Source organism: Bufo gargarizans, chromosome 2 (assembly GCF_014858855.1).
Source record: "Bufo gargarizans isolate SCDJY-AF-19 chromosome 2, ASM1485885v1, whole genome shotgun sequence".
Taxonomy (NCBI): Eukaryota; Metazoa; Chordata; class Amphibia; order Anura; family Bufonidae; genus Bufo; species Bufo gargarizans.
In genome coordinates, this window is record NC_058081.1 from 43,336,180 (window position 1) to 43,557,909 (window position 221,730).

Below are 221,730 nucleotides of genomic sequence, written 5' to 3' on the forward strand. Positions count from 1 at the left end.
CCTACCGTAGCTTCTGCTGTGACGTCACGCAGTGCTCCACGTGAGCACGAGAAAGCGGTTCTTTTCAAACAGCGAGCTTTGCCACCGGCCGGGGCAAGCTCTGAAGTCTACGTACTATCAACCTAAAAATATTTTAATAACTACTAGGGTCCAGCCCCCTATACCTTTCCCCATCCCCGACGGCACTATAGAATAAAGAAAAAAAGAAGACCCAGAAAATCAAGAAAGACGCAGGAGAAACAGCCCTCGCAGATGAAAACCCAAGATAAGGTATTCAAAAATCTACTAGTTTCTGTTTAAATATATACTGCTGATCTTTGTAGTGCCGAGAGGCAGGGAAAACTAAGGGGGTATACGTCGCGCAGTACCTATTATATATATACATCCTGGAAAATTTGTGATAGGTGCAGGTTGACTCTGAATCTAAGAATAAAATTTATGGTGCCAGGTGAAGGATTGTGGGGCTTCACACACTGAGTAAGAATATAACGTCTATATTACTGACCCTATGTACAAGAATGTAACTACTATAATACTGCCTCTGTGTACAATAATATAACTGTCACAACCAGACAGCTGAGAAGCTCTGACAGAGGCCTTTCAGAACCTCCTCCTTGAATTTCTGTGTTGTGGTATTCAGCTCCTCCTCTCGTCAGCCTCTCTCAGCTGTCATGTGTTAATTGCTTCCCTTTAAATTCTTCCCCAGAAGGCTTTTCTGAGCGGCTTATATTACTTCCTGGAGTGTGTGTGCACGCTGATCTGTCCTCCTGTTTGCTTCAAAGCTAAGTGTACCTTTATCTGTTAATATCTGTTTGCTGGATCCCAGGTGACCCTGACCCCCTCCGTATCTTGTGTAGGGAGCCGGTGGTCGTGTCCCCTCACTATTGTAGGGTGCTCAGGGCTTTATAGTCAAGGTTCGTGGATATGCAAACCTCCACCATTCGGATCTTTGCATAGGCTGAGCAGCCAGGGAAAGTGCCAGGTCTTCTGCAGGGGTCTCCCTTGGTTCCTTAGTTTTTGGATCCAGCGAGTCGTGTATACATGTTGCTTTGCCTTATTTCCTGTACACCGTCCATGACATTATAAGCCGCCATAACCGTCTCAAGCATGGATCCGGTTTCACTTTTGGCTGAACGCCTTCAGGGTCTTTCATTGGAGGTAGCTGATCTCCGCAGGACTTTTTCTCAGCTTCAAGTGACCGGTTCAGCTTGCGTTCATGGAGTTTGTTCTGAGCCTAAGATCTCGCTCCCGGATACGTTTTCCGGGGGTAGTGAGAATTTTGTGCGTTTTAGAGAGGCTTGCAAACTCCATTTTCGCCTTCTTCCCCATTCCTCTGGTGGTGGGGATCATTATATCGCTGCTCAGGGGTAACGCTCAGTCCTGGGCCTTTTCGCTGCCGGAGGGGGCACGGCCCCTCCGTTCAGTGGATGAATTCTTTTTAGCCCTGGGTCAGATATATGATGATCCGGATCGTATTGCTCTGGCGGAGTCTAGATTACGTCTCCTATGCCAGGGTAAACAATCCGCAGAAATATACTGCTCAGAATTTCGGAGATGGGCAGCTGATACTGGTTGGAATGATGCTGCACTCCGAAGTCAATTTTGCCATGGTCTTTCAGAGGGATTGAAAGATGCATTCGTATTGACAGGCGTCTTAGAGAGAGAAGAGAGATCTCTCCTTCCTGTCATACTCGGTCCCAGGACAGTGCAGCGGTCCCATTCTGTGCACAGGGGTCTCAGTCGCTGTCAGCCCCTTCTGAGCAGGAGCCCATGCAGCTGGGGTTGATTGCTTCTGACAATAGAAGATTCAGCCCGCATGGGAGGGTTTGTTTTTGTTGTAGAGGTATTAATCATTTGGCAAATATTTGTCCCTCTAGGAGATTCAGGCAGTTCTCTGGGTATAATAAAGAAACAAAGAGGAAAAAATCTTTGAAAAATGTTCCGTCTGTTACTATTGGCAGGGTTGAGGCGGAGATTGAAGGTTTTCCGTTTGCTTGTAGTTCCCGTTTTGTCCTGCCGGCTAGGGTGGCGCTAGAGAGCAAGAACATTTTTTGTGAGATTTTTGTGGATAGTGGAGCAGCGGTCAATCTCATTGATAATCACTTTGCGATAACTCATGGTTTCCAGGTGTGCACTTTGGGAAAGGATATTCCTGTGTTTGCTATCGATTCCGCTCCACTTTCTCAGAAGTCATTAAAGGGCATAGTTCACAATATCCGTTTAATTGTGAGTGATGCTCATGTTGAGGAGGTGTCATGTTTCGTCCTTAGCGGTTTGCCGACTCCTCTAGTGTTGGGGCTACCCTGGCTCACTAAACATAACCCCACCATTGATTGGCAAGCGAGGCAAATAAATGGTTGGAGTGACTTTTGCAGAGAGAATTGCCTCATGACATCTGTTTCTGAGGTTGCTACTAAGACTGTACCATCTTTTCTCTCTGAATTTTCAGATGTCTTCTCTGAGAGTGGAGTTCAGGATTTGCCCCCGCACAGGGAGTACGATTGCCCTATTAATCTCATCCCAGACGCCAAGCTGCCTAAATCTCGTTTATACAATCTTTCCCAACCTGAGAGAATCGCTATGCGTGCTTATATCTCTGAGAGTCTGAGAAAGGGACACATACGACCCTCAAAGTCACCTGTTGCCGCTGGTTTTTTCTTTGTTAAGAAAAAAGATGGTTCTTTAAGACCTTGTCTGGATTTTAGGGAGCTGAACAGTATCACTATTCGTGACCCTTATCCGCTTCCTCTGATCCCGGACCTATTTAACCAGGTTGTTGGGGCTAAAGTCTTTTCCAAATTAGATTTAAGAGGGGCATACAACCTGGTCAGGGGCAGAGAAGGGGACGAATGGAAGACGGCCTTCAATACCCCTGAGGGCCATTTTGAGAATTTGGTTATGCCTTTTGGTTTGATGAATGCCCCAGCCGTTTTTCAGCATTTCGTGAACAGCATTTTTTATCATTTGATGGGAAAATTTGTATTGGTGTATTTGGATGACATTTTGATTTTTTCTCCCGATTTCAAAACTCATAAGGAACATTTACGTCAGGTCTTGCTCATCCTGCGGGAGAATAAATTATATGCGAAACTGGAAAAATGTGTGTTTGCGGTTCCAGAAATTCAATTTCTGGGGTTTCTTCTCTCCGCTTCTGGTTTTCGCATGGACCCCGAGAAGGTCCGCGCTGTGCTTGAGTGGGAGCTTCCTGAGAATCAAAAGGCGCTGATGCGTTTTTTGGGCTTTGCCAATTATTACAGGAAGTTCATTTTGAATTATTCTTCTATTGTTAAACCACTCACTGATATGACCAGAAAGGGGGTAGATTTTTCTTCTTGGTCAGTAGAGGCGCGTAAGGCTTTTTCTGATATCAAGGAGAGTTTTGCTTCCGCTCCCATCTTGGTGCAACCCGATGTTTCGTTACCCTTCATAGTTGAGGTTGATGCTTCTGAGGTGGGTGTGGGGGCGGTCTTGTCTCAGGGTTCCTCTCCTGCCAATTGGCGACCGTGTGCCTTTTTCTCAAGAAAACTCTCCTCCGCAGAGAGAAATTACGATGTGGGAGATAGGGAATTGTTGGCCATCAAGTTGGCTTTTGAGGAATGGCGCCATTGGCTAGAGGGAGCCAGACACCCTATTACCGTATTTACTGACCATAAAAATCTGGCCTACTTGGAGTCAGCCAAGCGTCTGAACCCGAGACAGGCCAGATGGTCGTTGTTCTTTTCTAGGTTTAATTTTGTTGTCACGTTCCGCCCTGGAGTTAAGAATGTGAAGGCAGATGCCCTGTCACGTTGTTTTCCGGGAGGCGGGAATTTTGAAGACCCGGGTCCCATTTTGGCTGAAGGTGTGGTGGTCTCTGCTCTTTTTCCTGAATTGGAGGCAGTGGTGCAGGCAGCCCAGTCAGAGGCTCCTGATCTTTGTCCTCCTGGGAGGTTGTTTGTGCCTCTCGCTTTAAGACACAAGATTTTTAAAGAACACCACGATACGGTCCTTGCTGGGCACCCGGGGGTAAGAGCCACACTGGATCTCATCGCTCGGAGATTCTGGTGGCCTGCGCTTCGTAAGTCGGTTGAGGGTTTTGTGGCAGCCTGCGAGACTTGCGCTCGTGCCAAAGTCCCTCATTCACGGCCATCAGGTCCTCTCCTTCCCTTACCCATTCCTTCCCGTCCTTGGACACATCTGTCCATGGACTTTATCACGGACCTGCCTCGTTCCTCGGGGAAGACTGTGATTCTGGTGGTGGTGGACCGTTTTAGCAAAATGGTGCATTTCATCCCTTTTCCTGGTTTGCCCAATGCTAAGACGCTGGCGCAGGCATTTGTTGATCACATTGTCAAATTGCACGGTATTCCTTCAGACATAGTCTCTGATAGGGGCACGCAGTTTGTTTCCAGATTCTGGAAGGCTTTCTGTTCTCGCTTGGGGGTTCGGTTGTCATTCTCTTCTGCTTTCCACCCGCAGTCGAATGGCCAGACAGAGCGCGTCAATCAGAATCTGGAGACATATCTGCGTTGTTTTGTGGCGGAGAATCAAGAGGATTGGTGTTCTTTTTTGTCCCTTGCTGAGTTTGCTTTAAATAACCGTCGTCAGGAGTCCTCTGATAAGTCGCCATTTTTTGGTGCATATGGGTTTCATCCACAGTTTGGGACTTTCTCGGGAGAGGGGTCTTCTGGTTTACCTGATGAGGACAGATTCTCCTCGTCTTTGTCATCTATTTGGCAAAAGATTCAAGATAATCTAAAGAGCATGAGTGAGAGATATAAGCGTGTGGCTGATAAGAGACGTGTGCTTGGTCCGGACCTGAATGTTGGTGATCTGGTGTGGTTGTCTACCAAGAATATCAAATTGAAGGTTCCCTCCTGGAAGTTGGGTCCTAGGTTTATTGGGCCTTACAAAATCCTGTCTGTCATCAATCCTGTTGCATACCGTCTTGATCTTCCTCAGACTTGGAAGATCCATAATGTTTTTCATAAGTCCTTATTGAAACCTTATGTTCAACCCATTGTACCCTCGCCTTTGCCTCCTCCTCCGATTATGGTTGATGGGAATCTTGAATTTCAGGTATCTAGGATTGTGGATTCTCGTCTTGTCCGCGGTTCTCTTCAGTACCTTGTTCAGTGGGAGGGGTATGGTCCTGAGGAGAGGATGTGGGTCCCAGTGACGGACATTAAGGCCTCTCGTCTCATCAGGGCTTTCCATAGGTCCCATCCTGAGAAGGTGGGTTCTGAGTGTCCGGAGTCCACTCGTAGAGGGAGGGGTACTGTCACAACCAGACAGCTGAGAAGCTCTGACAGAGGCCTTTCAGAACCTCCTCCTTGAATTTCTGTGTTGTGGTATTCAGCTCCTCCTCTCGTCAGCCTCTCTCAGCTGTCATGTGTTAATTGCTTCCCTTTAAATTCTTCCCCGAAGGCTTTTCTGAGCGGCTTATATTACTTCCTGGAGTGTGTGTGCACGCTGATCTGTCCTCCTGTTTGCTTCAAAGCTAAGTGTACCTTTATCTGTTAATATCTGTTTGCTGGATCCCAGGTGACCCTGACCCCCTCCGTATCTTGTGTAGGGAGCCGGTGGTCGTGTCCCCTCACTATTGTAGGGTGCTCAGGTCTTTATAGTCAAGGTTCGTGGATATGCAAACCTCCACCATTCGGATCTTTGCATAGGCTGAGCAGCCAGGGAAAGTGCCAGGTCTTCTGCAGGGGTCTCCCTTGGTTCCTTAGTTTTTGGATCCAGCGAGTCGTGTATACATGTTGCTTTGCCTTATTTCCTGTACACCGTCCGTGACAATAACTACTATAATACAGCTCCTATGTACAAGAATATAACTACTATAATACTGCCTTCTATGTACAAGAATATAGCTATTATAATACTGGCTCCTATGTACAAGAATATAACTACTATAATACTGCTCCTATGTATAAGAATATAACTACTATAATACTGCTCCTATGTACAAGAATATAACTACTACAATACTGCTCCTATGTACAAGAATATAACTACTACAATACTGCTCCTATGTACAAGAATATAACTACTACAATACTGCTCCTATGTACAAGAATATAACTACTATAATACTGTTCCTATATACAAGAATATAACTACTATAACAATGCCTCCTATGTACAAGAATATAACTACTCTAATACTGCCTCCTATGTACAAGAATATAACTACTCTAATACTGCCTCCTATGTACAAGAATATAACTACTATAATACTGCTCCTATGTACAAGAATATAACTACTATAATACTGCTCCTATGTACAAGAATATAACTACTATAATACTGCCTCCTATGTACAAGAATATAACTACTATAATACTGCTCCTATATACAAGCATATAACTACTACAGTATAATACTGCCTCCTATGTACAAGAATATAACTACTATAATACTGCCTCGTCTGTACAAGAAAAAAACAACTATAATGCTGCTCCTATGTACAAGAATATAACTACTATGGGGGGCGGAGCTTGACCTTGGAGCTGAATGGCTGCTTGTTCCTGAGCTCCTCTCCCTGGCAGCTATTATAGCCCCTTTTATTAGCTATTTACTCGGTGCCAATGGGGAAACCAGGCAAGGACCGTCACCCTGAGACTCCAGAGCCGACAGGGGCCCGTTCCAGGCAACCTGAGATGGATAAATTCCTTAAGAAACAGTCCAGGACTCCTGCTGCTGAAGTCTCCAAGAGGGCTGAAGCAGAGGAAGGCTCTGAGGCAGGAAGCACTTCTGATGTTTCTGATTGCAGACCACTGCGAAAGAGCTCCTCACTCTCCAAAGCAGATCTCAGGGACATTCTGGAATCTGCTCTTGCACCTCTTAAAAAGGACTTGGAGGAGATAATAGGAGATCTGCGGCAGATTGGGAATCGTGTGGAGTCCCTGGAGCTAGCACAGGACGCCATCCTGGTGCATGAGGGTAAGACCAGCGCAGCCCTGCAAACCCACAGAGACTTGCTAAACGATGCGCTGATGAGCATAGAGGATCAGGAGATATTCGCATCCGCGGCCTACCCGAAAATATTGCGATTGACGCGCTTCATTCAGTCGCATGCAAAATTTTCTCCTCCCTGCTGGGAGCTGAGAGAGCAGCTTCGATTGTGATCGAGCGCATCCACAGGGCCTTAAGACCCAAGCCAAAACCTGGTGAGCCGCCGCGGGATGTAGTATGCGGCATCCTAAGCTATGTGGACACTGCTGCACTGCTCAAGGCGGGAAGGGAGGCCGACCGCATCATGTACGGTGAGACCCCAGTCCTTTTCTTCCAGGACCTGGCCCCCTCCACCTTAGCCAAGAGGCGCATCGTGAAGCCGCTCCTAGAGGCCCTTAAAGCCACAGCTACACCATTCCGATGGCTCTATCCCTTCGGTCTGGCCATCTTGAAAAACGGGAGGCAGTATACGGTGCGGACCCCGGGTGACCTCAAAGCTATTTGGGGCCCTCTTGGGATTGAACCCATCACAGTTCCCTCGTGGATGCCGGCTGATCAAGGGGATCCCCTGCCTACCCCTCCGGGTATAGATTAGTGGCAGCAAGTTTCACCTTCCAGAGCTGGGAAACAAGGAAAAGGCCGGTCGCAAGCACCTGTTACCTGACTTTGTTCCGGGAAGCGCTGAAGGCGCTTTTGTTCACTCTCCACTGAGTTCAATGTTCTGTGACTTTGCTGGGTCCCAAGACATAGGAACTCTGTCTGGCTCTGTTTGAGCTGAATTTTCATCATTTGTCCATTGGTTTTGGACTTATTTTAGGTCTTGGCCCACTGCCCCGTTCTCATGGGTTTTGGGCCTGACCCTATGCTTTACTACCTTGCCTGCATGTGATGCAGGTTACGAGCTGTGCACTAGAGCACTGACTGCACTGTTAGTTATGCGGGGGTTATATGTCTGCACTGTTGTCAGTTATGTTACTGATTATGTCCTCTCCCTCACCCCCTTCCTTTCCACCCCCGGTGGCCCCACAGGAGCCCCCCTCTGATAGATCCCGGCTGTTTGCCGCTATGAAAAAGGATCTCCATTGTGTCAGATGCTGGGTGGGGTCACGTGCTCCCTGTCCATGGGGAGACATTCTTTGTTATTTGGGTTGTGTTACTGTATCATTTGTTATGTCTTTTATTTTTATTTTGACTTTCCTTGTACCCTCCTTCTCCTTGCTCCGTCCGTTGCTTTCCAGACTGGATGTCCTCTTGCTCTGGGCCGACAGGCCTCCTCTGTCTTCACTATGGCCTCTATCGTAGTTGCCTCACTGAATGCCAAGGGTCTGAACGAGCCATGTAAGCGGTCTCAAGTGCTCTCTTTGTTACTGAAAGATGAGGCCTCCGTTGTATTCCTCCAAGAAACTCATTTTAAATCAGGGAAGATCCCGAAATTGTCCCAAAACGCATTCCCACAATGGTTTTATAGCTCTTTTGCCTCGGCTAGCAGGGGTGTCAGCGTGGCCGTCTACAAGCGCCTACCCTTTAAACACTCCGCTGTCCTTGCGGACACTGATGGTCGCTTCTTATTCGTTAAGGGGACGCGCCTGTTACCCTGGCTAATTTATATGCCCCTAATAGGGGTCAGATCCCCTGGCTCGTTCGGACTCTTGAGCAATTACAGGCTTTTAGTGAGGGCATGCTTATACTAGGAGGTGACTTTAATGTGACTATGGAGCCAGACCTTGACTCGTCCTCTCAGAGGTCTAAGTTGTCCCACAAACTTCTGCGACGTCTGAAGACTGCGCTGAAGAAGTTGCGGGTTATTGATGTGTGGCGCACTATGCATCCCTCTGGTAGGGATTATACGTTTTATTCAAACGCTAAAAAATCCTTCCATAGGTTGGACTACTTGTTTTTATCCTCCCCCCATATTTCTCAGGTGGTTGACACGAGGATTGGGAACATTACACTTTCTGATCACGCCCCAGTATTTCTCCGAGTGTCTATGACAGCTCTTCCTAAACGTGAGAGAATATGGCGTCTTAATGACACATTGATTTCCGACCCTGCCAATGCAGCTAGAATCTCCCGGATTATGTCGGAATTCTTCTCTCTTAATGCAGTGGGCGACCCTCCTCCCTCCCCCTCCATCTTGTGGGAGACTCATAAGGCGGTGGTTAGAGGAGAATTAATTTCCCTGGGCTCGCATGTTAAAAAGTTGCGCTCCAAGGCTGTAGATGACCTGCTGTCCCGCATAGCGAGTCTTGAACTGACTCATAAGCAAACCCAGGCTCAGGCTGTGGCTGCTGAATTAGCGGAGGCCAGGACGGGGCTGAAAAACTTGCTCAACGCCAAATCAGCGAAACTTATATTCCGCTCCAGGTTTAAAGCTTATGCTCATGGGAACAAAGGGAATAAACTGATGTTTGCCATGGCTAAGCAGCGCCACATGGATTAATTTATCCCTGCTATTCTAGATGCGAAAGGCAATAAGCACAAGTCGACTCACGATATAGCAAAAGCGTTTAGTGCTTTTTATGCGGATCTATATAACCTCCCCACCCCAGACCGTCCTGGTTCAGCCTTTATTGAGCAAGCCACAGATGAGTTCCTGTCCACTCTGAAGCTGCCCTCTGTTAGTCCCCTGCAAGCTTCCCAACTAGTCGCCCCTGTATCAAGAGAGGAAATTGGCAAGGTTCTTTCCTCCATTCCTTCAGGTAAAAGTCCAGGCCCAGATGGACTCCCTATATTGTATTACAAGACCTTCAAGGACGTTTTGACTCCTCATTTTCAGGCACTCTGTAATTTCCTCCTGTCTGGAGGCTCTCTACCCCCCCAAATGTTAGAGGCCCACATAACTATAATCCATAAAGAAAACAAAGACCCCCTCCACTGTGGCAGTTATCGCCCGATTTCACTGCTAAATGCGGATGTCAAGTGGTGGGCCAAGATACTGGCGCAGCGAATACAGCTGATCCTGCCGGATCTTATTGATAGCGAGCAAGTGAGGTTTGTGCGTGGCAGACAGGGCTGTGAAAACACGATACGTTTGCTCCATCTTATGGATTGGGCTAGAAGCTCCTCTACGCCTCTGGCTTTGCTGAGCACGGACACGAAGAAGGCCTTCGACAGGGTCGGTTGGCATTATATGTCACGGGCCCTGTCGAGGTTTGGTTTCCCAGATTTGTTTAGATCTGCGATCTTCACTCTGTACTCAGCCCCGTCTGCCAGACTCAAAATAAATGGTATGCTTTCTCCCTCCTTTTCCCCGGCGCCTCCACAACGGCATTCACAGGAGGGTGTCCCCGCCTCCAGGACAGGAAACAACGAGGAAGCACAGGATTTAAGGAGCCTCCTCCCCTTACCTTACCAGTCGTTGTTTCCTGTCCTCGGACGTGCGTGGAAGCCGCTCCTGGGGTCATCCAGGAAATTGAATACCGCACCGGCCTGGTCCCTTCCCTGTTGTTCAGGAGGGTCGGTGCAGGGATTGAGAGACTCCGGGGACGCATTGCCTCCCCTCCTCGATCCTGCGGAGTAAGCCCTGTCTTCAGGCATCCCCGGGCTTGCGAGTCCGTCGGAACTCGCGCGGGATCTGGCGTGGTGACGTCAGCGGAGCGAGATCTCCTTGGGCAAGAGGTTCTCGCGGGACGCTCCTGCGCGCGGCGGGAGATTTAAAAGGAGCAATCATATCCTCCTGCGCCGGTGATCTGCAGAGATGCCTTCCAGCGACAGAGAGTCGTCCAAACGCTCCGGTGATCCTGCTGTCTCGGCCCTCAGCCCGGTAAGCCTCCTCCCAGGGGGGAGTAATCCCTATTTCCTTATGTCCTTCCTAGCAGTAGGTTTATACAGGTTATGGGATCCCGAACCCCCCCCCCCCCCCCTCTACACGCTGGGTGTCCGTAGTTCACTATACTGACCCCTCACCACCATTACTCCGGGTCCCTCTTTGGCCTATACAAAGTTTGTTTTATTCCCTTAGGACAGTGAGTCCAGGAAGCTTAAAGCCAAAGGGGATTCGGGGCGCCGGAAGTGTGGTGGTTGCCGTAAGGGCCTGGTGTCGGACCCAAAAAAGTCCCTCTGCCCTAGATGTATTGAAAGGGTTATCGCTGAAGAATCCCCTTCCTTCGTGGAGTCCATGCGAACCCTCATTAGAGAAGAGATTAAGGCTGCAGCTGACTCTAGACAACTGGCACCTTCCCCTGGGCCTTCCCGTCCCCTAAATCTGGAAATATCAGAGCAGGTGGATCTGGATGAAGGGGAGTTGCAGGATGATCAGGTCTCCTTATCCTCTGAGGAGGCCGCAGGGAGGCCTATGTGCTTTCCCGAGGAAACACAGTCCCTACTGAAGGATATTAAATCTACGCTGGGATTAGAAGATGTCAAAGAGACTCAGTCCCTTCACGATCAAATCTTTCAGGGCTTGGGGGAGAAAAAGAAGAGATCCTTCCCCATCCACAATAACCTCAAAGCCCTTATTTCCAGGGAATGGAGGGATCCTGATAAAAGGTGGACTGTCTCGGCCGCCTTTAAACGCAAGTACCCCTTTTCGGAATCTGACTCTGATTTGTGGGACAAAACTCCCAGAATAGATGCGCCAGTGGCCCGTATTTCTAAAAAATCCTCGCTGCCCTTTGAGGATATGGGTCTCCTGAAAGACCCAATGGACAAAAAATGTGAAAACCTACTAAAGAAATCCTGGGAGACAAATACAGCAATGTTGCGCCCCAGCATAGCGTCCACTTGTACGGCCAGAACCCTCTCGGTTTGGCTAGACCAGCTTGAGAGCAATCTGTCGGGGGGTACGTCCAGAGAGGAGATCTTAAACTCTCTTCCCTCCCTGAAAAGAGCATCCAATTTTTTAGCAGACGCCTCGGCCGACTTGGTTAGACTCTCTGCAAGGAGCAGTGCTCTGGCCAATGCGACCCGTAGGGCGGTATGGCTCCGTTCATGGACTGGGGACGCAGGTTCTAAAAACCGCCTGTGCTCCATCCCATGTGAGGGGGATAGATTGTTCGGCTCCGCCCTGGACGATATTCTGGAGAAGGCCTCCGATAGGAAAAAAGGTTTCCCCTCTGATAACCGTTTTTACCAACAGAGACGCTCCTTTCAAAGTCAAAAAAGGGCAAGATCTGATCAGAGTAAAAGGGATGGCTCAAAAAGATGGCAACCTTCTAGGGGTAGAGGAAGAGGATACCTTCCTAAGCCAGAAACCTCTACCCGCCCTACCCAGTGACACGCCAACCCAGGTAGGGGGCAGGCTAAAGCAATTCTCCTCCGCCTGGCAAGAAATTCACGCCTCCCCTTGGGTCACTCGTACCGTAAAGGAGGGCCTAAAGCTAGAGTTTGTTTCCCCACCCCCAAGTCTTTTTTGTATCAACCAAAGGCAACAGCCCGACAAACAGGCATCCCTAGAGTCAGAAATAACTACCTTAATCCTCAAAGGAGTGCTCATCCCTGTTCCGGAAGAACAACACGGCAAAGGCTTCTATTCCCCTATATTTTTGATAAAAAAACCAAATGGCTCCTTTCGTCTGATAATAAATTTGAAGTCCTTAAACAAATCCATCGTTTACAAAAGATTCAAAATGGAGACCATAAAATCTACCACTCAGATCCTTCCGCAGGACTGCTTTATGGCTACCGTCGACCTTCAGGACGCTTACTACCACGTCCCAATATACCACAGGCACCAGCGTTTTCTGAGGATCGCAATTTATTATCAGGGAAGATTGTCCCATTTTCAGTTCACAGCCCTTCCTTTCGGCCTATCCTCTGCCCCCAGAGTTTTTTCAAAAATAATGTCAGATGTCATGAAGTTCCTTCACCTTCAGGGGGTACAGATCGTCCCGTACCTGGACGACTTTCTGGTGTTTGCGGAGTCGCGCCAACTTCTACATTCACGCCTCAAACAAATCCAGGACTGTCTTACAACTCTAGGGTGGATAATAAATCCCAAAAAATCAGACCTTATCCCCAGTCAGGAAAAAGTGTTTTTAGGGGGGCTGTTGGACTCAAGGCGTCTAATGTCCTTTCTTCCTCAAGACAAACAGTCTCACTTAATCCAGACAGTGTCTCTTTTTTCCAGCAAAGATCGGTCCTCGATAAGAGACATCATGGCGGTACTGGGACTGCTAACAGCCGCAATCTCGTCAGTAAGGTGGGCCCAGAGTCACACAAGAGTCCTTCAGACCTTTCTCCTATCTTCATGGGACGGAAAGAACTCGTCTCTAGACAGAAAGGTTCACGTTCCCAGACAGGTAAAACAGTCACTAACCTGGTGGAGAGTAAAAGGGAACCTGAGCATAGGAGTTCACTGGCGCCCAAGAGATGTCATGGTCATTACAACAGACGCCAGCAACTCAGGGTGGGGAGGTCACTCTTCAGGAGCGGTAGTTCAAGGATCCTGGGGAAGAGGCATGCAGGACGCCTCCTCAAATTTAAGAGAGCTGTCAGCTGTCCACAGAGTTCTCCTTTCCCTTTACAAAATTCCCTCTCCAAGACACGTAAGAATATTAACAGACAACACTACAGTCGTGGCGTACATAAACAAACAGGGGGGAACCAGAAGTCGCTCACTGGCGGAAGTGTCAAAGGGCATTTTTTGTTGGGCAGAAAGAAACCTTCTGTCCCTTTCGGCGGTGCATATCAAGGGGGAAAAAAATGTGGTGGCCGATTATCTCAGTCGACACCTCTTAAGGGAGGCCGAATGGTCTTTAAATCACCGCGTCTTCAGCCAGATCTGCCGAATGTGGGGGACCCCAGTGTTAGATCTGTTCGCCACCAAAAGCAACAAGCAGGTCAGAAAGTTCTGTTCCCTCTCGCAAATGGATCGCCCGGTATGGCTAGACGCCCTCTCCAGGCCGTGGCCAAGACAGCTCCTTTATGCCTTCCCTCCATTCAGCCTCATTTCAAGGGTCCTGGTAAAGACTCAGGAAGAAGGGGTCCACGTAATTATGGTGGCCCCCTTCTGGCCAAGAAGGGCTTGGTTTCCACTCCTGCTCAGACTGTCAGCCGGTGTTTATTGGACACTGCCATCAATCCCGGACCTACTCCACCAGGGACCAATAAATCACCCCAGTGTAAATCAACTCAGTTTGACGGCCTGGAATCTGAACGCCTCCTGCTAAAACAGAAGGGTCTGTCGGACGCAGTCATCTCCACGATGCTCAAAAGCCGGAAACCGGTAACTTCCCGGATCTACCTGAGAACCTGGAATGCCTTTTTGTCCTTCTTGGGAAGTGTAGATTCTCCTGATGTTCCTCAGGTCCTCCAGTTCCTGCAAGCGGGGCTAGAAAAAGGCCTCCGTCCATCAACTCTGAAGGTTCAGATTTCCGCGCTCAGCGCCTTCCTGGACGTAAAACTAGCAGATTCCCCTCTGATCAAGCGGTTTTTGAGGGGGGCAGGAAGAACTTCGATCCTCCCTCGTCCAGTGGTTCCTCCCTGGGATTTGGGCCTGGTTCTTTCTGCTCTCACTACTCCTCCGTTTGAGCCAATTGATGAGATCCCTCTAAGGCTCCTCACCATGAAGACGGTTTTTTTAGTTGCCATAACCTCTGCCAGAAGAGTGGGGGAAATTCAAGCTTTCTCTTGCAAGCCTCCCTATCTTACAATTCTGGATGATCGTATAATCCTCAGGCACTGTCCAGCCTTTCTCCCAAAGGTGGTATCCAGATTTCATCGTGAGCAGGAAGTCTCCCTACCCTCTTTTTTTCAGTCTCCTTCTAATGATTCGGAAGATACTCTCCATAATCTGGACGTCAGGAGATCAGTCCTTTCTTACCTTCAGGCCACTAAACCGCTTAGAAAATCGGACCATCTCTTTTTACAATTCCAGGGCCCTAATAAGGGGCAAGCGGCTAGCAAGTCAACCATAGCTAGGTGGATTAGGAACATAATATCCTCTGCCTATGTTACCAAGAACTGTCAGCCGCCGGAGGTACTAAAAGCTCATTCTACAAGGGCAGTAGCCTCATCCTGGGCAGAAACGAAGGCAGTCCCTCTGGAACAGATCTGCAGGGCCGCCACATGGGCCAACCCTATGACCTTTTTTCGGCACTATAAGCTAGATGTAGTAAGGGAACAGGACTTGTCCTTTGGTCGTGAGGTCCTATCTAGTGTGGCCCCCCCCTAATATTGATTACTCTGTTAATCCTCCTGTGAATGCCATTGTGGAGGCGCCGGGGAAAAGGGTAAATTACTCTTACCGGTAATTGGATTTTCCAATAGCCTCCACAACGGCATTGGGTTCCCTCCCAAGCTTTAAATGTAAATGAATGATGTAATTTGTTTACTATAATATATAATTTGTTATGCATCACTTCTGTGTCCTCTCTTATTGACTGGTAAGGTAAGGGGAGGAGGCTCCTTAAATCCTGTGCTTCCTCGTTGTTTCCTGTCCTGGAGGCGGGGACACCCTCCTGTGAATGCCATTGTGGAGGCTATTGGAAAATCCAATTACCGGTAAGAGTAATTTACCCTTTTCCATATCCAATGGGACAAGACAGGGGTGTCCTCTCTCCCCATCTCTGTTTGTCATAGTGATGGAGACTCTGCTGTGTAAGATCCGGCGGGATCCTGCGGTTAGGGGCTTGACCATTGATTCTCGGACCCACTTGACAGCCGCATTTGCAGATGACCTACTTATCATGACCTCCAATCCCGAAACATCCTTCCCTAGGCTCTTGTCTCTTTTTGAGGAGTTTGGCTATGTGTCAAACTTTAAAATTAACTATGGCAAATCAATGGCCCTAAACGTTACTTGTCCAGAGTCGGTTAAAGAGGCCCTTCAGAATAATACCCCCTTCCACTGGGCTACAAAAGACATAGTATTTTTGGGTGTGCACGTCCCGGCTCAGGCTAAGGACTTATTTGCTCTGAATTATGCCCCCTTAGGCCCCATGCACACTGCCGTGTTTCACAGCCGTGTGCGGGCCGTGGAACCGCGGCCTGGATCCCTCCTGAGAGCAGGAGCGCACGGCGTCACTGGTTGCTATGACGCCGTGCGCTCCCTGCTGCCGGCACAGTACAGTAATACACTGGTATGATCTATACCAGTGTATTACTGTACTGTGCCGGCAGCAGGGAGCGCACGGCGTCATAGCAACCAGTGACGCCGTGCGCTCCTGCTCTCAGGAGGGATCCAGGCCGCGGTTCCACGGCCCGCACACGGCTGTGAACAATGGCCGTGTGCATGGGGCCTTATTGTCCTCAGTTAGGAAGCAGCTGCACTCTATTAAACTGCCGTTTATTTCTTGGTGTGGCAAGCGGAACTACCATAAGACCTTTATAGCTCCTAAATTTTTGTACCTTCTGCAGGTGTTGCCTATCTGGCTGCCGCACTCATTTTTTGTAGACATCCGCAGAGTTTTCTCCCTCTTTTTGTGGGGAAGCAAACCCTCCAGAATTGCTTATTCAGTGCTGACCAGAGAGAGGAGGTTTGGTGGCTTTGGTTTGCCCGACATGCGTTCCTACTATATGGCCTTTCAACTATTTAGAGGTCTATCCCTCCTCAATAGCACTTATAGTGCTCCATATGTGTGTCTTGAGCGCTCTCTGCTTTCCACCAGAATGAAGCGGATTCTCTGGGGGCTGTCCCCTTGTTCTCCAGGTAGTTCCTCTTTGCCACTCCTATGGAAGGGTATGTTGGTTGAGTGGGCCAAGCAGTTTAAGGATAGAACACTTGAGTTCCCCATACCGGGTACTCCGCTTTCCTCTTTACAGTTTTATGTCCATCCGGAAGCAGAGAAGCCCTCAGGTATCTGGCTTCTTTTGGCCGAGACCCCTTTAAGCTGCTTTGGAAGGATACTGAACTTCCCACTGTTTCGATGTGGAGGGATAAGGTGGATCAGATCTACAGGTTTGAAGAGCTGGCCCACTGGGAATCTTGCACGCGTTCCCGCTTTCTGAAAATCTGGTCACCCTGGAAGACATATAGGAAGTTCCCCTGACGGAGTTGGGGAAAACTCCCCTACCACCCCCCCTCCTTTCCTTTCCCTTCCTTTCCCTCTCTTTTCCTCTTATTTGTGTTATATTAGATTTTTATTGTCTGTCACATTTGATGTATCATTTTGTACAACATGTGTTGCACTGACATGCATTTGTGGTCACTTCCATGACCGATTTGTGACTATGCCTTACCAGTGATGCTACGATGGTTTGTGATCGATTGATATGCCTTACTCTTTGAATAAAAATAAATTTAGTTAAGAATATAACTACTGTAAATACTGCTCCTATGTAAAAGATTATAACTACTATAATACTGCTCATATGTACAAGAATATAACTACTATAATACTGCTATGTACAAGAATATAACTACTATAATACTGCTCCTATGTACAAGAATATTACTACTATAATATTGCCTCCTATGTACAAGAATATAACTATTATAATAATGCCTCCTATGTACTAGAATATAACTACTGTAATACTGCCTGCTATGTACAAGAATATAACTACTAACATAAATTCTCAACCCCTGAGAGAGCATCTATAATGGCCAACTCTCATGGCTTTTCACGCTGTGTAATAGTACAGGAAAACTCCTTCAAACTTACAACCAGGTGGTATAAAACACCTGTATTTCTCCATAAATTAAACCCAACCATCTCGGATATGTGTTGGAGATGCGGCACTGAACCGGGATCACTATCCCACATTTGGTGGAACTGCCACAAAATACATTCCTTTTGGCTTCAAATTGAAGCTACTATTAACCAGGTGTGCTCCCCACGATGCCCAATAATACTAGACCCTAAATTGGTGCTACTCTGGTGCCCAAACTAATCCTTCACCCCGTCGAAAGCTAATCTACCTACGGCCCTACTTACTGCTGCCAGGCTACTTATCCCACTGAAATGGAAATCGGATAGGCCTCCATCACAAATGGAATGGTTAGATAAAGAAGATCAGCTATATCGCTTAGAAGAATTAGCAGCATGGGAAGCGGGAAACCGACAGAAATTTCTGAAGATATGGCATCTATGGAGGCTTTTTCGTGGCTTTACTTGATCCTTTAAACTTATCGTCATTTATACAGTAATCCTACCCCCCCTCTCCTCCCTCCTTACATGTTACCCACCTACCGATCCATCAGTTGTCTTACTGTTACCCTTGTCTCCGTGTAAATGTGATCCCCTGGGTCATCTATATGCTATTTTAGGCACTCACCCAATCTCAGGTTCCTATAAACATGATTACACCATAAATGTATTTTAAATGTGGTTTCCAGCTACAGTGTATGTGAACTTACATATTGTATGAAAATATGACTATCCTTGTACTACTTGTTAATGTTATGAGTTTTAAGTACCTTTTGTAATACTTTGCTACTGCTTGAATAAAAAGACAATTGGCAAAGAATATAACTACTAACATACTACTCCTATGTAAAAGATTATAACTGCTGTAAATACTGCTCCTATGTATGAGAATATAAATACTATAATACTGCTCCTATGTATGAGAATATAACTACTATAATACTGCTCCTATGTACAAGAATATAACTACTATAATACTGCCTCCTATGTACAAGAATATTACTACTATAATTCTGCCTCCTATGTACAAGAATATAACTACTATAATACTGCCTCCTATATACAAGAATATAACTACTATAATACTGCCTCCTATATACAAGAATATAACTACTATAATACTTCCTCCCATGTACAAGAATATAACTACTATAATACTGCCTCCTATGTACAAGAATATAACTTCTATAATACTTCCTCCCATGTACAAGAATATAACGTCTATAATAGTGCCTCCTTACTGAGAGGTTGTGTGTCAGTAGCTCTCCTGGATCTTTGGATGTCTAGAGAAAGGCCAGGGAGGGGACACCCTGGGAGGGGAAGCCCCCTAAGCAAGGCCCAGGCTTCTAGGCCAAATCTGGAAAACAATACCCAGACAACTCAATCGGGGGATGTAAATCCTAAAGTTTCTATGAATGAAAAGTATGTCAGCAGTAACAGTTCCAGTGTAAGACCAGAAGAAGAAACAAGTAGTGCAGGGGTGGCCAACCTGTGGCTCTTGAGCCACATGCGGCTCTTTGCTTCTTCAAGTGCGGCTCTAGCTGTGAAGCCAGGAAGCAGTCAGGCCGGCTCACTCTCCACTCCATGCTCAGATCTCTTTTCCTGATAGGGCACTGTTGCTACTTTTCAGTTCCAGCTCACTCTCCACTACGTCCTGATGCACACAGTGTGAGAACGTAGTATGTGGAGACACGCACTATGACCTGACATTGTGCTCATCAGGTCACAGTGGAGAGCATGTCAGACCTGCAGAGTAGCAGGAGCCCAGTGCCTGATCAGAAGGGAAGATATATTTTTTAAATTATAGAACTGAGCATGGGGGTCTGATCTTAGCATGGGAGGTTCTGATCTGAGCATGGGGGGGTCCTGATCTGAACAATGGGGGTCTGATCTGAGCTTGAGTGGGACGATCGGAGCATGAGGGTTCAGATTTGAGCATGGGGGCAGATCTGATCATGAGGGTCTTGTTTGAGCATGGGTTGGTCAGGTATGATCATCGGGGGGTCAGATCTGAGCATGGGGGGGGGATCTGAGCACTGGGGGTCTGACACAGAGTCTGATTTGTGTTGCCTGATCTAGGCATTGGGGGTCTTATTTTGGGGGTCTGATTTGGAGGTCTGATGAGGTTTAGGGATCTTATTGTAGGTCAGATTAGGATTGGGGATCTGATTTAGGAGTCTGATCTGAGGTCTGAAAAATATATTTTTGGTATTTTTCTCTTCTAATGAAAAATAAAATATTTTAGCAGACCTCAGATCGGATGAAAAATATTTATTTTATCTTATTTTTCTTTGTGAAAAACTAGGTGCATCTTGTAGGGCGAAAAATACGGTGACTCGTGTGTAATTGTATAGCTTGTGGCTCCTGGTAGTCATATGTTGTTGTTTTTTTGGCTCTTTGTGTATGTAAGGTTAGCCACCCCTGAAGTAGTGTCTTGTGAAACCACCTGCTAGTGTGAATGAAGGATCACCTGTGTGCAAGACCAAATTGTTGGAGAGTCCAGAAGTAAGAAACATACAGAGTGTGCAGGAGGTGAGGCAATCTCCATTACCGGCCTCAAGTGGACAATCCACCTCCACCCTAGGCAGGCAGAGGAGGACATCCCTGGAAAAGCAAACTTTCCAGGAGAATCTGCAGCAGCGTGTGACAATAGAATCTGAGTGCAGAAGGTCTGGAGGGATGCAAGCTGTGAAGGAGATCAAAGGCATTAATGAAGGAATACCTGAAGGTGCTACCAGTGCAGTCTCTGCTACACATCCGGGATCCAGTCGCCCATCAGGAGATTGTGACCCAAGAGCAGCGTCAGCAGCCGTAAAACTCCAGGGAGAGTCTTTTGCCAGGAAAAAATGGAGAGAATGTACCTACAGGAACATGTACTGCAGGCAAACAGCCTGCAAAACTCCCCATCAGCAATCAGATGCCTCCAGAGCAATCACCTGAGCTCCACTTGGCTGATCAGATCCTAGGACTGGTGAGAAACATAAACTGTACCTGCCAAAACAGATAGACTGCACATACAAACTGAAGGCTGCAAACCCAGGGAAGCAGGCCTTACTGGACAAGAAGCTCAACTCACAGGCCAAGGAACCTGCTGACAATGTGCAAGAGATTGACTTTGTTTTGGAGAAAATGGGACCAGTGAGAGAGACATACAGGAACCAGCAGAGGTTTGAGAAAGACAAGAACTCTGAGACTACATCAACATCTAGGTCTGAAACCCTGCAGTCCCACGTTAGACCCATATTACAGCCAGCAACTCTTTGTTTTGAGGAGAGATTTGTACAAGAAAAGAACAACTGAGCAACTACAGCCATGTCCTGCATCAACCCCCGGTGAGGTACTACAAGTCCCAGCAGTAAGTACTGCACAAAATGGAACTGAAGTGGCAGTGCACAAGTCCCAGGGGGCAGTGCCATGCAGGAGGACTGTGGACTGACACCTGCAGGTAAGGCCTCATGCACACGACTGTTGTTCTGGTCTGCATCCGAGCCGCAGTATTTGCGGCTCGGATGCGGACCCATTCACTTCAATGGGGACGCAAAAGATGCGGACAGCACTTTGTGCGCTTTCTGCATCCGTTGTTCTGTTCCGTGGTCTGCCAAAAAAAATATAACCTGTACTATTCTTGTCCATTTTGCGGACAAGAATAGGCAGTTATATTGCTGTCGACGCCGTTCTGCAAATTGCGTAAAGCACACGTTCTTCATTGGCCAAGAGAAAGGTGTGTGTTTCTATGCTGGTCACAGTGGCGGATCCAGGGGGGGGGGGCAACGGGGCAATTGCCCCCCCCGAGCTGGCGGCGGGCGGCGGCGGGGCACAGGGAGATGAGCGCTTCCATTGTGGAAGCGCTCATCTCCAGTCATCTGTATCGCCGTCCTCAGGACAGCGATACAGATGCCTGCCTGTGCTGCGGCAGGGAAGGGAGAGGCGTGTCCCTTTCCCTTCCTCTGATAGGCTGCCGGCCTAGGGAATTCAATCCCTTGACGTTAAAAGTAGTAAGCAAAATATCCACCACCTGTGTCCCCGGTGAGATACACTCCTAGTGTGTGACAGTTTAAGTCAGAGGTATGTGCCACTACAGGTACTGGGCTTAGGGAGAGGCTAGGGAATCAGAAGGTCCTAGTCTCAAGAGAGAGCGGGAGGTAAAGTAGACAAGAGGGTAGGGGTAGGATGGGAGGATATAAAATAACCCTTTAACCAAACTATATAGAGATCTGGAGTTCCTAGATACACTGGGGCCGGTCCAAGTCAATACCGGATTTCGACTTCTAGGAACTCCGTACAGGCTCTAGGCCCAAAGTCCCCAAAATGATCAATGCTAATACCAGTGATCGTATAATTAATGGTGGGGAGAGAGTTGTAATCGGGGATAGAGTACTTAAACAATGGCCTAGCCTTATACCCAAACACCGATCACTTGCTTTTTTCGGGTCTATAGTGCTCGGGAACAGAGGAGCTGTGGCTTCAACCTGCCATCTTCTCCAGCGGCCAGGCTCCGCCCACCACTGTGTCCCTAAATTTAATAGTGCCACACACTGTGCTCTCTACATATAATACTACCACACACTGTGCCCCTGAATTTAATAGTGACATATGCTGTGTCTCATGGAAAATAATGGTGCATATATTACTAGACATAGTGCTTCCTAAGATCTGTGCCATACATAGTTCCCTAAAAATAAGTGCCATTGTAGCCTTCAAAATTGTGCCACGTGTACTCCCCCCCCCAAAAAAAAAAAAAAAAAACCCCACATACTGCCCTCCAAACCAAAAGTAGGTGCCATAAATAGCACCCTCAAAATTATATACCTTACCTGCCCCTATTCCCTAGCCATCATGCACGATGCAGGCCATATTTGGAATCATCTTGCCAGGCCTGACTCCTGCAGAACAATGTGGTACCCACCAGCCCTTGCATGTTTATTCTATGTCCAATCTGGTCATCCGTCTTTTCCCAGTTCCATGAACTGCCCATTTAAAAAAAAAACTGTTTGGGGAAAGCCATAAGGAACCTGCTAAATCTTACCTGAAGATGTTAGTGTTGCTATATACTGATATTACATTCGATCAGGCAGCTTGAGCTGAGGTCTAGTCCTAGGCTGTCTTTCCAAAAGTCAGTTTTAGTAAATGAGAATCAGTGTAACTTATTTTTTATTTTATTTGCTAGTTTATTAGGGCTAGGCATGTATACCTGAGTTAGTCTGTCAATGATTGTCAAAAGATCTGTAATCACCTTATAATAACAGCTTTCATTAATGTCCCCTGCCCCTTTCCACTGCTCCCTTAAAATACTATTGCTAGGGCTTGTCTTTCTTCCCTTTAGTGTAAACAGAAGACAGAGGGTTGGTCCTCCAGATTGCATGCCTGCATTAGGCTTTAGAGTGAGGAGGCGTGTCTCTCAGTAATCCAATCTGATTGGCTGGCAGGGAGCTGCTGGCTAAGGCAAGTGTGTATGTGAACTGAGGGAAGGCAGTTTTGGCCTCAGAGAACTGGCAGAGGAGCCATCTTGAGAAGATCCTCTTATTGTAAGGTCCAAAACAGACAAAACTAAAGGAAAACCTCAAGGAAAACAGTGGTAAGTGAATAAACTAAACATTGCTTTATGCATAATGCTGCTGCAGCAGGAACATATGCTAAAATTGATTTTATTTGACTTTTTTCTGAAAACATGACAGTTACACTTTAAATATGGCAAATCTTCAGTGCTGCTGACAGTACACAATGCTCCGAACTGAGGAAAGTTTCTGAATTCCCTCAGAACTGCTGGCAGCCACAAACAGGTCAATAAAGTAGCATTTGTGGAAGAGCGTGACTTCCAATGAAACAATGTTCTAGTAAATATATTGTCTCATCATTTCCTATTATTTCAGCAGATTTTTTTTATAAAAACAGGGAATGCATATAGTCAGCATTTTATCTAGAAGTATGGACTCTGAGTACAGTGCGAAGCAGGAGGGACCGATGGACAAGCAGAGATCAGGTAATGGCGTCATTTCTTTACCTTCTTTACATGTAGCATAATAAGATAGTGCTCATATCTGTTACATCTATGCTCTAGTATGTGTGAGTGTGATCACACTTCAGAGATTTGGTCACTTATTTCCATAGGTGTGCACCCTAAAGCACAAACACACACCGCACGCGCATGTGTATTGTGAGATAGTGACAGATCTCACAGAAGTGAGAGGCAAGGAAGGGGTGGATAGTGCGGTCCACACACCTATTCCACCACAGGTGAGACCAGCTGGAGGTGATCGAGCTGGCATAAAGCACCTCCCAGGGTGTCAGTCTAGGAGAAGGAGATTTGTTGTGCAACAGGGTCCTGCTGGAGGTTCTGTATTAGTGGTCTCAGCCGGGCTGGCTTAGGAATCATAGGGCTAGGTGCTAGCCGGAGCATTGGGGGACGCCGTGACGCCAGGGTCACGAGGCCGGAGTTGGAGGGACTGCTGGGCCACACTCCCCCATAAAGGTACTGGATGTGAGACAGTGTGTGAACAGGGCTCTGTACAGCCAAGCGGCTGTGGGACACTGGGCTGGGAAAGCCACTTGTAATTAGCGTGTGCGAACAGTGTTTTCAGTAAGGTAGAAACATACCTTGTTTAGTTAGAGCCCAGCCGGGCAGGTGTTTATTTTGTATGATTTATGTTTGTTTTGCTGAGGTGACAAAGCGATGTTTGGACCTTAAACTTGGTGTCTGGCAAAGATACTTGTGTGAAAGACCCCCGGAAAAGAGCTAACCCACCCCCCCCCCTCCCACAGTGTGTGTGTGTGTGTGTGTGTGTGTGTATATATATATATATATATGTATACAGGCTCGGACTGGCCCACAGGGGTACAGGGGAAACCCCCGGTGGGCCCCTAGTCTCCCACCCTTCTGCACAAGTGGCACTTAAACCAAGTAGACTTACTGCACTACATACATATATTCAATGCACAGCACCTCAACCAGCCTATGTTCATATAAAACTTGTTAGCTTATTTATTATATTTGAATGCATCCATACGGTGGGCCCCAAAATAAATTTTACTGGTGTGCCCTAGGTACCCCAGTCAGACACTGTATGTATATATATATATATATATATATATATATATATATATATATATATATATATATAATATATATAATACCCATTATGCCTATTTATCCTCCATTATGCCCCCAGCAGCCTCATTATTTATAAAATAAAAAAACACTTAACTCTCTGCTCCTGGACGCCACCGCTCCTTGCTGCCCGCGATCCTCTTCCTTCTGCTGTCGGCTGTGTCACAAAGCGCCTCACACTGTGTGCAGCCCTGCGCAGACGACAGCCGAGGAACAGGAAGCGGTAAGTACATAGCGTTCACCGCTTCCTGGTTCTCTGGTACTAATTAGCTCTTGGCACTGCCAAATTGTTGTATTGTATTTTGCATTACATGTTATGCTTAGTTTTATATATTTGCTTCTTAATCCATGTTAACAGGCTGGTAGGGTGCACTACATCACATCCACCACTAGATGGGGATAGCATTAGGCCTGAACTGTGCTATATGTAGTAAAAGGCTGACATGTCAGCCTGCATTTGTGGGAGGGGCGTAGGCTCGCTTAAAAGGGAGCACGCCCCCTCCTTCACTTGCGTGCGTTTTCGGTGCCTTTCCCGCCCTGAAGCGTCACGCCCCCTGCTGCCGCGCTGCTCGTTAGGTAAGTGTCTCCCCGCTCCCCCGATGCTCGCCTGCCCATCCGGCTGTTACGGGTAAGTAATCTCCGACTCATTATAGCACTGCTTTTCACAACCACCCTGACCCCCCCGGCTTGCCCGCCCGCCCGCTCCATCACCGCCGCCGTTCTTCCTCACCTCCGCTTCGGCCCCCGGCCAGGCGGCCGGCGCGGTCTCCGCCTCCGGCGCCGGCAGAGAGGGTCACGTGGGACGCCATGCATGTTCGCGGCTCAGCGTCCCTGTTGCCACGCAACAAGCCAGCGTCACGGTCAGCTCCCGCGATTCCCCACTCGGCTCCCAGCCGGGCTGCGCCGCGCTTCCTGCTTGGCCGGGGTCACGCGGGACGCTAGGCTGGGGTTGGCGGCTCGGCCCCTGGTTGCCCCGGCAACGAGCTCGCGTCCCCGGCTTCCACCCACGTGACCTCGGCGCTGGCGGGTGCCGCGCGGCGTGCGTTTCTCCCATCATGGCGCCGGTGCATTCCATGGCCCCGGCGCCCTTGGCATGGGGGTCGGAGCCGGCGAGGGAATGGGGCACTCATGTGGCCGCGCCATCCGGTCCCCGGCTGTTCTCACGCCGGGGGCGGCATTCCGGCCATGCAGGCCCGTGGGTGTGCAGGCTGATTCTCCAGGCGGCGTCTTCGTTGCCTCGGCAACGGTGTCGGCACCCCGCCCCGCGGCATGCCTTGAGCGCCCCCTCCTGGCTGGCGGGTGTCATTACTGTCAATCATAATCAGGGGGGGGTATCTGAAGTATGGCTGGTCTCATGGTAGGGCAATGTTGGTATTGAGGCTATCAAGCCCCGCAGGTCATAGCACGGTTGGCAAGGAATTGGGGTCTCTCAGCGCCCCCTTCTGGCTTGCGGGTGTTTTTTCAAAAAAAAATAAATAAAAACGGCTTGTTGTTGTTGACTGTGAGGACGCGTGCAGGTCCGCGGTTCTCCCCCTCACGGCATCTAAATTCTTTTCCACACCACAGGTGCTACGCCTTTTTCGGTGCGCATTAACCAGTTTTTGCTCTCACTCGATCCAGTCCGAGCCGACCGTCGCTCTGTCACCTCGCAATCCACGGAGTTTTTGGTAAAATACCATTGTTCTTACCACACTTCTTAGTGCATGTAGCTAAGCAACTTCCTTGGTTCTTCTCACCCGCGGGTGGGGTCACTTTCAGTCACTGGTTGTCTCGTCATGCACCAAGTCACGTTCATCACCATGCCGGCGGCACTTTCATCTCAGTTGGCTGTTTGGGGCAGGCCTATGGATCGATGGACGGCACGGTCAGGCTTCGCTTCTGGCCTTCCTATGGACGCACCCTGCCAGGCATCCGCTCCTCCGTCCATCATGGGCCTGTCACTTTCAGACTTGTGCTTTGGTCCATTTGCAGCCTGCGGCTTCCCAGGCCGGGCAAAGGTTTCATCCGGTGCCTGTCATGTTCATAGCTCACGTCAATTTCCGTCCGGGTGTCCGTCACACTCATGCTGCTCACTCTTGTCATGCATCATCTGTCATCTGGTCACGCCTCAGGCTTACGTATGTTCTTTTTCATTGTATTCCATTGCCGTTATTTTTGGTTTTTCATAATCTGTTGCCTGTTACGCTTCAGGCTTACGTTTGTTTTTCATAATCTGCGGCCTGTTACGCTTCAGGCTTACGTTTTTTCTTCCAGGTTGGGTGCCCGTCTCGGTTCAGGCTAAATTATTTTTTATTTTTATTTTTTATTTTGTTATCTGTTGCCTGTTACGCTTCAGGCTTACGTTTGTCATAATCTGCGGCCTGTTACTCTTCAGGCTTACGTTTTTCTTCCAGGTTAGGTGCCTGTCTCGGTTCAGGCGTAAGTTTATTTGTTATCTGTTGCCTGTTACGCTTCAGGCTTACGTTTTATTTTCTGTTTTTTATCTGTGGCCTGTTACGCTTCAGGCTTACATTTTCCTTTCCAGGTTGGCTACCTGTCACGTTTCAGGGTTAAGTTAATTTGTTATCCGTTGCCTGTCACGCTTCAGGCTTATGTATTACATTTATCATCATCTACTACCTGTTACGTTTCAGGCTCACGTACCAAAAAAAAAAAAAAAAAAAAACCCGCGATTGTTACCTCTCACGGGTCAGGCTCTCGTCGCTAACGTACCATGACTGTTACCTGTCTTTTTTGCCCGTTCTGCACCAGGCTTACGTTCATGGCTTATTTTGCAAACTGTTGCGTATCAGCGTTGCATCGTTATTTACCAATTCTGTCGCTTATTACGTTTCAGACTCGTTCCATTTGTTTCGTCGGTACTAATCCAGGTTTGATGTTCTTAAAAAAATAAAATAAAAATTTCACGGCCTGGTAGCTTGTACGTCACTGCACGCCTTAGTCTGGCATGGTCCTCCACGGTAACGCCCATTTTTGTAGAACTAGGCACTCGCCACCTTAAACTCCTCATTCACCAGTCACGCCTCGGGTGTCGCCTCTCAGTACGGGGCCTCCAGCTCAGCTCTTTTTTGGTTTGTCACCTCACAGCTACAGCATGTCGCATATCTCCAACATCGAGGAGGCCTCTTCCGTTCCCGAGACTCCCGCATCCGAGCGGCCCAGCTCCTCATCACTAAGGAGTTGGACTATTGCAAAGTTGATTGCGGAACTAAACAGAAGGGGGATGCAACACCCGGCTTCCGCCCGGAAAGCTGAATTATATAGGCTGCTCATGGCAGAACCAGCTGCCCCGGACTTGGAGCAAGTCTCTATGTCCACATTGCAAGTGTCGCTGACGCAGCTGCACGCCATGTTGAACACTATTGCCTCCTCAGTCTCGGACGTGCAGTCCAGACTCCTGGCTGTCGAGTCTCATCAGGGGCTGGCATCCGTCCATCCAGGGTCTCCTTTGCCTGTAGCCTCCACTTCCGTGCTCGTTCCCCCAGGTAGGGTCCCTTGCGCACCTGAGGTAGCTCCTGCATACTTCATCCCTGGCAGCATTAAAAAGGACATTCTAGAGGGCAAGGACGTCAATCTGGCGTCCATCCTAATAGCTACCCATGACACGATTGAGAGCAAGACCATAGCTTGCGGCGACATGTCAATCGTCCTCAAAGCTAGGGATCCCCGCCTCAAAAGAAAGCTATCCATCACGGAGTTTGTCCTGGCGTTTAGCTTGTTCAGGGACGTCATCTGTTCTGTCCATCCTGAGAGGCGGGAGGAGTTAGATACATATCTTTACAGGGTCACGGACTTGGGCCACAAGTACGGTGGGCACGCTTTCTACGACTACCATCGCTCCTTTTCAGCCAAAGCGGCCGCCGCGCTGGTTCAGTTCCAGCATATCACGAACTGGGCCGCTATGGACATGGAGCTCTTTTGCCGGCATTTCGCAGGGCTCAGGGCCCCAGCATGCGCCTCTTGCCAATCAATTGCCCACTCAGCAGAGTGGTGCCCCAACTCAGGTCCCTCCACGTCCCAGGGCAGGTCCCTCCCCGGCAGCTCTGGGCCCCTTCAGCGGTCTGGCCCATCCACAGACAAGCTAGGGCGGCCGATAGTGTTCCTGGGCAACAGCCAGGTGTGTAATAACTTTAATCAAAACGCGTGTTACTACAACAAATGCAGGGCCCTTCACGTTTGCGCGGGCTGTTTCAGGGCTCACCCCCAGTTGGCTTGTCCTCAAAGGTCCAGGCCATCCTGACTAAGCGGGGTCAATGTGGTTCTGCTGGCATCCCTGCTACAGAATCATCACAACCCTCAGTTCGTGCAGTTCCTGGTTTCCGGGTTCACAGCAGGTTTCCACACAGGCCTGATAGCTCTCCCACAAACTCCTTGGGAAGGGCCCAACCTGCTGTCGGCAACCAGTGATCCTGAGCCGGTGGGTGCGCTGATCAGGTCTGAAGTAGAAAAGGGGTTCCTCATCGGCCCCTTTTCCTTCATACCCTTTGACCTTTGGAGGATAAACCCCGTGGACATCGTGTCCAAGCAGTTCACTAATAAAAAACGCTTAATTTACGATTTGTCTGCTCCACATGGCTCCAGCACACCCAGTCTGAATTCTTTGGTACCCTCCGAGGAGTTTTCTATGAGCTACGCCACCATAGATGAAGCTATTCAGTTGATCCTCAAAGTAGGTCGGGGGGCATGGTTGGCAAAGGCGGACATCGCCGATGCTTTTAAATTACTGCCCATTCATCCACAGCTCTGGAGGTTCTACGGCATCCGGTGGGAAGATCAGTATTTCTTTGCCAATCGCCTAACGTTCGGGTCCAAGAGCAGCCCCTGGCTGTTCGACCAGTTCGCCCAGGCATTGCATTGGATCCTGGTCAACCACTGCGGTTGCCCTCTGGTCATCCATTACTTGGATGACTTTCTGTTAATCGAAAGCCCAGACTGCCGGCCAAGCAAGCTCCAGGCGCTGCTTCAGCTGTTTGCCCAACTCAACGTCCCGGTGGCATCCTCCAAAACAGAAGGCCCGGCGACGGTAATCACCTTCTTGGGCATAATCCTGGACACAGGGAGGATGGAAGCCAGGTTGCCAGCTGAAAAGTTGGCAAAAATCAGGGAGGCCATTGCAAGGTCAGCAGGTAGCAGGACTTGCACCAAAGTAGAGTTGCAGTCCCTGCTCGGCATGCTCAATTTCGCCACCAGAGTCATGCCCGAGGGCAGGGCCTTCATGTCCAGACTCCTGCAGCTACTCCCTTCTGCCCCCGAGCAAGACAGTCTCGTCACCTTGGACACCCAAGCCTTGGCTGATCTGGCCATGTGGCAGGACTTCATGGCCTCATGGAATGGAGTCTCCTTGTTCATACCTCAGCCGGGCCCAGCTTCCACATTGGTTTTTTCGGACGCCGCCGCCTCCAGAGGTTTCTCGGCGATCTGTGGAAACCAATGGTTCGCGGGTGCCTGGCCAGCAGAGGTGTCATCCGCTAGAGCCGCGTTGAAATCGTCCCCCTTGTTGGAAGTTTACCCGATTGTAGCAGCAGCCCAGGTTTGGGGCAGTACATGGGCCAACTCTTCAGTGGTGTTTGTAACCGACAATCAGACAGTAGTGGACATAGTCACCAGGGGCAGATCACAGTCTCCCCAGATCATGTCCTTTGTCCGCAGGTTAGTCTGGCTTTCATTGGAACATAACTTCCATGTGGCATGCAGACACATTCAAGGAGTACATAATGTGGCCGCAGACGCTTTGTCCCGCTTTAATTTTAAAACTTTCTTTCAGGTCATGCCAGAGGCAGACCGTGTGGGGCTATCTCCTCCAATGTACCAAAATCTGGTGTTGGATTAAACTTTCTCATTGATTCAGCTAAATCTTTGATGCAGGAGTCTTTATCTTGTAACACTGCCAGAAACTACAGGACCGCATGGAACACCTTCAACAGGTTCACGGGTCTGCATCCGAGACGAGACACCGATAAGACCACGTACATCACAGCTTTCATTGCCTACTGTCACAAGGATCTCAAGCTATCCTTCAACACCACCATCAAATTGTACTTGTCCGGGGTCCAACATTTCTCCATGTTAGAAGACCCCGAAAGCAGGTCGGTTTTCCTTTCCCAAGCAGTCAGGGCAACCCTCAGGGGCGTTCAGAAAAGCAACCACGTGGCCATCCCGTCCAGGCAGCCGGTGTTAGGGGATTTGTTTAGAAAACTTTCCTCCTCCCTAGACACCTTTCCTTTTGGGCTCCTTTCCAGCACAGTCATCAAAGCAGCAATGTACCTCGGTTTTTACGGGTTCTTAAGACCAGGCGAATTCACCCGCAGTTCAGCCAGGGCCAAGGGTTTAACCAGGGGTCAGCTGGCATGGCACGACGACCATTTCTCCTTGTACCTCCTCACGTCCAAAACCATGCAGGTAGGTCCACCGGTGGAGGTACGCTTCTACCAATCTGCCAACGCTTGGTGCCCGGTCCAGGTGCTGGGGAGTTTGCTAGCAGCCCTGGGAGACGCAGGCCCAGACAGCCCGTTGCTCCCGTTCCAGGCCTTGGCCCTCACGACCTCCCAGTTCATCTCGCACGTGCGCACCCTGGCTTCGGGCTTGGGTTTCGACCCAAAGGCCATTTCAGGGCACTCCTTCCGTATTGGGGCAGCATCCGCGGCTTCAAAGCATAACGTTCCCGGCCACGTCATCCGGAGAATGGGCCGCTGGCGCTCCTCTTGCTTCACTCGCTACATACCGAACCCCCAAGCCGAGATTTCACAGGCTTTTCACAGTTTGGTACTGTAATTGATCATTGCAATAAAGGTTCTCTCTTCCTACTCAGGTGTGGTTTTTGCCCCCTTTTAGGTCTACCCTCGGCATGGCTAAGGGCACACCTCCAGCCATCTTAGTCAGGTAATCAGGTTCCTGACAGGTTCCCGGTTCGTCATAGCGCTTGCTCTCGGCTGTAGCCTCGACCACAAGTAGTAAAAGGCTGACATGTCAGCCTGCATTTGTGGGAGGGGCGTAGGCTCGCTTAAAAGGGAGCACGCCCCCTCCTTCACTTGCGTGCGTGTTCGGTGCCCCACCCTCCCTCTCCTTTTTTCTCTCCTTACTCATCAGGGTATGCCCCCTTTTAGGTCTACCCTCGGCATGGCTAAGGGCACACCTCCAGCCATCTTAGTCAGGTAATCAGGTTCCTGACAGGTTCCCGGTTCGTCATAGCGCTTGCTCTCGGCTGTAGCCTCGACCACAAATATATACAAACCGGATTCCAAAAAAGTTGGGACACTATACAAATCGTGAATAAAAACTGAATGCAATGATGTGGAGGTGCCAACTTCTAATATTTTATTCAGAATAGAACATAAATCACGGAACAAAAGTTTAAACTGAGAAAATGTACCATTTTAAGGGAAAAATATGTTGAATCAGAATTTCATGGTGTCAACAAATCCCAAAAAGTTGGGACAAGGCCATTTTCACCACTGTTTGTCATCTCCCCTTCTTCTTACAACACTCAACAGACGTCTGGGGACCGAGGAGACCAGTTTCTCAAGTTTAGAAATAGGAATGCTCTCCCATTCTTGTCTAATACAGGCCTCTAACTGTTCAATCGTCTTGGGCCTTCTTTGTTGCACCTTCCTCTTTATGATGCGCCAAATGTTCTCTATAGGTGAAAGATCTGGACTGCAGACTGGCCATTTCAGTACCCGGATCCTTCTCCTACGCAGCCATGATGTTGTGATTGATGCAGAATGTGGTCTGGCATTATCTTGTAGAAAAATGCAGGGTCTTCCCTGAGAGAGATGACGTCTGGATGGGAGCATATGTTGTTCTAGAACCTGAATATATTTTTCAGCATTGATGGTGCCTTTCCAGACATGCAAGCTGCCCATGCCACACGCACTCATGCAACCCCATACCATCAGAGATGCAGGCTTCTGAACTGAGCGCTGATAACAACTTGGGTTGTCCTTGTCCTCTTTGGTCCGGATGACATGGCGTCCCAGATTTCCAAAAAGAACTTCGAATCGTGACTCGTCTGACCACAGAACAGTCTTCCGTTTTGCCACACTCCATTTTAAATGATCCCTGGCCCAGTGAAAACGCCTGAGCTTGTGGATCTTGCTTAGAAATGGCTTCTTCTTTGCACTGTAGAGTTTCAGCTGGCAACGGTGGATGGCACGGTGGATTGTGTTCACTGACAATGGTTTCTGGAAGTATTCCTGAGCCCATTCTGTGATTTCCTTTACAGTAGCATTCCTGTTTGTGGTGCAGTGTCGTTTAAGGGCCCGGAGATCACGGGCATCCAGTATGGTTTTACGGCCTTGACCCTTACGCACAGAGATTGTTCCAGATTCTCTGAATCTTCGGATGATGTTTCGCACAGTTGATGATGATAGATGCAAAGTCTTTGCAATTTTTCGCTGGGTAACACCTTTCTGATATTGCTCCACTATCTTTCTGCACAACATTTTGGGAATTGTTGATCCTCTACCCACCTTGGCTTCTGAGTGACACTGCCACTCTGAGAAGCTCTTTTTATACCCAATCATGTTGCCAATTGACCTAATTAGTGTTAATTGGTCTTCCAGCTCTTCGTTATGCTCAAATTTACTTTTTCCAGCCTCTTATTGCTACTTGTCCCAACTTTTGGGGGATTTGTTGACACCGTGAAAATTTGAATCAACGTATTTTTCCTTTAAAACGATACATTTACTCGGATTAAACGTTTGATCTGTCATCTACTTTCTATTACAAATACAATATTGACATTTGCCATCTCCACATCATTGCATTCAGTTTTTATTCACAATTTGTTTAGTGTCCCAACTTTATTGGAATCCGGTTTGTATATCCTACTTAGTTAGTGTTGAGAAGATGTAGAGTTGGAGTTTAGTGTTAGTGATGGACGAACATCTGCCGGGACGGTTCGCGATCAAATGTTCGCGAACCGCAAGTTCGCGGCGGGTCCCATTCATTTTAATGGCAGGCGAACCTGAAAAACCTTCAGCTCATATTTGCAGCCAAGAAATAATTACTAGAAGTGCACAAATAGTCCCTCAACATGGACAGTGACATACCAGATGTATTATTTGATATTGCGATTTCCATTCATTATTTTTTTCAATGCGAAATATCGGCAATATCATTTTCGCGTACGCGCATGCGCAAATGCACTCTACAATACCCAAATACACTATAAAGAAAGTATATTGGTATATAACACCCCGCTTCAATCAGTTTTTTGGGGGGACGACTGGTATATCACACCAGTAGAAATTATTTGTTCCAATAACGCTTGTCCCTCTATCGCAGCAGAACGGCACACAACTGCGCACAATACAAATGCACTATAATATACTTTCTAACATAGAAAGTATATTATAACAATGTACACGGAGGGCAATCCATTAGAATATACATGAAGATAAAACAAAACCTTTAATAATGTTACTATGAGGGTCCATTCACACGTCCGAAAGTGTTTTGCGGATCCGCAAAACACGGACACCGGCAATGTGCATTCTGCAATTTGTGGACCGCACATCGCCGGCACTATAATAGAAAATGCCTAATCTTGTCTGCAATTGCGGACAAGAATAGGACATGTTCTATTTTCTTGCGGAAACGGAAGCACGGATGCGGAACGGATGTGGACCCATTTTACGGACGTGTGAATGGAAAAGCTATCCCTCAAAATGAAAATAAATGAAATTATTAAAGTTAAGCAAAAAGCATAGATGTGGTCGGCAATAACAAGTGCTCGGCGGCACCAAATCAGAAACCATATGTCCTACCACAATCCGGGGGGTTCCAGTGCACATCGATGAATCCCGGAGGGAAAGCAAAAACCATCTATCCCTGGGCTAGATGATGATGTGGTATTGAAGGACAGGGTGGGCAATGAACTGTCCCTGATATTGCCCTGCAGGGGGGTGCTATTCTGGCCCTGATAGCCTAACCACAGACCACCCGCCCTGATAAGAGCGACCCCGTCTGGAACCTTACCCTAAATAAAAATGGCCCTAGTAAGCCCCTAGCCCCTAGGCCCCTGACTTCCAGGTGATCACTATATAGATCTATGTGTTTTTGACTCATTATAAAAGTATATTATAAGTATATTACACCCCTCTGTGTATCACACCTATCGATAGCACACCTATACCAGTCCTTAAAAAGACTTTGTGGCCCTATTAGCTAGCGTTTGGTGTCCCTAACAGCCTGTCCCTGCTCCACACATCATCCTCTCCCTACACTGGCAAAACACAGGATGTAAAATAGCAGTGAGATCGGGTTTATTTATAAGTTAGGGGGTGTATCCATGTGCTGAAACATCTCAATTGGTCCCCACCTGATGGATGTGTCATGGGTCAGAGTTCTTCACAATGTAAAAGAATATGGCGGCTGCGAATATCTCGATATGTTCGGCCAATCGCGAACACGCAAAGTTTGACGTGAAACAACCGCTGGGCAAACCGCAAGGCCATCTCTATTCAGTGTGTGTGTGTGTTGAGGAGATGGAGTAGCTGGAGTGAGGAGCAGGGGGAAGGACAGAGGCCCCCTCCTCTCCGCTCTCTCTCTGAGGACCCACGGTCCAGAGGAGAAAAGTGATCTTTCCCCAAGTTTTAAAGGGATTCTGTCACCAGTTTCTGACCCCCACTTTTAAAAATATGGTTCTGTGCATTGAGCCCTTGTGATTCCTATTGTGGTGTTATAAGCTAAATCTGCAGGCTCATTTAGTTAAAAAAACGTTTTATCTAACCTGTCAGTCATCTTGTTAAGGTGCCCAGGGCGTTGCTCATGGCCTGAAGATGCCGCCCGTTGCCGCCGCCGTTGGTGCCCAGCTCCTCCTCTGCTCTCATCAGCGCCGCCTGAAAATACTTAGATACGCCTCCGGCTCTCCCTTACTCCCCCCTCCTTCTTTTCTAAGATCCCGCGCGTGCGCACAGGCCTGTGCCTTATGCGCCCGTGCGGACTTTTCCGTTCAGCCTCATTGAGCGAAGTGCACATGCGCGGGCACTTCGCTCAACCTCCCGATAACGCGAACACTGCCGCACGCGCGGGATCTTAGAAAAGAAGGAGGGGGGAGTGAGGGAGAGCCGGAGGCGTATCTAAGTATTTTCAGGCGGCGCTGATGAGAGCAGAGGAGGAGCTGGGCACCAACGGCGGCGGCGGCGGGCGGCATCTTCAGGCCATGAGCAACGCCCTGGGCACCTTAACAAGATGACTGACAGGTTAGATAAAACGTTTTTTTTAACTAAATGAGCCAGCAGATTTAGCTTATAACACCACAATAGGAATCTAAAGGGCTCCATGCACAGAACCATATTTTTAAAAGTGGGGGTCAGAAACTGGTGACAGAGTCCCTTTAAGCCAAGAAGCAAGGCTAAGATGAGACCTTCCTTCTGCAGTCTATACCTCCAGGAGGACAAGTGGAAAATCGTGTTTTGACTACAGAAAATACAAAGGAAGATAACAGCCATCTTATTATGCTTATGGCCTCCTTTGAATTTGGTGTAGGACAATCTATCTCCAGGCAGCCTCACCGGTATATAGTAGACAGAAAGCCAATCTGTTATGTTACTTAAGTGGAAGGAAGGATCAGAAACCATCGTTACTGGGATTAGAATAAGGCAAGGAGCTAGATACCAGCCAGTTGGAGTTTAATCTGAAGTTTCTTATCTACAAGAAGCCTGTTACCTGGGATTACAATTTATTACCTCTGCATACAAGAGAGACTGTGTTATCTGTGACTGTCATTGCTACTGAGAACCAGCGAAACAGTAAGGCCGGGTTCACACATAAGCGTACCCGATAAGCGCTGTTTACAAGCGTGCTTATCGGGCGTTTACATACGTGCGAGGAAACAAGCAAACGCCCATTGTCGCGCATTACCGCTAGGTCTATGTGCGGGAACAAGCGACAATGCGCCCCAAAGAAGCTCCTGTACTTCTTGGGGCGTAGGGCGTTTTATAGCGCGTTCGTACGCGCTGTAAAACGCTCAGGTGAGAACCATGCCCATAGGGAACCATTGGTTTTTGCCTGTTGAGCGTTTTACAGTGCGTAGGAACGCGCTTTAAAACGCTCAGGTGTGAACCCAGCCTAAAAGTTGTGAGTTGGATTCAACTGCTGTCTTACTCCTTAATTCAACTACTACTCTCACCATTGTTGTACCACAACGGTACTGGCGTCACGACTAAAAGGAACTAGCCATAAGCACATAAAGCCTCGTTACCACCCAGGGCACCTCAGCCACCATCTAGCCTGTGTCCCTCATATCAGAGTGTGCCCCGGAGAATCCAGTGCTGTTCTCCCGTTCACTGCTCTGCTGGCCCAGGGAGACATCTGCTGACCGTGAGTACCCGATGAACTGTTGTACCCTTTCGGCCCACCGTCAACCTCACGTGTTCTCCCCTGCGGACCGGCACGTTGCACTATCAATTCATTCAGAACTTATAGTAGAAATAATAGAGAGATGGTACAACATAGAGTTATAGAATAGATACTGCAGAATTGTTATTATATTGGGAATGCATGAAGCTATTAAAACAGGCATGTCAGGAGTGGTGACAGGTCCTCTTTAAAGATAATTCAGACTCTTTTACCTCTGAAACCCCAACTACACTACAGAAATCAGTGAATACTTCACAATACTCCGATTTCTAGCCCGTAATTTCTATCTTTATCCTCACTCGCAGTCCTCTGCTATTTTCCATGTATTGAGAGGACTCCTGACTGCACACATAATGGAGAGGACTTCAGGACTTGTTCCCAGCATGCACTGCACCAGGTGTGGATTGGCCCTAGACATTACAAGGAAATTTCCCAGTCATGACCGGCTAGTGGACGTTTTCTTGGAAATATTTTGTGCTGCTGGTGGCAGTATTTTGTGATGGACTGTGATCTTTGGCTCTGTTGGACTGCTATAATGTGCCACAATATGGTATTGTTAGCCCTGCCTAATGCCTACTTGCGTTGGCCCTGCCTTCCATCAATTTAGACTACAATGCAAGGCCACTTTTAGTAGTATTTCCAGGCCCACTTTAAGTTCACAGTCCGGCCCCGCACTGACCATTTGAGTATAAACATGCACATTATAGATGGGAAATCAGCGTCCTTTAAACTATAGACTGAATACTGTGGTTTAGTTGGTGTTTCTAAGTTGACAGGGCTTTTTAACTACTAAGATATTAATTGGAGTCATTGGTCCTTGTCAACTGCAGAGAGTAGAAAGTTCCTTAAAGGGGTTGTCCAATAAAAAAAAAAAACGATAAAAAAGATAATCCCCCCCCCCCCCCATCATTTTCAGCCTTCCCAACTGGACATTATTTCTTGGCTGCAACAATGACGAGCCATATACCCCACGTTTCAGCTACAGGATCTGATAAGACTTCAAAATAACTAGTTTTTGGTGAGCTCAAGATGTGCCCCGCAATGCTCTAAAGATTTATACCACAATCACATCCAGGACAATATGTGATTGCTGTTGGAACTATACTGACCCTGAGTTTACACATGTGGTACTTGCTAACTCTCCCAAGACGTCTGAAAGGCTCTCTTAAAAAGAAGAGACCTTCCAGACTGCCAGAAGGGTTGGAAAATATCCCGGGCATAACCTGGAGAGCTACTTTCTCCCAGAAAACATCCTTCTATGTGGCACCTGGATTCGGCATCGTTGGATGCAGCCCCGTAGCCCAAAGTGCATGGAGCGGACAGGACACTATTCAAAGGGGAGGGGCCAGTTCAAAATGGGGTAGCGTTTAAAAGAGGGAGGAGCCCATTCAAAAGGGTAGAGCCTGAAAAGTGAGTGGGTAAATGGGGGGGGTGCTGTGCACGTTGCAACTTATCTTCTGGGAGCCAACCTTCACAACTTGGCAAGCTTGAGTTGACATCTACTTCATTTGTTCCTTCTTTTTCTGGTCTTTTTACAGGAGATATGAGGTCGTACTTCAAGGAAAGACCAGTGATCATCACATATGGACTGCTGGCACTTTCATTTATCCTGGTTATTGTCCTCTTTGCAACTGTCCACTCTCAGAGTTAGTAACTCTTGTTCATACATTATCTGCAAGGTGATTCTGTGGCGTAATGTACTAACAAATATATTTAAAAAATACATCGTTTTTTTGTTTAAAAAAAAAAACGTAACCACCGGCAAATTGCATTTTTATCAGTAAATGTCTTTATTATATACCTTTTATAAAGTTGTGTGGTGAATGGTATAAAATAAAAATACAATGCCAAAATTCCTGTTTTTTGTTCATCCCAGGTGGCAAAAACATGGAATAAAAAGCAATCAAAAAGTTGCATAGTTCCATTGATTGTAAAAATAAAAAGTTGCAGCACAGCAAATTTGATTTTTCTTTTAAAACAGTGAATTTTTTGTACTAAAGTGGTCAAATAAAAAAAAAAGTGAAAGTCAATTAAACTACACAGTGAACACTGCAGAATATATTTTTTTTCATTCTGCCTTCCATAAAACTGGATAAAAAAAGCTATCAAAAAGACCAATCTACTCCAAAATGGTACCAATGAAAACTACAACTTGCCCCCTGCAAAAAAAAAAAAAACAGCTCCCTTGATGTGTTGTAGCACTCAGAATATAATAACACATTTTTTTGTGCATAAGAAAACAAAACACATAAAACATGATATTACCGTAATCGTACTGACCTCCAGAATAAAGACAACACATTTGTCACGGTCCCTCCCATGACAGAGGTGAGAAGATCGGAGAGACTGGCGGCACGTGAGGGTATCTGACAGTCTCTCTGTTTTTTCCTTGTTAGGTGCAGCTTGTAGTCATTACTGAGGCCTTTTTTTAGTTCTGACTCTCACTGCTTACCATACAGTTGATATTTTCTCCTGGAGTTGATTGAGCTGGTGTGTTGTTCCTTTGAATCTCCTGCTCCTCCATTCTCCTTTAAGGCTACTTTCACACTAGGGTTTTTCTTTTCCGGCGCTGAGTTCCGTCCTAGGGGCTCAAATCCGGAAAAGAACTGATCAGTTTTATCCCCCTGCACTGCTGAATAGAGAGTAATCCGTTCAGGATGCATCAGGACGTCTTCATTTCAGTCTTTTTGACTGATCAGGCTTTTCAGAAAACCATAGCATGCAGTATTTTTACCTCCGGCCAAAAATCCTGAAAACTTTGACTGAACGCCGGATCAGGCCTTTTTCCCATTGACTTGCATTAACACCGGATCCGGTGCCGTGTGTTCAGTCAAACTGGATCCGGCTTTTGCATGTTAGGCCTCTTTCACACTTGCGTTGTCCGGATCCGGCGTGTACTCCACTTGCCGGAATTACACGCCGGATCCGGAAAAACGCAAGTGTACTGAAAGCATTTGAAGACGGATCCGTCTTCAAAATGCTTTCAGTGTTACTATGGCACCCAGGACGCTATTAAAGTCCTGGGTGCCATAGTAGTAGTGGGGAGCGGGGGAGCAGTATACTTACCATCCGTGCGGCTCCCGGGGCGCTCCAAAGTGACGTCAGAGCGCCCCATGCGCATGGATCATGTGATCCATGCGATCACGTCATCCATGCGCCTGGGGCGCCCTGACGTCACTCTGGAGCGCCCCGGGAAGCCGCACGGATGGTAAGTATGCTGCTCCCCGCTCCCCACTACAGTTTACCATGGCTGCCAGGACTTTAGCGTCCCGGCAGCCATGGTAACCATTGAGAAAAAGCTAAACGTCGCATCCGGCAATGCGCCGAAACGACGTTTAGCTTAAGGCCGGATCCGGATCAATGCCTTTCAATGGGCATTCATTCCGGATCCGGCCTTGCGGCAAGTGTTCCGGATTTTTGGCCGGAGCAAAAAGCGCAGCATGCTGCGCTATTTGCTGCGGCCAAAAAAACGTTCCGTTCCGGAACTGAAGACATCCTGATGCATCCTGAAGGACGGACTGTCCATTCAGAATGCATTAGGAAAATCCTGATCAGTATTCTTCCGGCATAGAGCCCCGACGACGGAACTCTATGCCGGAAGACTATAACACAGGTGTGAAAGGGCCCTTAAACCCGAAAAATGTGAAAAAAAAGTTAAAAGTCCATAAATGGCGGATCGTTTTTTTCCAATGCATTTTTACATTGTGATCAAAATCCTGATCAGGATTCAAATGTAATCCGTTTTCACACGTTTTTCCAGATCCAGCGGGCAGTTCCGGTGTCGGAATTGAACGCCGGATTTAAACAACGCTAGTGTGAAAGTAGCCTAAGCTAAATGCATTTTGTCTTGCATTTTGTTGTTCGCTTGTGTGTGGCCTCAGGGAGATGCTGGTTGCTTCATCTGGGAAGGAACCAGTAGTCTCATTCCCTGCCACCATTCCTTGGGCCTTCCAGGGTCTTCAGGGCCTAGGTTTCGGTGTATGAATATTTCCACCTTCAGGGTCTACTCATATTGGCAGGAGTCAGAGAGAGGTCTAGGGATTCCTAGGAGGTCACCATCCCTCTCCCTTAGCTTTGAGGCCTAGACTCCAGTCTATTCCTTCTGTTTGTCATTTATTGTTATCCCCTTCCCATTACCCACAGCAACGTTATTTGCTTGATTTTTATTTTTCCCATTCCCCTTGAATAAAAGTTTATAATTTAAAGGGGTTCTGCACTTTCATTTAACTTATGATCTATCCTCTGGATAGATCATCAGCTTCTGATCGGCGGGGGTCCGACACCCGGGCAGGGCCGGCGCTACCATAGAGGCAAGGGGGGCAATTGCCCCCGGGCCCCCGTCTCCTTAGGGGCCCCCGGCCCCTAGCGCCGGCCCTGCCGCAACTACTATTATAGTAATTGCGGACGGTCCCCCTTCTAACCACAGGACTATGAACAATCTCATACAGGCTGCGGTAAAGGAAGAGGCGGCAGTGATCCCATGCTGTCCAGCAGGTGGCAACAGCAGGAGACTTAAGTGAGGCAGCCAGGCTCTGCATAACAGCCCCGCCCAGTCTCTCTAATTCGGAAGTGCCCCCCTACCAATGCTCCACCCCAGGCTTCCATGACAACAGGATTGTTTAACGGCAGAGAGAGAAGTCCTCACCTGAGAACACGAGTCCCGAGGAACAGCGGCCGAAATGGGGGTCAGAGGTGAGCACCTTGCCGGCTGTATACAGTATAACGCTGCCCTGTGAAGTGCACACTGCTACTGTATAATGCTGATTGCAGTCACTTCTGTTTTATGTATATATATAGTATACACACATACATATGGCTTGTTTAACATATCAGTGTATATTCTGTGTCCCCAGTATGGGACACACATGTAATGTCTTCTTCAACCCTCTTTCCCTCCTGAGGTTCTGCCCAGTCACCCATATATGAGCCCCAAGCCGGGGGGGCGCTTTCTCTCAGCTTTTTACTTCAGGGCAAGGAGGAAAGCGACCTGTAGACCACATCTCTAAAATGGCCGGTCTGGTGTTTAGTGGTTAATGCCCACCAAAAGTGATCCATGGGACATGCCCCAAGGCTTATCAGTGTACCTGGGGAGCAGGTATCCCATCATCTCCAATTCCAGAAAAGAGCTACTGCCGGCTGTGATCCTCATGTGGACGTGACACGTGGTACAGACAGGTCACCCCGCTTCTTGTCGGCGATGGCGGAATTCTGTAATGGCAGTGGCTTTTGCAGCCGGATAATGCACCCTGTTACATGGTGTGACCGTCACACTATTCAAATGGGGATACGGGACCCCACCTGCGGACAGGTGGTAGGTTGGTATTGTGGGAACAAACAGAACCATGGCGGGCTAGTATACTAGCACTGGGATGGGTGAGATGGTGCCTGGGATGGATCCGATCCAGTTAAATCAACCAACCTACCAGTAACTGGTTGGTTGATTAAACTGGATCATGATCCATCCCAGTCTGGTAGGTTGGTTGATTAAACTACTGGATCGGATCTATCTCAGGCACCATTTCGCCCATGCCAGTGTACTAGCCCGCTCTGGTTCTGTTTGGAGTCAGTAGGACTGGAGAAATGTGCATTTGGGGGGGGTGTAAAGTGTGCTGCCATGATGGAGGAGGGGGGAATAATGTGACGCGAAGGGGATGATGACATGTGGGGGGGGGCCCCTTATTGTTTTCCGCCCCAGGGCCCCATTTCACCTAGAACCGGCCCTGCACCCGGGACCCCCGCCGATCAGCTCTTTGGTGAAGTCAGCGGCGCTCCAGCAGCGCCGCGGCCTTCTCACTGTTTACCGCCGGCCGAGTGACGTCACGACTAGTATCAACTAGCGTGGGCGGGGCTAAGCTCTGTTTACTTGAATGAATCTTAGCCCCGCCCACGCTAGTTGATACTAGTCGTGACGTCAGTGGGCCGGCGGTAAACAGTGAGAAGGCCGCGGCGCTGCTGGAGCGCCGCTGCCTTCTCAAACAGCTGATCGGCGGGGGTCCCGGGTGTCAGACCCCCGCCGATCAGAAGCTGATGATCTATCCAGAGGATAGATCATCAGTTAAATGAAAGTGCAGAACCTCTTTAAGCTATATGTACCATGGACATTACCCGTGACATTATCAACCGCCTAAAAAAACATCAGCGATGGATACTGTATCTGCACTGGTCGATCGTATGCAGAGATTGTCTTTGGAGATGGCTGACCTCTGCACGGCCGTCTTGCAGTTTCAGAGACCACAGGCGGTGGCTTCCAGCAGCGTGAACCAGGCCTGCCCAGAACCTAAGGTCACTCTCCCGGATAGGTTTTCCAGGGGAAGTGACAACTTTGTTTCAGGGAGTCGTGTAAACAATTTTTTTACGTCCTAACTCTTCTGTGAGAGTGGGGATTATTATTTCGTTACTGAAAGTCTTGGGCTTTTTCGTTGCCGACCGGATCACAATCCCTCCAGTCGGTAGATTAATTTTTCTGAACTCTGGGGCTTATCTACGATGACCCAGATCGTGTCTCCCTGGCAGAGACTAAGTTGCGTGGCTTACGGCAGGGAGAGCGTTCTGCGGAGTCCAATTGCTCTGAATTTAGGAGATGGGCAACTGATACTGAGTGGAATGACCCAGCCCTCTGTAGTCAATTCTGTCAAGGGTTATCCGAGAACCTGAAAGACAGATTGGCGAATATCGAATATCCAGAGTCATTGGAGGCGGCCATGTCTCTGGCTGCACGTATTGATAGACGCCTGAGGGAGAGATCTAAGGTTTATCTCGCTCGAGACACACTATTATATGGGGAAGCAGCTTCTTCCGACACTTTGGGTAGGGAGGCACTTGAGCTCATGTCTGATGATGAGCCAATGCAATTGGGAGAAGTCACTCCTGGACTTGGTGATAAAAACGTTAGGGTTAAGAAAAGACTCTGCTTTTTCTGTAGTAAAGGGAGCATTTTGTTAACGTATGTCCTTATGTTAAACGTTAAGGTGAAAAAGAGAGAGAACTAATGTATTTAGTGCTCTTCTTACTCTTGGTGGTGTAGGTGTGGAATCTGAGAATGTACTTTTGTGATTTACCGGTAGTACCCGATTTCTCCTGCCTGCCAAGGTGGCGCTAGACTCCAAAACGGTGGGAATTGAAGTATTTATTGACAGTGGGGCAGGGGTTAACCTAGTGTATGGCTAATTCGTCCGTAATCATGGTTTGACTACAAGCGCATTAGACAAAAATATTTTGGTGTTCTCAATGAATTTCGCTGCACTCACAAAAGTATTTGTCACAAATTGTACAGGACATTCGCCTAAAGGTGGGAGATTCTCATCAAGAATCGATTTCATGTTTCGTGCTGGAGGGTCTGCCTGGTGCTAGGTTTACCGTGGTTATCCAAACAGAACCGTACCATCGATTGGCAAGCGAGACAGATTCTTGATTGGAGTGATTTTTGCATAGACAACGGTCTTAGCACGTCGCTTTCTGTTGTAACCACTAAAATTGTACCTTTAGGTGGAAACCTGGAGTTACCTCCTGTAGGAAGGCACAAGGGTTGTCATTGATGGTCGGTATGTGTCACCGAGGTTCCTGGCCTCGGTGAGGTAAGAGACGTTTTTTCTCAAGTGTCATTATTGCAGATTGCAGTCTGACACTTCAGCTGTTTAGTATGCCTGTTTAGTATGGCTGTAAAGCTGATCCGGGATGGCTTTTACTGGGAGTAGTCAAAAGTGCTGGGTGGGTGGCTCCTCCCCACGTCCCAGGCAGGTTCTTGGCAGACTTTTAAAGCAGCACTATCAGGTGGTGTGGATCTACCTCCATCTGACAGTGAAGTTGTGGAATCCTCTGTGCTGAAGGCTGAAGACTGCAAACAGGCATGCAGGCCGGCTGGAAGCCTTCCAGTGAACTTTTATGTGGCTGAGCATTCAGCCGGGTGTCAACTGACACCTAGGATTCCGGGTGAACATTGTTTTGTTTTGCTGTGTATGAACAAGCCCCAAGACTGTTATGTTTTGCTGAGTGTGAATAAAACACTCAAGTCTGATTTACAACCTGGTTCCTTGCTTCTACACTGCGTCCGCTAACCTGTCACAATGAGGTGTGGGAGAGAACCCCACACTAAACACTAGGGGGGGGGGGTATATGGCCTAGAAGCTAGGGAGAGGAAAAGGGTCACCACTTAATGAATCCTAACCCTAGCCCTGACTGCTAACCGAATGAACGAACCTCAGTGATAGTACCATTCATTCACTGAAACCTTAAGCCTGTCTACCCTGTAATGCCCTGAGGTAGTGATGGGGCCCAAAGACGACCCGTTCCTTAAGCTGAAGGAACAGTTGTCTTGGCTCAGACCAGATACCAGGAGGCAGGGAAATAACACAAAACATATAACAAAGGAATGAGGCACTTAACTCCTGAAGTAGAAGAAAGAGCAGGAACACCAGAGGAGACAACACACCAGCTCTTCCACTTGCAAATGAAGTTATACACCACAAGGAATGAAGGGAGTAGCCAGACTTAAATAGTAATGACGCCTATGCTGCACCTGACTAGAGGTGTGGTCATTATCATCAACAACAAAGTCAAATTAAAAGAGGCTGTCAGATGACATCACGTGCAGACAGCCTCTCCGACCTTAACACCTAGCCTGGGAGTGACCGTAACATAACCTGTCTACCAGAGCAAATCCCCACACTCCACATTGGGAGTATGATTGCCCTGTCAACCTTATTCCCGGAGCTAGATTGCCCAAGTCTCGGTTGTATAATCTTTCTAAACCCAAAAGAGTAGCCATGCGAGAATATATCACGAGAGCTTGGCTAAAGGTCATATTAGACCATCCAAATCACCAATGGCTGCAGGGTTCTTTGTAAAAAAGGACGGAAGCCCTTAGGCCATGTTTGGACTTACGTGAGCTTAATCGCATTACTGTCCGCGATCCCTATCCCCTTCCTTTGATCCCAGATTTGTTCAATCAGATTGTCGGTGCCAAGGTGTTCTCTAAATTGGATTTGAGGGGGGTAAAAAATCTGGTAAGGATCAAGGAGGAGGTCGAATGGAAGACAGCCCTTAATACCCCTGAAGGTCATTTTGAGAATTTGGTCATGTCTTTTGGGTTGACCAATGCTCCTGCTGTTTTTCAACATTTCAATCACATCTTTCATCATCTGGTAGGCAGGTTTGTGGTGGTGTGTCTGGATGACATTTTAATTTATTCCCCCTACATGGAGAAGCATCAGGATCACATGAGACAGGTCTTACAGATCCTAAGGGAGAATAAATTGTACACTAAGATGGAGAAGTGTGTATTTGCGGTTCCAGAACTCCAATTCCTGGGTTACCTACTCTTATCTTCGGGTTTTCATATGGATCTGGAAAAAAGTCTGTGCTGTGTTGGACTGGGATCGACCCGAAAATCTGAAAGCACTCATGCAATTTTGGGGGTTTACCAACTTCTACCGTAAATTTATCTTGAATTACTCTACTGTTGTTAAACCATAACAGATATGACGAAGAATGGTGCAGATTACTCAGTCTGGTCTGATGAGGCATTACAAGCCTTTTCAGCTTTGAAGTAATGTTTTGCTTCTGCTCCTATACTGGTGCAACCTGATGTGTCACAGCCATTCATTGTGGAAGTTAAAGCATCCGAGGTAGGGGTTGGAGCAGTCTTGTCACAGGGTCCTTCTTCTAGCAAATGGCGCCCATGTGCTCTTTTCTCTAAAAAAAACTCTCTACTGCTGAAAGAAATTATGACGTAGGTAATAGAAAGTTGCTAGCCATTAAGTTGGCTTTCGAGGAATGGCATCATTGGGAGCGATTCATCCTTTTACAGTAATTACTGATCACAAAAATCTGGCTATCTGGATTCGGCTAAATGTCTGAACCCAAGGCAGGCCAGATGGTCGTTGTTTTTTAATAGATTTAGTTTCGTTGTTGCCTATCGCCCTGGGTTAAAAGCGTCAAAGCGGAAGCTTTGTAGCGTAGGGGGGGGGGGGTGATTCGGAGGATCCTGGCCCGATATTAGCTGATGGGGTGGTTGCATCTGCCCTTTATCCTGAACTTGAGGCAGAGGTGGTGGAGGCCCAGGGAGATGCACCTGATTCTTGTCCTCCAGGGAAGTTGTTTGTTCCTTCGGAACTACGGCACAAGGTGTTTCAGGAACATCACAGTACTGTTCTTACGGGACACCTTGGGAGCAGATCCACAGTTGATCTCATTTCCCAGAGATTCTGGTGGCCAGGATTGCGTAAATGTGTTGAGGGCTATGTGTCAGCTTGTGAGACTTGTGCGCGTGCCAAGGTGACGCATACTCTATTCCGTCCCGACCGTGGACTCATTTGTCCATGGAATTTGTCCCAGATTTGACAAATTCCTCAGGGAAAACTGTGATTCTGGTGGTGGGGTTGATCGCTTCAGCAAGATGTTGCACTTTATAGCATTATCAGGTCTACCGAATGGTAAAACTCTCTCACAAGTGTTTGTCAATAACATCGTGAAACTACACGTCATCCCCTCTGATGTGGTGTCTGATAGAGTGACTCAGTTTGTTTCCAGATTCTGGAAGGCATTCTGTACTCGCCTGGGGGTACAATTGTCCTTCTCTTCTGCCTAAGGCTACTTTCACACTAGCGTTCGTCGGTCCGCTCGTGAGCTCCGTTTGAAGGAGCTCACGAGCGGACCCGAACGCAGCCGTCCAGCCCTGATGCAGTCTGAATGGAGCGGATCCGCTCAGACTGAATCAGTCTGGCGGCGTTCAGCCTCCGCTCCGCTCGCCTCCGCACGGACAGGCGGACAGCTGAACGCTGCTTGCAGCGTTCGGGTGTCCGCCTGGCCGTGCGGATCCGTTCAGACTTACAATGTAAGTCAATGGGAACGGATCCGCTTGAAGATGTCACCAATTGACTCAATCTTCAAACGGATCCGTCCCCCATTGACTTTACATTGAAAGTCTGAACGGATCCGCGCAGGCTACTTGCGCACTTGCGAATTTTTTTAAAGTTATTAATGCAGACGGATCCATACTGAACGGAGCCTCCGTCTGCATTAATATGAGCGGATCCGTTCAGAACGGATCCGCCCGAACGCTAGTGTGAAAGTAGCCTTACATCCTCAGTCGAACAAACAGACTGAGCGCACTAACCAGAATCTGCAGACTTATTTGAGATGTTTTTTTCTCTGAGAATCAGGAGTGGTCTTCATTTTTGTCTTTGGCTGAGTTTGCCATAAATAACCGTAGGCAGAAGTCCACTGATAAGTCACCGTTTTTCGGAGCATATGGGTTCCATCCACAGTTTGGCACATTTTCTGGTACTGAGACTTCTGGTATAGCGGAAGAGGAAATATTTTTCTCTTCGTTGTCTTCTATTTGGTGGAAAATTCATAACATAAAAAAAATAAATGGGCAAAAAGTATAAATGTATGACTGACAAGAATCGAATGAGTGGTCCGGACTTGAGAGTGGGTGATTCTTTGTGGCTGTCCACAAGAAACCTTAAGTTAAAGGTACCTTTTTGGAAGTTGGGGCCAAGGTTTATTGGGCCATATAAGATCTCTTCCATTATTAATCCGGTTGCTTTTCATCTTGAATTTCCGCAGGCTTTAAAAATTCATAATATTTTTTTTCACAAATCATTACTGAAAATATATGTCGAACCTGCTGAACCGTCCTCCTTACCTCCGTCTCCGGTCTTGGTAGATGGTAATCTTGAATTTCAGATTGCCAGGATAGTGAACTCACGATTTCTCAGTCGATCTCTTCAGTATCTCGTGCACTGGAAAGCTTATGGTTCAGAGGAAAGAATGTGGATTCCTGCGACCGACATTAATGCCAGTCGTCTTGTAAAGTCGGACCTGGGTGTCCAGAGGTCACCCGTAGAGGGGGAAGGGGGTACTGTCACGGTCCCTCCCATGACACAGGTGAGAAGATTGGAGAGACTGGTGGCACGTAAGGGGATCTGACAGTCTGTTTTTTCCTTTCAGTGTTGTGTTTAGTAATGACCACATCTCTTGTTAGGTGCTGCTTGTAGTCATTACTGAGGCCCTAATTAGTTCTTACTCTCACTGCTTACCATGTGGTTGATATTTCCTCCTGGAGTTGGTTGAGCTGGTGTGTTGTTCCTTTGGATTTCCTGCTCCTCCATTCTGCTTTAAGCTAAGTGCATTTTATCTTGCATTTTGTTGTTCGCTTGTGTGTGTTGTTGTCTAGGCCTTAGGGAGATGCTGGTTCCTTCTGAGAACTCAGGCCATGTATACGCTTCCATGGTATCAAAATCAAATCGATCCCAGCCATCCTGCCATTACCTCCGCCATGTTTGGTATGCACGTGTGTGGGACATTAGGACAGAGTGGATAGACGTAATATTAAATTGCTAGGATGAATACCCGAAAAAGTATTTAAATGCAAATATTTTGAGGCAGACTTGATTTACAGCAAGTGGTCCTAAAAGGTCATTACCATACGCATTGTTTGCCTCTTACATCACTGGTGGGGGGGGGGGGGGGGGTTATGGGGGAATCTACAGAACCTTTTTAACACATGTATGGAGAAAAGCAAACTATCATTTCTAGGGGGATCATTAGCTTGATGGACTGACCAATATTTCTGCTTCCCCAGTTAACCGGACCTAACCATTGCGTAACGTATGTTTTTATCCCTTTTATTTTATAAACTGTTATTTTGCACTGTATGTATATGTCTGTATAATTTATGTGGTATTTTCTATGATAACCCCATTGTTTGTACGGACTATCCTTTTTTTATATTAAAGCTTCACATTAATAAGAGCCTTGTTATGTTCTAACGATTCCACGACCTTAGAAGAAGCGTTACCTAGATTGATTTATTAACCTGTGAATGCTAGCAGTTGTAGTGTGTACTTGGGTGTTATTTAATGTAAGGTGTCTCGTCAGCCTGATATGACGAGTGGTGGCAGCTAAGATTGATTAGTTTTGGATGACGGAGTGCTGATAGAGGGAGGTCCATTGTGACCCTGCAGGCTCCCATCCTGAATCTAAGTCCCTGATCCTGACAGTGCTCATTGTTTAAAGGGCATCTGTCAGCAGTTTTGTACCTATGACACTGGCTGACCTGTTACATGTGCGCTTGGCAGCTGAGGGCATCTGTGTTGGTCCCATGTTCATATGTGAATGCATTGCTGACGAAAATGAAGTTTTAATATATGCAAATGAGCCTTAGGGGAGTTGTCGTTACACCTAGAGGCTCTACTCTCTCAGCCTTTGCCACGCCCTCTCCATTTTGATTGACAAGGTCAGGCAGTGAGAACATCATCATGCCTAGCCCAATCAAAATGGAAACGCCGCAGCAATTGTAGTGAAAGCAGAGCCTCTAGGAGTAATGGCAAAGCCCCCGCATTTGCATATACAAAACCTTTTTTTTTTTTCTCAGCAATGCAGCACATATGAAGGTGGGACCAACACAGATGCTCTTTAAGGGTTTTTAAATACGTATACATTTATGGCCTTTCCTCAGGAAGGATAGGTCAATGATATTCAGATTGGTGGGGGTCCGACTCTCAGCACCCCCACCAATCAGCAGTTGTGGGCAGTTGCTGGCACCAGAAACTATACAGTGGATAGAAGGCACCGTCCACTGTGTAGTTTCCGGCGCTGCCGTACTGTGGGTCAACTCCAATTCACTTGAATGAGATCTGAGCTGCAGTACCCGGCACGGCCACTACATAGTGGATGGAACCTTGTGCTTCCGGCTCCGTCCACTGTGTCGTGCGAGGAGGCACCGGCGCTCACAGTAGCGTTACGCTCTTTTTGCAGCTTTTCTTAGGCCATGTGACATCAAGTTCATCAGTCACATGACCTAGTCACAACTCAGCCCCACTGAAGTAAATGGGGCTGAGCTGTGATACCAAGCATAGCCAGTGTACAGCGCTGTGAGCTGCAAGAAGCATCGGTGCTTTCTCAAACAGCTGATCGGTGGGGGGTCCCAGGTGTCAAGACTCCCCACCAGATACTGATGACCTATCCTGATACTAACGACATTATTTGCAGTCACACCTTCATGATAATTTACCACTAACGGGAGAGAAACATTTTTGAAGCATGAGGAGTCACAAGTATAACAATATTTTATTGAATTAATCTTTCCTCTTAGATTTCACACCAGAAAGGGAAGAGTTGGCCAGCAAGGATGACATTCTCGGCCTGAACATCACTGGTAAGACGTCATGATGCCCTCTTTTGATAATGCAGTAGGTTATTTTCTTAAAGGGAATGTATTGCCTCAACTTTTTGTTTAACTAAAATGATAAAACACAGAAAAGACTGTATCTTACACTGCACAGAAGTGAAGCCCAAGAGGATGGTTTTGGGACATTGTGTGACTTTATCAACACCGGGGGGTGGTGAGAGGGTCGGTAAGACACTAAAGGTGTATTTAGATGCACCAATAATCGCTCTGATTATCGGTAACGATCATCTGGCCTTCTAAAAGAGCCGCTGATCACCCGATGAACGAGTGAAACATCAGTTGATCCTATCGTTCATGCAGACACCACCTTATTACAGTATGGCTAGATCATACCTCCTGTGTACACGGGAAAATGTGCTCCCGACCTTCAGACATTTTTACACTCACATAAAGATCTAGACACTTGCTTTTGCCAAGAGATTGCTGCCCTGTTTGTGATCATTCCTAAGAACACTTGTTTAGCCAGTCATCAGCCCAAGTAAAAACCCCACAAGACAAAAAAGGGGAGATTTATCAACCCCCTACGCCAGACAACTGGCATAAAAGTTGCAAACGCCATAAGTTACAATGCCCTGGGCGCTTTCCAAATAGGGGGTGCGGTGTGGGCATGGTGTGGGTGGCGCCCCCTGCAGATATCTCATCACTTACGCCAGTTTTATAGCGTAAATGGTGACTGAAATCTACGGGTTGGCATATATTTCATTCTAGGTGCACAGATTGCTGGAGCACGCGCTTCATTTATGATGAGGAGTGTACCTCTTAATAAATTAGGCTCATCTTCCGGCGCAGGATATCAAGACTAGCCTTGTGGTTTGGTTCTAACATTTTGGCTCTTCTTTTTTACAATAAAAAAAATATGAAAATGAGTAAAATAAATGCATCATGTGGGCAGATTTTTAGATTTTTTGGCATGTCCTATTTACAGAAGGAGGATTGGAGGCGGGGGGGGGGGGGGGGGGGTCAATCCATGAAACACTCCTAGAGACTAGAGAACATGGTGCACGAGACCGATGCTGAATTAGGACGGGACAGACTGTAGGATCGGGGAGGGTTGTTATACGGGCCAAACATCCAGTTATCTAATGCCTATGTCTCACTTTAGGTCTCCTAAACAGAAGGGCAGGTGGACAGTTTGAAATAACCACATCGTCTTGCTTTTTTCCTTGTCTTGCAGTTAGTTCATTGACAGAAAAAATGAAAGAAATAGAGCGCGCTGCAAAAAGTAAGAATGCACTATTACAAAGAGCAGATTTTTCAATGTACCACATACGTAATATAGTGATGAGCGGCAGGGGTCATATTCGAATTCGTGATATTTCGCTAATATTTTGTAGAATATTCATTGAATATTCGCAAATTCGAATATTCGTTATATTCAACGATTTTTTTTACTCACATTTTATGCAAAATTTATGCAAATTTTTATTGCAAATTTTTCAACTTTTAGACAAAGAATATTATAGCATTATATTAGCTAAATTGTTCTATATTCGTTTTTTTTAAAAATATTCGCTAAATTGCTATAACTTTGTTTTTTCGAATATTCGTAATATTCTAAAACAAAAATATATAGCCAAATAGCGAATATTCGAAAAAAAAAAAATAGAGCTTATTTTAGCTAATATAGTGCTATAATCTTCTTTGTCTAATAGTTGTAATTTTTTTCTCATCTGAAGTTCAGATTGGAAAAAAATTACAACTATAAAAAAAAAAGATTATAGCACTATATTAGCTAAATTGCTCTATATTGTTTTTTTTTTCCGAATATTCACTATATTGCTATAACTTTGTTTTTTCAAATATTCGTAATATTCTAAAACAATATATAGCAATAAAGCGAATATTTGAAAAAAACAAATATAGAGCAATTTAGCTAATATAGTGCTATAATCTTTTTTTTTAATAGTTGAAATTTTTTTCCAAACTGAACTTCAAAGAAGATTATAGCACTATATTAGCTAAATTGCTCTATATTCGTTTTTTTTTTTTATATTCACTATATTGCTATATATTCTTGTTTTAGAATATTACAAATATTCGAAAAAACTAAATTATAGCAATATAGCGAATATTAGAAAAAAAAACAAATATAGAGCAATTTAGCTAATATAGTGCTATAATCTTCTTTGTCTAAGGCCTCATGCACACGACAATATTTTTTTCACAGTCCGCAAAAACGGGGTCCGTAGGTCCGTGATCCGTGACCGTTTTTTCGTCCGTGGGTCTTCCTTGATTTTTGGAGGATCCACGGACATGAAAAAAAAGTCATTTTGGTGTCCGCCTGGCCGTGCGGAGCCAAACGGATCCGTCCTGAATTACAATGCAAGTCATGAGGGACGGATCCGTTTGACATTGACACAATATGGTGCAATTGCAAACGGATCCGTCCCCGTCACGGCTGAGGATGGGGAAAATCCTCAGCCATGCGATGCCAGAAGATGTAAACCCCTGCTCGGCCAGGACGAGAGAATTAGGGAGCAGGTCACCTCCTAACGCATCCCTAATCCGTCCCTAACTCCTAGCTGCATGGGCCGACCTTGAAGGTAGGAGGGCCCATGCTCAGGAACCTCGGATCCCTACTCACCCTCCGACCGGTCCCTGAACTAGGAGTGAAGGGTAAGACGACCTGTTCCTTCTGAACACGGAGGAACAGGAGTCTCACTGGCCAAGCTGCAGGAAAAAGGGGAACAGAAACAGGCCTATGGATATGGCAGGTGCTGCACTAGTTCCAGCCACCTGCCACAGCCTTGCTGACTGGATCCGTGTGCAGGCAAGCTGAAGTCCACAACAATACAAATAGAACTCTGCACACACACATCCACACACAGGAACCCAGATCCATAGCTGCAATGAATAACAAAGGAAAACATAAACTGAACATCACACAAACTTAAACTTATGACCACCAGGGTGGCCCCCACAGGCAGGTGAAATAACACAGGCGGCTTCTCCAGCTAGTCATGACTGAAGAACCCCTCAGACTAGAGATAACAATGAGGCTTTATAGGCCCAAGTAGTCACACCCACACAGACACACCCAGTGTATACACACACAGAAGCGAATTAACCCTTCCAACACCAGGAAGTGTAGTGAGACAACATAAAGGGAAATACACACAAATACTCACTGCAGCTGTTACCGTTGACAATGACATGTGTGGCAAACGTGTCCTGGGAGCCGGCCAAAAGGCCGAGACACTGCCACCACATGTACTAACACCAAACGTTGCCACAGGCAGCCACCGATGAAAGGAAAATATCAGAGTGCACACCAAACATAAAACAGAGTGCACACCAGACATACAAAAGTGCATAACATACACACATTACCAAAAACCACTGCACGCATGGACAGCGAGCCGCCCAGCAACCAGCTCCGGCTGCTCCACTGCCCAACAACCACAAGTTGCCAGCAGCAACCACACGTGAGGCAAGATACTGACCCTCACCTGTGATTGACCAGGAAAAGACTTCGGGCAAATGCATGAGGGTCTCAAGGAGTCACGACTATAACCATGGCCGTGACAGTCCCCCATTGACTTTTAATGTAAAGTCAGGAGTCCCTTTTATACCATCGGATCGGAGTTTTCTCCAATCCGATGGTATATTTTAACTTGAAGCGTCCCCATCACCATGGGAACGCCTCTATGTTAGAATATACTGTCGGATATGAGTTAGATTGTGAAACTCAGATCCGACAGTATATTCTAACACAGAGGCATTCCCATGGTGATGGGGACGCTTCAGGTTAGAATATACTTAAAAACTGTGTACATGACTGCCCCCTGCTGCCTGGCAGGTGCTGCCAGGCAGCTGGGGGCAGACCCCCCCTGTTTTTAACTCATTGTTGGCCAGTGGGCCCCCCCTCCCTCCCCTGTAGTTAACTCGTTGGTGGCCAGCCCCCCCTCCCTCCCCTGTAGTTAACTCATTGGTGGCCAGTGGGCCCCCCCTTCCTCCCCTGTAGTTAACTCATTGGTAGCCAGTGGGCCCCCCCTCCCTCCCCTGTAGTTAACTCGTTGGTGGCCAGTGGGCCCTCTCCCCTCCCTCTCCCTCCTAATTAAAATCTCCCCCCCTATCATTGGTGGCAGTGGAGAGTGCCGATCGGAGTCCCAGTTTAATCGCTGGGGCTCCGATCGGTAACCATGGCAACCGGGACGCTACTGCAGTCCCGGTTGCCATGGTTACTTAGCAATTTGTAGAAGCATCATACTTACCTGCGAGCTGCGATGTCTGTGTCCGGCCGGGAGCTCCTCCTACTGGTTAAGTGACAGATCATTAGGCAATGCACTGCACAGACCTGTCACTTACCAGTACTGCAGTAGCGTCCTGGTTGCCATGGTTACCGATCGGAGGCCCAGCGATTAAACTGGGACTCCGATCGGTACTCTCCACTGCCATCAATGATAGGGGGGGAGATTTTAATTAGGAGGGGGAGGGAGGGGAGAGGGCCCACTGGCCACCAATGAGTTAACTACAGGGGAGGGAGGGGGGGCCCACTGGCCACCAATGAGTTAACTACAGGGGAGGGAGGGGGGGAGCTGACCTCCAACGAGTTAACTACAGGGGAGGGAGGGGGGCCCACTGGCCACCAACGAGTTAACTACAGGGGAGGGAGGGGGGCCCACTGGCTACCAATAAGTTAACTACAGGGGAGGGAGGGGGGGCTGGCCACCAACGAGTCAACTACAGGTGAGGGAGGGGGGCGACTGGCTACTAACGAGTTAACTACAGGGGAGGGAGGGGGGGCTGGCCACCAACGAGTTAACTACAGGGGAGGGAGGGGGGGGGGGCCCACTGGCCATCAATGAGTTAACTACAGAGGAGGGAGGGGGGGCTGGCCACCAACGAGTTAACTACAGGGGAGGGAGGGGGGGGCTGGCCACCAACGAGTTAACTACAGGTGAGGGAGGGGGGGGCCACTGGCTACCAATGAGTTAACTACAGAGGAGGGAGGGGGGGCTGGCCACCAACGAGTTAACTACAGGGAGGGAGGGGGGGCTGGCCACTAACGAGTTAACTACAGGTGAGGGAGGGGGGGGCACTGGCTACCAATGAGTTAACTACAGAGGAGGGAGGGGGGGGGCTGGCCACCAACGAGTTAACTACAGGGGAGGGAGGGGGGGCCCACTGGCTACCAACGAGTTAACTACAGAGGAGGGAGGGGGGGCTGGCCACCAATGAGTTAACTACAGGGGAGGGAGGGGGGGCCCACTGGCCATCAATGAGTTAACTACAGAGGAGGGAGGGGGGGCTGGCCACCAATGAGTTAACTACAGGGGAGGGAGGGGGGGCCCACTGGCCATCAATGAGTTAACTACAGAGGAGGGAGGGGGGGGCTGGCCACCAACGAGTTAACTACAGGGGAGGGAGGGGGGGGCTGGCCACCAACGAGTTAACTACAGGTGAGGGAGGGGGGGGCCACTGGCTACCAATGAGTTAACTACAGAGGAGGGAGGGGGGGGGCTGGCCACCAACGAGTTAACTACAGGGGAGGGAGGGGGGGCCCACTGGCCACCAACGAGTTAACTACAGGGAGGGAGGGGGGGGGGGCTGGCCACCAACGAGTTAACTACAGGTGAGGGAGGGGGGGCCACTGGCTACCAACGAGTTAACTACAGAGGAGGGGGGGGGGGCTGGCCACTAATGAGTTAACTACAGGGGAGGGAGGGGGGGGGCCCACTGGCTACCAACGAGTTAACTACAGGGGAGGGAGGGGGGGCCCACTGGCTACCAACGAGTTAACTACAGGGGAGGGAGGGGGGCTGGCCACCAACGAGTTAACTACAGGGGAGGGAGGGGGGCCCACTGGCTACCAACGAGTTAACTACAGGGGAGGGGGGGTGCTGGCCACCAACGAGTTAACTACAGGGGAGGGAGGGGGGGCCCACTGGCTACCAATGAGTTAACTACAGGGGAGGGAGGGGGGGGCTGGCTCCCAACGAGTTAACTACAGGGGAGGGAGGGGGGTGCTGGCCACCAATGAGTTAACTACAGGGGAGGAGGGGGGGGGCGGCCGCACTGGCCACCAATGTGTTAACTACAGGGGGGGAGGGGGGTCTGCCCCTGCTGCCTGGCAGCACCTGCAGCAGGGGGCAGTCATGTACACAGTTCTTTTAGTATATTCTAACCTGAAGCGTCCCCATCACCATGGGAACGCCTCTGTGTTAGAATATACTGTCGGATCTGAGTTTTCACGAAGATCCGAAGGTCTCGGCTGCAAAACGGTGCATTTTCCGATTTTTCCACGGACCCATTGAAAGTCAATGGGTCCGCGGAAAAAAACGGAAAACGGCACAACGGTCACGGATGCACACAACGGTCGTGTGCATGAGGCCTAATAGTTGTAAGTTGAAAAATTCGCAAACAACACTACTCCTAAAGTAAAGTATATTGCAGCCTTCTTATTGGCCCACAAGCTAGAAGCAGGGAGGGATCATGTGTACTGATAAAAAAAAAAAATCGAATAAAAAAAAAAATTATCGAATATTCGAAATTACGAATATATATCACTATATTCTAAATATTCGCAAATTTTCGAAGTACCTATATTTGTGATAAAAATTCAAAATTCGTGATCAACACTAATACGTAACACTCAAGTAAAAGAGGCTCCTGAGAAGTATCGGAGAGAGACTTCATCCATAATTGATCACAGAGCTCAGGCTTACAGCATTTGGAGGGGTGTGACGAGGCCTAACTTGTTTGTCGCAACTAAACAACATGTTTACCACTGCTGGAGATGGTCTGATGGACTGTTTACAGTCTGACTAGAAATTTGAGCGCATGGCCACACATTCACGCTTTTTAATGCAGTTTTTAAGCCAAAATTAGGTACTGCATGATAAAGGGACAGAAAGTATTAAAGGGGTTTACCAGTTTACATCAACATCCAGTGAGATAATTATTTATGATGATTGCTGTAATATTGTAATGTATTTCTTCACCTTTATTGCTCCTATTTTCTGTCCATGCAGCTCTTTCTTATTTCCTGTGATGTTATGTCCATGGGCGGGGCAGTGATGGGGGAGTGTCTATGTAACTAGTTGGGTGGGAGGAGTTGGGTGTTGTTAGGGACGGTGCTGGAGCTGATGCAGAGAAAGGAGAAGTGCATCATGGGTTTGGATGGATACAGCAACAGGAAGGGCTACATACAGGGTGGAAACAAACTACAGAATGGGTCAGGAGAATCCAAATTGAAAACAAGCAAGGGAAAGATGTGCATGAGGTAAGAAACTACATCACTATATCTGTTGAAATCCGTAGTAATTTCAAAAAAGTCCTTTAACAGCAGATAATACTTTTTTTTAATACACTCTTGGTTTTGACTGCATTAAAAACCCGAATGTGTGGCCATACCCCATACCTCCCAACTGTCCCGGATCCGGCGGGACAGTCCCGGATTACAGTGGCTGGCCCGCGGTCCCGGTACGGAGGAGCTATGTTCCGCTTTCTGGCAGCTGTCCCTGCGTCTATAGGAAGCAGAGCCAGTTGCCATAATGAAGCAGAGAGCCGGCATCGGCTTCCTGCTTCATCATCCCTCCCCCTGCCAGCTCTCCACTCCTCTGGTCTGTGCGGAGGACGGGGGCCTTAGCCTTGGCTCCGCCTCCTTCACAGACTAGAGCAGCCGATGCCCTGCTGCTGCTGCTAGGAAGAAGGTAAGTATGTGGTGTTTATTTTTTTACTTTCTGTGAGGGGCACAGGGTGGGCATATTACTGGGTGCACAACATATTACTGGGGGGCACAATGTGGGCATATTACTGGGGGCACAGCTGGGCATATTACTGGGGGCACAGCTGGGCATAATTCTGTGAAGACACAATGTAGGCATAATAACTGTGCGGTGGCCTGAAGGGGGGATAATTACCATGTGGGGGCATTAAGGGGACAGGGTAAGATTAGGTGTATAGGTTTTGGGTGGAGTTAGAAGCGTGGCCTACTGTGGAAAAAATTTGCTGCAGCGCACAATATGTCCCTCTTTATTAGTTTACATAGTTGGGAGGTATGATACCCTTATGTGTTATTTTTCTGAAGATGGACTACAGATGGGCTCCTAGGAGGAGATTGATCAAAACTGGTGTGAAGTAGCACTGACTTAGTTGCCTATAGCAACCAATCAAATTCCACCTTTCCACCATCATTTTTTCAGAGCTCTTTTACAAAATGAAAGGTGGTATCTGATTGGTTGCTATGGGCAACTAAGCCAGTTTTCTTTTACACCAGTTTTGGTAAGTCTCCCTCATAGACTTTCTGAGTCCATCTTTAGCATTGAGGAAACACAATGCCCAGAACACCTCTCACTCCTTGTTTTAACGATCGTCGGGGGTATCAGCACTCGAGACTCCCACCGATCAAGCAACTTATTTCACAACATCACGCCATCTTTATTTCAGAGAGAGGCATGTGTGACACTGGTTGGAAACTGTTTGACAGCAAATGCTACTTCTACTCAAGATCCAAGTCTAACTGGTATAGAGCCAGGACCATGTGCGTAATGAAGAACGCTGACTTAGTTGTAATTAACAATGAAAACGAACAGGTGAGATGTCAATTGATCAAATTATCTTTAAGGGGCCCCTACACAGAGCTGCCAGGCCATGGAAACCGCATGCAGGTTGCTATTAATTTCCAGGCTGTACCTGTAATTTCAACGTAAACCATGGAAAGTACAAGAGCAGCCCAACAATTAGCATTTATCCCTGTTGAGCAGATATGTTCTGTATTCCTTGGAGAAAGGTCCATCCAGTACTGGTTGTGCCTGTCCTCATGGCTTCTGGGTGGCGAGAACCTGTTTGTGACTCCCCTCTTAGTAGGAGCTACATTGTTAACATACAAAGGGGGTAGAAAATTGGCCAAAAGGGTGTGAAGGAGATAACAAACATAACAAACACAAAACCCAACACTATAATATGGGAGGGGGGGGGGGCATTTATGTCTCTTCTATTTGTCCCCCTTCTATGTCACTTTGTATATGAACAGTATTTGACCACTATGGGGAGATTTATCAAATAGGTGTAAAGTAGAACTGGCTTAGTTGCCCATTAGATTCCACTTATAATTTTCAAAAGGGGCTGTGAAAAATGAAAGGTGGAATCTTACTGGTTACTATGGGCAACTAAGCCAGTTCTACTTTACACCAGTTTGATAAATACCACCACATAGGGGGAGATTTATTTTGGCTTTGTGTTGTACAATGACTGTAGAGCATTTCTGTAGGGTAGTGGTTGCAGCTTTTTAATTTTACACTAATGTGAATGCTATGTGACAACTGTATGGCAGTGTTGTTTGGGCTCCATAATGTATGGCACTGTTATTTGGCCACCGTACTGTACGGCAGTGTGGTATAATTACTGTATGGCAGTATATCAGATGAGAGGGACTCCAACAGTAAAAATCGCAAGAGCTCTTTCCATTGTAAGACAAGTTCTGAACAACTGTTGGATCTCAACCTCAGGTATACAATATGGAACATGATTATCTTTGTATTATATTCAAACTTTCCATACTATCCATACAGTCTGTGGGAAAATAGTTATTTTTATTCCATGAAGAAATCAAGAAAAGCATTCATACTTTTGAGTTCTGTATGAACTAAATGTTCAACCTTCATTTTCCTTATCTACTCCTAAAGCGGTTTATCAAGGATATAGTGAAGAGCACACCTTCCTGGATTGGCCTAACTGACTCAGAGGAGGAGGGAAATTGGACATGGGTCGATGGAACAGACTACAAAACATCCTATAAGTAAGCGTTCCATTCCACAGATTATCTGTCTACTAAGAATGGTGGGTTTGGTCAACAGTCTAATGGGTGTGCGGGGTCGCCCGAATCTCCCTTAACAGATGATTTAGGGGAGAGACAGATGGGACAAAATGAATAATTCATACAATCCTTTTGTACTCCCTGGAGATAAGCCACCGCCACAAGTGTCTTCCCTCTCCACATTGAGTACACATACATGTTCGGCTGATCCGAACATGTATGTGTATGGGGGAGCTGGGAGGTAGTCAGAAGAGCTAACTGTCAGCGAAACAATCGTTTGGCCAACAGCTATCGAATGTTGATGGTTGCCATTAGGATCCTCACAAGCCAAGGAAGGATTGGTCGGCCCTTCCCCACAGGAACAGAGGCTGTAGATACTGTAGCACTGAATTCCCATCCACTTGGGATAGGCCATCAACATTTAGTTCCAGAAAACACCCTTAGTGCATGTTCACATGGAATAGATATGCTGTGGATTCGTTGATGCAGAATTTCTCCTGCAGAAGATCCTCAGATTCCTCCCCATGTGGCCTTACCCTTAAAGGCTTTTTCTAACAACATTAACCTTTTTACAAACCCCTTGCAATGGTATAAAATAACAAAAGGAGTAGTCATCAAGCCACTAACTCTGTGCTACTCCCATGCATGTTCCTGCCGCTCCAGCCATGTTATTTTGACTTGACATGTAACCGCTGAATATAGTCATTGGCCACAGGGGTGACCTCAATGGTGTCAACATATCACATCTAGAACCAATGATTGGCTGTGTGGCAGTTCGTCATGTCATCTATGGATCGGTGAGGGACCAGGGAAGCACTGGCATAGGATCAGAAGGGACTTGGTATGCTATTACTTTTTTGTTATTTTATATCAATATAAGCAGCTTGTAATGCATTTCATGGGTTGGGAAATCCCTGTAAAGGGTAACTAAACCTTTGCTGAAAAACTAAAGTACAGAAGCACTGGTCAGAGTGCTCTGCCTCTTCTGCTTTCACCGTTTCTGTTCAGTTTTTCTTGAGCACGTGCAGTACGGATTCTATATGCTTTCGAAGAATCCCTGCTCCACACACTCTAATATGTTGAACAGAAATGATGAAAGCCAAAGGGGGAGAAGCACTTCCCTTTAACTTCTCTTGTATAGTGTTATACGGCAGGCACTTTCATAATTTTGCCTTCTTATTGCAGGTCCTGGAGGCCAAACGAACCCAACAATACTGGAGATGATGAAGACTGTGGCCATACTGGGGCAGATGCGGACTGGAATGACAAGGGCTGCCATGTTGACACCTTCAATGCCATCTGCGAGAAGAAACTTTGAATTTCTATTCTCCTCATGGACAGTCATTATAAATACCTACACTCATTACAACTCAGAACTTTTTATGATTATATCATTATGTATTTATTCATCCGGGCTTCTTGTATTCAGATATAGTTTGAGGATCTGGTGACTGTTGGGATACAATGACATTTTAAGGAAAACTGATAATAGACCATGTAGCTGATATGTCTGATCTTTATTTTCTACTAGCAGAAGGACCCGCCTTCGCACGGGTATATTTCATCTATTTAATTTAATGTTTATGTGTGTCGTTAAAAGATATCGACAGTATCCACTATAACAGTGACCTCTACAGCGGGATAATCTCGGTCACAAAACCACCCCTCTGTAGATATAAAGGTGCAGGCACATACTGAAGGTCCACCAATGTTTCCAATGGTAACCTCGTTGTTTGGCATCACCTAAAAGCTGTCGTATACTATCCTGATCAAGTCCTTTGAATCACAGCCAAGTGAGGCAGCGCGACACCTTTCTTTGAACTGTTTGTTGAATGTGAATAAGCCCGCTTCACACGGTAGTCTGCGATGCCAAAAAAAAAGAAAACACAGTGGTGAACTCTCTTTTTTATTTTTCTGTTGTGTTTTTTGTTATTTTATTGAAGAGACCTCTACAGCGGCCTGCCCCCTTAACAGTAAAATCCACAGCGCCCTCCCCTTCAACAGTGACTATCACAGTACCCTGTCTCATTAACAGTGATTTCCACAATAACCTGTCCCGTTAACAGTGACCTCCACAGCATCCCGCCCCTTAACAGTGACCTCCACAGCATCCCGCCCCTTAACAGTGACCTCCACAGCATCCCGCCCCTTAACAGTGACCTCCACAGCATCCCGCCCCTTAACAGTGACCTCCACAGCATCCCGCCCCTTAACAGTGACCTCCACAGCATCCCGCCCCTTAACAGTGACCTCCACAGCATCCCGCCCCTTAACAGTGACCTCCACAGCATCCCGCCCCTTAACAGTGACCTCCACAGCATCCCGCCCCTTAACAGTGACCTCCACAGCATCCCGCCCCTTAACAGTGACCTCCACAGCATCCCGCCCCTTAACAGTGATCTCCACAGCAGCCCGCACCTTTAAAAGTGACCTCCACATTGGCCGCGCCTTTATTAGTGACCTCCACAGTACCCCATCTCCTTAACAGTGATTTCCACAACACCCCGTCCTCTTAGTAGTGGCCTCTACAGCAAGCTGTCCCTTAGCACTGGCCTCCACAGCAACCTGCCCCTAGGGTGGCCAGTCCGGCTTTCAGACTCCCTGTCCTCCGTTCGGCGCAGGGCCTGAAGTTGATGTTTACCTTCATTTTTTCAATCTCCGTCGGCTGCAGAGTGGGAGGGGCATGGCCTAACTGGATTGAGGGCGTGGCTTAGTGAGAACTGGGGGCAGCAGTGAAGAAAAATGGCTTGGTTGTTATGGAAACCTGGTGTAAAACTGTATGTATGTGGAGACTGAGGGCCTGTGAGTTTCTATTGGCTGATAAGGGTTATGTGACAAGGCTTCTATTGGCTAATGCATTTTTTGGGACTATCTCAAGAAAGGTACGTGCCAGAGAGCTGAGACCCAGTCTAAAACCTTCCCAGATACCTGATGCACCGGTGTGCCAAATTTTGTGTCAATGCGACGGTGCGGATTCCTTTAGAGGATACACACATACATACACTCCGATTTATATATTAGATATTAAAAATATCTGATAAATATTAACTTTAGTGGATTGCTGTATGTCAGTTTTATATGTGAAGTATCTTCCAACATAAGCTGGTAATGGTAGCTCCTCTGGCCAAGGGCGGACATACTGTATGTGTAGGTGAGGGGGCCATAGCTAGCCTTAAAAAGGTAGCCATGGCCTGCTTAGTAACATACTGTATAAGAGACTACATACATTCCCATGCTTGTCTCACAGTTAGATTAGCAAACCAGTGTGGGATTTTCTAGAGAAATAGGAATTAGGGGGTCTAAGGCTAGCAGCCAAATACGGCCAAATTGTTGGAAAACAAAGAGCCCACGCACAATCCACAGGGACCCTCAATTTTCAGCGCCTGACCCTGTTAATAGCTGCTCTTTTTGTCCCTATGTCTTCCCAACATTGATTCATACCCCAGACTCGACCCCTTAGCCTTTTCAGACCCCAGACTGGACCTCAAAATTAATTTAGACCATAAAATTAATTTAGACCTACGACCTGAACCCTAATTGACCCCAGACCGGACACCTATTTTCGGACCCTAGACCAGACCCCTAAATTAATCACATTTCAGTTCAGACCCCTAAATTAATTCATATCTCAGACCAGACAACAAATTAATTCAAACCTCAGTCCATACCCCTAAATGAATTAGAACCTAGACTCCAGAACGAATCGGACCCCAGACAAGAGGAAAGAACAAAAAATATCCAGTCCTCAGACCAGGTCTGGTTATTCCCAGTTCCTCATTAGTAGGGGCCTCTACTTTTCAGGTGATTTCAACCATAGACCACACGATTTTCATGCCCATAATCAGGAACAAGTGTTCATAAGAGCGATTGTTCCTGATAACTGGCCCATATAATCGAGCAGTCAGTCAGCTGATGAATGATGACAGCAGACAGATTATCAGCAGCACATTTCCCCATATAATCAACAGAACGGAATGATATAGAAAAAACTGTGGTAGCAATCATATTCCTCCCACATTGTGTCTGCATTGGCCTGTGCAATCAGACCAGTACAAACGAGCTGCGATGGATGTGTTATGATCAATTGGCGCTCATACTGCCCAAACATAGGACATTTAGGACATTGTTATCTGGACAGTTTAAGAACCTGGAGTGGGGCATCTAGAGCAGAAGAGGCCCAAGGATTATTGTGTTATTGACGTCATCCTCACCACTCCCTGGGCACAATCTTATGGCTAATGCACACAACCTTGATCATCTAGGGAAACACACATGTCCTGGGCCGGCTATAGCTTCCCTGACCCCAACTGACTGTATCATCACCTCATTATGTGAGTACACTGCAATAGCCCCGCGAACAGAAACAATCTGACTGTATCATAAATTACCACAATACAGTCACTGTCTGCTCAGGAGACAGAGGCGTACATAGGAATCACTGGGCCCCATAGCAAAAATCTGAATTGGGCCCCTTAACCCCGCCCACTACCCACCATGGCCCCTCCCACTTCCTGACTTTGCTCCTCCCATGCCACACCCCCATTAAATAAATTTATACATGACCTACAGAAACTGTTAGGGGTTTCCTGGGGGTGACCTGTCACATGGGATATCTGCTGCAGCCTGCAGGTCTCCTTATTTGGGGTGCCATGTTAGGCTACTTTCACACTTGCGTTCGGGTCTCCGCTTGTGAGTTCTGTTTGAAGGCTCTCACAAGCGGCACCGAACGGATCCGTCCAGCCCTAATGCATTCTGAGTGGATGCGGATCCGCTCAGAATGCATCAGTATGGCTCCGTCTGTCCTCCGCTCAGCAGGCGGACACTTGAACGCTGCTTGCAGCCTGGCCGTGCGGAGGCAAACGGATCCGTCCAGACTTACAATGTAAGTCAATGGGGACGGATCCGTTTGAAGTTGACACAGTGTGGCTCAATTTTCAAACGGATCCGTCCCCCATTGACTTTCAATGTAAAGTCAAAACGGATCCGTTTGCACTATCATGAACAAAAAAAAAAATGTTTTTTTTTTTTTTTGTTCATGTTAATGCAAACGGATCCGTTCTGAACGGATCTAAGCGTTTGCATTATAGGTGCGGATCCGTCTGTGCAGACACCAGACGGATCCGCTCTGAACGCAAGTGTGAAAGTAGCCTTAAAGGGAATCTGTCACTAGCAATTTACCCCCAATTTTTTTTTCATGAATCCATGTTTAACAGAGTACCTGTTTTCCATCTGTCTTGTTCTTTTGATTGTGAGTCTTGTCATGTCTTCAAAAAATCGATTCTTATGATATGTAAATGACGCTGTTATTCTTTCTCCACGGTGCCCAGGAACGCCCCTCTGAAGTGCCGTGCCCGGCTAAGTTTGAAAACTAATAACGCCTCCAAGTTCATCTAAATCGCCTCCCAGAGGCACGGCTAAGTGCTCAACACCCCCCTCCTCAGTGCCGCGCTCTGCGGCAAACACCCCGATCCTCCTCTCGCCGGCATCCCAAATCCCGCGCAGGCGCAGTGCCGTCAGTCATCTTATCATAGCGCAGGCAATCGCCGGCACTGCGCCTGCGCGGGATTTGGGATGCCAGCGAGAGGAGGATCGGATTTGGGAGGCGATTTAGATGAACTTGGAGGCGTTATTAGTTTTCAAATTTAGCCGGGCACGGCACTTCAGAGGGGCGTTCCTGGGCACAGTGGAGAAAGAATAACGCCCCTCTGGGCTCCTTACAGCGTCATTTACATATCATAAGAATCGATTTTTTGAAGAAATGACAAGACTCACAATCCAAAGAACAAGACAGATGGAAAAAAGGTACTCATGGATCCATGTTTAATAAAGTACCTTTTTTCCATCTGTGTTCTTCTTTTCCATGTCAGTCTTGTCCTTTCTTCTAAAAATCGATTCTTGCTGTAAGCCGGACTGGAGCCCAGAGGGGAGTTTTTCTTTCTCCACGGTGCCCCTCTGATTAGTGCCGTGCCCGCCTAAATATTAAAACTCTAACGCCTCCATCATTTAGCTGAATCGCCTCCCAGAGGCGCGGCTAAGTCCTAGACACCCGCCCCCCTCCTCAGCGCTGCGCTCTGAAACACCCGATCCTCCTCTCGTCGGCGTCCCAAATCCCGCGCAGGCGCAGTGCCGGCGATTGCCTGCGCCTGCACTCTGATAATACGGCTGAGGGCAACAGCTTCAACATCGTCACTGGGCTCGGCGCATGCCCAGTGACGATGTTGAAGCTGTTGCCCTCAGCCGTATTATCAGAGCGCAGGCGCAGGCAATCGCCGGCACTGCGCCTGCGCGGGATTTGGGACGCCGACGAGAGGAGGATCGGGTGTTTCAGAGCGCAGCGCTGAGGAGGGGGGCGGGTGTCTAGGACTTAGCCGCGCCTCTGGGAGGCGATTCAGCTAAACATGGGGGGGGCCCTGGGGAGAAAAGCAGCCGCATAGCCGGCTGCTGGTCATCAGTGGGCGGGGCCTTATCTGCGCTACGGGCCCCCCAGTGCCGCGGGCCCCATAGCAGTGGCGTGGTCTGCCTCTATGGGCGGTACGCCACTGTCAGGAGATGAGGCCTACACATGACTTATTGGGGATGTAAGATTACCTCAGCCAACTTCTTGGTATAAATAGCCGCAACGGCCCGTTTATTAAAAAACCACCACATTCTCCTCCAACTTTTAACACTGATAAACATAACAGTGAACACATAACACAAAATTAAAGTGCAATAACATTCCAACACTGTGTAAAGGATCCTAGAAGGCAACCCAAGCAAGCTGTGTTCATCACACCCCATCTCCACTTGACTTTTTACCTTACCCTCGGCCGCAGTCACCGACCCAAGGGCACCAAACCTGCCAAAATTCTCTCTCGATAAACCCCTGTAGGCCTTTTATCCCCCAACAGGAGCCCCATCCGTCGGCTTACCGACCTCCTGAAATGCACGCTCCAACGTGTCATGCAGTGTTTAAAACATTGAACTGCCTTCCTGAACCCTCCATTAACCTGCCACAAACGAACATTGGGAACACCTCACCTATGGACGTCCTGCCACACCTTCAAGGCTGTTTCCAAGCCCTCTTGGATCCCCAAGGCCCACATATCTGTGCCGACGTCATTCAAGTGCACACCATCGGCCCTCAAGAATTGAGGCGAGGCAGCCTCCAATTCCTTATGCCACACCACAAAGCCACCCTGACGACGAACAAAACGCCCGACTTCTTTATTCAGCTTCGCCTACGCCCTGTTAATACGATCTACCGACCTCGCGAATCGCCATGACATCCGAGCCACCACGTCATACCAGACGACCAACAAATCTGGAAAATCACCTAACAACCGTAACAAGTCCATCTTGATATTCCAAATCACATCTCTGGACCGCCGAACACCCAAATCAATACCCCCCACATGTAAGACCAAAATGTCGGGAGGCCTATCTAACGACGCAGATGCATGGAACTCAGGTAACACCCTACCCCACAAGAGACCTCGCAAACCTATCCACCTCACTTGCAACTCCTCAGGCCGGAACCCCAATTGCCTTCCATTTCTCTGCACGTCGGCTCGCAACGCACCCCAGTGAACATAGGAATGTCCCAGAATCCACGCCAAGCACGATGAGGACCCTGTAAATAAACAAAAATTTTAACTATGCCTTGACAGGCAACTAATACAAATGACATAATGACTTAAAACGCAATAAAACCAATCCTTATAACATATGAGGCCGAACATACTTCCGAAAACATGCAGATTCCCAACGGCCAATCCGCTTAATAGCCTCATCCTCTAGACCTCATCTGGCCGCCTCAGTCGCTGCGCCTATTCGGAAGGAATGAGACGCAAACTCCCTGACCAGATAACCTCCCGCATCTAGACACTTCCTGAACACCGCAACAAACTGGAAACGAGACAAGGCCGTTCCATCCTGGTGCACCAACAAAGACCCCCCCAATGTTCGGCCGCAAAGAAAAAAACTCTCCCACACAACGTACAGGGCAGAGCACTGACCCACACAAAGGGCGCAACAAAATGGCCCCTCCCCTGCCTTCCTGGTCAGTTTTTGACCTACGCAACACACATCGCACACCTTCATCACTCATAAGTATGTCCTCATGCAACAAACCCCCACCTCGTGCCTGACTGCTGGCTACCAACTCGGAAACCCTAAATGCACCAAAAAAGGCCAAAGAAAACGCAGCCCGAAGCAAGCAAATCTCATACCCCGACTTACACACCACACCAACCTCATCCCACAAAACCTGCAACACCGGAAAATAAACTGGACGACGAGTGTCTGTCCTCACTCCACTGCGTCTATAACCCTTCAACCCCGGGCGAATCAAAAAACTTCTGGACACATCAGCCAAACCACGCAAGCGCAACCAAAATGCCACAGCCGCAACCCTTTTAGAAGCAACAGAGAAAGAAACACCCAAACTGTAAGACATCCCCAGGAAATAAACCAGTAACAAATGCAAGTCCTCTATTACCACGCCACCCCCCACCTGATCCATTAACTGTATCCATTGGGATCACTCAGACGAATAAGCTGACCACGTACTCCTACTCACGGACCGCCTGATCAAATCTGATGAGACCCCAAGGCCACGCTCCAGAGCCACTGAGGACAAGGCAGACCCGTTGCATCCACGCTCGGCACCAATCTGTGAAAACGATCCCACTGAAAACGAGAAAGGGAATCCGCAATTGAATTATTAATGCCAGGAACATGCACCGCTACAAAGCACGCATTCAACTTTAGCAAGCGCAACACCGGGGGCGAATTTACGGACTGACTATTAACTGCTTGTACCACTCCCAAATTATCGCAACAAAAATGCACCCATTTATTCCTTAACAAAATGCCCCATAACTCAGTTGCCAACAAAATCGTGAACAATTCTAACAACACTAAGTTACCGAGAAAACCAGCCACTGCCCTATTCCTCCGGCCATGGACCCGCACTCCATTGCCCTTGACAAACCGCCCCATAACCACAAGAACCTGACGCGTCCGTAAACAGCTCTAGGTCTACACTGCAGATCGGCTCCTCCATCCACACTGAACGACCATTAAATTCACACAAAAAACGGTCCCAAACTACTAAATCCGCCCGCACCTCAGCAGACAGCTGCAAGAAATGAAAAGGCACCTTCACACCCGCTGTAGCCATGGCCAAGCGCCTACAAAACACCCGGACCATAGGCAATATCCTGCAAGCAAAATTCAGTTTGCCTAACACCGACTGCACCCTACTTAACTTCACTTTCTTTGCTTTACTCAAGAATGCTACCTCGCCCGCGCAAATCCACCACCTTCTCCTCGGGTAACCTGCATTCCATTGCCACTCTATCAATTACTATTACCAAAAACTTAACAGAGGTAGCCGGCCCCTCAGTTTTTTCCGGTGCCAACGGCACCCCAAACCTGGCCATCACTCGCTCCATAGTGGGCAGTAAAACCAAACAGACCCTCGACCCCGCAGGCCCCAAAACAAAAAATCATCAAGATAGTGTAACACTGAGTTCCAACCCGCCTCTCGCTTCACCACCCATTCTAAAAACTTTTCAAACAAAGAACACGAAATAGCACAGCCCATCGGCAAACAACAATCCACATAAAATTGCCCAGCCCATTTAAATCCCAACAAATAAAAACTATCCGGATGAATGGGCAGTAAACGAACAACACTGCTTCAATATCAGTCTTTGCCAACAGAGACCCCTGCCCGAAACGGCACACCCACCGCACTGCCTCATCAAACGACGTGTACGACACAGAACACAACTCGTCGTCAATACCATTGTTTACTGAACCCCCCACAGGAAATGACAGATTATGAATGAGCCTGTATTTGTTTGGCTCCTTTTTTGGGACCAACCCCAACGGTGACACCCACAAACCCTGCAAAGGACACTCCGCAAATGGACCAGCAATCCTCCCAGCAGTCCTCCTCTTGTCCTCCACCACCTCCGGACGCTGCAATGTGGCGAGCCGCAACTCCCACACCCTCCGAAACACACGGGATCTTAAAACCATCCCTAAAACCAGATAACAACAACTCTGCCGCCTCCCTATTTGGATAAATCCTTACAAACGGCTCCATCTCTTTCCACCCTCACCGGAGTCACCCCTCTTCTGCATAGCCTCATATCCCTTTCCTTTCCCACGCCTAAAACAAGCTGTGGGCACCTCCGCAACCTGAGCCAAATACCTACAATACCCTTAGTTGAATTGCCAACAGCATCCCTTTTTTCCCCCACTATTGGAATCCACGGCCGAAGAACCCCGGCCCCACCCCAAAAGGGCTGGTTACCCCCTTTTGGAGCCGCCATCAACCGCATCCACAGTCTAATGTCTTTGTGGTCCCACCTAATGCCCGGCCGTACCACCTTCCTCTGGCGAAACTGTTTATCGTACCGGAGACAAGCTACCCCCCATACGTCCGATACACCTCCCCCACAGCATCCATGTAGCAAAAGAATACTGAACAGTGTTCCGGCGTCTTTTCGCCAACAATGCTTGCCAAGATAGCGAAAGCCTGCAGCCAATTAGAAAAAGTGTGCGGTATAAGTCTATACTTCTCACGGACCTCAGGCTTCAAGTAGGCCCCCAACGGCCCCTCAAAGCAGACATAAACCTCCCCCTTTGCTGCGTCCGCCAGCCTAACATCTTCCCCCGCCTTAGCTTTTCCGCCCCCAATAGCCTTAGTTTCTCCTACCACACCCCCGCATCAGGCGGACTCACCACATGAACCGCACTATCCCGCTCCCCAGTCCCCGCCACCGACGCAGGAGCCCAAACTGCAGCTGGAGATGTGACCGCCCCAGACCCCAAACGGGACAATAGTGACAACATGCCCGACAACAATTGTTGCGCTAAACCCTCCGACCCAGAACTGCACAACTGATCAGATGTGACCCCACCCCCACCCAACACATGAGCCTGACTCGACGTCCACTCACCTGGCTGACCCTGGGGTATCCGCCCAGCAGCCGCAGACCGCGCTGACACTCCACTCGGCGTAGCTCCGACCGGTAACAAAGACGTCGTCGGACAGGTGTCTTCAGCGTCCACCACTCGAACGCTGTCCCCAAACATCGCTGGCCTCCTCCACGAAATCCCTGTGAACGGGCTCACTGGCCTGACAGCCAAGAGCTGCACTGCGCCGTCCTGATGTATCCGACTCAACCTGCTGGGCTGTGGGCGGAGTTAAACTGGTTCCCACAGCCAGCACGCTTCCCCTTGTCCTCCTGCCTGCAGTACCAGGCCTCGCCACTGGTGTCGCTGTTGCTCCTCCCCTTGTCATCCTGCCTGCAGTACCCGGCCGCACCACTGATGTCGCTGCCGCATCCAGCCTACTCACACTCTGGCAGGGAGAAGACCGCCGCCGCCCCACCGATACAGGCCGCGGCGCCACCCGCTCAGACCCGGTCACCATTATCGCAGGCAGGCCCTCACCACAGGTCACCGTATCCTCACGACCGGACTCCCACTCGCCGACACAGGAAACACCCGACTCGCCAGCTCCTCCGATAGGCCAGTTTGCGCCAATGTCGCAGCTCCGCGACCCCCCCCCTGCCGAGTAGGAGACAGAAGACGGGTGCTAGCCCATCTTTCCCCTGCAGGTGCCCGACGCTGTATAGGATTCCTCCCGCTGCGAGGGCTGGCTGTAACCCTTTCATCACTGACCGAACGTAGCGGAGGGTCCCTGGTGGAGCTCCTTAAGCGTCGCCGCACCCGGGGGGGTCGCCTCAGGGCTAAGTCTATCCGGTGGCACTGACCTCCGGGCCCTGCTCCTCACAGTCGGCGCAGCTGGGGGCACAGCCTGTGCCTCCATAGCCGCTTGAAAGCTCTGCTCCAGCCAGGCAGAGCCATGCTGTCCTGCCGCTGCCCTAACTGCCGCAAGCAACTCATCCAAAGAGGACATGACTGCAAAAAACTACGCTACCTTGCACTACTCGCAGGTCTAACCCCGGATACTAATGCACGTGCCCCCCCCAGCAACCCTTTATATACAGCCCGCAAAATTAACTAATACCGCCCCCCCCCCCCCCTTACCACCAATCAGGCTACAGCACCGAGAATCCCATAAAATTAACCCCTTCCTGTCTTCGTACTTCCCCCCAAGTCAGTATGCACTTCGCTACTGGCTGCGCCTCGCTCCATTGCTCCAATTCCTGGGAAGATCACGGTCATGTGCAGGAGCCCTTAGTTTGGTGGCCCAGCAGGAGATTTGGTTTGTCTGAGCTTGGAACACCTGTAATGCAAAGCATTACTACAGAGCTCTTCCCAGCCTACAAATAGGGTAACAGAGTCAAATTACCACTGGCATCAAGATAGTCCGGGTGAGAAGTCTGAAATCAGTCCAAAAAGTTCTCCTACAGCAGTGACACTAGGAAGGGCAGGTCACAAAACATCACAACAGGGGCAGTGCCAGTGGTCGGAATTGGCAAATGTTATAGGAAATAATGCCTCCTAAACAATGCACAATAAGGTTTCACGCACACAACTGTATTTGTGGTCCGCAATCCGCATCCAATCTGCATTTTTTTTTTGGATTGGATGTGTGCCAATTTATTACATGGACAGCACATGATTGGCGGTCACACCTTTCCATGGCCGTGCAAAACAGATACAACATGTCTTATACTTGTCTGTTTTGCGGACAACGATAGGACATTTCTAGGGGAATCCATGTTTTGCGGATCTACGACTTGTGGACTGAAAAACAGATACGGTTGTTTGCATGAGCCCTTAGGCTGTGTTCACATGTGCGCTTTTAATTGCGGCAGTGTGTTTTGGCAGAGGAACAGACTGCTGTAATTCACTGTATGCCGGCTTTCGGACAAAACTACTACACGCAGAATTTTGTTATGGATTCTGTTACCACGGACCATAACGCAATTCTATGACGGAATGCATAACGGAATGCTATTCATTCCGTCATAATACTGTAGAAGTCTATGGGCTGCAAAACGTATCCGTCCCATTTCCGTTATGCAGGGGAGTCATAACGCAAACGGGACGGATCTGTTTTGCAGCCCATAGACTTTTACAGTATTATGACGGAATGAATAACAGAATGCCTCTAAAGGCATTCCGTTATGCATTCCGTCACAGAATTGCGCTATGGTCCGTGGTAACGGAATCCATAACGCAATTCACCTTTTACCAGTAAACGAAACGTGAACGAATTTCAAAATATGAAATTCGCTCATCTATAGCCACAATGTATGGCGCTGTGCTTGGTGAGCTGAGAGAAGGAAACAAGCGACAGTACCTTCTCAGCTGATCGTCGGGGGTCCCGGGTGTCCGACTCCCACCGATCAGATACTGATGCTCTATCCAAAGGATAAATCAGTATAAAACTCCTGGAAAACCCCCTTAAGAACAGCGTTTTCCATGGTGGTCTCAAGTCCCCCAAAGTCATGTAGAGAAGGGCCAGGGCTGCATGAAAATCGCAGAATATAAAACATGCTGCGATTTTCACGCAACGCACAAGTGATGCGTGAAAATCACCGCTCATCTGAACAGCCCCGCTGAAGTGAATACTCGCTCGTGTGAAAGGGGCCTAAAGTGTGTGTGTGTGTAAAGTGAAGGTAATTATGTGCATACTGTAAGTGAGTGTAAATTTGCAAATGTGTGTTAAGTGCATACTGTGAGTTTTTATGTAGGTCTATGCATGTAGATATATATATATTGTGGTGTCTCACAGGGTGAAGTAATTGAGGGTATATATGTGTCTCCCAGGTTCTTAGCATATGCTGAAGAAAGTTATTTAGGAAAGGGTTAAAAAAAAAAACCTAAGCCTGGGTCCTGATGAGCTGCACCTGGGGAGTTGCTAGATAACTGGGCTGTCAACACACTTGCTCGGAACTTCCTGGGAGTGAGAGAAGCCCCATCTCACTGAGGGACCCTGAAGGTCCACGCAGGGCCGTCTTTAATATTGATTGGACCCTGGGCAAAAATGTACTTGGGCCCCCTGGATCCCGCCTTCCCACACCTTAGCATGCAATCACGCCCTCCACCACAACACACACACAAAAAATCCACATATCTGGTAGAGTACAGTGAATGACTGTAAATACTTCCAGTTCTGAAGACTCCAGCGGCTCAGGATCAGTGCTCTGGGCAGCTGGGCTCAGGCTGGAAGTGGGCACCACTCTGCAGGAAGGAGACCAGGGCTCAGCTCACCCTAGTGTTACAGTGCACCCCAGCACCCCACAGTATGCAGTATAGCACCCTATAGTATACAGCACCACACAGTATGCAGTTTAGCACCCCACACTATACAGTACCCCACAGTATATAGTAGAGCAGTATAGCAGCCCACAGTATACAGCACCTCACGGTATACAACACCTCACTGTATACAGCACCCCAAACTATACATGATACAGCCCCCCACACTATACAGTACAGCAGTATAGCACTCCCCCCCCCACTATACAGGCCCCCCCACACTATACAGGCCCACCACACAGTATACAGGCCCCCACACAGTATACAGGCCCCCACACAGTATACAGGCCCCCACACAGTATACAGGCCACCACACAATATACAGCCCATTACACAATATATAGCCCACCACACACTATACAGCCCACCACACAGTATACAGCCCACCACACAATATACAGCCCACCACACAATATACAGCCCACCACACAGTATACAGCCCACCACACAGTATACAGCACCCCACTATACAGTAGTTTACAGTATATTAACATAACAGCCCCTGTCACCTTTTTCTGATGTAATCTTTACACAAAAATGCTCCACAGTTAAGTTAACCAACACTCCACAGGACCTGTGATGACCTCATAGCCATGTGACCAGTAATTTCTAGGTTACTGGTCACATGGTAATGATGTCATTAAGGTCCTAGAGCAAAACTCATTAAGGTCCTAGAATTAAGATCATTAACACAGTACGATCATGATGCCTGTGTAGCCGACAGCCTGACATCCAGGGCAGTAGCTAGCAGGGCTCAAGAGGCAGCTGCCTTGGGCCCCCCAGGAGCAACTGGGCCCAGGGCAGCTGCCCCTTTTGCCCCTTGGTAAAGACGGCCCTGGGTCCAGGTTGCTTTTTTCAGACTGTGTGCTTATTTTGGGTGGACTGAGGATAGCTCATCCACGTCCTAGAGAGGGACCTATTGTTTAGTTAGAGCCTGGACAAGGCTAGGTGTTCTGTTTATGTTTTTGTGTTTTAACCTCCTCCCGTCACACTAACGCCGAAAGGCGTCAATGCTGCGGCGCTCCCAGGTCACACTAACGCCGATTGGCGTCATCTCGCGTGAGCCAAGATTTCCTGTGAACGCGCGCTCACAGGAGCGCGCGTTCACAGGATTGCGCAGTTCACAAGTTCATCTGCAGCCTGCCGGCCGCGATCATTGGCTGGCAGGCTGTGGATTTTTGAATCGTCCAATGAAATGGTTATGTCAGACGCTATTTTGAAAATAGCGTCTGATATAACTCCTGCCTGGTCCTCTGGTGGTCCCTTTTGCTTGGATCGACCACCAGAGGACACAGGCAGCTCAGTAAGTAGCACCAAACACCACACTACACATTAGATATTACCCTGTCATTTATTTAACCCCTTATTTAGCTCCTGATCACCCATATTAGACACCCTGATCACCCCCTTATCCACCCCCCTGTCATTGATCACCCCCCCTGTTAGGGTCCCTTATCACCGCCAGGTAGTTAGCTACTTGTTAGGTAGTTAGCGCCCACCGCACCGCACCGCAGTCACCGATTAGTCGCTGATTAGCGTCATCGCTGTCGCTAATCAGCACTAGTACTATATAGTATCTGTAAGTGATCAATACTGATCGCAATCAGATCTATATAAGTACATTAGGGTCACCTTAGGTTCTACAAAAAACGCAGTGTTCGCCCGATCAGGCCTGATCTTGTGCGCACACTTGCGTTCAGTCCGCCCCACCGCAGTGACAGAATTTTTTTTTTCTGATCACTGCAAAAACCGTAAAATCGCTGCGCCGCTATAAAAGATCACTTTTGAGCTTTTTGGATCTTTATTAGCGATCGCAGCTTTACTTCGCAAGCACTCCTTTTTACTAAGCAGGTTTGCTCTTTTTCCTGGGTAGTCTCAGAGGAATACCCCCTAAATTTAGTGAACCCAAAATGTCAAACAAGGGGTATTCCGCTGAAGAGGCCTACAGGATTCTGACCGTGATGGATGAAAGCGATGGGGACGCCTTATCCGCTGAATCCAGTGGTTCAGAATATGAACCTGTAGACAGCAGTGGCACTCTAACGGCTAGTGAGGATGACGAGGTAGAGGTCCCTGCTACGGCCAGACGTACCCGATCCCATGTAAGAGTTCTGCCTACCCTGCATGATGATCCTCATTTGCAGCAGAGTGGTGCTAGCGCTGATCTTGTTTATGGTGCGGCATACACCAGCAGCGCAGCACAGCCTGGACCTTCTACCAGCACTGCCGTAGTCCCTGGTGAAGTGGCGAGCACCAGAAGGGCAGTTCCAGCTGGTACGGTGGCACGTGCAATAACTCCCCCGTCACAGCCACCGCGTTCACAGGTCCGTAGAACCCTTAGTCTCCCAGAGGTGCTGGCAAATCCTAATTGGCAATCCCCTGATTCCGCCGCACCCGTATTGCCCCCTTTCACCGCCCAGTCTGGAGTTCGCGTGGAGACGGCTCATTTAGGATCGGCCCTTCAGTTTTTTGAGCTGTTCTTCACCGCGGATCTCTATGACCTAGTTGTGGCTGAAACCAACCGCTACGCCACACAGTTTATTACCGCCAATCCGGAAAGCTACTATGCCCAGCCTTTCCGGTGGAAACCAGTCACTGTTTCCGAGTTTAAAATTTTTTTGGGCCTTATCCTCAGCATGGGTCTAACAAAAAAAAATGTATTGCGGTCATATTGGTCTAAAGACCCAATACATTTCATGCCCATGTTCTCTGCTGCAATGTCTAGGGCACGTTTTGAGGTCATCATGTGCTTTATGCATTTCGCGGACAATAGCACCTGTCATCCAAGAGGCCACCCTGCTTATGACCGGCTCCACAAAATTCGGCCCCTCATAGACCATTTGTCATCCAGATTTGCAGATGCGTATACCCCTAATCAAAACATCTGCATAGACGAGTCCCTAGTACATTTTACCGGGCGCCTTGGCATAAAACAGTACATCCCCAGCAAGCGCGCCCGGTATGGGGTCAAACTGTATAAGCTCTGTGAAAGGGCCACAGGCTATACATATCGTTTTAGGGTCTATGAGGGAAAAGACTCAAAACTGGAGCCGGTCGGATGTCCTGACTACCTGGGGAGCAGTGGCAAGATTGTCTGGGACTTGGTGTCACCCTTATTCCACAAGGGGTACCACTTATACGTGGACAATTTTTACTCAAGCGTGGCCCTCTTTCGGCACTTACATATAGTCGGAATTCAATGCTGTGGTACCGCGCGACCTAGTCGCCGGGGCTTCCCCCAACGGCTCGTTAGTACCCGACTTGCACGGGGGGAGAGGGCTGCCTTGTGTGACCAAGAACTGCTCGCGGTGAAGTGGAGGGACAAGAGGGACGTTTACCTTCTGTCCACCATTCACGCAGACACGACTGTCCAAATTGAACGGGCAACTGGAGTCATTGTGAAACCCCTCTCTGTCCACGACTATAACCTTCACATGGGAGGGGTGGACTTCAATGACCAGATGTTGGCTCCCTATTTAGTTTCCCGCAGAACCAGACGCTGGTATAAGAAGGTGTCTGTTTATTTGATCCAATTGGCGATGTACAATAGTTTTGTTCTCTACAGTAAGGCTGGGAGAACAGGATCCTTCCTAAAATTCCAGGAAGAGATCATTTCGGAAATCCTGTATCCAGGAGGGTCCGTGCCCCAAGGCCCTGATGTAGTGAGCCGGCTACATGGCAGACACTTCCCGTCTGTCTATCCTGGTACCCCAACTCAACGTTCCACAAGAAAAAGATGTCGTGTCTGTAGCAGGGGTGGAATAAGGCGTGACACCACCTTTTTTTGTCCTGACTGTCCTGACCAGCCTGCCCTATGCATAGGGGAGTGTTTCCGCAAGTTCCACACTCAGGTACACTATTAGCATAGGGATTGCGTACACAGGACAGGCACACAGGGGTCTTAGGGCCCTTTCACACAGAGCTGCCACAAACCTCTCCTTTCACCTGGGACAAAGTGCATAATGCACTTCGCCACATGTTTGGGCGATTTGCGCTTTGCACATTGTCCCATGGGGAAGGAGAGGTTTGTCCAATAAAGGTAAAAAAAAAAAAAAAAAAAAAAAAAGAAAAAATCACCGGTAAGCAAAAAAGTTATTGTTCTGTTTCAAAAGTTTAGAAAAGTTAATGTTCTCTAAAGTTAATGTTAATAAAATTATTGCGTTGCGGCCTGGTTTTTTCTTTTTTGTTTTTTTGTTTTTTTACCTTCCAGGTGGACCAAGCGATCAAGCAGCTGCAGCACTGATGTGCATTCTGACAGAAGCATTGCGCTGCTGTCAGATTACACGCAAGTCGGTGTATGCGGCGCTGCAAGACGAGATTTCTACTCTGCAGTAACAGATACGTTTGCCGAAGCATACGAGCTGAGGAGGAGGCGGCGTTCCTATGCTTTGGCAAACACTTTGTATGTAAAAAAAAAATAATCCCGGCAATGATTTATTCATCCACATCGATTGATGTGAATGGAGAAATCTGGTTTGCCAGGGCATACGAGCTAAGTGGGTATGGATGTAGGGCGGAGCTCCTATGTCCTGGCAGACGCCTTTCCCCTCCTTTTTTTTTTTGGGCAGAGATTTTTTCATCCACATTGATCGATGCGAATGAAGAAATCTGTGCCGTTCATTTTTTTCTTTCAGCCCAGAGGCTGAACGGAAAAAAAAATCTCATTACCTGTATGCTCAATATAAGGAGAATAGCAGAAACTCCTAATGCTGGCCATACATGTAATGATTGCGGAGACCCTCAAATGCCAGGGCAGTACAAACACCCCACAAATGACCCCATTTTGGAAAGAAGACACCCCAAGGTATTTGCTGAGGGGCATATTGAGTCCATGAAAGATTTAAATTTTTGTCCTAAGTTAGCGGAAAGTGACACTTTGTGAGAAAAAAACAAAAAAAAAAATTTTTTGCTAAATTATGCCCAAAAATTTTTTTCTATGAACTCGCCAGGCCCCTCATTGAATACCTTGGGGTGTCTTCTTTCCAAAGTGGGGTCACATGTGGGGTATTTATACTGCCCTGGCTTTTTAGGGGCCCTAAAGAGCCAGAAGAAGTCTGGGATCCAAATGTCTAAAAATGCCCTCCTAAAAGGAATTTGGGCCGCTTTGCGCATCTAGGCTGCAAAAAAGTGTCACACATGTGGTATCGCCGTACTCAGGAGAAGTTGGGGAATGTGTTTTGGGGTGTCATTTTACATATACCCATGCTGGGTGAGATAAATATCTTGGTCAAATGCCAACTTTGTATAAAACAAATGGGAAAAGTTGTCTTTTGCCAAGATATTTCTCTCACCCAGCATGGGTATATGTAAAATGACACCCCAAAACACATTCCCCAACTTCTCCTGAGTACGTTGATACCAGATGTGTGACACTTTTTTGCAGCCTAGGTGGGCAAAGCGACCCACATTCCAAAGTGCACCTTTCGGATTTCACCGGTCATTTTTTACAGATTTTGATTGCAAAGTACTTCTCACACATTTGGGCCCCTAAATTGCCAGGGCAGTATAACTACGCCCCAAGTGACCCCATTTTGGAAAGAAGACACCCCAAGGTATTCCGTGAGGGGCATGGTGAGTTCCTAGAATGTTTTATTTTTTGTCGCAAGTTAGTGGAATATGAGACTTTGAAAGAAAAAAAAAAAAAGAAAAAAAATCATCATTTTCCGCTAACTTGTGACAAAAAATAAAAAATTCTAGGAACTCGCCGTGCCCCTCACGGAATACCTTGGGGTGTCTTCTTTCCAAAATGGGGTCACTTGTGGCGTAGTTATACTGCCCTGGCAATTTAGGGGCCCAAATGTGTGAGAAGAACTTTGCAATCAAAATGTGTAAAAAATGGCCTGTGAAATCCGAAAGATGCACTTTGGAATATGTGCCCCTTTGGCCACCTTGGCTGCAAAAAAGTGTCACACATCTGGTATCGCCGTACTCAGGAGAAGTTGGGGAATGTGTTTTGGGGTGTCATTTTACATATACCCATGCTGGGTGAGATAAATATCTTGGTCAAATGCCAACTTTGTATAGAAAAATGGGAAAAGTTGTCTTTTGCCAAGATATTTCTCTCACCCAGCATGGGTATATGTAAAATGACACCCCAAAACACATTCCCCAACTTCTCCTGAGTACGGCGATACCAGATGTGTGACACTTTTTTGCAGCCTAGGTGGGCAAAGGGACCCACATTCCAAAGTGCACCTTTCGGATTTCACCGGTCATTTTTTACAGCTTTTGATTGCAAAGTACTTCTCACACATTTGGGCCCCTAAATTGCCAGGGCAGTATAACTACCCCACAAGTGACCCCATTTTGGAAATAAGACACCCCAAGGTATTCCGTGAGGGGCATGGCGAGTTCCTAGAATTTTTTATTTTTTGTCGCAAGTTAGTGGAATATGAGACATAGTAAGAAAAAAAAAAATTTAAAAAAAATTCAAATTCATTTTCTGCTAACTTGTGACAAAAAATAAAAAGTTCTATGAACTCACTATGCCCATCAGCGAATAACTTAGGGTGTCTACTTTCCGAAATGGGGTCATTTGTGGGGTTTTTCTACTGTTTGGGCATTGTAGAACCTCAGGAAACATGACAGGTGCTCAGAAAATCAGAGCTGCTTCAAAAAGCGGAAATTCACATTTTTGTACCATAGTTTGTAAACGCTATAACTTTGACCCAAACCATTTTTTTTTTACCCAAACATTTTTTTTTATCAAAGACATGTAGAACAATAAATTTAGTGAAAAATGGATATATGGATGTTGTTTTTTTTGCAAAATTTTACAACTGAAAGTGAAAAATGTCATTTTTTTGCAAACAAATCGTTAAATTTCGATTAATAACAAAAAAAGTTAAAATGTCAGCAACAATGAAATACCACCAAATGAAAGCTCTATTAGTGAGAAGAAAAGGAGGTAAAATTCATTTGGGTGGTAAGTTGCATGACCGAGCAATAAACCGCTAAAGTTGTGGAGTGCCGATTTGTAAAAAAGGGCCTGGTCACTAGGGGGGTATAAACCTGTGGTCCTTAAGTGGTTAATGCTACGTGTGAAATAAAGCTGGCAGGAAGCCAGTTGAAATGCACTTCTGTCTCCTGAGGTCTCCTTGTGTGAAATAATCAGACTAATCCCCCTACCTTTTCACCTCTGGAAAGGTGAGCTAAATAATGGACTGTCACTATATACAGTACAGACCAAAAGTTTGGACACACCTTCTCATTCAAAGAGTTTTCTTTATTTTCATGACTATGAAAATTGTAGATTTACACTGAAGGCATCAAAACTATGAATTAACACATGTGGAATTATATACATAACAAAAAGTGTGAAACAACTGAAAATATGTCATATTCTAGGTTCTTCAAAGTAGCCACCTTTTGCTTTGATTACTGCTTTGCACACTCTTGATGAGCTTCAAGAGGTAGTCACCTGAAATGGTCTTCCAACAGTCTTGAAGGAGTTCCTAGAGATGCTTAGCACTTGTTGGCCTTTTTGCCTTCACTCTGCGGTCCAGCTCACCCCAAACCATCTCGATTGGGTTCAGGTCCGGTGACTGTGGAGGCCAGGTCATCTGGCGCAGCACCCCATCACTCTCCTTCATGGTCAAATAGCCCTTACACAGCCTGGAGGTGTGTTTGGGGTCATTGTCCTGTTGAAAAATAAATGATGGTCCAATTAAACGCAAACCGGATGGATTAGCATGCCGCTGCAAGATGCTGTGGTAGCCATGCTGGTTCAGTATGCCTTCAATTTTGAATAAATCCCCAACAGTGTCACAAGCAAAGCACCCCCACACCATCACACCTCCTCCTCCATGCTTCACGTTGGTAACCAGGCATGTAGAGTCCATCTGTTCACCTTTTCTGCGTCGCACAAAGACCTTTTCTGCGTCGCACAAAGACACAGTGGTTGGAACCAAAGATCTCAAATTTGGACTCATCAGGCCAAAGCACAGATTTCCACTGGTCTAATGTCCATTCCTTGTGTTCTTTAGCCCAAACAAGTCTCTTCTACTTGTTGCCTGTCCTTAGCAGTGGTTTCCTAGCAGATATTCTACCATGAAGGCCTGATTCACACAGTCTCCTCTTAACAGTTGTTCTAGAGATGTGTCTGCTGCTAGAACTCTGTGTGGCATTGACCTGGTCTCTAATCTGAGCTGCTGTTAACCTGCGATTTCTGAGGCTGGTGACTCGGATGAACTTATCCTCCGCAGCAGAGGTGACTCTTGGTCTTCCTTTCCTGGGCGGCCCGCATGTGAGCCAGTTTCTTTGTAGCGCTTGATGGTTTTTGTGACTGCACTTGGGGACACTTTCAAAGTTTTCCCAATTTTTCGGACTGACTGACCTTAATTTCTTAAAGTAATGATGGTCACTCGTTTTTCTTTACTTAGCTGATTTTTTCTTGCCATAATACAAATTCTAACAGTCTATTCAGTAGGGCTATCAGCTGTGTATCCACCTGACTTCTCCACAACGCAACTGATGGTCCCAACCCCATTTATAAGGCAAGAAATCCCACTTATTAAACCTGACAGGGCACACCTGTGAAGTGAAAACCATTTCAGGTGACTACCTCTTGAAGCTCATCAAGAGAATGCCAAGAGTGTGCAAAGCAGTAATCAAAGCAAAAGGTGGCTACTTTGAAGAACCTAGAATATGACATATTCTCAGTTGTTTCACACTTTTTTGTTATGTATATAATTCCACATGTGTTAATTCGTAGTTTTGATGCCTTCAGTGTAAATCTACAATTTTCATAGTCATGAAAATAAAGAAAACTCTTTGAATGAGAAGGTGTGTCCAAACTTTTGGTCTGTACTGTATATATATATATATATATATATACATATATATATATAGATATATATTAGTAAAATGTTTGTTCATATGTATGTTGTGTAAGTACAGTATATACTGTGTGTGTGTGTGTATATATATATATATATAAAACACACTGTGTGTTCTTATATGTTGATGTGAGTGTATATACTGTGTGTAGTTACTGTGTACATACTGTATAGATATCTAGATACTGTATATACAGTAGAAATATATATTCTCTTATAGAAGTCAACAATGGGCAGAAGTTCTCAGTCGAGTCTTGTCCCTCCTCACTAGCTGAAGGCTCGGTAAGGCCTTATGCACATGACTATCTGTTTGTGGTCCACAAAACACGGATCCTGGCCATGAGCATGCCATTGTTTTTTTTCTAGTCTAGAGAAAAGAACATGTTCTGTTTTTATGGAGGGACACGGAATAGAAGTACGGATGTGGACAGCTCATGTTGCAGCGGACCGGACCGCATGGGCAGTATGTGAGTGCACGGTTGGCTGATTAGGGTAGTAGTCGTACGCACGGTTTTGCAGCTCCCTGGGTCGGCGTGCAGTGATGAGGAAGACAGCACTAAATCCTCCGGGGCACTCTCTATTGCAGGGAACACCAGCCAGTTGGAAGTTGAGGTGCCCTTGATGGTAATGGGTATGCTTACGGTGCTTTGGTGGCAGGGCCCCTGTGTTCATGACGCCAGCACCGTGAGGTGCAATTAGGAGATGATGTGGAATAAGGAGACCAAGTTTCTTAACAAACTCCCACTACTTTACTAAAGCTGATCCAAAGGTCATTAATGTATGCAAAAGTCATTTACAGCAAGACGGCTTTTACAGTGATTCAGATTAGTTCCCAGAAGTTGCATAAGGGGCGGTTTTCTATGACAATCAATCTTTCTCCCTTATTTCTCCAGGCCGGAGGGATGGACTATCTCTACTGTACTGTTTAAAGGGATTCTTTCACCTAAAATCACCATTATAGAACACTAACCTCAGGATCTCCATTACATTCCCCATATTAGATGCTACCTTCCACATTGCTGTCCACCAATTTCCTCAGAAAAACACTTATTCAATATGTTAATTTGCTTCTGAAGGTGCCCAGGGGCGGGCGTTCATACGGCCGTTGCCCAGGCCCCTCTGGGCTTTTCATACGAAACCCCTACCCTTTCACCCCTCTGGCCCGCCCTAGGTTCTTCTGATTAAGTCCTCCTCTTATAGAGAAATCCAGCACCAGCGCACTTCATTCCCCATTATGGGCAGGGGCACAAGGCCAGCTAGATCGGGATGTACGGGCCGGTGACGCGTTATACTACCCTACCTCGTGAGATTTCCCTACCCTCTGACTTCCTGTCGCATGAGCGATGACGTCGGGGGGCGTGTCTCACTTTTCTCCATCTGCGCATGCCCAAAAGGACACTCTAGTGAAAAGCTCAAGGCTGAACTTAGCAGCACGCCGGGAACCTGCGCATGCGTCTGGGAGCCAAGGTAGGGAAAAATCACGGGTCAGTGCGCAAGCGCAGTTAACTCATTAAAATCCACCCGATATACGCGCCTGCGCAATGTGATGGTAGGGGAAAATTACGTCCCAGTGCGCAAGCGCCGAGGGTAAGCATGAATATCCATGCCAAAAGCACTTTTAACCCTTTGCAGGAGCTATTCTCATATTGGTTCTTGACTGATTGTCCTCCTATATATAGGTTCTATTATATAGGGGGTCTGTCTGCACAGTATATGGGGGGGGGGGGGTCTGTCTGCACAGTATATGGGGGGGGTCTGTCTGCACAGTATATGGGGGGGGGGTCTGTCTGCACAGTATATTTGGGGGGCTGTCTGCACAGTATATTTGGGGGGCTGCCTGCACAGTATATTTGGGGGGCTGTCTGCACAGTATATGGGGGGCTGTCTGCACAGTATATTTGGGGGGCTGCCTGCGCAGTATATTTGGGGGGCTGTCTGCACAGTATATTTGGGGGGCTGCCTGCACAGTATATTTGGGAGTCTGTCTGCGCAGTATATAGGGGGCTGTCTGCACATTAAATGGGGGGGCTGTCTGCGCATTAAATGGGGGGGGCTGTCTGCGCAGTATATGGGGGGGGCTGTCTGCGCAGTATATGGGGGGGCTGTCTGCACAGTATATGGGGGGGTCTGTCTGCGCATTAAATGGGGGGGGCTGTCTGCGCAGTATATGGGGGGCTGTCTGCGCAGTGTATTGGGGGGCTGTCTGCGCAGTGTATTGGGGGGCTGTCTGCGCAGTGTATTGGGGGGCTGTCTGCGCAGTGTATTGGGGGGCTGTCGCACAGTATATGGGGGGGCTGTCTGCGCATTAAATGGGGGGGCTGTCTGCGCATTAAATGGGGGGGCTGTCTGCGCAGTATATGGGGGGCTGTCTGCGCATTAAATGGGGGGGCTGTCTGCGCAGTATATGGGGGGCTGTCTGCGCAGTATATGGGGGGCTGTCTGCGCAGTATATGGGGGGCTGTCTGCGCAGTATATGGGGGGGCTGTCTGCGCAGTATATGTGGCGCTGTCTGCGCATTATATGGGGGGCTGTCTGCGCATTATATGGGGGGGCTGTCATGCACATTATATGGAGGGGCTGTCTGCACAGTATATGGGGGGGGCTGTCTGCACAGTATATGGGGGGGCTGTCTGCGTAGTATATGGGGGGGCTGTCTGCGCAGTATATGTGGCGCTGTCTGCGCAGTATATGGGGGGGCTGTCTGCGCATTATATGGGGGGGCTGTCTGCGTAGTATATGGGGGGGCTGTCTGCTCAGTATATGGGGGGCTGTCTGCGCAGTATATGGGGGGGCTGTCTGCGCATTATATGGGGGGGCTGTCTGCGTAGTATATGGGGGGGCTGTCTGCTCAGTATATGGGGGGCTGTCTGCGCAGTATATGGGGGGCTGTCTGTGCAGTATATGGGGGGGTGTCTGCTCATTATATAGGGAGGTCTGTGCAGTATATGGGGGGGGGCTGTCTGTGCAGTATATGGGGGGGGGCTGTCTGTGTGGTACGGTATATTGGGGGATGTATGTGCAGCATATTTGGGGGGGGGCAGTGTATTATATTTGTGGCCTGTGTGTTAGATGTGTACAACCCTATTTTAACAAAAAAATAAATAAAAATTCCCTATATCTCCTATGCCATGGCATGTTTTTTGCTACGAAACTGCAGTCATCTCGTCACTTGGAGAAGGATGAGAAGCGGCCCCCATCCAGAGGGACACACCTGCCACCAAATCCGTCTCTCACTGGATTCTGTAATCCCCGTCTGCTGTGTATGTGCGCACCGTCCGTCTGCTGCACTGCGTCTGTTCTGCCATTTGCTCTAACCATTTTAATAAAAAAAAATGGTGTCACAACTCTGACCAGCATGTTCTCCTATGGAACACGAAGTACCTGAAGTGGAATGAAGAAGCCCATGTTTGAGGCCTGCGCCCTGGCGGGAGCATTGAAGGGGCATCTGACAGGTGACGAGCTGCTCCTGTGTACTGTGATCACCGCGAGTTCAGAGGTCGGCAACCATAGGCCGTCCACATGCTGTGAATTACATCTCCCATCATGCTGGTAAAGTATTATGGGAGGTGTAGTCCAAAACATCTGGAATACCAAATGCGTATGAATGAAAAGCATGGTGTGTGACTGGTCAGTAACAAGGGTTGAAGCCTTGACGTGGCGTTACTGCTCACATGCGTATCTCCTACACACTGCTTACACCGTGACCGTATCTCCTACACACCGCTTACACCGTGACCGTATCTCCTACACACTGCTTACACCGTGACCGTATCTCCTACACACTGCTTACACTGTGACCGTATCTCCTACACACTGCTTACACTGTGACCGTATCTCCTACACACTGCTTACACCGTGACCGTATCTCCTACACACTGCTTACACCGTGACCGTATCTCCTACACACTGCTTACACCGTGACCGTATCTCCTACACACTGCTTACACCGTGACCGTATCTCCTACACACCGCTTACACCGTGACCGTATCACCTACACACCGCTTACACTGTGACCGTATCTCCTACACACTGCTTACACCGTGACCGTATCTCCTACACACTGCTTACACCGTGACCGTATCTCCTACACACTGCTTACACCGTGACCGTATCTCCTACACACTGCTTACACCGTGACCGTATCTCCTACACACTGCTTACACCGTGACCGTATCTCCTACACACTGCTTACACCGTGACCGTATCTCCTACACACTGCTTACACCGTGACCGTATCTCCTACACACTGCTTACACCGTGACCGTATCTCCTACACACTGCTTTACACTGTGACCGTATCTCCTACACACTGCTTACACTGTGACCGTATCTCCTACACACTGCTTACACCGTGACCGTATCTCCTACACACTGCTTACACTGTGACCGTATCTCCTACACACTGCTTACACCGTGACCGTATCTCCTACACACTGCTTACACCGTGACCGTATCTCCTACACACTGCTTACACCGTGACCGTATCTCCTACACACTGCTTACACCGTGACCGTATCTCCTACACACCGCTTACACCGTGACCGTATCTCCTACACACTGCTTACACCGTGACCGTATCTCCTACACACTGCTTACACCGTGACTGTATCTCCTACACACTGCTTACACCGTGACCGTATCTCACCTTTTGGACTCTTGTACACGACTATATGCACTAAAACATGTATAGTGTTAGTTAACAGGCCGATATTGATCGTGCGTACAGGAGCACATGGCATCTTGATGTTGTTCATGTTGTGCCTCACAATGGGCTATTGTCCCGCATTCATATGATCTATTCTCTATTCGTGCTAAACAATAGCCCCACCTGAAGCTCGACTTGCGCAGCATCAGTGTAATCTAGGATTGTGTGTACTCCTGTTGGCATGATCAATGCCAGTGCGGGACATATGGCCCTCTTGTAGGGAATACAGTCGTGTGAAAGAGGCCTTAAAATGAGTTTTCTCATCTCAGACAATAGGGGCATATCGCTTGTATATGCCCCCATTGTCTTATAACTGCTGTTCCCCGCACCTATATTGAGAACTGGTCCCCGAAATTGGAGTATGGCGCAATGCGCATGTTCTGCCGCCCTCCATTCTTCTCTATGTGAGAGTTGTGGATTAGCAAACAGTGGTCGACGGACCCCATTAAATCTGGTGTCCTCCAGCCACAGCGCTACCTGCTCCGTTCTCAATATAGGTGCGTGTCCCATCGGTGGTACCCACACCTATCAGACAATGGTTGCATATTCAAGCAATATGCCACCATTGATTGGGATACCCCTTTAACAGCAGTTAGTCCCTTGCGTGTCCCTTGTGGTAATCACACTAGTTATGTCATAGCGTCATAGGGAAATCATTAATCAAACTGTTAAATTACAATTTATTAATGAATTCCTGATGATGCTGATGGACCGTGACTCCCACAAGGGCTCAAATGAAAAGGGGCAAGATTGAACGACGAACAAGCCTTTGCTGTTCATGTGGCAATCATAGGGTCTGCGATCAATAAAGAGCCAACAGATCGCTCATTACTGATGGTATTGTTCATGGTTCACCTTTGGCAATAATGTCGTTTAGGGAAAAAAAAAATACCAAGGGCTTTTCAATAAACGTACAGTAGTGACCCTATGGTAGTTGTAATGTCACCACAGCGGTAGTGCCAAAGGGTACTGTTACCCTGTACCGGCCAATGAAAACACAAATACATCGAAGTTAACTATACATTTTTTTATTTTTTTATAAATTACAATATATCCATAAAAAAAATATATATATATATATATACATACTATACAAAAAAATAAATTTTTTTAGTGGAGTAGGACTGTCGGGTAGGTGGTTTGAGGTTGGCAATGGTAGCCCCCCTGTCCTCTTTATTCTCTGAGCTAAAAATACAGTCCACAGGAAAGGATGCAGGTTGAAATTGTGGGTTGTATAAGGGTCTGAGGAGGAGGGTACCCGAGCATGTGTAGAGGTGGTGGGGAAAATAGTGGGACGGAGAAGTAGAATAAGAGACAGAAGGGAACACATGCCCGGGGGCTGGGAATGGGAAGGTTGTCGGTAATGGTCACTGGTGTGGGATGGGGTTGTGGGGGCCGTGGCCAATTTCTGTGACACATTCTCTAAGCATGATATTAAACTCATGCAACTGCTCGGGCGTCATTGAGTCCACCAAATTGATTATGCTTACCCCATAATGGTAGTTAGGGCTGCATTGGATCGCCGACTCTGCTCCCTCCCAGCGGCGAATCAAGGCAGCACTAAACTCCTTCTGATATTCGTCCAAACCTTCTACAGTGTTGGAAACAACCTCTACACGGGCCACATAATCATTTTGCTTTGGCCTACCGGATCTCTGCATGCTCAGCAGGGCTCTTAAATTTTGATGTCAACCTAAGAGCCTCTGTTGAGCAGAGGGATCCGGTAGGGGACCCGGATTCTCCCGAGCAGATGCATGAGGGACAGGAGGTCTGGCGTTGGCGATCCATTCATTTTCCGCATCAGGAGGTTGTTCAGTCTCCAGAGCGCTGCTCTTAGTTCTGTATGAAAAAAATGAAATAAAAATTTACCTTTAAAAACACCATCCATGTCCAATGCTACGTCTACATTACACCATAAGTTGGCTGTCCAAAACAGGGTAGCCAAACGCTCTGCTGTTACAGACAGTCCCTTAAATTACATTTCTTTAAAAAATATATATAATTTACCTTCTTTGTGCCATTGTGCGTCGTCGTAAACCAAGGCCGCTGTATATGTACTCCCTGAGGTTGCGCCGGACCCAATCGGGACTGAACCTCCTTCTTATAGTCCATCCTGAAGCCGTCCTGGATAGATCAGCAACGCGTTGTGTAACCTGTTTAAATGTTGGAAAAAAAAAACATAACATGATGTAAGGTTAAGAACAATATGAATGTTTAAAAAAAAAAATTGCTGTTCTTACAACATATCTTCTGAGACACCGCATTTAAATCCCCCCAGGTCTCAGAAAGGTCAGAACATATGTCCCTCTATGGCCGTGTAAGCGGTGTGTAGGAGATACGGTCACGGTGTAAGCAGTGTGTAGGAGATACGGTCACGGTGTAAGCAGTGTGTAGGAGATACGGTCACGGTGTAAGCAGTGTGTAGGAGATACGGTCACGGTGTAAGCGGTGTGTAGGAGATACGGTCACGGTGTAAGCAGTGTGTAGGAGATACAGTCACGGTGTAAGCAGTGTGTAGGAGATACGGTCACAGTGTAAGCAGTGTGTAGGAGATACGGTCACAGTGTAAGCAGTGTGTAGGAGATACGGTCACGGTGTAAGCGGTGTGTAGGAGATACGGTCACGGTGTAAGCGGTGTGTAGGAGATACGGTCACGGTGTAAGCGGTGTGTAGGAGATACGGTCACGGTGTAAGGTAAGCGGTGTGTAGGAGATACGGTCACAGTGTAAGCGGTGTGTAGGAGATACGGTCACGGTGTAAGCAGTGTGTAGGAGATACGGTCACGGTGTAAGCAGTGTGTAGGAGATACGGTCACGGTGTAAGCAGTGTGTAGGAGATACGGTCACGGTGTAAGCGTGTGTAGGAGATACGGTCACGGTGTAAGCAGTGTGTAGGAGATACAGTCACGGTGTAAGCGGTGTGTAGGAGATACGGTCACGGTGTAAGCGGTGTGTAGGAGATACGGTCACGGTGTAAGCAGTGTGTAGGATGATACGGTCACAGGTGTAGCAGTGTGTAGGAGATACGTCACGGTGTAAGCAGTGTGTAGGAGATACGGTCACGGTGTAAGCAGTGTGTAGGAGATACGGTCACGGTGTAAGCAGTGTGTAGGAGATACGGTCACGGTGTAAGCAGTGTGTAGAGATACGGTCACGGTGTAAGCGGTGTGTAGGAGATACGGTCACGGTGTAAGCAGTGTGTAGGAGATACGGTCACGGTGTAAGCAGTGTGTAGGAGATACGGTCACGGTGTAAGCAGGTGTGTAGGAGATACGGTCACGGTGTAAGCGGTGTGTAGGAGATACGGTCACGGTGTAAGCGGTTGTGTAGGTGATACGGTCACGGTGTAAGCAGTGTGTAGGAGATACAGTCACGGTGTAAGCAGTGTGTAGGAGATACGGTCACGGTGTAAGCGGTGTGTAGGAGATACGGTCACGGTGTAAGCAGTGTGTAGGAGATACGGTCACGGTGTAAGCAGTGTGTAGGAGATACAGTCACGGTGTAAGCAGTGTGTAGGAGATACGGTCACGGTGTAAGCAGTGTGTAGGAGATACGGTCACGGTGTAAGCGGTGTGTAGGTGATACGGTCACGGTGTAAGCGGTGTGTACAAGATACGGTCACGGTGTAAGCGGTGTGTAGGAGATACAGTCACGGTGTAAGTGGTGTGTAGGAGATACGGTCACGGTGTAAGTGGTGTGTAGGAGATACGGTCACAGTGTAAGCAGTGTGTACGAGATACGGTCACGGTGTAAGCAGTGTGTAGAAGATACAGTCACAGTGTAAGCGGTGTGTAGGAGATACGGTCACGGTGTAAGTGGTGTGTAGGAGATACGGTCTTTTAATTCTCCATTGTCACAGTATTTATAGTTAACTAATCAGTATTAGTTACAGTCACTCACATTGGTTGAATTGGCACATGGATACACATGTGAGCAGTAACGCCACGTCAAGGCTTCAACCCTTGTTACTGACCAATCACACACCATGCTTTTCATTCATACGCATTTGGTATTCCAGATGTTTTGGACTACACCTCCCATAATACTTTACCAGCATGATGGGAGATGTAATTCACAGCATGTGGACGGCCTATGGTTGCCGACCTCTGAACTCGCGGTGATCACAGTACACAGGAGCAGCTCGTCACCTGTCAGATGCCCCTTCAATGCTCCCGCCAGGGCGCAGGCCTCAAACATGGGCTTCTTCATTCCACTTCAGGTACTTCGTGTTCCATAGGAGAACATGCTGGTCAGAGATGTGACACAAAAAAAAAAATTAAAATTGTTAGAGCAAATGGCAGAACAGACGCAGTGCAGCAGACTGACAGTGCACATATACACAGCAGACGGACGGTGCACACATACACAGCAGACGGACGGTGCACACATACACAGCAGACGGACGGTGCACACATACACAGCAGACGGACGGTGCACACATACACAGCAGACTGACGGTGCACACATACACAGCAGACTGACGGTGCACACATACACAGCAGACGGACGGTGCACACATACACAGCAGACGGACGGTGCACACATACACAGAAGACGGACGGTGCGCACATACACAGCAGACGGACGGTGCGCACATACACAGCAGACGGACGGTGCGCACATACACAGCAGACGGACGGTGCACACATACACAGCAGACGGACGGTGCACATATACACAGCAGACGGACGGTGCGCACATACACAGCAGACGGACGGTGCACACATACACAGCAGACGGACGGTGCACACATACACAGCAGCGGACGGTGCACACATACACAGCAGACTGACGGTGCACACATACACAGCAGACGGACGGTGCACACATACACAGCAGACTGACGGTGCACACATACACAGCAGACGGACGGTGCACACATACACAGCAGACGGACGGTGCACATATACACAGCAGACGGACGGTGCACATATACACAGCAGACGGACGGTGCACATATACACAGCAGACGGACGGTGCACACATACACAGCAGACGGACGGTGCGCACATACACAGAAGACTGACGGTGCGCACATACACAGCAGACTGACGGTGCACACATACACAGCAGACTGACGGTGCACACATACACAGAAGACTGACGGTGCACACATACACAGAAGACTGACGGTGCGCACATACACAGAAGACTGACGGTGCGCACATACACAGCAGACGGACGGTGCACATATACACAGCAGACGGACGGTGCACACATACACAGCAGACGGACGGTGCACATATACACAGCAGACGGACGGTGCACATATACACAGCAGACGGACGGTGCACATATACACAGCAGACGGACGGTGCACACATACACAGCAGACGTTGATTACAGAATCCAGTGAGCGACGGATCTGGTGGCAGATGTGTGCCTCTGGATGGGGGCCGCTTCTCATCCTTCTCCAAGTGACGAGATGGCTGCAGTTTCGTAGTATTTATTAAATTAGGGTTGTACACATCTAACACACAGGCCACAAATATAATACACTGCCCCCCAAAATATGCTGCACATACATCCCCCAATATACTGTACCGCACAGACAGCCCCCCATATACTGCGCAGACAGCCCCCCCATATACTGCGCAGACAGCCCCCCAATACACTGCGCATACAGCCCCCCCATATACTGCGCAGACAGCCCCCCCATATACTGCGCAGACAGACCCCAATATACTGCGCAGACAGATTCCCCCATATACTGCGCAGACAGCCCCCCCCATTTAATGCGCAGACAGACCCCCAAATATACTGTGCAGACAGCCCCCCCATATACTGAGCAGACAGCCCCCTATATACTGTGCAGACAGCCCCCTATATACTGCGCTGACAGCCCCCCCATATACTGCGCAGACAGCCCCCCTATATACTGTGCAGACAGCCCCCCATATACTGTGCAGACAGCCCCCCAAATATACTGTGCAGACAGCCCCCCAAATATACTGTGCAGACAGACCCCCCCCCCCCATATACTGCGCAGGCAGCCCCCCAAATATACTGTGCAGACAGCCCCCCATATACTGTGCAGACAGCCCCCCAAATATACTGTGCAGGCAGCCCCCCAAATATACTGTGCAGACAGCCCCCCAAATATACTGTGCAGACAGCCCCCCATATACTGTGCAGACAGCCCCCCAAATATACTGTGCAGGCAGCCCCCCAAATATACTGTGCAGACAGCCCCCCATATACTGTGCAGACAGCCCCCCAAATATACTGTGCAGGCAGCCCCCCAAATATACTGTGCAGGCAGCCCCCCAAATATACTGTGCAGACAGACCCCCCCCCATATACTGTGCAGACAGACCCCCCCCCATATACTGTGCAGACAGACCCCCCCCATATACTGTGCAGACAGACCCCCTATATAATAGAACCTATATATAGGAGGACAATCAGTCAAGAACCAATATGAGAATAGCTCCTGCAAAGGGTTAAAAGTGCTTTTGGCATGGATATTCATGCTTACCCTCGGCGCTTGCGCACTGGGACGTAATTTTCCCCTACCATCACATTGCGCAGGCGCGTATATCGGGTGGATTTTAATGAGTTAACTGCGCTTGCGCACTGACCCGTGATTTTTCCCTACCTTGGCTCCCAGACGCATGCGCAGGTTCCCGGCGTGCTGCTAAGTTCAGCCTTGAGCTTTTCACTAGAGTGTCCTTTTGGGCATGCGCAGATGGAGAAAAGTGAGACACGCCCCCCGACGTCATCGCTCATGCGACAGGAAGTCAGAGGGTAGGGAAATCTCACGAGGTAGGGTAGTATAACGCGTCACCGGCACATGCACATTAAATGCTCTTGTGCCTCTGCCAGTAATGGGGAATGAAGTGCTGGCGCTGAATTTCTCACTAAGACCTTTAGAAGCTAATTAACATATTGAATAAAAGTGTTTTTATGAGAAAATCGGTGATGGACAGCAATATGGAAAGTAGCATTCTAATATGGGGAATGTAATGGAGATCCTGATAGTGTTCTATAACGGTTATTTTATGTGAAAGCCCCCATTTAATCATATACTTTTGTATCCTCTCTAGGAATACTATAATCTGACAGGAGGGCCTCATTCACATTGTGGTACAATTGTTCAGGTAGTAGGACTCCTACACTCATAAAGCCTATGCACTAAGGAAAAGGGCTGCCAAAAATTACAAGGAACCGTCACTCTAATACACCCTTTATTACACATAAAGGAGGCCATCATACACCCTTGAAAAATTATGATTGCTGGTGACCCTCAAAAACATTAGGAGCAAGGGCCTTTTTGTGACCCTCTAAAACATTAGGGGTGAAGGTCTGCTGCTGAGCTGACCATCTAAAACATTATGGTTGAGGGCCTACTGGTGACCCTCAAACATTATGGGTGAGGGCCTGCTGCTGAGCTGACCCTCTAAAACATTAGGAGTGACGCGAGTCTAATAAGCATGTTGATATGGTGGAGGAGGACAAGAAAAGGAAAATTGAACCATATATCCTTTTTAGTGGTGGAAGGGGTGCATGGGAATACAGTGTATTCAAAACACCATAAAAGCCACATTTAGGGTGCCTTTATGTTCAGCTGTTTCCTCTGGTGGAGTAGAGAAGTCGGGGGGAATCCAGGCCTTGTTCATTTTTATAAGAGTCAACAGGTCAGCATTTTCAGTTGATAGGTGGATGCGCTTATCAGTTATTATGCCCCCAGCAGCACTAAATATACACTCTGACAAAACGCTGGCGGCAGAGCAGGCCAGCACCTCCATGGTGTAGAGCGCCAGTTTGTGCCTCGTGTCCAGCTTGGACACCCAATAGTTGTAAGGCACAGAGGGATCAATGAGGATGCTGACACGGTCTGCTACGTACTCCCTCACCATCTTCCAAAATTTTTTCCTCCTTGTGACACTAGGCCACTCATCAGGTTGAGAGTGCTGGCGGGGTGTCATAAAACTGTCCCAGGCCTTGGAGAGTGTTGCCCTGCCTCTGTTGGAACTGCTGTGTGTTCCCCTCGTCTCGCCTCCTCGGTTGGCCAAGGAACTACGTACTCTGCAGCCAGCGTTGTCAGCTGGAAATTTTTGGAGCAATTTTTCCACAAGGACCTTCTGTTACTGCACCATTTGGCTCGTCCTCTCCACCACATGCAGGAATGAGAAGTTCTTTGTAGCGGGGGGGGGGGGGGGGGGGGGTCAAGAAGGGTAAACAACCAGTAATCGGTGTTGGCCAAAATGCATACAATGCAAGGATCATGGGAAAGGCAGCCTAACATAGTCCCAACAGTCAAGACTTCACTGTCCTTATCAGGAGGATGACTCTCAATCTCTTCATCCTCTTCCTCCTCTTCTACCCATCCACTCTGAACAGATGGAATAAAACTTCCACGGGTACTACCCTCTGTAGCGGAGGCAACAGTCTCCTGCTCCTCCTCATCATCATCAAATTTGCGCTGAGAAAATGAACTGAGGGTGGTCTGGCTATCACCCTGTGTACTGTCTACCCCCATTTCCACCTCTTCCACATGCAAAGCGTCCGCCTGCATTGTGAGCAGCAAGAGTTTGAGTAGACACAGAAGTGGGATGGTTACGCTGTTAATAGCATTATCACCGCTCGCCATCTGTGTTGATTCATCAAAGTTGCACAAAACCTCACAGAGGTCAGACATCCATGCCCACTCATCGCTTGTGAAGAAGCTAACTGCAAAGGCGATGACCATGTTGCAGCTGGTATTCCACTACTGCCCTCTGCTGCTCACAAAGCCTGGCCAACATGTGGAACGTGGAGTTCCAGAGCGTGCTCATGTCGCACAACAGCCGGTGATCTGGCAATTGCAAGCGCTGCTGCAGCGTTGACAGACCTGCGGAAGCTGTCGATGACTTGCGGAAAGGGGCACACACGATGCACCTTCACCAGTGGCTCAGGCAAATTGGGGTAGGTTTTGAGAAACCACCGAACCACTAGGTTGAACATGTGGGCTATGCATGGTATGTGTGTGAGCTTGCCGAGCTCCAAAGCTGCCACCAAGTTACGGCCATTATCAGACACAACCATGCCTGGTTGTAGGTTGAGTGGCGAGAGCCACAGCTCAGTCTGGTCCCTTATGCCCTGCCACGGTGTGCTGTTTGTCACCTAAGCAGATCAGTTTAAGCATAAGACTCTCCATGGTGGGTGGAAGGAGTATCAGGGTGAGGATTCTGTTGACCAGACTCTTGGCTACTGAGACTGGACTTTGTGGAAGACAGGGTGGTGCTTAACCGACTGGAAGCATTATCTGCTGCAATCCAACTGACCACCTGGTCGCACTGGTCTGACGTCGAGAGTGGTGTCCTGCGCCGCCCTGCAAACTGGGACATGAAGCTAGGTATCGTGGATGAGTGTGTTTCTTGTGCTCTGGCAGCAGGTACAGTTTCACTGCGCCCAGGGCCACGGCCTCTGCGGCACGGCCACTTCCCCGTCCCTTACTGCTCGCCTTGCACATATTAAATTGGTATATATGCTTGCAAGTATGTCACATGTACTGTAGCGCAGGTTTTGTAAGTGTATGCGCAAATAAAGTACATAGAATGTCACAGATATTTTTCGGATGCGCACATGTTAAACAGGAGGTAAAGCGCAAGTAATGTAGCTGTCACTGCCGCTAATAAAAAATGACACTGAATGAATGTCACTGATATTTAGGATGGGGAAACGTTATACAGGAGGTATAGCGCAGGTCATGTAACTGTCCATCTATGGAAAAAGTGCACTGGATGTCAGATATTTTAGGCTACGCACACGTTACACAGGAGATGTAGCGCAGATAATGTCGCTGTCTTCAGCGGCCAAACAATTATAAGCTATTTGGTGCAGGTTGCGCTAAAAATATATATTGCTGCCAGATACAAATATAGTCCTTAAAAGGATTTTTGGGTCTCTAACAAGTTTAAAAACTAAAATATTGCTATTTCAATCTTTAAACTCTCTCCCTGACTAAGGCCTCTTTCACACTGGCGTGTGCGGCCCGTGGTTGTGCAGCGGGCCGCAATGCACAAGCACGGTCCGTGGGGCAGCCGCAGCAGATTGCGAACCTATTCACTTGAATGGGTCTACGATCCGGCTGTTGCGCAAAAATATAGGACATGTTCTATCTTTTTGCGGAATGGAAGTACGGGACGAAATCCAATGGAAGCACTCCGTAGGGTTCCGTTCCGCACCTCCGGATTTGCGGACCCATTCAAGTGAATGGGTCCGCATCTGTGATGCGGAATGCCCACGGAACGGTGCCTGTGTATTGCGGCCCGCAATACGGCAACGGGCCGCACACGCTAGTGTGAAAGAGGCCTAAGACTGAGCCAAACACGTGTCATCAGGTGCTATATAGCCCCTGACAACGTATTCTGGCCAGCCAATCACTGTAATGCGTAGCAGCCAACAATCGAGCTTGAGCACACGCGGTATTCGGCTAAACACCACGATGTGCCGAGCATGCTCGCACAACACTACTGTCCACAGTATAAGTATGCAGCTTCCTTGGTGGTCTAGTGGTTAGGATTTGTCACTCACGGCCTGCGAAGAATATTTTTTTTATATGTAAGTGTTTTTTGGTTTTTTATATGATTGATATACATTACTATTAAGAACCTGATGTTGGCTGTGTTTATTTCCTTTCACATAATCCCTCACCATTTATTAGAGGGTGTAGCATTGCTCCTAATGAAACCTATGCCTCCTCTGTACAATTCCAATGTCCAAACCTTGAGTCTGATATGGCTCATTAGTATTATAGACAACTGGTATGTGCCCAATCACAGTTGCCCAGATATGTGCCCCCTCACAGTAGTTATGCCCAGATATGTGCCCCATCACAGTAGTTATGCCCAGATATGTGCCCCCGCAGAATAGTTATGCCCTGATATATACCCATTCACAGTACTTATGCCCACATTGTGACCCCTTTACCATAGTCATGTACCCTTCATAGTAGTGAGGCCCAGGTCAACTGGGCAGTGTTTGTGGAAGTGCATGACTTCCAATGAAACAATGTTCTAGTAAATACATTATGTGTCATCGTTTCCTATTGATTCAGCACATTTGAGTAAAAAAACAGAATGCATATAGTCAGCATTTCATCTAGAAGTATGGACTCTGAGTACAGTGCGAAGCAGGAGGGACTGATGGACAAGCAGAGATCAGGTAATGGCGTCATTTCTTTACCTTCTTTACATGTAGCATAATAAGATAGTGCTCATATCTGATACATCTATGCTCTAGTATGTGTGATCACACTTCAGAGATTTGGTCAGTTATTTTGATTTATTGTGAGCCAAAACCAGTAGTGAAGCCTACAGAGAGACCGGGTGTTCCTTCTGTGTTTTTTTTTTTTTTTTTTACCTGGTTTTACCTCACAATAACTGATCAATGCCTAACGATGGGTTCACACCTGAGCGTACTGTATGCGCGATTCTACGGGCGTCTCGCATACGGGGCTCGTGTGCAAGCGAACGCCCATTATCAGTTATCGTTTTACAGCGCGTTTGTGCTGTAAAGCGCTCAGGTGTGAACCCAGCGTTAGATTCTGAGCCCCATTTAGGACAGCTTGATGATATTGTCTGTAAAGCGCTGTGGAATATGTCAGCGCTATAGAAGTGAGCATAGTAAAATAACTGACCAAATCACTGAAGTGTGAACTTGGCCTAACCTGTAATGGCACCGAATCTGCGGCAGTTCCATCCTGAGTAGACAGACTCCCAGGGTACGGTCACGCAGGCAGCTCTCCTGATGCAGGTTTGGAAGCCAAAACCAGGAGCGGATTCAAAAAGAGGAGCAGTCGGATCTGTCCTTTATACTTGGCCTCCTTTTAATAATAATTTTGATTTTGACTTCCAAAACTGCATCAGGAAACCTGTCTGTGTGTCGGCACGATATCTGTCTATCTTAGATATTATACAAGATAGATATTATATCTCTCATCTATCTACCTAATATAATATCTATCAATCTCATATTTATCTAATATCATAACTATCTCTATCTCATATCTACTAACAAATACATACAAGGCCGTTCACAACCGGTCCCCTCCCTACATCTCTGAGCTACTTTCCCGATACACCCCCACACGCACTCTCCGATCCTCACAAGACCTTCTTCTCTCTTATCACCTCTTCCCACAATCGCCTCCAAGATTTCTCCCGCGCATCCCCCACACTCTGGAACTCGCTACCCCAACATATCAGACTCTCACCTACAGTGGAATCCTTCAAAAGAAACCTAAAAACCCACCTCTTCAGACAAGCCTCAACCAGTGACCCTGCTGCCTCTATACCGCCATGACCAACTTCACCCGCACCTACTGTGTCCCTCTCCCATACCATGTAGATTGTAAGCCCTCGCGGGTAGGGCCCTCTCTCCTTCTGTACCGGTTTGTAACTCGTCTTGTTCATGCTTAGTACAATTGTCTGTATTATATATGTGCACCACTTATCATATGTACAGCGCTATGGAATGAATGGCGCTTTAATAATATCTATCTCATATCTCTTTTGCACACATTTTTGGGAAGTGCCGTGGAGTTTGTTTTCTATCTCATGTCACTGAAAAAATATTTACAAAATCAATACAAAAAAAAAAATCTAACTGTAGGGAGCTGTCCAAGCTGGTTCAGTGATGATAGAGAAAGCAGTCCCCATGAAATGTGCAGTCTGTAGGCTGAATGTTATAGAGCAGAAGGAGCTGAGCAGACGGATGTATACTGTAGTCAGTGATTGAGAGCTTCCATGTATAAATGTCTATACATAGCGAGCTGTCAATCACTGGTAAGACCGCCCACTTGGCTACTGAGCTCAAAAGTAGCCGAAATTTTCATGAATAGTTTTATTGAATCTTTCTCCATAAAACTATATAGCAATCTGCTCAGCTCCTCCTGCTCTATAACATGCTCCATGGTGACAGGCTCAATTTAAAGATAATTAAGAGACTCTATCTTGGAAACCCCAACTACACTACAGAAATCAGTCAATACTTTACAATACTCCGCTTTTCAGTATGTCACTTCCATCTTTATCCTCACTCGCAGTCCCCTGCCATGTATTCAAAGGACGTCTGAGAGCACACATAATGGAGAGGACTCGCTCCCAGCATGCGCTGCACTGACCGTCTGAGTATAAACATGCACATTATAGATGGGAAATCAGCGTCCTTTAAACTATAGACTGAATACTGTGGTTTAGTTGGTGTTTCTAAGTTGACAGGGCTTTTTAACTACTTAGATATTGATTGGGGTCATGGGTACTTGTCAACTGCAGAGGGTAGAAAGTTCCTTAAAGGGGTTGTCCATTTTGTTTAAAAAAAAAAGATAATCCCCGTCATTTCCAGTCTTCCCAACTTGGCATTATTTCTCGACTGCAACAATGAGCCATATACCCCACATCTCAGCTACAGGATCTGATAAGACTTCAAAAATCACTAGTTCATGGCGAGCTCAAGATGTGCCCCGCAACTCTCAAAAAATTTATACCACAATCACATCCAGGAAAATCTCCCGGACACAACCTGGAGAGCTATCTGTCTAACATCTATCACCTGGAGAGCTACTTTCTCCCAGAAAACATCCTTCCATGTACCTTATGTGGCACCTGGATTCAGCATCGTCAGATGCAGCCCCTGAGCCCAAAGTGCATTGAGAGGGCACCATTCAATGGGGAGGGGCCAGTTCAAAAGGGTGGAGTCTGAAAAGTGGGTGAGTAAATGGACAGCAAAACACTGGGGGTGCGCTGTGAGCGTTACAACCTCATATCTTCTGGGAGCCAACCTTCACAACTTGTCAAGTCTGAGTTTACATCTACCCAAGTCAACTATGTTCCTTCACTTTTCTGGTCTTTTTACAGGAGATATGAGGTCATACTTCAAGGAAAGACCTGTGATCATCACATATGGACTGCTGGCACTTTCATTTATCCTGGTTATTGTCCTCTTCGCAACTGTCCACTCTCAGAGTTAGTAACTCTTGTTCATACATTATCTGCAAGGTGAATCTGTGGAGCAATGTAATTGTGCTAATAAATATGATAAAAACTTAAATGTTTTTGTAAAACAAAACTAAACCACCTCCCCCAAATTGCATTTTAATCAGTAAAAGTCTTTATTATGGACAAAAAGAATACCATAAACAAAGAAAACTTGGTAGCTTCGCATCTGAAATGACCGTCCTATAAAATGAGGATCCGCAAAACACTGATACAGACTGTGTGTACCGCATTTTGTAGTTCAGCCGGGCGCCCTTTGTTAGAAATGCCCCAAAATTTGAAATAAATGGGTCCGCATATGATCCGCCAAAATAAAAATACAATGCCAAAATTACTGTTTTCTGTTCATCCCAGCTCTCAAAAACATGGAATAAAGAGCGAACAAAAAGTTGCACAGTTCCATTGATTGTAAAAATAAAAAAGTTGCCGCTTTTAGAATATGGCAGCACTTTTAAAACAGTAAAAAAAAAAATTGTGGTAAAACATTAAAAAAAAAATGGGCTCTCCATAATCGTAATAAAAAAAATTACAGTTGACGTCAATTATAATAAACAGTGAAGATTGGGGATTTTTTTTTTTTCCATTCTGCCTTCCATAAAATGGATTTTAAAAAAGTAATCAAAAAGACCTATGTACTCCAAAATGGTACCAATAAAAACTACAACTTGTCCCCCCACCCAAAAAAAACTGCTCCCTCGATGTCAAAAAATGTTGCAGCGCTCAGAAAAATATGATAAATATTAAATAATAGAATATATTTTTTTATAGTGCATTTATTGTTCAAAACTAGTAAAGCATATAAAATACATAAATATGATATTGCCGTAATCGTACTGAGCAAATCGAGTTGCTGTACCCGAACCCAATTCTATTAAATACTATGTTAAGAATATGGCCCCCGTCCTACTGTAAAATTGATGGCCTCTTGGGAGGTCTTTCCGAAGCTTCAGCAAATATCGCGAGACTTCATCTCGTGTCCGCTTATTCGCATAAATTACTGTATCAAAATAAAAGCTGAACTCTGCTTCATTAATGAGGCACAAAGCCGAGTTTGGCTTAATATTTTGATGTTTTTTCATTTTCCTATGAATAAAAGTTTATAATTTAAGCTATATGAGCCTCAAAATGGTGCCATGGACATAGAAAATGAATCCCATGAAGAACAAGCCCACCTACTGCTACAAAGACTGAAAAATACAAACGTTACGGCTTTTGGAGCGCAACAAAGAAAGTTGTTTTGTCCTAAATGTCCAATATAGGCCAGTCCTAAAGGGGTTAAAGAGCCTTGAAACATGACCCATTTTATCAGTCAACACACCCATCTTGAGAGGAAGTCAGAAAACTTCCTCTCATCCAGCAAGTTTCTTCTGTTGTCAGGCGGCTTCGCTCCCATTCAGAAATGACTCCTCATCTTGTAAACACAGGAAGGACTTTTGGTGGCTGAAGATTGCTGGCCAGAAGGGACACATAGTCTTGCGTAGTCATTGTAAGAGTAAGACAACAGGGTGTGACCATGTATATTAACCGGCTGGAACCAAATTGTTAATTCAATGCTCATTGTTTAAAAGGCATCTGTCAGTAGATTTGTACCTAGGAACCTGTGCTCTTGGCAGCTGAAGACATCTGTGTTGGTCCCATGTTCCTATGTGCCCACATTGCTGAGGAAAATTGTTTTAATATATGCAAATGAGCAGGGGTGCACCTAGCCTGAGGCGAAAACTGAAACGGCACCCTTCTTCTTCCCCCCCAATGCCAATTGTTTAACCTAACCCCTTTGCCACAATGAAAGTGCTCGTTGCCCATGGCCCTTCCGCTGCCCCTACCTGGTGCTGCCTGAGGCGATAGCCTCACCTTGCCTCATTGGTGGTGCACCCCTGCAAATGAGCCTCTTTGAGCAACGGGGGTGTTGCTGTTACACCTAGAGGCTCTGCTCTCTCTGCAACTGCCGCACCCTCTGCACTTTGATTGACAGGACCGGACAGTGAAAACATCATCATGCCTGGCCCAATCACAGTGGAGAGGGCGTGGCAGCTGCAGAGAGAGCAGAGCCTCTAGATGTAACGACAATTGAAAAACGGTTGACAGGTGCCCTTTAAAGGGTTTTCCAGAACTTAGACATTGATGGCCTTTTCTCAGGATAGGTCATTGATATTCAGATTGGTGGGGGTCCGACTCTGCATTTGTGGGCAGTTGCTGGCAGCAGAAACAATGCAGTGGATAGAAGGCACCGTCCACTGTGTAGTTTCCGTCCCTGGCGTACTGCAGGTCAACTACAATTCACTTGAATGAGATCTGAGCTGCAGTACCCGGCACGGCCACTACACAGTGGATGGAACCTTGTGCTTTCGGCTCCGTCCACTGTGTAGTGTGAGAAGGCATCGGCGCTCACAGTAGCGCCACGCCCTTCTTGAAGCTTTTTGTAGGCCGTGTGACCTCACGTTAACCGGTCACATGACCTAGTCACAACTCAGCCCCACTGAAGTAAATGGTGCTGAGCTGTGATACCAAGCATAGCCACTATACAGTGTAAGGCGCTGTACTTGGTGAGCTGAGATAAGGCTGTGCCGCTGCTGCAAGCTCCTGTGCCTTCTCAAACAGCTGATCGGTGGGGGGTCCCAGGTGTCACACTCCCCACCAGAGACTGATGACCTATACTGATACTGATGACATTATTTGCAGTCACACCTTCAAATGCAAGCTGGATGATAATTTACCATTAATGGGCGAGAATTTTTTTTGAAGCATAAAGCCTAATGACTGTCATGACCCACAAGTATAAAAATCTTTTATTGAATTAATCTTTCCTCTTAGATTTCACACCAGAAAGGAAAGAGTTGGCCAGCAAGGATGACATTCTCGGCCTGAACATCACTGGTAAGACGTCATGATGTCCTCTTTTGATAATGCAGTAGGCTATTTTCTTAAAGGGAATGTATTGCCTCAACTTTTTTATTAACTAAAATGAATCAAATGCTGAAAAAGCTGTATCTTACACTGCACAGAATTGAAGCCCAAAAGGATGGTTTTTCGACATCGTGTGACTTTCTTCTCAACACTGGGGGGTGGTCAGTGTGAGACACTAAAGGAGCATTTGGATGCACCAGTAATCGTCCAGCTTATCAGGACCTACCAGGTCCTACGAATGGTCATTCCCAATCATCTGGCCGTCTAAATGTGCCGCTGATCACCGGATGAAAATGAAATGCTCGTTCATCGGGTGATCCTGTCGCTCGTGCAGGCACCACTGATCATGGCTTCTGAGTGGTTGGTCGTGCTGTCTAAACAGAAGGATATCGATGCATGTTTAAGAGCAACTGACTGTCGGGAAGGAACTTTTAGATGGCCTGATGCGGGGCCCATACCAGGGGCTGATCATGGAATATAAGCCAATTGCTGTTTATTTATACTGCCCAATGTATGAGTAACAGAACAGAATATGAGTAAAATAAATGCATCATGTGGGCCTCAATCAACTGAACATGGGTGGATATGGACATGTGTATGATGGGAACATGGAGCAGATTTTTTAGCATCTCCTATTTACTGTAGGAGGATATGGGGGGGTCAATCCATGAAACATTCCCAAAGTCCAGAGAACATGGTGCATGTAAACAGACTGTACGGTTGGGGAAGGTTGTTACATAGGCCAAGCATTCAGTTCTCTAGTGCCTATGTCTGACCTTAGGTCTTATAACCAGAAGGGCGTGTGGACAGTTTTATCGAAATACCCTCTATAGTTTTGAAGTAACCATATCGTCTTGTTTTTCCCCTCTCTTCCACAGTTAATTTATTGACAGAAAAGATGAAAGAAATAGAGCACGTTGCAAAAAGTAAGAATGCACTAATACAAAGGGCAGATTTCTAAATGTACCACATACGTAACAGTCAAGTAAGAGGCTCCTGAGAAGTATCGGAGAGAGACTTCATCCATAATTGATCACAGATCTCAGGCTTACAGCATTTGGAGGGGTGTGACGAGGCCTAATTTGTTTGTTGCAAATAGTGTTGAGTGAATCGCGCTTTGGATCATAGATCCGAAGTCAATTCGCTCAACCACTTTGGTTTAATGCTGTACGGAGGCAAAATTCGATTCACGCGAAGTCGCGCAAGACTTCGGTAATCAGGTAATAGTTCAAATTAGGAATGAGAAGCTGGGTTTGGTACTGAAATGGTGCCTCAGTACCAAACCTGACTTTGCATTCCTAATTTAAACTGTATAAAAAGATGTAGGACTGATTTCTAAATTTATTCTCCGAAGTCTCACGCGACTTTGGGTAAATTGAATTTTGCCTCGACTGAGGTGATACATTTTAATACTGTACGGAAAAATGTCTTCGTACAGTATAAAAAAATCGAATTCGAATCTATGATCCAAAGATCGATTCGCTCAACTCTAGTTGCAACTGGGCAAAATGTTTAACACTGCTGGAGATGGTCTGATGGACTGTTAACAGTCTGACTGGAGATATGAGGGTACGACCACACATTCAAGTTTTTTAATGCAGTTTTTGAAGCCAAAATTAGGTACTGCATGATAAAAGAACAAAGTATTAGAAGGGTTTACCAATTTACATCAACATCCAGTAAGATAATCATTTATGAAGGTAGCTGTAATTTTGTAATGTATTTCTTCACCTTTCTTGCTCCTATCTTCCGTTCTGGTCTGGAGTTTATCCTCAGCATCAAGGAGATACAATGCCCAGAGCAATTATGACTCCTTGAGATCATTGGGGGGTCCTAACACTCAGTGATTTGTCACCATGACATTCCAAAAGTACAGCTGCACTTAAAACAATCATATTTCAGAATATCGCACCATCTTTATTTCAGAGAAAGGCATGTGTGACGCTGGTTGGCAACTGTTTGACAGCAAATGCTACTTCTTCTCAAGCACCAAGTCTAACTGGTATAGATCCAGGACCATGTGCGTACAGAAGAGCGCTGACTTAGTTGTAATTAACAATGAAAACGAACAGGTGAGATGTCAATTAAATATCAAATTATCTTTAAGGGGACCCCTACACAGAGCAGCCAGGCCGCCGAAACCGTATGCAGGTTACTACTAATTGCCAAGCTGTACCTGTGATTACAACGTAAACCATGGACAGTCCAAGGGCAGCCCAACAATTAGCAGTAATCCATGTTCTGTAGTCATTGGAGAAAGGTCCTCCAGTACTGGTTGTGCCTGTCCTCATGGCTTCTGGGTAGCGAGAACCTAGGGGGGCATTTATGTTTCTGATATGAGGCCCCCTTCTATGTCACTGTGTATATGAACAGTATTTCAGTACTGGTATTTAGTTTGGCTTTGTGTTGTACCATGACTGTAGAGTATTTTTGTAGGGTAGTGGTGACAGCTTTGGTATTTTACAACATCGCTACATGGCAGTGTTTTTTGGGCACCATACTGTATGGCACTGTGGAATAATTATTTATACACCGTATGTCAGTATATCAGATGGAGAGGGGCTCCGACTTTAAAAACCACAAGAGCACTTTCCATTGTAAGACAAGTCCTGAATAACTGTTGGATCTCAACCTAAGGTATAAAATACAGAACTTGATGATCTTTCTATTTTACTTATAACTTTACTTTCCATACTATCCATACAGTCTGTGAGAAAATGATTGTTTTTGGTCCATCAAAAAAAGCATTCATACCTTTGAGTTGTGTATGAACTAAGGTTCAACCTTTATTTTCCTTATCTACTACAGAGGTTCCTCAAGAATATAGTGAAGAGCACTTCTTACTGGATTGGCCTAACTGACTCCGAGGAGGAGGGAAATTGGACATGGGTCGATGGAACAGACTACAAAACATCGTACAAGTAAGAATTCCATTCCACAGATTATCTGTCCACTAAGAAAGGTGGGTTTGGTCAACAGTCTAATATGTGTGGGGAGCTCCCGAATCTCCCTCAACAGATTTATGGGAGAGAAAGATGGGGAAAAAATTATATTTCACACAATCCTTTTGTACTCCCTGGAGATAAGCCACCACCAGAAGTGTCTCCCCTCTCTTCATGGAGTACAAATACATGTTTGCCCGATTTCGAACATGTATGTGTATGGGGGAGCTGGGAGAGATAACTGTCAGCCAATCAATTGTTTGGCCAACAGTTATTGAATGTTCCAGCCTGCGGAATGATTGGGGGGCCCTGTACATACTGTAGCATTGCATTCTTATCCACTTGGGATAGGCCATCAATATTTGAGCAATAATGGGGGAAGGGGCAACTTTCAGGATACCAGCCAAACAGCAGGATGATTAGGGAGATAAGACTGAGGCTGTGTTTGGTACTACAGCCAAGTTCAAGTCACTTGGGATAGGCCATCAATATTTAGTCTCAGAAAACACCCTTAGTGCATGTTCACACGTAACGGAAATGCTGTGGATTTGTTGATGCAGAGTTTCCACTGCAGAAGATCCTGAGATCCTTCCCATGTGGCCTTACCCTACAAACCCCTTACAATGGTATAAAATAACAAAAGGAGTAGTCATCACCCCACTAACCCTTTTCTACTCCCATGCATGTTCCGCCGCTCCAGCAATGTTATTTTAAACTTACATGTGACCACTGAATACAGTCACTGACCACAGGGCTGACCTCAATGGCGTCAACATATCACCTCTAGAACTAAGGATTGGCCGTGTGACATTTCGTCATCTCTGGATCAATGAGAGACGAGGGAAGTGCTGGCGTAGGATGAGCAGGGACTTGGTATGGTTACTAGTTTGTTATTTTATACCATTGTAAGCAGCTTGTAATACATTTCCTGGGTTGGGAAATCCCTTTAAAGGGCAACTAAACCTTTGATGAAAAACTAAAGTACAGAAGCACTGCTCGGAGTGCTCTGCCTCTTCTGCTATCCTCTGCTCTGCTCAGTTTTTTGAGCACGTGCAGTACGGATCCCATATGCTTCCTAAGAATCCGTACTCCACACTCTAAAAACAGAAATGATGATGAAAGCTGAAGGGGCAGAGCTCTGAGCAGCACTTCTGCCCCTTTGTTTGTTCAAAAAAGTTTTAGTCACCCTTTAACTTCTCCTGTATAGTGTTATAAGGCAGGCACTTTCATTATTTTGCCTTCTTATTGCAGGTCCTGGAGGCCAAATGAGCCCAATAGTTCGGGAGGTAATGAAGACTGTGGCCAACTTTGGAAGGATGGAAATTGGAATGACGTAGCCTGCCATGATTTCAACACTTATGCCATCTGCGAGAAGAAACTCTGAATTTCCATTGTCCTCATGGACAGTCATTATAAATATCTACACTCATTACAACTCAGAGCTTTTTATGATTATATCATTATGTATTTATTCATCCGGGCTTCTTGTATTCAGATATAGTTTTAGAATCTGGTGACTGCGGGGATACAATGAAATGTTGTGGACAACTGATGATAGACCATGTAACTGAGATATGTCTGATCTTAATTTTCTATATTAAAAATAAAATCTGATAAGTGGATTTCTGTATGCCAGTTTTATAGGTGGACTATCCCCCAACGTGCTCAACCCCATATGCAGTGGTGCATCTACACAGGGGGGGCAGATCCTGCACTTGTGGTTCGTTGTTAATGGCAATCCCCAGCAAAAATGCATACAATGGAGGATGCCTGCAGTGGACCACAAGTACCACAATAGCTAAGACTGGCTATATCAGCCAGTCTCAGAGCTCTCTGCCTCCTCCCATTGTATGCATGGTCACATGCTGGAGGTTACTGGGAGATTGCTTTGAGTTGGACCTTGCGCTCCTGTAATTCGCCCACTCTGGTATTACTTGGGCTCAGACATGTCCTCATGTAGGACATGTTGGCTAATCTCTCAATTTTAACACCAGTTTGAGGGCTTAGTAAGACCGCAGAGTGAACCTGTCTTTGTTTTTGTTATATTATACAGGTCCTTCTAAAAAAAATAGCATATTGTGATAAAGTTCATTATTTTCTGTAATGTACTGATAAACATTAGACTTTCATATATTTTAGATTCATTACACACAACTGAAGTAGTTCAAGCCTTTTAAAGGGAAGCAATCAGTCCAACTACATGACAGCTGAGAGAGGCTAACGAGATGAGGAACTGAAGACCACAACAAAGAAAACTCAAGGAGGAGGTTCTGAAAGGCTTCTGTCAGAGCTTCTCAGCTGTCTGGTTGTGACAATGACACACTGTTATGGGGGATCTGTGGATGACGAACACTGTTATGGGGGATCTGTGGATGACGAACACTGTTATGGGGGATCTGTGGATGACGAACACTGTTATGGGGGATCTGTGGATGACGAACACTGTTATGGGGGATCTGTGGATGACGAGCACTGTTATGGGGGATCTGTGGATGACGAGCACTGTTATGGGGGATCTGTGGATGACGAGCACTGTTATGGGGGATCTGTGGATGACGAGCACTGTTATGGGGGATCTGTGGATGACTAGCACTGTTATGGGGGATCTGTGGATGACGAGCACTGTTATGGGGGATCTGTGGATGACGAGCACTGTTATGGGGGATCTGTGGATGACGAGCACTGTTATGGGGGATCTGTGGATGACACACTGTTATGGGGGATCTGTGGATGACACACTGTTATGGGGGATCTGTGGATGACACACTGTTATGGGGGATCTGTGGATGACACACTGTTATGGGGGATCTGTGGATGACACACTGTTATGGGGGATCTGTGGATGACACACTGTTATGGGGGATCTGTGGATGACACACTGTTATGGGGGATCTGTGGATGACACACTGTTATGGGGGATCTGTGGATGACACACTTTTATGGGGGATCTGTGGATGACACACTTTTATGGGGGATCTGTGGATGACACTCAACTACTCTCAAACCCAACTGGTCAAACTTGTTAAATGGATCCCAAACACAATATGCACAAGCAGCAGCTTCCACTCTAGGATCAGATTACACCCCTCCCGAGCCCCTCCCCTCCCTGCTGCCAGCGGCTCTGCTATTGTGTGCTGTGACGGAGCTGTTTCACTCGGATCGGCTCAGTCAGAGGAATCGACTCCTCCGGTTCAGTGAACTGAATCGATTCAAATGAATGATTCGTTCATGAACCGGACATCACTAGCAAGGAATAATCAATTGCCCCCCTCTAGCGATGCAATAAAGTTCAACTCAAGTCACTGACAAATGGGAGGGGGAAAAAAATATTTAAAAAAGAAAAAAAAATTTTTTTGTTTTTTTGGAACTGGCTGGGCCCCCCCAGGGTCTGGGCCCCTTACTGGGGTATTGGCTGTACCCCCTGATGGCGGCCCTGAACCTGAGGATGGGAGGGGTTGGACTCTCATTGAGGAGCTGGTATTAACGAACTAGGCGTCCATCAGTTGCTGCCTCCGGGCTGGGTTCAACGGCTGGGGGCAAGATGGAGACGCAGGTTTTCCCGGTGTTTATGAGGTTATTGGGGCTTCTAGGACCTCCCTTGTCATTGGTTAATTTATGGTTATTAAGTTAATTATGTTATGTATTTATTCAATAAACGGCTGCTGTGGCCGATTAAATCCGAGCAGTAGTGTCGTGTATTTATTTCTATGGGGTGGGGGGGTTAAGTAAAGAATATGGTTTGGGGGACCGAACAGATAGCCAATGCCCTCTTCAAGTATGGACTTTGCTACTGGCAGCGCCTCGCTCCATTGCTCCAATTCCTGGGTGGCCCTTAGTTTGGTGGCCCAGCAGGAGATTTGGTTTGTCTGAGCTTGGAACACCTGTAATGCAAAGCATTACTACAGAGCTCTTCCCAGCCTACAAATAGGGTAACAGAGTCAAATTACCACTGGCATCAAGATAGTCCTGGTGAAAGGTCTGAAATCAGTCCAAAAAGTTCTCCTACAGCAGTGACACTAGGAAGGGCAGGTCACAAAACATCACAACAGGGGCAGTGCCAGTGGTCGGAATTGGCAAATGTTATAGGAAATAATGCCTCCTAAACAATGCACAATAAGGTTTCACGCACACAACTGTATTTGTGGTCCGCAATCCGCATCCAATCTGCATTTTTTTTTTTGGATTGGATGTGTGCCAATTTATTACATGGACAGCACATGATTGGCGGTCCACATCTGTACGTCCTTTCCACGGCCGTGCAAAACATATACAACATGTCTTATACTTGTCAGTTTTGCGGACAATGATAGGACATTTCTAGGGGAATCCATGTTTTGCGGATCTACGACTTGTGGACTGCAAAACAGATACGGTTGTTTGCATGAGCCCTCAGGCTGTGTTCACATGTGGGCTTTTAATTGCGGCAGTGTGTTTTGGCAGAGGAACAGACTGCTGTAATTCACTGTATTGCGTGAATGCCGGCTTTCGGACAAAACTACTACACGCAGAATTTTGTTATGGCTTCCGTTACCACGGACCATAACGCAATTCTATGACGGAATGCATAACGGAATGCTATTCATTCTGTCATAATACTGTAGAAGTCTATGGGCTGCAAAACGTATCCGTCCCATTTCCGTTATGCAGGGGAGTCATAACGCAAACGGATCTGTTTTGCAGCCCATAGACTTTTACAGTATTATGACGGAATGAATAACAGAATGCCTCTAAAGGCATTCCGTTATGCATTCTGTCACAGAATTGCGCTATGGTCTGTGTTAACGGAATCCATAACGCAATTCACCTTTTACCAGTAAACGAAACGTGAACGAATTTCAAAATATGAAATTCGCTCATCTATAGCCACAATGTATGGCGCTGTGCTTGGTGAGCTGAGAGAAGGAAACGAGCGACAGTACCTTCTCAGCTGATCGTCGGGGGTCCCGGGTGTCCGACTCCCACCGATCAGATACTGATGCTCTATCCAAAGGATAAATCAGTATAAAACTCCTGGAAAACCCCTTTAAGAACAGCGTTTTCCATGGTGGTCTCAAGTCCCCCAAAGTCATGTAGAGAAGGGCCAGGGCTGCATGAAAATCGCAGAATATAAAACATGCTGCGATTTTCACGCAACGCACAAGTGATGCGCGAAAATCACCGCTCATCTGAACAGCCCCATTGAAGTGAATGGGTACGGATTCAGTGCGGGTGCAATGCGTTCCCCTCACGCATTGCACCCGCGTGGAATACTCGCCCGTGTGAAAGGGGCCTAACTCTCCCTCCAGCTCTCCCAGCTATGCTGCATAAAAAGTAAGTGTGTGTGTAAAGTGAAGGTTATTATGTGCATATTGTGTGTGAGTGTGAATTTGCAAATGTGTGTTAAGTGTATACTGTGAGTTTTTATGTAGGTCTATGTGTGTAGTTTTATATATATATATATATATATAAAACACTGTGTATGTTCTTATATACGTTGATGTGAGTATATATGTGTAAATATGTGTGTACATACTGTATAGATATCTAGATACTGTATATACAGTAGAAATATATATTCTCTTATAGAAGTCAACAATGGGCAGAAGTTCTCAGTCGAGTCTTGTCCCTCCTCACTAGCTGAAGGCTCGATAAGGCCTTATGCACATGACTATCTGTTTGTGGTCCACAAAACACGGATCCTGGCCATGAGCATGCCACCGTTTTTTTTCTAGTCTAGAGAAAAGAACATGTTCTGTTTTTATGGAGGGACACGGAATAGAAGTACGGATGTGGACAGCTCATGTTGCAGCGGACCGGACCGCATGGGCAGTATGTGAGTGCATGGTGGGCTGATTAGGGTAGTAGTCGTACTCACGGTTTTGCAGCTCCCTGGGTCGGCGTGCAGTGATGAGGAAGACGGCACTAAATCCTCCGGGGCACTCTCTATTGCAGGGAACACCAGCCAGTTGGAAGTTGAGGTGCCCTTGATGGTAATGGGCATGCTTACGGTGCTTTGGTGGCAGGGCCCCTGTGTTCATGACGCCAGCACCGTGAGGTGCAATTAGGAGATGATGTGGAATAAGGAGACCAAGTTTCTTAACAAACGCCCACTACTTTACTAAAGCTGATCCAAAGGTCATCAATGTATGCAAAAGTCATTTACAGCAAGACGGCTTTTACAGTGATTCAGATTAGTTCCCAGAAGTTGCATAAGGGGCGGTTTTCTATGACAATCAATCTTTCTCCCTTATTTCTCCAGGCCGGAGGGATGGACTTTCACCTAAAATCACCATTATAGAACACTAACATCAGGATCTCCATTGCAGTCCCCATTTTAGATGCAACCTTCCACATTGCTGTCCATCAGCAATTTCCTCAGAAAAACACTTTTATTCAATATGTTAATTCACTTCTGAAGGTGCCCAGGGGCGGGCGTTCATGCGGACCTTGCCCAGGCCCCTCGTTGCTTTCCATACGAAACCCCAACCCTTTCACCCCTCTGGCCCGCCCTAGGTTCTTCTGATTAAGTCCTCCTCTTATAGAGAAATCCAGCACCAGCGCACTTCATTCCCCATTATGGGCAGGGGCACAAGGCCGGCTAGATCGGGATGTACGAGCCAGCACATGCACATTAAATGCTCTTGTGCCTCTGCCCAGAATAGGGAATGAAGTGTGCAGGCACGGCAAATCTGTTGAACAGTGCTGGCGCTGAATTTCTGACTAAGAGACCTTTAGAAGCTAATTAACATATTGAATAAAAAGTGTTTTTATGAGAAAATCGGTGATGGACAGCGATATGGAAGGTAGCATCTAATATGAGGAATGTAATGGAGATCCTGATGTTAGTGTTCTATAATGGTTATTTTAGGTAAAAGCCCCCATTTAATCATATACTTTTGTATCCTCTTTAGGATCACTATATTCTGACAGATGGACGTTCTTTCCTTGGTTATGGTGGGCAGCTTGTAGCTTAGAATCTCTCCACCTAATGCAAAGGAGACTAGAGCCTGATAAACAACAGTTACCTTCCTTTGCCAATATTCTCCCTCCCTCTGAGTTGCCTGGTTCTTCTGTAATGTTTCCCTTCTATGGCCTGGTACACACACTAACTTTGGAGTTTTTGTAACTCTCAAAGATGGCTGCTGAGGTGCAGCTTTGTCCTCAGACATCACACACACTGACCTCCTTCTCCTCTGTACTGTGCCGAAACCAAGCAGAAATATTGTCTTACTTGTGAACGTTTTTTGTCTTTAGTATTAGCTTTTTGAATGAATGGGAATCACAAACTGATTGCATATTGCAGACTGGACCTTGAGAAAAAAATTTTTTTAAATAATTCTATGTAGTGTGTTATTATACATGGTCATAGAGCTGGCAACGACCTCTGCAGAAAGGTGACTAAGTGGACATCTACATTTAACATGGCTGAAGGGGGAAGCAGCATCCCATAGGTATGTAATTCGCCTCCCCTGGGGATCAGTCAGTCCGAGAACAGTGCATGGGGTGCATATGGTATTTCTCAGCAGTTGTTCATATAGCTATCCACTAGTGTTGGTCGAGCACCAAAGTGCTCGGGTGCTCAAGTAGAACACCTCGAGATGCTTGTATGCTCTACCGAGCACAATGGAAGTCAATGGGAGAACCCAAGCATTAAACCAGGCACCCCCTGCTCTGAAGAGGGGACGGTGTCTGGTTCATAGGAAAAGGTCAGAAATTTATGGAAATACCACTGAAATGGTTCGGGAACAGCATGGGGAGGATGTCTGGATGCATCTTGGACTCCCAGGTCGCTGCTGGGAACAATGTTGTCAGAGTAGTACGCCAATTTTACAGACTTTAGAGGAAAAATTGTTAGGAAACATTCTTTCCTGTATCTTTACTTGTATATAAAGTGCAAGTGCTGCCAAAAATTACAAGGAAGAGGCACTCCGATACAACCTGTATATCACATAAAGGAGGGCCTCATTCACATTGTGGTACAATTGTTCAGGTAGAGGGACTCCTACACTCATAAAGCCTATGCACTAAGGAAAAGGGCTGCCAAAAATTACAAGGAACTGGAACTCCAATACACCCTTTATTACACATAATGGAGGCCATCATACACCCTTGAAAAATTATGATTGCTGGCTTTTTGGTGACCCACATTAGGGGCGAGGTCCTGCTGCTGAGCTGACCATCTGAAACATTAGGGGTGAGTGCCTGCTGCCGAGCTGACCATCTAAAACATTATGGGCGAGAGCCTACTGCCGAGCTGACCATATCAAACATTTTGTGGATGAGGGCCTGTTGAGCTGACAATCTAAAGAAATGTTGTGGGCGAGGGCCTGCTGCCGAGCTGACCATCTAAAAATTTTAGGGGTGAAGGTCTGCTGCTGAGCTGACCCTCTAAAACATTACGGTTGAGGGCCTACTGGTGACCCTCAAACATTATGGGTGAGGGCCTGCTGCTGAGCTGACCCTCTAAAACATTAGGAGTGACGCGAGTCTAATAAGCATGTTCATATGATGGTGGAGGAGGAGGACGAGAAAAGGAAAATTGAACCATATATCCTTTTTAGTGGTGGAAGGGGTGCATGGGAATACAGTGTATTCAATACACTATAAAAGACACATTTAGGGTGCCTTTATGTTCAGCCGTTTCCTCTGGTGGAGTAGAGAAGTCAGGGGCAATCCAGGCCTTGTTCATTTTTATAAGAGTCAACAGGTCAGCATTTTCAGTTGACAGGTGGATGCGCTTATCAGTTATTATGCCCCCAGCAGCACTAAATATACACTCTGACAAAACGCTGGCGGCAGGGCAGGCCAGCAGCAGGCCAGCACCTCCATGGTGTAGAGCACCAGTTTGTGCCTCGGGTCCAGCTTGGACACCTAATAGTTGTAAGGCACAGAGGGATCAATGAGGATGCTGACACGGTCTGCTATGTACTCCCTCACCATCTTCCATATTCTTTTCCTCCTTGTGACTTTAGGCCACGCATCAGGTTGAGAGTGCTGGCGGGGGTGTCATAAAACTGTCCCAGGCCTTGGAGAGTGTTGCCCTGCCTCTGTTGGAACTGCTGTGTGTTCCCCTCATCTCCCCTCCTCGGTTGGCCAAGGAACTATGTACTCTGCAGCCAGCGTTGTCGGCTGGAAATTTTTGGAGCAATTTTTCCACAAGGACCTTCTGGTATTGCACCATTTGGCTCGTCCTCTCCACCACATGCTGGAATGAGAGATGAGAAGGTCTCTTTGTAGTGGGGGGGTCAAGAAGGGTAAACAACCAGTAATCGGTGTTGGCCAAAATGCGTACAACGCGAGGATCATGGGAAAGGCAGCCTAACATAAAGTCCATAGAGTCCCAACAGACAAGACTTCACTGTCCTTATCAGGAGGATGACTCTCAATCTCCATCCTCTTCTACCTATCCACTCTGAACAGATGGAATAAAACTTCCACGGGTACTACCCTCTGTAGCGGAGGCAACCGGCCCCTGCTCCTCCTCATCATCATCAAATTTGCGCTGAGAAAATGAACTGAGGGTGGTCTGGCTATCACCCTGTGTACTGTCTTCCCCCATTTCCACCTCTTCCACATGCAAAGCGTCCACCTGCATTGTGAGCAGCAAGAGTTTGAGTAGACACAGAAGTGGGATGGTTACGCTGATAATGGCGTTATCACCGCTCACTATCTGTGTTGATTCATCAAAGTTGCGTAAAACCTCACAGAGGTCAGACATCCATGCCCACTCATCGCTTGTGAAGAGCGGAAGCGAACTGGAAAGGCAATGACCATGTTGCAGCTGGTATTCCACTACTGCCCTCTGCTGCTCACAAAGCCTGGCCAACATGTGGAACGTGGAGTTCCAGTGCGTGCTCACGTCGCACAACAGCCGGTGACCTGGCAATTGCAAGCACTGCTGCAACGTTGACAGACCGGCGGAAGCTGTCGATGACTTGCGGAGAGGGGCACACACGCGGTGCACCTTAACCAGTGGCTCAGGCAAATTGGGGTAGGTTTTGAGAAACAGCCGAACCACTAGGTTGAACATGTGGGCTAGGCATGGTATGTGTGTGAGCTTGCCGAGCTCCAAAGCCGCCACCATGTTACAGCCATTATCAGACACAACCATGCCTGGTTGTAGGTTGAGTGGCGAGAGCCACAGCTCAGTCTGGTCCCTTATGCCCTGCCACGGTGTGCTGTTTGTCACCTAAGCAGATCAGTTTAAGCACAAGACTCTCCATGGTGGGTGGAAGGAGTATCAGGGTGAGGATTCTGTTGACCAGACTCTTGGCTACTGAGACTGGACTTTGTGGAAGACAGGGTGGTGCTTAACCGACTGGAAGCATTATCTGCTGCAATCCAACTGACCACCTGGTCGCACTGGTCTGACGTCGAGAGTGGTGTCCTGCGCCGCCCTGCAAACTGGGACATGAAGCTAGGTATCGTGGATGAGTGTGTTTCTTGTGCTATGGCAGCAGGTACAGTTTCACTGCACCCAGGGCCATGGCCTCTGCGTGCACCATCAGCATCACGGCCACTTCCCCGTCCCTTACTGCTCGCCTTGCACATATTAAATGGTATATATGCTGGCAAGTATGTCACATGTACTGTATTTGTGCATACACTTACAAAACCTGCGATAAAATACAGAATGTCACAGATATTTTTCGGATTCGCACACGTTAAACAGGAGGTAAAGCGCAAGTAATGTCGCTGTCACCAGCCGCTAATAAAAAATTACACTGAATGAATGTCATGGATATTTAGGATGGGGAAACGTTATACAGAAGATGTAGCGCAGGTCATGTAACTGTCCGCAGCGGGCACCATCTACGGAAAAAGTACACTGGATGTCACAGATATTTTTAGGCTGCGCACACGTTACACAGGAGATGTAGCGCAGATAATGTCGCTGTCTGCAGCGGCCAAACAATTGCAAGTTATTTAGTGCAGGTTGCGCTAAAAATATATATTGCTGCCAGATACAACTATAGTCCTTAAAAGGACTTTTGGGTCTATAACAAGTATAAAAACTAAAATATTGCTATTTCAATCTTTACACTATCTCTCCCTGACTAAGGCTCTTTCACACTGGCGTGTGCGGCCCGCAGAATGGATCCGCGATCCGGCCGTTGCGCAAAAATATAGGACATGTTCTATCTTTTTGCGGAACGGAAGTACGGGACAAAATCCCATGGAAGCACTCCGTAGTGCTTCCGTAGGGTTCCGTTCCACATCCGTGATGTGGAATGCCCACGGAACGGTGCCCGTGTATTGCGGCCCACATTTTGCGGGCCACAATACGGCAACGGGCCGCACACGCCAGTGTAAAAGAGGCCTAAGACTGAGCCAAACAAGTGTCATCAGGTGCTATATAGCACCCGATGACGTGTTCTGTCCAGCCAATCACTGTAATGCGTAGCAGCCAACAAACGTGCGGGGAGGAGACTCGAGCATCGCGCTCGAGCACACGCGGTATTCAGCTGAACACCGCGATGTGCCGAGCATGCTCGCCCAACACTACTATCCACAGTATAAGTAGTGGTCTAGTGGTTAGGATTTGTCACTCTCACTCCCACGGCCTGCGAAGAATATTTTTTTTTATGTAAGTGTTTTTTTTTTAATGATTGATATACATTACTATTAAGAACCTGATGTCGGCTGTGTTTATTTCCTTTCACATAATCCCTCACCATTTATTAGAAGGTGCAGCATTGCTCCTAATGAAACCTATGCCTCCTCTGTACAATTCCAATGTCCAAACCTTGAGTCTGATATGGCTCATTAGTATTATAGACAACTGGTATGTGCCCCATCACAGTTGCCCAGATATGCCCCCTCACAGTAGTTATGCCCAGATATGTGCCCCATCACAGTAGTTATGCCCAGATATGTGCCCCTTCACAGTTGTTATGCCCAGATATTCCCCCTCACAGTTGTTATGCCCAGATATGTGCCCTTTGACAGTAGTTATGACCAGATATATGCCCCATCACAATAGTTATGGACAGATATGTGCCCCCTTCACAGTAGTTATGCCCAGATATGTGCCCCCTCACAGTAGTTATGCCCAGATATTCTCCACCTCACAGTAGTTATGCCCAGATATTCTCCACCTCACAGTAGTTATGCCCAGATATTCGCCCCCTCACAGTAGTTATGCCCAGATATGTGCCCCTTCACAGTAGTTATGCCCTGATATGTGCCCCCTCAGAATAATTATGCCCTGATATATACCCATTCACAGTACTTATGCCCACATTGTGACCCCTTTACCATAGTCATGCACCCTTCATAGTAGTGAGGCCCAGGTCAACTGGGCAGTGTTTGTGGAAGTGCATGACTTCCAATGAAACACTCTTCTAGTAAATACATTATGTGTCATCGTTTCCTATTGATTCAGCAGATTTGAGTAAAAGACCAGAATGCATATAGTCAGCATTTCATCTAGAAGTATGGACTCTGAGTACAGTGCGAAGCAGGAGGGACTGATGGACAAGCAGAGATCAGGTAATGGCGTCATTTCTTTACATGTAGCATAATAAGATAGTGCTCATATCTGTTACATCTATGCTCTAGTATGTGTGAGTGTGATCACACTTCAGAGATTTGGTCGCTTATTTTGATTTGTTATTGTGAGCCGAAACCAGTAGTGAAGCCTACAGAGAGACCGGGTGTTCCTTCTGTGTTTTTGACCTGGTTTTACCTCACAATAACTGATCACTACCTAACGCTGGGTTCACACCTGAGCGCACTGGATGGAGCGCTCTGTATGCGCGATTCTACGGGCGTCTCACATACGCGGCTCCTGTGCAAGCGAACGCCCATTGTCGCGCGTTCCCGGAAGTCTATGTACGGGAACGCGCGACACTACGCCCCAAAGAAGCTCCTGTACTTCTTGGGGCGTTGGGCGTTTTACAGCGCGTTCGTACGTGCTGTAAAACGCTCAGGTGAGAACCATTCCCATAGGGAATCATTGGTTCTTGCCTGTTGAGCGTTTTACAGCGCTTAGGAACGCGCTGTAAAACGCTCAGGTGTGAACCCAGCGTTAGATTCTGAGCCCCATTTAGGACAGATTGATGATATTGTCTGTAAATCGCTGTGGAATATGTCAGCGCTATAGAAGTGAGCATAATAAATAAATTATAAAGTAACTGACCAAATCACTGAAGTGTGAACTTGGCCTAACCTGTAACTGCAAATCAATGGCAGCGACTCTGCGGCGGTTCCATCCTGAGTAGACATACTCCGAGGGTACCGTCACACAGGCAGCTCTCCTGATGCAGGTTTGGAAGCCAAAACCAGGAGTGAATTCAAAAAAAGAGGAGCAGTCGGATCTGTCCTTTATACTTGGCCTCCTTTTAATAATCCACTTTTGATTTTGGCTTCCAAAACTGCATCAGGAAACCTGTCTGTGTGTCAGCACGATATCTGTCTATCTTATATAATATCTATCTATCTATTATCTATCAATCTCATATCTATCTATCTAATATAATATCTATCTATCTATCTCATATCTATCTATTTAATATCATATCTATCTCAATTCTACTAACAAACACATACAAGGCCGTCCATAACCTGTCCCCTCCCTACATCTCTGAGCTACTTTCCCGATACACCCCCACACACAATCTCAGATCCTCACAAGACCTCCTTCTCTCCTCTTATCACCTCTTCCCACAATCGACTCCAAGATTTCTCCCGTGCATCCCCCATACTCTGAAACTTGCTTCCCCAACATATCAGACTCTCACCTACAGTGGAATCCTTCAAAAGAAACCTAAAAACCCAACTATTCAGACAAGCCTACAACCAGTGACCCTGCTGCCTGTATACTGCCATGACCAACTTAACCCGCACCTACTGTGTCCCTCTCCCATACCATGTAGATTGTAAGCCCTCACGGGTAGGGCCCTCTCTCCTTCTGTACCAGTTTGTAACTCGTCTTGTTCATGCTTAGTGCAATTGTCTGTATTATGTATGTGCACCACTTATCATATGTACAGCGCTATGGAATGAATGGCGCTTTAATAACAAATAATATCTATCTACCTAATATAATATCTATCTATTTATCTATCAATCTCATATCTTTCTCATATCTATCTATTATTAATATCTATCTAATATCATATCTATTTATCTATCTCATATCTAATATCTAGCCATCTCTTATCTATCTATCATTAATCTTTCTATTTTTTATCTCTCTATCTATTTATCTATCTAATATCATCTATCTATCTCTCTATCTATCTATTATCTATCTCATATCTCTTGCACACATTTTTGGGAAGTGCCGTGGAGTTTGTTTTCTATTATCTATCTATCTATCCAGGGGAGCACCCAGGAATTTTGTCTAGGGGGGGTCCGAAAGGCATAAAATGTGACATGTGTAGTGCGCTGTGCTAATTCAATTTTTCAAAGCCCCCTTTATATTTAAAAATGCAGGGAAGGGGTGTAGTGTGTTGCGCTGATTCTTTTACTTGGCGATTCTAAAAGCCCCGTAGGAAAATAACAATGCGGCCCGCGAAGCGCGCCACAAATTTGTTGGCCCCGCCCATTATTAAAAGCCCCTCCTACATATAATAGGCCACTCCCAATAAACCCTGTACAGCTTACATTCTATAGTTGCGGCCTGTCTCTACACATCATACTGAGAGAGGGGGGGGCCTGTCCTGGCTGCACTGCCTGCTTCACAACAATAAACAGCAGCAGGCTACAGACAGGAAGCTCCTCTGCTCTCCTCCTCCCCTGATCATGCTCAAGGCCTATGGTTCCCCCCACCATCTGCCTGCTGCCCGTGGCCTGCTGCCCCCCTTGACTGTCCTCACCCAGCTCTGAATCCTCCTTCTGCAAATGGCAGGGGGAAGAGCCGGAGCATCTCCTCTCCTACATAGCGCCCCATACCTCTTACATCCAGTGATGTCACCTTTGTTGTAGATGTTCTCTTTCTTTATCTTCTCCATTCAGACCAGACCGCCATGATGATTTTCCACCCATCTCTGCAGAGATTAACAAACAGACATTAGTTTCCCACATTTCCATCATCTTCTGAGCACCCTTTCCTGCCACCCCCAATACTATACTGCAGAAAAAGTCCCACCTGGAAATACTACTACCACACAGATGGTGCCCCAATACTGTGCCCGCTGTCCCCCAATACTATACTGCAGAAACAGTCCCACCTGGAAATACTACTACCACACAGATAGTGCCCCAATACTGTGCCCGCTGTGCCCCCAATACTATACTGCAGAAACAGCCCCCCTGGAAATACTACTGCCACACAGATAGTGCCCCAATATTGTGCCCGCTGTGCCCCCAATACTATACTGCAGAAACAGCCCCCCTGGAAATACTACTACCACACAGATAGTGCCCCAATACTGTGCCCGCTGTGCCCCCAATACTATACTGCAGAAACAGCCCCCCTGGAAATACTACTACCACACAGATAGTGCCCTAATACTGTGCCCGCTGTGCCCCCAATACTATACTGCAGAAACAGCCCCCCTGGAAATAATACTGCCACACAGATAGTGCCCCAATACTGTGCCCGCTGTGCCCCCAATACTATACTGCAGAAACAGCCCCACTGGAAATACTACTGCCACACAGATGGTGCCCCCTTCAACAATTATTGGCACACAGTGCTCTAAAAAATTAACTGCGCCCAGACACTAATAGTATAAAGATAATGTCCCCCAAAAATAATTGTGCTAAGCTGATACAGTGGCAGGGTGCCCCCCAAAGTAACAGTGCTCCCAAAATAGAAATAATTTTCTGCCAGAGCACACTTAGTAATAATAATGCCCCTATAGTGCCCATACTAGTAATCATGTTCCTCATAGCCCCCAAGTAGTAGCAAAGCTTCGCATAATACCTCCTAGTACTAATAATTCTCCCTACAATATGACAGTACATGAAATACCCCCGCTTAGTGCCCGCTGTTGAGCTAATGTCCCCATAATGTATGCCAGTATAAAATACCCCTATATAGTGCCCCAGTAAATGCCCTCAGTGCTCCTCTCCCCCTTAATATGCCAGTAACAAATGCCCCTTCTAAGTGCCACCATATGCCCCAATAGTGCTCCTCTCCCCCATAGTGCCCCCAAATAATGTCCCATAGTGCCGCTCTCCCCTATAGTGCCTCCCATAATGTGCCAGTAAAAAATGCCCCCTTAGTGCCACCAGATGCCATAATGCCCCCATAATGTGCCAATAAGAATAAAGGCCCCTTTAGAGCCCCCACTTCCCCTTAGTGCCCCCAAATAATGCCCCTATAGTGCCACCAGATGCCCCATAGTGCCATTCTCCCCTATAGTGCCCCCATAATGTGTCAATAAAAAAAAGCCCCTTTAGACCACCCAGATGCCCCCATAGTGCTCCTTTCCCCCATGGTGCCGCCCCATAATGTGCCAGTAAAAAAATACCCCTTCAAAGTGCCACCATATGCCCCAATAGTGCTCCACTCCTCCATAGTGCCGCCCTCCCCTATAGTGCCTCCCATAATGTGCCAGTAAAAAATGCCCCCTTAGTGCCACCAGATGCCATAATGCCCCCCATGTGCCAATAAGAAAAAAAGTCCCTTTTAGAACCCCCACTTCCCCATAGTGCCCCCAAATAATGCCCCTATAGTGCCACCAGATGCCCCATCCCATACGGCACGTTCTCCCCTATAGTGCCCCCCATAATGTGTAAAAAAAAAAAGCCCCTTTAGAGCCCCCATAGTGCTCCTCTCCCCATGGTGCCCCCCAAATAATGCCCCTATAGTGCCACCAGATGCCCCATAGTGCCGTTCTCCCCTATAGTGCCCCCCATAACGTGTAAAAAAAAAAAGCCCCTTTAGAGCCCCCATTAGTGCTCCTCTCCCCCATGGTACCCCCCCCCTCATAATGTGCCAGTAAGAAGTGCCACCCCCAAAAAATGGGGCTGTAAGAATTGTCAGATGCCCCCATAGTGCCCCCCCCCCTCCAAAAAAAATAAATACACTGATACTTACCTCGATCAGCAGCGATGCGATGCAGGCCTCTTCCGGCCTGTGTCCCTGCTGTGTGCTGCCCGGCTCAGGTGGCGCGATGACGACGTCATCGCGCCGCCTGAGCCGGCCTCTGATAGGCTGCAGGCATTAGTGCCTGCGGCCTATCAGAAGAACAGGGGAGGGACACACCTCTCCCTCCCCTGCCGCAGCACAGGCATCTGTATATCTGTCCTAAGGACGGCGATACAGATGGATTAGATATGGAGATGAGCGCTTCCACAATGGAAGCTCTCATCTCCTACTGCCCCCCCCAGCCCCCCACCACCACCGCCGCCGCCGCAATTACATCCAGGGCCGCGCCGCCTGTGGTGATCAGCGGTGCGGCCCTGAAGGAAAAATAATAATAATAATATATTGTTTGGTTGTTCTAGGGGGGATCCAGACCCGCCGGACCCCCCTGTAGGTGCGCCACTGTAAGCAACTATATATCAGACCACATGTCACCAAGAGTCATTGATATACTGACCCACATGCAACATACACTCAATGAAAGGGACAAGGGGAACAGCCCATACTAACCAAAGGGGGAATGCAGGATGATGGCTCCTAGCCCGCCTCGCTTCTTCAGGGGGCGACCTAATGGGTGTTCTGTTGAATTAACACACATATCCTATTTGTATGCAAATCGTTGGTTGTTTAAACATATCTGATATCTATCTATCACCTTGAGAGCTTCTTTCTCCTAGAAAACATCCTTCCATGTACCTTATGTGGCACCTGGATTCAGCATCGTCAGATGCAGCCCCTGAGCCCAAAGTGCATTGAGAGGGCACCATTCAATGGGGAGGGGCCAGTTCAAAAGGGTGGAGTCTGAAAAGTGGGTGAGTAAATGGACAGCAAAACACTGGGGGTGCGCTGTGAGCGTTACAACCTCATATCTTCTGGGAGCCAACCTTCACAACTTGTCAAGTCTGAGTTTACATCTACCCGATGTTTACATCTACTATGTTCCTTCACTTTCCTGGTCTTTTTACAGGAGATATGAGGTCGTACTTCAAGGAAAGACCTGTGATCATCACATATGGACTGCTGGCACTTTCATTTATCCTGGTTATTGTCCTCTTCGCAACTGTCCACTCTCAGAGTTAGTAACTCTTGTTCATACATTATCTGCAATGTGAATCTGTGGAGCAATGTAATTGTGCTAATAAATATGATAAAAACTTAATAAAAATGTTTTTGTAAAACAAAACTAAACCACCTCCCCCAAATTGCATTTTAATCAGTAAAAGTCTTTATTATGGACAAAAAGAATACCATAAAAAACTATGAAAATTTGGTAGCTTCGCATCTGTAATGAGCGTCCTATAAAATTATGTCATTTAAGCTACTTGCACACGACCATTGTGTGTTTTGCGGTTCGCAAATTGCGGATCCGCAAAACACGGATACAGGCTTTGTGTGTACCGCATTTTGTAGATCAGCCGGATGCCCTTTGTTAGAAATGCCCCAAAACGTTCAAGAATAGGACATGTTCTATTGTTTTTGTGGGGCCTCGGAACGGCAGCATACCGTTTTCTGGCCCCATTGAAATAAATGGGTCCGCATACGATCCGCCAAAATGCGTATCGGATGCAAACCGAAAATATGGTCTTGTGAATGCCCCCTTAACCTGTGTGATGGATGGCATGAAATAAAAATGCAATGCCAAAATTACTGTTTTCTGTTCATCCCAGCTCTCAAAAACATGGAATAAAGAGCGAACAAAAAGTTGCACATTTCCATTGATTGTAAAAATAAAAAAAGTTGCCGCTTTTAGAATATGGCAGCACTTTTAAAACAGTAAATTTTTTGTGGTAAAACATTAAAAAAAACTATATTAATATGGGCTCTCCATAATCGTAATAAAAAAAAAATTACAGTTGACGTCAATTATAATAAACAGTGAAGATTGGGGAATTATTTTTTTTCATTCTGCCTTCCATAAAATGGATTTTAAAAAAGTAATCAGAAAGACCTATGTACTCCAAAAATGGTACCAATAAAAACTACAACTTGCCCCCCCCCACCCAAAAAAAACTGCTCCCTCTATGTCAAAAAATGTTGCAGCGCTCAGAATATGATAATAAATATTAAATAATAAAATACATTTTTTTAAAGTGCATTTATTGTTCAAAACTAGTAAAGCATATAAAATACATAAATATGATATTGCCGTAATCGTACTGAGCAAATCGAGTTGCTGTATCCGAACCCAATTCTATTAAAAACTACGTTAAGAATATGGCCCCCGTCCTACTGTAAACCTGATGGCCTCTTGGGAGGTCTTTCCGAAGCTTCAGCAAATATCGCAAGACTTACTTCATCTCGTGTCAGTTCGCTTATTCGCATAAATTACTGTATCAAAATAAAAGCTAAACTCTGCTTCAAAGCAGAGTTTGGCTTAATATTTTGATGTTTTTTCATTTTCCTATGAATAAAAGTTTATAATTTAAGCTATATGAGCCTCAAAATGGTGCCATGGACATAGAAAATGAATCCCATGAAGAACAAGCCCACCTACTGCTACAAAGACTGAAAAATACAAAAGTTACGGCGTTTGGAGCGCAACAAAGAAAAAGTTGCTTTGTCCTAAATGTCTAATATAGGCCAGTCCTAAAGGGGTTAAAGAGCCTTGAAACATGACCCATTTTATCAGTCAACACACCCATCTTGAGAGGAAGTCAGAAAACTTCCTCTCATCCAGCAAGTTTCTTCTGTTGTCAGGCGGCTTCGCTCCCATTCAGAAATGACTCCTCGTCTTGTAAACACAGGAAGGACTTTTGGTGGCTGAAGATTGCTGGCCAGAAGGGACACATAGTCTTGCGTAGTCATTGTAAGAGTAAGGCTACTTTCACACTTGCGTTTGCAATTCCGCTCGTGAGCTCCGTTTGAAGGAGCTCACGAGCGGACGCGAACGCCTCCGTTCAGCCCTGATGCAGTCTGAATGGAGCGGATCCGCTCAGACTGCATCAGTCTGGCGGCGTTCAGCCTCTGCTCCGCTCGCCTCCGCACGGACAGGCGGACAGCTGAACGCTGCTTGCAGCGTTCAGCTGTCCGCCTGGCCGTGCGGAGGCGTGCGGATCCGTCCAGACTTAAAATGTAAGTCAATGGGAACGGATCCGCTTGAAGATGAGCCCATATGGCTCAATCTTCAAGCGGATCCGTCCCCCATTGACTTTACATTGAAAGTCTGAACGGATCCGCTCAGGCTACTTGCGAACTTAGAAATTTTTCTAAGTTATTAATGCAGACGGATCCGTACTGAACGGAGCCTCCGTCTGCATTAATATGATCGGATCCGTTCAGAACGGATCCGATCAAGCGCAAGTGTGAAAGTAGCCTTAGACAACAGGGTGTGACCATGTATATTAACCGGCTGGAACCAAATTGTTGATTCAATGCTCATTGTTTATAAGGCATCTGTCAGTAGATTTGTACCTAGGGACCTGTGCGCTTGGCAGCTGAAGACATCTGTGTTGGTCCCATGTTCCTATGTGCCCACATTGCTGAGGAAAATTATGTTTTAATATATGCAAATGAGCAGGGGTGCACCTAGCCTGAGGCGAAAACTGAAACAGCACCCTTCCCCCCAATGCCAATTGTTTAACCTAACCCCTTTGCCACAATGAAAGTGCTCGTTGCCCATGGCCCTTCCACTGCCCCTACCTGGTGCTGCCTGAGGCGATAGCCTCACCTTGCCTCATTGATGGTGCACCCCTGCAAATGAGCCTCTTTGAGCAACGGGGGTGTTGCTGTTACACCTAGAGGCTCTGCTCTCTCTGCAACTGCCGCACCCTCTGCACTTTGATTGACAGGACCGGATAGTGAAAACATCATCATGCCTGGCCCAATCAAAGTGGAGAGGGCGTGGCAGCTGCAGAGAGAGCAGAGCCTCTAGATGTAACGACAATTGAAAAACGGTTGACAGGTGCCCTTTAAAGGGTTTTCCAGAACTTAGACATTGATGGCCTTTTCTCAGGATAGGTCATTGATATTCAGATTGGTGGGGGTCCGACTCTGCATTTGTGGGCAGTTGCTGGCAGCAGAAACAATGCAGTGGATAGAAGGCACCGTCCACTGTGTAGTTTCCGGCGCTGCCGTACTGTGGGTCAACTACAATTCACTTGAATGAGATCTGAGCTGCAGTACCAGGCACAGCCACTACACAGTGGATGGAACCTTGTGCTTCCGGCTCCGTCCACTGTGTAGTGTGAGAAGGCATCAGCGCTCACAGTAGCGCCACGCCCTTCTTGAAGCTTTTTGTAGGCCATGTGACCTCACGTTAAATCGGTCACATGACCTAGTCGCAACTCAGCCCCACTGAAGTAAATGGTGCTGAGCTGTGATACCAAGCATAGCCACTATACAGTGTACGGCGCTGTACTTGGTGAGCTGAGATAAGGCCGTGCCGCTGCTGCAAGCTCCTGTGCCTTTTCAAACAGCTGATCGGTGGGGGGTCCCAGGTGTCAGACTTCCCACCAGAGACTGATGACCTATACTGATACTGATGACATTATTTGCAGTCACACCTTCAAATGCAAGCTGGATGATAATTTACCATTAATGGGCGAGAATTTTTTTTGAAGCATAAAGCCTTATGACTGTCATGACCCACAAGTATAAAAATCTTTTATTGAATTAATCTTTCCTCTTAGATTTCACACCAGAAAGGAAAGAGTTGGCCAGCAAGGATGACATTCTCGGCCTGAACATCACTGGTAAGACGTCATGATGTCCTCTTTTGATAATGCAGTAGGTTATTTTCTTAAAGGGAATGTATTGCCTCAACTTTTTTATTAACTAAAATGATAAAATGCTGAAAAAGCTGTATCTTACACTGCACAGAATTGAAGCCCAAAAGGATGGTTTTGCGACATTGTGTGACTTTATTCTCAACACTGGGGGGTGGTCAGTGTGAGACACTAAAGGAGCATTTGGATGCACCAGTAATCGTCCAGCTTATCAGGACCTACCAGGTCCTACGAATGGTCATTCCCAATCATCTGGCCGTCTAAATGTGCCGCTGATCACCGGATGAAAATGAAATGCTCGTTCATCGGGTGATCCTGTCGCTCGTGCAGGCACCACTGATCATGGCTTCTGAGTGGTTGGTCGTGCTGTCTAAACAGAAGGATATCGATGCATGTTTAAGAGCAACTGACTGTCGGGAAGAAACTTTTAGATGGCCTGATGGGGGGGGGGGGGGTCAATCCATGAAACATTCCCAAAGTCCAGAGAACATGGTGCACATAAACAGACTGTACGGTTGGGGAAGGTTGTTACATAGGCCAAGCATTCAGTTATCTAGTGCCTATGTCTGACCTTAGGTCTTATAACCAGAAGGGTGTGTGGACAGTTTTATTGAAATACCCTCTATAGTTTTGAAGTAACCACATCGTCTTGTTTTTCCCCTCTCTTCCACAGTTAATTTGTTGACAGAAAAGATGAAAGAAATAGAGCACGTTGCAAAAAGTAAGAATGCACTAATACAAAGGGCAGATTTCTAAATGTACCACATACGTAACAGTCAAGTAAGAGGCTCCTGAGAAGTATCGGAGAGAGACTTCATCCATAATTGATCACAGAGCTCAGGCTTACAGAATTTGGAGGGGTGTGACGAGGCCTAATTTGTTTGTTGCAAATAGTGTTGAGTGAATCGAGCTTTGGATCATAGATCCGAAGTCAATTCGCTCAACCACTTTGTTTTAATGCTGTACGGAGGCAAAATTAGATTCACGCGAAGTCGCGCAAGACTTCGGTAATCAGGTAATAGTTCAAATTAGGAATGAGAAGCTGGGTTTGGTACCGAATGGTGCCTCAGTACCAAACCTGACTTTGCATTCCTAATTTAAACTGTATAAAAAGATGTAGGACTGATTTCTAAATTCGTTCTCTGAAGTCTTGCGCGACTTTGAGTAAATTGAATTTTGCCTTACTGAGGTGATACATTTTAATACTGTATGGAAAAATTTCTTCGTACAGTATTAAAACAAAGTGTTTGAACAAATCGAATTCGGATCTATGATCCAAAGATCGATTCGCTCAACTAGTCGCAACTGGGCAAAATGTTTAACACTGCTGGAGATGGAGACTGGAGATATGAGGGTACGACCACACATTCAAGTTTTTTAATGCAGTTTTTGAAGCCAAAATTAGGTACTGCATGATAAAAGAACAGAAAGTATTAGAAGGGTTTACCAATTTACATCAACATCCAGTACGATAATCATTTATGAAGGCAGCTGTAATTTTGTAATGTATTTCTTCACCTTTCTTGCTCCTATCTTCCGTTCTGGTCTGGAGTTTATCCTCCTCATCGAGGAGACACAATGCCCATAGCAATTATCACTCCTTGAGATCGTTGGGGGGTCCTAACACTCGGTGATTTGTCACCATGACATTCCAAAAGTACAGCTGCACTTAAAACAATCATATTTCAGAATATCGCACCATCTTTATTTCAGAGAAAGGCATGTGTGACGCTGGTTGGCAACTGTTTGACAGCAAATGCTACTTCTTCTCAAGCACCAAGTCTAACTGGTATAGATCCAGGACCATGTGCGTACAGAAGAGCGCTGACTTAGTTGTAATTAACAATGAAAACGAACAGGTGAGATGTCAATTAAATATCAAATTATCTTTAAGGGGACCCCTACACAGAGCAGCCAGGCCGCCGAAACCATATGCAGGTTACTACTAATTGCCAAGCTGTACCTGTGATTACAACGTAAACCATGGACAGTCCAAGGGCAGCCCAACAATTAGCAGTCATCCATGTTCTGTAGTCATTGGAGAAAGGTCCTCCAGTACTGGTTGTGCCTGTCCTCATGGCTTCTGGGTAGCGAGAACCTAGGGGGGCATTTATGTCTCTGATATGAGGCCCCCTTCTATGTCACTGTGTATATGAATTTCAGTACTGGTATTTAGTTTGGCTTTGTGTTGTACCATGACTGTAGAGTATTTTTGTAGGGTAGTGGTGACAGCTTTGGTATTTTACAACATCGCTACATGGCAGTGTTTTTTGGGCACCATACTGTATGGCACTGTGGAATAATTATTTATACACCGTATGGCAGTATATCGGGTGGAGAGGGGCTCCGACTGTAAAAACCACAAGAGCACTTTCCATTGTAAGACAAGTCCTGAATGACTGTTGGATCTCGACCTCAGGTATAAAATACAGAACTTGATGATCTTTCTATTATACTCATAACTTTACTTTCCATACTATCCATACAGTCTGTGAGAAAATGATTGTTTTTGGTCATACTTGAGTTGTGTATGAACTAAGGTTCAACCTTTATTTTCCTTATCTACTACTACAGAGGTTTAAGCAAATGGACTGATCCCTTATTGGGGACCAAAGGGAATAAAACTTAACATTTAATGGTAATATTAGAATAAGTGGCACAAAAAAGGATACAAAAAATGGACAAGCCCGGATGGGCCAAAAGACAGATGCACGAAAATAGACCAGTGTAAAGAATGGAACGTTCTCACCCGGATAGTTGATGGACGGACAGGTCTGTGTGGACGAAGCCCGGTTGGCGATGCCTCAGGGGAGATGTCCGGTTCTTGGAAGGTGGTGGTCACTGGATGCGTGCGTTAAGGATGGTTCCGAAGTTTGCTTGGTGGTAGGCAAGGTCGGGAACAGTAGTCCCTAGTGTGTCCCTAAAGAAGGGGGGGGGGGGGGGGAAGGGGCTAGTAGACCCTACCTACCTATACGGAGTGCTTGCTCTGCAAGGAGCGACCCCGTCCGGATACCTAACCCTGGTGCGGGCCGGTGTCCCTAATATGCCCTATAGGTGTCCCGACGTGTCACGTTTCAGTTGGAAAAACTCATCAGGGGACGTAGAAAAATACAGGGTAACAGGCAGTGTGGCGCCTGAAAAATGAGCAATACTAGTAGCCAGACAGGCTAGAAAAAATGACTACAAGTTATGAGCCGAGTCATTGGGCCAAAAATGGCTAACAGACACAAAAGAATGGACCAGTGGGGCCTATTCAAGCTCAGGGTACGGTGGCCAGGGCAGTGAGACCGGACAACAAAAATATCTTAACAGCAGGATCGCAAGTGCTGGCAAGCCAGTGGGCTGTCTAAGCACAAAAAAAGCGCTATGAAGCGCAGTGTGATCGCTGTAGGGCCCAGGTCATGGGGTATATAGTCAGGGGCTGTCGGCACTGCTTACCTAGAAAGCGCCGCTTATAAAGGGAAGAGCACAGCTCTTTTTTCCAACTGAAACGTGACACGTTGGGACACCTATAGGGCATATTAGGGACACCGGCCCGCACCAGGGTTAGGTATCCGGACGGGGTCGCTCCTTGCGGAGCAAGCACTCCGTATAGGTAGGTAGGGTCTACTAGCCCCTCCCCCCCCCCCCTTCTTTAGGGACACACTAGGGACTACTGTTCCCGACCTTGCCTACCACCAAGCAAACTTCGGTACCATCCTTAACGCACGCATCCAGTGACCACCACCTTCCAAGAACCGGACATCTCCCCTGAGGCATCACCAACCGGGCTTCGTCCACATAGACCTGTCTGTCCATCAACTATCCGGGTGAGAACGTTCCATTCTTTACACTGGTCTATTTTCGTGCATCTGTCTTTTGGCCCATCCGGGCTTGTCCATTTTTTGTATCCTTTTTTGTGCCATTTATTCTAATATTACCATTAAATGTTAAGTTTTATTCCCTTTGGTCCCCAATAAGGGATCAGTCCATTTGCTCCATACATTTTGGGATTATTTTGGTCAAGGCTCAAAGCTAGACCTGTGCACTTTTTTGTATTTTACTACAGAGGTTTATCAAGGATATAGTGAAGAGCACTTCTTACTGGATTGGCCTAACTGACACCGAGGAGGAGGGAAATTGGACATGGGTCGATGGAACAGACTACAAAACATCGTACAAGTAAGCAATCCATTCCACAGATTATCTGTCCACTAAGAAAGGTGGGTTTGGTCAACAGTCTAATGTGTGTGGGGAGCTCCCGAATCTCCCTCAACAGATTTATGGGAGAGAAAGATGAGGGGAAAAATAATATTTCACACAATCCTTTTGTACTCCCTGGAGATAAGCCACCGCCAGAAGTGTCTCCCCTCTCCTCATTGAGTACAAATACATGTTTGCCCGATTTCGAACATGTATGTGTATGGGGGAGCTGGGAGAGATAACTGTCAGCCAATAAATTGTTTGGCCAACAGTTATTGAATGTTCCAGCCTGCGGAATGATTGGGGGGCCCTGTACATACTGTAGCATTGCATTCTTATCCACTTGGGATAGGCCATCAATATTTGAGCAATAATGGGGGAAGGGGCAACTTTCAGGATACCAGCCAAACAGCAGGATGATTAGGGAGATAAGACTGAGGCTGTGTTTGGTACTACAGCTAAGTTCAATTCACTTGGGATAGGCCATCAATATTTAGTCTCAGAAAACACCCTTAGTGCATGTTCACACGTAACGGAAATGCTGTGGATTTGTTGATGAAGAGTTTCCACTGCAGAAGATCCTGAGATCCTTCCCATGTGGCCTTACCCTACAAACCCCTTACAATGGTATAAAATAACAAAAGGAGTAGTCATCACTCCACTAACCCTTTTCTACTCCCATGCATGTTCCGCCGCTCCAGCAATGTTATTTTAAACTTACATGTGACCACTGAATACAGTCACTGACCACAGGGCTGACCTCAATGGCGTCAACATATCACCTCTAGAACTAAGGATTGGCCGTGTGACATTTCGTCATCTCTGGATCAATGAGAGACGAGGGAAGTGCTGGCGTAGGATGAGCAGGGACTTGGTATGGTTACTAGTTTGTTATTTTATACCATTGTAAGCAGCTTGTAATACATTTCCTGGGTTGGGAAATCCCTTTAAAGGGCAACTAAACCTTTGATGAAAAACTAAAGTACAGAAGCACTGCTCGGAGTGCTCTGCCTCTTCTGCTATCCTCTGTTCTGCTCAGTTTTTTGAGCACGTGCAGTACGTATCCCATATGCTTCCTAAGAATCCGTACTCCACACTCTAAAAACAGAAATGATGATGAAAGCTGAAGGGGCAGAGCTCTGAGCAGCACTTCTGCCCCTTCGTTTGTTCAAAAAAGTTTTAGTCACCCTTTAACTTCTCCTGTATAGTGTTATAAGGCAGGCACTTTCATTATTTTGCCTTCTTATTGCAGGTCCTGGAGGCCAAATGAGCCCAATAGTTCGGGAGGTAATGAAGACTGTGGCCAACTTTGGAAGGATGGAAATTGGAATGACGTAGCCTGCCATGATTTCAACACTTATGCCATCTGCGAGAAGAAACTCTGAATTTCCATTGTCCTCATGGACAGTCATTATAAATATCTACACTCATTACAACTCAGAGCTTTTTATGATTATATCATTATGTATATAGTTTTAGAATCTGGTGACTGTTGGGATACAATGAAATGTTGTGGACAACTGATGATAGACCATGTAACTGAGATAAGTCTGATCTTTATTTTCTATATTAAAAATAAAATCTGATAAGTGGATTTCTGTATGCCAGTTTTATGGGTGGACTATCCCCCAACATAAGCTGGTAATGATAGAAAAGAAGCATGTGCTATATAACCAACTCCTGTGGCCAGGGGTGGACATACTGCTTGGCCTGCTCAGTAACATATAAGGGACTACATGCATTTCCATGCTTGTCTCACAAGGAGTGGTAGATTGGCAAACCAGTGTGGGATTTTCTGGAGAATATATAACAAAAACAGGTGCACTCTGCTGTCTTACTAAACCCTCAAACTAGTGTTAAAATTGAGAGATTAGCCAACATGTCCTACGGTGTAGGACATGTCTGAGCCCGAGCACCACGCCAAGGTTTCTCAAGTAGCTTGGGACCTAACTCTAAACCTACCTGGGCCATGTGGGCAATACCAGGAGCCAGTGGGCGAATTACAGGAGCGCAAGGTCCGACTCAAAGCAATCTCCCAGTAACCTCCAGCATGTGACCATGCATACAATGGGAGGAGGCAGAGAGCTCTGAGCCCCAGAGCAGACCACAAGTACCACAATAGCCAAGACTGGCTATATCAGCCAGTCTTGGGTGGGGCTCAGAGCTCTCTGCCTCCTCCCATTGTATGCATGGTCACATGCTGGAGGTTACTGGGAGATTGCTTTGAGTCGGACCTTGCTCTCCTGTAATTCGCCCACTGGGTCCTGGTATTGCCCATATGGCCCAGGTAGGTTTAGCGTTAGGTCCCGAGCTACTTGAGAAACCTTGGCGCGGTGCTCGGGCTCAGACATGTCCTCACGTAGGACATGTTGGCTAATCTCTCAATTTTAACACCAGTTTGAGGGCTTAGTAAGACCGCAGAGTGCACCCGTCTTTGTTTTTGTTATATTATATATACTGTTTATCACATCCACACATTTGCTATCCTGTGTAGGATGTCCATTGTGGTACTTGTGGTCCGCTGCAGGCATCCTCCATTGTATGCATTTTTGCTGGGGATTGCCATTAGCAGCGGACCACAAGTGCAGGATCTGCCGCCCCCCCCCCCGGTATAGATGCACCACTGCATATGGGGTTGAGCACTTCCTGCTTTTTAATACCACGCCAATTTGTAGTTTGGATTTTCTGGAGATCCAAGAGCTAGGTGGTCTAAGGCTAGCAGCGAAATATAATCAAATTGGCTCTTGGAAAACAAAAAGCCCACACACGATCGACAGGGACCCTCAATTGTCAGTCTGACCCTGTCACCAGCTGCTCTTGTGGCCCTGTCTGTCTCTACCCAAAATCGATTCAGACCCCACAATCGACCCCTAAATTCAGACCCCAGACTGGACCTCAAAATTAATTCAGACCCCAGACCAGACACCAAAATTAATTCAGAGCTACGACCAGAGTCCTAAATTAATTCAGACCCCAGACTCTAAACTTAATTCAGACTCACGGCCAGAAACCTAAATTCAGGCCCTTGACCAGACCCCAAAGTTAATCACACTCCAGTTAAATTTCCATACTTCATATTTCAGACCAGATCCTAAGTCAGTTAGACTCCAGTTCGGACCCTAAAATTAGCCAAGCCTCTGTCTAGAGCCCAAAAATTATTTTGACCTCAGACCAGACATCAAATTAATTTAAAGTCCAGTCATAATGTGGCTCCCAGTATTAATAATGCCCCCATTAGTGCCAGTAATATTAATGCCTCCATTAGTGCCCCCAGAACAAATACCCACATTAGTGCCCCCAGTAATGTCCCCATTAGTGCCCCTAGTATTGCCCCCAGTAATAGTGATGCTTCCATTAGTGCCCCGCAAAATTAATAGTGCCCCATTACCACCCCCCATAATTAATAATGCCCCCAGTAATTGTAATGCCTCCATTAGTGCCCCCCAAATTAATAGTGCCCCCATTAATACCAGCTACAATAAATATTTTCCACATTAGCACCCCCCAGAATAAAAAATGACACCATTAGTGACCCCAATAATATTAATGCACCCAATAATATTAATGCACCCATTATTGACCCCCAGAATTAATAATGCCCCCATTATTGCTCCCCAAAATTAATAATACCTTCATTAGTGGCCCCCAGAATTAATAGTGCCCCCATTAGCACCCCCCAGAATTAATAGTGCCCACATTAGTGCCCCCAATAATATTAATGCCCCCCAGAATGAATAATGAACCCATTAGCTCCCCCAAAATTCATAGACACCCAGTACTAGTAATGCCCCCAGTACTAGTAATGCCCCCATTAGTGCCCCTCAGAATTACTAATGCCCCCTTCTCTTCTATGTGCAAAAAAAAAAAACTCACCTCCTCCATTTGATCACTCCACAGTGGTGACCACTCGCTGCTGACTGGAAGCTCAGGAGAGGACCTGCGCTCCAGCGTGATGACGTCTTTCTTAACACAATTGGGGGAGGGGGGGGAGTTAAAGGCTGTACTAATGAGCGCTACACAATGGAAGCACTCATTAGTAACAGTCCTTATAGGACCAGTAGAAAAAAAAAAGCACTGGCATTGGCAGGGCCACTAAAATACCGGCCTGGCAGGTGAGATACCGACCAGGTGGTAACTGTACCCACACTCCCTTGTCTCCCTATTTTAAAAAAGAGACGTGAGCGGGGGAAAAATTGCAAGTTTTGTGCGGCGATACTTGCGACACCCTTAGGCCTCATGCACAGGACCGTTTTTCGGGTCCGCCTCCGAGCCGCAGTTTTTGCGGCTTGGGTGCGGACCCATTCACTTCAATGAGGCCGCCCAAAAAATATAGCATGTCCTATTCTTGTCCGTTTTGCGGCATGTCTGCAAATTGCAGAAGGCACGCAGGCGGCTTACATTTTTTGCGGATCCGCGGTTTGCGGACCACAAAAAGCGGCACGGTCGTGTGCATGAGGCCTTAAGCCACTTTTGACGTGATAAATGACCTCTAGTTCTTCTAATTAGAATTAGGTGTTTGTAGCACATGGTAACATTTCATGCAGGGTTCTCAAGCAGGTCCTAGTGCTGTGCTGAGACCTCTATCACAACAGTCAGATGGCTCAGTGCATGAAGGCTGCGCTGTATGGCAGTTTCTGTAGTGTAGTGGTTATCACGTTCGCCTCACACGCGAAAGGTCCCCGGTTCGAAACCGGGCAGAAACACTTTTTTTTTTTTCCATTTGTGAAACTTTTTCATCTTTAGTATGTTATAGCTTTTGTGAGGATTGAGATTTGAGAATCATGAACTGACTGTGTATTGTAGACTGGGCACTTAGAAAAAAAGTTCTCTTATTCTAGGTAGTGTGTTATTTATTATACATCGTCTCCTTTCATTGCCAGCTCTATGACTAAGTGGACACCCACATTTAAATATATGGGTGAAGGAGGCAGCAGCACCCCATGTTACTTGCCTGCCCTGACGCTGGGGAGGTATTTATGGATCAGGCTGTCCAAGAACAGTTGAATGGATGCAGGTTGTATTACTCAGCACTTGTTCATATACAGATACAAGTGCAGCATATTTCAGCTTCCCTGGTGGTCTAGTGGTTAGGATTCGGCGCTCTCACCGCCGCGGCCCGGGTTCGATTCCCGGTCAGGGAAAGAGTTTTTTTGGTTTTGTTTTTTATTTTACTATTTTCTTCTGATTGATATGCATTATTATTAGGAGTATGTATTGTTTGCTACACTGATGCAAAAGAGCTCTATATAAAAGACATAAATTAGGGCCAAGTAAGTTACAACAAGACAACTCCTTGTTAGCTGGAAGCCACCCCACCAAGGTTTAAATCTATCTCTGAGCCACAAGACTTTGTGCCCCCAGAAAGAACACAATGTGGGCATTACTACTAAAAGAGGGGCACAATGTGGGTATTACTACTGAAAGGGGGGCATAATGTGGGCATTACTACTAAAAGAGGGGCACAATATGGGTATTACTTCTGAAAGGGGGCATAATGTGGGCATTACTACTAAAAGAGGGGCACAATGTGGGTATTACCACTGAAAGGGGGGCATAATGTGGGCATTAATACTAAAAGAGGGGCACAATGTGGGTATTATTACTGAAAGGGGGGGCATAATGTGGGCATTACTACTAAAAGAGGGGCACAATGTGGGTATTACTAATGAAAGGGGGGGCATAATGTGGGCATTACTACTAAAAGAGGGGCAAAATGTGGGTATTACTAATGAAAGGGGGGGCATAATGCGGGTTAATCCTGCCGCTATTTCGCCGTTCCGCCGCACTGTCCCCATTGACTATAATGGGGACGGGGCGGAGCTCCGGTGCAGCGGGGCGGAGCTCCGGTGCAGCGCGGCGGTGCACAGCGAAAGGCCGCCGGACTGAAAGTCCTGCATGTCCGACTTTTTAGTCCGGCGGCCTCTGACCGCGAACTGCCTTGCTGCGCCGGAGTTCCGCCCCTCGCCCCATTATAGTCAATGGGGACGGAGCAGCGGTCCGGCAAAATAGCGTCAGGACGGATCCAACCGGGTAAACAGCCTGTCGGATCCGTCTTGCCGCTAGTGTGAAAGTAGCCTTACACACCAGCAGCGTGAGATATCTGTGACCGCACCATGCCTGCTGGGGAGTGCCAGGAGCTGAATGGTGAAGTAGGGATTGGCGCTCTCTGTTTCTTTGCAATCAATTGTGTCTCTGCATCCTAAGAACACAGAGACAGTTGAGAACAAGACATACCTCCGCCCTCCCGGGACTGCCCTGCCAGATCCAAGATGGTTGGGAGGTATGAGAATACCCCCGAGATGTGCCCAGGGGTGCACCTAACCTTTCTGCTGCCTGAGACAAAAACGGCACCCCGCCATGCCAATTTCTCAACCTAACCCCTTTGCCACAATAAAAGCGCTTATAACCCATGTCCCTTCCGCTGCCCCCCTCTTGCCCCTACCTGGTGCTGCCTGAGGCGATCGCCTCACCTGGCCTCATTGGTGGTGCACCGCTGGATGTGCCCATCATACAGTAATGATGCCTTCTCATTGCCTCTGGCACAGTATGATGTCCCCTTAGTGCCTCTCCATACAGCATGATGAACACAGTGCTCCCATGCAGTATAATGTCATCTCTGTGCCCCACACACCATAGAATGACCTTCAAGTGGCCCCTCACAGTATTATGTTCCAATAAGTGCCCCCCCATATAGTATGTTTCCTTAAAGAGGTTGTCTCATCTAAGACATTGGTAGCATATCACTAGGATATGCCACCAATGTCAGAAAGGTGCAAATTTCAGAGGTGGGACCCTATTTCCAGAACGGGCTCCTGAAAGTGAAATAGGGCACAAGGTGCACGCATATCGTGCTCACCCTTTATTTACATGGGAGTTCTGAAAATAAGCAAGCGAGCATCGGCTTCAACATTTTTGTCTACAAAACGGAAGTGGAGAAGAAAATGAAACCAGTTGACCAGGGACCAGCAGGCTTGACGTGGGTTGTGTCGCTGTGCAGATTGATGATACATTAAATTTCGTGGATGACTTGTGTAACGCCCCCGAATGGCGTTACCACTCTTACTCCCTGCTTCTATCTATTCCTAGGGGAAGGCTGTGTCCAAGCCAGCAAAGCCTCTTCAGCTCTGCTGGATCCAGAGGCCAAAGCCTGAAGCCTCAAAAGCCAGGAAGAAAGTTTTATAGACCAGACTACAGAAAGTTAAGGAAAAGATTCCTATTTAATCCTGTTAGCACAGCAGAGCCAGAGAGCAACGGATGTAGCAGAGCTGAGTGAGTTAGCCTGCCAGAATTTATGCCAAAGCCTGCCTGAAACCAAGATAAAGTCTGTAAACTGTTTTGAGAAGCATTTAATGAAAAGTAAAGCCGTTATCAACTTTATCACAAGGTCTGGACTCAATTTATTTCATCATCCACTATCTGTTTTTATGCCAACGCCTGGGGTTCCAGCATATCCAGGTAGGAGCACAGTGACACGCGCACATCACCATTAAGGAAAATTTGGGCCACCCTACACCACTCTGGCATTCCTACACCTGGGTACCACCATATCACTAGAAGGGGGCCTGCGCCCTTGTTGCTTCACTGCAACTGGCGTCACGACAAAACAATTAATTTTTCCCTAAAGGGACCCCTAGCGGTGGCGATGCTGCATTTGCTCCCTCCAAAAGATAATGCGACTCCTCCAAGGCCATCTGGATGGCCAAAAGTTCTCCATCACCAATAGAGTAATTACTTTCTGAAGCAGAAGAGGCCTCGGGAAAGAGCCTGCATGTCACCATCCTGCCTGAAGGAGCCTTTTGTGACAGAACTGCTCCAGCACCTGTGGATGATGCATCTACTTCCATCTGCTTGGCTGGATCAGGATGTAGAAGAACTAGAGTAGAAAAAAAGGCATGTTTCAGGGAGGCAGAATCGGCCTCGGGGTCCATTTTTTGGGCATTTACACCCTTATGGGTCAAGGCAGAGATGTGTGCAGTCAAAGAAGAGAAAGTTCAGGGGTGGCAGTGAAATAGGGGTAAAGCAGGGGTCAGCAACGTTTGGCATTCCAGGTGTTGGATCTAGTTGTATCCATTAATACCTGCTAGAATGAATATTGCCCCCATTAGCACCCCCCAGAATTAATAATGCCCCCAATAATATTAATGCCCCCATTAGTGCCCCCAGAATGAATAATGAACCCATTAGCTCCCCCAAAATTCATAGAGCCGCCCAGTAATAGTAATGCCCCCAGTAATAGCCCCCAGTAATAGTAATGACCCCATTAGTGCCCTTCAGAACTACTAATGCCCCCTTCTCTTCTCTGTGCAAAAAAAAAAAACTCACCTCCTCCATTTGATCACGCCACGGTGGTGACCACTCGCTGCTCACTGGAAGCTCAGGACAGGACCTGCGCTCCAGCGTGATGACGTCTTTCAGGTCCTGTCCGGTGCATCCAGTCAGCAGCGAGTGTTCACTGCGGTGCGAGCAAATGGAGAAGTTTTTTTTTTTTTTCTTTCTTAACACAATTGGGGGAGGGGGGGAGTTAAAGGCTGTACTAATGAGCGCTACACAATGAAAGCACTCATTAGTAACAGTCCTTATAGGACCAGTAGAAAAAAAATCACCGGCATCGGCAGGGCCACTAAAATACCGGCCTGGCAGGTGAGATACCGACCAGTTGGTAACTGTACCCACACTCCCTTGTCTCCCTATTTTAAAAAAGAGACGTGAGTGGGGGAAAAATTGCGCCAAGTTTTGTGCGCCGATACTTGCGACACCCTTACACTTCATGCACAGGACCGTTTTTCGGGTCTGCATCCGAGTCGCAGTTTTTGCGGCTCGGGTGCGGACCCATTCACTTCAATGGGGACGCAAAAGATGAGGACAGCACTCCATGTGCTGTCCGCATCCGTTGCACCGTTCCATGGACCCGCCCAAAAAATTATAGCATGTCCTATTCTTGTCCGTTTTGCGGACAAGAATAGCCATGTCTGGAATGGGCATATGCAGATACAAGTGAAGCACCTTCCAGCTTCCCTGGTGGTCTAGTGGTTAGGATTCGGCGCTCTCACCGCCGCGGCCCGGGTTCGATTCCCGGTCAGGGAAAGAGAGTTTTTTTTGTTTTGTTATTATTTAACTGTTTTCTTTTCTTCTGATTGATATGCATTATTATTAGGAGTATGTATTGTTTGCTACACTGATGCAAAAGAGCTCTATATAAAAGACATAAATTAGGGCTAAGTTACAACAAGACAACTCCTTGTTAGCTGGAAGCCACCCCACCAAGGTTTAAATCTATCTCTGAGCCACAAGATTGGGGATACACATCTTATTTGGTGGGGGTCAGACTGCCTGGACTCCCATAATCATCCATCCTGTGTCCCCCACCCCCACATATTTCCCAGCTTTTGATAAACCCATGGAGGGACAACATCAGTGGGGCTCATAGCTTACGCCTCTAACCCCACCCAGTGCCTACCGATACACGCCCGACCCTTTGTGTTCCCAGAAAGAACACAATGTGGGCATTACTACTAAAAGAGGGGCACAATGTGGGTATTACTACTAAAAGGGGGGGCATAATGTGGGCATTACTACTAAAAGAGGTGCACAATGTGGGTATTACTACTGAAAGGGGGGGCATAATGTGGACATTACTACTAAAAGAGCGGCACAATGTGGGTATTACTGCTGAAAGGAGGGCATAATGTGGGCATTACTAATAAAAGAGGGACACAATGTGGGTATTACAAATGAAAGGGGGGCATAATGTGGGCATTACTACTAAAAGAGGGGCACAATGTGGGTATTACTAATGAAAGGGGGGCATAATGTGGGCATTACTACTAAGAGCGGCACCATGTGGGTATTACTACTGAAGGGGGGGTGCATAATGTGGGCATTACTACTAAAAGAGGGGCACAATGTGGGTATTACTACTGAAATGGGGGGCATAATGTAGGGATAACTACCGTGTGGTGGCACAAGGTGGGCATAACTACTTTGAGGGGGCACTAAGGGGACTGGGCAGGATTGGACTTTTATAGATATGCATTCCGTGGCTTAGTACTATAAAATTTGCCACCCTTCTACATTTCAGTTGGTACAATAGGGGCATGTAAGCCCTGCCCCTGGGAAAGCCCCAGTCCCACCTGGGAACACCTACTTACAGGCATGGGTTTGCGTTAGCCCCACCCATTCTCGACCCAGGACAGTGCAAATTTGTTGGGACTGCCTCTGAAAATCAGGGACTGTCCTGACAAATTCATGACAGCTGGCAACTAAACATTATGCCCACATTATGCCCCCTTTTTAGCAGCAATGCCAACATTGTGCCCCCCCACAAAAAAAATAAAAAACCCTCCCCTGGCCGTTCCCCAGATGATCTGATGACATCCGGCGCTCCTCACACCTTGCATGGCTGGGTGGTTAGGCGGAGCGGTGCATCCCGGGAATCAGCATGTGTGCTCCTCTTAGGCTATTTTCACACTAGCGGCAGGATGGATCTGACAGGCTGTTCACCCTGTCGGATCCGTCCTGCCGCTATTTCGCAGTGCCGTCGGACCGCCGCTCCGTCCCTATTGACTATAATGGGGACGGGGGCGGAGCTCCGGTGCAGCACGGCAGTGCACAGCGAAAGGCCGCAGGACTGAAAGTACTGCATGTCCGACTTTTTAGTCCGGCGGCCTCTCACCGCGAACTGCCGTGCTGCGCCGGAGCTCCGCCCCTCTCCCCATTATAGTCAATGGGGGCGGAGCGGCGGTCCGGCGGAACGGCGAAATAGCGACAGGACGGATCCAACCGGGTAAACAGCCGGTCGGATCCGTCCTGCCGCTAGTGTGAAAGTACCCTTACACACCAGCAGCGTGAGATATCAAAAAGGTGCAGATTTCAGAGGTGGGACCCCATTTCCAGAACGGGCTCCTGAAAGTGAAATAGGGCACAAGGTGCACGCATATCGTGCTCACCCTTTATTTACATGGGAGTTCTGAAAATAAGCAAGCGAGCATCGGCTTTAACATTTTTGTCTACAAAACGGAAGTGGAGAAGAAAATGAAACCAGTTAATGAACAGGGACCAGCAGGCTTGACGTGGGTTGTGTCGCTGTGCAGATTGATGATATATTAAATTTCGTGGATGACTTGTGTAACGCCCCCGAGTGGCGTTACCACTCTTACTCCCCGCTTCTATCTATTCCTAGGGGAAGGCTGTGTCCAAGCCAGCAAAGCCTCTTCAGCTCTGCTGGATCCAGAGGCCAAAGTCTGAAGCCTCAAAAGCCAGGAAGAAAGTTTTATAGACCAGACTACAGAAAGTTAAGGAAAAGATTCCTATTTAATCCTGTTAGCACATCAGAGCCAGAGAGCAACAGATGTAGCAGAGCTGAGTGAGTTAGCCTGCCAGAATTTATGCCAAAGCCTGCCTGAAACCAAGATAAAGTCTGTAAACTGTTTGGAGAAGCATTTAATGAAAAGTAAAGCAGTTATCAACTCCATCACAAGGTCTGGACTCAATTTATTTCATCATCCACTATCTGTTTTTATGCCAACGCCTGGGGTTCCAGCATATCCAGGTAGGAGCACCGTGACACACGCACATCGCCATTAAGGAAAATTTGGGCCACCCTACACCACTCTGGCATTCCTCCACCTGGGTACCACCATATCACTAGAAGGGGGCCTGTGCCCTTGTTGCTTCACTGCACCTGGCGTCACGACAAAACAATAAATTTTTCCCTAAAGGGACCCCTAGCGGTGGCGATGCTGCATTTACTCCCTCCAAAAGATAATGCGACTCCTCCAAGGCCATCTGGATGGCCAAAAGTTCTCCATCACCAATAGAGTAATTACTTTCTGAAGCAGAAAAGGCCTCGGAAAAGAGCCTGCATGTCACCATCCTGCCTGAAGGAGCCTTTTGTGACAGAACTGCTCCAGCACCTGTGGATGATGCATCTACTTCCATCTGCTTGGCTGGATCAGGATGTAGAAGAACTAGAGTAGAAAAAAAGGCATGTTTCAGGGAGGCAGAATCAGCCTCGGGGTCCATTTTTTTGGGTATTTACACCCTTATGGGTGTAAGGCAGAGATGTGTGCAGTCAAAGAAGAAAAAGTTCAGGGGTGGCAGTGAAATAGGGGTAAAGCAGGGGTCAGCAACGTTTGGCATTCCAGCTGTTGGGAAAGGTGGCAAACCTAGTTGTATCCATGTCTTCGGGACACTCGCTACACTCCCTGCCCTACCGTCTCTCGCCTTTTCACTAGATGTGCATCTCTGTCCCTGCACTGTTCCACAAGAGCCAGGTCTAGGTAAAAGAGGCCTACCTAGTAAATGCAGCAAGCAAGCATGGGGAGAATCAGGAGGAGAATGGGAGTGGTAGTTGTGGCACAGATATGAGTAGTGGTGTTTCACAGTGGCTCTCCTCACTCCAACGCTCCCAGGGGCCGTGCAGTGAGTGGAGGGTGCACCTAAACATTCTGGAGCTCCTGCCTGGTGTTAGGTGGGAATGCCTCCCAACTGTCTCCAGCTTCACCATTTACCAACTGGTGCTTCCCACAGGGTTGCCAACCAGAATCTCTCTTTTTTCTGGACAACTTATCCCAAAATCACAGACATCCAACATTTGTACGGACAAGTTGGAAAACCATAATGAATGATAAAGATTATAAGTAATCCATGTCTACAGCTCAATATACTGATAAGGAACTAAATGCCAGCAAGTACTGTGAGCTGTACAATGATGATAATTACCACGAAATTATCAAGTACCACCAGCCTCAGGCACATCTGGGCAAAGCTACTGTGAAGGGGGCATATCTACTGTGTGGGGGCACATATCTGGGCATAACTACTGCGTGGGGGCACATATCTGGGCATAACTACAGTAAGGGGGAACATATCTGGGCATAACCACTGTGAGGGGCACATATATGGGCATAACTACTGTGGGGGGCGCATATTTGGGCATAACCACTGTGAGTTGGCACATATCTGGACATAACTACAGTGAGGGGGCACATATCTGGGCATAACCACTGTGAGGGAAACATATCTGGGCATAACTACTGTGAGGGGGCACATATCCCGGCATAACTACTGTAGGGGGCACATATTTGGGCATAACTACTGTGAGGGGGCACACCTGGGCATAGCAACTGTGAAGGGGGCATATTTGGGTATAACTACTGTTAAGAGGGCACAGTGGGGGCATAACTACTTTGAAAGGGGCACAATTGGGACATAACTACTGTGTGCTGGCACAAAGGTGGAATTATTACAATGTGGGGGCATTAAGGGGACTGGGTGTGTATAGTTATGTTTTGGGCAGAGTTAGAGGCGTGAAAAAAATCGCTAGGTGCATGCCACACATATTGTTCCTCTTTGTATTTTTCTAAATTTGGGAGGTATGGGTGGGGTGTCCTTGATGTTAGGTAGATGGGTGCAAGGCAGGAGAGCAGATATAGGGGCCCGCAGATGATGGATGGTGCAGTCAATAACCAGGCCCGCTTGGTTGCAATAAATGAAGTCTCTCTTTATTGACTAGATAATGGGAATAGTAGTTCATATAGCAGCAATAGACACAGTTCTGGAGTAAGTTACAGAGTATGCTTCTTGCAATTGTTGAGTATAAGCAGTAGCAATGATGGTAGTAGTAGTCCTCCCTGAGTCTTACTCCAAACACACTTTGCAACCTTCCCAAATAACCACAGGTATGCATTTCGGTTCTCATGAACTCTTTCTGCAATTCCAAGGCTGCGGCGGCCAGTCTGTCTCAAAGTGTGGCGGGTGTAGGAGGCAATTAACCCTTTCCACAAGCATGCGGTATATTACTTTCAGAATCCAGCATGACCTTGATGGTTCTAGATGTTCTCCGATTGCCTGTTCTCTTCCTGTCAGGGACAGTCTCTCAGTTCAGTTGTTCTCCGGCAGCTTTTCAGTCTCAGGAATGGTGTTTCCTGGATGAGGCTTCTCTTTGGGCCTACTTGGCAGGAGCTCACACATGTATGTCTCGCTTCTAGCTCTGCTTAGCTAAGACTCTCTCTCTATAACGAGGTGGCGGAACCAGCCCAGCGCCAGCGTAAAAAAAAGAAACTTGCAACTTTTCCCCCCCCAAAAAATCGCATTTTAAAAGTTACAGACACACGGATTACGACTTTTTAAAGCCACTTTTAAGGCACAAGGGAGATGATAAATCGCCCTCATAGTCCACAAAAAGACAAGTGGTTTTAGCATTAAAGGTGTTCTGCAGTTTGTTTAAAGTGATGAACTATCCTCTGGATAGATCATCAGCATCTGATCGGCAGGGGTCCGACACCCGGGACCCCCGCCGATCAGCTGTTTGAGAAGGCAGCAGGGCTCCAGCAGCGCCGCGGCCTTCTCACTGTTCACCGCAGGCCCAGTGACGTCACCACTAGTATCACTGGCCTGGGTGCGGCTAAGCTCTGTTCACTTGAATGGAGCTTAGCCGTGCCCAGGCCAGTGATACTAGTTGTGATGTCACTGGGCCAGCGGTAAACAGTGAGAAGTCCGTGGCGCTGCTGGAGCACCGCTGCCTTCTCAAACAGCTGATCGGTGGGGGTCCCGGGTGTCGGACCCCCGCCGATCAGATGCTGATGATCAGTTAAAACTAACTGCAGAACCCCTTTAAATCACAACATTTAACTCTGCAACTTTTAGCAGGGATCCGCTGGGTCACTTCAAAAACATCACTGGAGTACAGCAAGGAAGTGGGAACACTGTATGGTTTTTTTTTTTTTAAATGGCACTTTGCAATTTATACAAGTATTTATCGTATACGGTGAACGGCTCTATGGAAAAAAAAAAATCTAAGTGAACAATTTGGTGTTTTTCGTTTGTTTCACAATGATATTAATTAAAAATGAGCCCTGACACAGCAAAGCTGAAATAAATATAAAAAAAAGATGGAAGAAAGAATAGAACAATGCAAGGAACAGCAGTGATTCAATGTGTTCAGTACCTGAGATAGCTGTCACCAATCCATCGTCTGCCCGGCTAGCTCAGTCGGTAGAGCATGAGACTCTTAATCTCAGGGTCGTGGGTTCGAGCCCCACGTTGGGCGACTATGTTTTAACCTCATCATAATTTTCTAAATCTTTATTTTTTTTTATTTCTAAATTTCAACTGTAACTTTTTTTTTTCTCCCAGCTTGTACTGCTCATCACTCAAGTTTTTTCTTCCATTATTACATTTTTTTTGTACACTGAACAGATTTTTATTGACAGTGCATTGCATTAAATACAATTATATTCACATCTGATATCATTCTATATATCTACTGGTCAATCTGTCTATATTTGTAGAGAGATGTTAATACCTCACTAGTATAATATACACTCACTGGTATCATCTACAATACTGATAAATTATAATTTGAATTATAATTATAAAATAAAAAAAATAAAAAGCTCTCGTCCCTGGGTGGGCTTGAACCACCAACCTTTCGGTTAACAGCCGAACGCGCTAACCGATTGCGCCACAGAGACGGCTGATAGCTCGGCTCTCCCTGCACTGTGATGAGTAAGAGCCTGCATTCCCAGGAGCTTCCACAGGGCACAGTCAGCACAGACTGTAGTCACAAACCCTGCGGCCGCCCACCTGATGGGTTCCTGAAGCAGAAGGTAGGCGCTCAGCACCATCTACAGAAAGTCATCACACTGAACTCCCTCACCCTGGGGTGCAACTCTATGATCCTTCTCTGTACAGTTACCAGAGGAGGCAAGCAGGACGCTGGGGCATACCATTGTAAGCTGCAGGGGTGTAGCTGGGCTAGATATATTAGAAACAGTCTGGTAGCGCAGGGTGCGCGGCTGGCAACGAACTGGTCTGATCCCTAAGTAATGAGCCCTTGGTCTGACTGTGTGATGATGCTGATCTACTGCTACAAGGGGAGGTGTGATACCAGGCAGCAGAGTGGCGCAGCGGAAGCGTGCTGGGCCCATAACCCAGAGGTCGATGGATCGAAACCATCCTCTGCTAGCTGAAATTTTTTTTTTTTTTTTTTTACTTTACATATAATAAATGCATTTTTATACTTGACATATTATATATATATATATTTTGACAGAGTGTGTATATATATATATATATATATATATATATATATATATATATAGTATATATAAAAAGTCTGCATATATTTTGACTGTATACATAGAGTATATATATAATTTCTTTTTAACTGCATTATGCATTTGGACAGTTTGCAAAATAACAATCTTGGATATTTTGTGCTTATGGTTAAGGGCTCATTCACACGACCATATATTTGATTCCGCATCCGTTCCGTAAAATCATTCACTTCAATGGGGCTGCAAAAGATGTGGACAGCGCACCATGTGCTGTCTGCATCCGTAGTTACTAGTGTTCGGCCGAATACCGCCTGTGCTCGAGCGCGATGCTCGAGTCTCCTCTCCGCACGTTTATTGGCTGCTACGCAGTCAATAAACATGCAGGTAAGTACTGCCCTTCACTGTAATGCCGTAGCCATGTTGGATGCTGGCATTACAGTGATTGGCTGGATGGAATGAGTCATCGGATGCAATATAGTACCCGATGACACGTGTTCGGCTCAGTCTTACTCAGGGAGAGCTGTGCTGAAGAAGGGAAAGATAGTGTAGGGAGTGAAATAGCAATATTTTAGTTTTTATACTTGTTATAGACCCAAAAGTCCTTTTAAGGACTATAGTTGTATCTGGCAGCAATATATATTTTTAGCGCATCCTGCGCTAAATAACTTGCAATTGTTTGGCCGCTGCAGACAGCGACATTATCTGCGCTACATCTCCTGTGTAACGTGTGCGCAGCCTAAAGATATCTGTTACATCCAGTGTACTTTTTCCGTAGATGGTGTCCGCTGCGGACAGTTACATGACCTGCGCTACATCTCCTGTATAACGTTTCCCCATCCTAAATATCAGTGACATTCATTCAGTGTAATTTTTTATTAGCGGCGGTGACAGCGACATTACTTGCGCTTTACCTCCTGTTTAACGTGTGCGCATCCGAAAAATATCTGTGACATTCTGTACTTTATTTGCGCGTACACTTACTGCGCTACTGTACGTGTGACAGATTTGCAAGCATATATACCATTTAATATGCGCAAGGCGAGTAGTAAGGGACAGGGAAGTGTCCGTCTGCTGATGGTGCACGCAGAGGCCGTGGCCCTGGGTGCGGTGAAACTGTGCCTTCTGCCAGAGCACAAGAAACACACTCATCCACGATACCTACTGTAGCTTCATGTCCCAGTTTGCAGGGCGGCGCAGGACACCACTCTCGAAGTCAGACCAGTGCGACCAGGTGGTCGGTTGGATTGCAGCAGATAATGCTTCCAGTCAGTTAAGCACCACCCTGTTATCCACAAAGTCCAGTCTCAGTAGACAAGAGTCTGGTCAACAGAATCCTCACCCTGATACTCCTTCCACCCACCATGGAGAGTCTTGGCAAACAAGTGATTCCACACTCGGATATTCCGAGGAGCTGTTTTTAACGCCATTCCTTAATTGGGGCCTCTCAACAAGCCTGCTTGAAGAGGGAAATGAAGAGATCTTGTGCCCTGATTCCCAAACTCTGGAGCATCCACAGTCAGAAGTCAATAACTGAGGTTGTTGTTAGGTCAACAAGTCAGAAGGATGACCAGAGTGAGGAAGTGGAAGAGGAGGTGCTGGACGATGAAGTCACTGACCCAACTTGGGAAGGAGGAAAACTGAGCAAGGACAGCAGTACAGAGGGGGAGGGATCCGCAGCACCGCAACAGGCTGGAAGAGGCAGTGGGATGTCAAAAGGGAGAAGGCAACTCCAAACAGGCAGGCAACTGTTCCCTGGAGCATCCCCTTGCGGCAATCTTCCTTGCCAAGGGGTAGGTGTTCCGCAGTCTGGCACTTTTTTTAGGAAAGTGTGGACGATAAAAGAATTGTCATTTGCAACCTGTGCCGTATCAAAATGAGCAGGGACGTGAACACTAGCAACCTCACCACCACCAGCATGATCCGCCATATGGCTTCAAAGCACCGTAATAGGTGGGCGGAACGCCTGGGTCCACAACCAGTGTCTGCGGGTCACACAACTGCCTCCTCTTCCCCTGTGTTACGTGCTGGCCAATCCCCTGTCCAAGATGCAGGCCCGGATGCCTCCCTCCATGCACCTGGACCTTCGCAAGCACCATCAGCTAGCATATCCACTTCTGTGTCCCAGCGCAGCGTACAGATGTCTATACCCCAGGCCTTTGAACGAAACCGCAAATACCCAGTTACCCCCCTAGAGACCATAGCACTAAATGCGCACCTTTCCAAATTGCTGACACTGAGGCTTTCCGCAACCTGACAGCAGAGGCTGTCCGCGGTGCTCTGTCCCCAGCCGCCAATATTTTTCACGGTGTGCAGTCCCAACCTTACACCAGTATGTGTCCTGAAACATCACCCGGGCCCTGACCAATGCAGTTATTAGGAAGGTCCACTTAACAACTGACACATGGACAGGGCCGATCCTAGGGTCACAGGCGCCTGGGTGCAGAAATATTTCTGGCGCCCCCACATGGGCGTGGTTATCTTACTAACTCCTCCCCTTTACAATGTTTCTATGGCAACAACTTCAGCCCCCAACTTCAGCCCCACGAATTGGCGGCTCGGCTGGGGATAAAAACCAGCCCTGGAAAAAGTTGCACACCAGCCCCACAGCATTGCGTCATTATTTACTTGTTTATAATAGGAGAAAGCATTCATTTTAAAACACGTGTGTAAACACGAATATGAACTTTGCCCACGATAGCTCTTTTGTAGAACCCCCATAAAAACTTACAGTTACTTGACTTGGCCCTTGGGGATCTCGGACGCCACTTCAACACTTTGGCCGGGGGCTCGGCGGAGCTGATGTTGTGCTTTAACCTAATGAGAAAGATTTCATAATAAGGATTTGGAGAAGGGGCAGAGGGATAGCAGAGCAGGGAGAGGCTGGTGCTGCTACTAGGGGGTCATACCATGGGGGAGTAATAAAGCCCACCATAATGCCCCCCCAGTAGTAATAATTCTCCTTATAATATGCAAAACATTTGTAATGCCCCCAGTTGAGCTAATGTTCCCATAATGTGCCAATATAAAATACCCCATCTCAGTGCCCCCGTAGATGACCCCCATAGTGCCCCCCCCCTTCCCCATAGTACCCACCATAATGTGTCCCAGTATAAAATGCCCCTATACAGAGCCCCCATATAAAATATCTTCTTTTTTAGCCTCAGTAGATGCCCCTATAGTGCCCCCCAATAATCTGCAGTAAGATGTGCCCCCATAGATGCCCCCAATCATGTGCCAGTAATAAGAGCCCCCCCACCATCATGTGCCAGTAGCCAGAGCCCCCCCATATCATGTCAGTAGCCAGAGCCCCCCCATATCATGTGCCAGTAGCCAGAGTGCCCCCAATCATGTGCCAGAAATAAGAGCCCCCCCACCATCATGTGCCAGTAGCCAGAGCCCCCCATATCATATGCCAGTAGCCAGAGCCCCCCCATATCATGTGCCAGTAGCCAGAGTGCCCCCATATCATGTGCCAGTAGCCCCCCATATCATGTGCCAGTAGCCCCCCTTATCATGTGCCAGCCCAGTAGTCCCCCCTTATCATGTGCCAGCCCAGTAGTCCCCCCTTATCATGTGCCAGCCCAGTAGCCCCCCTTATCATGTGCCAGCCCAGCCCAGTAGTCCCCCCTTATGTGCCAGCCCAGTAGCCCCCCTTATGTGCCAGCCCAGTAGCCCCCCTTATGTGCCAGCCCAGTAGCCCCCCTTATGTGCCAGCCCAGTAGCCCCCCTTATCATGTGCCAGCCCAGTATTGTACCTATATAAAAAAATAAAAAAAAATACACTTATACTTACCTCCAGCAATGCGATGCGATGCAGGCCGCCTCTTCCGTCTGTGTCCCTCGCTATACGGCTCAGGCGACGCGATGACGTCATCGCGCCGCCTGCACCGGCCTGAGCTCTGATAGGCTGCCAGCACTAAGCCGGCAGCCTATCAGAGGAACAGGAGGGGACACACCTCTCCCTCCTCTGCCGCAGCACAGGCATCTGTATTGCCGTCCTGAGGACGGCAATACAGATGACTATGGAGATGAGCGCTTCCGCAATGGAGGCGCTCATCTCCTGCTCTGCCCTGCCGCCGGCCGCGGCCGCCCCCACTTGTCACCAGGGCCGCGGCCTTGCGGCACTCAGGCTTGCCGGCCCACCGGGAAATTTCCCGCTATCCCGGCAGGCCAGTCCGGCCCTGCGCTCGGCGCCTTTCGGGTGACAGCGCTGGGGTGCGGGGCACCCACTGCACCCCGTGTAGGATCGGCCCTGCACATGGACAAGTGCATTTGGCCAGGGACGCTACATTTCCCTGACAGCACACTGGGTGAACGTTGTGGAGGTCGGGAGCGAGTCGTATCCTGGGATGGTACAGGTGCTACCGACGCCAAGGATTGCGGGCTCTACTTCCATCAGGGTTTCCACCACCACCTACGTTAGTAGCTGCAACCTCCCCTTCTCCTCCTCCAATTCCACCTCTGATTTATCATCTTGCTACACCAGTCAGCCATCAGTCAGTAGCTGGAAGCAGTGTAGCACTGCAGTGGGGAAGCTGCAACAGGCCAAGCTTAAACTGATCTGCTTAGGTGACAAACAGCACACCGCCGCAGAGCTGTGGCAGGGGATAAGGGACCAGACTGAGCTGTGGCTCGCCACTCAAACTAGAACCAGGCATGGTTGTGTCTGATAATGGCCGTAACTTGGTAGCGGCTTTGGAGCTCGGCAAGCTCACACACATACCATGCATAGCCGACGTGTCCAACCTAGTGGTTCAGCAGTTTCTCAAAACCTACCCTAATTTTCCTGAGCTACTGGTGAAGGTGTGCCGCATGTGTTCCCATTTCCACAAGTCATCGACAGCTTCCGCCGGTCTGTCAACGCTGCAGCAGCGCTTGCAATTGCCAGCTCACCGACTGTTGTGCGACGTCAGCACGCGCTGGCACTCCACATTCCACATGTTGGCCAGGCTTTGTGAGCAGCAGAGGGCAGTAGTGGAATACCAGCTGCAACATGGTCGTCGCCTTTCCAGTCAGCTTCCGCTCTTCACAAGCGATGAGTGGGCATGGATGTCTGACCTCTGTGAGGTTTTACGCAACTTTGAGAAATCAACACAGATGGTGAGCGGCGATAACGCTATTATCAGCGTAACAATCCCACTTCTGCGTCTACTCAAACACTCGCTGTTCACAATTAAGGCGGACACTTTGCATGTAGAAGAGGTGGAAATGGGGGAAGACAGTACACAGGGTGATAGCCAGACCACCCTATGTTTGTCTTCTCAGCGCAAATTGGACGATGATGAGGAGGAGGAGCAGGAGACTGTTCTTCCGCTACAGAGGACGCATGGAAGTTTTATTCTATCTGTTAAGAGTGGATGGGTGGAAGAGGATGAGGAGACTGAGAGTCATCCTCCTGATGAGGACAGCAAAGTCTTTTCTGTTGGGACACATGGCTGACTTTATGTTCGGCTGCCTTTCCCCTGACCCTCGCGTTGTACGCATTTTGGCCAACACCGATTACTGGTTCTTCACCCTTCTCGACCCCCGCTACGAAGAGAACTTCTCATCTCTCATTCCTGTGGTGGAAGGGACAACCAAAATGGTGCAATACCAGAAGGTCCTTGTGGAAAAATTGCTCCAAAAATTTCCAGCTGACAACGCTGGCTGCAGAGTACCTAGTTCCTTGGCCAATCGAGGAGGGGAAGACGAGGGGAACACACAGCAGTTCCAACAGAGGCAGGGCAACACCCTCCAAGGCCTGGGACAGTTTTATGACACCCTGCCAGCACCCTCACCCTGATGCGCAGCCTAGTGTCACAAGGAGAGAAACATTTCGGAAGATGGTGAAGGAGTACGTAGCAGACCGTGTCAGCGTCCTCAGTGATCCCTGTGTGATCCCTTACAACTATTGGGTGTCCAAGCTGGACACATGGCATGAACTGGCGCTCTACGCCTTGGAGGTGCTGACCTGCCCCGCTGCCAGCATTTTGTCAGAGCGGGTATTTAGTGCTGCTGGGGGCATAATAACTGATAAGCACATCCGCCTGTCAACTGAAAATGCTGACCTGTTGACTCTTATAAAATGAACTTTGGTGCTCGACCAACACTAGTAGTTACGTTCCACGGCCCTGCAAAAAAGAAAAAGCATGTCCTATTCTTGCCGCGATTGCATACAAGATAAGGCATTACTATAATAGGGCTGGTCACTCTGTAAAATGCACACCGCACACGGCCGGTATCCATGTTTTGAAGATTCGCAATTTGCGGACTGCAAAACACTATGGCGGTCTGATTAGTTACTATGGCTCACCCCCATAAAGATTGGTTGTTTCTGGGCGGCAGATCCCTGTTGACACAGGGCGACGTGTTTGGAAACTATCGTTTTGGTTGGTGCATCTCCAATGCTTTCACTTGAATGAGCTGGTCCATCGGGTGATCGGCGGCACCTTTATTCAGGCCAATTATCAGCAACGTATGTTTGTCCCCAATTACCTGCCCATGCAAAAAGGGTCTTAAAATGTTTTTCTAGGCTTCTGATATTGATGACCTGTCCTCAGGCTTGGTTATTAAAGGGGTCCTCAGTGGGGGTCCGACACCCGAGAGCGAGACCCCCGCCTATCAGCTGTTTGAGAAGGCACCGGCTCTTGCAGTTATGCAGCTGCCTTCTCACAGCTCACCAAGCACAGCGCCGTACATTGTATAGTGGCTGTGCTTGGTATTGCAGCTCACCCCCATTCACTTCAATGAGGCTGAGCTGTGCCTAGGTCAACATCACAAGGCCTAGGGGAAGCTGCTGAGAAGGCCGTGGCACTACTGTGAGCACCAATGCCTTCTCAAACAGCTGATCGGCGGGGGTCCTGGGTGTCAGATCCCCTCTGATCAGATACTGATGACCTATCCAGAGGGCACTGCACACGGGTTGGGATTTTAACTTAAAAACTCAATGAAAATCGTCAGTTTTTCACAGCTGCTAAAAATAGATGCAAGACGGCCAGGAAATAGGTGCCCTATCAATTGAAACATGGCTGTGAAAAATGTATAGCGTGTCCGTTTTTAATGGTGGCGGTTTTATTTCACATGTCGTGGGGGCTTTTCATGGGGAGTCTGACTACTTGCTGTTACTAATTAGCTTTTTATCTTCTGTCCGATAGGAGCTGACAGAACATAACCCTTCTATGCTGCCTGAAAGACAACCGGGAAAAGGGAAAGGTCTTGGAGATCAGTCACGTTCTCGTTGATGATGGGATTTTAGAGACGAGGGACATAGCTGAGGGTTGTCTTGATGGTTTCTGATGAGGTGTAAGATAAGCATACTTTCTATTTTTTTCCTTTTACTACATAGATGGTGTAATGTTTTATTTATTTTTTTGCAGTATGAGTTGTATTATTTAAAATCTCCATTTTGAAGTATTTATATCTTGGGGCTTGTTCACATCTGCGTTGAAGGCTCCGTTTACGACCTCTGTTGCAGATTCTGTCAAAAAGACCAGAATAAAAAGATTTTGCATGCAGTACTTTTTTTGTTAGGTAAAAGTCAGGATCCTGAAGAAACTCCATTGTAGTCAGTAGAGTCTCGTCAGTTCCGTTACGTGCTGAATCTGGCACTTTGATATTTTTTTCTGCTGATCTAGCAGAGTCGTATTACGGAAGTATGTAGCAGTGGTTTCACTTCACTTCAGCACCCTGAAGCAGAAGGTAGGCGCTCAGCAACATCTACAGAAAGTCATCACACTGAACTCCCTCACCGTGTGGTGCAACTCTATGATCCTTCTCTGTACAGTTACCAGAAGAGGCAAGCAGGACCCTGGGTCATACCATTGTAAGCTGCAGGGGTGTAGCTGGGCTAGATATATTAGAAACAGTCTGGTAGCGCAGGGTGCGCGGCTGGCAACGAACTGGTCTGATCACTGAGTAATGAGCCCTTGGTCTGACTGTGTGATGATGCTGATCTGCTGCTACAAGGGGAGGTGTGATACCAGGCAGCAGAGTGGCGCAGCGGAAGCGTGCTGGGCCCATAACCCAGAGGTCGATGGATCGAAACCATCCTCTGCTAGCTGAAATTTTTTTTTTTTTTTTTTTTTTTACTTTAAATATAATAAATGTATTTTTATACTTGACATATTATATATATATATATATATATATATATATATATATATATATATATATATATATACACACACACACACATACACTGTATATATAGAGTGTGTACATGTATAGTATATAGGGAGTGTGTGTACAGTATATTGTAAGAAGGTACCTGGAATTATTGTGGATGGAAGGTATGTCTCACCAAGGTTCCTGACCTTGGTGAAGTAAGAGCCGGTATTTTAGGCTACTTTCACACTCGCGTTTGGTGCGGATCCGTTATGGATCTGCACAAACGCATCCGTTCACATAATACAACTGCCTGCATCCGTTCAGAACGGATACGTTTGTATTATCTTTAACATATCCAAAACGGATCCATCTTGAACGCCATTGAAAGTCAATGGAGGACGGATCCGTTTTCTATTGTGCCATATTGTGTAAGTGAAAACGGAACCGTCCCCATTAACTTACATTGATCCGTTTGGCTCAGTTTGGCTGCAAGCAATGTTTTGGTGTCTGCCTCCAAAGTGGAATGGAGGCGGAACGGAGCCAATCTGAGCCAAACTGATGCATTCTGAGCAGATCCTTATCCATTCAGAATGCATTAATGGCAAAACTGATCAGTTTTGGACCGCTTGTGAGATCCCTGAACGGATCTCACAAACTGAAACCAAAACGCCAGTGTGAAAGTAGCCTTATGTGTCAGCAGCAGCTATTGCTAATTGACACCGTGAGAGTTAGCTTGGCTGTCATAGCTGATCCGGGACGGCTCTTACTGGGAGTAGTCAAAGTGCTGGGTGAGTGACTACTCCCCATGTTCCAGGCCGGGTTTTGCCAGGCATAAAAACCAGCCAGCACTGCCAGGTGTGGTGGATTTACCTCCCTCTGACAGTGGATCGCAGGCGTCTGTGTGCTGTGAACTGAGGACTGTGCTGGAGTACTCAGGCCCCTCTAAAGGCGAACAGGCCGACTATGGACTTGATGAGGCTGAACTGCGAATAGGGTGTGAATTAACACCCAGGAGAAAAGGTGACTTTTATTGTTTATGGACTTTCCTTGTGTGTGAACAATCACCAAGCCACCTGCGTTTTGTGATACACCTTATCTGCATTTTGTTATACACCAATGTGTGAATAAACACCGCTGTTTGATTCAGGAACTGTGTACTTTGCCTCTATACTGCATCCGCTAGTTCTAACTATCAGAGCGAATCCTCACAATAAATAATATATATATATATATATATATATTAGAAGAAAAAGCAGCACTCGCCAAATCTTCACAAAACGTAGATTTAATATTGTTAAAACACGGCAGGTGCGGGTCGCAAAATGCAGCAAAGTCAGGCAACAGCCGTTTCGCGCTAAGATAGCGCTTTGTCAAGACACTTGAAGGAGCCCAGCACCGCCCTGCATCCTCGGAATCTCCTCCTTGCTCCCCTAGAGCCCCGTAATCTCACGATGCGCAAGCTAGCGCATGCACAGTGTCGGCATAGTGTTCCTTCACTGTGCTGGCATCAGCCTCACAGGACTAACTGCGCATGCGCTAGCTCATGCATCACAAGATTACGGGGCTCTAGGGGAGCAAGGAGGAGATTCGGAGGATGCGGGGTGGTGCTGGGCTCCTTCACGCTGGACTCAATTCAGGGACAGGACTCATCTAAGGTTAATTTGCATATCTATCAAAGCGTTTTTCTGACACAATAAAAGCACACAGAGCTATGGGGACTGGGTATTGCAGATGTGCTAGCGGCCATCTAGCAGCCCATGTCCCCAGCTCTATTCCCAAAATCCAGGTGACAGGTTCCCTTTAAAATGTATGGGCTCTGATGAGCCAAAGACAGTTATTCACGAAGTCGCATGAGACTTTGTTGAATAACTTCGGTAGTTGATTTTAGGGCTCATGCACACAAAAATATATTTTTTTTCTGCATCCGATCCGCATTTTGTGCCCGTCAGATGTGGATCCATTCACCTCAATAGGGCCGCAGAAGATGCGGACAGCAAAACGTATGCGGTCCACAGCTATATGTCCATTCCGTTGCATCTGCAAACAAATAGAACATGGAAGCTGCCATTAGGACAGTGAAGGCAGCGCTCCCCGTGCAGGCTCTGTACGCACTGCCTCCTGGTCTTCCTCCGCCTCTCGCTGTGCTGTGTCCTGCGCGCAGCATGAGGACGTTGGCGCGCTTTGTGACCTCACGTTGTGTGGCGTGGCAGGAAGAGTGCTGGGTCTCAGGAGCGGTGATGGCGTCCGCAGCAGGAAAGGCAAGTTGATTATTATTATTATTTTTCTCTGATTTGATTGTGATTAACATGGGGGACTTATTAACATGGAGGTCTGATTGGGGGGTCTCATAAACACGGGGGATCTGATCTGAGCTCTGATTGGGGGTCTTATAAAATTGGGCATCTAATCTAAGGTTTGATTGGGTGTCTGATCTGAGGTCTAAACAGGGGCCTTGTTAACATTGGGGGTCTAGTCTGAGGTCTAATTCGGGGTCTTATTAAAGGGGTTGTCTCACTTCAGAAAACAGCATTTATCAGTTAGAGAAAGTTAATACAAGGTATTTACTAATGTATTGTGATTGTCCATCAGCTGTAGCGCCATGGCCTTCTCTCTGCTCACCAAGCACAGCGCCATACATTGTATAGTGGCTGTGCTCGGTATTGCAGCTCAGCCCCACACACTTCAATGGGGCTGAGCTGTGCCCAGGTCATGTGACCAATGAACGTGTCCTAGGGTAAGCTGCGAAAAGGCCGTGGCGCTACTGTGAGCGAAAGTGACTTCTCAAACAGCTGATCGGCCGGGGGCCCGGGTGATGCAGAAAGCACCAGGATCATCCAAGTGATTTCAGCATCCGTATGTCTGTTCCACAAAAAGATGGACCACGGAAGTCACTGGGTGCCACAGATGGCACACGGGCAGCATCCGGATTTGGCGGATCCGCTATTTGCAAACATACTTTTTTGGATGTTTTTTCTGCCATTTACTGTGCAGTATAAATACCATGTACACTATTCTGCGGGTCGTAGTGTTCTGATTGGACAAATCGATTCTAACAGCCCTGATGACTGGATAAGTCGATTCTGTGGAATCTTTTCGCTCATCTCTATTTGCAAGAATACAAATATATAGTTTCTTTATGTTTTATCAATGTTATGTTATTTTTAGGAAAACTGTGATTATTCTTTATTTTATTGGTCTGCTGTACTTTTTTATAACTTTGTGAAACCTTTTTAAACTTCATTTTTAAGAAAACAAAATGCATTCCAAATCTTCTGTACTCCAATGTATTAGTCGGCACCTCTTAAAGGGAATGTGTCATTTTTTAAATCATGTTTTTAAACACATTTATTTTTGTCATTTTCCATGTCACTATATCTATATAAAAAAAAATCCTGCAGTTTTCACATTGGTAACTAGACCTGAAATATGTTCTGCAGTTTTTCTTTCTGATGACCTATCCTCTGGATAGATCATCAGTATCTGATTGGTTAGGGTCCGACACCCGGGACCCCCGCCGATCAGCTGTTTGAAAAGGCTGCGGCCTTCTCTCTGTTTATCGCAGCCCAAGTGACGTCACGACTAGTATCACTGGCCTGAGCGCGGCAAAGCTCCATTCAAGTGAACAGGGCTTAGCCGTGCCCAGGACAGTGATACTAGTCGTGACGTCACTGTGCCTGCGGTAAACAGAGAGAAGGTACTGAAGCGCTGCTGCCGACTCAAACAGCTGATCGGCAGGGGTCCGACTCCAAAGGATAGATCAGCAGTAGTGATGAGCGGCAGGGGCAATATTCAAATTCTCGATATTTCGCAAATATTTGGGCGAATATTCGTCATAAATTCAATAATTCGCGATTATTTTCTTGATTATGTAATATGCGCATATTGCGTGCGCAATACAGGTGTGGGTCACTATTGCAAAATTTTTCAAGCTGCTAGAAGTTTCCTGAGACTGGAGAAAATGGTTGGCACGGCAGAACATTAAATATGGCTTTATATGCAGATAGAGTGCTCCAATATATTTGCGATTGCGCAAATCGACAATTAATGATGCGCATATTTTGTCACAATACGTGCAACATTTTGTCAGGTCTGAGTAGATATTACTGATTGGTGCACTAAGTATTGTTGTGACATCACAGCACTAAGTCTGTAGCCTGTATGTATGGACAGCAGAGAAACAGTAATTCCTATCACACTACCTAACACCCTGCACTGGACCCTATCAGCTACACTATATCACTATCTAGCCTACACTGACTATCTCCTACTAACTATCTGTAATATATATATATACAGTACAGACCAAAAGTTTGGACACACCTTCTCATTCAAAGAGTTTTCTTTATTTTCATGACTATGAAAATTGTAGATTCACACTGAAGGCATCAAAACTATGAATTAACACATGTGGAATTATATACATAACAAAAAAGTGTGAAACAACTGAAAATATGTCATATTCTAGGTTCTTCAAAGTAGCCACCTTTTGCTTTGATTCCTGCTTTGCACACTCTTGGCATTCTCTTGATGAGCTTCAAGAGGTAGTCACCTGAAATGGTCTTCCAACAGTCTTGAAGGAGTTCCCAGAGATGCTTAGCACTTGTTGGCCCTTTTGCCTTCACTCTGCGGTCCAGCTCACCCCAAACCATCTTGATTGGGTTCAGGTCCGGTGACTGTGGCTGCCAGGTCATCTGGCGCAGCACCCCATCACTCTCCTTCATGGTCAAATAGCCCTTACACAGCCTGGAGGTGTGTTTGGGGTCATTGTCCTGTTGAAAAATAAATGATGGTCCAACTAAACGCAAACCGGATGGAATAGCATGCCGCTGCAAGATGCTGTGGTAGCCATGCTGGTTCAGTATGCCTTCAATTTTGAATAAATCCCCAACAGTGTCACCAGCAAAGCACCCCCACACCATCACACCTCCTCCTCCATGCTTCACGGTGGGAACCAGGCATGTAGAGTCCATCCGTTCACCTTTTCTGCATCGCACAAAGACACGGTGGTTAGAACCAAAGATCTCAAATTTGGACTCATCAGACCAAAGCACAGATTTCCACTAGTCTAATGTCCATTCCTAGTGTTCTTTAGCCCAAACAAGTCTCTTCTGCTTGTTGCCTGTCCTTAGCAGTGGTTTCCTAGCAGATATTCTACCATGAAGGTCTGATTCACACAGTCTCCTCTTAACAGTTGTTCTAGAGATGTGTCTGCTGCTAGAACTCTGTGTGGCATTGACCTGGTCTCTAATCTGAGCTGCTGTTAACCTGCGATTTCTGATGCTGGTGACTCGGATGAACTTATCCTCCGCAGCAGAGGTGACTCTTGGTCTTCCTTTCCTGGGGCGGTCCGCATGTGAGCCAGTTTCTTTGTAGCGCTTGATGGTTTTTGTGACTGCCCTTGGGGACACTTTCAAAGTTTTCCCAATTTTTCGGACTGACTGACCTTAATTTCTTAAAGTAATGATGGCCACTCGTTTTTCTTTACTTAGCTGTTTTTTTCTTGCCATAATACAAATTCTAACAGTCTATTCAGTAGGACTATCAGCTGTGTATCCACCTGACTTCTCCACAACGCAACTGATGGTCCCAACCCCATTTATAAGGCAAGAAATCCCACTTATTAAACCTGACAGGGCACACCTGTGAAGTGAAAACCATTTCAGGTGACTACCTCTTGAAGCTCATCAAGAGAATGCCAAAAGTGTGCAAAGCAGTAATCAAAGCAAAAGGTGGCTATTTTGAAGAACCTAGAATATGACATATTTTCAGTTGTTTCACACTTTTTTGTTATGTATATAATTCCATATGTGTTAATTTATAGTTTTGATGCCTTCAGTGTAAATCTACAATTTTCATAGTCTTGAAAATAAAGAAAACTCTTTGAATGAGAAGGTGTGTCCAAACTTTTGGTCTGTACTGTATGTATATATATATATATATATATATATATATATAAGCTAACTAACTATCTAATGTAATGACACAGGAAAGCACAGAGCACAGAAATAACACTGCTGTCTCTCTCTCGAACTGCAAAATACTGCAGAAAATGGCTGCTGGGGAGGTTCTTATATAGTAAGGGTGTCATGGATGTAGTAGGGGAGAACACCAAAAGACAACAAGAAGTAAGGGGAAAGACACTAGCCGTCACCGCTAGAGAAGGAAAAGGGTCACCACCTATAAAACCCTGCTCCTGGCCCTAACTCCTATCCGTATGGGCACCTTTCGATGGTAGAGATACCCATACACAGGAACCTAGAAAACCCTGGTGACCCTCAGATGCCCTAAAGATAATGACAGGGCAGAGACCACCCATTCCTTCCCTGGTGAAGGAACTAGCGTCTCACTGAGGCCTAGTAAAGAACCAGGGGGGGGGGGGGGGGGGGGGGGGGGGGGATACAAAACACAACAAGCGGAACACTTAACTTCAGAGGATGATGAACTTGAACCACACTCCAGCACTTCCAAGACCAAATGAAGCTATCCCAAGCAAGGAGTGATGGGAAAAGTCAGACTAAATAGGGCGAGGTAAAGGTCACATGATCCACACCTGAACAGGGGGTGTGGACATACCAGCAACACACAGACAAAGTGAAACCGAAAGAGGCTGTCAGATCACGAATGCGTAGATAATCTTTCAGACCTTCTGAGACCTGTCACAGATGTGACAAAGGGGTAGGCAGCTTTCCTATTGGTTGCTAGGGCTGTTGCTAAGCTCAGTCAGACAAAGCCATTGCAGCCTTCTCATTGGCCCACAAGCAGGGAGGGATCATGGGTTCAGATGAAACAAAATCTAGAATATTCGCGAATACAAATATATAGCACTATATACTACATCTTCGCGAACTCTCGAAGTGGCGATATTCGCAATTCAAATTCGCGATTCGAATATTTGCGATCAACACTAATCATCAGAAGGAAAAAATGGACCCCAGTGACTTTATGGGAGAGTTTTGTAGGCATGCTCTGTGACCTGTGCAGAGGTTAGGAGGGAGCAGATAAGCTGTGATATCACCTATTGTGAATGGTGGATCCCGTGTTATCTATGTATAGGTGATGTCTGTCATTGTAATCCTGCCTGTGATGATAATAGCTACTGAAAAGTTACCGGTACAAAACAGGAAATCATTACCTATTATTAGACCTAGTGGCTATTTTTAATCATTGTGACATCGGAAAGTGAAACAAAAAACTCAATAACAATTCTTAAAAAAACATAATTTATACAACGGGTCATTTTCTGATGACACATTCACATTAATAAGTTAAAGGGATTCTGTCACCCAGATTTCGCCTGTAGATCCATTTATAGGGTCTGCTAGCTGTCCGCGCACTTTGCTTGACCCGGAAAGGAAGAGCAGAGTGGCGTGAAATCCCTGCATGCAGCGGAGCCGGAGCTCTTCCTTTCCTGGTCAAGCAAAGTGCGCAGACAGCGGGCGCATGCGCTGTCTGTTCCCAGAGGCTGATGCCAGAACAGGGATGGAAGACCGTACAGGTGCATGGAGATTCCTCTGAGTGACATTAGGGGAGCAAGGATAGGACTTTGGGATTGAGGGCGCTGCTGGGGTCTTTCGGAATAGGCGCATCTGGGCTCTTTTCAGAGGTAATTTACATATTTATAAAATCGATTTTCTGCATAAACGACATCATTCATAAATATGACAAAGGTATATTGCAGACATCCTATAGGACTGTGATGGCTAACCTCCAGGACTCCAGCTGTGGTAAAACTACGACTCCCAAGATGCACACTTGCTTGCCTTTTTTTTTAGCACTCCATAAAAATGAATGGATAATGCTGGGAGTCGTAGTTTCACCACAGCTAGAGTGCCGGAGGTTAGCCATCACTGCTATAGGAGATCTAGAAAACCCTATAAACGGCTCTATAAACATAATCTGGATGACAGAATTCCTTTAAATAAATGTGGAGATGCAAATCTGCTGTGACTGCAATGTCAAAAAACCACAATAGAAGCAGCAGCGCCTTAATGACATATACATTGACAGTATATACAGCATACACAGGAAACAGACTGAGCGGCTGCTTGGCTGCTTCTGAGAGAGCCATCTTGACTAGTCACAGGAGTGAGGGTTACATGAAAGTAGGGGGTTTGTAAGGAAGTTGCTGAGAGGGCCCCATTCAAAAAAAATTCTATGGGGCCCAGTCATTTCTAGTTATGCCACTGGTGTGATCTCTCCCTCCTTATCTGTTCTGAGAGCTCTGGAGGTGAAAGCAAACATAGTGAGAAGTAAGGAAAAGGACGTCACAGCAGTACAGTGCTGGAAGATTTCACAGAAGGAATAAGCCTCCTGCTTCTGAGTGAAATGCATCTAGCTGTGCAGCTGAAACAGGAAATAATATGGCTGAAAAATACATAAGGGAAGCCCACAAAATACATATTCCTTTATAGTTATGATTGTACAAAGAAACCATTGTACAAATCTTTTTTTGAAAATTTAGGTAGACGTTCAGTAACTGTCAACCAAATGATCATTTGGCCGATGGTTACCTCTCTCCAAACTCCCTCCTGACTCCCCTGTCCACATACTCATTTGGCTTGGCTAAAAGTCAATGTATATTCAGTAGAGAGAGAGAAGAAAGCTGCTGCCAGACTCCTCTTTTGTGATGTATTTATTTTACCATTGTCTCTGTGTAACATTCTGATCACAAGACTGTCTATTAAAACTTTTTCTAATTTCCTGTGATGTTATGTCTATGGGCGCGTCATTACTTACCCATTAAATCTGCCACCGCTCCAGCAATCCTGCCATAGTGGTCCTGGCAGTGATGGCATCATGTATGTCATAGATATGAACTCTTCACCTAATCACTGTGGGCACACTTGCAGATCCTGCTTTGCAAAATACGACAGGATAGGCATTTTGTTGCATCTCCTGACCATTAGTAGCCAGTTGCCTTGTTAGCGCAGTAGGTAGCGCGTCAGTCTCATAATCTGAAGGTCGTGAGTTCGATCCTCACACAGGGCAAGAGTTGTTTTTTTTTTCCCCCTTATGTTCAGTAGAACTAGAACAGGGATCAGCAACCTTCGGCACTCCCGCTGTGGTGAGACTATGTCGCCCAGCATGCACACTTGCTTGACTATTCTCTAAACTGTATGGAGCATATTGCGAAAGGCTGCTGACCCCTGGACTAGATAGAGAATTTAAAGAGGACCTGTCACCACTCCTGACATGCCTGTTTTAATAGCCACATGCATTCCCCATGTAATAACAATTCTGCAGCATCTATGGCTCTATGTTGTGTCCTTCCTTTATTATTTCTACTAGAAGTTATGAATGAATTGCTAGCAGTCTGCAGTAAGGCTACAGAGGGGAGGTAACCAGTTGGGGGGGGGGGGGGGGGTGTACCTGTACGGTCTGAAAATGGCAGCTCTGATTGCATAGAGTGTGTCTGTGCAGGTACACCCCCCCAACCGGTTACCTCCCCTCTGTACCCTTACTGCAGACTGCTAGCAATTCATTCATAACTTCTAGTAGAAATAATAAAGGAAGGACACAACATAGAGCCATAAGAATATATGTTCCAGAATAGTTATTACACGGGGAATGCATGAAGCTATTAAAACAAGCATGTCAGGAGTGGTGACAGGTCCTCTTTAACCGCCTCCGGACCGCCTAACGCAGGATCGCGGTCCGGAGGCGGCAGCGCTGCGCACAGTCAGGCATATACGCGTCATCTCGCGAGACGCTAGATGACGCGCTTAGCCGGCCCGCGCATGCGCATCGCGGGCCGGCAAAAGTTATAGGGGGGTCACGTCACCAGCCTGCCAGCCAATGATCGTGGCTGGCAGGCTGGCGATTTTTTAAATCTCCATTCAGAAGCCAGTTAACACATCATATTTGTAAATATAAGGTGTTAAATGGCTTCCCTGCTCCTCTGCTGGTCCTTTTGTTCGGTTGGTTCCAGCAGAGGAGCAGGCTTCACAGTGAGTAGCACCAAACACTACACTTAGCCCCAGATCACCCCCTGCACCCCAATTAACCCCTTGATCACCCCTTCTTGCCCCTGTCAATCACTAGTGAAAGTGAAAAAAGTGATCAGTGTAAACTGTCACTTTTTTTTTTCACTGGTATTGACTGTTAGGTTTTAGGATAGTTTAGGCCCCTTGGTTAGGTAGTTTAGGGATCAGTTAGCGCCCAGCCCACCGCACCGCAGTCACTTATTCAGTGATTAGCGTATCGCTAATCAGCATTTGTACTTTTATAGTATCTGTAAGTGATCAAAACTGATCAGTCAGATCTATAATAGTATTAGTGTCACCTTAGCTCGCCCTCCACCCAAAACAGAGTGTTTGCCCGATCAGGCCTGATCGGTCGCCCACACGTGTGTTCACCCACGCCCGCCCCACCGCAGTGACAGAAAATATATATTTTTTTAGCACTGCACAATCACTTTACAAGCGCTGCGGCGATAAAAAAATCAGTTTTGATATTTTTTATCAACCGCAGGGGCTTCCGGTACTTCGCTAGCCTCCCATTTGTAAGACAGGCTTGCTTTTTTTCTTGGGTAGTCTCAGGGAATACCCCTAAATTTAGTTGCCCAAATGTCAAACAGGGGGTATTCTTCTGAAGAGGCCTACAGGCTTCTGACCCAGTCGGATGAGGAATGGGAACCCTCATCTGATGAATCCAGCGGGTCAGAATACGAACCTGTAGAAAGCAGTGGCAGTCTGACCCAAAGTTCGGACGAGGGGGTTGAGTTTCCTGATAGCACCAGGCGTACCCGGCCCCGTGTTGCTAGACCACAGGTTGCGCAGGATCCGCTTCAAGGGCAGCAGAGTGGGGCTGGCGCTGTCGGATTACGTGGTGAGGCATACACCAGCAGCGCAGCCCATCCTGGACCTAGTACCAGCACTGCTGTACAACATGGTGAAGTGGCGAGCACCAGAAGGGCAGTTGAAGCTGGTACGGTGGCACGTGCAGTAGTTACCCCGTCGCAGCCACCGCACAGACAGGCCCGTAGACCCCCTAGAATCCCTGAGATGCTGGCAAATCCTGATTGGCAGTCCCCAACTTCAGCCGCACCATTAGTTCCCCCTTTCACCGCCCAGTCTGGAGTTCGGGTTGAGACAGCTCAGATCGGTTCGGCCCTGGGATTTTTTGAGCTGTTCTTGACTGCGGAGCTCTTGGACTTAGTTGTGGCAGAAACAAACCGGTATGCCACTCAATTTATATCCGCCAACCCGGGAAGCTTTTATGCCCAGTCTTTCCGGTGGAAACCAGTCTAAGTTTCCAAATTAAAAAAATTTCTGGGCCTTTTCCTCAACATGGGTCTAACCAAAAAGCATGAATTGCGGTCATATTGGTCCACGAACCCAATTCATCACATGCCCATGTTCTCTGCTGCCATGTCCAGGGCACGATTTGAGGCCATCCTGCGTTTCCTGCACTTTAGTGATAACACCACCTCCCGTCCCAGAGGCCACCCAGCTTTTGACCGGCTCCACAAAATTCTGCCCCTCATAGACCACTTCAACCAGAAATTTGCAGATTTGTATACCCCTGAGCAAAACATCTGCGTAGACGAGTCCCTAATACATTTTACCGGGCGCCTTGGCTTCAAACAATACATCCTAAGCAAGCGCGCTCGGTATGGGGTCAAATTGTATAAGCTCTGTGAAAGGGCCACAGGCTATACCCACAAATTTCGGATCTATGAGGGAAAAGATCAGACCCTGGAGCCGGTCGGTTGCCCTGACTACCTGGGGAGCAGTGGGAAGACAGTCTGGGACTTGGTGTCACCCTTATTTGGCAAGGGGTACCATCTTTATGTGGACAATTTCTACACAAGTGTGGCCCTCTTCACACAGATTGGCTGCTGTGGTTCGCGCGGGCTTCCCCCAACGGCTCGTTACCACCCGTCTTGCAAGGGGGAGAGGGCTGCCTTGTGTAACCAAGAACTGCTCGCGGTGAAATGGAGAGACAAGCGTGACGTTTACATGCTCTCCTCCATTCACGCAGACACGACAATCCAAATTGAGCGAGCAACCAGAGTCATTGAAAAGCCCCTCTCAGTCCACGACTATAACTTTCACATGGGAGGGATGGACTTCAATGACCAGATGTTGGCTCCGTATTTAGTTTCCCGACGCACCAGACGCTGGTATAAGAAGGTGTCTGTATATTTAATTCAATTGGCTCTGTATAATAGTTTTGTTCTCTACAGTAAGTCTGGGAGAACAGGATACTTCCTCAAATTTCAGGAAGAGATCATCGAGAACCTCCTGTATCCAGGAGGTTCAGTGGCCCCATCCACCAGTGTAGTTAGCCGTCTACACGAGCGACATTTCCCCATTGTCGTTCCTGGTACCTCAAGCCAACCGTCACCCCGAAAAAGATGTTGTGTCTGTAGCAGGAGTGGAATAAGGCGTGACACCCGCTATTTCTGTCCTGACTGCCCTGACCACCCTGCCCTATGCTTTGGAGAGTGTTTCCAGAAGTACCACACACAGGTACACTTAGCATAGGGATCACATCTCAGAGGACAGGCACACAGGGCTATTAGGGCCCATTCACACACAGCTGCTGCAAACCTCTCCTTTCACCTGGGACAAAGTGCATAAGGCACTTCGCACTTCGCACTTCGCCACACCAGTAAGCAAAAAAGTTAACGTTCAGTTTCAAAAGTTAAATAAAGTTTATATTTTCTGTTCTAAAGTTATTATAAAGTTAATAAAACTTATTGCGTTGCGGCCTGGTTTTTTCTTTTTTTTTTTTTTTTACCTTCTAGGTGGACCAACCGATCGACTAGCTGCAGCACTGATGTGCATTCTGACAGAAGCATTGCGCTGCTGTCAGATTACGGCGCTGCAAGACGAGATTTCTCCTCTGCAGTAAAAGATACGTTTGCCGAGGCATATGAGCTGAGGAGGCGGCGGTGTTCATATGCTTTGGCAAACACTTTGTATATATAAAAAAAAATAAAAAAATCCTGGCAATGATTTATTCATCCACATCGATTGATGTGAATGGAGAAATCGGGTTTGCCAGGGCATACGAGCTAAGTGGGTATGGATGTTGGGCGGAGCTCCTATGTCCTGGCAGACGCCTTTCCCCTCCTTTTTTTTTTGGGCAGAGATTTTTTCATCCACATTGATTGACGCGAATGAAGAAATCTGTGCCGTTCATTTTTTCTTTCAGCCCAGAGGCTGAACGGAAAAATAATAATCTCATTACCCGTATGCTCAATATAAGGAGAATAGCAGAAACTCCTAATGCTGGCCATACATGTAATGATTGCGGAGACCCTCAAATGCCAGGGCAGTACAAACACCCCACAAATAACACCATTTTGGAAAGAAGACACCCCAAGGTATTCGCTGAGGGGCATATTAAGTCCATGAAAGATTGAAATTTTGGTCTCAAGTTAGCGGAAAGGGAGATTTTGTGAGAAAAAACAAAAAATAATCAATTTCCGCTAACTTGTGCCCAAACTTTTTTTTTTCTATGAACTCGGCATTCCCCTCATTGAATGCCTTGGGGTGTCTTATTTCCAAAATGGAGTCACATGTGGGGTATTTATACTGCCCTGGCTTTTTAGGGGCCCTAAAGCGTGAGAAGAAGTCTGGGATCCAAATGTCTAAAAATGCCCTCCTAAAAGGAATTTGGGCCCCTTTGCGTCCCTAGGCTGCAAAAAAGTGTCACACATGTGGTATCACCGTACTCAGGAGAAGTTGGGGAATGTGTTTTGGGGTGTCATTTTACATATACTCATGCTGGGTGAGAGAAATATCTTGGTCAAATGCCAACTTTGTATAAAAAAATGGGAAAAGTTGACTTTTGCTGAGATATTTATCTCACCCAGCATGGGTATATGTAAAATGACACCCCAAAACACATTCCCCAACTTCTCCTGAGTACGGCAATACCACATGTGTGACACTTTTTTGCCGCCTAGGTGGGCAAAGGGGCCCACATTCCAAAGAGCACCTTTCGGATTTCACAGGCCATTTTTTACAGATTTTGATTTTAAACTACTTCTCACGCATCTGGGCCCCTAAAATGCCAGGGCAGTATAACTACCACACAAGTGACCCCATTTCGGAAAGTAGACACCCTAAGGTATTCGCTGATGGGCATAGTGAGTTCATAGAACTTTTTATTTTTTGTCACAAGTTAGCGGAAAATTATGATTTTTTTCTTTATTTATTTTTTTCTTACAAACTCTCATATTCCACTAACTTGTGACAAAAAATAAAAACTTCCATGAACTCACTATGCCCATCATGAAATACCTTGGGGTGTCTTCTTTCCAAAATGGGGTCACTTGTGTGGTAGTTATACTGCCCTGGCTTTTTAGGGGCCCAAATGCGTGAGAAGTAGTTTGAAATCAAAATCTGTAAAAAATGGCCTGTGAAATCAGAAAGGTGCTCTTTGGAATGTGGGCCCCTTTGCCCACCTAGGCTGCAAAAAAGTGTCACACATGTGGTATCGCGGTACTCAGGAGAAGTTAGGGAATGTTTTGGGGTGTCATTTTACATATACCCATGCTGGGTGAGAGAAATATCTTGGTCAAATGCCAACTTTGTATAAAAAAATGGGAAAAGTTGACTTTTGCTGAGATATTTATCTCACCCAGCATGGGTATATGTAAAATGACACCCCAAAACACATTCCCCAACTTCTCCTGAGTACGGCAATACCACATGTGTGACACTTTTTTGCCGCCTAGGTGGGCAAAGGGGCCCACATTCCAAAGAGCACCTTTCGGATTTCACAGGCCATTTTTTACAGATTTTGATTTTAAACTACTTCTCACGCATCTGGGCCCCTAAAATGCCAGGGCAGTATAACTACCCCACAAGTGACCCCATTTTGGAAAGTAGACACCCTAAGGTATTTCATGATGGGCATAGCGAGTTCATGGAAGTTTTTATTTTTTGTCACAAGTTAGTGGAATATGAGAGTTTGTAAGAAAAAACAAAAAAAGAAAATCATAATTTTCCGCTAACTTGTGACAAAAAATAAAAAGTTTGATGAACTCACTATGCCCATCAGCGAATACCTTAGGGTGTCTACTTTCCGAAATGGGGTCATTTGTGGGGTGTTTGTACTGTCTGGCCATTGTAGAACCTCAGGAAACATGACAGGTGCTCAGAAAGTCAGAGCTGCTTCAAAAAGTGGAAATTCACATTTTTGTACCATAGTTTGTAAACGCTATAACTTTTACCCAAACCAATTTTTTTTTTACCCAAACATTTTTTTAAATCAAAGACATGTAGAACAATAAATTTAGCGAAAGTTTATATATGGATGTCGTTTTTTTTGCAAAATTTTACAACTGAAAGTGAAAAATGTCATTTTTTGGCAAAGAAATCGTTAAATTTCGATTAATAACAAAAAAAGTAAAAATGTCAGCAGCAATGAAATACCACCAAATGAAAGCTCTATTAGTGAGAAGAAAAGGAGGTAAAATTCATTTGGGTGGTAAGTTGCATGACCGAGGAATAAACGGTGAAAGTAGTGTAGTGCAGAAGTGTAAAAAGTGGTCTGGTCATTAAGGGTGTTTCAGCTAGGGGGGTTGAAGTGGTTAAGAAAAGAAAATCACTCGACCCTTAATAAAATTTACAAAAAAGTCTCCTGCCAGAAACCCTCTCCCAATGGCTCTTTACTTAGGGTTATCCAACACCCTCCACATAGGGGGCCTGGTCGAAAGGCCACCATAGGGGTACAACCCCTTTAAAGGGAGTCTGTCACCTAATCGGAGTGTTTTAGATCGCTAAGATCAGGCTATAGACTGCCGAAGCTCATTTGCATAAGTTTATAATGTATATTTTTAACGAACTCGATGAGGGACACAGACAAGAGAGGTACCATTGTAATGGTGGCCAAACAGTCTATACCCTGATCTGAGCGGTATCCAGATGCAACCTAGAAATAAGCAGTAAATCGCAAGAACCACCAATGGCCACCAACATCCACATAATAGCCCCATTGCAGGAATTGTATTGTGCTATTTTAGGATTAATATACCAATGACCAATAGACTGTATTTTCTAAATATGTCATGAACAACTGTATATAGAAATTCTTAAAAATGTTATATTTCACTGGAAATTACGAAAGATTTACAAATTGCGTGTCTCTCCTCTCTTGAGCTGAGTTGGTTTCCTGGAAAAAGTTCAAATGATAACCTGGGATAAATAAGAGAAAGTAGTTCCAGTGAAATTGTTTAACCACATCAGCAAATATACTTCCCTTTTGTCTTACTGCTGTAAATGATTAAGCCACAAAATATCACTATATGTCATTAACCCCATAGTGACCACACACATAAAAAAAAAAATTGCATTCCAAGAGCTATAACTTTTTAGTTTTTTCATCAATGTATTTGTATGAGGTCTTATTTTTTGCAGGACAACTTAGGCCTCTTTCACACGAGCGTGACGGATTGGCTCCGGATGCGTTCAGTGCAACTCGCACCTTTTTGCAAGCAAGTTCATTCAGTTTTATCTGCGATTGCATTCAGTTTTTTTCCGCGCGTGTGCAATGCGTTTTCCACTGAAGCCCCATTCACTTCTATGGGGCCGGGGCTACGTGAAAAAACGCAGAATATGGCCTAATGCACACGAACATATTTTGTTTCCGTGCCCGTTCCGTTTTTTTGTGGATAGGATGCGGACCCATTCATTTTAATGGTTTCCGAAAAAAATGCGGACAGCACACGGTGTGCAAGCCGCATCTGTATGTCCGTTCCGTAGCCCCGCAAAAACAATATAACACGTCCTAGTCTTGTCCGTTTTAGGCATTGTTACAATGGATCCACCCCAAAAAAATGGATGGCATATGGATGTCATCCGTTTTTTTGTTTATTTTTTGCGGCTGTGCAATTTGCGGACCGCAAAACACATACGGTCGTGTGCATGTAGCCTATATAACATGCTGCGTTTTTCACCCAATGCAGAACTGAACGCGTGAAAAAAAACACGTTTTGGTGTCCGCCTCCAGAGTGGAATGGAGGCAGAACGAAGGCAAACTGATGCATTCTGAGCGGATCCTTATTTATTCAGAATGCATTAGGGCAAAACTGATCCATTTCGGACCTCTTGTGAGAGCCCTGAACAGATCTCACAAACGGAAAGCCAAAACGCCAGTGTGAAAGTAGCCTAAGCCAACCAATAGTTGGTGTAGGAGGGACCTGCAGTTCTGCCAATCCCTAAGTGACCACCATAAAAAGGCGCATTTGGTGGTCACTAAGGTCCCATATCCAACTTTTCATTTCCATGCATCTCATTTTTGTACCTATTTGAGCTATTTTTGGGTATTTGGACCCTGAGAAATATAACTGCTCACCATAAACTACTACATTTTGTGGCAGCAGTCGAGGTAAAGGCCATCTTACAAACATGGTTGCATAAATGGGCTTCCCCATTTAAATTATTTTTGGATAAAGTGTTCTTCTTACTAAAAATGGGTTGTCTGGATGCATCTTTGCAAAAAGAATTTAAACCCAAACAATTTTCAACATAGGAGAGCGTTATGACTTCACTTCCAAAGCACATTCAAACAGGTATCATTTTTTTTTCAACTGATGGGTATCAGGGGCAGGTGCTGCGTTTTTTTCCCCTAGCTCCTCAAGAAGGGTTTATTCACAGGAATATTGATTATAAACCGGGGTCTGTATTAGTGGTTAAAGGGGGAGGTATACTTGAATAGAAAGTAGCTGGATAACCCCTTTAAATGGAATCCGGGTCTCTGTTCTAAATTCCATTTAAGGCTACTTTCACACTTGCGGCAGAGTCATCCGGCAAGCAGTTGGCAAAACGTATGCCAACTGATGGCATTAGTAAGACTGATCAGAATCCTGATCAGTCTTATAAATGCCTGATCAGTCAAAAGAATGCATTGAAATGCCGGATCCGTATTTCCGGTGTCATCCGGCAAAACGGATCTGGCATTTATTTTTTTCCCCTTTTTTTTCAGTCTGCGCATGGGACAGATCCGGCATTCTGTATTTTGAATGCTGGATCCGGCACTAATACATTCCTATGGAAAAAAATGCCAGATCCGGCATTCAGGCAAGTCTTCAGTTTTTTTCGCCGGAGATAAAACCGTAGCATGCTGCGGTTTTCTCTTTTGCCTGATCAGTCAAAACGACTGAACTGAAGACATCCTTATGCATCCTGAACGGATTACTCTCCATTCAGAATGCATGGGGATGAAACTGATCAGTTCTTTTCCGGCATAGAGCCCTTTTGACGGAACTCAGTGCCGGAAAAGAAAAACGCTAGTGTGAAAGTACCCTAAAGGAGTTATCCAACTCTGAACACTCCCTCCACAACACCCGGATCCTTTACACGGACCGACAATATCCATCAATGGGGGGTGAAGCCAATAGCAGGCTGGGGCGGTAACGTAAGGAACGCAGGTCAGTGCCGTGGCCTGCTATTGGATGCACCCCCAACCCGCCCCATGCCCAATCCTTTTTGCTCTTTTGTATGCCTTCTGTAAAAAAAAAACTAAGTAAAAAAAAAAAATACTAAAACCACACCCCCATTACAATATAAAAAATGTTATAAAAAAAGCCATGTTCACTTCTGGATGCCAGTTAATAGAAAGGATACCCAGGAGCTAGAAAATGTATAAAGAAGAGCAACTAAACTGATGAGGGTCTAAGTTATAAGGAAAGATTAAAAGAATTCAATTTAGTCTTGAGAAGGGGGGAAGGATTTACAAATGTATAAATGTCCATGTAAAATCCCCACAAAAGACAAGAGGGCATTGCCTCCATCTGGAGAAGAAAAAGTTCAGTCTCTGGAGGCTACGAGGCTTCTTTGCCATAAGAATTGTGAATCTGAGGAATAGTCTATCTCAAGCGGTTGTCAGGAACATTTGACTGTAGTAAAAAAAGATTAAGATGAATTTTTAGAAGTAAATATCATTAATGATTATGAAAATGTGTAGATCTCTGGATTCTCACTCCCCTTCCATTCACATCCCCATCCATGCTTTGGTTGAACTTGATGGACCTATACTTTTTTCAACCATACGAACTATGTTATGTAGGTGTGTGCTGGATGCTAACAAATTAGGATGTTCAAACTTGTGATCATCTACCCACACATTGTGGAGGCAGCCATCTTGTGACCAGCACCATTGGTATTCCACAGAAAAAAGTCATATGATGCATGATACACAGTTCTTTTGCTTATTTACCGCTGACACATTCTGAAGTGTTTTGCAGACATTTTCATCACTGCCCCGAGTGGGAGTCACAATATAGATTCATTATCAGTGTATGTCTTTGGAGTGTGCAAACCCACAGAAACATGAGGAGAACATCAAAACTCCACACAGATGTTCTCCTTAGAGTTAAACCAGATCCTCCACTGTAAGGCACCATAGCTAACCTCTGAGCCATTGTGCTGTCCACCATGCTGTATATTTCAAGGTTTTATGTTAACCACTTCCAGACCGGGCCATTTACCCCCTTTCTGACCAGACCTAATTTTGAAAATCTGACATGTCACTTTATGAGTAGGGATGAGAGAACCCGAACTGTATAGTTCGGGTTCGTACCGAATTTTGGGGTGTCCGTGACACGGACCCGAACCCGAACATTTTCGTAAAAGTCCGGGTTCAGTGTTCGGCGCTTTCTTGGTGCTTTTTGAAAGGCTGCAAAGCAGCCAATCAACAAGCGTCATACTACTTGCCCCAAGAGGCCATCACAGCCATGCCTACTATTGGCATGGCTGTGATTGGCCAGAGCACCATGTGACCCAGCCTCTATTTAAGCTGGAGTCACGTAGCGCTGCACGTCACTCTGCTCTGATCAGTGTAGGGAGAGGTTGCAGCTGCTGCTGTTAGGGCGAGATTAGGCACTAGACAGGGATTTACTCAGCAAAAACACTTAATGAAGTGATCGATCTACAGCTGTGAATCATTCATCTTCTGCTATTCAATTGCTCACTGTTTTTAGGCTGCCCAGAGCGTTTTTCAGTCACTTTTTTCTGGAGTGATTGGCGGCCATTTTGTGTCTTGTGGTGCGCCAGCACAAGCTGCCACCAAGTACATTTAACCATCAATAGTGTGTTTTGTTTTTTTTGCTATATCCTACATCAGGGGCTTGGCTGTGCTTGCTATTTTATTGAGGGGTGAAATACAATTGCCAAAATAGCAGTCCCCTAAATCTGGTGTTTCAGCTGTGGCTAGCCAATTGTAATACTGTCTGCTGTCTGGCAAAGGATATATTTTTGTTCTGGGTTGAAATACAATTCCCAACTTAGCAATTTCCTAAATTAGTGGTTTCTGCTGTATCAGGCCTACTTTAAATCTATCCATCAAAGGGTATATTAGATTGAAGGTGCGGATAGGGTCATCCTCAATAACTTCACACGCTACCGTGCATTTCCAAGTCTCTGGTGCTGGGAGAGGACGTGGCCATTCTGCCACAGCCACACGTCCTAGTGAACCAACTACCTCAGGTCCCAGTAGCCGCCAGAATTTACAGCGATATTTGGTGGGGCCCAATGCCGTTCTAAGGATGGTAAGGCCTGAGCAGGTACAGGCATTAGTCAATTGGGTGGCCGACAGTGGATCCAGCACGTTCACATTATCTCCCACCCAGTCTTCTGCAGAAAGCGCACAGATGGCGATGAAAACCAACCCCATCAGTCTGTCACATCACCCCCATGCATACCAGGGAAACTGTCTGAGCCTCAAGTTATGCAGCAGTCTCTTATGCTGTTTGAAGACTCCTGCTGGCAGGGTTTCCCAAGGGCATCCACCTAGCCCTTCCCCAGCGGTGGAAGACATAGAATGCACTGACGCACAACCACTTATGTTTCCTGATGATGAGGACATGGGAATACCACCTCAGCACGTCTCTGATGATGACGAAACACAAGTGCCAACTGCTGCGTCTTTCTGCAGTGTGCAGACTGAACAGGAGGTCAGGGAGGAAGACTGGGTGGAAGACGATGCAGGGGACGATGAGGTCCTAGACCCCACATGGAATGAAGGTCGTGCCACTGACTTTCAGAGTTCGGAGGAAGAGGCAGTGGTGAGACAGAGCCAACAGCGTAGCAAAAGAGGGAGCAGTGGGCAAAAGCAGAACACCCGCCGCCAAGAGACTCCGCCTGCTACTGACCGCCGCCATCTTGGACCGAGCACCCCAAAGGCAGCTTCAAGGAGTTCCCTGGCATGGCACTTCTTCAAACAATGTGCTGACGACAAGACCCGAATGGTTTGCACGCTGTGCCATCAGAGCCTTAAGCGAGGCATTAACGTTCTGAACCTTAGCACAACCTGCATGACCAGGCACCTGCATGCAAAGCATGATCTGCAGTGGAGTAAACACCTTAAAACCAAGGAAGTCACTCAGGCTCCCCCTGCTACCTCTTCTGCTGCTGCCGCCTCGGCCTCTTCTGCTGCTGCCGCCTCGGCCTCTTCTGCTGCTGCCGCCTCGGCCTCTTCCTCCGCCTCTGGAGAAACGTTGGCACCTGCCGCCCAGCAAACAGGGGATGTACCACCAACACCACCACCTCCGTCATCAAGCATCTCAACCATGTTACACGGCAGCGTTCAGCTCTCCATCTCACAAACATTTGAGAGAAAGCGTAAATTCCCACCTAGCCACCCTCGATCCCTGGCCCTGAATGCCAGCATTTCTAAACTACTGGCCTATGAAATGCTGTCATACAGGCTGGTGGACACAGACAGCTTCAAACAGCTCATGTCGCTTGCTGTCCCACAGTATGTTGTTCCCAGCCGCCACTACTTCTCCAAGAGAGCCGTGCCTTCCCTGCACAACCAAGTATCCGATAAAATCAAGTGTTCACTGCGCAACGCCATCTGTGGCAAGGTCCACCTAACCACAGATACGTGGACCAGTAAGCACGGCCAGGGACGCTATATCTCCCTAACTGCACACTGGGTAAATGTAGTGGCGGCTGGGCCCCAGGCGGAGAGCTGTTTGGCGCACGTCCTTCCACCGCCAAGGATCGCAGGGCAGCATTCTTTGCCTCCTGTTGCCTCCTCCTCCTACTCGGCTTCCTCCTCCTCTTCTTCCACCTGCTCATCCAGTCAGCCACACACCTTCACCACCAACTTCAGCACAGCCCGGGGTAAACGTCAGCAGGCCATTCTGAAACTCATATGTTTGGGGGACAGGCCCCACACCGCACAGGAGTTGTGGCGGGGTATAGAACAACAGACCGACGAGTGGTTGCTGCCGGTGAGCCTCAAGCCCGGCCTGGTGGTGTGCGATAAAGGGCGAAATCTCGTTGCAGCTCTGGGACTAGCCGGTTTGACGCACATCCCTTGCCTGGCGCATGTGCTGAATTTGGTGGTGCAGAAATTCATTCACAACTACCCCGACATGTCAGAGCTGCTGCATAAAGTGCGGGCCGTCTGTTCGCGCTTCCAGCGTTCACATCCTGCCGCTGCTCGCCTGTCTGCGCTACAGCGTAACTTCGGCCTTCCCGCTCACTGCCTCATATGCGACGTGCCCACCAGGTGGAACTCCACCTTGCACATGCTGGACAGACTGTGCGAGCAGCAGCAGGCCATAGTGGAGTTTCAGCTGCAGCACGCACGGGTCAGTCGCACTGCGGAACAGCACCACTTCACCACCAATGACTGGGCCTCCATGCGAGACCTGTGTGCCCTGTTGCGCTGTTTCGAGTACTCCACCAACATGACCAGTGGCGATGACGCCGTTATCAGCGTTACAATACCACTTCTATGTCTCCTTGAGAAAACACTTAGGGCGATGATGGAAGAGGAGGTGGCCCAGGAGGAGGAGGTGGAAAAGGGGTCATTTTTAGCACTTTCAGACCAGTCTCTTCGAAGTGACTCAGAGGGAGTTTTTTTACAACAGCAGAGGCCAGGTACAAATGTGGCCAGCCAGGGCCCACTACTGGAGGACGAGGATGAGGAGGAGGTAGAGGAGGATGAAGCATGTTCACAGCGAGGTGGCACCCAACGCAGCTCGGGCCCATCACTGGTGCGTGGCTGGGGGGAAACGCAGGACGATGACGATACGCCTCCCACAGAGGACAGCTTGTCCCTACCTCTGGGCAGCCTGGCACACATGAGCGACTACATGCTGCAGTGCCTGCGCAACGACAGCAGAGTTGCCCACATTTTAACGTGTGCGGACTACTGGGTTGCCACCCTGCTGGATCCCTGGTACAAAGACAATGTGCCCACCTTACTTCCTGCACTGGAGCGTGATAGGAAGATGCGCGAGTACAAGTACAAGTACGAGCATTCCCAAATGTCACAGGGGAACGAGTGGAAGCCCAAGGCGAAGGTAGAGGAGAAGCAAGAGGTCGCCAACGCAGCTGTGTCATGGCCAGCTCCTCTGAGGGCAGGGTTAGCATGGCAGAGATGTGGAAAAGTTTTGTCAACACGCCACAGCTAACGGCACCACCACCTGATACGCAACGTGTTAGCAGGAGGCAACATTTCACTAACATGGTGGAACAGTACGTGTGCACACCCCTCCACGTACTGACTGATGGTTCGGCCCCATTCAACTTCTGGGTCTCCAAATTGTCCACGTGGCCAGAGCTAGCCTTTTATGCCTTGGAGGTTCTGGCCTGCCCGGCGGCCAGTGTTTTGTCTGAACGTGTATTCAGCACGGCAGGGGGTGTCATTACAGACAAACGCAGCCGCCTGTCTACAGCCAATGTGGACAAGCTGACGTTCATAAAAATGAACCAGGCATGGATCCCACAGGACCTGTCCATCCCTTGTGCAGATTAGACATTTATAACTACCTCCCCTTAACCATATATTATTGTACTCCAGGGCACTTCCTCATTCAATCCTATTTTTATTTCCATTTTACCATTATATTGCGGGGCAACCCAAAGTTGAATGAACCTCTCCTCTGTCTGGGTGCCGGGGCCTAAAAATATCTGACAGTGGCCTGTTCCAGTGTTGGGTGACATGAAGCATGATTCTCTGCTATGACATGAAGCCTGAATCTCTGCTATGGGACCTCTCTCCTCTGTCTGGGTGCCGGGGCCTAAAAATATCTGACAGTGGCCTGTTCCAGTGTTGGGTGACATGAAGCATGATTCTCTGCTATGACATGAAGCCTGAATCTCTGCTATGGGACCTCTCTCCTCTGTCTGGGTGCCGGGGCCTAAATATCTGACAATGGACTGTTCCAGTTTTGGGTGACGTGAAGCCTGATTCTCTGCTATGACATGAAGCCTGAATCTCTGCTATGGGACCTCTCTCCTCTGTCTGGGTGCCGGGGCCTAAATATCTGACAATGGACTGTTCCAGTTTTGGGTGACGTAAAGCCTGATTCTCTGCTATGACATGAAGCCTGATTCTATGCTGACATGAAGCCTGAATCTCTGCTATGGGACCTCTCTCCTCTGTCTGGGTGCCGGGGCCTAAATATCTGACAATGGACTGTTCCAGTTTTGGGTGACGTGAAGCCTGATTCTCTGCTATGACATGAAGCCTGATTCTCTGCAATGGGACCTCTCTCCTCTGTCTGGGTGCCAGGGTCTAAATATCTGACAGTGGCCTGTTCCAGTTTTGGGTGACGTGAAGCCTGATTCTCTGCTATGACATGAAGCCTGATTCTCTGCTATGGGACCTCTCTCCAATTGATATTGGTTAATTTTTATTTATTTTATTTTTATTTTTATTTATTTCCCTATCCACATTTGTTTGCAGGGGATTTAACTACATTTTGCTGCCTTTTGCAGCCCTCTAGCCCTTTCCTGGGCTATTTTACAGCCTTTTTAGTGCCGAAAAGTTCGGGTCCCCATTGACTTCAATGGGGTTCGGGTTTGGGACGGGTTCGGATCCCGAACCCGAACATTTCCAGGAAGTTCGGCCAAACTTCTCGAACCCGAACATCCAGGTGTTCGCTCAACTCTATTTATGAGGTAACAACTTTGGAATGCTTTTTCTTATCCAAGCCATTAAGAGATTGTTTTCTCGTGACACATTGTACTTCATGTTAATGGTAAATTTGAGTCAATATGTTTTACCTTTATTTATAAAAAAAAATCCAAAAGTTAAAGAAAATGTGAAAAAATTAGCTATTTTCTAAATTTGAATCTCTCTGCTTTTAAGACAGATAGTGATGCCTCTACTTTATGTTGGCATTGTTTTAGTAATGTAATTAGATTTTTTTTAGGACGCTAGAAGGTTTAGAAGCAATTTTGTAAAAAATTTAAGAAAATTTCCAAAGTTAACTTTTTAAGGACCAGTTCAGTTCTGAAGTCAATTTGTGGGGCTTACATAATAGAACCAACCCATAAATGACCCCATTTTAGAAATGACACCCCCCAAGCTATTCAAAACTGGATTTAGAAATTTTGTTAACCCTTTAGGTATTCCACAGGAATTAAAGCAAAATAAAGGTGAAATTTCAAAATGTCACTTTTTTTGCAGATTTTCCATTTTAATAAATTTTTCTGGAACACATCAAGGGTTAACAAAAAAAGAAACCTCAATATTTATTACCTTGATTCTGCAGTTTTCAGAAACACCCCATATGTGGTCGTCTACCACTGTTTGGGCACTCGACAGGGCATAGAAGGCAAGGAGCGCCATCTGGTTTTTGGAGGGCAGATTTTGCTGGAATGGTCTTTGGGCACCATGTTGCAGAAGAAGCCCTGAGGTAGCCCCCCAGTGAAAACCCCAAAAAAGTGACCACATTTTGTAAACTACACCACCCAAGGAATTTTTAAGGGGTGTAGCAAGCACTTTACTCAACAGCTATTTCATAGAATTTTTAATACTTGAGTGTGAAAATGATTTATTTTTTATTTTTTTTGCAAGAAAATGGTGCTTTAGGCCCAAACTTTCTTTTTTACAAAAGATAACAGGAGAATATCCACCCCCCCCAATTTGCTACCCACTTTCTCCTGAGAACAGTAACACCCCAATTGTGGTCGTAAACTGTTATTTGGGGATACACCAGGGCTCAGAAGGGAAGGAGCGGCATCTGGATTTTCTAACATGGAATTTTCTGTCATGGTTTTTAAGAGCAATAACTTTTTTTAATTATTGAGCTGCGTGAGGGCTTATTTTGTGCAAGACAAGCTGTAGTTTTTATTGGCACTATTTTGGGGTACATTTGGCTTTCTGGTTGCGTTTTATCTAATTTTTGGGAGGTGAAGTCACAAAAAAGCTGTTTGTCATTTTTCTATTTTTTTTTTTTTACACCGTTCACTTGATGGGAAGATCTTATGATATTTTTATAGATCCGCTCATTATGGACGCAATGATACCAAATATGTCTAATTTTTTATTTTTACGTTTTACACAGTAAAAACATTTTAAGAAAAAAAAATCATGTTTTTGTGTTGCCATTTTCCTAGAGCCATATATTTTAATTTTTCTGGCTATAGTCTTGTGTGGGGGCTTGTTTTTTGTGGGATGAGGTGATGTTTTATTGCTACCATTTTTGGGTACATATGACTTTTTGATTGATTGATATTATGTTTTTTGTGAGGTGACATTAGTTTTTTTTACACCGTTCATTTGATGGGGTAGATCATGTGATATTTTTGTAGAGCCAATTGTTACGGACGCGTCGATACCAAATATATCTTTATTTATTTATTGTTTTACATTTTACACAATAAGACATGTTTTTGTGTTGCAATTTGAACAATATTTAAATTTAATTTTTATGGCTAATTTTGATGGGATGAGGTGATTTTTTTATTGCTACCATTTTGGGGTGCATACAACTTTTTGATTGATTAATATTATGTTTTTTGGGAGGTGAGCTCACAAAAAAATCTGTTTTGGTGCAATGTTTTATTTATAATTTTTTTTACGTTATTCACCTGATGGGGTAGATCATATGATATTATTATAGAGCCAGTCATTGCAGATGCGGTGATACCAAATATGTGTATTTTTATTTATTTTTTCTATTTAAAAAAAATGAATAAATAATGGATTTGGGGGGAATTTTTTTTTTATGTAAAACTTTTATTTATTTTTTCAAAACACAATTTTTTTATTTTTTATTTTACACTTTGTGTCCCCCATAAGGTCATATACTTCATTATTTTTATTTTTTTTAACTATTGATTTCTCCTGTAACTGGGGCATAGATAGTAGCCCCAGTTACAGGGGAAATACACCCCACAGAGAGGCTGTACAGCCTCAGTGCAGGGCTGATCGAGGTCTATTGAAGACCCTGCACATGGGCTGGGCTGGGACAGAAAGCTGCATAGTGCTTCCTGATCTGTATACACAGCGCTCATTGAGCGCTGTGTATACAGCGATCTAGAAGGCAGGGACACCCAGGAACGGTCCCTGCCTTCTCTCACTGACAGTGGGCCCCCCGCTTGGAAGCTGCACGATTAGTGCGCAGCTGCGATCACTGAATGGACGTTCTAGAACGTCCATTCAGAGATAAACCAACCTCCCAATGATGTTTATAGTAAATGGGCGGTCGGGAAGTGGTTAATCTTATTTCAGTAGAATTTTTGTTGTTGTTTTTGTTTTCCGTGTAGCTGTCTTAATGTAAAAAAAATCCTCAAATAATGCAGTTTTTGCCACTGGCTAGTAGGCCTAAAATAAGACGTCATGTTGTTGGAGAGCAGCTACATGGACCAAAGACACAGCAGACAGGAGGGGGTCCTATTTTGCTCTTTGATCTGTGCAGACGTCGAAGGGAGTAGATAGACTGTGATATCACAGACTATTGTGAATGGTGGGTCCTGCATTATCTATCCATAGGTGATATCTGTTATTGTAATCCTGCCTCTGATGATAGTGAGATGGCTGCTGAAAAGTTACCTGTACAGAATGGGAAGTCTTGACATATTTTAGGGCTAGTGGCCACTGCTAAAACTGCATGATTTTAGAATAAAAAAATAAAATAAAAATAAAAAAAATATATATATATATGGATAGTGATATGAAAACTAAAAACAATCACACAAATAATCAGTTTAATGTAAAAATGTGTCTATTTCTTATGACTTATACACTTATCTGGCTGCTGATATGGACAAACATGTTTTGATCCCAGGCACTTCCTCCCTGATTCAGCAAATCTAAACCTAAAACCACCAACCTCATCATTTCCTTCTTGAATATGGACTCAGAGAGCAGCATCGTTCATGAGAGACTTTATGAGTATGAGAGACAACCAGGTAACATTTATTTACAAAAACCTTTTTTTTTTTTACTATTATTACTTACTTTTGTGTTTTATGTAATTAGAGTGTTATTTTGAGGTACATTATGTTGGTGTTTACAGTTTTTGCTGTATGGAATAGCATTACAGACTGACATAGAGGTGGGTCTGTATGGGTGACAGATGCTACGTTATGGCATCCATCCCTGGGGTCCGTTTGGAGCTTTTCCTGGCGCCCACCTTTACTAGAGGCCAATAATGTACTGTGAACAGAGCCTAATATGGATACGTATCTGTGTTTCCATCTATGACCAGGTCAGATTTGTATTCACTAAAAGGAAACACTAAAGGTTTCAATTGAATGACAGCAAGCAGAGATCTTGAAAACAGTGATCCAACTAATGTATAAATAATGAAGAGCACCACATAGGGCGATAGTGTACAAATCTCAGGTACTCGTGTCCTGCTGCAGATACAGTTGAATAGCCTGCGGCCATAATGTCGGGGCCCCGGATGTTTTGGCTTATCCCCTGGAGGTATTCCATAGAATATTTTTTCATAGGGTGTGTATTTTTCACATTACATTTTCACTTTCCATTTTTTTGAGAGGTGAAGCGACCAAAGAACGGCATATCATCCCTTTTGATTTTTTTTCCATTACACCGGTCACCATATCAGATACATATTTTTTCAAATATTTTTATAGTTCAGGCATTTTGGGATGCAGAGATACCAATTACTTTGTTCTTTTATTATTTTTATTTGTAAAAAGGGGTGAATTTTTATATCTTTAGGGTTTTTTAATATATTTTAAAAAAACTTTTTAACATTTAGTTTTAGTTCCCCTAATGAACATGCAATCATCTGAATGTTTAGATCATAGACTGCAGCCTATAGGAGAATTATCATCACAGGCAGGACTACAATGACACAGATTGCCTATATATATATATGGATAACACAGGATCCACCATTCACAATGAGTGATATCACAGATACCATAGCTTATCTAATCCCTCCTGACCACTGCACAGGTCACAGAGCATGCCTAGAAAACTCTCCCATAGATGTCAATGGAGTCCCGTCCTGTCTATTGTGCCAATGCCCCATGTAACTTCTTTCAAAGTGCAGTAAGTCGTAACATATTCTCCTAGTAGCCGGTGTAATTAGGTCATGATTTTATTTTTAAAAAATTCTGATGACACAGGGGAAAGGACAGGGGTGGACTGCCATAGACCCTACAGGGAAACTTCCCGGTAGGCTGATGTCCAGGGGGCTGCCTAAGCTCTTCTCATGGCTGCCAGCCTTGGTAAGTAATGATGATCTAATGTGTCCCTCCTGACTTCAACTGTATTGCCATCCTGAGACAACCGAAGTAGGAGGACCAGAGGGGTAGTTTGTGGGAAGGTATCCTTTGCTGCTGGGGCAGTATTTGGTGAAGCACTGTGGTATTTGTCTCCACTGGGGTGGTATAATGTACCATAATATGGTATTGCAAGCCCCATCTATTTGTGTTTTAGACCTATCTTCTGTCAATTTGGACACGACTACAAAATGTAGTCTTTGTTTTGCAGTAATTTTTTTCCATGGCCGCTTTTAAATTTCTAGTCTACCCCTTGGGGTTGGGGGGCACTTTCTGTTGTAAACTGGCAAAAATCTTAATTGAAAGTAATAGATTATTGAAAGGGTTGTCCCACAAAAAATATTCCACAGTTTTCAAACCAGCACCTAAATCTGAATACTTTTGTAATTGCATGTAATTAAAAAATTTCAAGAGCCACTGATTTATTCAATAAAATATATCTGTACAGCGCCACCTGCTGTTTGTTCCTTTTTTTATTTCTTTGTCTTGCTCACTGAGATGGCCGCACATGCTCAGTTTTATCCTTTAACTGCCTCCTGAGCTGTGATGGGGAGAGCTGAGACACGCCCCCTTATCTGCAGCAGAAAAGACACTCTCCTTGAGCTGTCGGCTTGATATAAATGTAGTAGAGCAATGAATAGGGAGATCTCTGGATCCATGTGAGGTACAGGGTTGGTTCTAGCTTTGTTAGAAAGAGATTGCTATGTACTATATGATGTCTTCATTTTTCCCTACACCCATGACGACACCCATGCGACTAGGACCTCCCATCCAGGACAGGAAACCTGAAGAGATAAAATGGTTCACCTCCCCCCCCCACACCACCTCAGTTCAGGTTTCCTGTCCTCCGGATAAGAGGTATCTGAGGAGCTCTGGCTCCTACCGTTGCTTGGCTCTCACCTCAGGAGGCTGGGGAGGTCCAGGTCTACTACACCGTAAAGGGACCTATCTGTCAGTCTCCTGGGGGAGTTGCTGCCCGAGACTGCTCTTCCTCCTGCCTCCTCCCAAGCTTCATGGGGAGCCGCTGTGGCCCTGTTCAGACGCTCCCGGTCCATTGCAGTGGGGTACCCGGCGTTCCACTTCAAAGATGGCGGTGCGCGCTTCTCTGGCGTTCTGCGCATTGCGCACCAGGACAGCCCCTTCCGGCTCAATGATGTCATTTCCGGGCACCTGGTCGGCAGAGGTGTGGGCATCTTCATGCTTTGGATTAGGCGTTTTTGGGCCTAGGGTTAAAAGGAGCCAAGGCGCGTTTTATAAATTGACAGCAGGAGAAGGCAGCCAGCTTTGTGTGCACACAGTGCTGTGCAGGATCTGGGTTTCCACCAGCATGTCGGAACCATGTGATGCAGGACGTGCTGACCCCCTGGAGCCCTCGATGCCAACATGCCCAGTATTGGTCCTGAGGAGTGGGAAAGCTTGACTACTACTGATGAGATTTATCTTCTCCTAATTAATTTTGGGTGTTGTTTTGCTTTATTGTTATAGGTAGCAAAAACACCAAAGAAATCATCCGGAAAGACTAAACATAAAGAATGTGGAGGATGTAGAGTAGCCTTAGCAGCCTCTTATATTAAACCTCTATGTCAAGCATGTATAGATAAGTTGGTTATGGAAGAGTTTCACAGCTTATCCAGAAATATTAAGGCCTTGGTACGGTAAGAAGTTAAATCTTCTATTTAATCACTCGGTCGGAGTCGCCGAAGATCTTCAGAAAGGTCTACCTATAATAAGGACTCTGATTCTGATTTTTCTGGGGAGGAAGAGGATATAAAATCTGGCCAGGCCTCATCAGATGATTTCTTCTCTTCAGATGAGGATTCAGCGGGGAGGGCTCTTTTTCCACCAGAAGATACCGAGCCTTTACTTAAAGCCAATAAAACCACCATGCAATTAGAACATGTAAAACAACCTAAATCTATTGCTGACCAGGTTTTGAGGGTCTCTGCCCTAAAAGGCATAGAAAAAGAATGGAACATTTTTCATTCCTAATTCTGTAAAAAGAAAATATCCGTCTGAGGAGTCGGTAGCGGGTGTCTGGGACAGGGCCCCCACGGTAGATGCCCCGGTAGCTAAAATAGACAAAAAATCTGCTCTACCATTTGATGACTTAGACTGCTTAGGAGATCCATTAGATAAAAAAGCAGACGTCTATCTTAGACGTGCTTGGGAGTCTGCTTCAAAAAGTCTTAGGCCTGCCTAAGGTTAGATCCGCTGAAGTCGCATATTAAGGACAAAAGACCTAGAGAGGAATTACTATCTTCCCTCCCTACCTTTTCTAAAGCCGCAGACTTCTTGGTGGACGCCTCTACTGATGTGATGCGTTTTTCTGCCAGAACAGCTGCCATGTCTAACGCAGCTAGACAGGCTATCTGGCTTAAATCATGGAAAAGGGATCAGGGTTCTAAGTCTAGACTTTGCTCTCTTCCATGTGAGGGTTCTAGGTTGTTTGGTTCCTCGCTTGATGACATCCTAGAGAGGGCCTCAGATAAGAAGAGGGGTTTCCCGGTTCCTCAGAAAACGTCCTGTTTTCGTAAATCCCAGGCCAGTTTCAAAAGACAAAGGAGTAGGCAGGGTAACAGGAGAGGTAGGGAGAAATTTGATAAAAGATCTGGGGGAGTTTTGTTCAAGCCCCAGGACAATAGACCAAAGGACAAACAACAATGATGCCAGATCTCAGGTGGGGGGAAGCCTGTCTCAGTTTTTCAGAACAAATGGATCTTAAGTGTGATAGAAAATGGATTCCGGCTGGAATTCCTTTCTCATCCACTAGATTTTTTTCCCAGACAGCTTGTCCCAAAAATCCAGAAAGAAGAAATGCTTTGGAGTTAGAAATTTACTCCCTCTTGGAAAAAGGGGTAGTTTGCCCAGTTCCCAAAACAGAGAGGGGCAAAGGGTTTTATTCCCCTCTATTCCTGGTGAGGAAAACCCAATGGAACATTCAGATTTGAAATAAAAAAAAATGTAAGAAATCTTTGGTCTACAAAAAATTTCGTATGGAGGTGATAAAATCAACTGTAAATCTCTTACAGGATTGCTGGATGGCAAGCTTTGATTTGGAGGATGCATATTACCATGTTCCAATCCATGCTTCCTCCCAAAGGTTTTTAAGAACAGCAGTCTGGGTCCAGGGAGAGTTACTGCATCTCCAATACAGAGCCAATACAGAGCCCTGCCCTTTGGGGTTTCTCAGTGTCACAACCAGACAGCTGAGAAGCTCTGACAGAAGCCTTTCAGAACCTCCTCCTTGAGTTTTCTTTGTTGTGATGTTCAGTTCCTCATCTCGTTAGCCTCTCTCAGCTGTCATGTAGTTGGACTGATTGCACCCCTTTAAATTCCGCCCCATAATGCATTACTGGGCGGCTTATACTTCTTCCTGTGTGCATGCTGATCCTGTTTCCCAGTCTGCTACAAAGTTAAGTGCTGTACATTTATCTGTTATTTTCTGTTTGCTGGATCCCAGGTGACCCTGACTCCCTCCGTGTCTGGTGTAGGGAGCCGGTGGTCGTGTCCCCTCACTATTGTAGGGTGTTCAGGGGTTATATAGTCGAGGTACGTGGATATGCAACCATCCACCTTTGGGATCTTTGCATAGGCTGAGCAGCCTGGGAAAGTGCCAGGTCTTGTTGCAGGGGTCTCCCTTTTGGTTCCTTAGCTTTGGATCCAGTGAGTCATATATGCATGTTGCTTTGTCTTGTTTTCTGTACACCGTCCGTGACATTATAAGCCGCCCAGTAATGCATTATGGGGCGGAATTTAAAGGGATGCAATCAGTCCAACTACATGACAGCTGAGAGAGGCTAACGAGATGAGGAACTGAACATCACAACAAAGAAAACTCAAGGAGGAGGTTCTGAAAGGCTTCTGTCAGAGCTTCTCAGCTGTCTGGTTGTGACAGTAACAGAAAATAACAGATAAATGTACAGCACTTAACTTTGTAGCAGACTGGGAAACAGGATCAGCATGCACACACACTCCAGGAAGAAGTATAAGCCGCCCAGTAATGCATTATGGGGCGGAATTTAAAGGGATGCAATCAGCCCAACTACATGACAGCTGAGAGAGGCTAACGAGATGAGGAACTGAACATCACAACAAAGAAAACTCAAGGAGGAGGTTCTGAAAGGCTTCTGTCAGAGCTTCTCAGCTGTCTGGTTGTGACACTCAGGCTCCCAGAGTCTTTACCAAAGTAGTAGCAGAAGTAGCGGCTTTTGTAAGACTGTCTGGAATTGCGTTAGTGCTCTATCTATTTTTATAGTCTCTCAATCAAAAGAGAGACTAGAAAAAGATAAAATTCCTCTGCACCACTTTGCAAAATCTAGGATGGAAAACAAATTAGAAAAAAATCATACCTAATTCCTTCTCAAGTTTTCATTTTCTTAGCAATTCAGCTGGACTCCCGTCTGTAAAGAAGTTTTCTTCAAACTCAATCAGGAAACAAGTATGGTCAGTCTTCCTTTCTCACCAATGTACTTTCAGGAAAGCAATGGCAGCACTTGGGCAGATGACATCAGCGACTCCGGCAGTACCTTATGCACATATCCACTCCAAAGAGCTTCAAGCAAACATCCTAAAATCATGGGACTGCTCCCCTTATTCCTTGGATTAGAGTTTCCACTTTTCTTCAAAGAAAAGACTCTCCCTGTAGTGGTGGACAATTCCAGAGAATCTATCCACAGGAGTTACATGGACATTTGTTAACCCCAACTATAATTACCACAGACGCCAGCCCTTGAGGTTGGGGGGCCCACTCCCAGAACAGGTGCTGGCAGGAGAGATGGGACTTGAACACGAGGAAAGCATCCTCCAATTTCAAGGAGTTAAAGGCAGAAGAAATGGCATTGAAGTTGGCTATACCAAAGGTAAAACACAGGAAGATTGTCTTCTATTCTGACAATTCTACAACAGTGGCCTACATAAACCATCAAGGGAGAAGGAGAGTCCCCTCCCTTTTACTTCTATGCCAGAAGATCTTTTATATAGCAGAGGAGAGAAGGCTTTTTTGTGTCAGCAGTGCATCTGAAGGGGAAGGAGAACGTCATAGCAGACTTCCTAAGTCGAGTCTCCTTAAAACAAGGAGAATGGTGTCTAAACAAAGACATTTTTTGCAAATAGTCCAGAGGTACGGTCTTCCCACAGTGCACCTTTTTGCCTCAAGAGCCAACAAAAAATTAGAGAGGTTCTTCTCCCTCAACCATTTGGACCGCCCGTTAGCAATAGACGGGTTAGCACAGGACTGATGAAGCTAAGTGCGAAACCCGGGTCGGGCATTTTATACGCATGTGAAAATTTATGCTTGTGAGTAGAATAAAAAATTTCTTACCTCTAAACCGTGAGGGTATTGCACCATCTTTCTTTGTCCTTTGCAAAAGGTAATCCTGAATTGTTGGAACGAACATCTGGTTCCTTGCAGCAAGATCCAATTACCTGCTGGGGACGGAGATTAGTGTCCAAACGCAGGATAATCCCGACTTGTTTGAGAACGAGCGTCTGGTGCTAATAGCGAGATCTCACTATATGCTAGTGGTGGATAGCTGGTCCATTGTACAGTAAGATTTAACCATCTGTTGGAGAGCATATTATTGTGCAGTGCATAATAACTCTGACTTTTAAGAACGAGTCGCTGGTGCTATCAGTGTGATCTAACTATATGTTGGAGACAGACAACGGGTCCATTGCACGTTTAATATAGAAGCGAGACAACTACTTTTTGGTCTATGTGCAATTAAGTAAAGTGGTTGTTAATTCATGTGAGAAACATAGACTTTTAACATCTGTTTTTTCGCATTTGATTTTTCGCATCTGATTATTCGTATGTTTAATATGAACCAGTGATATCCACTTTATAGTAGATTATTCAGTTGCTTTTGGTGTTTATTAATATCTATTTCTATAGATCACCTTAGATTATTAGCGCGGTATCCGTTACTTTGTTATATTTTCTATTTAGAAGTGTTTGAACCTACTTCATTAAGGTTACCGCAGCTATAAAAGTCCATTAACCCACACCCACCAAATTTTGTCTTGTATAGGAGTTAGGGTATGCCTTCCCTCCATTTTGCCTTAGTCCCCAGGTATTGAAGAAAATAGAAAAAGAGGGGGCCTCGGTTATGCTGATAGCACCAATGTGGCCAAAGAGGTCCTGGTACTCCAGTCTGCTAAAGTTGGCAGTAGAGCGTCCGTGGTCCCTTTAGTTGAAAGAGGATCTTCTGTGCCAGGGTCCGCTAGTCCATCCCAGCCCAGAAATTCTCCATCTCTTGGTGTGGATTTTGAAAGGGCAGTTTGGTCTAGAAGGGGATTATCCGCCAAAGTAGTCTCCACTATGCTGAAGAGTAGGAAGGTGGTTACCTCAAGAAAATATAACAAAGTTTGGAATGTTTGTTCAGCCTTCTTAGGACATACCCCAGACCAGTGGCGTGCCTAGGGTGTTTGGCACCCGGGGCGGGTCTTTTCTCTGGCACCCCCCACCAAAAACATTGTACCCCCTTACAGTAGTATTGTCCTCATTGTACAACCTTCATAGTAGTTTTGTCCAGATATGTACCCTCTCATGGTAGTTATTCCCATATTGTGCCCCTTCAAGGTAGTTATGCATTCACTGTACACCTTCACAGTAGTTATGCCCACATTGTGCCCCTTTAAAGTACTTATCCCTTCATTGTGCCGCCTTCACAGTTGTAATGCCCTCTTTGTGCCTCCCTCACAGTAGTTATGCGCTCTCTGTGCCAATTTCAAAGTAGTAATGCCCTATCTGTGCCCCTTCACAGTTGTAATGGCCTCTCTGTGCCCCTTCAGAGTAGTTATGCTCTCACTGTGCCCCCATAACAGTAATAATGCCCTCTGTGCCCCTTCATAGTAATAATGCCCACTCAGTGCCCCATAACAGTTATGCCCACCCACTTTATAAGAGTAATGTTCTCTGTGCCTCCTTCACAGTAGTAATGCCATCTGTGGTCCCTTCATAGTAGTAATGCCCATTGTGCACCTTCATAGTAGTAATGCCCATTGTTCCCCCTTAATAGTAGTAATGCCTATTGTGCCCCCTTCATAGTAATAATGCCCACTGTGCCTCCTTCACAGTAGTAATGCCCATTGTCCCACTTCGTAGTTATAATGCCCATTGTATCCCATTTATAGTAGTAATGCCCATTGTGCCCCCTCTATAGTAGTAAGGCCCATTGTGCCCCCATAATACTAGTAATGCCCTTTGTAGTAGTATTGCCCTCTGTGCCCCCTTTGTAGTAGTACAGCGCTCTGTGCCCCCTTTGTAGTAGTAAAGCCCTCTTTGCCCCCTTTGTAGTAGCAATGCCCTCTGTGCCCCTTTGTAGTAATAATGCCCTCTGTGCCTCTTTGTAGTAGTAATAATGCCCTCTGTGCCCCCTTTGTAGTAGTAATGCCGTCTGTGCCCCCTTTGTAGTAATTTTGCCCTCTGTGCCCCATCCATGGTAGAAATACCCTCTATGCCCCCACCATGGTAGAAATGCCTTCTGTTAAATAAAAATAAAAAACACAGTACCTACTCGCCTTGTCCTGTTCCTGAAGCTCACAGTCCTCTCTCCCTTACAGACACAGATCGCTCTTCAGCACTGTGTGAGATCCCGCGCCTGCGCAATGCTTCGCCGGGCCGGGGCATGCACACTGCAATGCCCATTTTGGGTATGGCATTAATTCAACAAGTGCGCATGCGCCAGCCGGCGAAGCAGTGCGCAGGTGCGGGATCTCGACTTTTATAATATGCTAATTAGCCTCTAGGAGCAGGGGGGGGTGGGGGCGTTGCATCTGCTCCTGGAGGCTCAGTTTGCCCACCTCTTTTCACGCCCTTCTTCTCTTGATTGACAGGGCCAGGGCAGCGCTGCTCTCCTCCCGCCGGCCGTGTCTGCAGTGTAAATCTTGCACGCGTTTTTGGAACTAATTTTGTTTCTCTAATACTAATAATAATTCCCTGCAGAAAAAAAAAAAGATGCGGTATGGAGGAAACTTTATATTTTACAGAAGATAAGGTGGCTTAGGGCCCCTTTACATGGGCTTATCCCGATCATTGACCACTCATTTGTTGCACTGACATACAGCAATCATAGCCACTGTATGAGGATAAACAGGGCATCGTGTTGCAAAAAAAGGAGGATTCTTGGTGCCACATGAAAGACGTGATCACCGTTTGTGCATTTGTTGGGTGATCGACTAAAGCTTTACACAGGCCAGTTTTCAGGAACAACGTCCGAATGAAACTTCACTCCAGTTAACTCTAGTAATTTCATTACAAACAAGAAAACACTGAACATGAGGCAAAGGAACAGGGCTACAGTACAAAAGGGTCCTGGGGGGCCATCACTAGGCAATCTGGGATGCTAGAAAAATGGGTGACATGGCGTGACCACCTAAGTGAGTGATTGTCTAAGCAGGCTGTCCCAAGCTGGAGACCAGGAAATTGAGTGGGGACCAGTGCAGTGGCAAGGGAATCGGTAAGGTGAGTAATGAATGTGTTTTTTTTTTTTTTTAACTCCCTCCTAACCTGTTTTTACATAAAATATTACCCTCAGACAACCCCTTTAAGGTAGAATATGTTCAAATTAACATGGTCATCCTTAAACAAATTAAGTTTAGAATTTGAGGTACCGCTGTTCTACAAATCTCGCCATAAATGGATATACTACAAGTTCCAGCAAAGCTGTCCTAACTATGGATCCACGTTACGATACCCCAGGCTGCTAGATAGCTGTGTGCATTACACTACTGTGTTTCTCATTGCAGGCAGAAGGTGGTTGGATTCTTACACACAAAAGCCTGAATGGATTTCCTATGGGCTGCTGGCCTTATTGTATGTCCTCATTCTGGCCCTTTTTATTATGGTATATTCAGGAGGTAATAATGTTTTTCTTATTTCTATAAAAGTCATGATTCAGTCAATTCTGATGAAATTGTTACACCTGGGACTCCATGGCGACTTGAAGTCACCTGGGAAGGGTGGTAAAGCTGTGATCACAACTTACCTATAAGTTTCACCATGTCAGAAATTTAGTGACACCTGATGCATGATGCATATGGCAGATGTGAAGCCTGTATGATGTACAGTATGTCTGTACCAGACATGTACATAGAAGCGAGTGGACCCTATAGGAAACACAAAATAAACCCCCTTTTCCATTATGGGGACAGGCTTTCCTCCCAAAAAGCAGTTTTCATGGCCATTGGGCCACTTCTCCTTCCACTTGTTTTCTAATACTGCCACAAAGTAGCAAAGGTAATGGCACCAACCATGTACACACTTGTGGTCAGCTCTCCTGGCTTCTTAATTGTAGTCCTCTGCGTGCACTGAAAATAGTTGGAAAGCTTCAAACATGAAGAAAGCAATATCCAGCACTCCTGTGAGCGGTATAAAATCTTCTATACTTTATTTTAAAACATCAACATGGATCTTCAATATCTTTGCTTATGCATTTCGATCATAAGATCTTAGTCATAGTATACAGAAGTTGCATTGACTACCCCTATGGTATGTATGCCCGAGTCGATGCCATGACATAGGAGTCCATATTGCCCCCTACTTTAGATTATCACTAGTGTTGAGTAAACGGAGCTTTGGATCAAAAATTTGAAGTTGCTTCAGTCAAAACTTCGCATTCAAATGTATGGGCTCCGGGAAGGTGAAATTCGTTATCACCCAAGTCTCGCAAGACTTCGGTGAATTACTTCCGACTTGCATTTTTAAACTTTAAAACCATTTTAAAACTTGAATCCGAAGTCGGGTTCGGTACTGAGGTATCAGCTGGTACCAAAGTCGACTTCAGAATCAAGTTTTAAAATGATTTTCAAGTTTAAAAATAGACGGCCAAGTTATTCACCGAAGTTTCACGAGACTTTGGTGATAACGAATTTCACCTCGCCGATGCCCATACATTTGAATGCCGTACGGAGACAGTTTTGACTTGAAGCAACTTCAGATCTACCCTGAACAAAAATATAAACGTAACACTTTTGGTTTTGCTCCTATTTTGCATGAGCTGAACTCAAAGATCTGAAACATTTTCTACATACACAAAAGACCCATTACTCTCAAATATTGTTCACAAATCTGTCTAAATCTGTGTTAGTGAGCACTTCTCCTTTGCCGAGATAATCCATCCCACCTCACAGGTGTGGCATATCAAGGTGCTGATTAGACAGCATGAATATTGCACAGGTGTGCCTTAGACTGCCCACAATAAAAGGCCACTGCAGATGAGCTTCCCTGAGACGGTGTCTGCCAGTTTGTGCAGAAATTCTTTGGTTATGCAAACCGATATTTGCTGCAGCTGTCCGGGTGGCTGGTCTCAGACGGCCATGGAGGTGAACATGCTGGATGTGATGCTGGATGTGGAGGTCCTGGGCTGGTGTGGTTACATGTGGTCTGCGGTTGTGAGGCCGGTTGGATGTACTGCCAAATTCTCTGAAACACCTTTGGAGACAGCTTATGGTAGAGAAATGAACATTCATTGCATGGGCAACAGCTCTGGTAGACATTCCTTCAAATGTTGCGAAATCTGTGGCATTGTGCTGTGTGATCAAACTGCACATTTCAGAGTGGCCTTTTATTGTGGGCAGTCTAAGGCACACCTGTGCAATATTCATGCTGTCTAATCAGCACCTTGATATGCCACACCTGTGAGGTGGGATGGATTATCTCGGCAAAGGAGAAGTGCTCACTAACACAGATTTAGACAAATTTGTGGGTCTTTTGTGTATGTAGAAAATGTTTCAGATCTTTGAGTTCAGCTCATGCAAAATGGGAGTAAAACCGAAAGTGTTACGTTTATATTTTTGTTCAGTGTAGGATCCCAAGCTCGCTTTGTACAACCCTAATTCGCTGTTTTAAATTTGTGTGGATAACCTATAGTACCTTCACTTTGCACTGACTAATTTAAAAATTATATGTTATTTTTTTTTTTTTCTACCAGCCAATGTACCCAGTACCAGTAAAAATGTAATCACTTTAAAAGAAATGAATGACTTCAGGGGAAAAGGTAAGGTACTGTAATGATGAATGGAGCCTGTGCTATGAATACTGGTTTTATATATTTTTATAACCTTTTAAGGGCTGATTCAAACGACCGTGCTCGGTCCCAGAGAAAACAGGCTCCCCTGGCCCAAACTGACTGGATCATAGTAATTTATGATACAGTCAATTTCTATCTGATCGTGGGTCTAATATACTATATGCACATGATATGAATATAGTACAAAAGACGATCAGATAGGAACTTATTGTATAATAAATCGCTATGATGCAATCAGTTTGGCCCAGGAGGGCCACTGTTGGTCCTGGAAGTGCAACGGACGCACAAACCATTTTTCCTGGACTGAGCATGGTCAGCCCTAAAGGGTTTTCACTTTAAGTTATTTAGGCACTTTATTCTCTCTGAGAGGCATATCTGAGATTTGCTATTGGTTTGTTTGTATGCAATTATTTGATGATTGATTGCTTTTATGGTGGAACTGTAAAATTAACATATAACTGGTTCAGTATACAGTTCTAATCACAATAATTACAATATGAACATTATATAACTGTTCTAAATACCTATTTGGGCTTTTGTTCCCATGAAACATAGCTCTGACTGGATATGACTATTCAGCTCCTCTGCTCTGGTCTATAGTGACTCCAGAAGATTCTGCTAGGGGATTTCCCACACAGGCTCAGTGTGAGGCTGGCTGTGATTGGTCAAGACTCCTGGGCAGTAACAACAGTTTAACGCTATGCTTTCTGTTGATAATTCTGCTGTGCCATTGAGCTTACCTTACATTCACCTACTGAATCTTAAAGGTATATTATCTTTCTGCTTCTGTGAACACAATATATAACTGTTATATGACATCCAGAAACATGAAGTCACTGTAAATAACTCTCTTTCTGTCTCTAATATAAAAACATAGAAACTGTATTAACTTTATTGGCAGGTCTAGCTATATAAACATGTAAGTCATATTAGCAACCTAGGACAGGTCTTAGCTGGCCAGCTACAATGTCTACTGCACAAAATTAAAGGGGTTGTCCTGCAGATTATAAATTAATGTTTTTAATGGTTCAAATTATGTAAAATAATGGTCGCAATGAAATTATTTATTTCTCCTAACTCCTGTTCCAACATTTCCCAGTCCTCCACCAGACTGTGCTCCTTGGTATCTCTCGACACACAGCAAATGTGTTAATAGCAACAGGGATCTCTTGCTATGAACCTACTGTACACCTGAATCTGAATTTATCAATTTGCTTAATTTGATGTTTGCTGGAAGGACATTTTTGATTGTTATTCCTTATAATACCCTTAGTTTCTGTGCCTCATTGTCGGTGTTGTGAAAGCTGAGTGCAGCTGTTTCCAGAGTCTTGAATACAAGTCCTTTGGTTTTCTTTGAGTGCATCCTGGGAGTTGTGTTTCCGCAGTCTTGTCGCTATTGTAGTTGTGTTTGTTGTGGGTTCAGCTTTCAGTTTGGGTTTTGATTTTCTCACTGTCTTTTTGGACTTAGCAGCTCAGGGTCCGTTTCTGATAAAGTTTAGCCCTCTTACCTTCATTTATCATGCTCCACCTGTATGCCATCTGCTGTCTCTTCCACTGTCGGACTCCATCTCCCTCATCCGTTTCCATCCTCATCCAGTTTCATGTCATCTGTTGGTGAGTTTATCATTCTCGATTAGCTGTCCGTCAATCTAATACATGCTTCAGATATCTTTTCTTGCAGCTGTCCTTTTGTTACGTGATTCTGCTCTACTCACATCCTGGGGGTAACTGAGTACCAAGAGCCATTGAATACAAGTTTGACAGTGTTGCAAACAACTCACATTGTTAAAAAATGACTGGTTAGTTAATCACTGACTGCAGTGGTGGCCCACCTTGATTGGGTGTTGATAGGGACCTGGAAGCAGAGGCACGTGGGGACCTTGGGAACAGAAGCAGCAGGTGATCGGAAACGTGAGTGTGGCTTGTTTTATTATGTGGCACCATTCTGAGCCTTTCACTGAAGAATTTAACCCCATTCCATTCACACCACCATCCCTTCTTACTTAAAGGACCCTGATTTGTGTAAGCATGCAGAAGCAGAATATTTCCACTGCTGCTTGTAGAAATAACTTTCTGACGAAAGGAAGTTGGCTGTAAAGTGCTTACCTTGCTTAGGGCCTACAGGTGTAGCTTGAAGATGCAGGGGCCTCAATGCAAGTTCTGTACCAGTATTCCCACACAACCCTGCTTTTTTACTACATGATACAGAAGACTTTGGGTCCTCTTAGACACCAGATGCAATTTCTGCATCACTCCTCTCCATTAAATAATGTTCGGGTACTGCATAGTGTTGTTCATGTCAATGAAATACTAACCACAATATTTTTTTCCCTGCAGTACATAACCTTTCTGAATTCATGGATGATGTACATACATCAGTAAAACGTAAGTCAACATGTAAAATAAAATCAGGGAAACTTTTATGTGAAATTCATAACTACTGGTTCCTGGGTGACCGAAATCCAGTTAGTTACGCCAATGTTACTCAATGCACCCCGGGAAAATAGCTCTCTTGAAGAAAAAAGCTGTCCTTCCAGTGCCGCCTATAAGTGGCTACGTTTTAAAGCGGTTGTCTGACACAAAAAAATGAATGGTAGGCAGATCACTCGCACGTGATGTTTGGAGCCTCTATACTGTAGTTACTTGCTATACCTGCATATGTAACCATTAAGGTCAGTGATTGAATAGGGACAGTAGCCAGTAACAGTGTTGGAACGGTAGGACTTTCCAAAGGTAACAATGTTTTCCTTTTTTTTTTTACTTTCCTGTCTTTGATTTGCTGTGAACCAGCGGATCACTGCTAAAGAGCTAAATGTTGTCATTTAGTGCCTAAGCAATCTTATGCTAAAGTGCACTCTTTTTGCTTGTGCATTGTTATCCCCACATTGTTTTGTATGTTAACATATAGTTAAGAGACAGCTTTTTAATGCAGCTGCTTGGGTAATGGGCTGGTTCTGCCCCTTGGTAGGAGGAATGACGTGTTCTTGTAAACTGTTGTAAAGTAGGCCCAAGGAGAAGCCTAGTCCACGAAATTTAGACTGGAAAAGCTGACAGAGAAAAGCAACTGAACTGAGAGACTATCCTTGAGGGAAAGAAGGCCTGAAAGTCATATAGAAAGTTTAGAATTAAGGTTGTGCTGGATACAGACAGTAAGGTACCGCCCAAAAATACTTTACTGCCGTGGAGAGGGTATATAGCTTCGGAGGCCACCCCATTTTGACTGGCCATCTGAGATCTGTACCACTCATGCTTGTGGTTATTTGAGAAGATTGAAAAGTGTACTTAGACAGAAACTCAGAGACGATTGCTACCATCATTGTTACTGCTTATACATAACTATAGGAGAAAGCTTACAATGTAATATACCTCAGAACTGTGCTGCTTTATGTACTGCAACTCCCATCATCTTTACAGTAATGAGAGACTTTTCATTGACTCTACCGCCCATCATCTGCCGCCAATTCCCTTTGTCTGCCGTCCTGCCTTGAACCCTGTCTATCACCCACCTTCAAGCCCACCCCAACTGCCATCAGGCAGGAGACCCCAAGAGTCTAGCCTGTACCCCAAGGAAAGAAAGGGTATGCCCTCCCATCACAGCACGCTTGGTCTAGGGAGAGCTGGAGAAGGACAAGCCACCATGAGTAACTATCACCATCCTCATTGCTGCCACCACCACTCCCATCCCCTCCAATGCCTTCATAACGCCTCCCTTTGCTGTCTGGATCCCTCCAGATTCATTTTTCATTTGTCAGAAAATCCCTTTAAGAAAATGCCCAAGTCACAACACTCAATTTATTGGCTAAAACCTGAGAAACCCTACGTTCTATTGATGAAGAGCAAAAGCTCCCAAAGCATACTATTTACGAATGGATCTCATTGAAATTAGTGAGGCATTAATGCACAAAATATATTAGAAAGTTATAGAATTTTTCATTATATAATGAATAAACTGTATTATTTGTAGAAATGGATACACTTATTTGGTAGACGGCCATCTTTCCCGACTCCCCCATACACATGCACACTTGTCTTGACTGAGTATGAATGTATTCTCATTAGGGAAATGGAAGAAGGCCGCTGTCAGACTGCTCTGGCAGTGGCTCATCTCCTGGAGAACAGAAGGTGCAGGCAAGTTGAAATCTGACTGCTCAATCCTTATCTGACCTAACATCTGGCATACAAATTAGAGGACTGGCCAATCCTGCCGAAATTGGCAGGTTTGGCCAATGTGATGTCCATCTAATGTTTATGGCCATCTTATTTGTTCATTTTACCACCACAGTAGGTTGTCTGTGTAATACAGGACAGGTCCTCCAGAGAAGAGATGCTCTTTGTAGCCACAAACCGCTCTAGTAAAGAGATGAGGATTCTGAAACAAGGACTCCCTCCTTACACAGTATCCCACTGACCACCAGGGAAGCACCAAATTCTCCAGCATGTGTTGTATCTTTCAGCAAAGACTTGTGAGGACGGATGGAGGAAGTTTGATGACAGTTGCTACTCCCTTACTGTATTTAAATCTGATTGGCCAAAAATCAGGAGTTCCTGTCTCAAGAAAGGGGCGGACCTAGTGGTAGTCAACAGTGATCGGGAGCAGGTGAGATAATGGTACAAAATGGGATTGCAATGTGGGATACTAAAGGGCTATCAGATCCTATTACTTTTTACAGCTCAGCGGCATACAGTATATAGCCAAAGTTCATCAGTTTACTTAATTATTTGCTAGTTCTGTCATGATATACATTTTTCTGCTTTATGAATAGAATCTGTGACACTAAACTTCACTTCTAGAATCCATTGTGGTCTGATTTGTAATATTTCTTCAACCTATTTGCCAGCAGCTCCTCTAGTAATTCATGCAAAACAAAATAATCGTGGTGTAATAATATAATATCGCTCCTAAAGGGGGTATCCAAAGTATAAAACATGTCCCCTGATGCCCGGGCCCCTCATATAGATTATACTTACCCCAATCCTGGCACCCGCATCGCTCCTCATCCCCGCACGGCCACTGCTGCATCTCCCCATGGCGTGGATCAAAACCTCCGGTGATGGAGGGAGAAGCCAAAAGCAGGCCGCAACGAGCCTCCCAAGCGTCATCCACAATGCTAGGAAGGCACGTCCCTATCGCAGATTTTATTGGCTGCTATGTTTTGATCCGCGTGATGGTAAGATGCAGCGGCGGCCGTGCGGGGATCAGGAATGACGCGGGTGTCGGGGAGCGGGGTAAATATAATCTATATGAGGGGCCCGGGCAGTGGGGGGCATGTTTTAAAAAACAGGACTGGGCTTTTCTTGTTGGTCACATCTGAAATCAGAGAGGCACGGGGGGAATTTGATGTGATCCGGTCAGGTTGCGGTCAAGAACCGCGCAGCCAATTGTCCCGCAGCAGCTTTTTTAACTAATGAAGAGTGCACTGTATAGTCGGTCTTCATTGTTAATGGCCGCACACAGCTTCAATACCGCGCGGCTATTAACAGGGAAGGCTGACTATACAGTGCGGTGTTCATAAGGTAAATTAAAAGCAGCTGCAAGGTTATTGGTCGCGCCGTTCTTGATCACAGCATGGCCGCAACCCAACCGGATTACAACTGTGCCGTGTGGTCAGTTTTGGTTGAGTCTGCATCGAGTACTTTGCTCTAAATTTTATCACATATCTAAAAACTTTTGTCTAGAAATGCTACTCCAGTTTTTTTCTCTTACACCACCCTCCACTGGAGTGACTTTTTAAAAAGTGGCACTGATAAATCTAGAGGGAAACTAATTAGAATAGCTATCTACGACTACTGATATATTCCCCAATCGTCTTCAGAGTTTCCTTTTGGGAGAGCAGATATCGATTCTACAGAGACTGCTCTCCTGAGACAAACTGCTCATTTTCTCGGTTGTTCACGGGTGGATGTATAGTACGACACTACTCAGTGCCTCACTTCACAGCACACACTCATGCCACATGCACATGTCAGTGTTTGGTCAGTGATTTCCATCAGTGATTTTGAGACAAAACCAGGTGCGGCTTTTAACACAGAGCAGGTGCAGATCTTTCCCTTATACCTTCTGTCTGTGGAGGCTCCAATCCTGGTTTTGGTTGACAATCACTGAAGGAAATCCCTGACCAAAACACTGACGTGTGAATGAGGCATCATTCAGGTATTAAAACACAGGAGGATTACTTGCCGCTCCCTGGCTCTTTCCAGGGGCGTCATGTGGTACACAGGGATACAGAGGATACTTAGGCCTGTTTCACACTTGCGTGAGGATCTCAAAACCGGAATTAAATGTATCCGTGCCATTTAATACATACAGATGCATCGGTTTCGGCCGGATCCGGTTGTATTAAATCTAAACGGAAAAAAATAAAGTGGATCCAGTATGAAAATCATTGTAAGTCAATGGGCCCCATATCTAGTTTTTTTAGCTAACAAAAAAACCCGGATCTGGCACCATTGACTTACATTGATCCAGTTTGTTCCGTTTCACAGACTGGACACAAAACCACAGCTTGCAGCGGCTTTGTGTCGGGTCAAAAAATGCTGAAAAACATGAATGCATTCTGATCAATTTTGTCCCCATTGACAATGAATGGGGACAAAAGTGATCCGTATTGGCCCAGTTTTGAGATCCTCTGCTGGATCTTACCACCAGAAAGCCACAACACAAGAGTGAAACAGGCCTTACTTTGGCGCTAGTGCTCCCAGTAAAGTGCTGACTCTTTTTATTGCCCACTGCACCTCCCCCACATTGACTCAAGATATACACAACTTGTCCACAGATATACGGTATTTCCAGCATCTTAAAGTGGGAGGCAAAGGAGTATTAGGTGAAAGATTCTCCCCTAATATGACCCACACGCTCTTAAAAAGGACCTGGCATGTCCTCCAACAATGGTAGCTGCCTTTGCCTGGCCGTACTCCTCGAATACTGTTGCTATCTTTTTCCAGGCCAACCCCATTCCTGAGCAGTCAGTGCCATTAGTATCACTTGCCAATATGCTATTAAGGACATGCACTGTCAAAGGACTGGTCCCCGGTGCTAATTCTTAATGGGGGGGGGGGGTCAATCAGAGTACTCAGACATTGTCCAATCAGCACGGACAGTGCCAGGAAAGCCCTCATGATATTACATGGCCTCAATAACATATAAGAAACTGAAACTAATGGCAGAAAATGCTCAGGAACAGGGGACCTTGGAAAAAAAAAGAGGCAGAATCTGTGGCGTGGCATCTACAGCCAGGTAAAGGCAGCTGTTGTTGTTGGAGGACATGACAGGTCCTCCTTAATTACTTCCTCTGACCAGTGCTAGGGATCCTCCTGACAGGTCCTCCTTAATAACTTCCTCTGTCCAGTGCTAGGGATCCTCCTGACAGGTCCTCCTTAATAACTTCCTCTGTCCAGTGCTAGGGATCCTCCTGACAGGTCCTCCTTAATAACTTCCTCTGTCCAGTGCTAGGGATCCTCCTGACAGGTCCTCCTTAATAACTTCCTCTGTCCAGTGCTAGGGATCCTCCTGACAGGTCCTCCTTAATAACTTCCTCTGTCCAGTGCTAGAGATCCTCCTGACAGGTCCTCCTTAATAACTTCCTCTGTCCAGTGCTAGGGATCCTCCTGACAGGTCCTCCTTAATAACTTCCTCTGTCCAGTGCTAGGGATCCTCCTGACAGGTCCTCCTTAATAACTTCCTCTGTCCAGTGCTAGGGATCCTCCTGACAGGTCCTCCTTAATAACTTCCTCTGTCCAGTGCTAGGGATCTGAGGGCACCTTTCAAAAAGAGTCATAGCTTCTGTTCACAGCACGTCAGAGATATACTTTGGAACTCTTCCCTGATATGTACCTCTGAAGCAAGGTTCAGACTGTTGCACTGTATAGCTATACAAAGGCATATGTTTAACATTGGGCACAACGTGTTTGCTGTGGTTTGCTGTGGTTTACTGTGTAGAAAATTCAGCTGCACTTTTCTATGCAGTAAAAAAAAATTGGTTTGCCAAATCACCCTGACAAAGGCCAAAAAGATGCTCTTTTCACATCTGGTAAATTGAACCTATGGCAATGTTCAGCCATACTTACACTGCAGGCTGGTGGTTAGATTATGATGATCTAATCATGACCAAGTAGTTTCAGTGTAGCCATTGACTTTGCGTTGGTATTATGGATTAGCAATAATCTAGTAATAATCTAGAGTGTTGCCTAGCAAAATGCAGTGCCAAAATGGTTAGTTTGAAGGAATCGTGAATAATTGCTGTCAAAGCTTTTTCTATGGTGGGAAGTGTAGAGTGGGCTTTACACAATGATCGTCAGGATCTAGTGTTTATGTTGTTTCTAGCTGTTCTCTCTTTTTTAGATTTTTCTTTCTTCTTATTCTGATGCCTCCTCATCCAAACGTTATTGGATTGGGCTCCATGATATGGATGAAGAGGGAACCTGGATATGGGTCGATGGAACAAATTATGAAACAACGTCCAAGTAAGTTTTCCAAGAATACCAATAAAGGTGCAGAAAGGAGCCACCATTTTTTTCCAAATACGTTAGTGACTATTGCATTCTGCCATCTTATTGAAAGGGAATTCCACCTAGGTAGGAAAGATAGGCTCTGGTATTATAGAAGGATTCAAATGGTGTGAATCAAAAAGATTGTGACAACGGCAACTGTCCTATTTCTATTGTACAGGGTCGGTAAGGTTTCTGAAATATCTACTGGTAAACAGTGCATGCACTTAGCAAAAGACATAAAACTTGCATAAAGCTTGTACAACTCAGCAGGGTGCCTTGGCAAAGGCACAATTTTGTCCTCTAAAGCAAAGAGAATATCTATCTAATATGATATTTGCCATAGAGTGCCATTTTTCCCATTAGAAGAAACATTTTGATGATATCCTATTAGATACAGAGTTAATCTAGCCATACATAGTAGATAAATGTTGATTGTGGCAGACTGAACAACCATGTAATGTGTATTGGGGCCTTCTGACGGCAGATCTTGGGGGAGATTAGGATCAATACACATTAAATAAATGTTGCTGAACCCGCTGATTTTAACAGGACCAGACAATCATCTAATGTCTATTAAGGCCTCACAACTGTTCCCCAGCAGCAGATGTTGGGGGAGATTAGGATAAAATGGGCATTTGGACTACAACTGTCCAGTCCTATTGTTCTTGGAGAGATAGGACACTGCCAAATGTTCGTCCAACAGCTATCTTATGCATATGGCAAGCCTAAAGGTGGATTTAGATGGAGCAATAATCGTTCAGATTATCGGGAACAAACATTCCCAACAATCACTTGTTCCCCAAAATCTGCCCAACTAAAGGTGCAGCCGATCACTCGATGAACAAGTGAAACTGTAGTTCATGCAGGCACCTAAATTATAGTTTCTGGGCAGCAGATCATGCTGTCTAAACAGCAATCTGCTGCCCAGAAACAACGCAGCTGTATGAGGACTAGTGATTGCAAAAGCCATCGTTTGGCCTCATACCGTATAAATTCAGCTATTCATTTCCACCTAACGAGCAGCCAACTGTTAAGAAGGAACGCTTCCTACCCGACAATATGCTGCTCCTGGGCAAGTCTAAATCCACCTTAAGGCCTTATGCTCCTAGCTGTATCATGGCTCCATGTTTTATTGAGATGTAATTAGGCCCTCATTGTTACAGTGGCCACCCCAACAGCCGCTGCTCTGCTCATCTGCCTCCATTGCGGATCCAGATGCTGGGTAGCTCTGTCCCTCCAAGCAGGCTGCGGCCCACTTGCTGGCACAGTGTTTTTCTGTCAGCCCGTAGGGCGTCAAGCTGTCTCTTAAAAGGCTAGTGCGTGCACAGTTTAGTCTTCACCAGCCAATGGCTGTCAACCTTGGGGTACTTCCCTGTGGGCAGATGCCTAAGAAATATGTTCATAGTCAGCTAGTAACCTGCTAGGTTTGCTGTATTTTGTTAGTCTGCCATTGTACTGACTTCTGCCTGTTCTCTGGATATTGACCCTGTGCTGCCTGCCCTGACTTTGGACTGTTTACCATATTGTTTATACTCTGCTAAACACTGACCTTGGCCTGTCCCTGATTGTGGTTTTGCCAGATCCTTCAGTGCTGTGCACTGATATCTTGAATCCCGTGGGGCAGTCATCAATCATATAGAGACTACTCCAGGAGGTAGCAGCCTGGTGGTTTCCCTGCAGTGGAGTCCAGATCCCTGTACAGGAGTTAAAGGGTCACTACCAGGGAACTGCCCAGATAGCGCCCTTAGGAGTAGCCCAAAGTCAAATCTGTTGTTTGACACAGTGGTTCCAGACCTACTGCAAAACACCCATACAGCTACATGGGGTCATTCTTAAATTAATCTCTGCATGGCTCCAATTTCACAACAGTTTTTCTGTAGAATTGCAAAAAAAATAAAAATCTGATTTAGGATAGGTTATAAAAACATATTACAGTGGAATTTGTAGCTTTGCACTATAGGTTACTGGTATCAATTTACTCAGCAATAATAATGCACATTTTTTTTTTCAGGCATTGGAAAAAAGGTGAACCAAATGACAATGATCAAAATGAAGACTGTGTCCACTTGTGGAGCTTCGGAGAATGGAATGATGTTCCATGTGATTATGACAATGCTTATGGGATATGTGAGAAAAACCTCTGAGCTCACCTTACAAATCTAGAATTATGCTGCCCATGTCATTTACCCCTGGATGATGGATGCCTTTAATCTAATTTATGTCTACATTTTATAGTAAGCATAACCATTCACATTAAACTATAGTTGATGAAACCTGACGATTCACCCGTAACAAACTTCTGTCAGGCCAGATTTTACAAGGAACAATCATTTCAGCTGGTCAATAACACACTGTCATCATCTAGAAATAATTCAGCCATGTTTGAAATTTATGGGGTGATGGTCAGAGGAGAGTCCTTTCTTCTTACAAAAGTTCTTTAGTCCACAAATAATCTTCTACTCTAATGGCCTTAAATGTGCATGGCTGTGTAGACCAAACGAATGCTCACCAGACGATCTTCATTTCAACCATCAACCTACTTCTGTCTAATGTGTACTGCCACGTTAAGGAACTCTTAAAGGGAATCTGTCACTAGAATATTATCAAAAATTTTTTTTAGGAATCCATGTGTAATAAAGTACCTTATTTCCATATGTCTTGTTCTTTTTATTCTGTCTTGTCATTTCTTCAAAAAAACGCTTTTTATGATATGCAAATGAAGCTGTAAGGAGCCCAGAGGGGCGTTATTCTTTGTCCACGGTGCCCAGGAACGCCCCTCTGAAATGCTGTGCCCGCCTAAATTTGAATACTAAGAACTCCTCCTAAATTGCCTCCCAAAGGCGAGGCTAAGTGCTCCCTCCCCCCTCAGCGCCGCGCTCTGCGGCAAACACCCCCGATCCTCCTCTCGCCCGCATCCGAAATCCCGCGCAGGCGCAGTGTCGGCGATTGCCTGCGCGATGATAAGACGACTGAGGGCAACAGCTTCCAGCTGGCTGAGGAAACAGTGAACACGTCACTGGGATCGGCGCATGCCCAGTGACGGGCAAATGGATGAGGTAAGTATGCTTTTTTATTTTATTTAACACTCTGTTATTACTATCAGATACTGCGATCAGCTATGAACGCGGCATCTGAGGGGTTTAATGACGGGGGACGGTGCAATGGCCACTCCTGTCATTGCACCCACTACTTACAAAGAAATGCGCTTCGTGATGAAGTAATTCGTCACAAAGTAAAAAAAAAAAAAATATTTGGCAAAACAGCCAAGGGCTTTTTAGACTTTTGTATGTATCCTAGATAGAAAGATTAACCTGGTTGCTGAATTCAAGATATGTTGAAGCAGACCGTGGGTGACCATGTCCACCAGAGCAGGATCCACATGTGAAAAGTAATGCTCTCTATAATTGCCTGCCACAATGGTCTATTAAAGAGCAGTCACATTGCCCAGATCAACCACATTATCTCATACATTGCTCCCAAAACAGGCAGCCATGCTCCCCCTCCACCATTCCCCTCCCCCAAAAAAAGAATGCCTTAGAATATTCAGCTGCAGTGTCACCAGCCATGCTCCTCCTAGGGCTAAATGCAGCTGGGTCTCATGTATGCCTTGTGCTTTCCTCCCAGTATGGAGCTCCTGACTGCACTAGGGCTTCCAGAAAACAGCCCGTGGGGCCCTTGAGTGTCTAGGGTTGGCTTTAAGGCTAGTGCTACAATAAGTTGCGCGACATATAGTGTACAACTACACTGCAACATGTGTCGCGCAACATTTATAGCGCACCAATGTCGCGCAGGATATTTTGTAATGGTAGTCAATGGTGTCGCACGGCGACTGCGACATGAAAGTCTCACAAAAATCTATCTTGGAAGAATTTTTTTGCGACTGTCATGTCGCAGTCGCAGCATGTCGCATGCCGCAGCGCAACATCATTGACTACCATTATAAACACTTTTGTGCGACTTTTGTGTGACAAGAAGTCGCACGCCAACTGTCGCCGTGTATTTAGCCTAAGACTCTAATGGAGCAGGAGGGGGCGCTAGTTATCACCATAGGATAAAACCCCAATACATACAACCCCATAAGATACAATACAAATGCATCCAATACACTCAGCAGTATAACAACCCTAGAAAGGTCAGGCAGCCTTCCTCACATGGCTGTTTCTGTAGTGTAGTGGTTATCACGTTCGCCTAACACGCGAAAGGTCCCCGGTTCGAGACCGGGCAGAAACACTTTTTGTTTTTTTCATCCTACAATGTGGTTTATCAGAATTATTACTATAATTTTATTCTTTATTTTCTTATTCTTTACTCTGTGACTACTTGATAAACAGAATCTCCTTTAGTTCTGACAGTAAATGCTAACTACATTACAGTAAGATGTGTTCTAACCATAGCATAGCCTTGTGACTGCAAATCCAGAGCAGCCAGACAACATTTTCGCAAAAGTAAGAACCTATTTTTAATAAAAAAAAAAAAAAAGTCAACTATAACAACATCATGTAAATGTCGGGCCAGTATTTCCTTAAAGGGGTTGTTTACTACCCGGAGGCTTTTGGGCAGACCCACAGAGGGCGTGCAGACCAATGGAAGGAATCATATGTTCTTGATACCCACTGCTGGGTTTAGGCTCCATCACTTTGGCGCTGCTGCAGCTCTCAACATTTGGGTTGACGCGGTTCACATGGTCGCTACAGTCAGTGACACGATGCATGGGGGACGGTCACTGGCAGCGGCGGCCAAGTGATCAGTGTCTAAGCGGGTGACTTTAGAACTACTGCGGTGTCGGGGGGGTGCATACTTACCAACATTTTAACTGGTAAAACTGGTTTTACGTTCGCCTATTTTTAGCCCAGAACAACCTGTATTTTGGGCCAGTTGGCAACTATGGGAGCAAAGAGCTGGAACCCAGTGGTGGGGATCAGGTAAGTATGATTCCCTCTGCTCTGCAGGTCTGGCTATGCTGGTGGGTTTGCCCTGGGGGTGAAGAACATCGCCCCATCAGTGACCCGTGATAAAGGGCTTTAAAATAACAAGTCATCTAATCAATGAGACAAAAGGAGAGAGGTCCAATCTTCCAATCTAAATTGAATGGGATGAATAACACTAGTGTTGAGGGAGTACTTTGATCCGAATTTCAGGATAAATTCGATTGCCCACTCAGCTGAATTTCTTCGTGCTTCGTGGTAGCGAATCCGTTCTACCTAAAATAGTGTAAAAACAAAAAAAATCATAGTTGCCTCACGAATTCCCGTGCGCGGTGATGTATGACATCATCACACCGGCCGACAAGATGACGTCATCACGGGCCGTGCTAGATTTTGGCCCAGAGCTTCAATCAAGATGGCATCAGCCGGCCAGTTACGACAAAATGGATGAGGTAAGTATGCTTTTTATTTTTTGAAATTTATTTAACACTATGTTATTATTATGATCAGCTATGAACGCGGCATCTGAGGGGTTCAATGACGGGGGACGGTGCAATGTCCACTCCCTGTCATTACACCCACTACTTACAAAGAAATGCGCTTCGTGACCAAGTCATTAGTCACAAAATGATTTTTTTTTGTAAAATTCGGCAAAGCAGCCAAATCGAGTTTTGGAAGACTTCGCTCACCACTAAATAATACCATAGGTACATGAGGCAACTTTTGAAAATTGCAAAGAGCCAGCTCCAAGTCCATGGTAGGGTCAGGGGTAGACGTGCCCCAGTCCATCACTTCAGTTGCACAATCTGTTCACCCACCTATGCTGTAAGGGGGGTAAATAAAGGGTGGCTAATTGGGAAGGATGAGGGCATAGGATGAGCAAAGAGCACAAGTGAGTTAGATGGAGATGTATGATGGTGCCCCATGGTACAGGGTTTTTAGACTTATAGTAGAGTTTTACACTTAATTTTACAAGACACGGGTATCCAGTGGAATGAGTGACAAACAGCAGAAGCATTTGTATGTATCCTAGATGGAAAGATCCACCTGGTTGCTAAATTCATGATATGTCGAAGCAGACCATAGGTGACCATGTCCACCAGAGCAGGATCCACATGTGAAAAGTAATGCTCTCTATAATTGCCTGCCACAATGGTCTATTAAAGAGCAGTCACATTGCCCAGATCAACCACATTATCTCATACATTGCTCCCAAAACAGGCAGCCATGCTCCCCCTCCACCATTCCCCTCCCCCCAAAAAAGAATGCCTTAGAATATTCAGCTGCAGTGTCACCAGCCATGCTCCTCCTAGGGCTAAATTCAGCTGAGTCTCATGCATGCCTTGTGCTTTCCTCCCAGTGTGGAGCTCCTGACTGCACTAGGGCTATCAGAAAACAGCCTGTGGGGCCCCTGAGAGTCTAGGGTTGGCTTTAAGGCTACGGCTACAATAAGTCGCACGACAAAAACAACTGCAACTACACTGCAACATTTATATTGCACCAATGTCGCGCAGCATATTTTGTAATGGTAGTCAATGGTGTCGCACGGCGACTGTGACACGACAGTCGCACAAAAATGTATCCTGGAAGAATTTTTTGCGACTGTCATGTTGCAGTCGCAGCGTGTCGCATGCCGCAGTGCAACACCATTGACTACCATTATAAAAACTTTTGTGCGACTTTTGTGTGACAAGAAGTCGCACGCCAACTGTCACCCTGTATTTAGCCTAAGACTCTAATGGAGCAGGAGGGGGCGCTAGTTATCACCATAGGATAAAACCCCAATAAATACAACCCCATAAGGTACAATACAAATGCATCCAATACACTCAGCAGTATAGCAACCCTGGAAAGGTCAAACAGCTCCCCATGTGGCTGTTTCTGTAGTGTAGTGGTTATCACGTTCGCCTAACACGCGAAAGGTCCCCGATTCGAGACCGGGCAGAAACACTTTTTGTTTTTTTCATCCTACAATGTGGTTTATCAGAATTATTATTATCATTTTATTCTTTATTTTCTTATTCTTTACTCTGTGACTACTTGATAAACAGAATCTCCTTATAGTTCTGACAGTAAATGCTAATACATAACAGTAAGATGTGTTCTAACCATAGCATAGCCTTGTGACTGCAAATCCAGAGCAGCCAGACTACATTTTGGCAAAAGTAAGAACCTATTTTTAATAAAAAACAAAGCAAAAAGTCAACTATAACAACATCATGTAAATGTTGGGCCAGTAATTTCCTTAAAGGGGTTGTTTACTACCCGGAGGCTTTTGGGCAGACCCACAGAGGGCGTGCAGACCAATGGAAGGAATCATATGTTCTTGATACCCACTGCTGGGTTTAGGTTCCATCACTTTGGCGCTGCTGTAGCTCTCAACATTTGTGTTTATGCGGTTCACATGGTCGCTACAGTCGGTGACACGATGCATGGGGGACGGTCACTGGCAGCAGCGGCCACGTGATCAGTGTCTAAGCGGGTGTTGACACGGGGAGACTTGAGAGCTACTGCGGTGTCGGGGGGGCGCATACTTACCAACATTTTAACTGGTAAAACTGGTTTTACGTTAGCCTATTTTTAGCCCAGAACAACCTGTATTTCGGGCCAGTTGGCAACTATGGGAGCAAAGAGCTGGAACCCAGTGGTGGGGATCAGGTAAGTATGATTCCCTCTGCTCTGCAGGTCTGGCTATGCTGCTGGATTTGCCCTGGGGGTGAAGAACATCGCCCCATCAGTGACCCGTGATAAAGGGCTTTAAAAAAACAAGTCATCTAAACAATTTAAAACAATGAGACAAAAAGAGAGAGAGGTCCAATCTTACAATCTAAAGCAGGCATGCTCAACCTGCGGCCCTCCAGCTGTTGCAAAACTACAACTCCCAGCATGCCTGAACAACCTACAGCTATTAGCCTACAGCAGGGCATTGTGGGAGTTGTAGTTTTACAACAGCTGGAGGGCTGCAGGTTGAGGATTCCTGGTCTAAAGGAAATAGGATGAATAATACCATAGGTACATGGCGCAACTTTTGAAAATTGCAAAGAGGAACATGTGCCCCCCTCATAGTAGTTATGCAAGATATGTGCCTCTTCATAGTAGTAACATTCAAAATTTGAATTAAACTATAGGTCCCTTTAAAACTAGGAATGTTAGAAAGATGTAATGTTTTACAGCTCCACAGAATGGGTGCAGTATGGGAGAATTCCTGGAGATGGGGGTGGGAGAAAGATTTACAAACAGGCAAAATGCCATAAGGAGGGTCATGTGTCCCCCCCCCCCCCCTAGGAAGAGAGAGGCAGTAGTAGGGTAACTGGGATAGTTATGTTGGGATAGTCCGGGATAGAGGCGGCCACATGGCTGGTGGGACCAGATAGTCTAAGGGGGAGGTAAGAGAACAATGGGAGACGGTTCTTAGAATGGAAGATAGTTGTAAAAGTAATTGGATTAGGGGTGGAGTAGTGTCGGTGGGATTCTTGGGAGAATCAGTGGAGGTGTGCCGCCACTATTGGCTAAAGGCAATGTACACCTTCGGGGGCACAATCTGTTTATCCACCTATGCTGTAAGGGTGGCATACCTGGCCGCAGGATCGCAGATAGCCTCGCTCTCACAAGAGACACGGTACAATATATCAAAGACCGCTGTGTACATGCGGCCCTGGTCAGCCTTGACCAGGAGAAGGCCTTTGACCGAGTGTCTAATGAATACATGGGCAGGGCTTTGCGCAAGGTGGGTCTGGGCAGGAGGTTCTGTTTGTTTGTTGACCTGATGTATCTTGACATTTGCAGCACGGTTTTGGTGAATGGCTGGAAGACTGACCCCTTTTCAGTGCGCTCCGTGGTCAGACAAGGCTGCCCTCATAGGCCCCACGGGCTGTTTTCTGACCTGCCCACTTTAATGCGGATCGCTTTTGTTTGTGACAGCGTTCGTCGGACTCTGAGAACAGCCAACGGCTCTGCGGGCAAGGCTATGTCTCGCTTTTTCCTCCTGCCCCTCTGGAGGGGCCTGGGCTGGGACAAGTGGGACAGCTCCATCCCTTACAACTGGCACGCTCCCTGGTTCTACGGGGACATCGTCAGGTTTGTGAGGGAGCACCAGCTGGAGGGCCTCAAATCTGACTTGTGGAAGCCAAAAACTATCCACAAACTCATCAGAGCAAAGGATGTGGTGGAGTCAATTCCAGGGATCCATGACGACACCGCAGAGACAGTTTGGACTAATGTGTCGTCAGACAGGTTAAGCAACGGGCATAAGGACTTGTCATGGATGGCCATACAGGGAGGACTGCCAATTCGGTCATTAATGCACGCCATCAACTCGGTACTGCCCCAGGTGCCCCTTCGTGGAGGAAACATCGTACCACCTGTTCTGGGAGTGATCCTTTGCGCAGAGCCTGTTGGATGCCCTGGAACATGAACACAAAGACTCTGTGCCCAGGAACAGCCTCCAACATACCTCGGTGTTGTTCGGACTATTTCCTGGGACTCATACTGTTGGAGCCATACAGGAGGCCTGGCGCCTTATGAACTGCTTTAAGGACGCTATTTGGTTTGCTAGAACCCGGGTCATTCTCAGGAGGGAGAACAAGTCCGTCCTGGACTGCCGCAGACTAATCCATAGTCTGCTGCGGGATTACAACATCTTGGACGTCGACGATGAAGAAGAGGACTAAACCCCTCTCCTTCCCCCTCTTTGTCTTCTCAATAAAGCTGAGGGCATGTGATCCCCCCTCCTTCCCACCTCCCCTTCCCCCATCACTGTCTAAATGCTTTGTTGGAAGGTTTTGTGATTGAATAGGTATGCTAGTGTAGCATCCATTGTGATGTATAGTGTAGGTTAGCCTGGCGTCACACAACAATGCCATGCTATGAAAGACGAGTGTAAGTAATTTATTAAGTGCTGCCTCGTGGCCTGCGCTGCCTCACAGAACTAAAGTCTGTAGAACGACTGTAATAAAGGTGTTTCAATAAAGAAAGAGTGGCTAATTGGGAAGGATAAAGGCATATGATGAGCAAAGAGCACAAGGGTCAGATGGAGATGAGAGCAGATATGTACGATGGTGCCCCGTTGTACTGGGATTTTTAGACTCGTAGTAGAGTTTTAAATAGAATTTTACAAGAAACATTTGTATATAACCAAGAAAGAAAGCTCAACCTTGTTCTGGTTGCTGAATTCATGATTAGAGATGAGCGAATTTCCGCTTATGAAATTTGTTTGCGATTCGTTTACTGGTAAAAGCAGAACTGCGTTATGGATTCCGTTACCACGGACCATAACGCAATTCCATGACGGAATGCATAACGGAATGCCTTTAGAGGCATTCCGTCATAATAGAAGTCTATGGGCTGCATAACGGATCCGTCCCGTTTCCGTTATGCAGAGGAGTCCTCTCCAGCATAACGGAAACGGGACGGATCCGTTATGCAGCCCATAGACTTCTATTATGACGGAATGAATAACGGAAACGGAATGCCTCTAAAGGCATTCCGTTATGCATTCCGTCATGGAATTGCGTTATGGTCCGTGGTAACGGGATCCATAACATAGTTCTGCTTTTACCAGTAAATGAATCGCAAACGAATTTCAAAATATGAAATTTGCTCATCTCTATTCATGATGTATTGAAGCAGACCATGGGTGACCATGTCCACCAGAGCAAGATCCACAGTATCCACGTGTAAAAAACACAATGCCCTCTATAATTATCTAATAAAGAGCAGTCACATTGCCCAAATCAATCACATTATCTCAGACATTGCTTCCAAAACAGGCAGCTATTCCCCCCCCCCCCCCCCAAAAAAAAAGTCAGCCAGTTATTACGATGTCACTGTTACAGTCACCAAAAACAGCCAGCCAGCCATGCTCCTCCTAGGGCTAAATTGAGCTGAGTCTCATGCATGCCTTGTGCTTTCCCCCCAGTCTGGAGCTCCCGACTGCACAAGGGCTTCCAGAAAACAGCCCGTGGGGCCCCTGAGAGTCTAGGGTTGGCTTTAGGACTCTAATGGAGCAGGAGGGGGTGCTAGTTACCACCACAGTATAACAACCCAAATAAACGCAACCCCATAAGATACAACACAAATACATTCAATACACTAAACAGTACAACAACCCTGGAAAGGTCAAACAGCTCCCCACGTGGCAGTTTCTGTAGTGTAGTGGTTATCACGTTCGCCTAACACGCGAAAGGTCCCCGGTTCGAGACCGGGCAGAAACACTTTTTATCTTCTATCGTTTCTATATTGTACCTTCTCACAATTATTACTATACTGTTATTCTTTCTTTTCTTATTCTTTACTCTGTGACTACTTGATAAACAGAATCTCCTTTAGTTCTGACAGTAAGTGCTAACTACATGACAGTAATATGTGTTCTAACCATAGCATAGCCTTGTGACTGCAAATCCAGAGCAGCCAGACTACATTTTGGCAAAAGTAAGAACCTATTTTTAATAAAGAAAACAAAACAAAAAGTCAACTCTAACAATATCATGTAAATGTTGGGCCAGTAATTCCTTAAAGGGGTTGTTTACTACCCGGAGGCTTTTGGGCAGACCCACAGAGGGCGTGCAGACCAATAGAAGGAATCATATGTTCTTGATACCCACTGCTGGGTTTAGGATCCATCACTCTGGCGCTGCTGAAGCTCATAACATTTGGGTTGACGCGGTTCACATGGTCGCTACAGTCGGTGACACGATGCATGGGGGACGGTCACTGGCAGCAGCGGCCACGTGATCAGTGTCTAAGCGGGTGTTGACACGGGGAGACTTGAGAGCTACTGCGGTGTCGGGGGGGGGGGCATACTTACCAATATTTTAACTGGTTTTACGTTAGCCTATTTTTAGCCCAGAACAACCTGTATTTCGGGCCAGTTGGCAACTATGGGAGCAAAGAGCTGGAACCCAGTGGTGGGGATCAGGTAAGTATGATTCCCTCTGCTCTGCAGGTCTGGCTATGCTGATGGATTTGCCCTGGGGTGAAGAACATCGCCCCATCAGTGACCCGTGAAAAAGGGCTTAAAAATAACAAGTCATCTAAACAATGAGACAAAAGGAGAGAGGTCCAATCTTACAGTCTAAAGGAAATAGGATGAATAATACCATAGGTACATGGCGCAACTTTAGAAAATTGCAAAGAGGAACATGTGCCCCCCACATAGTAGTTATGCGAGATATGTGCCCCCTTCACAGGAGTAACATAAAAAATTTGAATTAAATTATAGGTCCCTTTAAAACTAGGAATGTTAGAAAGATGTAATGTTTTACAGCTCCACAGAATGGGTGCAGTATGGGAGAATTCCTGGAGATAGGGGTGGGAGAAAGATTTACAAACAGGCAAAATGCCATAAGGAGGGTCATGTGTCCCCCCCCCCCCCCCCCCCCCAGGAAGAGAGAGGCAGTAGTAGGGAAACTGGGATAGTTATGTTGGGATAGTCCGGGATAGAGGTGGCCACATGGCTGGTGGGACCAGAGTCTAAGGGGGAGGTAAGAGAACAATGGGGGGCGGTTCTTAGAATGGAAGATAGTTGTAAAAGTAACTGGATTAGGGGTGGAGTAGTATTGTTGGGATTCTTCGGAGAATCAGTGGAGGTGTGCCGCCACTATTGGCTAAAGGCTATGTACACCTTTGGGGGCATAATCTGTTCCTCCACCTATGCTGCAAGGGTGGTAAAAAAGGAGTGGCTAATTGGGAAGGACAGGGCTTTTTTTCTGGCGGAACGCACCGGAACGGCGTTCCGCCACCTTTTGACATCGCAGCCTGCCATGCTCCAGCATTGCAGGCTGCGATGTATCAGCGGGGAGGGACTGGGAGAAGGAGCTGGGGGCCGGTGCGTTCACTGTGCTCCGGCCCCCAGCTCCAGTACAGTTATAAAATGTGTAATTCAATTAATAATGATTCATGCTGCCCCCTCTGTAGTATAACATTCAATATATCCTACTCACTATATCTACTGTTATATCGTAATGCAGGCCGGCCGGGCAGACGTCCGGCAGCGTGACTGACTGACGTCACGTGCCTGCGCCGCCTGCTTCATTCATAAAGTAGACCGGGCAGGCACGTGACGTCAGTCAGTGACGCTGCCGCTCGTCTGCCCGGCCGGCCTGCATTACAATATAACAGTAGCCCTGTGAGTAGGATATATTGAATGTTATACTACAGAGGGGGCAGCATGAATCATTATTAATTGAATTACACATTTTATAACTGTACTGGAGCGGCAATGGGGGGTCTGTGGCTGACACTGTTAAGGGGTGGGGGGTCTGTGGATGACACTGTTAAGGGGTGTGGGGTCTGTGGATGGCACTGTTATGGGGTGGGGGGGTCTGTGGATGCACTGTTATGGGGTGGGGGGGTCTGTGGATGCACTGTTAAGGAGTGGGGGGGGTCTGTGGATGGCACTGTTATGGGGTGGGGGGGGTCTGTGGATGCACTGTTATGGGGTGGGGGTCTGTGGGTGACACTGTTAAGGGGGGGGCTGTGGATGACACTGTTAAGGGGGGTCTGTGGATGGAACTGTTATGGGGGGGGGGGGGGGGGGGTCTGTGGATGTGTAGTGTCCCACTAGGTAGGGGGTGGGCACTACACAAGAATCAATTGGGTCACGTGTTACTCCTACTCCTAAGGGACAGTGGCATTATGTTTATCCATGCATTTTATGTGTCTTCTATGTGCTTTTACATGTGTTGTTTCCCCTGTTACATGCATAGCAGGCCTATTGGGGTGTAGTTAGGCATCCTAGACATTAGAGGGAGATAGAGAGCCCCTATTATAAATGTCCAGGCCCAGACAGGGAGGGGTTAGTCTGTAGTCAGGAGTCTGTGGAGACAGAAGTGAGAAGGCACCAGCCAGAGATATGCTGAGGGCCTCCTCCTGACATGCAGCTAGATAGTCCAGGTTTCTAGTTGCCACCAGGAGGCTAGTGGAGAAGTACAGCCTGCCTGGAGACCCTGAATCCAGCTAACACAGAAGAAGTAACCCCAGTAGTAGGGATGGTCCTCCTGGGAGAAACCTGCAGCGACCTTCAAGCCAAGCAGTGCCAGGACAACCAGCTCAGATAAGTAAGCTGACGGGCAGAGGTACTATAAAGTGAGAGCAAGGGTCAATACGGGAGGAAGATTTAGTACCAAGGATTAAAGCCAGCATTTAGGCATACGGGCCTTGGGATACAGCCAGCCAGAATAGCTGTGGGATAGTGCAGCCTGGTCTGTGAAGCATTAATTGTTTACCCTCCAAGTATCTTGCAAGATTATACCTGCCATATTAAGAAA

The 221,730-nt window shown here is 46.5% G+C and overlaps 4 protein-coding genes, 1 long non-coding RNA gene and 11 other non-coding genes across 26 annotated transcripts; 14 read left to right on the plus strand and 2 right to left on the minus strand.

Annotated features, from left to right (window-relative positions):
* The first annotated feature begins 237 nt into the window (after positions 1–237).
* LOC122927213 (hepatic lectin-like) lies at positions 238–62,393 on the plus strand. 10 transcript variants are annotated; one of them, XM_044278852.1, is made up of 9 exons: positions 238–270; positions 23,357–23,444; positions 38,471–38,578; positions 51,031–51,093; positions 52,301–52,348; positions 59,518–59,663; positions 60,756–60,868; positions 61,602–61,727; positions 62,072–62,393. In XM_044278852.1, the coding sequence occupies exons 1-9, from the start codon at positions 253–255 to the stop codon at positions 62,202–62,204; spliced, it is 843 nt and encodes a 280-aa protein (XP_044134787.1). In that variant the 5' UTR covers positions 238–252; the 3' UTR covers positions 62,205–62,393. The 10 variants fall into 10 exon arrangements, with proteins under 10 accessions (XP_044134787.1, XP_044134794.1, XP_044134793.1 ...); XM_044278859.1 differs by having other exon boundaries at positions 61,637–61,727; XM_044278853.1 differs by lacking the exon at positions 238–270 and adding an exon at positions 22,969–23,244.
* Positions 62,394–90,443: 28,050 nt separating this feature from the next.
* On the minus strand, positions 90,444–94,233 carry LOC122929488. 2 transcript variants are annotated; one of them, XR_006387975.1, is made up of 4 exons: positions 93,990–94,233; positions 92,812–92,909; positions 90,672–90,817; positions 90,444–90,503 (listed from the first exon to the last, which is right to left on the minus strand). It is a non-coding gene; the product is annotated as an uncharacterized LOC122929488 (long non-coding RNA). The 2 variants fall into 2 exon arrangements; XR_006387974.1 differs by lacking the exon at positions 93,990–94,233 and having other exon boundaries at positions 92,768–92,825.
* Positions 94,234–99,725: 5,492 nt separating this feature from the next.
* LOC122927215 (hepatic lectin-like) lies at positions 99,726–110,110 on the plus strand. The gene is made up of 7 exons (XM_044278863.1): positions 99,726–99,811; positions 102,505–102,612; positions 105,454–105,516; positions 106,425–106,472; positions 107,473–107,618; positions 108,355–108,467; positions 109,740–110,110. The coding sequence occupies exons 1-7, from the start codon at positions 99,727–99,729 to the stop codon at positions 109,870–109,872; spliced, it is 696 nt and encodes a 231-aa protein (XP_044134798.1). The 5' UTR covers position 99,726; the 3' UTR covers positions 109,873–110,110.
* Positions 110,111–120,884: 10,774 nt separating this feature from the next.
* Positions 120,885–136,008, plus strand: LOC122927217 (hepatic lectin-like). Its single transcript, XM_044278865.1, has 7 exons — positions 120,885–120,959; positions 126,476–126,583; positions 130,137–130,199; positions 130,906–130,953; positions 131,946–132,091; positions 134,281–134,393; positions 135,667–136,008. The coding sequence occupies exons 1-7, from the start codon at positions 120,905–120,907 to the stop codon at positions 135,797–135,799; spliced, it is 666 nt and encodes a 221-aa protein (XP_044134800.1). The 5' UTR covers positions 120,885–120,904; the 3' UTR covers positions 135,800–136,008.
* A 3,036-nt stretch (positions 136,009–139,044) lies between these two features.
* On the plus strand, positions 139,045–139,117 carry TRNAV-CAC. The gene has a single exon. It is a non-coding gene; the product is annotated as a tRNA-Val (tRNA).
* Positions 139,118–139,483: 366 nt separating this feature from the next.
* On the plus strand, positions 139,484–139,555 carry TRNAE-CUC. The gene has a single exon. It is a non-coding gene; the product is annotated as a tRNA-Glu (tRNA).
* Positions 139,556–143,426: 3,871 nt separating this feature from the next.
* TRNAE-CUC lies at positions 143,427–143,498 on the plus strand. Its single transcript has one exon. It is a non-coding gene; the product is annotated as a tRNA-Glu (tRNA).
* A 5,892-nt stretch (positions 143,499–149,390) lies between these two features.
* TRNAK-CUU lies at positions 149,391–149,463 on the plus strand. Its single transcript has one exon. It is a non-coding gene; the product is annotated as a tRNA-Lys (tRNA).
* Positions 149,464–149,813: 350 nt separating this feature from the next.
* Positions 149,814–149,887, minus strand: TRNAN-GUU. The gene has a single exon. It is a non-coding gene; the product is annotated as a tRNA-Asn (tRNA).
* A 421-nt stretch (positions 149,888–150,308) lies between these two features.
* On the plus strand, positions 150,309–150,380 carry TRNAM-CAU. Its single transcript has one exon. It is a non-coding gene; the product is annotated as a tRNA-Met (tRNA).
* Positions 150,381–157,721: 7,341 nt separating this feature from the next.
* LOC122927218 (hepatic lectin-like) lies at positions 157,722–210,193 on the plus strand. The gene is made up of 8 exons (XM_044278866.1): positions 157,722–157,753; positions 186,572–186,675; positions 196,771–196,881; positions 198,954–199,019; positions 201,390–201,437; positions 203,507–203,649; positions 207,391–207,512; positions 209,551–210,193. Exons 1-8 carry the CDS (start codon positions 157,737–157,739, stop codon positions 209,681–209,683), a joined length of 744 nt encoding a protein of 247 aa, XP_044134801.1. The 5' UTR covers positions 157,722–157,736; the 3' UTR covers positions 209,684–210,193.
* On the plus strand, positions 158,436–158,507 carry TRNAM-CAU. Its single transcript has one exon. It is a non-coding gene; the product is annotated as a tRNA-Met (tRNA).
* TRNAM-CAU lies at positions 167,473–167,545 on the plus strand. Its single transcript has one exon. It is a non-coding gene; the product is annotated as a tRNA-Met (tRNA).
* Positions 210,194–211,696: 1,503 nt separating the features above from the next.
* On the plus strand, positions 211,697–211,769 carry TRNAV-AAC. Its single transcript has one exon. It is a non-coding gene; the product is annotated as a tRNA-Val (tRNA).
* A 2,572-nt stretch (positions 211,770–214,341) lies between these two features.
* TRNAV-AAC lies at positions 214,342–214,414 on the plus strand. The gene has a single exon. It is a non-coding gene; the product is annotated as a tRNA-Val (tRNA).
* A 4,189-nt stretch (positions 214,415–218,603) lies between these two features.
* On the plus strand, positions 218,604–218,676 carry TRNAV-AAC. Its single transcript has one exon. It is a non-coding gene; the product is annotated as a tRNA-Val (tRNA).
* Positions 218,677–221,730: the final 3,054 nt, after the last annotated feature.

What these genes read in the sequence shown, in the direction of transcription:
- LOC122927213 (XM_044278852.1), top strand. An exon ending in TCTCGGCCTGAACATCACTG is followed by an intron (nt 51,094 to 52,300) that starts GTAAGACGTCAT and finishes CTTGTCTTGCAG; the next exon opens with TTAGTTCATTGACAGAAAAA. An exon ending in AATAGAGCGCGCTGCAAAAA is followed by an intron (nt 52,349 to 59,517) that starts GTAAGAATGCAC and finishes TCTTTATTTCAG; the next exon opens with AGAGAGGCATGTGTGACACT.
- LOC122927215 (XM_044278863.1), top strand. Translation starts at nt 99,727, where the DNA reads ATGCATATAGTCAGCATTTCATCTAGAAGTATGGACTCTGAGTACAGT. An exon ending in GATGGACAAGCAGAGATCAG is followed by an intron (nt 99,812 to 102,504) that starts GTAATGGCGTCA and finishes GTCTTTTTACAG; the next exon opens with GAGATATGAGGTCATACTTC. An exon ending in TCTCGGCCTGAACATCACTG is followed by an intron (nt 105,517 to 106,424) that starts GTAAGACGTCAT and finishes TCTCTTCCACAG; the next exon opens with TTAATTTATTGACAGAAAAG.
- LOC122927217 (XM_044278865.1), top strand. Translation starts at nt 120,905, where the DNA reads ATGGACTCTGAGTACAGTGCGAAGCAGGAGGGACTGATGGACAAGCAG. An exon ending in GATGGACAAGCAGAGATCAG is followed by an intron (nt 120,960 to 126,475) that starts GTAATGGCGTCA and finishes GTCTTTTTACAG; the next exon opens with GAGATATGAGGTCGTACTTC. An exon ending in GACTACAAAACATCGTACAA is followed by an intron (nt 134,394 to 135,666) that starts GTAAGCAATCCA and finishes TTCTTATTGCAG; the next exon opens with GTCCTGGAGGCCAAATGAGC.
- LOC122927218 (XM_044278866.1), top strand. An exon ending in GAATGACTTCAGGGGAAAAG is followed by an intron (nt 199,020 to 201,389) that starts GTAAGGTACTGT and finishes TTTTCCCTGCAG; the next exon opens with TACATAACCTTTCTGAATTC. An exon ending in TCAACAGTGATCGGGAGCAG is followed by an intron (nt 203,650 to 207,390) that starts GTGAGATAATGG and finishes TCTCTTTTTTAG; the next exon opens with ATTTTTCTTTCTTCTTATTC.